Consider the following 232932-nt stretch of genomic DNA (forward strand, 5'->3'; position numbering starts at 1 on the left):
AAACGGGAAAACCGGGAGGAGATGGGATGGGAGCCATATGGAGGGTGGGTTATTTACTCCGCTCTTGCCCCGGTTATCCCGAGAGGAACACGAGGATGAACGGGCAGCCCTCGCAGCCAGGAGAGGGGGCCAGACGCGCTCCTGCTGCCGGGATGGTCCCGGATCGCTCCGGGGCCTGGGAGTGCCGGCAGAGAGGGGAGCGGGGACACGGACGGGCACCGTGGTCTCCTTCCTGCTCGGATTTCCAGCAGCCCCGGCCCCTCCAGCAGCCCCGGCCCGGCCCGGGAGCTCTTTGGCTGCCAGAGCCGGGCCGGGATGGGAGAGGGGATCCCACAGGAAGCACTGGCCAGACCCTTCCCCCTTCTGCGCTGCTCCTCGCTTTGGGGAACCGGCTCAGGACTGACCATCACAGGCCGGTGGGTTCCCTCTCCAGCCCGGTTCACGCCCGTCAACAGCAGCGGGATGGTGAGGGGACACCGTATGACCTCGCGGGTGCCACCTCCCACCCCTGCTGGGTCCCGTGGGACACGGATTCACCTGCACAGAGTGACAGAGTCCTGGAGGCTGGGGGGGCGCCAGCAGCTCACCCACAGGGAGCCTTCGCAGGGAAAAACATCTTCTTCCTCCTCTTCCTCCTCTTCCTCCTCTTCCTCCTCTTCCTCCGCTTCCTCCTCCTTTGCCGTCCGTCAGTGGAGGTCCTGGGGGCTGTGGAGAAGGGGCAACGAGAAGTCGCCGGGTGTGCGGGCAGGAGGAGGAGGAGGAAGAGGAAGAGCAGGAGGAGGAAGGGCACGGCCAGGACCCTGGACAGGGCCGGCGGTTCAGCACCTCGGCCAGCGGCAGCGGCCCCGGGGCGGCGGCGCCTTCGCGCGGGGATTCCCCACGCGGGATCCCAACCCCGGCCCCCCCCCCCGGCCCGGGGGTCTCCCCGCGGGTCACACCGCGGTCCCCCCGCTCCCGCTGCCCTTTCAGTGCCCGCGATGCTCCGCTCGGTGCCACCACGCGAGACTCGCCCCGCGTGGGCCGGCCTCGGTGGGCGCAGCCCCCCAGCCCCTGCTGCCCTTTGTGGGGGGGCAGCGCGGCTCGGGGCGGTTTGGGGGCGGCGCGGGGGGACCCCGGTGCAGCCCGGGCGGGGCGGCGGGCGGCGCTGTGCCCCCACGGCCGGGGCATTGTCCGCAGCCGGAAATGCAGCCGCTGGTCACTCGCCCTTTGTCCCCGCCCGGCCCGGGGGGCGCCGGCCCCGCTCGGGGGGAGCGCATGGCGGAGGGACACGGGATGGGGCTGGGGGCGCAGGAGGACCCCAGAGCCGCCCCCTCCTCGGGGCCGCTGCGCTTCCCCCGTCCCGCAGGAGCGCGGCTCGCAGGTGGCTCCGCTCGTGGGGAGGGGGCGCGGGGAAAGGACGTGGGAGCTCCCCCCGATGTCCGGGGGTCCCACCTCCAGCCCCCCCTGCTCGGGTGTCACCTCTTCCCTTGACAGGTGGCCTCGCCCCTAAGTGCCCTAAGACTGTGGGGGGGGTCAACCCGCACGACCCCCCCTCTGCAAATCCCTCCCGGAATGTGTCGCTATTAGCGGGGGGGTTAATTGGGATCACGTGGGGACGGGATGGCGGAGCAGGGCCCGGCGCCCCCCGGCCCCGCGGGTGGGTCCTGGGGGGGGGGCGGGGGCTGCCATTGTCTGCGAGAATTTGGGAGCCTTTGAAAAAACCCTCCCGCTCCCTCCCACCCCTATTGTTGGAGTGAAGATGGAGTCAAACCTCTCCCGGCTCCCTCCCGGCGGGGTCTAAGCTGGGGTTTTTTGTTGTTTTTGGGTTTTTTTCCTCCTTTTTTTTTTTTTTTCCTTTTTTTTTTTGGCTGGCCTGATACCCTCAAAGCTGGCCGAGGAGGAGGAGGGAGGAGGCGGTAACAGCCACAACTCGGAATTTGCAAGCGAGTGTCGGGATGGGGTCTGTTTCCAACCAGCAGTTTGCAGGTTAAGTTATATTATTGTCGCAGCCCGCCTCGGCTCCGCGATTATTAATAACGACGGCAGAGCCCGGCTGGGGGGCGCAGGGCCCCCCCGACCCCGGCCCACCCAGTCCCGCTGCGCCCCGGCAGCGCGGCCGGGCCCGCGGGCCCCTCTCCCCGCGCGGCGCTGGGGGGCTCGCAGGGCGGGAATTATCGGGGTTTTCTCATCCCCCCTGCAGCCCCAGGATGACCCCAGAAGTTTGGGGCCGCTGGCGGCTGCTGGGGGCGTTTGGGAGCGGGGGTGGGACGGTGCAAGGGAGCTATGCTGACGGCAAGGGAGAGTTTCTCCAGCGTGGCTTGCTGGGGGCAGGGGGGTTTCGGGATGGTATTTTGGGGGAGTTTTTCCCGCTTTGCAAAATTTTTTCTTTCATTATTTTGATTTTTAGAAAAATAATTTGGCTAATTTTTCGTTGCTCGTTTGGTGGTTTTGTGCGTGTATCTGAGATTTTTAACATTTTTTTCCCGTTTTTAACCTTTTTGAGGGAGAAACGGATTTAGGGCTCTCACTGCACGCACGGCTGGGTCGTGCTGGCAGGAGCTGCCTTCGTTTCCTGGGGTGATCCCCATGCACACGTGGAGGCAGAGCTCGCATCTCTGCTGGTTTTTTGGGGGGGTTGGGGATTTTTTTTTTGGAGTTTTCCAGCCTGAGCACCCCGAGCAGGATGTGAGGTTCCTGTGCGGGGTGTGCGGGGCCGGGGGGCACCCGCGGCTCCCCAGCCCCCCGGCTCAGCGGCTCCGTGGGTCTCTCGCCAGGTGCGAAGCCGGGCGAGGAGCCGGCCGGAGACTCGCCCAAGGCCGAGAACGATTCGCAGCCGCTGCACGGCTCCGGCATCTGTAAATGGTTCAACGTCCGCATGGGCTTCGGCTTCCTCTCCATGACCGCCAAGGGCGGCGCGACCCTGGACTCGCCCGTCGATGTCTTCGTGCACCAGGTACGGGCCGGAGCCGCCCGCGGTCCCGGGCAGGGAGGGGGATGGAGGAAGGATGGGGGTCCCCTCGCGAGTGGAAGGGCAGGACCCCCGCAGCCGGGGCTGCTCTCCGGGGACCGGCCCCGAAAGCTGATCCCGAGCGATTTCATCTTTTCCCGTCGCTGTTCGCTGAGGAGCCCCTCGGGCCGGAGCCGGGGGTGCAGATACCCGCGGGGAGCGGGCGGGGTCACCCCGGAACCCCGGGAACCCCGAGCCCGGCTGGGATGCTGGACTGGGAATTCTCCCGCTGGATCATCCCGCGACTGGGAATCTCCGCCCGCGCCCTTTGTCCCGGTCCGGGTGGCACAAAGGGTTCGTGTCCCTGCGCATCCCGTGTGACAGTGACAGTCCCGTGTCCGGATTTGCCCTCGCTGAGCGGGGAAGCCCCACGCGTGCCGGGGATCCGGGGAAGTCGTGGATTAGGGGCTGTAGGTCCTTGAACGGGCCGGATCCCGGGGGAGGATCTGCCGGGATCCCCCCGGGGGTTGGGGGAAGGGTTTGGAGATGGTGCCCAAAGCGGGAGGGGGTCTGTGCGGTGCCCCCACCTCGGGACAGCGGCTGCCGCGGCGCTGGGGGACAGAGCGAGCACGAACGAAGGGGGCACGGGTGTTTTTGGAGCAAACACGGGGAGTTTGTGCCGTGGTTGAGAGCAGCACCGCGGTGCTGGCTCAGGGGAGCCCTGGACCACCCGCCTTCAGTGGCTGCTGCTCCTCACGGGCCCAAAGCCCCTCGAACTGGGTCCATCCTGCGGGCTGGGGGTGCAGGATGAACCCCTGGGCTGTGAGGAGCTCCTGGGCAGGGACTCCCGGGTTGGAGGCTCCAGGCAGGACTGGCAACCTGGCAAAAAAATGATGGCCGGGGAGATGCAAATCTCTTCTCCCTCGGCTCTGGCATGGGCAAAGTGCCTTGGGGGGTAGGAGCTGCCACCCCGGGCACAGCTGGTTTTGGAGTCAAGGGCTCCAAAACAGCCAGAGGAAAACGGATCCTGGTGTTCTCCAGAGAGCAAATGGGCTTTTGCATCTCAATGTGGCACAGCGGGACCCAGCGCTCCCGGGGAGAAGCTCCCGCCCTTCTCCTGGGGTTTATTGCCCCCAGACAGTCTGGTTTCCTGATTGCTCTTGCTCACATTCCTGCAGGGGAGGAGAATTAGCTGGGGTGTCTCTGTCAGGAGCATCCCAGAGGGAGCTGCAGCCTCCCGCTGCCCCCCAGTTTCTAATGTCGGGGGAGCCGTGGGATCCCGGAGATTGCAGCGTTTGGCAAATACAGGGAACTCTGAGAAAAAGCGATTTATTTTGGGTGGCAGAGGGGCCGGGGGTGCGGGGGTCTCCCCTGCTGCAGCAAACGGCTTTGCACCACCAGAAGCTTTGGGCTGATGGGGAATTCTTCTCCTCCTGGTCGGGTTTTGCCTCCTGCTCCGCTCACCGGTGGCACAAAGTCTCAGCTCTCCTTGCGGGGGCAGCCGGAGATGCTCCCGGTGTCTCTCCCACTGCAGATCCTTGGAGAGGGGTCAGCTCTTGCTCCCGCCGCGGCCCCGCTGCTGCTGGTGGCTTGCAGGGATGTCCCGATGCTGTCCCCAAACGTCCGGTGCTTCCCAAGAGCTCCGCTCCCGGGGAGGGAGTCAGGGCTGCGAGGGCAAAGGCCACCAAGAGCCACCAAGAGCCACCAAAATCCGGGGTAGCAGAGCTCCGGGCTCGGTGTGCCCTGCCCAGCACCCAGCGCCCCAAACCCGACTTGGGGCTGAACACTCCAGAGCCCCTCAAAACCTGCTCCTTCCCCTCTTCATTTACATATGTGAATGATGACCCACAGGAAGTAATTGTGGGAGAAAGAAGGGAATTGGCCTCTTTAGATCTATTAAATCACTTTATTACAGGAACCAGGTCTGAATGGCCCCTCTCTGCAGGGAGCGCGTCTCCATCTCCCTCTGCCTTTATCTGATCACAAAGAGATTAAAATCTCGGCAGGACAGGAGACTAACAGGGCTCCTTGGGGCTGCCTTTCCCTCACATTGTGAGCCAAAAATGAGGCATTTGGGTTCAAATGCCTCCCCTGGGCACTGGAGATGGATTCATTTGGGGGCTGTGAGGAGACAGGAGGGATGAAGCAGAAGGGAGCAGAGCAGATCGTCCCGGGGCGGTGAAGCAGGAACTGGGAGTCTTGAGGTGGCAGAAATTGGGCTGCTGATGGTGAAGACCCCAGAGGTGCAGTGGTCCCCTCGGGATGCAGCTCCCGGGGTCTGAGCATCACTTAGAGGAGCGTGGAGCTGCCTGGGGAGGCAACACGGGAAGAGGGAAAGGAGAAAATCAAGGCTCGGTGCCACAGCTTGGGGCTGGAGGAGCAGTGGTGACCAGCGGGGCTGGGATTTGGGGTTGGGGTCTGGCTTCAGGGGGAGCAGAGGGAGAGAGGATGTGCAGTGCCTGGAAATCACTGCTCTCCACAGCTGGGTTCTTCATTTCCAAGCGTTTCTCCAAGCCAGCAGGTATAAATCCGTCATAAACGCAGTTAGTCGGGCTTTTTGTTCCTTCTCATGATTTTAGCAAGAAATTCTGCTGGGCACTGTGGGTACCCGTGGCTGCAGGGTTTGATCAGTGGTTACTTGGTCCTGCGGTTCCTTGCGGGGGGGACACAAAGCTGTGCCCGTGATTGGAGCTGCTGGGGCTGGGATGTGGCACTTCCCGAGCGCCCGGGGCATCGCCGGGCACACCCAGCACGGGAGGGGCTTCTGTCCCCTGGGATCCCCGGCATGGGATGGGATGGGATGGGATGGGATGGGATGGGATGGGATGGGATGGGATGGGATGGGATGGGATGGGATGGGATGGGATGGGAGGTGGAAGTTCCCTTTTGGACTCGGGTTTTGGCTGAGCCGACCTGTGCTATCACCCACCTGTGCCTGTGCCAGCCCGTGCATGCGGCCAGGATAATAAAAATAATCATCCACGTGAGCATGACGTGAGGTTGTAAAAAAAAAAAAAAAAAAAGATGGTGTTTGGAGCAGCTCCGTCCCTGACTGCAGGAAAGGCACAAGGGACGGATTTTCCCGTCAGGGAGCAGGATCCAGCCTTTCCCTGCCGCCTCCCCCGGGCTGGGCTGCGGGGCAGGGTCCGGGCGGGGGGTTTGGGGTGTGCAGAGCTGGGGGGCAGCGAGGGGAGGCGGAACCCGCTGGGAGCAGCTTTGGGTCGGTGTGTTGGAGCCGGGATGCTCCTGCAGGGACACGCGTGTGATATTTCGCTTTTCCCCTGCCCGAGCGCAGCTCTGCGGGACCGGGGTCACCCCAGAGCTGGGTGGGGACCCCCAAAGGGCTGCGCATCCCTGGGAAGAGATGGTGGAACCGCAGATTGATTTGGGTTGGAAGGGACCTTTAGAGGTCATTTAGTCCAACCCCCCCTGCAAGGAGCAGGGAGCCCCCGCAGAGATCCCCTCGGGTAGAAATGCTCGTTGGAATCTCTGTTGGGTTTTTTGTTTTGTTTTGTTTTTTGGTGGAGGGAGAGGGCTGGTAGAGATTTCTTTAGTTTTGTTTATTTTGTGCGATTTTTTTTTTTTTAAATAACCGCTGGAATGAAATTGTATTGCGCTGCTTGTGCGCCGCGTCCCGATGGGAAATAGTGAAAGAGAGTTGCTTTATTCCACCTCTGAAACTCCCTCAAGACGCTCACACACACAAAAAAAAAGCCTCCTGTCTCTGTCTAAAGATTAACTGATGGCCTCAGGCACATCCCTTCCCCCAGCTCCCCCTCCCTGCCCCAGGGACAGAAAACACCCTGGAATGGTCTCCTAGATAATATGGCCCAAATGAATGGGATTGCTGCGGGGATGGAGCAGGGAGGGAGCCCCTGTCCCCGAGCCCCCAATTCCAGCTCCGAGCTCTCCTTTTCCCTGATCCCTTACCCCCAAGAATGAGCGGGATGCAGCTGGAATCACCGTCGGAGGACGCGGGGCTGCTCCGGGCCGTGTTCCTGCTTTCATACGGGAGCACAAAATTAATACCCAGCCACTGATCCCAATTAGCTGCCCCTGGGAAGAGCAGGAGGGTTTTGGTGGGGAAAAAATACAACCAAAGGAGCTAAAAGGATTTAGGACAGGAAACTGATGGATTAAACTCTGAGGTCGATGCCTTTTTTTTTTTTTTTTTTCTTTTTTTCCCCTCGGAACTGGTATGTAGAGTTTAATTTTACTGACTCGTGGTGGAAAATTAAGAGCAAACACAGTTAATTTGGCGGGGAAATGTCTTTATTTTGATTTTAGTTGCAATCGGTAGGGGTCCTTGGGGATATCGCAGCAGATGACGCTGAGGGAGCCAGTGGAAAGCCTTGGTAATGTTTTGTTAAATCCTCTGCGCTCTCCCTGCGGGCTCCAAAGGCATCGCCCTCCTTATCTCTGCACCAGCCCCGGGGCTGAGGCAGGACCCCCTTTCCCAAGCACATCCCCTCGTTTGTGCAGGAAGGGACCGGAGGGGGGATTCAGCTCCAAACCCTTCACCCCTGAGCCCAAAACCAGCACCAGCCAGTCCCTGGAGCTGCTGGCACCGGGAAAAGATTTGCTGTGTGACAGGCATGGGGGGGACAGGGACACTGTGGCTCTGGGGACAGAGGGGGGTGAGGCTGCACGGTGGCTGCGGACAGGACACCCCCGGTGATGGGGGCTCAGCACTCCCTGGGCTGCTTTTCCTGGGGAAACTGAGGCACGGGCACTGCTTGCAGTGGGGCTGGGCTGCCCCAAGTGCCCAGGGCAGGGCTCAGGGGTACCCCTGGCACAGCTCGGCACTGCCGGCGGTGCTCCTGCCCGCATCCCAACATCCCAGCCCGGGATTTCAGTTTAAAGGGCTCTGGAGAGCCGAGGTGCAGCGGCTGCTCCGCCCCAGGCTGGACACAAAGATGGTTTGATTGAGTGGCCGGGGCTGGCTGGGAATAAACGTCCCCTTGTGTCGCGCTGGGGACAATGGTGACCCCGGGGCCGGAGCCCGGCAGCTCGGGGGGCAGCGGTGGCGTTTGGGGCGCCCCCACGGTGTCATCCCTTGGAGACGGGAAATCGGGATAAATGTGGGATCTGTGGCCAGGGATTTGCCGCGTGGGAGGAAGAGGAGGGATGAAGGCACCCATGTGCGGGGAGGGGGACACCCAGTGCCGGGGGGTGGGCAGCGCTCGGCCGCTCACGTGCTGCGGCTTTGTGCGCCGTAAATTAGCGGGGATGAGGGGAGGGAGGGTGGGGGAGAGGGGAGGTGCCCGCTGAGATGCCCGGGGGGCAGCTGGGTGAAGCTGTGCCAGCTATGTCCCTGTCCCCTGTGCCACTCTGCCCCTGTGCCACTCTGCCACTCTCCCCCGTGCCAGCTCTGTCCCTGTCCCCCGTGCCAGCTCTGCCCCTGTGCCACTCTGCCACTCTCCCCCGTGCCAGCTCTGCCCCTGTGCCACTCTGCCACTCTCCCCCGTGCCAGCTCTGTCCCTGTCCCCCGTGCCAGCTCTGCCCCTGTCCCCTGTGCCACTCTACCCCTGTCCCAGCTCTCCTCTGTCCCCTGTGCCAGCGCTTTGCTCCGGGCCCCGATGAGCGCAGGGAAATCCTCTCCTTGGTCTCTGCTCCTTTTGGGATGGCGATGTTCTGTGACCCCGAGCCCAGGGCCACCCTGTACCCCCCGTACCCAAACCGTCCCCCCCAGGGCTGACCCCGCAGCTCCCCCAGGGGAGCGGGAGCCCAAAGCCAGCGGGCGAGCCGGACACGGCGCTGCTGCCGAGGGGCTGGAGGGGGTCGGGGGGCCCGCGGCCACCCTTCCTCCCCCCGCCGGGGCCTGGAACTCCTGGAATTTGGGCAGCGGGAGCGCGGCCGCCGCCGGCCCTTTGTTCTCGCTGGCCGGTGGCTCCCGGCCCCGGCCTCCCCTGCGCTCCCCCTCATCCCCAGCATCCCCGGCTCGCTCCAATCCCCCCCTTCCTCTCTTTATTTTTTGGGGGGGGGGCGGGGGGGGGTGTGGGTGTGTGGAGGCCTGGGAAGGCTCCGGCTTTGTGTGTGGTGTGGGGCAGGGGCTCTGGGCCCCTTCCTTTCAGATGCAGGAGGTATGCAGCTAATTCAATGGGCTGCAGTTTGATTACCTATCTGATAACAGAGGAATGCCAGCAATGTGTGTGTTTTGGGAAGGGGGCAGGGGGGATGCGCAGGGACCACCAGCCACTCTGCAGCTCACATCAAAAGGCAGCGGCGGGGGGCAGGGGGGGGGAGCTGGGGCACCCCAGCCTCTGTCCCCCCCTCCCCGGGGAGGGGGCGTTTCCTTTGGCCTTTTGGCGGAGGGGGCTGGGGGGGTGCTTGTCATCCTCACCCGCTCCTGGAAAATAAATCGCTTCCCCGTCATGTTGTGGCAGCTTCTGCCTCTTCCCTCCTCTTCCTCCTAATGGGGGTGATGGGGCTGGGCTCTGGCAGTGGTGCCTGAGGTGTGGCTGAGCTGGGGGGGCGCTGGGGTCCCCCCTGGCACGGCTCAGCTTTATCCCGAGCTCAGGGCTGAGCGCCTGCGAGTTTTCATCCCTGCAGTGTAAACACAGCTGGGCCAGCTGGGGCTGTAAACGCCCTGAGAGGAGCCACGGGAGGTGCTTGGCCTCCTGTGCCAGGGAGTGATGCTCAGCCCCTCCTCACCCCAAACCCCTGGGCTGCTGTGGGAACGGGGTAAATTCCTCATCTCCCATTGCCCAGATCCCCTCACAGAGTGGGGCAGGGCAGGGTGGGCAGCTGACCCGGGGTGCTGAGGCCCCTCTGGGATGTGCTGGTGCTCTGAGCACAGAGTTCCTGCTGGGCTGGGGTGAGGAGCAGTGTTTGGTCACCCTGGGGGTTTGCAGGGGCAGCTGGTGCTGGAACTGCCCTGGGTGGGCAGAGGTGGCTGTGAGACTCTGTCATGTCCTTGTTGTGGTTTGGGGTCTGGCTCTCCCTTTAGGTACAGGGGCAGGGCAGAGAGCAAAGGAGCATCTCTGGCCACTGTGGATCCCATCCCAGCAGCCAAGGGGATGCAGGGCATGGGGTGGCTCTGTCCCACTCTGAGCCAGCCCCCAGGCACAGAAAGGGAGGGGAAAGCAGCACAAAAAGGGGTCTCAAGGGCTGTTCCTCCAGCCCTGCTGTGTTCCCAATTCTCTCGTGCCCACAGGCATCCCACAAAACCCCACCAAGGAAAACTCACTCCCATAACCCACCAGCTCCGTTTCTTCGCTGTGTGCTTTTACACGGGGCGTTTCCCGGTGGCTTTGGGGGGCGATGGGAGCCGAGCCTGCGGGTGCGGGAGGAACGGGAGGAACGGGAGGAACGGGAGGAACGGGAGCGCGGGGCGCACGTGTCGGAGCTCTGGCCATGAATGGGAGATGCTCCATTCATGAACGCGGGGTCGCCTTGGGAATCCCCGGCCGTCGCAGCTGCTCCTCCCTCTGCCCGCAAATTCCCTGCAGCTCCTTTGCGGGAATGCCGAGCTGGAATTGCTGAGGATGCTCACGGCACAGGGGGTTGAGGATTGAGGGCTGCCTCACCCAGCTCTGCCCCTTAGGGATTTGTTCTGCTAAAATGGGCAGAGCCCCTGGAAGTGGAGTGGGTTTTCCTGTCCCCTCACAATCCCCCTCCCCAGCCTGTTTTTTTTTTTTTGTTTCCTGGCTCCTCTAGTTTGATTGTGTGGTAATAACCGATGTGGTGTTCCTGGAAGGAATGGGAGAAGCTCCCAGCAGCCATAATCCTGTGCCAAATGGCTGCTTAATTAATTATTGCAGGCACTTAGAGGGCTTGAGCTGAGGTGAGCTGTGCTGAGGGGGCCGGCAGTGCCAGCTTCCATCCCCAGGGCTTATACTGTGCAAAGCCTCGAGATTCTTTTGCATTTAAAAGAAAAAAAATCAAACCCGAGGCACAGGCAGAGGGGACATCTGCAGCTCTTGTGCCACAGGGGCTTTGCGCTGTGCCTGCAGAGCCCCCCAGCTCTGTGCTGACCCCATCCTCTCTCCCTGTGCCCCCAGAGCAAGCTCCACATGGAGGGGTTCCGCAGCCTGAAGGAGGGCGAAGCTGTCGAGTTCACCTTCAAGAAATCCTCCAAAGGTTTGGAGTCCATCCGGGTGACCGGCCCCGGGGGCGTCTTCTGCATCGGCAGCGACAGGAGGCCCAAGGGGAAGAGTCTCCAGAAGCGCAGATCCAAGGGAGACCGGTGAGGGCTGGGCGGGGCTGGGAACGAGCCTGGGGCACCGGGGGATGGGCGGGGACCCTCAGGATGGGCAGGGACCCCCGGGGCTGGGCAGGGACCCCCGGGGCTGGGCAGGGACCCTCAGGATGGGAGTGCAGCTTCCTGCAGTGGATAATGAGTGGCAGATGCAGCTCAGTGGGGAAAGGGCAGGGGAGCAGTGGGGGGGGGGTGTCAGGGGTCAGGGACACCCCAGGGAGCCCTGCTGGGCTGTGGGAATGCTCTCCCAGAGAAGCCTTTCCTTGTGGGAAGGAAGTGGCCAGATGTCCTGACAGTGGTGGGATGGGAGCCCCAGGGCAAGTTTCTGGCCAGTCCTTCAACCCTCCTCTGCCATCCTCTCCATCCCTGCTGCCTGGAGATGTCTCATCCCAGTTTTCCCAGTGGATGCTGTCCACCCCACTCAGCTGATCTCATAAACAGGTTTTTGAATTAATCAGAAAGGAATTGTAAAGGAAAAGGAAACAGAAAAAGGTTGTGGCCGTCCTCCAGGGATGCAGGATTTAAAGTGGACACAAGGCAGCTCCTCCAGTGGGAGGGTGGCACCCATGGGATGAGTGCTGAAGGCACAGCCCTGTGAGAGCGACCCTTGGGGCTGTCCCCACACTGTGGCAGCTGGGGATGTGAGCTGTTCCTTTGCCTGCTCCTGGGGCAGTGTAACCCCTGGACACACAGGAGCCAGGACACCAGTGGAGCCACAGGTGGAGGGGGGTTCTTGGTGGAACCCCCAAGATCCTGATTTTGTCCCCGTGTGTGGCTTTGCTGCCATCTCCTGGGTACCAACAACACCAGTGAGCCCCAGCTGGCTGTGCTGGAGCTGGGGCTCTGCAGGGACCAACCCTGGGGCCACCACCTGCCCCAAAAGCCAAGCCTAAGGAGCCAGCTGTGTCCTGGGCATAGCCACAGCATCCTCCCGCCTCATTTTATTCCCCTCCCCTCACACAGGTGCTACAACTGCGGCGGGCTGGACCACCACGCCAAGGAGTGCAAGCTGCCCCCGCAGCCCAAGAAGTGCCACTTCTGCCAGAGCATCAGCCACATGGTGGCCAACTGCCCCCTGAAGGCCCAGCAGTCGCCCAGCTCGCAGGGCAAGCCCGGCTGCTGCCGAGAGGAGGAGGACATGCACGGCTCAGCCCTGCTCCCCGAGGGCAGGGAGTGATGGTGGGAGGCAGGGCCGGGGCTCCCAGCGGGTGAAAGGCTTGGCAAGGCAGGGGCAGCGCTGGGCAGGGCAGTGCTGGCACCTGCTGTCCCTGCACAGACCCGTGCCCGGGCTGGGAAAAGCCCTGGCAGCATCAGGATCGTTCCAAAACAGGGGAGGGCAGCACCCAACACACTTCATCCCGCTAAATAACCCACAAATATTTGATTAATCTTTATTCCGTTCCTAAATTAAGCCGGGCAGGCGTGTCTTGGGGAGGAGGAGCAGAGGGGCAGCATCCCAGCGAGGAGCTCGTGGCTCCTTGTTCTCCTGAGCTGCAGCCAGGCTCTGGCACAGCCCGGCTGAGCTGCAGGAGCTGGAGGGAGGGAGAGGCTGAGTGTGGAGCAGCAGGGACACGCCCGAGGGCCGGTCCCGCGGGTCCCTCTGCTCCTCGCTGCTCCTCACTGCCTGGGAGGTGTGAGGATCCTTCAGGGAGCTTTGGCAATTTACAGTTTTTCCCTGGTGCTCCGCTGCTGACAGCAGCAGAGCCCGGGTTTGGGCTCAGTCTGGAGGGAATGCCTCACGTCTCAGGGCTGCACTAACACCAGCTGCTGTGGGCTGCCCGGGGGGAGCAGGGCAGGGGGAATCCCGGGTTCCATTGCCCCTGACCCTCCCGGTGCCAGCCCAGCGAGCACCAGCTGTTTGTGCAGCCTCTTCCCTCCCACACCTGGGGCTGGGGAGGCTCCTCTGCTCCTGCTGCCCACCCCACGCTGCCCCCGGGCTGAGCCCCCCAGGGACGGGGGGAGGCTGGCCCAGCCTTGTGCCTGCTGTCCCCCCTCCCACAGCCCTTCCCAAGTCTTGCCTTTATTTATTGGCCCCGGTGGACCCCCCCCTTTCTCCCGGGGAGCCCCCCCAAAGCCAAGGCCAAGTGAAAGCTGCACTAGGACGTGCGTGAATGACGTATCTTTGGGTTTGTTTGTCTTTGTTTTGGGTTTGTCGTTCTTTTTTTTTCTTTTTCTTTTTTTTTTTTTATTTTTTTATATAAATATTCTGGTTTTGTATTTTTGTATATTTTAATCTTTAAGAAAAGAAAAGGGAAAAAAAAAAGAAAAAAAGGAGAGAAAGGACATAATTCCTGCAATTTATTCTCAGGTATTCGAGCAATCTCAGGGATAAAATGCCTCTGTAGCCCAGTGCTGGACAGAGAGGAGGGTTTTTTTCTAACAGCACAAAGAAATTATGAAGTTTGTATTGGAAGTGTAGATCTACCTCACTGGATGTTTGCTAGGTGGGCTGACGTGTTGTCGAGCTGTCCCAATGTGTTTTTTGGTGTTGTTTCCTTTTGAACTGTATTTTGGTGTCTCTTTCCCTTCCCCATGCACTGATGGAGGCATTTGGGTCTGTGGATCCGTGTGTGGGGATGGAGAAGCCAGGCAGTGCCAGGGCAGGGGCTGGAGCCTGTGCTCAGCTCCTGAGTTCCTCCCAGCCTGGTGGCCTTTGAGGACTGTCCTGTTCCTGCCTCCTGTTTCCTCTGGAGCACTGCAGTGCACCCCGTGCCTGCCACGGCCTGGGAGGTCACACAGGCTCCCAGCAGGCTGGGCTCAGCATGGGGGTCCCAGCCCTGTGCAGGGGACAGGGCAGGAGCAGGCAGTGAGCAGGTACCCTCAATCCCTGCCCTTCCTCACCCTCCAGCTCAGGGCTGGCTGTCCGTGACCTGCTGGGATGGGGGACCCAGCTCCAAGCCCAGGGAGCTGCAACTGCCCCATCTTTTTCTGCTTCCTGGCTTCCCTCCCTCCCCGTGGCTGGAGGAACTCTGGATCCCAGATTTGGGGTATGAACACTCCTCTTGCAGCCCAGGGGGTGCCTGGAGCCTTCCCAGGGAGGAATCTGGCACATTTCCTGCTGGTTTTTAGTAGCAATAGGTTTAGATGTGGGGCAGGGCTGGATCAGACAGGGGCACCCACTCCATCCCCAGGGATGGGGGATCTGGGGGTCCCTCTGAGGCTGCTGGAGCCCGTGACCCCCAGCAGGTGGGCACTGAGGGGATGGAGATGGCCCCAGCTGCTCCCTGCCCTGCTCCAGTAGGTTAGGGTGAGGTGGTGGTGTCTTCTTGGGAGAGGGGGGAAGGACTTTTAGTTCTTGACTAGCAACGGGGTCTGTACAAAACTGCTTCAGGAAAACAGCTTTAGTCTGACGGGGTAAATGCAATAGAGCCTTGGGGGTGGCTCTTGGCCTCCCCCCAGCACCTGGGCTGTGCCAGGGAAACTGCTGCCCCCCATCCCTGTATCTGCCCCTAATCCCTGTGCCTGTATCCCCTGACCTCTGTATCTATCCCCCATCCCTGTCCCTGCCCCCTCATCCCTGTCTCTTCCCCCTTAATCCCTGTATCTATTTCCTCACCCCTGTTTCTGCTCCCTAATCTCTGTATGTATCCCCTCATCCCTGTCCCTGCCCATCATCCCTGCCCCTCATCCCTGTCTCTGCCCCCTCACTCCCTGTTTCTGCCCCCCCTCACCCCTGTCTGTCCTCAAGAATCCTGTAGGACCTTCCCCCACTGTTCCCACTTTAATGGTTTGGTGATTCTCTGCCAGATGTCTTAGTGTGTGTGTAAATACCTCTGTAAACCTTTTCGCTTTCTCTCAGTATTCTCCTTGATTATTGTTTACAAAAAATAAGAGGAAAAAAAAAAAGAAAAAAAAGGGAAAAAAAAATAAAATATCCAAAGCATCGAATAGGTTAGGGAGCAGGGAGATGGGTCTGCTCTCACCCAGAGCTGCCAGCTGGGAGCTCTGTGAGCATCCCTGTCCCGGGCTGAAGCAAACAGGGAATCACTCAGCTTTCCCCCGGGGTGCTGGGAGCTAAGAAAACAAGGATTTTTACCACAGGGATTTTTATCAGCGGAGGGAAGCCAAGCTGGAGGAGATGTGACTGATTCTCACCTCCTGGCCTTGGCCATGGTGGTTTTCCCTGTAATGAACTCGATTGCTGCATCACCAGCCTGCCCGCGGGCACTGTGCATGGGGGGCTCCTGCTGCGTTTGAATGTATGACAAATAAAACACAGAGCCCCTCCCGAGGGGTGTCTGCCCTGGGGCGACAGCCTTGAGTCCCCAAAATCTCCACGAGGAGACGGAAGAATGTAATCCATGTTTATTCCATGTTTACTGCTAGCAACCAAAGCGTTGGTGTGAGAGCCGCGAGGAGGGAGGGGAGCCGGGGGTACAACTATGTAAAACGGGGGTTTGTTTGTTGGTTTTTTTTTTCTGTTCTGGAAAAAAAAAATTAATAAAGACCATAAGCAATGGCTGCTGGTGATGTTCTGTGCGTGGTTATTTTGTTTTGAGGAGCCCAGACCAAATGGGGGGTGCCAGGGAAGGGGGGATGTGCTGGGAGTCACACCCCAAAAAGTGCCAGAAACTATGTATATATATCTATATCTATCTATCTGTCTATCTATCTCTATCTATATCTATCTATACATATATATAGATACAAAACTATATATTGTATTTGGGGAGACGATGAATTCTGAGGAAGGCGGGTTCTGGTTTTTAGCAAGATGGTATTCAGATGTAACTTGCAGGTCTTGGTTTACTGGAAACTGGCATTCAGATGTATTTTTTTTTTAATTTATCTTAGTCCTGGGTGCTTATCGGGCTTTCATCGTTTGGGTGTTTCCTTGGACAGTTCCTGAAAGGGCTGTCTAGGCCCGAGATACATCTATTATCTTGCTAATCCGAGCTCTTCAGCTTTGGTTTTAGCAATCCGTGCTCCTCCCTCTGCAGCTTTTGGTTTTCAAGTTTATTATTTAGTTCACACAAACAATGCTATTCTGCATTAGTGCATAACTTTACACAAATCACATCATACCGTGTATCCGAAGCCGTTCCCTTATCCCGCCCCTCCCCGTCTCCTCCTCCCCTCACGGGCCCCCCCACCCTCCCCTCACGCTCCCCGCGCATGCGCGGCCCCGCCGTGGCCGGCGCGCGCTCCCCCCGTGGGCGCTGCCGTGTGACGTAAGCGGAAGGGCACGTCACCCTCAGCGGGGCTGAGGCGGCGCCGCAGGGACCGGGGTTCGTACCGGGGTTCGTACCGGGGCTTGTACCGGGGTTCGTACCGGGGTTCGTACCGGGGCTTGTACCGGAGTTTGTACCGGGGTTCGTATCGGGGCTTGTACCGGGGCTTGTACCGGGGTTCGTACCGGGGATTGTACCGGGGTTTGTACCGGGGCTTGTACCGGGGCCGGGAGTGACCGGGGCGGAGAGCCGGGGCTTACCGGGCACGGCGGGCGCGGTGCGCGTCCGTCCGTCGTGTCTGTGCCGCTGGTGGCCGCGTCCCTCCCCTCACGGAGGCGGCGGAGGCCTAAGGGGCGCCCCGGGGGGCTGCGCGGGGTCCCGGGGGCTGGAGCCTCCCCGCCGTGCCCGGCTCGCCGCCCGTGTGAAGGTCGTTCTCTGTGGTGCCGGTGAGGGGCTGCTTGCCGTTATCCGCCCGTTATTATCCCGCGGCGGCGCTGGGCCCGGGCCGTGCCGGGGGAGCAGCAGGAGCTGCAGCACAGCTCCAGGCCCAGCAGCTCCTTGTCTCAGTGTCCTGCGGCTCAGCTGTGGGTGGGATCCGTGCCCGAGGGAGGGGCAGAGCAGAATGAGCTGCTCAGTGTATCCATCGCTGCTGCCCTGGGTGCTGCGGTGAAATCCAGGCCCTGGGGTGCTGCTGGCACCCAGACCCGCGGCTGGACGAGCCAGTCCTGCACGCTGCAGGGCTCAGGGATGGTTTTCCTTGGTGCAGATTCCACTCTGACGACGCTGGAAAATTCCAGGGCCTGTTTCTGAGCTTCCCCACTGCCTGCTTATCGAAGGACTCCCACTGTAAAGGGCTTCAGAGCTGCTTTTTCCCGGGTGGTTTGTTTGTTTTGGTCTCGAACAATCACCTTTAACCCCTTTATTTTCATCTTCCATTTGAAAAAGGAAAGAAAATCTCAGTAAAAAATGTCGTGGATCAGAGAGGGCGAGCTGACCATCATAGAGAGGTTCTGTGCCAACATCATTAAGGTAAGGGATGGATTTGGGTAGATTTTGTGGTGAAGAGCTGGCAGGTTCTTCAGGCTGCAAGTGTCTCTGTGGCTGCAGTGCTCTGGAAAGGGAGCACTGTTGGCAAGGGTACATTTAGTGCTGGCACTGGATGTGCATCCCTAAGCTGCATCCCAGGGTGGGAGATTACTTAGCCTTAGCCTTGCAAATGAGCAAGGCTGCAGGCAGTGCTTGCCAAAAAGGATCTGTGCCCTTGCTGATGAAGGCAGGGCATGGGAAGGAGGAAGGGAACAGAGATGCTCACGCTGGGAGTTTAAGGAATGAAACTGAATATTGGAACAAAAACTGACCAGTTCCAGGAAAATTCTCTCCTTGAGACTGATGGTGCTGCCCTTGTGAGGCCCAGTGAGGTCAGTGGAAAGGAGCACTCCTCTTTGTGGGGGGAAGTCCTTGTGACCTTTTCTTCTTGTCTGTGAAAAGGCTCTAGAGCTCTGAGATAAAAATTGCAGCATAAACCCCTGTGTGCCCTCCTCCATGGCTGCAGGGACTGAGAGCCCCTGAGCACTGCAGCTCTCTGTGGTGAGAGCAATGGGGAGGGCAAAGCTGCTTTTCAGCTTAGGCAGTTGTCAGCACTGAGCTGTTTCTTTGGAGCCCCTAAACTGGGCTTGGCAGAGAGGAGAGGAGCACCCTGCTGATGGCAGCTGCAGGGCTCCTGCTGGGGATGGCCCTGCACTGCTGGGGGCTGTGCTGGCTCAGTGCTGAGCTCCCCAGGTGCCCAGCCCTGCTCAGCTGCTGCTCTGCTCCCTGTTTTGCAGGCAGGTCCCATGCCCAGGCACGTGGCTTTCATCATGGATGGCAATCGCCGCTATGCCCAGAAGTGTCACGTGGAGAGGCAGCAGGGACACTCCCAAGGCTTTGAGAAGCTGGCTCAGGTGGGGAGGATGTTTTGTGCCTTTGTGGGGTGGAGGTTTCAGCTGGGTTTGCTGCTGGGCTGGCATCCTCTGTTCCTTCTCTTCACTGGAGCCAGGTCTGTGCTTGGAGCTGATGTTCATCATCAGGAGTCACAACTTCAGCTCCTCCCTCTCTGTACTATCTTGCAGAGTCATTCTGTTCAGCTGCTTTTTCTTCTATTTTCCACTCAGTTAAAATATCTACCTTCCAGAGCTCAAGGCTTTTTTTTCTGTGGAACAGAAAAGGTTGACTTTCTTTGAAAAGGTTTTGGAAGGTACAGTATTATATCATTTACAAACCTGTGGTGCTTTTCCTGGCTGGATGAGTCCCCTGTGATGGATTCTCATCCTCAGGTAGTGATATTTTCCTCCTGTTCTTTAAAGTGAATCTGAAATTCACATCTAGGGACTCCATTTTTTTGATAGTTGTTGCCTTTGATCCAGCCCTGGCCTGCTGGGGAAGCCCAGGAAGGTTTTACATGGAGAAGTTGTGACTTGCTGATTGTTACATTTTGTTTTCTTTAGACTCTGCGGTGGTGCTTGAACCTGGGCATTCGGGAGGTGACAGTCTATGCCTTCAGCATTGAGAACTTCAAACGCTCCAAGGAGGAGGTGGATGGGCTCATGGACCTGGCCAGACAGAAGTTCAGCCGCCTCCTGGAGGAGCAGTAAGAGCCCCCCAAGTCTGTGTCCCACAGGTGGAACCTGAGCAGGACAGGAGCTGCAGGGATGTTACAAGTTGGCAGAATGGATTAAGTGAGGAGGAGAGCCTTCCCCAGCTCCAGTCAGGGACTGGAGGGGCTGTGCCTGCCTGGGTGGGGTGTGCAGCTCTGTGCATGCACACCACACTCCCTCTGCACATCAGATTTGGGACACTGTGCCATCCAGACCATGGGGACAGCTTGCAGATGAACACAGCACAGTCAGAAACACAGTGTGCCAGGTGTTTTCATGAAATATCAAAGCTTTGTCTTAATTTTTGGTTAGTTAGAGGTGCCCGGAGCCTGTGGTTGTATTTTAAGCTTCCAGAGGTAGGGATGCTGATCTGTGATCATTTCCTGGTGCTTTGGCTATGTCTGTACTCAGGAACTGGTGTGGGGAACGAGCACTGTGCCTTATGGAACAGTTTGGGGTGATCAAATCTCAGCCAGTTTTGCTGAAGCTGTGGGTGGGTGTTGGCACTTGTGCAGTGGAGACTGATGTGTTTTCTGTGGTCCCCACCCTGGCTGGCTGCAGGGAGAACCTGAGGAAGCACGGGGTGTGCATCCGTGTCCTGGGGGACCTGCCCCTGCTGCCCCTGGACATCCAGGAGCTGATTGCCCAGGCTGTGCTGGCAACCAGGAACTACAACAAGTGAGTGGCACTCAGTTTAAGGAGCTGATAGCTCACATCTTCCTCCTCTTCCTGAGGGCTGGGACTTGTCAGACATGCTACAGCTCTTTTTTTCTTCCTGGTCCTACAAGCACACATCATTGTCACCTGCTGGACCTTCCCAGGATGAGCCTTTCACATCCTTTCCTCTTTGCAGGTGCTTTCTGAATGTCTGCTTTGCATACACATCGAGGCATGAGATCAGCAATGCTGTCAGGGAGATGGCCTGGGGGGTGGAACAAGGACTGCTGGAACCCAGGTAATGACTCCTGGCTTTGTGTGAGGCTTTTGGATGGATCCTGCCTGTCCTACCACTCACACTGCATGAGAAACCTCTCAGAAGCCAAGTGGCTTCTAAATAGATCTCATTAAACCAGTGTGACTGGAACAAATGACTTAAAGTTACTATGCAATGTTTGGCTTTTATTATTTCAGTTACCATGGTGATAGATACACAACCAAGACAGAAGAGAAATTAGGTCTGTGTCTTAAGTTAGTTTAAATGTGAAGGCAGATTTTATGCCACAACAATTGGCTGCTTGGCTGACAGTCTTAGCTATGAGGTCAAACAACAGATGAATCATGAATGCTGCACTGTTCCTCCACCCTGAAGGAGTAGGAATAGTTTCACTCTGCTCCCTGCTCCAGATGGAAGCCCTCAGAGTCTGCTTCCACCACTGTGTTATGTTTCAAAGAGCATGGAGTGGGATGCTCTGGGGGCTGAAATAGCACTTGGAATAGCCTGTGGAGCAGACAGCAGTGTCTGTCAGAAGGAAGTTGATGGCTGGCCCTGCTTCAGCTCCACCACCCAGTTATAATTTGCAACCCCTGAGTTTACATAAAACCCCTTAATTCTGGTATGTGCCACATGCATCAGGCCAGGAAGGGGTGTAACAAGCTGTGTCTGTGTTCCAGTGATGTGTCTGAATCCCTGCTGGATAAGTGTCTGTACACCAACAACTCCCCTGACCCAGACCTGCTGATCAGAACCTCTGGAGAGGTTCGCCTCAGTGATTTCCTGCTCTGGCAGGTAAAGTCTCTGTTCTCTCCTTGGCATGTTCCATCTTTGCCTCAGAGAGTGCTGGTGTTGCACTGACTCCAGGTGAAGCTCTGAAATCCTCCTGCTGGGGTTAGCTACCTTCCAGGATGGACTGACAGGGGCCCCTCTGAACAAACTGTTTCCTGCAGATCTGTGTTTGCCTGAAATCCTGAATTCTCATCCTCTTGCTTCTCTCCTCACCTTTAGCTAATTACTTGTCTGCAGAGAAGAGCTGAGTGCCAAAACCCAACTGCCTTGAGGCAACCACATCAAACGTTCCCATTCCAAATTATTTAATTGGCAGGTTCTCAGAAGTTGTCTTGCCTGAGCTGTGCTTACCTACCAAGGCATCCCCTCTCCTCCCCTGGTTTTGGGCACACCTTTACCCAGGGTGGGTGGTGATGCTATGAAATGACTCTTGTGGTAGAGCAGAGTCCTGTTAAGTGTTGGATTGTTTTAGCAGTCATCACAGGAACACATTTACCTGAAACTGTGGGGAACTTGGTGGCAAAAGTAGGTTTTGACTTGAAATCTTTCATCAACCAGCTCAAGGATATCTTCAGTGCACCACAACTCTTGGCTTCATTAAGCAGTTGAAATGCCATGAGTGGGCAGTAAGGAATATCATGAGATGTCATTTGAAGAATGGCTTAAATGTCATGTCCTGATCCTCAGTTCAACTGTTATTCCCTTAGCCTTTGGTACTCCAGTGTTGCTATTTTAGGTTTTTTATAAGTCTGTGATGCTCAAGCTATTAAAAATACCTCTCTGAAGACCAACACAGCATTGGAAAGGATTCTGCTGATGCCTTTGCAGGAGTGGATGCTGGTGTCCCAGCATTAAAAGCTAATTAGAAGGACTCTACACTCTACACTGTGCAATTTCAGACTCTCCTAGCTGGTTTTTATCTCACTTTAACTAGAATCTGATAACACAGGTAAAACCTTTTTGGCAAAGTGGCATAGTTTGCCCAACAGTTACATCTTAATAACTTTTTATCTGGCTCAATGATTAAATTGTTGGTGATCTTGCTTTCTGCAGACATCCCATTCATGCCTGGTGTTTCAGTCAGTCTTGTGGCCAGAATATTCCTTTTGGAACTTGTGTGAAGCCATCCTTCAGTTCCAGATGAACCACAGTGCTTTGCAGGTAAGGGAGCCTTGGGGAAGTGGAAAGCCCAACCCCATCCATGTGTTACCTGCACAGCAGCTGCAGGACAGGTGAGAGGCTGCAGAGTGGGAGCAGAGGTTGTTAGTCAAGGTCTTGTTTCAGTAGCAGCTCCCATGCTGCTCCTCCTGTACCCCTGTGGCTTGTTACAACATCTTGGTGTGTGGCCAGACTCCTCTGCTTTCAGCAAGACCCAAAAATATCCAAAGAATATCCAGTCAGCACTGTCTCTGTTACTCATGGCTCATTCCACCAGCTGGAGCATCTGTCCCAGGCCTCACACTCCAAGTGAGCACTCCTGCTCTGCCAGAGGGTGAAATGTGTCAGTTCAACTCAGACATTCAGCAGTGCTGTGAGCACACACTGCCTGCACACTGCAGCAAGCAGGGAGTACTCACAGCTCTTCTCTAGCCCCACTGTTGTTTTTAGGGCTGTAACAAATGGGTTTAGGGTTTCCTGTCTGGGAGCTGAAATGAGGCTGCCTGAGCTGTGAGTCTGTGGACAAGTGTCCTCTTTCTGCTGGGTCCACATGTACCTGCTGAAGGGATTATTCCTATTGCTCACTGACATTGTTCCTCCCCCTGATCTGCTTCTGGTACAGCTGGCCAATTCAGTAGTGAGGTAGTTTGGCTGTTTTTAAGCAAAACAAGTGTAGGAGCTGGAAATGTTGATGGAGAAATGTGGGGGACAGCAGCTGTGACTGGCAGAAGCACCTCAATGTGGCAGCTCTTAATCTCCACCAGATCTCACTACTGAATGTGTCTGTTCCTTAATTATTTGGGTCCTCTTTTTAAAGACAGGCTTTACATTGCCCTTTTCTACTTTCAGGGACCTTGCTCACCCCTGAGAGTTGTCAAAGAGATTATAGCCAGTTGTGGTTATGGCTGAATTTAATCAAATGCAGCCAGTCTGGCAGCATCCAAACTCTCCATGTCCTTAACCTCTTTTGTTCCTATTTCTGGCCCAAGCCTGCCCTTTCCCTACCAGCAGTTCATTGTATTAGTACAACTAATGGCAGTTCACCTTCTGCATGAAGAGGGAAGCAAAAAAGGCAGTAGTGTTTGTCATTGCCATGAGCTTGGCCTCTGTCTGGAACAGTAAGGTCACTGTTCTGACTTTGCTCCTGGTGCTGGTTTCTGACAGGCAACAAATGCAGCTTCTGTTCCCAGCTATTCTCATCTTTTCTTAGTTCTGGTTGGTGGCTGGATGTGTTCATGCTATGCTATTATCAAGGTTTCTCATTGTCCACATTTGTTCTCTGGTCAGTTTTCTCCCTGTAAGAGCCACTTTACAGTGTCTGAGGTTGCCCCTTTTTTCCAGGGAACCCTCACAATTGTGCAAAGGGAGGACTTTTCCCTCAGAGGAGCTGAGATTTAGGAGCTGGCCTTTCTAAATTTAAAATAGGTGATCTTGAAATCCAAAAGAGCTCATGAAGCCAATTCTCTTGGTGGAAGGGCTGGGGCTGGGGGGGGACTTGCTGAGGAGCCAGGATGTTTTACAGCAGCTCAAACAGCATCACTTTTAATGGCTGCCATTTTATTTGCCAGCCTGTTGCTCAGCAGGAGCCCCAGGATCAGCTGGACCCTGCTTGTGGTACCTGGTGGAGCTCAGGAGGGAATGCAGGTGTTGGCTGGGCAGCTGCCCCTGCACTGCTGAGTCTTTCTGGGCAATAAACAGAATTGCACTTTGAGGGTGGAAAATTCTGCTCAACAGGCTGATGGTCCTTGCAGTTCAAAGCAGCCCTGGAGTGCATCCATTCACTGGCTTTGCTGGGGATATTTCTGTTCTCATTCCCAGCACAACAAAAGCTAATTTGCAGAGCCATAGCTGCCTTGGGCTGAGGAAAAGTGTGGGGATGAGTGAGTCAGGCTCTCATTAGAGTAATTATTCTTTTTGCTTGTTTGAAAGACCAGCACTTCCCAAGTGTGTGTGTGTGTCAGTTTATGTCACAGTGACCAGTTTTTAAAAATAGAACTTTAATATTCCTGCCTGCTGATGTGTTTTTGCTGTTGGAAGCTGCAGGCCAGGACATGTGCAATAAGAAGAAATCTAAAAGTGATGTTCTACCACAAAATATTTCAAATACTTGAAGGGTAGAGAAGGATGGCTCCTGCCTTTGCCTTTCTTCTGCTGTGTCTCAAGCCAGTACACTCTTAGATCACAGAAATTTGGGAATGCTCAGCTTATTCCTGCTTTTGTTTTAAAGCTGATTAGCTCAATACTGGATCATTTCAAAGAATTGCCCTGTAAGTCATGGTTTGGAGTCTCCCAAAACCTTTCTGCAGCCAGGGGAGCAGGAACAAAAATGCTGTCATCACACTGTGAGGATAAGGGTGTGCACGTGTGGGGTTCTGCTGTAGCTGTTCCTCTCTGATTGCAATACCTGAGGGTTTTCCCACAATCTCTCCTGACTTTTATCTGTTCTAACTAGGAGCTAATGCTCTGAGCAGAGTCTTGGAGGGAAGGCCCAGGGGGATACCCCTGTGTTTTTTGTGACCCAGGCAGAGGCAGCCTTGAGTGACCCTGCAGGGGCTGCTCGTCCTGCCCCTGTGGCCGGTGAGCCAGGCTAACCCTCCCTGCTTTCACTGCAGAAGGCCAGAGCCTCGTACCTGGAGGAGAGGAGGCGGCAGAGGGACCAGGAGGAGAGGCAGGAGCTGCAGCAGGAGGGGAGCCGGCGCCAGCAGCGCATCCAGGGCTTCCTGCAGGCCCTGGAGACCAGGAGAGCTGACTTCTTTGAGAGACTGTGCCCAGTGTCTGCCTGACACAGCTGCTGGGCTCTGGGGAGCTCGGTGAGAGGAGCACCCCGTGCTGCCCGGGGTGGGGATGCTGCTGGCACCTCCCCAGGCTCTGCTGCTGCTGCTGCTGCTGCTGGGGAAGGTGGAGCCGTCCTGTGTCCCCTCCCTGCCCTGGGGACAGCTCCTGCACCAGCCAGGTGTTCTGCTGACAAGAAGTTAACTGCACTGAGCCTCCTCCATCCAGTTCTCTGGTTCCTCCTGACCTGGCCCAGCCAAACCAGTCCTGTGAAATCAGTCTGGGCTCCCATTCTCTCCTTGGCTTTGCAGCAGGGAATCTTCTGTTGAGATGTCCCATCAAGAGAGCCCTGCCTGCTGCAGGGAGAGCATTGTTCCTGATGTCAGGGGCTTTCCCCATTGCCTCCTTGGGAACAGCATCTGGTGTTTTCCCCACCTGACTCTCCACTCCTGGTTTCCAGAGAGCCAAAGGAAGGTTTCCCCAACCTTGCTGTACAGAAAAGAAAAAGCTGCTCCAAAGCTTCAGCAGGTTCTGAAATCTCTCCTGAGCAGTGTATGTGGGGAAAACCCAGGGGCAGAAGGTGCTGGTGTTGGACCACACTGACCTCCTGAGCAGGCAGGAAAAAAGGATTGGTTGGGAATGAACCTCCTCAGGAAGGAAATTGCCTAAAGAAGGTGATGGCTACCATATGGCAAACCCTCTGAGGGAGTTCCAGGGAATGAGGGTGGGTGTAATTCAGGAATACAGTAGCCAAAAACCAACCTCTGACCCCAGCCAAAATAGCTCAGAAGGGCTGCTTGGCTGATACTAAAGGGAGTGGCCAGAGCAGCTGGAGTGTTACTTGCTCTCAGTTTTCCATTGGCAGGGAGATGGACAAGCTGATTTCCAAGATTGTTTCTGTCTCTGATTCCTCCTGGTTTCCGTCCCGTGATCAAAGTCACTGAAAATGTTTTGATTTTTGCTCCTGATGCAAAAATACGTGTGGCACTGCCAGCTGTTGCTGGGTTTGAAGTGTTTCTTCTTACCTCCAGGTGAAAACCACAAAATGCAGATTTAAAAGCCTTGTAAGTGCTGCACACTGAGCACTTGGCCTGTGATTGTGAAAAACCGTGTAGACAAACTGGGAATAAAGTATATTCATACCAAAGCTATTTAAAAAATAACCTGAATGTTTAAAAGTATGTAGAGCTGCTTATTTTAAGGTGTGATGAAGCTGGAATCCAGGTTTAATATAATATTTAATCTGTGACAGACTCCTCATGTGATTCCTCTTAGCCTGGGAATGTTTTGAAGGTTATTTTTACAGTGTGAGCAGCTTGCTGACACCCCAAAGCCTGCCTGAGTGAAGCTGTGTGCAGGTACCACCTCTTGTGTAAGTAACAAACAGAATTTGGATAAAAATGTGCTGACATCTGTTGATTTGAAGCTTCTTTTGCTGTATTTTATTTTCTCCATGTTTCAGGAAGCTTTGGAAGCAGTGTATTCTCCATGAGATGGAAACTCTCCAGTCTGCTTTGCCAGACTGATGAGACTCTCCTACTTAAGAAATGCATTTTTGCCTTAAGAACAACAACAACAAAAAAAGCCTTTTCATTGTTATGACTCTACAGGTGATGAAAGTCACAGTGGTGGCTTTCCACAAAGTACTGGTCCTGTTGTAGGTGAGGTAAGTGAAGGATCTGTTTTATAAAACACTTGTATGGAAAGTTTCAATGCATTTTTTAAAGGGCATTGCTGAAGTAGGGGAGGAGGAAGAGTCCTTCAAGCAGTGGCAGAAGGTTCCTGTTAGCTGACTCTGTACAGTTCACCTGCACCAGTTACTCCAGTAAATTCAATTTCAGTTATTTCCCCTTGTGAGCCTTCCTTTGTTAGAGGGTGGGGATGAGTTACCTGGGCACACTCCAGAGTGAATCTGTGGGAGTAGAGCCACAGGCTTCTGTCAGGGAGAACTGAACCTCCATGATTAAATTTTCTGGGTTGAAGATGGGAGAAATCAGCTTGGCTGGAAAAATGTGCAGCTGAGGTGTGAAGAAGCCTGAGTTTACCTGGGCAGGGAAGGGGGAAGGGTTGTTCCTTGGGGTGTGTTTCTGAATGAAGTACAACTAAAAAGTGAAGAGTTTGGGGCACAGGGAGGCGGTGACAAAGATCTCGAGCTGGATTTGTAGCACCTGGGCTGTGGCAGCGCCAGGTGAGAGGAGTGTCCCCTCTTGGAAGGAGCCCAACTTCCCCAGTCACCTGGCACGAGCGGCAGGCACCTGTGTGAATGGATTTAACGTCATTTTATGGCTTTTTCACATTCTTCTGTCTCCTTGCAGCCCCGCCGCCTCCTGCTGGGACCGAGCTCCGTGTCCCCGGGAGCCCCTCCGGGCGCGGGGGGTGCTGAACGAACAGCTCCGCTCACCTGCGCGCGGGATCGCGGGGGTGCGGGTGTCCCCCTTTCCTTTCACATCCCAAATTTCCACCTTTTTCTCCCCCTTTATTATTTTTTTTTTTTTTTCTTCCTTCCTCCCCCACCCCGGCGGGTTTCCCGCGCGCGCGCACGGAGTGGGGGGGGGTGGGTGAATGGCGCGCGCGCCGCCCCCTCCGCGCGCCCCCCCAAACCCCATCCCCGCCTTGGCCCCACCCCACGTGACCCCCGCGGGCCAATGGGCGCGCGGGGCGGCGGGGATCCGGCTGGAACCGGTTGGGCCGCGTCCGGCTCTATATAAAACTTTATAAACACCCGATTCCAATTAGTGGGGTCGGGAGCAGCGCAGCCCGCCGGGTAGAGCCCTGCCGCACCGCTTCCCCCGCGCCGCTGCCGCCGCCGCCGCGCCCGCTGCCCCCGCGCCCAGCGCGCCCGGCTCCCTCACCCCCGCCTCCCTCCCTCCGCGCTCCCTCCGCCCCCTCACGCCGCCCAGCGCGCTCCGCTCTCCCTCACACATACACACACACACGCGCGCACACACACGGAGCCATGCCGAAGAGAAAGGTACGTGCAGCTGCCGCCCCCCGCTCCCGCTGTCCTCTCCCCCCCTCACGGTGTCCTTTCCCCCCCCCCTCCGCTCACGGAGCCGCCTGTGGGAGGGGGGGGCGGGACTCTGCGCTCCCTCCCCGCTTTCGGGGCGGTAACGGAGGAGCGAGGCCTCGCCGGGGGTGGGGGCGGCGCGGGGCCCGTTACCGGCGAGGCCTGAGGGCGGCCGGGGCTGCGGGAGCGGCCGGCGGTCGGCGCCGGTCCGAACCGGTTGGTTTTGGCGGGAGGTCGGTGTGAGGGGAGGCGGGGGAGGGGAGCGCCGGTGTGGGGCGGGAAAGGGCGGGAAGCGGCGGCGGAGCTTTGCCGCCAAAACGGCGGGGGCGGGAGGGGGGCCCGCCCTGAGGGGGCAGCGGCACAAACCCCGCATAAACCCGCACAAACCCCGCACAAATCCCACATAAACCCGCACACCGCCCCGCCTGCGCCGTGCCCGCATCCCCCGCCCGGCCCCGCGGGAGGGGCCCGCACCCGCCGGGCTGCGCTGGGCATGTTCCCCTGGAGATCGGGGGGTCAAACAGCCGCTGGGCACCGGGAATCCTCTCCATCACTTGTCCTGCAACCTGTGTCCCTGTCCCCAGGCTGAAGGAGAGACCAAGGGCGATAAGGCCAAAGTTAAGGATGAGGTAAGAAGTTGAGTGTTTTGAGAAAGTTGGATCATCAAGTGTTTGCGTTGGAAGATGGGGTTTAACGTCATCTGAATAACTGGGGAGTAAGGGGGAGGGTTGGTCTCAATCGGTTCTGAGTTTTCAAACTCTTAACTGCTTTTTAACCATGAGAAATCTACTTTTAACCGTGAAAAATCTATTTAACTGTAGCTATTAGCTAACATTAGCTATTAGTGATTTCAATGGCATAGCCACATTTTTCTTGAGAACACAGAAAAGGGGAACTACATCCTTAATTTCTAAAAGCTGAATAACTATAAACATAATTTCTTGGGGTTCTCTACTTTGAGAAGAGAGCAAGTTTGTGATATTTATTGTCATTTCAATAGAGCTGTTTTCCTTTTCCACAGCCACAGCGGAGATCAGCGAGGTTATCTGCTGTGAGTATCCCCTTGCTGGGCAGAGGTGGCACAGCACTTGGTGTTTCACTCATGGCCACTGGGTGTGTAAATGCTCAGAGCTGGAGGTGACGGTTTTAAGGACCTGCCCCATTGTGTGGTGCTGTGGGAGTGGTAGAGTAATGGACAAACCAAATAACTGCTGCAGTTTGAAATGTTTGTGTTTTCTTTCCTAAAACTGTGGCTGCCCCTGGATTCCTGGCAGTGCCCAAGGCCAGGTTGGGTGAGGTTTGGGACAGCCTGGGACAGTGGGAGGTGTCCCTGCCATGACAAGGGTGGCAGTGGAGGAGCTTTAAGGTCCCCCCAATCCATTCCACGGGTCTCTAACACAGGTTGTCTCTCCCTTGCAGAAGCCAGCTCCTCCAAAGCCAGAGCCCAAACCTAAAAAAGCAGCTCCAAAGGTGAGTTGGGTCAGGGCTGTTTGCAAAGGCAGGTGGGTGCTGAGGTTTGGCATAGCCTGGCAATAACAACAACAACCACCAAACCTTTGGTTAACAACTGTGCAGCAAGGAAATGGAGCTGCATCATCACTGCTTAAAGCTGAACTGAAAACTTGCACATTTGACAGAATTTGCATAACAAACACCCAAGTAAAGCCTTGACACGTGCTGTACATCCCCATACAAACAAACACTGGTGTGCTGTGCTCTTTGGGGCCAGCACCCCTCACTCAGGGCTCTGGCTGCTGGGAGCTGACAGCAAACCTTGTCTTGCTTTGCAGAAGAGTGAGAAGGTGCCCAAGGGGAAGAAGGGAAAAGCTGATGCTGGCAAGGAGGGAAACAACCCTGCAGAAAATGGAGATGCCAAAACAGACCAGGTATCCCAGCAGCCTGTCGTGCTCCAGCATTGATTCCTTGCCCTCCTGGGGGCAGGTCTTGGCTTGTGGCAGCCACCAGCGTTGCTTTCAACACTGAGCAGGGCTGGGGTGTTGGTGAAGAGTTAAAGCTGTCTGCTTGCCAGGGGATGTTGCCACATGGAAGTTACTGTTCTGTAAAGTTCACAAAGCAGCTTCTAAGTTGTGCTTTAATGGTGCCACAGATGTTAAATTTGGTTTTATTAAAAATCAGAGCTGTGCAGCCAGAGGGGATTTGTTCTGCTCAGGGTTTTGCTATATAGAAAAATGAGTGTCCATTTTTTTAATGTGTTGACTTGTTCCCCTTTTCCTTTTCAGGCACAGAAAGCTGAAGGTGCTGGTGAAGCCAAGTAAAACGTGTGAATTTTTGATAACTGTGTACTTCTGGTGACTGTACAGTTTGAAATACTATTTTTTATCAAGTTTTATAACAATGCAGAATTTTGGTTTACTTTTTTTTAAGCTATGTTGTTAGCACACAGACTGCTTCATTGTTGTGTTCTGGGGGGTGGGGGGCAACGGGGACAAATGTCATTTAGTCTATTTCTCAAAACCTAAATTTTAATAAGAAAAGCTTTTGCCAGTCCCCCAGTTTTTGGAAGAAGGGATTCCCCTGCTGTGTGTCAGTTCTGTCCAAGTGAACAGCAGAGCTCCCCAGGTGCTGTTTGCTGCTCCAAATCCCAATGCCACCAGTTCTCCTTTGGTGTCCCCTGCTCACCCAGAGCCCATCACTCCAAGCCACAGCAGAACTGGCATTTTGGGGCACACCACGGTCAGATGCTCTCCATTTCTGGTGTCCAACCCAGGATACAGTGGCTCAAAAAGGAGCTGCACTTCCTCTTTTCTATTGTGGATCCTCAGATAAAGAAACCTGCCTCTAAATTTTGTTTTCCTCCCAAAGTCAGGGTGGGTTTGTGCAGTTGTCAGACAACGTGCAGATGTGAACGTGCCCACCCTCACTCTAAACTTTGCCCTCTGCAAGTGGGAGCTGAAGATTCTTACGGTTTTTAGCAACTTCTCCATTTCAGTAGTCCACAAAGGGAGGGGAGTTTGACAGTTGTTGTAAAATGTTGCAGATTGTAGCCCATGTCCTGCCTGAAATTACCATGATTGTTCATGAAAAGTACCTTTAATAAAGCTGGATACGGTTTGGCTTGGACTGTTCTTAATGCTCTCTAATTTCTCTTGCCTTTAGTTCACTTCATGTGGTTTAGGAGCACTTGCTTTGTGCATGTCTGTGTTTGTGTTTTCATTCAGATAATTAATTGTTGTAATTCACACCTGAAAGGCAAGATTTCCCTTAGCTAGAAGTGAGGTTTCCTTGCCTAAAAGGTGGATCACTGCAAGAGGTTTTTAGAGCCTTGGAGGCTGGAAATGGATCATGTAAGTGAATCTACTGAGAAATTATTTTCTAAAGTTGAGCACTGTACGAAACAGGGAGGAATACAATGATCTTGCTGCAGAGAAAAGTGAATTCTGGTGAGCTTTCCTCGGGAGTGAAACCAAAACTGGCTCCATAAAACTGATGATGTGTTACATTTCTGCACTTAAACTTGAATATTGTTGCTCCTGCTAATCGAATCCAGACCTGACTGGGGTAGTGACTAAGCAAGAGAGGAGATTTTTTTGGGTAGAAATGCACAGTTTTTATAGCTGCTACTTAGACTCCAGAGCAGAGCCAAACCCAAACCCCCCTGTGTAAACGTCTCCTTCAGTGACTGTCAGATGGAATATTTTTTCCAACTCTGCTTGGCTTTCCCTGGGATTTCAGTGTCTGTTTGTGATTAAGTTCAGTGACCTGTTTCAACCTGTGCTGATTTCAGAGGGAATCCAGTGAAAAGGAGCAGGGCAGGGTTTCACATGCAGAAATTTCCAACGGCAGGATGCTGGATGTGCCCTAGGAACTGCTCCATCCTGCTCCCACAGCTCGTGTGTCTAACAGAAAAATCATCCTGAATAATCTTGTTTAATAATCATTAACCCCCACCCAGAGACAGCCACCAAATCTGAGCACTCGCTGCTGCAGCTGGGCCGTGGCTGTGGAAAGGAAAATAATAATTAAGTGTGAAAATTTGCAAGTTTGTTATAGCCTGCCTTGCTTTTGCAGAGTCTCACCTTGCTGGGCATCCACAAATGAGCAAGTTCTTGCAGAGGAGCTGGTTGGAAGTGGCCAAGGTGCCAGCTGGAATGTTCACTTTGTGTGTCCTGGCTGGTGACCCCTTCACCCCCATCATTAAACAAAGTGCTGCTAATGAACGGGGATCTCGGGGCTGCTCTTTGTTAGGAAGTTACTCCTTAACTTCTGCATCTTTCCACCCCAGCAGCCTGTGCTGACCTGTGTGGTTCCCTGCAGAATGTTTTCTCCAGCCAAGCAAGAAAATACTGATTTGAAGTGGTGTTTGCCACCTAAATTCCTCTGAAAGCAATGGGTATTTTCAGAGCTGAGCTTCCCACTGGATGTGCCCTGCACTGCTGGAGTTACTGTCCTGGGCTCATCTATTTCTCCTGAAGCAAACAGAGGCTGAGGGATGCTGGAGCCAGTAAATCCAGCTAATTAGCTGTATGAATGAAAGCTGGGGAGCAGCACTGAGCTGCAGCCTTGCCTGCTTCATGGTTAGAGGCACCACAAACCTGCCCAGAGTCTGCCAGAACGCCTGCAGCTGAACAGACATTTTTCTGCTAAATTGTAATCATTTGAGGTGGAGAATTGTCTCCTGTGTATCAGCTGGGAAGGGGATTGGTGCTGCCAGGTGCAGACAGCAGCTGGGCTGTTGGGTGGGCTCTGCAGCAGCAGGGTTGTGAGCCTGTGGGAAACCACAGCCAGGGTCCAGAGCACCAGCACTGGCACCAGGATGGGTGAGAGCCATGCAATAGTAGGGCTCTGCCACTAAATTGTTCCTCTATTTTTTCATTTCAGCACAAGCCACCTGGGAAATGGGCCCAAAGTTCTCTTGTCATTTATTTGCCTCTTCATAGGTGAAGTTGCAAAGAGTAACCAAGTTCTGCACGGGGCTGCAGCCTTTGGGCTGCTGGAAGTGGATACTGGGGGTGATCCTTGTTCTGCCAATACTTGAGGATTTTGCTGAGTTTTTAAGAAGAGTGAAATTACTGATCAATTATAGAGCAAAGTCTCTGGACTCCCCCCAGAGCAGTGACAATTAATCTGAGCAGAAGCTGATGGGAACAAGCTGCCAGCCAGTGGTCACTCCCTGGCAGAGCCACCTTTCCCCAGCCATGGGTTTATGTTAAACTGAAAGTGGATTGGGCTAAAAACCATGAGAACAGGTGAACTGCTGCCAGGAGGGCTCCACACAGCCTGCTCCTCCCAGAACAGCTCCCTGCGATTGAGAGTTTGGAGTTTCAGAATCCTTTCCCTGCAGCAGTTTTCCTTTTGCCTTCCCAGAGCTCAGTTCTGTTTGGAAGCAGCAGCAGTGTCCTGCCTGAGCCCTGGTGGGCTGGCAGGGAGCAGGGAAGCAAAATGGACTGAATTCAGTGGGTGCATCCTGAGGATATGCAGTTGCAGGATCATTTGCGTCAGAAGAATCACACAGCTTGATGGCACAGGGATTTCATTGTCCCTAAATCATCCCAGATATGGTAATGCCATACCCAGGGACTAATATTGCTGACTATAATTCCTGAGAAATGGCACCTTCTCCTGCAGTTGGTGGAGATGAAATGGAGCTTGAGTTAAACTCCCAATTTACATCATTTGTAAGGGATGGGAAGGAGATGGCACAGGGGGAGCTGTGGTTGAGTGAAGTTGATTGAGGCTAATAAAGATCTTTAGTAAGTTGGCTTTACAAGATGTGAAAGACTGGGCTTTTAAAAGGCCCTTTATTAAAAACTCTTTTGTCTTTTTTTTTGTCTTTTTTTTTTTTTTTTTTTTTTTTTTTAAGCATTTTAACCATCTCATTATGAAGGGAGCCAGAACCTATGGTGTGGCAGAAGAAACAGGAATAGAAAACTTCAGGGAACACTTCCTAAATGTGAGATCTTTTAAAATGCATTAAATCCTCCAAAGAAAACCACTTCACTGCCTTAGGTACAGCAAACCAGCCTGGGAAAAGTACTTGGAGAAGGTGGAAGGAGCAGTCCCAGGGTGGAGCAGGTACCACAATTCTCTGCGTTTTGCTGGACACATAAAACCCAAATGAAATTTCTACTTTTCCCTTTCTAAAGAGATTTGATAGTAGATCTAATTCTTTCTCACTCAGTTGTCCCATTGAGGTTACTTTTGGATTTTGAGCCAATTTCCCTGCAGCAGCAGCAGCAGCTCTCCCCTGCTCTGGAGTTTGTTGGTTGCTGTGCAGAGGTGGATGGATGTGGCAGTTTTAGATTAGTAATCCAGAGGAGGCAGATTAATGTTAGTTGAGCATTGCCCAGACAGATTTTGTTTGCTTTTATTCTAATGAAGTGGTGTCCTGGTGCTTCTTGGTGGAATTCAGCCTCACCTCAGCAAAGAGCTGAACATTTCTGTGCTGGGGGTTCTGAGTGTAGCCCGAGGACTGGTTGTAAACTTGGGCAATTAAATTAACTTTTCTCATCATTTCCTTCTGACAGAGATAACAGCAGAGGTTGTTGCTGTGCTGGGGGTGTTTGTTTGATGGATGGTTTTGTTGCCTGCAGCCTGGCTGGAGGTGCCCAGGTTTCCCTGCCATGATCCCGTTAATTTCTGTGCTGCCAAGCCCACAGAGAAAAAAAAATAAATCCCTCGACACTGAATGAATTGCTCTTGCAGGAAATATCCAGGATTTCAGAGGCAAGCTGGCTCCGAGGCACCTGGGCAGGGGAAGGTTTGGGAACCTCCCGGTGCACGGTCTGTGCCCGGCTCCTCGGCTCATTAACGCTGTAATTAATTAGCAGCCTGTTCTTCCCTCGGCCACACGGTGGAACCAGGAAACACCGAATGGGGCTGGGAGCCCAAGGAGTGGCAGGAGAGGTGGGGAAGGGGCTCAGGGAAGGGGGGAGGCTGCAGCCCGGGCTGCCCCAGCCTGACGGGCATTAATGGCAGGAGCAGCTCTGCCCCAGCCTCTGCCACCCCCGGGACCAGGGCTGCACAAACTCCACTCACCCCAGCCCCTCTTCCCAGTTTGTGCTATAACCTCAGTCAAAATGCAGACTGAGTGCTCAGTTCCTCATCCCTTTACAGGCACAGCAGAGGAATTCATCTGTGCTACATCAAACCTTTGCACTTTGGCTTCCCATATTCTATTTTAAGAATCACTGGACCATTCCTTTTCCTCCTCAGGCCATTATTGCAGCTGCTGTGGCACATGTCCTGAAAGTTTGAGCCTAAAACTAGAGCTGCCACTCTGCATCTCATCTGTCCTCAGCCTGGGAAGGGATACTTTATCCTAAACCCAGATTTAAATAGGTAGCCTATAAGGCTGATCTCTTCTAGGCTTGTTGGCACAAACTACTTATATCAGACTTGCTGAATCTTCAGCCTGAGTCACAGCATAAGTGGTAATGTTAAAAAAAAATACTTTAATTATTGAAAAGTTTCCTGTGCTATTTGAGTTATTTCATTTTGCTTTTGTCTTCCAGTATTTGAGTGTGTGCTTTTGCTCTGCGAGCCAAATCTTGGAAATTGAGTTGTAACATCTGTGCTAATCTCCTTAAAAGTCTAACCAGAGTGATTTTTCTGATGCTGCAAAACTCTGGGCTCACTTTGCCAGCCAGCAACTCTTACCTGCACTGTATTAAAGACTCTCAGAATCCCCTGTGACCTGTGTTGTGCTGAAGCAGTGCCACTAGTTGCTGGTTTTCCTTCACCTTTCCCATTCCCAAAAGCCTCAGTCATTGGGTTATCTCCTCCAGCACATGCTTCCCATGTTTATCTCTTCCAAGGATGGTGTTGAAAGCTGGGAAGGAAGTGGCTGCTTCCCAGAGCTGGCAGAATTGCAGGGAAAGCACTTGACACCCTCATGGCACTTCCTTGAAATGGATGCAGAACAGAAAGATGAGCTCCTGGTAAGCCAAACTCATCCCTCTTATTCAGTTCTCAGTGCCTGCTTGGGGCAGGGGTTTATGCATTTATTGGGGTGGGGATTTATTGGATAAAGTGGGCAAAACTCCACCCAGAATTACAGGGAAAAGGAGAAGGCACAGACTTCCAGTCTCAAGTGTAAATGCTGTGGCAGGGAGATGTGGCAAACCTTGGAACCAAGTGGCTCAGGGACATCTGAAGGTGCTGTAAAACAGGGAAATGTAAAACATTTTATTCAGTCTCCTTTGAACAGGCCCTGTCACCCTGCCCTGGCAGCTGTAGATAACAAAGCTGCAGTGATTGTTTGTGAGCAGGGAAAGGAGCAGGCCGGGGTTCCACCCACATGCACTGAATTGTTGGGGGTTTGGTTTAGTGATTAACTTAATGAGAGAATAACTTCCATCAGCAAAGCAGGGATGAGGCAGCTCCAGCTGCTGGGCTGTGTCTGGGGAGGAAAGGCCAGGCTGGACAGGGCTTGCAGCAGCCTGGGACAGTGGGAAATGAGCTCTAAGCTCCTTCCCAGCCCAAACCGGGGATTCTGTGCAATTCTGGGATTCTCTGAACACAGCTGCTGGTTTAGCCCAAGCTGGGGGTGCTGGTAAAACCTCCCTGGGGAGGAGGGGCTGGCAGCCCCCACTGCTGGCACTGATCTGTCAGGGAGGCTGCCCTGCCCCAGCAGCAAGCACATTGTCCAAGATAAAGATCCCAAATCAGCCCAAGGTCCTTGTCACGTGCCCAGGGCCCGGGGCTGGGTGAGCATTGCAGCACCAGGAAGGGCTGGGGTTGGGATTGGGGTTGGGATTGGGATTGGGTTTGGGTCTGGGATTAGGTCTGGGATTGGGTTTGGGTCTGGGATTGGGTCTGGGATTGGGTTTGGGTTTGGGTTTGGGTCTGGGTCTGGGTCTGGGTTTGGGTTTGGGTTTGGGTCTGGGATTGGGTTTGGGTTTGGGTCTGGGATTGGGTCTGGGTTTGGGTTTGGGATTGGGATTGGGTCTGGGATTGGGTCTGGGATTGGGTTTGGGTTTGGGTTTGGGTCTGGGTCTGGGTTTGGGTTTGGGTTTGGGTCTGGGTTTGGGTTTGGGATTGGGATTGGGTTTGGGTTTGGGTTTGGGTTTGGGATTGGGATTGGGATTGGGTCTGGGTTTGGGGTTCAGGGGGTGAGCAGGGGGTGCTGCAGGGGTGAGGGCAGAGCTCTGCTCTGTGCTGCTGAGCAGTTTCCCTGTTCTCTGCTGCCTGGTGCAGTGCTGGGCTCTCCTCACCAGAGGGAATCCTTCCTCAGCACCTCTCCCACTCGCAGCTTCCTCAGGGTTTTGGCATTCACAGCCCCCCCCTCATCTTACACTGGGAGGAAAAATCACTTCATTTCCCCCTGGCTGGTGCAGGAGCACGAGGGTAACTCACACTCTGTCTGGCTACTTTGCCTTGTTTGCAGCTGCTTTGCTTTCCACCCTAAACCTTTCACTTGACTGAAAAAATTCATTCCTAAGACCATAGTGCTGATATTTCAACCCAACTGCTTTTGTCTGAATAGTGATGCCATTTAAAGCCATGCCTGTATCTTCCTGTGCTGGTGATCTTGTAGAAGGGACATTTATCTGGTGGTAATTGACTCCCATATTAACTTCCAACTGGCAAACAGCTGCCAAAAAACTGTTTTGCATCTCTGTTAATCAATAGTCCTTTTCAACAAGTATCTGGTGCTGCAGAGAGTGAGCAGCTGATAGCTCTGTGATTTTTATCTACTTTAAGGACTGTAGCATATCTTATATCCAGTAGAAGAGTTTTGAGTTAAATCATGTTACATCTGATGTCATTTATTATCCATTTCTGACACACTGACCCTTTTTCCATCCTGGGCCACTGCCACAGGACTTTTATCTCCAACATTATATCAGTGGCTGCTTAGGCTGGGGGGGAAGTGATTCTGTGCAGACTGTAAATGGAAAAATGAGATGGCAAGTCTGGCCAGCAATTTCTGACACCAGGCTGGGAGGAAAGGGTGAAAGGAGCTGTTGCAGGTCCCAGTTTTGCTGTCACTGAGGTCAGCAGCAAATCCAAACCACCTCCCAGGGCTGTGCAAACTGCCTACTGCCTCTGGCAGACCTTTCTTGGCATAAAAGAACATCCTCTGAAGCTTTTATCTCCCCATTGGGTGACAAGACACCTGATCAATCAAGTTTTTACTTTGTAAATTACTGTTACTCAGTGGCTGGGGATGCAGAGACAGCAAAGCAAAGGCAAGAGGGGACATGAACCTGGGGACACATTTCTTTATAGAAGATCTTTAATCCTGAGTGATAAACATCACCATCTGCACTGTGACAGAGGAAAGGCACAGCCACAAGGACGTGGCTTCCATCACAAGGCTGCCCACAAAGTTTAGAGGAAGAAAGATAAAAGTAAGTTCTTGCTTTTGTTGCTAGAATTTGTCTTTTCTGAGCAATTCTGCTGTATGACAGTGAAATGAGAGCAGCACACAAGAACTGGGCAGGTGGATTTGGAGCCTGCTAATGGGAAACCCTATGGGCTGAGCTTGGAGTGCCTGGAGGAGCACTGGGAAATGATTCTGCAGGAGGATTTTTCTAGTGGAGGATCAGGTGTGTCCTCCCTGAGCAGGTGAGGGCTCCAGGTAAAGGTTCCAGAAATGCACCCAGAGCCTCTCCAGAAAGCCAGGAGAGCCCAGCTGGACAATCCTGAGACTGAGCAATTCAGGAGTCACCAAATACCAGCCTTGCATTTCTGCCCCATTTTGTGTGTGCTGTGAGAGGCAGTGCTGCAAAAATCCAAGAGCCCCCCTAAGCCCAGAGTCTGTTTGTTTGGGGCTTTTTGGGATGCTGATGAGGGACAGATAGATTTTCTTTTTCCAGGGAATCGAGTTTCTGCCCTCACTGGAGCTGTTGTGCCTTTTGTTCAGCTCCCAACAAGGAGCCCATTGAGCTCTGGATTTGTCTCCTACCTGGCCCTGAAGCCAACTGAGTCATTCCTGTGCTCTGCACTGCCTGAAGCACTTCAAAATACAGAAACAATTGGTGCTGGAAGAGAACTGGTGTTCTCTCCTTAAATTATAAAGGCACCTCTTTTCCCCATCTCTCCAAAAACTCTCTTGTGTTCTCCCTTCCTACCTGGTACAATCAATCATTGGGCCAAAATATTCCTGGCCAGGGTAATTTCTGATATTTTGGAAGTTTATTTTTATGGTTCTTTTGAGATGTGGCTTTTCAAGGCTGGGTGTGTGCGGTGGTCTCTGTCTAGTAAAGGGACTGAGAAGTGAAATGCTGAAACCAGAAATAAAGTTTGGGGTCCCCCTCAGGAAAATGGATTGCTGGAGTGTTTGGGCTTCCCATCAGCATTTCTGAAATTTGCTTTCAGTTCTCAAACAGTTTGTTTATTTTTTCTGTGGGGTGCTGGCACCCCCAGCTCTGGAGTGGGGTCACTGGGAGCAGGTGCAGGATCTCAGCTCCAGACCACAAACCCTGCAAGGACATTTTCCTCTCCCTGCTGCTGGAATTCTGGTGAAATGTGCTTCTGTTTTCCCCTCCCCTGTCTGGAGAAAGTGGGACCTGTGTGCTCTGGAAGCAGCACAAAACCAAGGGTAGAATTTTGTATCCACTTAAAAGCCCCATCATTTGTTTACAAGTTCTTAAACCCAAAAGAAGCACAAACCCTGCCTGTACTTAGTGCTGTGTTTACTCAGGTTTCTGCCTCCTGGGGGACAGTGCAAACAGCCCTGGCAGCTTCACTTGTGTTTACAGTTTCTGATAGTTTTCTCTTTCATGTTTTCACTCCCTCACATAGCCCTACACTGAAATAAGCTACAAACATAGCTGTGTGCTCATTAAAAACAAAATTTGATGGATAACTTGCTCTGAGTAACTTCCCACATGGGCTGCAAACCTGTTCTGAAAATCAAATTAAAAAGGAAAAGGTGAGGAAATGCTTCTGTTTTACATGGGATTTTGGAAAAGCCTTTTCAGGTAGAAATAAAAGAATCTTTTAGAAAGGAAATTGTTGCCTGTGAGGGTGGGCAGGGCCTGGCACAGGTGCCCAGAGCAGCTGTGGCTGCCCCTGGATCCCTGGCAGTGCCCAGGGCCAGGCTGGAGGGGTTTGGGGCACCCTGGGAGACAGTGGAAGGTGCCCATGGAATTGGATGGGCTTGGAGGTGCTTCCAACCCAAACAATTCCGCGGCTCCGGGTGTAGGAAAGGGAAAAGGGAAGGGAAAAGGGAAGGGAAGGGAAGTGTAGAGGAGAGGGCAGCGATTGCAGCCATGACAACCGGCGGGTGCGGCCCCATCCTCCGTCCCTCCTCCCCGGCCACAGCCTCGCCTGCAGTCCGGGATTCCTGGGAGGAAGGTGCAAAATCCACAAATTCATTCATTAGTTTCCTGGAGGCGGCAGCGCTGCAGCAGCAATCCCCTCCCCGAGCTGCGGGTGCTGCGGGAGGGGCCCGGGAGAGCCGCGGGCAGGGACTGGTGGCACAGAAACGGGAGCAGGGGGCTTGGCAGGGTCTGCGAGCCAGCAGGCGCTCTGCACTTTATTCTGCCAAAAAAACCGCAAAAAACAAAAAAACAAAACGGTTTAAATGCGCTGGACACGTTCAGAAATGCATCTGAGCTGAGCAAGGGAATGTGGCACCCACCGGTGCAGGAATGTTGGAGGTGTTTGCTCCAGGGATGAGCTCAGTGTGTGCAAAGCCTGGTCAGGGAGCAGGAGCTGCCTGGGCTGAGCTTCCCTGAGAGCTCTGCACATCCTCACTCATCCCTCTCATCCCTCTGCCTGCTGGGCTGCAATTCCTGCATTCCGACCCCTGCCCGGACCTGCCTGGGAAACGCTGCCATTTGAGGCAGCTGCAATTGCACCCAGCGTGGAGGAACAGAGAGAAATCTGTCAGAAAAGCAAAAAGCTCTTAAAGGCAGCCAGGTTTTCTCATTTCCAGCCACCCTGCTTTATATCTTCAACGTGGTTTGTACCACGCTAAGGAAAAATGTTCCTGGGATCAAAACAAGGTGATCCATCATCTCTCCCTCCAGAGTGGCAAAACAAAGCAGGAGAGGCAAAGAAATGAGATGGTGAATGGGGAGCTGGGGATTAGAAGACAGGATGTGGAGTTCAGGTTCTGCCCTGACACTGCAAACCTGACTCAGTTTCCCCGTGAGGACAACAACGAGCTCTGGACCTCATTGGTCAATATTAAAAGTACAAGGAGGGCTGCTGCAAGCTTTAATTAATTGACTGTCTTAGCAAATTAGACGAGTCTGTAAATTGTAGCAGATATTTGGGACTCAGCCTTGCAAGGCCTTGTGCCTGTGAGCTTTTTTTTGCATTTCCTTGTACGTGTAAAAGCAGCAGAGCAGGCAGGGGATGAGATGCCCGTGGATCAGACAAAAAGAAAGGATGCAGAGAGCCAGGGGAGCACAGTGTGGCCATGGGGAGAATCACTTGGCCAGGTTTGGAACAGTGAGGCAAAATTGGGTCTGGTAGTGATGACACAGCGCAGTCTCCATCTGCTCTGGAAGTGCTTTGGGGGTGTCCTGGTTTAGGCTGGGACAGAGTTAATTTTCTTCTTAACTGGCTTAACAAATGTCTCTGCAAAGGAAAAATGTTACACAGCCAGCCAGCTGCAGAGGCAAAAATATCTACAACTGTATTTGAGGAGGATTTGGTGGTTTTAAAACCAAACTAAACACACAGTATTTTGAATTTTCAGTGAATGCAGCAGTGACAAAGGATCCAGCTGATCCCCAGTCTCTGTTTACCACAGCAGCAGCTCTTCCCAGCCTGCAACTGCCTCAGAAAAATGCCAGGCTATATGTTTTAATCACTGTATTTAGCCATGACAGTCACCCAAACAGCAGATTTTGCTTTCTGCACCCTGCTTCCAGGATCAAGGATGCTTTTTATAGCTGTTCTTTGACTGGAAATAAATCCTGGGGGACACCACTACCTCATTTCTCCTATCCTGCCATCCTGCCCTGAACTTAGCAATCTCCTGTGGCACATTTCACCTGCTAACCCAGCTGGGAGCCAGCATTACCTGGTGCAGGAGGGGAGGGAAGGTCAGTCACAGCACCTTCCATCAACACTGAGGTGGCTTCTGCTTCTCTCAGAGTGCTGCAGCTTTGCCCCCCAGCACCACTGTGGTGTCACCACAACCTTTTTTGGGGTGTTATTATTATAATTTTGAGATAATGTTCAGCTACATCAGCAAAATCCTCTCCTTTAACAAAAGTAGCTGCAGAGATGCAGATAATAATCACACAAGTCATTTGTGGTCTCCCCTAAGTCTTTAATTTGCTGTTTTGCTAAAAGGATTGGACAGGATAATCTGGCAGTTTTATCTAGGTGAAGTTTCATGATTTCTGTCTTTGTCAAGTCCCAGGGCTGCCTGTCTGTCTCTCTGTTATGAAATAAGATGAATTTCCTGCATCCCAACAGAGCTGCCAGGGGTGCCAGCAGCAGCATCTCTGTCTCCATGCTCTCCACAGGCCTTGTTCTGGATATTGCCCATGAACCTCCCACTGCAGCCTTAAAGAACGAGAGCTGATTTTCTACTATAACTTTTCAACACTTCAAAAGTTATTTGTTTGTAACTTATAAAAAATAATCAGTTGGAATAACAATTGTGATTTGAAAATCAGAAATTTCCCTGGGGTTCACAGTCTGCCTGAGGTTCCCCCTCAGCTGCTCCGTGCCCAAGACCTGCTGCAGCAGCAAGTGCCATGAGTTTAACTGGCTCTAGCATGACCTCACCTGGGGCTCCAGGTGGGTTTGTGTTCTTTAATGCCCTCACCTGGGGCTCCAGGTACAGCAACAGCAGCTCCCAGCTCAAACAGCCCCCCTGGGGATTTCCTACACTCAATTCCCCCATGTGCAGAAAAGATGACAACTCTATCCTAAATCACAAGCAGGTCCTGCTGATGACTCACAGAGCAGCTTCACGTGCTGTGCAGATTAATTGGAATTTTTCGAAGAGCTGAGCTCTGTCCCAGTTTGGCTTTTCAGAATTTGCTGCCCACTTGGAACAGGTAAAGAGCCCAGGGCTGTAACCTGGGACAGCTGCCCTTGGAATGCTCAGCTCTGTAGGCTGCCACTCAGACTCCTCAAATATTTCCAGCCACACCTTGATGAAGTCAACCCTTAGTGATGCATCTTTTAAAAATATTTAGTTTCATTTTTTAAACAAGTAGTTTTATAATGAAACATGAAAATTTGGTGTATTGGGGTTTGGAAAAATGTGAGTAAAAGAAAACTTCTTCCTATTTGAGAACCTGACAGGTGAGAATAGCCAGGAACTCACAACACCCCTTTCCAAGGTGGATGTGTTCTTGATCCCTGTTTTTAGGGAATTGCAGGGGCACTGCAGGAGGTGATGAGCAGTGATCCATGGCTCATCTCAGACCCGGAGCCCAGATTTCCTGGAGCACTTTCCTGAGTTCAGCAGTGATCTGAGCTGTGTCACCACGTTTGTCTTCACCTCTCCTGGTGCAGATTCTGCACACAGGGAAACAGCTGGACACTCCCAGAGGAAAAACCTTTCCAAGGCACAGAAGAGCAGGACTCAGTGTCATGTATTTGTGAGTAAGTTTCAGGTGTTCGTGATGCTTGAGGATAGTGCAGAGCCACAGAATGGTTTGGGTTGGAAGAGATTTTTATCTTGTTCTGCCATGGGCAGGGACATCTTCCACTGGCTCAGCCACAGCTGTCCCTGGCAGGCTCCCAGGTTCCCCAGAACAGATATTTCATGATGCATCCAGGCATCAGTTCCCAGTTTCAGCCTTCCAGTGAAAATCTTCTGGGCTGTCCCAGCCATGGTGTGGCCACAGCCCCAGGGCTGTACCTGCTCCGTGTGCTGGCACTGCTGAGACCCCTCAAACTGTGGGGTCAGAGACACCGAGGGACTGGGGGTGTCCAGGGAAGGGAACGGAGCTGGGAAGGCTCTGGAGCCTCAGGAGGGGCTGAGAGAGCTGGGAAGGGGCTCAGCCTGGAGAAAAGGGGGTTGGGGGGACCCTTGTGGCTCTGCACAACTCCCTGGCAGGAGGGGACAGCCGGGGGCGGGGGGGGTCGGGCTCTGCTCCAGGGAACAGGGACAGGAGGAGAGGGAACGGCTTCAAGCTGCCTCGGGGGAGGATTGGCTGGATATTGGGAAATATTTCCTCACCAAAAGGGTGGCCAGGCATTGAAACACGCGGCCCAGGTTGAGTCACCGTGCCTCGAGGCATTTTAAACCCGTGCGGATGCGGCACTGAGCGGCACGGGTCAGCGGGGCCGCCGCTCCCGGCGGAGCTCCCGCAGCCCCGGCGATCGCCGCCGCCGCCGGGCGGGCGGTGCCGGATGCTCCGGGCGGGGGATCCCCGCGGCCCCTCCCCGGTGCCGCCCCCGCCCCGCCCCGGCCCGGCCCGGAGCCGCGGGGTGCCCGGCCCGGCGGCGCTCGGAGCCAGCCCGGCGCGGGCAGCCGCCCGCAGCGATGCCGCTCGCCCAGCTGGCCCAGCCCTGGCCCGACATGGAGCTGGTGCATCTGGACACGGAGGTGAGCGGCCGCGGCCGGGGGGGCTCCGGGGCGGGGGGCTCCGCCGAACAAAGGAGCGCCCGGCGGGACCCGCGGAGCGGCGGCCGCGGTGCCGCCCGAGCCGAACCGAACCGAACCGAACGGAGCCGAACCGAACGGAGCCGAGCCGAGCCGAGCCGCTCCCCGCGACGGGGGAGCGCGGCCAGCGGAGCCCTGGTTGGGCTGCTGGGGCTGCTCCGGGCTCGCCGTGTCCGCCCGGTGCTCGCTGTATCCGCCCGGTGCTCGCCGTGTCCTGCCGGGGCTGGCCGTGTCCTCCCCGGGCTGGTCGTGCCCGGTGCTCGCCGTGTCTTCCCGGGGCTGGCCGTGCCGGGGCTCGCCTTGTTCGCCCGGTGCTCTCCGTGTCCTCCCCGGGCTGGCCGTGCCCGGTGCTCGCCGTGCTCGGGGCACCGGGGGCTGCCGGGCTCGCCGCTGCCCGTGCGGGCTGTGATTGCTCGGGGAGAGCCGGCAGCGCTCCCCGGTCTCCCGGGCACGGAGGGAAGCGGACCCGGCTGAAGGCCCAGGGAATAAAGATCTCAGTTTTGGGGGTTTTCTCCCTCACCCTCCCAGCGCCGTCTTCTCGCCCAGGCCTGCGCTGCCAGCTCCGATCACGCTCGTGTGTCACTTTGCTGGACGTTTGCTCTTCCCTCCCACTTGACCCTTTTCCTCCTCATTAAGACCCCCGAGCCAGATGTGCAGGATGGAGCGCATCACCCTGTGCACATCTGCGGGCTGCCACCGCAGCCCTTTCCGAAGAGAGGGACAGCTTGCAGCAGTTGTCACCCGGGGCTGAGGCACAGCTCTGGCACTCAGTTCAACATCTCACTGGAACTGCACCAGGAGCTCTCCTGGAGAAACCAAGGGGAGGTGGGGATTTTGTCCCAGGTGTTTCACAGACCTGGGTGTTTCCTGTCATTCTGGATTTGGTGGTGTCACACTCCGTTATTGTACCTGGGGGCGTCTCCATGGTTAATTGGTCAGATTTGCTCATTGCTGTTTAAAATTGCCTTTTCGGAGGTCGGTGCTTTGAGCAGGGACAGCAGGGAGGCACTGGCCATTCAAGGTGAGGTTTCCGGATTTTCATCAGCCAGGTATGGCACAGGTTCTCCGGGAGCCCCCGGCAGGTGGGAGGCTCTGCCTGAGCCAAACACCTGGCGTGAAGGTGCGGGGGGTGAGGAGCCTCTGCTCTGGAGCATCGCTGGATGAGGAGGAGTTTGTGCTCCAAACTGGGAGAGGAGGGAATTCCTGCAGCAATTCCCAAATCGTGCCGTGTGCCCAGAGCCAGGCCGTAGGTTACTGCTGGGAGACACGGCTTTTATTTGTGGTTCCTCCCTTCCAAGAAGGGGACGCCTGAAAAGGCAGCAAACGCCGCTCGATCGGAACGGGAGGAAGCCGGAGCCGGTGCCCGGGGCGGTTCGGCGCTGATCCCGGCGCTGGTCCCGAGCAGAAACGGCTCCGGGGGCTCGATTGCTTTCCTGTCCGCCTTAGGAACGGGTGTGATAATCAAACGCGAACTGCAGGGAGCTCTGGCTCTCCCCTTCCCCCGCCTCACCTTGGCCTCGGCTCCGGCTCAGGTCAGGCGCCACGTGCAGGCGGGATTTCAGCAGATCAGGTTTTTGTGTCTCAGGATCTCAAGTGGGACTTAGCAATTCACCTTCCTTTGGTTTAAAATGATAAGTACACACTCAATTGCAGAGAGGAACATAATACAGGTGTTCTTCACCTCTGCAGCTCGGTCAGAGAGTTCCCCGAGGTCCAGCAGCAGAGCGGGAACGGGGCTTGGGAGCAGTTTTGCACTTTGAGGCTAAAATCGCCAAGGGCTGGGGCCCAAGGGGGAAGTTTTCAGCACTCCTGGGAGAGGTGGCACCACTAAGAAAGCGAGGAGACGTTTCTGGAACAGCGGTTACGTAAATTGCCCTGGGATCGCTGCCATCCAGGTTACAAACCGGCTTCCTCCGACCTTTGCTTTCTGAGTCATGGAGCAGAGGTGCTGTCACCGTGCTGGTGGAGGCATCAGTCCTATTGTTGAAGGATTTGGGGTTTTTCCACTGTGTTCTGGGAAAACTGGCCCTGGGGTGCCCCTTGTCCAGGCCCTCCAGGCTCAGCTGTGCCAGAGAAATGCGTGGGAGTGGGTGGCAATGGGAGCTTGAGCCGAGTGCCCCTGTCCTGGAGGCTGAGCTTTGCAATCATTTCTCCTGCTTTTTTTTACCCTTGCCATTCTCTCTTCTGCTTATCTTATTCCAAATACTGCTTTTGTAGTAGAAAAATGTGGCTGGGGCAGAGTGCAAACTCTGGAGGAATGGAGTTGATTGACAGAATTCCTTCCCTGGCAGGGTGGGCAGGCCCTGGCACAGAGCAGCTGTGGCTGCCCCTGGATCCCTGGCAGTGCCCAGGGCCAGGCTGGACACTGGGGCTGGGAGCAGCCTGGGACAGTGGAAGGTGCCCATGGCAGGGGAATGAGATGAGCTTTGAGGTCCTTTCCACCCCAAAGCATTCTGTGTTTCTTTGATTCCATGATTTCATCCCCATAGTGATGGATCTCTCATCAGGGCTCCGCTTTGCTTCAAATTCTTCTTTCCTTACACAAACCTACAACAATGCAGCTGACGTGGGATTACGCCAAACTCCAGCACTTCAAGCTAATTATTTTTGCCTGTATATATGTATCACCCTTTATTGAGCAAGAGCTACTCATTAATAACTCTTTTCTCAAGCATGGTAGCTTGAGCTGTGCAAACTACAATTGAGGGACAAGAGAGACAGCTGAGTGGCTGTCATCTCTAATGTGCCTTGTGCAAAGAACTCTTCTGTTTGGGCTACCAGAGCTCCTTTGGAGATCTCTATTTTTGTAGAATTATTTCCTTTCTCTGAACTGCAATAGGCAAGATCCATAAATTCCACTGGATGGTAATAATTTAAACATGCCTTGTTCTTGTGTCAGACTAGAGGAGCTCTGGGGTGAAGGGTTTCTTCCCCTGCTCCTCCCTTGAGTGTTTCATGGCTCATCAGAGTTGGGTGAAAGCATCTCTGGGTACCTGGGAGGTGTTCTGGGGCACCTCAGAGGGTGAGGCTGCAGGAACAGCAGCAGGCAGAGCTGTGATAACCCGGGATGGCTTCAGCTGGAGGTGTGACCTCAGAGCAGCACTGGGCACTGTCCCCACGGCCCTGCCAGGATGTGCCTCGTCCTGGTTTCACATCAGGGCACACTGGGCTGCTCTGGAAATCGCTCCCTGTGCTGCGGATTATGCGGAATTAAAAGGATTTAAAGCGCAAGATGTCCTAAGATAAATATCTGCCAAGTTCAGCCAGGCTGGCGGTTGCGTAATGGAGCACACTTGTTTGCCAGGATCCTTTCTTGCCATTAAGGAAACTCTCCTGGTGAGTGCCCAGGAGGGCTTTGTGTCCCCTCTGGGCCAGTTGCAGGGGTGGGTCAGTGGCCCAGAGGTGCCCTGGCTGCTGCTCCACGTGCCCCCAGATCAGCTCTGTAATCCCCATTTCTGCTCACCCCGGGGCAGGGCTCTGCAAAGCTGCAAGGACAGGCTCCTGTGGCTGCCTCAGCAGCAGCCAAGCCCTGCTCTGACACAGCCTGGGTGAGCTCCTCGCTGCCCTGGGCACCCCAGGGAGGAGCTGTGCCTCTCCTGCAGCAGACGTTGCCTGGTTGCTGCAGGAGGCAGATCCTGGGAGTTCTCTCAGTGCAGGACATTTGGGAGGCTCCTTTGCAGCCCAGGGTGCTGTGAGACGGCAGCTGCACCTGCTCCCCTGCTGCGTGTGGTGTGCAGGGGCAGGGCAGAAATAAAGCCTTTTAAAGAGACAAATCTCAACCCAATAAACCCACAAACTATTTCAGCCCTGCTGGTGACGTGCTGAAGAGCTGTATTTTATCTTGGGAGGTGATGAGTCTGGAGCTGTGTTTCCATCTGGAACATTTACAAATGGCCCTGCAATTCCATATGAGGGAATGAGGACTGGTTTTGCTCTGGGGTAGAAGGAGAGCACTTGGCTCTAAAAACTGCAACTCTCTGCCCCCACATCTGACTTCTGCCAGCCTGAGAAAGCGACCATCTCATCAGGAGCTTCATCCCTCTAAGAGCAGGGAGCTGCATGCCCAGGAAACCTCCCTGGCACAGACACTGCTCTTTTCCTTTCCCCGTCCCTTCCATCCCAGGGAGGATGGGTTTCTGTCAGCAGAAAAAGGACAAGTTTTCCTCGGAGCAGGGAGCTGATAAAACTCATCCTCGGCAGTCTGGTGGCTCTGGAGGTATCACCTGGGGTCTCCCAGCTCAGCTTGAGGCTGAGGGCTTGGACACCCCCTGCGTCCACTGTCCTGACACCTGCCTTGTGGATCTGTCCTCCAGACCAAGAGCCAGGCTCTGCTTCCCTCTGTCCAGAACAGAAATTGTGCTTCTTAAGCTGTTTGGGAGAAAAGCAGCCCTCCCTGAGCTGTGGTTTGGGTTGGCAGCCAGCTGTGAGCTGTGCAGGGGTGACAGTAAACATCAGCCTGCTTCCAAGTGTGGTTATCTCCAGTGCTGTGTCTCCCCTGCCTTGTGGGGGCCGCTCATAAACACAAATTCTTACTTCACTGCTCAGCTATTCTCGGTGCTAATGGCACCCAGGGCTCTGTGTAAACACCAGGGCAGCATTCCTCTGGGAGAACTCAGCGTTTTCAGTCCTTGGCTGAAACTACTTCGGAACTTAAAGCCAAGTTGGGACTAAGGTGAGTTGTGGAGCTCAGATCGGGTCCATGGAGATGTAAACATTGCAGTACAGTGGAGACCTGAGTCAGAATTCAGGCTGATCATACCAATGGAGTTGGCTTCGTTTGTGTCAGTGAGGATCTGGGGCTCCAGTCCACTGGCATTGCAACTCTTCATTTGCCCACAGCTTCTGAAAAGAAGGAAATAAACTGCCCGTGTTCTTTCAGAGGAATGCCATCATTTTTGGAGCCTGGGACTGCAGTGCAAACAGATGTCAAAGCAAAGTCTGCTTGCCCTTGTTTTTCTCCACAGTCTGCAGAAAAGCTCCCGTAGGTGCTTACCCTGCTCCGAGTATCCGTGTCTCGATGAAATCCCACCCACTTTCCTCCCCCGGCCGCCCCAGGCGGTGCCGGTGCCGAACCTGATCCCGGCCGGGTCCGGGCCGGCCTCGTGCCGGTTCGGGTCACCCGCTGTGACTTTGCGGAGCCGGGCGGGTGGGGCCCATTCCCGGCCTCTATCAGCTGCCATGGGGTAATAAATAACCGAGAAACGTCACGGCACAATGGTGGTGAACTCCTCTGCTGCTGCAGCGCTCCCGCGGGGCTGCAGGAGGATGGGGCAGCTCGTGGTGCCCGGGGACAACTTGCACCAACCACCCCAGGCATGGTCCCGGCGATATTGGGCAGATAAGGAGCCCAGTTTCATCTGGGGGAAGAGTGGAGAGACTCTGTGAGCAGGAGACTTTCTTTTAAACAAGTTGCAGGACAAGAGTTTGGTGTATGGGGAAATGTTCAAACCTCCTTGCACCGTGTCCAAAGTGCCCCCCGGGCTGTTTTTCCCACCTGAGGGGCTCCCAAAACTTTTGTGAGAGACGTGAGGAACAGTGCCATGCCTGGCATGTGCTAACTGCGGGTTCTCTTCCTTTGCAGAACGGGCAGGCAGCTCCAGAAGAAGGTGGGAATCCTCCATCCAAGGTAAAAACACCCCGGGGTTACTGGGGGTGTGAGATGATGGGAGCGGGATGGGGATGGTTGTCTTTAAACCCTGGAAATCTGCAGGAGTGCAGGTGGGAGTGCAAGGGACTGGAGATGGGGAAGAGGAATGACCAACCCGTCTTCCTGTCCCTTTGGCCATCCAAAGGTGCCTGGAAGGTTTTCCAGGGGCCTGCCTTGGAGTGGAGGCTGAGAACCCCTGGGCTGTTTCGGTGCTGTGTTTGTGCCTTTCTCTCTGCTGTGGTCTTGCCAGCTGGGATGAGAAGCACAGGAGCATTTGATGGTTTTGGCACAGATGCCCTTGCAGTGTCTGGTATCTGTTTATTCTCTTGCTTTGGTGGGGCTGGGAGAGGCTCCACCTCTGCCAAGTCACCCTCTGCATCCCCATGAGCATCAGCTGGGAGTGACAGAGCTGCTGTATCCCGTGTTTTGGGCAGGGATCTGAACCTGATGGTCCCTGTGAGACACCCAAAGCTCAGCCAGCTCACACGGGAGCTGCACCTCCCCAGTGCAGCAGCAGCACTCTGCTGTTTCCTGCCTGCCCATTCCTCTGTCCTGCACTCTCTGCAGAGCAGGAGAGCCATGTCAGTACCGTGAAATTGTAATCCCTTCAGGATTTCCTTTGCTGATCCAGCCATGCTCTGACCGTGCAGAATGACACACAACACGTTGGGTTTGCCCTGGGCAGCCTTCCTGAGGCTTGTCAGAGCTCTGTACCTGCAGCTAGGGCCCTGGGGCAGCTTCTCTCTCTGAATCATTGCCCTGCCTGAGGCTCTGGGGGCTCCTTGGGTTGTTTTTCCAGATGGTTATGTTGTATTTTTAGTAAAAGACATTTAAACATAAACCCCAGTTATCTACATTTCAGCCAGTTTTTTTTTTTTCCCTGGGACATTTGTGGATTTCTAGCAATGCCAGAGCATCTCTCCCACCTGTTCTGCCTCTCGTCCCACTCAGGAGCTGCCCTGGCACTTCTTCAGTGCTTGCAAAGAAATCTTTGGGTCAGATGAATTCAGGTCACTGAAACCTGCACTTTCCTCCCCCAAGAACAGTGGGTTTACAACTCTTCACTGTGCCTGCTTCTCTGTCATGGGGAAAAAATGGATTCCAGCTGGGTTTCTTAAGGTTTGAGACTTTGCCTCTTTCATCTTCAAATACTTGGTTAAACCGTCCTTCCTTAAAATTTAAAAATCATTTAGGATTTTTTTTTTCTTTTTGAAGGACATCACTGAGACAAACCTTGGCTGATTCCATCTCTAGGTGCCATTTCACAGAAAGATCTTGAGACAGAATCCAAAAAGCACTTGAGGTTCCCTGTGCTGCTCTGTGGGACGTGGACCTGCAGTCCCAGCTGGAGCAAGTTCTCCAACATCCCAGAGCAGGGACACCACAAGAGCCCTGTGCTGCTGCAGGTGTCCTGCTTTCCACTTTTCTGAGGCCCTGTGGCCAAAATTCCTCAGAGCAGTGTCTGACAATCCCATTTTGGGTAACTTGTGAGCACCCAGAGCTCTGCTGCACGCTCCTGAAATAACCTCGGTGGCGTTTTCCAAGTTTGTACAAGGTATGTTTGCTACCAGCACAAATGAAATCCCTCCTGTAAACACATACCTTCAGCTTGAGGGCAAGCTCTGCCCTGAGATGCTGCAGATGGGGGAGCAGGCAGCACCCAGAGTATTTGTGTTTCAGTCCCTCCTGTGGTGAGACAGCAGCAGCTCCTGGCTCTGCTCTGCCTCCGTCACCATCCGAGGTGACCCTTGTCATGCTGAAGGTTGCTCAGGCTCCCTCCCACCCCCTTCTGTGCTGTGTGTGGACAGCTGCAAGGGGAAGAGACACCTTTTTTCCAGGTTTGTGCTATCCTTTTGCAGCTCATTCTGTGAACTCTGCTAAAAATAACCTGAAGCAGCAACAGCAGCGATTACTCAGCGCCCACGCTCAGCCCTGTCCCTCCCCACCCTCCCCAGGATGCTGCCAAAGTGCAGAAGGACAGACCTGCTGTGCCTGGGCCATCACCAAGGACTCTCTGAACAGCAGGAAATCCAGGAGTTCCTCAAAAGAGTTGGGGAATTCTCAGTTGGTGCTGTGGCTGATGGATGGGATGCCTTGAGGGCTCACAGCAGAGGCAGCAAGGGGATGGTTTGGGCCAGCCTGGCCCCATTCTGCGACTTTCTTGCTGCTTTTGTAGCTCCAGCTCAGCTTCCTACCAAGGACAGCTGGTGCATTTCACAACTTCTTGTGTTCTCTACCTTTCAAGAGCAGTTGTGGTGCACAAGTCCCTGCAGGCCCCAGCTCCTCGGGGTGTTTACCCTGGGAATGGCTGCAAGATGCTTGTGCTGCTTGGGGCTGGGGAAGAGTCAATGCTCACAGTGCAGGGGATGAGGCTGTGCTTTGAATTTGCACTGAGCAGGGTAAACCATGGCCACATCCCTAACACCAGGTGCTGATCCAAGGAGGGATGGGTACAAGGATGGATTTTTTTCTCATCTTCCTTGGTGGTGGTGGTTAAAAGCCTCTCTGGGTACAGATCCCTGTTCTCTCCTGTGTTCTCCAAATTTTAATTGCCAGGTTGGGTGAAATTGGTCCTTGTTCAGCTGGGGAACAGCAACTGAATTGAGTGGAAAAATGGAAGCTCTCATAATTGGGGTTTTTCAGCTTGCTCTGAAGCCAGCTTGGCTGAGGGGTGAGCTTGTGCTCCCTGAAGGTGCCAAGGAATTATACATGGAAGTACAACACCCAATTAGTGAAATCACTTCATCATGAAAGGCAGAGGAGTGGAATTGCAGTGCTGAGTGTGCCCACACTCTCTCTGGGGAACAGGCTGAGGGTTCTGGGGTGATAATCACAGAGCACAGTGAGAAGTGGGGAAAGCAAGCACTGAGCTCTCCCAGCTCTGCACCATAAAAGAGACCTCTGAGCCTGGAGCAGGGCTGAGCTCTGCCACAGACCCCAGGCAGGAGGTGCTCCAGGCTGAGCCTGGCTGGGGCTGTGCAGGACAGGGAGAGATGAGGCTTTTCCCCAGATCTGTGTAGCTCCTGTTGGATTATCCTGACCAGGTGAAACTTGCAGCCAGGTCCTTCCCTGCAGCATCTTGCAAGGGCATGAAGGAATCCAGGGCAGGGACACCTTCCCCTGGCCCAGGGTGCTCCAAGCCCTGCCAGCCTGGGCTGTGTGTCCAGTGAGGGTCCAGGCTGGGAGCAGGACAGGACCCACACCCTGGTCACTGCTGGACACCACTAATCACAGCCTCTTAACGTGAAGAGTTTCAAAACAAACAAGTGAGTGCTCTGCTCTGTGCATGTTTGCACAGCTGCTGCTGCTTCCTCCAGGACTGCACACTGTGGGGCTGTGGGGAGAGGCAGAGGTACCTCAGCAAATCCCCTCCCAGCCCTCAGTGCTCTGGCCAGCCTGGCCAGGCTGGGCAGGACTGGGAGCAGAACATCTCCAGTGTGCTGTGCTGCTCCTGGAAATTTCCCTGACGCTGCAGGGACTGGGCAGCAGCTGTGGCCACTTTAGCATTTGGCTTTTGCAGCCTGTCCCTGGTAAAGCTCTGAGTTCAAACTGGCTGCTCTGCCTTGTCAGATGAAGGAATCAAGTGGGTTTGCTTTCCAGCAGTGCCTGACAGCTGCCTGGCTGTTCCTGGCTTTGCTCTGTGTCCTTGGCAGGGCTGGGCTATGGCGAACAGCAGCTTCTGAGCTCTTCAAAAACACAAATAAATGCCTGTTTGAGGAGCAGAGTCTCTGATGAGCTGCAGACTCTAATGAATAATTGAAGAGGGGTCAGTTTACAGGACTTGCACACGAGGAATGCAGCAGAGGCTGCTCCAGCCCTCCCACATGGTCCCCGATCCATCCAAACTGCTCTGGCTCCTTCTCTGCCATTTCCATCCCCCTGGTGAGTTCATAGAAGCTGCCTCATGTTCTGTCTCCAGAAAGCTGCTTTTATCAAAGGAAAAAACCCTGAAAATCTGTTACTGTGTGCTGTACTTGGAGGGGACAGTGGTGAGGGCTGGCACTGGAGAAGATCCCAAGGGACTCATTCATGTTTGATTTTTAAGGGGGTCAGAGTGGGTTTGGGTCACTAGTCATCCACCCCAGCCACTGGGAGCTTGGGGTGCCCCTGGCTGGCCAAGATGCTGGTTGGGATTGTCCCTGCACACACAAATCTGCCTGAAGCTCCTGCAGCTTCACCAGTCTCAGCTTTATTTGGAAGTGAAGCCTGGTTTGGACACGAGCAGTGAATTCCTTCCATAGCTCCAGGTGAAGCTGCAAAAGCTTTTTTCCCTCTGGTTGCAGTGTGCTGCCTGCCAGGGGTGGGGACCATCCAGGGAGGGAGTCCCAGCTATCCAAGAATTCCTGCCTTGCCTGGAGCCCTTTTCCTTCTCCCTTAGGAAATCCCCTCTGTGTGTGCCCGGGGCAGGCTCCGAGCAGTGGGAGCAGAGCATTGCAACAGCTCCTGCTGATCTCACTGCAGCTCTGAGGCAGGAAGGGTTTCCCAACTGCAGAGTGAAATCCAGGTCCTTCCCTTGCCAGTCCTGGAGAGCACAGCTGGAAACGTCACCCCTTTGGATACAGACAAGGAGGGAGTTTGTCCCTGTTTGTGCTCGAAGCCTGACTGGGCAGAGCTGCTCTGGGAGGACTCTCTGTGCTCCTGAGATGTGGCTGAACTGATCCCTTCGCTGTCACAGCTGGATTTTCCTGCACAGCCCAGGCTGGCCTGGATACAGACTGGGAATGTGCCCTGGCTGCTGTCAGAGGGGAGGTGATGGGCAGAGAACACCAGCACTGGGGTCAGTGGTCACCTCTGGTGTCCAGGAGGGGACCCGTGGAATCTCCACAGGGACAGAGAGAGAACTCCTTAAAAAAGCATCTGAGGGGAACAGGACAAAGCAGGGTGTTCCCAATGTGGGGTGGCTGCAATTCCTGTGGTGTGGTGCTCAGGAAGGACATGGATGTGATCTCTGTGCTCAGGAAGAACATGGATGTGATCTCTGTGTTTGGGAAGGACATGGATGTGATCTGTGTTCAGGAAGGACATGGATGTGATCTCCATGCTCAGGAAGAACATGGGTGTGATCTCCATGTTATGGTTCCTGTCCCTGGCACACGGAGCCATGGAGGGGGTGGCTGCTGGCTGCATCCATGGTTCTATAAACATTCAATGATAAAACAGAGCTTTGCCCCAGCAGACACCCATCCTGTGCTCTCACTGGGGTGTTGGTAATGCACAGCTCAGGGTGTGTTCCAGACAGGACTTTTTTTGCATTTAGCCCTGCTGCAGTCCACAGCCAGCCTCAAAACGTGACAATCCCTTTTCTCTCAGTGTGTCCCACACGTGTGACCTTCCCAGAGGGTGGGAGGGAGCTGGGCTCTCCCTGCCTGCACAGACCAAGCCCAGCAGGTCCCAAGTAAAGGGTGTTCCACAGAGTCTGTGTGCCTTGGGAGGGGAGGGCAGCCTGAGTGCTGTGGGAGGAGTGTGGAATTCTGCTGTTCCTGCCACACAGAATAGTTTCCACATCCCACGATTACTCCAAGGGCAGCGAACAAGTCCTGGTTCTTGTTGTGAAACCAGTGTTGTATTTTATAATTCAGCTAGATAGACTTTTCAGCTTTTCTACTGAAAGCAGCAGAGCTACCCCTGCCCTGATGGAAGGTGGTGCTTTCGTGCTGCTCCCTCAGAGTGGAGTTCTGCATTTGGGACAGGGTCTCCTGCTTTTACTGACTGGAGCTGGTTGGAATTTGCTGGGAGCAGAGCTCCCCTCCCTGCTGGGAGGTTTGTGTAGGGCTGCAGGAAAGGGAGGCTGGTTTGCTCTGTAGAAGCTGCAGAACTGAGTAATTCCTTATCTCCTGGCTGTTAGAGGTGTTCTCCTCTCCAGTGACACAGTTCATTGGGTGCAAAGTCCTGCTCCTCTCACAGCCTGGCAGCTGCAGCAGCACCGGAGCCACCGGGAAGTCTCCAAGGAATTTGGGAACATCTTTTGCCTGAGCTTGTATCTTTAGCCCAAACAGCTCATTGTCAGCTGATCCTGGCCAGTTGCAGCTTGTGGTGCCTGGAAAGGGTGGAGAAATTGTATTAATTAATTAATTTTTTAAAGAAAAGTTCAGGATCTGCTGCCAACATAGCCCTGGATAGAGCCAGGAGCAGGAGGAGCCCTGGGGGGTGTGAGGGGTGCCTGTGCTGGAGCCTCTCTGCTCTCTGTCCCAAAACCCACCTGAGCCCTCTGACACTAAGCACAATTCTGGTTTCCCTGTGAAACGAGTTGGTTAAAAACTGAGCAGATCAAGAGGGATGTTGTGAAGGACAAGGACAGGGCTCAGCTGTGTCAGCCACCCTCTGCCTCCTCCCTTCCTCAGCCTCAGGCTTTGCTTGAGAAAACACCTCATCCTTCATCACTTCCAAGATCCCCCTGTTCCAGGGGTGCTGAATCTTGCCAGAGGGGTGTTTGTGACGTGGTGTTTCTGAGGTTTCAGATGAGAAGCACATTTTGGACGTTGCAGATGCTCCGAGTGCCACCTGCTGGAATGTGCTCGAGGGGTGCCAGTGTGGCACTGTCCCATGGCACTGTTCCCTCTTTGGGGCTTTGCCTGTAACCCTGCTGTGGGAGCCAGGATCACTGCAGCAGCAGCAGAGTCCCTCCCAGGAGTCACCAGGGTAATTTGCCACAGTTTGGTTGCCTCTGTGAGTGGGGAGGAATTGCCCCCAGGAGGGTGGCAGGGCGTTTCCAGGAGCCAGGCTTTTGTTTAAGCTTTCTGTGGGGAGGCTCCTGGTGTTTTCCATGCCAGGATGGAGCTGGACCCTTCTTCAGCTGCCTTGGCTGTGTAAGGGTTTGGGCACAAGGACTTTGTCAATTTGAGAATTTGAGGATTTCTGGACACTGTGTTACCCCAACTGGGCAGAGGCCTGGCTGTGTCCTCTGGGTTTTTCCTCCCTCTCCTATTTTTTGGTTGGTTTTGTTTTTCAGGAGACCAATAACAGTCCTTGGAGATGGTGTGGGGTGGAATGTGCAGTCCTGCTCCCTCTCAGTGATCCCTTCCTGCAAAACTGCTGCCAGGAATCCGCCCCCATCCTCGTCCCCTGCTTGGGAAGTTCCAGTTCTGAGCTCCCTGATGTTCCTGGGCTGTGTTTGTTTGTAGCAGTGACTTTGTGCAGGACTTCCACCTTCACAGCCACCCTGTGGTGTCCCTTCCTCCTCAGCCCCGTGTCCCCAGGGGTTTGTCTGTCAGCAGGGCCCTTGTTCAGTGGAGTTAAAGGGCCAAGGGAGCCTCTCTGTCCCTGCAGATCCCCTTGGATTGCTCCAACAATCTCCCTCTTCTCTTCAGAGACTCCATGGCCCCAAGGCACCCCAAGCTGAACCCTTCCCTTCCCATGGGCTGTCTCTGCTCAGTGTCCCACTGGAGTTTTTAGGCTGGGGGCTCCCAGGAGCACTGAGTCCAGTCAGAAGTACGAGGTTCTGGCCAATTCTTTTGTTACAAATGAGGCCAAGGGCCAGCTCTGCCCAAAAAAGGCCTTTGCAAGAGGGCAGGGAGTGACTGGGGAGGTTTCTTTGCTTTGTTTGTTCCCCTTTTTGAGAACCACCACTTTAAAAAAAAGTTCCAGACAGAGCAGCCTTTGCTCTCCACAAACTTCAGCCAGGCTTCCTCTGCAGAGCTGGAGGACCTGGTGCTCCCTCTGATTCCAGGCTCCCTCCAGAGCAGGGGCTGCTGCTCCACAGGGAAGTTGTTGCTCCAGGTCACATGAAATAAATTCATGCCAAAGTTCAGGAGTGTGAATCTCCCCCATTTACTCTCAAGGCTGACATTAGGGAAGGAGGGGTCTGAGGCTGTCTGCATCCAGTCCTTCCTGGGCAGCAGTTGAAACCTCTGCCAGGACACCCCCTTGGGGGGCCTGTGGTGTGCCAGCAGCAAAGGCAGGCCCTGGATATTCTGACTGAAATGTGTGGGGCCAGCCAGTGTCCTGATTTATGGAGCTGATGCTGGCAATGGCTGCAGGTTGTTCCCCCACAAAACTGGATTACAGGACCTTGAATCTGTGCACTGGGAGCCCTTTGGGTCTGGCAGTGCTGGGTTTGGGGATCGTCTTCCCTGGGGCTGAGGTGCCACTGGCAGCAGATTCACACAGAATTCACAGAGCTCACCCTTCAATGCCAGCATGAGCCACCACCCCACAGCCAGTGTCACCTCCTGCATGCAGCACACAGTGACAGGTGAAGGGGGAATGCTGATAAGCTACAATAGGAGAGAATTAGATCAGATATAAGAAGAAATTCTTATTTGAAAAAAGATAAATTCTAATTTGAATAATTGTGAGGAGGGGCAGACCTGGCACAGGGTACCCAGAGCAGCTGTTGCTGACCCTGATCCTACAGGGAGAACATCCCTGCTGGATCAACATTTGTGCTGCCCAGAGCAGAGACAGAGAAATTTTGAGGAAGAAAACTCCTGAGGCTCTCAGTTGCTCGTTGCTGCCTTGTGCAGTGCCTAAAATTGCTCTCTGTGCCTGTTTCGGTGTGTGTGACACTGGAACTGAACTGGTGCTCCTGAAAAGGCCGCTGAGATTTGCTGATGGCTCTTTCCATGCCTAAGCGCCCGTAAAGCCAGGCAGTGTTGTGGCTGTGCTGCTGCATTGTGCAGCCATGGCCACACAAAGGCATTTCCCCATCGAAACCGCCGCTTCCTTTCAGCACAGCTCCAGAACACATCCAGTGACAGCAGCAGGGCTCTGTGACACCCAGCTGCTCTGGGTGCTGCTCGCCCCGAGCTCACAGCCGGCTGGGCAAGGATGGCAGGATAAAGCCCAAAGCTTTGGAGATGCTGAGGCAGCTCTTCCGCAGCAAGCCAAGGATCCGGGAGGCAAGTGTGTGATAAATACCTGCTCTGCCTGCAGAGCTGGGCTCTGTCTCTTCTGCAGGACACAGGGAATCAGGGAATCCCTGGTCCTACAGAGCCAGACCTTATCCAGGTTTAATTAAGCACTCCTTTAGAAAAGGCCTTTTGGAGGGTATGACTGCTTTCTAAGAAGTGTCTTTCCTAGGTGCTGCCAGATTTTGGGAGTGTTTTGGGATCAGAGCATGTGTTGAAGCAACAGAAATTAAAACAGCTTCTGGTTAGTTGTTGATGAATAGGAAGGGAAATGCCAAGAGCAGAATCTGTTTCGAGCTTTGCAGGGTGGGTTTTTTTTTTCTTGCATTTAGATGTGACGGTCTCAACCGGCAAAGTGACAAAACGCGAGCAAAAACAAACCTGTCTCTTGGCTTCTGCCTTGTAAAATCCTCCCTCAAAAAAGGGGAAAGTAGAAAACAGGACTTGTGTTTTGAGCTTGGGAAAGCCCTCTGTTGGTGTGTCCCCAGCCCCTGCTGGGGGGTGACTCAGCCGTCTGTGCCCTGCCAAGGCAGCACAGGGAGGTTCAGAATTTGTCTCCTCCTCTGACTGGAGCGACCTCGTGGGCTCTTCTTTTCCAGGAGAAGCAAATCTCATTTCCCAGCAGTGCAGGAATCTGTGGGAATGCCTCTCTGGAGGGTGACAGCAGGAACTGGGAGCCCCCAGGAGCTGGGAGTGCTGGACCTGCTTGTGGGAATGCAGTTTTTCCACGGCAGCCGGCCAGGGCTGGGCCTGCTCTGAAGCAGCCAGGATAGAGCTGCTCACCCGGGGGTGGGAGGGATCCCTGGGGCAGGGGCTGCCGAGGGTCCTGTGATCACTTTTCTCTCAGCTGTGCCTTTGGCAGGTTTGTTACCTGGAGCAGTGGGACAGTCACCCTGTCTGGCTGCTCCCCCTGCAGGGGCAAAGCAGTGCAGAAGAGGAAGAGGTGACTGCAGGGGACCCTCTGATCTGATCTGGTCCTTCTGGAGCTGAAAATCAGTTAATTCTTAGCTCTAATCTCACTGTTCTCACACAGCTCCTCCCTTCCCTCAGGGCTTGCTTTTCCTTCTCCCTCTCTGTAGCTCCTGTCCCACCTCCAGGTCCCCCAGAGTTTATCAAATCAATATAAATTTATTTACTGGGACCTGGCTCCAGCTGCTCTTCTGGAGCCACCACAAGGCTCAGAATCACTTCCTGAGGAGCGATGGCTGGTGGGACACCCCCAGTGGCTGTGAACAGCTCACCTGGCCTTGCTGAATGAGTTCTTTGGGAAAACTTTAGCAGAGAATCACAGCCCCTCTGTGCTGACATTTGTTTTTGTTTGTAATTCCCACAGGCAAAGTCTGACATCAATTGGATAGAGAAGGACCTGGTGGACTCGGCAGACAAGGTAGGAGAGCTGCTGTGGGCACCACAGGGACCTCTCTGAAAACCAAACCCTTTCCTGACAGCCCCTCTCTGCTCTGTGGCACTGCTGCTGCAGAGAGCAGCTATTGCTCATTGCTCACGTGACATCCTGGACTTCATTTCATCTTCCTCCTCCTTCCTCCCCACACCAACCCCCTTTCCGTGCTATCATTTGTGTCTCCTGTGGCTTTCTGATCTCATCAGTGAGCCAGGACGGGCACTTTGGCTTGTGTGGATGTGCAGGGGAGATTTTCTTGCCTTTCTGAGGCTCCTCTCCCACGCTGGTAACACGACATGAAGACTTGTCTGGGTCAGGAGGAGATTTATCAGCTCCTGCCAGCCCCACGCACAGCAGTCGAGCTGCAGTGAGTGAGTGGTGCTTATCTGGGCACCCAGGGTGTCTGTCTGTCCCCAGGCTGTGTCAGCAGGCAGGAGGTGCTGCTGTGAGCCTGGCTCCTGCTGTCCTGCAGGTGCTTTTCCTTGCTCTGGCACCTGCCCCAGCCCTCGGAGCCCAGGGGAGCCCGGTGGGGCTGGGCCCAGCTGCCTCTCTGATGTTCAGTCATTTGTTTCTTTCATTATCAGTTCTCAAAGAGCCCGTGGTGGGGGCAGAGGGGGCAGGACAGTCATAATTCGTGTCTCTGGTTCCATGCTCTGCACTCTCAGGAGAGATTCAGAAGTCAGTGCAGACATGGGGCTGTTTCCTTTCGTGTGGGTGTCTCAGTTCAGGGGGTTTCTTTCTTACCTGCACCCTCTGGGGTCCTGCTGCAGGAAACATCTGTCTGTCCTGATGGAAAGGTCAAAATGGAACAGGTCTGGAGGAGGAAGGAGGCAAAACAAGCCCTCTAAATCCCTCTGCTCTGTCCTGCCAATAATCTGAGCCATGGTGGGTTCAGAAACAAGAAATGTCCTTAAAAACACCTCACATGGACCTTCAGTGGCTCTCAGATAAATAACTCCTGACTGCACAGCAAGAACTCCTGTGCAGCATAAGGCAAGCAAAAAACTGAATGCAAATCCAAACACTCCCGAGGGAATCCCATCCTGGCTGTCCCTCATTCCTGTGCCAGAGGGAGAACAGAGGTGTGCAGCTCTCCAAGGTGTCCTCACACTTCTGGGTGGGTTCTTGTGAGTCTTCTGTTTTAGAGAGGAAAGTGGCTTCTCACTATTTCCCCTATTGTGGAAATACCCCAAAGCTCCCAGCCTGACGTGAACTTCAGGCAGCATTAGATGGAAATCACTTTCAGAAGACTGTGTGTGTTTTCTGTGTCTTGTCTAAGCCACGGAACCTGAAAAAAATAAAAAGGAAAAAAAAAAAAAGGCAAAAAAAAAATCGACAACCACAAGTGCTGTGGTGGGGAGGGAGCATGAACTCCCTGCATGTGACACAGCCCCGTCCCCATTGCGCATCCGCCGCTGGTGCAGCCACCTGCAGCTCCTGCTGCTGCAGCTCCTGCTGCTCCTGCAGCTCCTGCTGCTCCTGCAGCTCCTGGTGCAGCTCCTGCAGCTCCTGGTGCAGCCCCTGCTGCAGAGCCCCCAGCCCCGGGCCACGCCCGCAGCTCCCGGGGCTGGGCGATGTTGATGGGGATGGGACAATGGAGAGGGAGCCCAGAGTGCCCCGAGTGTGGGGGTTCCTGACGCTCTGGCTGCAGAGGAAGCACCGAGCCAAGCCCTGCAGCCTTCAGCTGCCAGCCCCCAGCCAGCTCGCCAGCCCGGTCAGTACTGCTGCCACTCTGTGCCACTCCCTCCCCCCGCCGCCCCTGTGCCACTCGGTGCCCCTCCACTGCCACCTCCCTCTGCTTCCCTTCCTGCTGCTGCCTGATGCTTCCATCGATGTTCAGGGCACTCTGGTTTGCTTTTCTTTCTCTGCCTTTTGGGACAGTTTGTCGTGGTGGCACTCACTGTGGTGGCATTCACTGTGGTGGCACTCACTGTGGTGGCCTCGGTGGCATACAGGTGTTTTTGTGCTGGAGATTTGTATGTGCTGCCAGCCAGGCTGTAGGAGCTGGTCACAAGAATGCTGAGTGTTGAATTCCAAGTTAGTGGATGAGGGGAAATCCTCCCTTGGTGTCATCAAGATACCAAATGGCTTCTCAAAGTGTTTCTGTGGTAGGAGGATCACAGGATGGGCTGGGCTGGAGGGGACCCTAAAGCCCCTCCAGTGTCACCCTTGCTGCAGCAGGGACACCTCCCACTCTCCCAGACTATTCCAAGTCCCATCCAGCCTGGCCTTAGGCACTGCCAGGGGTCCATGGGCAGTCACAGCTTCTCTGGGCACCTTTGCCAGGTCCTTGTCACCCTCACAGGGAAGAATTCCTTCCTAATGGGTCTGGTTTTGGGCTCTGTCCCTGGAGAGCTGAGCTGAACTTGGCTGGAGTTGGGAAGCTGTTCCTGACAGCAGCTGCCTGCAGGGACTGAGCCTCCAGATGGATCCACAAGTGCAAAGTCGCTGCTTTAAGCTGGAGATCATCTGCAACACGAAAATGTTGTTTAAGGGATTATAGGATCTTTCCTGCCTGTGATCACCGAGCCCAGGGAAAGGGAGGACAACACCCAGGAGCTTCTGTGCTCCTGCCCTGAGTGCCTGAGAGCACAGGAGAGAGCAGAGCTCCCAGCACGGGAACAAAGCCACTGCCTAAACTGAGGAAACCTGGTCTGAGAGAGGGGAGGGGACCCTGGGCACTGGAGGGGGGCAGTGCCTGGGCAGCAGGACAGGCAGGGCTGGCACCTGGCTCTGCCTGGCCTTAAAAGCTGCTTTGATGAGGAGGTTCCAGACCAAGTGTCTGAATAGGTCTAGAAAACAAAGGATAAGTTTTTTCCCCCAACTCTGCAAGGGGAAAAAGCAAGTTGTAGTTCCAGCTTTCTGCAGGCTGTGCTGGCCACAGCTTCCCCAGGGCCAGGGCCAGGGCCAGCAGAGTTTAATGCATTTTTGAACATACTTGCTGTCCTTTGGGTCCAAAGACTTTGCTGGGAATACAGGGTGTTTCAGCATCACCTCAGGGTCTGTGGCTGTGCTGGCCCAGCTCCCTCGGTGAGTTTATTCTATTTATGCTGATTAAATCTATTTTTTCTTCTTTATTTTTTTGAAGTAAAATAATGTGTTTTAAACAAAACATGTGCCAGAGACCTTGGCTTCCCCTCAATCTTCTTGAAGGCTGGAGTCTGTTAAAGCATCATCTGTATGTGCTGAAGATGCACTAAGACTTATGTTGCAGAGTTGCTCAGATTGCTGAGCAGATGGGCTCCAACATGTCTGATTTTTGCCAGCCCTGGCCCTGTTTTGACAACAGTGCCGTATTTTTTGTGTTGTGGGATTTTTAGTGGCATAAACACTCCTGTTTTTGCTACCAATGCCTCAAAAGGAAGGTGCTTCTCAAGCACTCTTCTGAAATGCAGTTCAAAGCAGCTCCTGTGGTTGGCAGGGAGGGCTCTGTGTTTACCTGGTCCTGCCCTGCCATTGATTGCAATGCTGATACCTGTGACAAGCACCAGCCTTTTTGGTTCTCTCAGATGGGGCTCCTGTGAGTCTGGAGCTGCAGTCCTTGTTCCACAATCCCAAAGGCTGCTCAGGGGTCCCTGCCAACCCTGTGCCCTCTGTTTCAGGGGGAAGGTGTCGTGCAGGAAATCAACATCACCCATCATGTGAAGGAGGGCTCTGAGAAGGCTGATCCCTCCCAGTTTGAGCTCCTGAAGGTGCTGGGACAGGGCTCTTTTGGCAAGGTGAGATCACTTCTTCCTATGTGCCATACCAGGGAAATTACTCTGGTGATGAAAGGAACCATCCCCAACAAAAACACTTTCCTGACTCCCAGGAATGTTCCTGGGCATGTTCCTGCCTTCTCAGAACTGCTGCTGTGTGCCCCAGGCTGGGTTTGGCCCCTGTTTACGGTCCAGTTTCCCTTCTGGGAAGGAGGAAGGAAGTAGCCTGTAGCTCTTATCTATTCCAATAATCCAGGTCTCTTTCAGACCATCTGCTGACACATTCAGTCAGCTTGGTGTCAGTCAGTCAGCAGCTGACAGTGGGGGCTTGGGCAGGACTGTGTGCTGCTGCCTGGGCAAATGCAGAAGTGACTTTGCAGAATCACAGAAAAGTTGGAAAGACCCCTGGGACCATCCTGTCCAACCAGTAGCACTGCCAAGCCCACCACTTGCAGGTGGTGTCTTTTGATGCTGCCTAAAACCAGAATGAGACATCAGGGAAGGGGATAAAAATCCAGAGATGCAGGATCTGAATAACCAGGAGTTGATGTGACTGACAAGCCAGGAGGCTTTAGTGGTACAGTGAACATCAGTGCCTCCAGTCACAGCTCCCAGGCATCAGCCCCAGCCCAGGAGCTGTGGGAGGCTGGAAAGGAGGAAAGTGCAGCATGAAGCTGGGGGGTGAGAGGAGTCCACACACAGCACTTCCCTGGAAACCCCCTGGGAAAGCTTGGGCTTCTTAGGGACACTCTGGACTTTGCTACTTTGGGAAGCATCCAGCTCCTGCTGGCAGTATTTAGTACTTGGTGAATGTGTTCTTCTGCCTCAGGTTTTCTTGGTGAGAAAAATAACACCCCCAGACAGCAACCACCTCTATGCCATGAAAGTGCTCAAGAAGGCAACACTGAAAGGTAGGAAGGAGACTCCTCCTGCCTGCTCTGATCCTCTGTGACTTACAGAGCTCTGGGGAAATGTCACAGCAGTCACTGCTGGCCCTGGGGTGGGCTGGGTGAAGGAGAAGCATCTTGATCCCAGCAAAACATCCTCCTTTTCTTTCATCTGTTTAAGAGGTGTTTAAGAAAACACCTGGCTCAAGCAGCTGGGTGCTTCAGGCTGGGATGGGGCTGGGCACTGGACACTCCCAGGGCCTCTCCTGTGTCTGAGCTGCTCCTCTCTTCCCACAGTGCGGGATCGGCTGAGGACCAAGATAGAAAGGGACATCCTGGCTGATGTCAACCATCCCTTTGTGGTGAAACTCCACTATGGTGAGTGGAGCTCACTGGGGTGCTGGGAGAGGGGCTGCAGCTCCAGCAGGCTCTGGCTGCCTTTAAACACAATCCCCTGATCACAAATCCTTTCCTGGAAGAATCTGTGGTCCCAGTGCCTGCTGCAGCTGAGGAATGGGGAACTGAGCATGGACCGGCAGAGGAGGTTTAAACATCAAATCCCTGGCATTAAAACATTAAACCATGAGAAACTGAGAAAGCAGAGCTAACTAGCCAGGCTGGAGTTTGGCAGGGTTAATGCTCTGACTCTGGGGAAGGCAAGGACAGTTTTGTTCCCTGTAAGGTCACCAGTGCCTCTCCTGGGAAAACAGCCCTTTCAGGAGGGTATCACTGGCAGAAAGGGAACCAGACCCCCATAAAATGAGGATTTTCTGCAGTGCCAGAGTGCTGTGGGGAGCTCCCATTTCAGCAGCAGGGACAGGCCATCTCCTTTACCCCATCAGCCCTACCTGCATTTAACCCAGAACCACGCAGGGCATGTGCCCAGCTGGAGCCACTGGGATTTAAGTGATTAATCCAACACCACAGAGCCTCCCCTCAGTGCAGGGCTCTGATTGCTGCTCTGGCTTGTGTTTCAGCATTCCAGACCGAGGGGAAGCTGTACCTCATCTTGGATTTCCTCAGAGGAGGTGACCTTTTCACTCGGCTTTCCAAAGAGGTGGGTATGCTCTGGCATCTCGGTGGGCTGTGGGGCTCAGCTCATCTCTGCCTATGGCCTGGGGAAGTGAGTGACCCTTGCAGTCCTTGAGAGGGTGAAAACGGCCTCCAGCCTGCTGCTGGTCCAGAGCTGGCACCAGGAGAGGCTGTTGTGGGAGCCCTGTGCTCCTGCAGAAAAGCAGCAGCACAGGAGGCAGGTCCCAGAGGAGCATCTCCTGAAGAACAAGAACTAAAAGAAGTCAGTTTGGATCAGAACTAAGGAGGAAATTCCTCCCTGTGAGGGAGGTGAGGCCCTGGCACAGGGTGTCCAGAGAAGCTGTGGCTGCCCCTGGGTCCCTAGCAGTGCCCAAGCCAGGCTGGATGGGGTTTGGAGCAATGAGGGACAGTGGGAGGTGTCCCTGCCATGGATCCATTAAGGTTCGTTCTGATCCAAAGTATCAAGAGTGGGTGAAATCTGGAAAACTTAGAAAGGGCAGGAGGGAGCAACGTGGATGTGGAAGGTGTTTCCTGGGTGCAGGGGAGCTGCTGGCATTGTAACCCAGCTCTCCCTGCTTCCTCCCCCTGCCTGCAGGTCATGTTCACCGAGGAGGATGTGAAGTTCTACCTGGCAGAGCTGGCACTGGGACTCGACCACTTGCACAGCCTGGGGATCATCTACAGGGACCTCAAGCCAGAGAAGTACGTGTGGCCAGCTGAGACATCCCAGCCCTCACCCAGCCCAGCCTGGGCTCAGGGAACAGCTCCTGCCTTCCAGAGGGGCTGGAGGATGCCCTGGGGCTGGACAGGCAGGAGGGGTGGTGCCAGTCCAAGGCTGCTGCTCCTCAGAGCAGTGTCTGCAGCCAGGGGCTGTGTGAGCACAGGGCTGAGCAGAGATCCACAGCAGGCTGCAGCTTTAGGCAGCTGGGAGCCTTCAGAGGGAGAAGGGGCCAGGCTGGGCTCTGCAGAGCCCACTCCAGCTTGGTTATCCTTGCCTGGGGTAGGTGGGGGTCAGAGGGGGGTAACCTCTGGGGCCACGGGGTGACTGTGAAGCTGAGGGTGTGGAGAGGAGGGAGCTGCTCCTGGTCCCACTCCTGTCTTGGTGGTGCACTGGGAGAAGGGACAGGTAACGTTTGCTCTGGACTCTGGAAACCTGAGGATGCTCTGACCATCCCTTGTGTGCTTGCTCTCACCAGCCCTTAGCACAGACAGTAACAACGTGTTTTCCATTCCTGCTGTAGCATCCTCTTGGATGAAGAGGGGCACATCAAGCTCACAGGTAAGGGGCTCCAGAGCCCTGGGCTCCAGCAAGGTTGGTTCCTGAAGTACGGAGCTGCTTGAAATGTTTGGAGCCTTGGCTGTGTGCTGACAGCTCTCTCTTTACAGATTTTGGCTTGAGTAAGGAGGCCATAGACTACGAGGAGAAAGCCTACTCCTTCTGTGGGACTGTGGAGTACATGGCCCCCGAGGTGGTCAATCGGCAGGGCCACTCCCACAGCGCTGACTGGTGGTCCTATGGGGTCCTCATGGTGGGTACCCCTCCCGGACTGGGAATGGCAGCTGGAGCTGCTCTGGAACACGGCTCTGTGCGTCTGTGTGTCCCCAGACCTGCTGACCCTGGGCAAGAGCACCCCACTGCCCCCAAAGAGCTCCCTGAGGGGCTGCCCAGACCCCCACGGGAGCACTGGTGCCTCGAGGCTACTGCGCCTGTGGGTGCTGGGGTGGGAGGGTGCTGTAGGGTGTGTGGGGGTCTCTGTGGGGTGTGTGGAGTCTCTGTGGGGTGTGTGGTGTCTCTGTGGGGTGTGTGGGGTCTCTGTGGGGTATGTGGAGTCTCTGTGGGGTGTGTGGGGTCTCTGTGGGGTGTGTGGGGTCTCTGTGGGGTGTGTGTGTCTCTCTGGGGTGTGTGGGGTCTCTGGCTGTCTCCCCGTGGCTGTGTGTGTCTCTGTGGGTGTGTGTGTCTCTGTGGGGTGTGTGGGGTCTCTGTGGGGTGTGTGTGTCTCTGTGGGGTGTGTGGGGTCTCTGTGGGGTGTGTGGTGTCTCTGTGGGGTGTGTGGGGTCTTTGGCTGTCTCCCCGTGCCTATGTGTGTCTCTGTGGGTGTGTGTGTCTCTGTGGGGTGTGTGTGTCTCTGTGGGGTGTGTGGGGTCTCTGGCTGTCTCCCTGTGCCTATGTGTGTCTCTGTGGGGTGTGTGGTGTCTCTGTGGGTGTGTGTGTCTCTGTGGGGTGTGTGGTGTCTCTGTGGGTGTGTGGTGTCTCTGTGGGGTGTGTGTGTCTCTGTGGGGTGTGTGGGGTCTCTGGCTGTCTCCCCGTGCCTGTGTGTGTCTCTGTGGGGTGTGTGGGGTCTCTGTGGGGTGTGTGGGCTCTCTGGCTGTCTCCCCGTGCCTGTGTGTGTCTCTGTGGGGTGTGTGTGTCTCTGTGGAGTGTGTGTGTCTCTGTGGGGTGTGTGGGGTCTCTGTGGGGTGTGTGTGTCTCTGTGGGGTGTGTGTGTCTCTGTGGGTGTGTGTGTCTCTGTGGGGTGTGTGGGGTCTCTGGCTGTCTCCCCGTGCCTGTGTGTGTCTCTGTGGAGTGTGTGTGTCTCTGTGGGTGTGTCTCTGTGCCTGTGTGTGTCTCTGTGGGGTGTGTGTGTCTCTGTGGGTGTGTCTCTGTGCCTGTGTGTGTCTCTGTGGGGTGTGTGGACTCTCTGGCTGTCTCCCCGTGCCTGTGTGTGTCTCTGTGGGGTGTGTGGGGTCTCTGGCTGTCTCCCCGTGCCTGTGTGTGTCTCTGTGGGGTGTGTGGGCTCTCTGGCTGTCTCCCCGTGCCTGTGTGTGTCTCTGTGGGGTGTGTGGGGTCTCTGGCTGTCTCCCCGTGGCTGTGTGTGTCTCTGTGGCTGTGTGTGTCTCTGTGGGGTGTGTGGGCTCTCTGGCTGTCTCCCCGTGCCTGTGTGTGTCCGTGCCCATCCCAGCCCCGGCCATGGCTGTCGGTGCAGATCTGGTGCCCCCGTCTGGCAGCTGCTGATCCAGGGCTCCGGCAGGAGCAGCCGCTCCTGGACACGTGCCCGTGCAAACCCTGAGAGCCAGGCTGCTGCTGGGACACTCTGTGCCTGTCACAGCCAGACTTGGGACCCCTCACAAGCAGGAAGGGCAGTGGGACCTGGGAACCCCGAGCCTTGCTCAGACATGACCCCCCCTTCTCTTTCCCTCCCAGTTTGAAATGCTCACGGGATCACTGCCCTTCCAGGGGAAGGACCGTAAGGAGACCATGAACCTCATCCTCAAGTAAGAGTTTCTCTCTCCTGTTGCAGCTGTGGGCTCTTGCAATTTTGTGGCGTTATTTGGCAAGTGGTGCCATATCAGCCATCGGTTCAGAGGGTGCAGTGTAAATGCCAGAGAGATGATGGTGTGTTTTGGGGGTGGAGGTGCTGCAGTCACTTTGTGGGTTGACTTCTCAAATCTGCAGCTGATTGCAAAACTTCCTCCCCAGAGCGAAACTGGGCATGCCACAGTTCCTGAGCACGGAGGCTCAGAGCCTCCTGCGAGCCCTTTTCAAAAGGAATCCAGCCAACAGATTAGGTAAGAGCCTTGGTTGGTTTCTGAGTGTCCCTGATGCCCTATGGGGGTCTCTCACCCCCTTGGTTGGTTTCTGAGTGTCCCTGATGCCCTATGGGGGTCTCTCACCCCCTTGGTTGGTTTCTGAGTGTCCCTGATGCCCTATGGGGGTCTCTCACCCCCTTGGTTGGTTTCTGAGTGTCACTGATGCCCTATGGGGGTCTCTCACCCCCTTGGTTGGTTTCTGAGTGTCCCTGATGCCCTATGGGGGTCTCTCACCCCCTTGGTTGGTTTCTGAGTGTCCCTGATGCCCTATGGGGGCCTCTCACCCCCCGGGTCAGCAGTGTGCTGGCTCAGGGCCCTTGGGTGATCCCAGCCAGGTTCTCTGTGACATCTGGCTCTGCTGCCTCCCTGGCTGTCCCTTTGCTCTGTTGGGGCTTCAGGACCTGTGGTGTCTCTTGCAGGGTCTGGGCCAGATGGGGCAGAGCAGATCAAGCGCCATCCTTTCTACTCCACCATCGACTGGAATGTGAGTATCAGAGCAAATTTCTGCACCACTCAGCACCAGTGACACAGTTCTGGCAGCAGGAATAGCCCCTGTCACCATCCATTCCAAACCCAAAATTCTCTGTATGTAGCTGTCTCATTCCTGGGCTGTCTGTCACCTCACTGAGCTGTAGCAACATGCCAAGACCCAGAGTTTCACAGAATCTCTTCCTGGCCCTCATTTCTCACCAGCCTTTGCACCCTTTGGGATAAGGTGCTGTGGGAGCAGTTCCAAGCTGGTTTTGCAGCTGTTTTTTGGGTTTGGTGTGTTTTGCAGAAGCTGTACCGCAGGGAAATCAAGCCCCCTTTCAAGCCTGCAGTGGGCCAGCCAGATGACACCTTCTATTTTGACACAGAATTCACATCAAGGACACCAAAAGGTTTGTATGACTTGAGGCAAAACGCAAGTTTCACTCTGTGACTTCACACCAGGGATTATCCAGCACCAGCAGGATAAGATTTCTACACAGGGAAGGTTTAGGCTGGATATCAGGGGAATTTCTTCTCCCAAAAGGGTGACAGTCCCTGGCACAGGCTGCTCAGGGCAGTGGTGGAGTCAACATCCCTGCAGGGGTTTAGAAGCCATGTGAATGTGGCATTTGGGGACATTGGCAGTGCTGGGGGAATTGTTGGACTTGCAGATCTTAGAGGTCTTTCCCAAGCAGGACAATTCCACAATTCTCTGTGGGATGTTAGGGGTCAGTGCTGCTGCTGTGGCTCCTGTGTCAAGTAAATTACAGGAGCTGTAGATCCTGGGAGGGAGGGGGAGGCTCCTGCTCCCTAGGCCCTTCTCAAGCTGTCTCTCAACTCCTGCAGATTCCCCGGGTGTCCCCCCGAGTGCAGGGGCCCATCAGCTCTTCCGAGGCTTCAGTTTTGTGGCAACCGGGTTAATGGAGGATGGCAAAGTGAAACCTGCCCAGCCACCCCTGCATTCAGTAGTGCAGGTAAGGAATGGGGACAGAGGAGCAGCCCTTTGGAGGTGCAGGGGTGCTGCAGGACCTCTGCACCACCTGGAGCCCGAAGCAGTTCTCTTTGGGTTTCTTTGATCACCACTGACAGTCACATTGTGCACAGGCTGTCAGGCAGTGTGGGGCTGTGGCTTTCCTGTCCCCAGGTGGGTCTGTGCTGCCAGGGTCTGTAATGCCTGTGGGCTCTGCAGCCAAAGGCAAAGCTCCGTGCTCAGTGCAGGCAGTGCTGGCCCACTGACCCACATCTGCCTCGTCCTGCTCCCCGCGGGAGGAGAAGCTGTGCCATGTACAGACAGTCTGACAGCTCCCTGTGCTGCACTGAACTCATGACATTGCACAAACCCTTCCCTGAAGCCTCCCAGCTCAGCTCTCCTTTGTGCCCTGCAGCAGCTGCACGGCAAGAACGTCCAGTTCAGCGATGGCTACGTGCTGAAGGAGGCCATAGGCGTCGGCTCCTACTCGGTCTGCAGGCGCTGCATCCACAAGGCCACCAACATGGAGTACGCAGTCAAGGTCTGTCACCTGCCCCAGCTCAGCTCCCCTCTCACCTCTGGGGCCACAGCAGCTCTGCCTGCCCCATCCCTGCAAGTGTCCCAGGGCAGGCTGCACAGCGCTTGGAGCAGCCTGGGATAGGGGAAGCTGTCCCTGCCCATGGCAGGGGGTGGAACAGGATGAGCTTTGGGTTTATCTAGAATGTAAAAAGACAATTTCTGTGCTGCTCTGCAGCTACCTGCACTTCCCTAGGAATAGCAGGGAAGCAGTGTCCTTCTCCCTCAGAGGGGGGAGAGCATCTCATCTTCCTGTGCAAAGCTGTGGATACATCAGTTCTTAACAAAAGACAAAATTTTGTGGGCTGGGGACACAGAACTGATGAAGCAACTTAAAGATTTCTAGAGCTAAAGAGATGAGAGGAAAGGGAGTGGATACAGCAATAGGAGCTCTTCAGGGCTGCTATGCTTTGTCCTGGTCTCTTCCCCATCTGTGCTGGCTACAGTGTGTCCCTACTCTTGCAGGTGATTGACAAGAGCAAGCGAGACCCTACTGAGGAGATTGAGATCCTGCTGCGCTACGGGCAGCACCCCAACATCATCACCCTGAAAGACGTGAGTGTGACTGGAGAGACTTCCCTGGGCTTTGGTTTAGGAAGTGCCAGGGGCAGAGTTCAGCCCCAGCTCCACGTGTTGCAGTTTCTCTGTCAGGAGAAGGCTCTTCCCCAGAGGGTGCTAGGCACTGCCCAGGCTCCCCAGGGAATGCACAGAGCCCCAAGGCTGCCAGAGCTCCAGGAGCTCTAGGACAAAGCTCCCAGGGATGCCCAGGTGGGATTGTTGGAGTGTCTGGGTAGGGCCAAGAGCTGGATCAGGGATCCCTGTGGGTCTCTTTCAGGTTGGGATATTCCATGACTCTGGGCTGGGGACTCTGGGACTCTGAGTGGCCCAGAGCCACCTCTGCTGATCCCTGTTTGCTCTCTGGTGATGGAAATATGAAGGGGAAGCTCTGGAAGCACGTTTTGAACCCATGGTTTCTTTGGCAGGTGTACGATGATGGGAAGTACGTGTACCTGGTGACCGAGCTCATGAGGGGAGGGGAGCTGCTGGATAAAATCCTCAGACAGAAATTTTTCTCAGAGAGAGAAGCCAGTTCAGTGCTGCACATGATCTGTAAAACAGTGGAGTATCTGCATTCCCAAGGGGTGAGTGTGGTCACCACTGTTTTTCTGGGAAGATCCCTGGCATTACACTGTGCTCCCTCTGCTCCAGGGAGTAACTCTGCCCATCACAACAATTATTTCTTGCTGGTGTTGCCCTTTGGCAAAGCAGATGTGGGGCCAGAGCAGGGGAAGAGTGAACTCAGGCAGCTTTCAGACCTTTATCTAGCTGGGGTACGAGCACAGCCCTCTCTTGGCTCCACAGGTGGTGCACAGGGACCTGAAGCCCAGCAATATCCTGTACGTGGATAAATCAGGGAACCCCGAGAGCATCCGCATTTGTGACTTTGGCTTTGCCAAGCAGCTCAGGGCTGAGAACGGGCTCCTCATGACCCCCTGCTACACAGCAAACTTTGTGGCACCTGAGGTGAGCACCTGACTGACCTGAGACCCTCCAGAAGTCCCCTTGTCCCTTCCCTAACTTGTGCTCCCACTTGGCACAGTGCATCTGCCCTGTTCCCATCTCCAGCCTGCCCTGGAAGAGGCAATTACAGAAATACCACTTGTAATAATGAATCCATTTTGAATCCTGATCTTTTAGTCCCAGACTTTGCTGTTCTGTCCAGCTCTGGAAGCTTTGCATGTGGACTGCACCCAGGTCAAGCCCCTCTTCTGAAATGAGCCCAGCAACAGGAACCAAACACTTTTTCCCTTTGCTTGTTGTGCTCAGGTCCTGAAACGCCAAGGCTACGACGAGGGCTGTGACATCTGGAGCCTGGGGGTGCTGCTGTACACCATGCTGGCAGGGTGAGGCAGTGGCTGGGGCTGTCATCCCCATCCCCAGTGTGCTCTGTGGGGACAGCTGTGCCTCTCCTCCTGCCTGGGTCAGTAAATCCTGGGCTCTCTCCTCTCTCCCCAGCTGCACTCCCTTTGCAAATGGTCCCAGTGACACTCCAGAAGAGATCCTGGCACGGATAGGAGGGGGCAAGTTCTCCATCAGTGGGGGCAATTGGGACACTATTTCTGACATGGCCAAGGTAGGGTTTGATATTTGTGTTACACTCATGGGTTGGGGTTGCTATGAGGCAAATTCAGAGCAGGCTGGCGGGGGGAGACACAAGAGAGAGAAGAAAACCAGCACTGCAGCTTCTGCCCCACACGTCCCTCACAGCAGCTTTGTTTTAGCTCTGCCTGTGGATATTTGCATGGAGAACCAACATTGTGCTTTGTGGGGTTTGCTGTGTTATACCCTCCAGACCTGCCAAAAGTATATTTCATACAAAAAGACATTAATGTCTGGGGACTTTAAACTTGGCCTCTGCATTTGAATCCTAATCTGGGGGCGAACAAAGGTGGGTTATTTTGCATTTAAATTATGAAATCTTCTAAAGTCTGACTTTCCAAATGCTACCTGTAGGATCTGGTATCAAAGATGCTCCACGTCGATCCTCACCAGCGTCTCACAGCCAAGCAGGTCCTGCAGCATCCTTGGATAACCCAGAAGGACAGTTTACCCCAGAGCCAGCTCAATCACCAGGACATTCAGCTTGTAAAGGTACAAAACCTGGAGTGGGAAAGCAGGATGGAAGTTTGGAGAGGTGTGAGACAGGGCAGGTAGTACAGACAAGCTGGAGTTCTTGGGAGAAAAGAAAGAGGAGATTGTTTCACAGCATGTCAGTGCAGGAGGGAGACACAGAGATGAAGAAGATGCCTCTGGCTTTGTTTGTGGGTGGGGCTGCTCTGGTCCCCTCCTGCCCCTGAGTGACTCCTCTGTGCCTCTCTCCAGGGTGCCATGGCTGCCACATACTCAGCACTGAACAGCTCCAAGCCAAGCCCCCAGCTGAAGCCCATCGAGTCCTCTGTCCTGGCACAGAGGAGGGTGAAGAAGCTCCCCTCCACCACCCTGTGAGCCCCTCGGGGCAGGAACAGCCTGGATTTTGCACACCTGTGGAAGAGGGGGACAGGGGATGGGCAGGGTCTGCACAGGGGCTCCCCTGGGACTTGTTCTCAAAGGCCAAGTGCCTTCCTGCTCCTGAAAGACTGGCTCCTCCTCGTGTGGACTGATCTTTGCTGAGACAACCTCACTGTAAAACTTTTTTGACGTGTAAATTGTCGATTTTTAAAGAAATCCATCTGTGTATATGAGAACTAAAATGTATAACTGATGTTAAGTGGCACTAAAAAGCAGCTCTGATTCACCCTTCCCTGTGTAGGGCCAGGTACTTGTTGTCCCTACAGCATTTCTTTGAACTGATCCTCCCCAACTCCACAGCAGCTGGAAGACTGTCATATTGGGGTTCAGGCTTTGGGCTTTTCCTCCCTCAAACCTTTGGATGCATTTCCCAAAGCCAGCCCTGCAGCCTCCAGCCAGCAGCACTCGTGTCCACCAAGGACCTCCCTCCCCCCCAGTCCTGTGTATTTGTTCCATATTGTTCCATGGATTTTGCAGCCTCTGTTTCTCCCTCTCCTGTGCTCCCCCAGCCCAGCCAGCAGCTCAGATCTCTGAACAAAATAAACCACGTTTTTTTCCAAGCCCTCAGGTGCTCAGTGGGCCAGGACACCTCCCAGGTTTGGTTCACTCCTTCCCTGTGCCTCCCATCTCCTGTTGTCCCATCACTGGGGAGTTTGTCACCTCTGCAGGGGGGTGATGACAGAACCTCCTCCTGGCAAAGCTGAGGCTTTAGGCTGCTCTGGCTGCTGCTTTTACTATTTGGGGTTTTCCTTCCCCTCAGTAGGAACCTCTGAACCAAACCACCCTTAATTTTTTAATTTAACTTTGTTCTCCAGTAACTCAGGGTTTCTTTCTGACTCGTACAATAAACATCATTCAGGGTCCTGTTACTGACTGACTGAGCTGCAGATCCTGGGCATTTCCTGATCCTTCCCAGGTTGTTCCTCGTGCTGTGCAGGGACAGTGCTCCTTGTCTGCCTTCTGGAAAAGCTGCAAAACTTTTGATCAGGCCTTGAAAATCAGCAGTGCTGCTTAGGGCAGTCTCTCTCTAACTTCTCTCACTGGGAGATGAGCAGAACCAGTCCTGGAATGAGGCAAGAACCAACAGGAACAGGGAATTTCTAACTCAGGACTCTGTGTGTTTATAGAAACCAACACTTGGAGACAAACTGTGCTAGAAATAAAAACCCTTGTTTTAAAAGGGACAGAAATGGATTTAACTTCCACACATAAGGACATCTTTACAAGGAAAGCTACTTCTGTTTAGTTTAGGTGTTTAATAGTGGATTGCATCTTTAAGCTTTTGTCCTCTAGGTCTCAGTGAAAGCTCAAGGGAGCAGAAATCCTGGAATCCAGCCTCAGATTGCTGAGTCTACCTGGAAAGAACCTGTGCACAAAGAACATACTGATCCAAAGTCAAGGAGCCTGAAAATAATATTGAACAGCTCTATATAAAAGTGTTTCTGTATAATACAGGTTAAGTGTTCCTGTTTTGGGGCATAAATCAGCCATTTTTCTGTTGTAAGGGGCTGACCCAGCTGAGAGGATGTTTCCCTTCTTCCCACTGTGTAGCTGTGCCTTTCCCTTGCTGACCTCTGTTAAATTCACCAGCACATCAATAAGTGTCATTTATGGCCTGGGAAATATTCCCATCAAGATTCAGTTTCAAACTGAAGGCCAGTAGCTTTCCCAGCAATCATCTTCTCTTTCATAATGAAACTTCACTGAGCAACTGACCTGTGGGTTTAACTTTTTAAACTTGAATGCAAATCCCTCTCTAAGTTCCCACCTTTGAGTTAGTCCATGTAATTCTCTTTTCAGCATCTCTAGGCACTGGTGGCTGGGGAATTGTGCAGCTGGAGGCCTCCTGGGTGCCACCAGCTCCTCGTGGTGGTCACGGCCGTTTCCCGAGGCTGCGGGAGGCTTCGGAAGTACTCGGGGACTGGAGTGAGTTCCGCGGGATGTGGGGTGGATGCTGCGCTTTCATGGAATATTCAACAATTTAATCCCTCTTTCAAGGCAAAGAAAACATTTAAAATATTTCAAGATCTTCTTTCGGCAGTACACGGGGGCTCTGAATAAAACCTTCACTCACGCCGGGGAAGCCGCAGGTCCGCTGCCACTCCATTCCTTGCCTCTGGTTATTAAAACATCAAGCTGTCTTAGCGGCTCGGCTCAGCCTCCCTCCCTTTGTGTGCCGCTGAACACCTGCCATTAATACTAATTCCACTCCGGAGGGAAACTCCCTTTCAGATATGCTTGTCTGAAAATAAATTGACATGTAAAAGGTCTCTTTTGTCGAAGTGCAGGGAAAGTGCGGGGTGAGGAGCCGACTGCTCACAAAAGGAGCCACTGACTTTAAATGATGTGTGGAGGGGGTGAGAAATGCGAGGGGTGGGGGCGATGCTGGAACTGGGCTGGAGAAGAATCCCAGAGCTGCCACCTCTGTTTGGTGTTAGATTTTGAGATTTTGGGTGTCCTTCGTCTAAATCCCTGCTTGTTTCAGGGTGAACGGCCAGGAACCCCTTCGGAGAAAAGTATTTTTGTTTTAGAAAAAAAAATTGCTATTACAAATATCTGCAACCATAACTAAGAGCAGTAGAGCAATTTAATTGTGTAATGAGCTCCTGGGTTCTGTTGTTTTTTCTGGGACAAAAGTTTGTACCTCTCAATTAGGAAGCAGCAGAAGAATCTTTGTCTAGAGTGTTTATTCTGTCCTACAGGTAGCAGTGTGAGCCAGCAAAAGTTCAATATTTTTATTTTTAATAGAAAGAATGATTTGCAATGAGCTCCTCATACCCCAGGGAGACCATGGCTCTCTCCTACGAAAATATTTTGAAGTCGGTTCTTTGGACCAAGCTTTGGAGAGAGTGACACTGCTTGAAATTTATGTTGGTGCTGAAATGACACAGCCCCATGGCTGGGAACTAAAACTGAAACCTTGTGGACCTGAAATTCAGCTGCTGCTCACTGGGATTCTGCTTCCTCTAGAGAAGAATTAATTCACTTCATATTGAAGATCAAGTCAAAATATGTTCAGGGCATGAAATAAGGAAAAAAAAAAAGGAATTGTGGCAATTACAGAAATGTTCCAGATTTGCTGGTGTCGCGCCTGGTTTGTCAAACAAGCTCTGGGTGCTGCTGAGCTCCAATGCCATCTTCCTTTTAAACAGCAGATGGTGTTAGAAACCTGTAACAGGTGGAAGCTCTCCAGTTTCATGTGAGAGATCAGAAGTAGCAGCAATTTCTGTTTCCCACGAGGTAGTTCCTTCCTGAGCTGAACAGCAAGCTGGCCCTTTGCTTGGAGAGGTCTTAGAGAGGGGAAAACCTCTGAATTACACATATTCACATGAAAGATGATTCTGATTTCACTTATTATGGTTATAATAAAAGGAACCTGGTGATGGCCTCCATAGCCCTCTGCTAGCAGCTCTAAAAGAGATGTAGTGGGGGGAATGGGCTCTGTTTGCTGGTGTGCCTTAAAATCCCTCTCCAATCTGCCAGATCTGTTGGTTCCTTGTCTATAACAGCACTTCGCTTGCTTAAAGTGTTTTATAAACATTTAATTACTGCAGCTTTTGACTCAAAGCCAGCAATCTCTCATTCATCTGCTGCTTGTGAGGGTTGTGAAAATGGTATTCAAATCATAGAGTTGCAGCAAGGGCTGAGTTCAAAGCCCAGCTCAAGCAGTCCCTGCACTGCTGGGATGTGTGAGCGCCGCTGCTCCGCCCCGCGCTTGCAAAGGGAAGGGAGCCCTGCCTTGGAATGCCAGAGAGCTGAGGGGCTGCCAGCACCCCAGCACACAGAGCTGCATTTCAGCCACCTTAGGGAAACGAGATGCTAAATTCTGTCAGCTGCTGCCTGGGAACTTCTGAGGCAGGCGGGGAGTGCGGTTCTGTCTAGACCAGAGCCCTGTTTGATCCCCCAGACCCAGCATGTTTGTTAAAAGTTGCTTTTTTTTCCACCCACCAAACCACTTGGAATTTTAACATGTCTGCTCCACCCCAACTCCCAGCTCTGTTTGTGAAAAGGGGAAGCCCCCAGGAGTTGTAGGGTTTGTGACACCAAGTGGAGGCAGCAACTAAAGATAAAAACTTGTATGGGATTAATAATTTCTATCTGACCATCTGCCTCTTTCACCAGCTCCCTTTCCTGAACAGCACACTGTACCTGCAGAACTGGGTGTGCAGGAATAGAAATCAGTTACTTTCCATGAAAATCCAGAGCAGATGTGGTTGCCCCATCCCTGGAGGTGTCCAAGGCCAGGTTGGACAGGGCTTGCAGCTGTTGGCTGGCTTGGTGTCTTTTGGTGGATCCACACAAACAATCACTGCTGGGCAGGGCAGGAAACCCAGAGAAGCTGTTCCTCTGCAAGCTGGCCCTGATCTCACTGGCTTGAGGAGAAACAATCAAGGAGAAAACCTCCATCTGCACCTGCTGACCCCTCCAACCTTCACTCCCTTCTGAAGGCAGACTGTGAGCCCCTTTAATAAGCTGCTGGCAATCAGCCCCTTTTTAATGAGGCAGATCCCCAGTTTCAAGGCCCTGGATCACTCAGAGCTGCCTTTCAGTTCTGTGAATTGTGAGCACACCACGAGCAGCCACTCTCAAAGTAATCCTGGAGTCCCTTTTCCTGCCCTGTTTAAAGACAGGGTAGGGAGTCCTGTGATGTTTCATTAAAGCTGGCTTTTCTCCTCGTGGCAGAGCAGATTTAATCAGACCTGCCTCCTAGTTCCAGCTGCTGGGTTGGAGCGCTCTGATCTGTGCACTGGGTGCACGTCTAATTATGGAGGCAATTCCCATGGATACCGAGAAGAATTGCCTGTGCTGGCAAAAAATTATCCCAGCTGGGAAAATGGGGAAGGAGAATGTGTTGAAATATTCGGGAAGAGATCTCAAAAGTTTCTGGAAATGTAAATGAAAAGCATTTCTGGTTCTTATACCACAATGTGCAAATTTTGATTATTTTAAACCGAAGATATGGGTTGGTTTGTAAGGTATCCCAAACTGCTGTTCTGTTGTGCTACTTGAGGATTCACCAGCACCACAAATCTGTATTTCCCTGCTCCTTGTTACCTGCATCCACTCAGGAATGCTCCCCACCTTCCCTTCTCACCTGTGCAGCAGCAGAGGAGTGTTTGGAGAAAATGTCCAACAGTTTGTTTCCATCAGGGCACACCCTGGGCGAGGCAGAGTGAGGGCTGGTAATTCTGGTTCCTTCTGCAGTGCCGGGTGGGACCTGGGTGAGTGCCTCCTCTTTATGCCTCATCCTTCTGAAATGTATGAATTTAAATAACTCATTTCTGTATAAATTAGCGTTTGAAAGGTCTGTTAAAGACAAAAGAGCACTCCCTGGTAAAAGGAGAGGGGGAAATACCTGGGCAAGCACTGCTCAGATGTGGAAAATTAAACAAATATGATTTTAAATGATTTTGTAATTGTTCAGCTGCAAGGCCTCATGTTCAAACTGCATGGGAAAACACAGATTTCTTAATTTAACTGCACACATTCAAATGCCTTTTTGAGGGTAATTTTTTTTTTTTTCCTTTGGGTTTGTTTAGAGATTTTTAGGAACATTCTAATCAACTCCACAATGGTTGCAACTTGTATTTATTTCACTAATTTCTCTCCAGCAGGGACTAAGACACTTTCCATGATGTTGCTGGCTAATGTAAACACACAGAATAAGGAAAGCTTGGTACTATTAGGGTGTATTTCCATCTCTTTCTCATCCAGGGCACCTGCTCCCCTTTCCCTCCCCTCCTCCCAGTCTTCCCAGCTGTCTGTCTGTCTCATTTATGTCAATTAGAGATTCAAAGCTGCCTGATTTAATTGGCCTGACTTTCTCCTGTCGCAGAGAGCCGAGCGCAGGCCGGGCAGGCAGCAGCTCCTCTGCTCTCCGCTGGGGCTGGGAGGGCCGGGGCTCCTTTGCAGCACAGAGCACAATAACCTGTTTGTTAGCCTGGCCAGGGACAGCCTGCTGACCTCCTAACGGGGATGGGACCCGGCAGTGATGTCACTGGAGAGCCTGGGGGAGTTCAGAGCGCGCCAGGAGTTTGTGTGACCGGTCCCTCGCTGCAGGAGGGCTTTAGGAGAGCTGCAGATCCCTGGCAGTGCCCGAGGCCAGGCTGGACAGGGCCTGGAGCAGCCTGGGACAGTGAAACGTGTCCCTGCCCATAGCAGGGGTGGAACCAGATGAGCTTTAGCTCCTTCCAAGCCAAAGCAGCCTTTCTCTGATTCTATGATTTGCTGTGCTGCCTTCTGCCAGGAGGTGACTCTATGTGCCCTGAGGTCAGAGAGTGACAAAACTTCCCCAGGCTGTGGCCAGAAAGGGCTCAACCACGAGTGAGGCAGACCAAAACCCAGCTTTTACAGAGTTTATGTGAGGGCCTGACCCCATGTCCCTCTGGGCAGCAAACCTGGAAGCAAACCAACCCTGACAAAATCTTTGCCACCCCTGTGCTCCCCCACCCACAGCCCAATGGCAGGAAGCAGGTCTGACCTACTTCTCCTCCTCGCTCCTCGCTCACGTCTCCCTCACAAATTCCACCGCCGTCCTTCCCTCCCGACAGAAACGCGAGTTTCCCAAGGAGCTGGCCCGCGGAGGCGTCAATATTGAACAGCAACAGTACCATCTAGTGACCTGGGCTGCCCGGGAGCATCACTCAGCCGGGAACAGCGATCTGTGAATTACAGAGGCCAAGAAGGTCCCAGATTTGCAAACGAGATCCCATCTCTCAGTTCATTTGGATTAAGGAAACAAATCGTGCTGATGTTCCAGCAGTCTTGTGGTTTCTATCAGAGCGGAGCGATGCTTCCTCAGGAGCCGGTCCCGTTTGCAGGCTCCTGACTCCCCGCTGAACCCGGCCCTGCCCCACGCTCCCTCTGCTGGCAACCAACGCCTTGGATTTCACACGTTCCCAGCTCCTCGCACACCCACCCGCCCGCACAGCACCAAACCCCGGCTAAGGCAGCAGAGGAAACCGAGGGCTGTGATCAGTTCTCACTCCCGATAAATGTGCACGTTCTCGCTCTGACGAGCCACTAGTGAAATCCTGAATTGGATGCGTGAAATAAATAGATACAATTCAATTTAATCAATCAAAAATAGGCCCAAACCCAAGCGTAAAGGGCGCACTCTGCGCAGATCTGAAATTACACACTTGGCAGCTGAAGGGAGGAAATCAAATTAGAGCATTTCTTTCCCCATCAAAGGCCATTAGTCCCGATCCAGGTCCATCACGCTCGCGGTGTGCAGAGTTATCCCTGTCAGCATCCTGGCTGGCCGTGAGGAGGTACCGCTGACGGGCTATGGCATATTCTGTGTTTGAGGTGACAACTTTTCCCTGCTGTTCTGCAGCACACATGTCCACGTCACCTCCGTCCCAGTGAAAAAAGACCATTGTCAAATGTGCAAAACGCACCGGGCTGGGGAGAGCTGACACAAAAGCTGCACGGCAGAACCTCAGAGCTCAGACACGCTGTGAAACGCCACTGGTACCGCAGGAGAAATTGCTTTGCTGGCTAATCAAACACATCCCCTCCTCGCTGCCAGTAGTGCAGCACTGCCCTGAGTCCACTCAGCCTTGCTCGTGGGCTGATGAGTGCCTGACAATTTTCTGGTCTCAAATTAAACAGAAAACTAAATTAGCAAATTAATTGTTTGCCGTGTTTTTCCCTAGTCCCCATCAGCTGCCTCAGGTCCTGCAGCCAATCCAGAGCCCCTCTCTGCAGCTCCCAGTAGAAGGTGGAGCCCTGCACTGGGTCCTGCTATCTACCAAGTGTCAGTCATGTTAATTTTAAATTACTTTTGTACAGCTTGGTGTCAAAACGATTAAAGCATGAAAAGAAAAACTGAACTAGAGGGAGGAAAGAGGGGGGAGAGAAAGAGAATGAATAATTTACCTTGCACTTACAGCAAGGACACTCGGATTTCCTTAATTCTTCAACTCTGAGAAGCCTGAAACTTCCATTTCTTCAGCTGTCACCTGCTCAGGACTGTACCCAAAGGGGTGCTCTGGATTGCAGAGGGATTTGGGTGGGAAGGGACCTTAAAGCCCATCCCACCGCACACCTGCCATGGGCAGGGACACCTTCCACTGCCCCAGGCTGCTCCAAGCCCCATCCAACCTGGCCTGGGACACTGCAGGGATCCAGGGCAGCCACAGCTGCTCTGGGCACCCTGTGCCAGGGCCTCACCACCTCCTGAGTAAAGAATTTCTTCCGAATGAAGATCTGACAAGGATCTGGGATCTAGTTATCACCTCTTTCCTGGTCTTAGTTATCACCTCTTTCCTGGTCTACAGGGAGGTGATAACTGCTGGCAGCACAATGCCGGGATTTCGCCTCAGTTTCTTTCCAGGAAAGGCTTTTCTCCACACTCTACTCCCCGGTTCTGCAATCACCGACACGGACAAACCCACCCACCCACGTACAGACCTTTTCTCCTCTTCCCAGTGCTACGCTCCCAACTGGGTCTGCTCCATGACTCGCACGTACTGTGCTAGATAATTACATACTCAGAAAATACAGAAATGCCTAATCAGATACAGCCTTAAATGCACAAGAATTAGGGTTGTAGGATTGCGGCGTAGCATCCCTGGAGCTCTCTGCATCTGGCTCACACAACCAGCCCACGTGCACTGTGAAAATGTTGGGTTTGGGGCGCAGACTGCTTTTATCTCCCTTATTAACTCCATCCATGAATTCTTTGTCTTGCCAGCTACTGAATGGTGTCATCAGTGGTCTTTGAAATACCATTCTAAATCCGTTGAGGCCAGGAGAACAGCAGAAAGATTTGTAAGAGGGCAACTCAACTCGACAGCACCAGAAAATGTCAATCAAGTTCAGCCACTTTTGCTGATGTTTCTGCTCTAACCAGCTTATCCAGCAATGCATCTTCCCTTCATTACAACGGGTATAAATATTGGGAATGATTGTGTCATGAGGGATGTGCAATGGAGTGCTTTGGTAGGTGATCACTAATGGGGTGAGAGAGCTGTTTGAGAAATGAAAGAGGCTCAAGCCCCCACTGTAATGTATCCTGCAGGATGTGTGTGGGCTTGAACTGATTTGTCAAAAGCAAAGAAAACAATTTTACTAATGGGTGTTTGACGAAAAACCAGCATGATGCCACGGAAATTTCTGTGTGGTTTTGTGCTCTCTCTATGGCAGCCATGGAGAGGAGACACCTTCTTCTACCTGCATTTTACTCCTTTGGCCTTAGGAGTAACTGAGCCTTGCTGGATGCCAGACAGGTCATGTGTGTTAGAAACATCCTCCTCCTGCAGAAGCAGCTGCCCGGCTGTGCAGCGTGCTTGCCTTGGTGGATAATCCCCGAGCAATCCCCACCTCAGCACGTGGGAGCCGTGCCGGGGCAGCAGCGCTGCTGGCTCAGCACAGGCACAGGAGCGATTCTGTCCCTACCACTGGGATTCCCTTCACATCACAGGGTTTCCTCAGCCTCTGATTCACAACTACACCATTTAATTTTTTTTTTTCCCATTTGGGAAGCTCCTGTAAACTTCCCTCATCCTCCAGCAGAGACCTGGCAGAACGCTGGGAAGCTGAAAAGCAGAGTCTCCTGCAGTGCCTTTCAGTGGTATTTCAGTGATATCTCTTCAGATGCAGTGAGTCCCAAGTACTCCAGGCCCATAAACTCAGCTTTCCCTGGTTAAAATGTGCTCAGCTTTATAAAACTAACACCTTTTTTACTGGATTCTGCTAGTCTGGACTCAGCAGAATGTCTGCTTAGGGTTGAGTTACTTGAATAAGACTAACAAAGCAAAATGTTGTCAGGCAGAACATCAAAAATACAGGTGTAAATACTGCCCTGGATCTGGGAATCACAGCACAACTGCAAACCAAGCAAGGCTGACCCTGGCACTGGGGAGCCAACACAGCTGGGAAGCTGGACAGGGATTTGTATTGGATCTGTTATCAAAAAATCACTACCAACTGCAAAATCTTTATGTATAAGTCATTAAATGGTTTCAAATTCTAAACACTCTGCCAGGCAGGCAATTAACACCATTAGTTGAACAAAATTAATCCAGAATAATTAATTTGGACTTAATTGCAGGACCCCAGATTTTTCAAGGTATCTTTACCTTTCGCAGCCACTCAGAGGATCCTGGCGTTGGGCACGTTGTCCCTCACAGTTCTTGGAAATCTGGAAACAGACCATCTCAGCCCAAATGTTTTGAAGGAGTTGTTTTAATTTACTCCAGAGAAAGCTGCTTGTGTGTAAAGTCACCGATGTGCTGATGAGTAATCGGGGAGCTTTTGTGTTTTAATATTTTGATGTTTAAGGGAAGCAGCGTGAGGCTGACAGAATAAATCCATGTATTTACAAGCTGTTCTGCACTGACTGGGGTACAAAGAGCAAAGGAATAAAAGTGCAACAAAGAGCACGTAACTAAAAGATATGAGCACAGCTCATCTTTAACTGAGAGGTGCTGGAGAAGTCTAAAGCCAAGAGATGATTCCTGGTCCAGGAGCTGAAGCTGCCCTTTCCAGTAGACCCTGAACTACGGAATTTAGAGCTAAAACCCAAGGAGAGGGACTTCAAAGAGATCCTCCCCCCTCCATTTACATTTGGGGTTTAGGTTTGTAAATGAAGCCACACAGGGATTTAGGAATGGTGTTAAGGAAATGGAAGAGTAGGAAAGGTGCTGGGCATCTAGAATCAGGAAATTTCTATGGAAATGCTTGGCTGCTAACAGGATTTACGGGTATCTCCTCGCTCTAATGGATCTTTCTCTTCCACATAATTTCATTACATGTTGCCTGCCTTTCCTGTATAGCCCCAGCATCCCTGAAACGTGTGGATTCAGTGGAGGAAGGGGCTTTTGGCATCAAAGAGCTGAACTGTAACACCAGAGAGGATCAAGAGCTCCACATTTAAAGGGTGGCAAACCGGGAACCGGCAGAGCTGGAGAGAGGAGCAGCTACAAGGCACCAATCTGGAGAAGGCAGAGAGTGAGGGGCAGGGCAGGACCGCCCCAGCCTGTATCTAATGAACCACACGGTATTTACTGCCCGTGTTTGTGTATTTATCAGCACACTCACTCTACTCTACCCTCCTGTTTCTTCCGCTTTTTTTTTTTTTTTTTTTTTCTCCTCGTGGGTTGCATGTGTACTGTTGTGTCATTAAATAATTCAAATATTACGGTGCAGACCCCAAAAGCCTCCCAGCTTAGTCTAACAGGAAGGAGTTTTACCCACTACTAAAGTTGTTGGGAAGTGAGGTTGAACAGGAGCGCGTCCACACATGGGAAAAAAGGGTAACTCAGTGCACCCAGAGGCAGGAAAGGCTGGACTCGGTGATTTCAGGTCTTTTCCAACTCAACTGATTTCTGTGGAAGCACCACAGGTGTGCGAACTGGCCCGGATTCCTCCGTTCTTTCACTCACGCAATGTCAGCCCTTCCCCAGCGTCGGAGGCGGCCGGGCTCCCCCGCAGCCTCGGCAGGCAGAGGGCAGCAAAGGAGCCTTTTCACGTTTTTTCTTTTTTTTTTTGTTCTCAGCCCGTTGCAGTCGGAGCTTTCCAGCCCGATTGTGCTAAAACGCTTCTGTACCAGCGTTTTGCATTTACCAGCCCGGCCTCCCCTCCCCCGCCTCAGCCCGCTCCCAGGCCCCCGGATCCAGGGATCGCCCCCATCCCAAGGAACTGGGGGGAAAGGGGCTCTTTTGGGGGGTCTCTTCCCCCTGTCCCCCGGCCATGCCGGCCTCTTTTCCCTCAACCCACCCTGCTGCGCTCCCCCACTACCCACCCGTCAGTTTTGGGGGTAGAGGGGCTCCCTGTTTGTGAGGGAAAAAAATGGGGGTCTGCCCTTCCAAACCCCATGTTGTGAGGGGAAAAGGGGTGTCTGCTCTTCCAAACCCCATGTTGTGAGGGGAAAAGGGGGAGTCTGTTCTTCCAGACCCCAGATTGTGAGGGGAAAAGGGGGGGTCTGCTCTTCCAAACCCCAGATTGTGAGGGGAAAAGGGGAGTCTGCTCTTCCAGACCCCAGATTGTGAGGGGAAAAGGGGGGTCTGCTCTTCCAGACCCCAGATTGTGAGAGGAAAAGGGGGTCTGCTCTTCCAGACCCCAGACTGTGATGGGAAAAGGGGGGTCTGTTCTTCCAGACCCCAGATTGTGAGAGGAAAAGGGGAGTCTGCTCTTCCAGACCCTGGATTGTGAGGGGAAAAGGGGGGGGTCTGCTCTTCCAGACCCCGGATTGTGAGGGGAAAAGGGGGGGGTCTGCTCTTCCAGACCCCGGATTGTGAGGGGAAAAGGGGGGGGGTCTGCTCTTACAGACCCTGGATTATGAGGGGAAAAGGGGGGATCTGCTCTTCCAGACCCGAGATTATGAGGGGAAGCGGGGGTCTGCTCTTCCAGACCCCAAGCTGTGAGTGGAAGAGTTCTGCCCTTTCACCTTCCGGATTGCGAGAGGAAAAGGGGTTCAGTCCTCACCACCCCGCACGGAGGTTACGAGGGAGTTTATCCCTTACTTCTCCCTGCTCCATCTGCACAGGAAGAGGGGCTGAGGGTCGGGCTGAGGGCTGTCAGCGGGCTCGGGGGGCGCCCGGGCACGGGGAGGGGGCTGTGCCCTGCCCCCCCTACCGTACCCGGCCTGGGACTCTTTCGCTCCCGCCCCCCCTCGCTCCTAAGCGGGAGTTTCCAGGAAGCGCTGAGGAGAGCCGCAGCACCGCACAGCCTCTCGCTCAAGCGCGCTCCTTCCGCCGAGGCCGTGGCAGGAGCGCCAAGTTAGTCCCAACCGCCTCCTCTCGCTCACTCGACAAAAGGCTCCGTCCCGCGGCCCCTGAGCCGGGACACCGTTACAGGAACGGGGTGGGAGAAGCGTTTCTTTTCCCGCATCCTCCCGCAGCTTCGGGCGCTAAAATCGGAATGAAGCGGTGGGGGTGGGGGAGGTGAAAAAGCCCCAGCGCCGGCTGCGGCGGAGGGATCCGGAGGCGCGGAGGAGTGAGGAGGCGCGGGGAGCGGGGGGTGAGCGGGAAAACGCGGCGCGGAGCCGGGAACAGCGCCCCCCTCCCCCTGCGGCGGGGGCGGGAACAGCCGCTGAGGGGAGGGGGGGCGCCGTGAGGGGGTCGCTGAGGGAGGACGGGACCCCCGCGCCAAAGTTTGGGGAAACTTTCCCCTGGTTTGGGGCCGGGGCCGCGCCTCAGCCCCGCGCTGCCGCTGCGGGCAGGGAGCGCCCTCAGAGCGGCCGCGGGGCCGCCCGTGCCCCCCTTCCCTCTGCCAGCGCACCTGGGCGCTCCCTCAGGCCGCGGCCGCGCTCCCTGCGCCCCGCAGATAAGGCCGGGGCTCGCCCCACCCCGCGGGGCACCCCGGGCTCGCCGCGCTGGATAAGCGGAGCCGCCGCCTTCAGGGAAGTTTGCCCCGTGTTTCTCTCCCCCCGCCAACAGCTCTCCCGCGGGTGTGGTGACTTCGCACAGGACCCCACAAATCCCAGCACACGCTGCCGGGAGCCCTGCGGGGAGCTGCGGTCCCGGCCGTGCCCCCCCCGGCCCTGCCCTTATCCCGGTGACACTCGTGTCCTCCTATTAACCCTGTGGAGAGGGGACAAAAGCTAAACTATCATCCTGCGCTGCTTCCCCCCATCCCGCTGCCGGCTGCGTGAGCTTCACATCCTCCTGCTAAGGCTGAAAGGAACAAGAACAAGAGCTGCTGATGGTTGTAAGGCCTCGCTCGGTTCTCCCCACCCCCTCCGCCAGCACCATCCCCCACTGCAGCTCCCATGGACTCGTATCCCTCCCATTAACGCTGGAAGGGGAGGACAGGAGCTCTGATGGGTTTTTCTCAGGCTTTGCTCTGTTTTCTACCCCTACACACCGAGCAGCCCCAGCTCCACAGCCCTGCAGAAGTGCAGAGCTAGCTCTGCTACCACAATGAATGCCCCTTCCCTCTGAGCTCCAAGGAAAAAGGAAAAAAAACACCCTGATTCCCCTCGTTTTGCTTATTCATTATAAGCGCTTGGCAGTGTGCTGTTAAAAACGTGCGATCTCTTGTTTCAGAAGCATCTGTGCTTTAAGAATAAGGTTTTGTCTTCTTGAATGTGGCTCTTCATAATAATCTGTTGAAGTGCTCCATTTTTGTCCTTAAAGTTCTATTTTATTACCTCTTCTGGATCAGCGAAGGTTGGTTTAACCCTTTAGAGATGAAAATCAGCAGCCACTTTAGGAAAACGTTGCCCTTCTCTTTATTAATTCATGGTTACAATAATATTTTATGGAGAGCTTTTTTCCCCAGCCCGGTCCTGCTGCATGCTGAAGGAAGTGAGTGCTTCAGCACTGATTAAAGTCATGTATGAGTTAATGAGAAGCTTGCAGAGTATGTGAAGCAAGAGAAAATCTTTAACCAGCTCTGCTGTTCCTTCTACATACCATAAACTTGCACGCTGTAACCAGAAGGTGGATTGAATATGTGTGAAATGCTGCAGTAGGACACTCTTAAATCGCATCACAGGTGAATGCTCACTCAATTAATATCTTATCATTTCACAATACCTTGAAGTTTAGGTGGGTTTGTTGATTTTTTTTTTTTTTTAAGTATTTTGAGACTTTCCCATTTCCACATACTAGAAATGGATGAAAGATGCTATGAGCTCACAAAGTATTATTTTGTGGATGGATTTTCTAATTTTGAGGAGTCTGTTCTCACTGCTTCCCGAGTTAATGGGATGATAACACGGGAGGGACTCTGAGGTGCTGGAGGAACCAGCAGTGGTGTCAACATTCCAGTTGTGGGACTTCTAATTTAAGACACGTATTGTCATAAGGAATAAGATCAAGGCTGAATCCTGCTTGCATTTGGGTCCAAATACAAAATACGCTTTGGAAGGAGTCCCCACGGAGCACTGAGAGTAATTAAGTAAAAATAAAACCTTTCACTTCAGCGTCCCCTTCCCCTTTTAACATAGACGAGTCAGTGCAATGCTGGTTTCATTCCACCATTTTCATTATGTGTCCTGATATTTCTTAATTTTGAATTGCAGCTGAAATACTCGGGTGACTTATAATTTCAGTGATTTGGGGGTATTTCTAGACCATACTTTTAAAGAAGTCATCTCGCTGTGTCCCAGAAGGAGCCATTGAGCAGTCGTTCTCATAAACAGCACTGAACTTCTTGCAGCCTTGCCTTTCCAAACACCTTTTATTCCTCCCTGTAATTTTCATCCTTAACTGTTGAATTCCCTTTTCTTTACATTAAGTAAATATTTATTAGTACCACTCGGATTTTTTTTCATCTTTTTAGAAGAACAGAGCCTTGTCACTGAGACAATCCTTTCGTATTGAGGAGGTGACATTAAAAATAAGTGAAGGAGAGTTGTCTTGTGCTGGGAAATGCCATTTTTGGAAAACAATACTATAGGAAATGGGAATGAAAAATACATTTTATGCTGGTGGGAAGTTGTAATGAGGCTAAGAGAGGATTTGGTGTCTCAGAAAAGCAATGATTACAAGGGGAAAAGCGGGACTTTATCATCCATTTGTAAAAGTTCTCAGGCTGAATATCCTTTTGGGGGGCTGAAATTTGGCTCAAGTCTGTTTATGAACATCTGTTGAATGGAATTTTAAAAAGGCACAGATTATAATCTTAGTTTCTGCTGGCTGTTTAAGATGATAAAATAAAGCAAAATCAATGGATCTGCAAGTACATTTTGGGTTTGTTTTGTTAATGGTGAGCTGCATGAATGCTCAGCAGTCTCTACTGCTGATCATTGGGCTCTATATGTGTTTTTCTATTTAACATTTCAAATATTGCCTCCTCCCCTTGCTGTAGCTGTCAGATTCCATCTGAGCACTCCTAGAAAGCAGTGGAGTTTTTGTAAGGTTTTTTTTGTGACAGGAGCTCTTGGGTTTTGGTGTCTGTGGCATTTCTTGCAGCAGGAGCACAGTGGTGTTTGCAGGGAATGCTGAGAGCTCCTGGGTATTCCCAGAACTGCTTCAGTTCACATCCTGCCCACCTGGCCTCTGCCTGGGCTGCAAATGCAACCACTTTGTGTCCCCTGGCTCAGGATAGCACCACTTCAGCTTCTATTTCTGCAGCATTTGTGACCTCCTCTTATTCAGGGAGGACTTCACTGTAATTTTCCCTCCTATTATTTTGCCTCTTTTCACAGCCTGATGTTTTTTTGCTGTTGTTTTCTATTCCAAGCGAGGATGCTGTGAGTGCTTCAGCTCAAAATTTAGGTCATCTCCAATAGAGGAAGGGAGACCTAAAAAGTAAAAATAAGATTTCAATACGCCTTTAAAAGTGACAACTCTTGGGGAAAAAATGTGGGAGCTCACCTGTATTTTGTGGCAGGACAGAAATGGAAAGGGCCTTTCCTGATTCCACAATGAAAGCTGAGTGAGTCTCTCTTTGTGAGCGTGGTTTCTTTTCCATGTGCTTTTCTGGTCTTTCATTTTCACACCTGATTTGAGCTTTAATCACTCAAATTATTCATAGACTTGCCCTGGAAAAAGAAGAGTGTGACCTCTTCCCATCTGGAGTAGATGGATTCACCAGCAACAGCTGCAAATGGATGACTTAATATTGGAGTTTGCACTTAAAAATTTAATTCTATGATTTCGTTGCCTTTCAGGAATTCTGAGTTGTCTTTTCCAAACTGGTAAGTGGGAGTTGTACCACGGACATTTATTTATTTGTTGCAGTTTTTTATTAGCATTGGGCTTCTGTCTACAAAGAGCTGATGATCCCTGAGCTGCTGAGTTGCCAAAGGTCCTTGCTCAGGACCAGGAGTGTGAGGTTGTTTTTTTTTTTTTTTGGTCTGTAATTATATCCAATGTCTTCCATGACAAGGAACCTCTAGACAATTTATGAAATGAGCAGCCAGGAAAGCAGTGCCCTTTGGAGGTGATGTGATTACAATTTAGCTGTCCCTCAGCCTGAGGGGACACAGACTGCTCCTCAGTTCCTGTGGGTGGCTGCAATCAGCCACTGGAATTGATAGATATCTGTTGCTCTTTCTTTCCTGTTACTTTAGTGGCTTAATTTAAATTATTAAGGAACTTGTGAATCTGTTTTGTTTGGTTTCTGCTCTTCTTAGTAGCTCTCTGCAGTGTTATTTGTATTAGAAGTGCTAAGCTTCCTCTGGCCTAGATGTACAATGAATACCTTAGTCAGTGCAGTTAAGTCCAGTTTCCTCTATTCACCCAGATGAGATTTGCTCCTTATCTGAATTGGTCCTCCATTCAGAAGGAGAGAAGCCTTGCACAGCCAAAGCTCACCTCATAAATCACCCAGACAAATGGAGCTTGGGCAAGAGGAAGATACAAAATGGGAATAGTTGTGATTAAGGCTCCAAGAGGTTTGTGGAGTTCTGCTGTGGGAATGTGCTTCCCAGCTATTTAAAATACAAATGTTTAGAATGGTCACCATTTCCCAGCTATTCCTTCAGCTGAATTTGCAGATATCAGCTGGGCCCTGCTCCTCAAGGGTGCCTCCCTTCACCCTTAAACATCCTCTAGTATTTGGTGGCTTCTCTTTAACAGTGTTGGGCTGGTATTGGTACATTTTTATATCAGGTTAGAAAGAGCTGCTTCACTCGGGCTCTGCTCTGATCCACAGATGTGGCACAATCCTCTCATTAATTTCTTGGCTCTGTCGTGGCAGAGCTGGCTCCCAGGCAGCAATCAGTGCAGCCACAGCAGCTCAGGGACCTGAGTGCAGGTCCTGGACCAAACTATGGTCACACACAGGTGACATCCCCTCCCAGCCCCAGAGTCACCCTGTTCCTGCTGCTCACAACTCTTCTGATGGCACTAGGCTTCTCTTTGCTTGGACTCCTGCCTAACTTAAACAATCCATCTCCTTTGTGTTCAACATAAGGTTATTTCCTACTATTAGCTCCCCTCTAATGCCTTCATTGCAGTTCTGAAGAGTTGGTATCTGTTCCAAGAGTGTTTGATAAATACATTTGTTGGCACCTGTCCCTGTTTCCCTCCACTCCTCCCATCCTCACTCCAAGGACCCTTCTCAGCCATCTCACCTCCCTCACTTTCCAGGGTCCCTGTGGCAGGTGAGAGCTCCCCATTTGTGTGGTGTCATTTCTGAGCAAGGAGAGCCTGATGGGCTCAGTGGCTGCTGCATCTCCTCAGCTCTCCCTGGGGTCCTGCTTGCAGTCCTGCTCACGGCTTTGATTTGGTGAGGTTCCCTGCTATTTACATTTCTTCACATATATCCTCTTCATACCATCTGCTACCTTATGTTTTGCTCATCTCTGAAATGTAGTGACCATATTTCATGCAATGTTGTTCTACATAATTTTCTTAAAATTTAATTAAAAGATTCTGAGAGAACAAAGCAAATTAGAATTCACCCATTTTGTGCAGACACTTTAAGTGAATGGGAAGCAACTGAATAAAGACCTTCAAATACCTTGAATGAATTTGTAACCAAAATTCTGTGCAAAGGGTCTATTATTGGATTAATTAGGAGAGTTTTATTATTGACAAGAGTTCAGGTTGTTATTAAAGACTGGCATCTTCTCTGGAAACTCTTTCTTTGGAATTCAGCAGTTCTTGTGAGTGGTATTTACCTTGGAGTGAGTGTGTGGCTGTGCCTTGTTAGATAAAAGCTGCAGCACTAAAACTGTTTTACTGAACTTAGCTCCTGACCTGCCTTCTGAGGCCACAGCTACAAAGGGATGATACATCAATCTAGTTTGTTTGATCTAATTACAGCTGTTTAACCATCCTGAGCACAAGTGCACTCACCCCACTTTGTTATGCTGATTTCAGGTATTTTCACTGTTAATCGGGTGCACAGTGCTTGGCTCTTTCTTGTATTAATTTACCTCTCCAGATACTCTGGGCAGTTATCCCACTGAGAGGTGTTCTGCTACTCAGCTGTATGTTATTTTTCACAATGTGTTGACAGGGAATTCTCAGGAATTTGGGGATTCTGTGGGTGAACCTGACAAATGACTGCTCGTTTTCTCCTGACATCCATTGGTTTTTTTCCTGTGCAACTTTTCTGAAAGGCTGCAAGGTTCATGAAGGAGAAAGTGGTAAATCCATTAAAACATCCCTTAATGTGCAGAAGTCACCTGTGGAAGAGCAGATTTCTGATTATTTCTAACTGAAAACTCTGGGGTTCATGTCAAGAATATTGTCATGGGATCTTCTTTTAATGTATATATATGATCTTTTGTGCTTGGCTTAAAAAATTACCTGGAGTTTTTGCCATGTACAGTCTGTGGATCAAACAAAGGTTGTGGAGCTTTGAGGAATTAACATGGTCCATCTCCTCTTCTGTTTCCAGTGCCCATGAACTTTGGATTGCTGTCCTCTAACAAAATGGACTAATGGTATTTTGTCCCCTCTCGATTCTACCATGAGCTCTCTCCTTTTTATTTTCTTTTTTTCTTTTTTCCAATTGATTAAGCAAATCCAGCATCCCAGTTTGTTCTGCAGGGTTAGATTTCCTCAGCCTCCCAGCATTCTTGTTGCTCTCTTTGTGCTCCTTCCAACTGCTTTGCATCTGCTTTTATTTTCTAACGTGGAACCTGAAAAGGACACAATATTCCAGCTGAGAATATTCCAGCCAAAATTAAATCTGGAATGCATGTGAAGAGAACACCAACAGGTAAGTTCCGGGGTTCTCATTTGGTCCAAAACATTGATGACGTGAAGATACAATTCATGGCTGTGAGGTGTCCTCTGGTGAGAACACTGAGAAAAACAAAAAGGGAAAGAAAAAAAGAGGAAAACACCCCAAGTGAAGATGCAATTTGTGTGTGTTATTGTTTATAGGAAGGGGAAGATGTGGATCCAAGGAGGCTCAGAACAGTGGGATGGAAAACATCTCCAGTGGGCAGGCACTAGGACAGAAGATCCCAGCCCTGGTTTGCTGAAGCAGAAATGCTGAAGAGGTGTGAGATGAGGGAAATGGGTGACACATGTTCCTGGTGGTTCCTTATGATGGAAACAGAAAGGCTTCAGGAAAACCAGAGCCATGGTGTGAGCTTTGGTGGTCTTGGGGAGGTGCAGTCCCCTGGGATTTTGGGAATCTCTCTCTCTCTCTGAAGAATTGCCTGCAGGGCAGAGGAGCCCTCCCTGCCCAGGGCACAGTGGCCGTGTGTGCAGGCTGGGCCACACAAGGATCAGTGTCCCAGTGCCCAGGGAATGTGCTGAGCTGGGTGTGCCCCGGGCCCCTCTCATCACCCTGTTCCCTGCTGCTTCACGCTCTGAATTTACCAGCCAGCTCAGCAGCCTCTGCAGTTTTCCTGCCTCTGCTTCTAACACTTTTGCCCACTCTAATTATAAATCAAATCATACAACCTGCCTTCTCAAACTCTTGTCTTGTTCAGAGTTTTCTTTTATCCTTGTTATTTGATGTTTGCTTCCATATTTTATTTATTGCATATAATTCAAGTGCTGCAGTAAATACAGAATTACTAATTGTAATGGATTTTTGTTACACTTATCACTAGAGTGTCTGAATAGTTTTTAACCAACATAAACGCATCTTCACAATATTGCAGATATTTTCTTTTCATTTCACTGATTAAAAGTGGGGGAAATAATGACAAAATTGTCAAAGTTCTCCACTTGGTCTGTGCTCCCCAGAGGAAAGAAGAATTCTTTAAAATCTAGTTTTTCTAATGATAAGACATCCTATTCTTGCAATCGTTTAAATTGTACTCAGGCCTTTAGATATGTGTTTGTTGCCAACATAACCCTCAAGTTCAAATACTGTCTTCAAGCCATGTTCTGTGTGTACAAACTCACCCTATCACCCCTCTCTTTGTTGGAGTTGGCTGAAATGAAGCTGCACTCTTCTCTCCTGACAGATTCCTTGCTCTTGTAACCAGCTCAGGGAGCTTTTTCTGATTATTCCAGTTTTTGTGTGTCATTCTTGAATAGAAACCGTACCAAAATTCTGTGAGAGAGCTGTTGCCATAACATCTGGATGTGTCTTACCTGGTCTTTAGATCCCATTTGTCATCTTCATTTCTGTGACTAAATAACACCTCAGAGTCTTCATCCTTCCCTGCAGACTGTGGTGAACTCCCAGTTTAGAGGAGTTTGGGCTGTCAGCCCGGTGTGAACAGCCTTGTGATTTGCATTAATCTCATTAGTGCATTCCAGCAGCCCATTCCTCAGCATTGCTCCAGGACCCCATCCCGTTCTTCAGTCCCAGTCTCCTGCACTGGTGCCTCTGGCTGCTGCCAGCACCCAGCTGCATTAGCACTGTTCCTTGTGCTCTGGCACTTAAAGGCCACCACAGCTGCAGCAGCTTCCACAGCACTCACTCTCTAGCCCAAAACTTCTCATTTCAGCACAACCCAGCACTAGATTTTTAGTCATTTCCTACCCACAAAGCTTCTCTTGCACTGACCTTCATATTTTCCAATTTAACTGGTATTTTTACATGATGCACCAAACACTTTATTGATTTGGGGATGGGTGAGATCTACTGTGTCTTCCTCTACCCAGAAAAATTTGATGCCCTATCAAAGAAAGACATTAACTTTGTCTGGCATGGTTACTACCTTTGTCGTGTTTTATCTCTTTACTTTCCTCTACACCTTTTCCCCCTCCTGAGGAAAAAGAATTTAAGTTTTACATCTCACTGAGGTCAGGTTAATTAGCCTCTCATTGTCTGGATGTTACTTTCACCATCTTTGGCTTGATTTTGGGGTGAGTATTTTCCTTTCTCCCCATAATTAGATATCAAATTTGGATTATTTTTTGTACCTCTAGAAGTGGTGGAAATAAATACACTCATTAGCATCACAACTCAGCTGTAGTGCTTCATGTTTTGGTTGGGTTTTGTTTGTTGGCGGGTGTTTTGATTTGGTATTTTTTTATATTTTTTCAAAGAGCTGCTGCACTGTGGCTATTAAGCAGGGTTTAAAAAAAAAGAATTTGGACGTATTTGCAAAGTTCTTTAAAGCATAATGATAAAGAGCAGTTTCTTGAGCAGTGCTAGCTGCACGCAGGGCTCCGTTATCCTGTGGGATGCTGATAAGTGCCAGGGGCTCCTGCAGCCCTGCACAAGTTGTGCTCCTCTGCTGCCTCAGCACTACTTACTGCTGTCAGCCCTGTGTTTGCACAGAGCATGGAGCTGGGCACTGCACACGTGGATGAGGCAGTCCTGCACAGAACACTCCACACGTGGTGCAGCTGGGTGGAACCATAGGGCGGCAGTGATTGCAGAGGGTCGGGATTGCTCGGGGGGCTGCAGGGCCCTGGCTGAGTGCTCAGGAAAAGCCCAGGTCAGTAACTGTGCTTCCTGAAGATGGGAAAAGTCATCTTTTTCAACACTTTGTTTCATAATACCACTAATTGCACCTTTTCTGACAGCTGTAATGACTCTGACTCTTTCTGATCACGTTTCACTCGGGATCTAATTCTAAAGATTGGAATGCGAGCGACAACCATTACATGTTTGGATCTGGAGTGGGCTTTTGTTGTTTTGCCAGATATACTCAGTACTTTTATGAATATTTGAAAATTATCTTTTTTTACCATTCTTCAGTAGGTCTGGAGCTCTACAGAGGAAGCTCTGGCCGATGCCTTTGTTTAGTGCACACGTGTGTGATACCCCAGCCTCGACCAGCAGTGCTATTGCTGAGGTGTGATCACAGGCCTCTCTCAAGGCAGAGATAACTGAGAGATAAAAATGACCTCATTTCACAGTCCCACTGCTGAAAACTCTGAAAGTTCCAGCAAAGCTGGTCAGACTGTGTTTGAATTTTTGTTTCTGAGTAAATGTCACTGAGGTCCCTACTTGTGATGTTCAGAAGGTGATTTTTAGGCTGCTTGAGCCCGAGGGGGTGGAGCAGAAAATCAGTCCCAGCCCCACACAGGGACCCTGAATGTGTGGGAAGTCCCAACACTCCCGGGGGGCTGATTACAGAATTCAGATTGGAATTACACATTTATGTGAGACTGCTGAAAGGTAGATAAGGACAATTTCTGTTTGACCCTTTCTTGGCCAATGTTTGCAAGCTGCTCAACACCCTGTTTATGTGGAATATTGAGATTGTTTTGGGTTATTCATTTTTTCAGCAGTTATTTGTGCCCGCCTTTGTACAGCTGGAATGAAGGGACGTTACTAAGTGTTCTCCCCATAGCATGAATATTTAATAGTTTGTGTGTTCCTTCTCTGTGTCGTGTGTGTGCCTATATAATACTAACAAAATCTCTTAAAGTCAGTTTTTGCAAGAGATTTTCAAAGCACATCATGTATCTGAGTCACAGTGCTGAGTAAACCACTATTGTACAATTTCACCTAAAATCTGAATTTGCCAAACGGTTGCATTTTGCAAATAAGCACAGATTCTACTGATTTTCCCTTGAGATTTTATTCCAGTCTGATCCAATTTCCTAGCATGGACGAACTGGTGTTTCTTAGAAATAAAGGAGAAATGTTTAGCCTATTGGAAAGAGGATTTTCTTTGTTTCTCAGATGTGCAGATACTCATGTTCTGGAGCTCAGAGCTGCTCTGAGTGTGCTGGGCGGATCCTGCAAAGTGCTGAGTGCATGGCTAACTTTAAGGGAGTAGATCCCTAAAATCACCGGGGCTGCTGATGTTTAAAATTACTCCGAGACTTAAGTACTCCGATGGCCCCCGGCCAGTGGCTCTCACATCTGCTAGGGCTGAGCCCTGAGGAGACACAGTGATCAGCTGCAGCTCAATTTCCTTCTCCCCTTTTGAATGTAAGGTTTAAAACCCAAATTCTGACAGCTGTTTAATTAGAGATACTCATTTGAACCGTGAGGAATGTGATACGCAGCGGTGTTACGCCTGCTTTCTTTCTTTCTGCCTCTCCTGGCATCCCAGCTCACTCCTCTCAGCGTTAGTGCAGGGCTTGCAGTTTTCACTGCTGCTCCGTTCCTGCTTTATCCTCTTCCATCTTTTCCATCTGCTTTATTCTGTTTGGAAAATGGCAATGTAGAATGTGTTTGGTGTAACCTTAATCCTGACCAGCATCTGGGCTCCGTTTGAAAAAAAAAAAAAAGCATCTACTGCAAGGAAGGTTTCTGTATATGTTTCCCCACTTTACTAAAACAAAGTTGGGGGGCAGGAAGGGGCGGAACCCAAAATAACCATTGCAAAATTATATTTATTTAAATTGACTTGTTAATTAATATGCGGGTTTTAATGTGTTTTCCTGCCTACATGGACAAACCGTGGGGTTTGTGCTCTGTCCCGGTGGGGGTCGAGTCAGAGGTAAACCGGATTTGGACCATTTTGGGAAAGGAGAGAAAGGGGGAGGGGGTGCTTTTAACAGCCTCGCTGCTAATTACTCCCGATATGTAAAAGTTAACGCCACCATAAAACACGGGATGCACTGAAATTCCTGCCTGATGCTTGCTGACGTTTCCCTGTTAAACTTTCCCAGGCCCGCAGAGGTCCCGGTGCGGGGCGGCTCCCTGGGGCGGGACGGGGACCGGGGGGGACAGGGACCGGGCAGGACGGGGACAGGGACCGGACGGGGACCGGGCAGGACGGGGACCCCGGCCCGGGCAGGGCCGCCCCTCAGCTCGGTGGGGCCGGGGCTGCTCCGGGCCGGCCCCGGGGCTCGGGCAGCGGTGCCCGCGGACGGCGGCGGGGCCGGGGGGCACCGGGAGCGGGCACCGGGAGCGGGCACCGGGAGCGGGCACGGCTCGGGCACCGGGCACCCGCGGGGCTCGGGGCGCTGCACACGGAGCCAGCTCCTGTGGGACAGGTGGGACCGCTCGCCCCCGGCCAGGACGGCGCTTCCCTGGGGGGCTGCCGCCACCCCCGAGCCCCCTTTTCCATTCGTGCTGCTGCTGGATTTTCCCGAGCCGCATCTGCTCCGCGCTCCCAGCCCGGGGCTCTTGAACTTCTGTCCCCGGCAGCCACAGAGGTCGCTTCTGAGCTCCACGCGAAGCCTTTTTTTTTTTTTTTCCATTATTTATTTATTTCTTTCTTTTCCCCCAGCTCAGGCTCTCCCTCCCTCATGGCCAGAGTGGAAAAGCGCGTTTAAATCCCGAGCTCGCCTTTCCCACGTGGTGTCTCGCTGAGCCGCTGTCACAGCCACGCCGCGCTCTCACAGGGCACCGGAGCTTCTCCCGTGCCCTGCCGGGGAGGCACAAGGTGATGGATATTTTTAATTAAACCGTATTTTCGGGACACCTCACTAAACCCCAAACTTGTGCTGGAAAATTTGCTCTCCTCGTGATCACGCTGCGACTTTTTAATTTCACCTGGGCCGAGTGTACAAATAATGAGGGGATTAAAGGTGTGCTCCCCCTTCCCGGGTGCCTGCTGAAGGGGTGGATGTTTGTCAGCGATTTGGGGGTTAATTCAGACGAGTTTATTTCATATTCTGGGTCTGAATACACGCGAAGGACACGCGTGGTTTGGGGTGAAGGATTAGCGGCGTTTTTAGGGGGACAAACCCAATTGTGGATATGAATATGGGATGTACTGGATCTGTGTCTAAGCACTAAATCGAGGGGGGGGCTGGGTTTTAGGCGACTTTTCACCCCATTCCGAGATCGTGGTCACAATGTACCGTGTTTCAACACTCACGGGGAAGAAAGGGACACAGAGGGGAGGCAGGGCACTACCCCAAATTACATCTGCGCTTCAGACCGCGCTGCAGTCTCCAAGGGAGAGTGTCCCCAACCTTTCATTATTCCGCTTAAACAGGCCTGGAGCACGCCACATTTTTAAGGCCTTTTCCCTGGTGTCTCTAGGAGGCAGCCTTCATCGAGCGAGGAGAGCAAATCTTGGCAAGAAGAGCGCCGAAGGATGTGAACCCCTTGGAAAATTCCACTTCCTGCCCGGCACTGCGTGTCCTTGGGTCTCTCACTCATTCCCATGCACTTAACGAGGGATTTCTGCCTCAGGCTACCACACCAACTTTCTAAATAAATGCCGCGCACACCCGAGCGCGGTGCTCTGCAGTTAATCTCAGCCCAGCACCAGCTCTCTCTCCTCTCTTCCTACTTCCCTCCATTTTATTTCTCCGCTGGTTTTTCTCTCCAGCAGGCTCCAACTCTCTCTCCTGCGGAACTTGCCGGGAACAAAAGGCTCCGTTCCCGATCCAGCCCGCAGTTGCCGTGAGAAACTTCCTCGCCAGCGCTGTCTGTCGCTCCGCTCTCCCTCCCTCGCTCCCTCCCTGCCTCGGGAAAATGGCAGTGCAAGAGCCTGATGAAAAGGGGGAAAAAAACCCTCCTTTCTCGGCGCCTGCCTCTCCGCAGCACCCCCCTCCCCAGCCGTGACGCCTGAACTCAAACTTCTCTAAAAATACACTTTAGGAGGGTAGATTTTCACGGGAGGGGATGTGTTTTTTACACCCCACCGAAAAGAGGCGCCGAGGTGGGGGAAAGGCCGAGGGACAGCTTTTTGCAGACAGGAGAACCTGCTGCTGACCCTTCCCGCACGGCATCGCCAGGTCCCAAGGACTGGGAACACAATAAGTTTTCCTTCAGTGGGAAAATCCAGGCCCAGAGTTCAGATCTTTCTCTTTTCGCAGCTTTAAAAGCCTTTTCTTTCCCCCTTTTTTTAACTCTTCACAGTGGGGTTCGCAGCAGAACGCGGTCACTGCCAACCCACCCGAGAGCTCCCAAATCTGGTGGGATTCAGGGAAAACAGACGGTTGGTTCCGGATCCAGTGCAGGGGTTTTTGCAAACTCCAGTCCGCGTTTTGATTTTCTTTTTTACCCTTTTTTTTTTTTTTTTTTTTTCTTTCTTTTTTTATTTATTTATATATATTTTTTTTTAAGTAGATTTACTCTTCCTTCCCCGAGCGCACCGGAGCGCTGCTGTCCGAGGGCAGCCGGGGTGCACTCCCGGGTGTAGAATATACGGGGGTTCATCTTTCCCTGCACTTCATTGATGTCTTCCTCCCCTTCCCGATATCCCCCAATTTCCCCCGGAATTACTAAATTCCACCCCCACCCTCACTTTCACTGCAGGGCGAGCGCTGCTCTCCTCGCTCAGCCCCCTGCCCGCACACACGTGCCCCCCAAACTTGCGCGGCGCCCCTTTCCCCGCTGTTGTGACTCGGCTGCGGGACACGCGTGGCACCGGCCCGGCTGCCCTCGGGGGCTGCGCTCCCGCGTCCCTTCCCCTCCGCAAACTCCGCTTCGCTTTTTCCTGCTCCTCGCCAGCGCTGCTAAAATAATGCATTTCCTCGAGTCAGGCCGAGTCCACTTTCCTGCCTTAAAATGCATCCAAAGTTTCGCAGCTCGCTGTCAGATGTCACCAGCGGGCCGGGGCTCGCTCCCTGCCCGGGGGAACCTGGCGTGGGAAGCAGCAAAACCCCCGCAAAATCCACGCCTGCCTTTGAGCTGCTGCATTCAGCGAAGGGACAGAGTTACCTTCGCCTGGCACTCGCGACGCAGAGCCATTGTGCCTCCCCAGAAAGCGAGATTTTACAATATTTTAGCGTTATGTTGAAGTGGATAAGTGAGCGTTGTCTCACATGATGCCCAGCAAACAAATAATTCAAATAATATCATTCTTAGTGGTGGTAGAGCCACAAGGAGAGTGCTTAACCCAGATACAACAGCAGCTATAACACTGCAAGGAATAGGCTGGGCAAATACAAACATATTGAAAGGAAATGTGATTTTCTTTAGCAAAAAGCCTATGAGAGAAGCTGAGGTACAGCCAATAACCCTGGCGGCTCCATCCCATCTTTTGCAGGGCGCCCCATGGATTGTAATAGATGGGTCTCTTGTTCTCGTCCCCGCACGCCGAGCATCCTTCCCCTGGCAGTCCGTCCATTGCTGCCCCGCTCCTCCAGCTCCACCGCGGGAGCTGCAGCCGCTCCGGCGGGCGGATCCAGTCCGTGTTTGTAGCCAGGGAAAGGCTGGATAATGATAACTTGTGTGTGCGAGCTGAGCCGAGGCAGCGCTGACTTTAGTCCGGTTTCCATGTCAACGATTCAGTCCATATTTGCCATCACACAGTTGGCAGAGCCCGATTTTTTTTCTTTTCCTGGAGGGGGGAGACACTACTCCTGTTTCTAGTACTCTAATCTAGACCAGGTTTCCTAAACTGCCTTAGTGCTGGGTTAAATGGCACGGCCACCTTCATGAAGGAGACTTCCAGTCAGGAGCAGGCAGCGCGGTGGCGGTGGCCTGCAGTGCCATGTGAGCGCTGCTTCCCCAGCCTATCTGCGAGCCGGGAAGCGTGCTGGGGACACGGGAAGGGAAAAGGGAAGGGAAGGGAGGGAAGGGAAGGGAAGGGAAGGGAAGGGAAGGGAAGGGAAGGGAAGGGAAGGGAAGGGAAGGGAAGGGAAGGGAAGGGAAGGGAAGGGAAGGGAAGGGAAAAGGGAAAGGAAGGAAAAAGGGAAAGGATAAGGAAACATCCTTAGCAGGGATGGCTCCGGCTGGGAAAAGTGAGAATGTGCTGCAGGGAAGAGTCGCTGCCCGTCCCGATGGATGGTCGCGACATCCCGGGACTGGCAGGAGGATTTTCAGCTCTTAGGTGGCAATGTTGTTAAGAACTGTGCTGTCATCTGCTTCCCAGTCCTCACGGCTGGGAATTCACTGAATGCCTCAGTATTGAGTAAAGTGCCAGGGCCTCATTGATGAGGCGTATTCCAAAATCTGCTGCAGCTTTCACAAACATTTGGTAAAGTGAGTGTCTCCTCATTGTGTGGGTGGCTGGGGAATCCAGGCTGCTTTTCACATTACTATCAACACCGGGTTTCATAGTCTGACACAGTGCTCCTTGGAGGGGGTTCCAAAAGACGGACACAGGTAGAGAGGTGTGAGCTCAGGATCCTCTCCTGGACGCACCCGAGCTGCTCCTCAGGCTCCTGAAGTGAAATGGTTAAACTTTTGGTGATGCTCGGTGAGCTGGGGGGGCTCTGCTCCCTGAAACTGACCTCTCTTTGGGGCTGGGGAGGTGGGTGCTCGAGATGTTCTGGGATTAAATGGCACAATTCCCTCCAGTTCATGCTTTTTAAAGTTTGGTGCAAATGAAACACCCCAGGAAGTGTTTTGGTGCTGCGGGACACCATGGGCATCAATAGAACACTGGGCTCTCCCCCTCTTTTCCATTGTCTTTCCAGACCCAGGATTTCATCAAATAACTCCTCTGATGAGAGGATGTAGATCCATTTTTGTTCTAGCACATTCCACAGTTTCCAAACTCTTCTGAAGAAGAGTATCTCAGTGTTTTCCTTCTCTGTGATCCACACACATCTCACTAAAGCCACAAGGCCTCCCATGTGATATTTCAGCATTGAACTGGGGCTCTAACTCTTGAGAAGGCCTTGAGTACTATCACAATACTAATATTATCATTCATTACCTGCTTTTTCCTAATAGTTCATTTACAGCTGAGGAGAAAGGCTGACCAGCCAATTTGCTGGATGGGATCTGCTCCAGACTGCACAGTCAAGTGGGGAATGGCAAAGGTGCTTTGTTTGGAGCCTGAGGGGCAGTTTGCTGCTCTAGAAAACATTTACAATTTTGCTACTTATCACCATATCCCACCTCCCCTCCCACTTTCCAGCTTTGGAATAACCCCTTTGTTCCGCCACCTGCACTCTAGACGATAAATATTTCATATTATAAGTTTTATAATGGGTGTGAGGGCTGAGTTGCTGTCAGTAGACACTGACACCTCCACTTGATCCCCAGCAGGCACTCGGGGCTGGCAGGGACCCAGTCCTGCTGCCCAGGGCTTTGCCTCCAGCGCTGGGCTCGCGTTTGCTCCATCCCAGTGGGATCCCCTGTGGTGTGTCCCGCTGGGTGCTGGGCTGGGACCGAGCCCTGTTTGCTGTCACTGCATTGGGGTCGCTCCTGCCACATTGTCTGTTCTGTGGTGATGCTCTAAAATGGCAGCCTCAGACCTCAGAGTCTCTTTTGGCTCCCCACCCACTGCTTTCTGATGTTTTCTTTCATCTTAAAGTTGTATTTACTTCAGCGTCACTTTTCCAAGTGTTCCAGAGGAACACCAGTACATGGGACCCAGGCCTAAGCCACATCATGCCTGCCATTTTTACCAGACGTCCATGTCCTGATTTCTAAGAACTTGGTGTTTATAACCCAACTTACTCATCCTTCTGTCCCTCCCGTGCCCTGCTGCAGTGCTGCACCATCTGAAGTTAAACAGGCCGGATCAGACCCCGCTGGCACAGGCCAGGCTATGTCCAGGACAGAGCTCCAGGTACACTGCTCTCCTCCCTCCTACAGCTCTGCCAAGGCCTCGGGGATGGAGGAGGTGGAAATCTGGCTCTGAAAGGGTTGCAGAAGAGCATGGCCCAATTCCCAGTTCACCTCTTGACAGCCGGGGAGCTCCGGCACGGCGTTGGGCTCCGAGTGCCAGCGCATCCTGTCCCATTGCCCAACGTGTTGTGTCTAGATGCGCTCAGGTGGTTTTGGATCTGGGAACTGCTGGTTCCGTGCCCACCGCCCTCGCCTTGGCAGGAGCGGGGAGCCGGACTTTTCTTGGATTGTCCGCGCGTGCAGTCACAGCCCTGGCGCGCCGCCAACGCCTTTTCCAGAGGGACACGGCCAAGCGGAGAGGAAATGACAACCGCTAACAGTTCGCAGAGGGCTTAATTCTAAATGGAATTTCTAGGGACAAAGAAGAGGCGCTTCGCTAACCCGCGGGCAGAAACCCCAGCGCCGGCGGCCGCCGAGCGGCCGGGAGGGCTCCGGCCGCGGGACATCGCCCGCTGCCCCCGGGGATCGCCCCGGGCGGCTCCGGCCGCGGCGGGGGAAGCGCTGCCCCCCGGCCCCCGGCTCCGCCGATCCGCCGCGGGTTTTGCGGGCGGCAGCTCCGCGCCGGCGGCGGCCGGGGCCGGCCCGCTCCTCCTTTGTGACGGGGGGGAGGCTCCGCTCCGGGCCGGGCTGCGCTCCGCTCCGGGTTTGGCAGGCGGCCGCGGCGCTGGGTAAAATGGCAGCGCTGAGCCTCGTGTCGGACTGAGCCCGCTCGGCCGAGCAGAGTCGGAGCTCGCCCAGCCCGGCCCCGCCGCCGCTCGGCCCCGCTCCGGGGACGGCGCCCGCCCGCCCGCCGTGTCCCCCCTCCCTCCCTCCCGCCTCTCCCGCACCGGGAGCCCCGTCCCGGGTCCCCCCCCACCCCCCCTTTCCTCCTCCTTCCCCCCCACTCCCTCCTCCTCCCCTTTCTCCGCCGGCTGCAACCGAGGAGGTACAGCGGGGCCAGGCCCCGGGAAGCCCAGCCCAGCGGAGCCCTCCCCGCCTCGCCGAGCAGGCCGGGGGGGAATGAGCCCCCGCTGCCCTGAAGAGCCGCCCGCCGCCGCCTGAGCGGGGAGAGCAGAGCAGCGAGGCCTCACGCCGGCCGGCCAGGCAGGGAGCAGCTCGGGGGGACCGGTCCGGGGGGGTGGCCGGGCGGGGAGGGGGGGGATCATGGCTGCTCAGGTCGCCCCCGCCGCCGCCAGCAGCCTGGGCGCCCCGGCTCCATCCGAGCTGAAGAAAGCGGAGGCGCAGCAGCGGGATTGTCCCCCGGAGGAGGCGGGGGGTGAGGCGGCGGCGGCGGAGCGCGGCGAGAAGCAGGCGGAGAGCGAGGGCCCGTCGGGGAAGGAGCTGCAGGACGGGGCCGAGAGCAACGGAGGGGGCGCAGGGGCCGAGTCCGACCTGAAGAGCTCGAACGGGAACCCGGGCCCCAGGCCCGCCGCCGCCGCCACCCTGAACAATAACCTCCCGGAGCCGCCCGGTGGCGGCGGCGGTGGCGGCGGCAGCGACGGGGTGGGGGCGCCGCAGCCGCCGCCGCCGCAGCAGCAGCAGCCGCCCCCTTCCCACCCGGCCGCCTTGCCCCCGCCAGCCTACGGCTTCGGGCAGCCCTACGGCCGGGGCGCCGCCGCTGCCTTCCACCAACATGGCGGACAACAAAGCCCTGGCATGGCAGCGCTGCAGAGCGGGGGCCTGGAGCAGAACTACCCGGGGCCGGCGGGAGCCCCCGCGGGGCCGCCCCCTCCGCAGAACTCGCACGGCGCCGGGGCCGAGCACGGCTTCCCCAACCACCAGTACAACTCCTACTACGCGGCCGGGCGCAGCGCCGGCTCCTACCCGCCTCCCCCCCAGGCCTACGCCCTGAGCTCCCCCCGGGGCTCCGCGCCGCCGGCCGCCAAGTCCCCCGCGGCCGCCGCCGCCGCCTTCCAGCAGCAGCAGCAGCAGCGCTTCGGGGTCATGGGTCCCTCGGCCGCCGGCGGCGCGGGAGGAGGGGGCACCACCCCGCAGCCCACGGCCACCCCCACCCTCAACCAGCTCCTCACCTCCCCCAGCTCCGCCCGCGCCTACCAGGGGTACCCCGGGGGCGACTATAGCGCCGGGCCGCAGGACGGGGCGGCCGCCGCCAAGGGCGCCGCCGACATGGTCTCGCAGTACGGCGGGGGCAGCGGCCAGGGCTGGGCAGCGGGCGGCGGGGCCCCGCCGAGGAGCCACCACGCGCCCATGAGCCCCGGGAGCAGCGGCGGCGGGGGACAGAGCCTCGGCAGGAGCCAGCAGGTACCGGCCGGGCCGGGGGGGGGCGGGGGGTCCGGGCTCGGGGCCGGGCGGGGGGCGCGGGGCTCGGGGGGCTCGGGGTGGCGGCGGCCGCTCTCCCGCGGGTTCCCCCCGCCGGGCCGGCGCTGCCGGGCGCTGCCATTGTCTGTGCTGCTCGCTCGCTCTAAAATGGCTGCCTCGCCGCCTTCCCTTCCTCCTCCTCCCCGGCCTTTGTGCGGGGCTCCCGGGCCGCCGCCGCCGGGCTCCCCGCCGCCCCGGGGGGCTGTGCCGGGGGCCCGGGGGCCGGGCCGGGCGGCGAGGGCCCGGCGGGGCCGGGCGCGGGGGGCCGGGGCGGCCGAGGGCGCGCCCGGGACAGCGCGGGGCCCCGGCGGCTCCGCCGCCCTCCCGCGGCCCCGCGGCCCCCGGAGCCGGCCCGGGGGGGTCCCGCGGGGCTCGGCGGGGTCCGGCGGGCCGGGCAGGGCCCGGAGGGGCCGGCGGGGCCGGCGGGGCCGCGGGGCGGGCGGAGGGGCCGCGGGCCGGGGCGGGAGCGCCGGCGGGGAGCTGGGCGACGGCAGCAGCGAGTGCGGATCGCTTGGGTTTGGGATTTGAATTATGGAGGTAAAATCCTTCTGTCAAAGCCAGGAGACAGTTGGTCTTAGGTTGACATCCCATCTGTGATCTGATTGGCTCCCCATCCCCTGCTCTTGGCCATTTATAATTGCCTCTGATGTAATGGTACAACCATCCTGATGAGCTCATAAACTTCCCCGCTCGCCTCCTCCGCCGGCCGCGGGACGGGGCAGCCCCGCGCCCCTCCGCGCATCCCCGGCCCCGCAGCCCCGCAGCCCGGGGCACGCTGCTCGCACCTTGCCTTTATTTTCCTTGTGATGCTGCAGGCAGCCTGCAATAGAGTCTGTGTTGTCGGAACGGTGGCAGGGCTGCTCCGCACAATGGGCTCGCTGTTTATTTTGGTTATGTGACTTTCCCCTTGGTATAAATGATTTCTTTGATGGATCTGAGGATGCGTTTGTTCCTGACTGGTTTTGGCCCTTTTCAAAACTGGGGCTGTTTGGGTTCTTTATTAGATGGGAGTGTATGGGGATTCTGGGGTGTGTTACAGCCTGAAGAAGGAAAGAAAAATCCCCGAACAATCGAACAGTCGGAACCAAACTTGTGGCCAAAAGGCTGAAACTGGTCAGTGACCAAGAACGATCAATTTATATTCAGCAGAACTGTGATACAGGACAGGACTCTCTATCTCAGTGTCTTGGGCACATCCTGACTCATTTTGAGTGAGAACTGATGTGTCTCCTTCCCCCACATAAAGACAGGCACTTCCTAGAGGCTCCAGGTGCTGGTTGTGGTCAGGCTCAGCAGTGTCACAGCTCTCCTGAGAAGTGGGACCAGGAAAAGCAAGCCTGAGGATTATCTTTATTGTTTGTGTAGAATTCCCTCTTTGCTGGAATAGGAATGGCCAGGATGCAGAGGAGAAGGCAGTGCAGCATCAGACATTTTAGGTACGGGGTAAAGAGGTGCTGGGGTCTGTATCTGAAAGCCTTGGTTAGAGCCAGGTTCCTTTCTGTGCTCACACTTGCATCTCCAGGGCCTGTGGTGGCCTCGTGCAGGGCTGAACTTCCCTTTTCATTCCGTGTGCTTTGCTCCAGCTTCAGGCCGGGGCTGGAGACGTTTGGTACCACGTAGGGTGACCTGCAGCCTCCAGAGCTTCCCTTCCCGCTCAGACTTGTGCACTGAAAACTGCTCAGGTGTTTGTTCCTTGATCACCAAAGGCACCCTCTGCTGCAGCCTCCAGTGATTGGGTTGGCTTTTCTTTCAGGTTTAATTCTGCTGTCCCAGAGAGCTAGATCTGCTCTGCTGGGGCTACCAAACCTGCAGTGGTGGCTGGTAGGGAGTGCTGGAGCATCCTCAGGGCAGGGTTCAGCTACTCAGGAGTCTGGTCTTGAGTTCCATGGATGCAAGAACAAAGTGCTTACTTGGTAAATCCAGAAAAATCTCAATTTAGGTAAAATGTGTACTAAATTATGGAGTCAGGTTGAACTTCTCAGCTATTTCCCTGCAGTTCATTTCTGTCAGTGTTCTGGTACAAGTTTGTAAAAGGAACTTAATTTTGTCTTGGCAAATGAATTTCACTTAATTTCATGAGCTGCTGACACAGTGAATCAGGAATACCTGAGTAAGTAGTCCCATAAACTGGAATTATTAATTAATAATTGTACTGAGAGTTAGTTGGACTTGTGAAAGGACAAATAGTGAATGTAAAGGTAAACCAGCAACTCCCTCATCTCAAAAACCAAATGACTTTTCCCCATAGTCCTCTTTGTGCCAAGGATTATTGGATTTAAACTGACAATTCCTTTTTTTTTCTGCTGGAAAAAGAAAAGAGCAGCCTTATCTAATGAAGAAAGCTTCCACGTGTCATCTGTGCTGCCCACGAGGAAAGGTTGATTAATAATAATACTCCAGCCCTGAATTACAGCCTCCCGTGCTGTGTACTCTGAATTCCCTGGATTAGGGGAATTTAAAGCTTTGTGTCTTTGTCTTGCACAGCCATGGGCAGAGCTGGAACTCTCTGGGAGAGCAGAACTCACCTGCCAGGAGCAGCTGCTGGGGCAGGGGGTGTGGGCAGAGCTCACCTGGGGGCCCCGAGTTTGGGCTGAGAGGGAGGGTGGTGCCTCTAATCCCACTCTGGGACTCTTGAGGGGTTCTGAGTGATCAGAACTCTGCTCTGATCATCACTCTGCTCACCAAGAAAGTGATTTCTGGTGTGAAAGTTGTTTGGGTGGAATGTGCCTGCAGTGAGAGGAGTAACTGACACCAGAGTTACACAGGGGTGGCTCCTGTGTGGAACCTTGAGCAGGCAGGAGGTGCTGAGAGGGAACATGAGGATGCTCCATGGTTTTAGTGTTTTTCCAATGATCTTTCCAGCTGGGGAACACAGGGCAGGATTAGGAGATCAGGGTGGCTGGTTTGGGGTGTGTGGGATGAGAAATTCATGGTTTGCTGTAGGAATGGGTGCTGGTTTTCAATTTTCCCAGCTCTCCCATGGATTTCTTTCCGTGCTTCCCCCCAGAGCATGTAGCAGCTCTTAGGAATACACCAGATTCCCAGGGTCTTGGGACTTCAAGGAAACTGCACGAGAGAAAGGACTTCCCTGCCTTTAATAGAGGAGCTTTTCTCAGGCTTTGGCTACAACAAAGTGTCTCCTGTAATGGGAGAACTCTTTGGATCACATTAAACATTGACATCCTGGATAACCTCCCCATAGGTGCCCTGGCATCTCAAGGCCTGTGTGCTGTAAGTTCAGTGGAAGCAGTTTAAAAATCTTATGTTAATTAAAAAAAAAAGCTTTTGGGCCTGTTGCCATACAATAGCTATTTTTTGTTGACTTAGATTCTGACTTTAGTAGTGAGTGAGGCATGAAAAACGTTGTTGGAAATATGGTTTTTAAACTGAATTGGCACCAAAAGACACTGTGCTGCCAGTGAGCTGTGATGTCTTGGAATGGGAAATTGGGACCTGGCTCCTCTTGGCTCGTGGTTTTTCCTTGCTTTGCATTGGAATGTCAGGAGCCCTCGAGTTGTGTGTTGTGCACTGGAGTTTTCCAACAGAAAGGAGAGTGCTGCATCTCCTTTGCCCTGAGTGAGTGATTTTGGGGCTTGGCTTTTTGGGAAAAAGCAGGAGAATTGTGCTGCTTTGATTTTGTTGGTGAAATCTTGTTAATACCAGTGTGGACACTGGAGGTTTTGCTGCTTTATCTTTTTTAAACAGCCTGAAGTCAACCAGGAGTTATCTGATTCTCTTAAAATCTCTCATTTTCTGCAGTAGCATCTCCCTGATGCCCAGCCTGGAGGTGTGCAGGGCTCCAGGCAGGATGTGTGTGGGTACAGAACAGTAAAACTCAATCCTCACTCTCAGCTGGAGCCTTTGTTTTTCCCTGCCCTTTTCACCACCAGTTTACTGGGAAACCCAGCAGAAACCACTCGAGTGTTGTGGTGAAATGGGGTTAGCAAGGCTTGCCTTGCTTTTTGTGAAGTTTAACTGAGTTGCCCTGTGAATCCTTATTTATTATCTGGGCTGGGGGAGGGTTTCTCTCTGTGGTGTCTCTCTTGTAATGGTGGTGTTGGTAGCAAGACAGAAATTTGGTTTCTGAAAGGTTTTATGTTTGGCTTTTCAGGCCTTTTTTGGGGGGCTAGAATACTTAGTGGTTTACTGAAACTGCCCAGTTTTATTCCTTTTACCTGCTACAACTTCTGTTTCCTGTTTCTGAAAACAGGAAAACTTTCTGTTTTCCCTCACAAAGCAGGCAGAACTTCTTCCCTGTTCTTCTGTAATATTGGAAGCTGGGCTGGGGGAGGCAGGACAGTCAAATGTTGTGTTCCAAAGCTGTGCCTGACTGTTCTCACCAGCTTGGTGTGTTCACAATGCTTTGGGATTTTTCTGTTGTCTCATTTGAGAACTCTGGTCAGTGGTTCCTGTGGTACAGACGTATCACACATTCCATGAGGGCTGTGCTAAAAATCCCAGCAGCTTTCCTTCAGAGAGAAAATAATGTCTAAAATTAGGCTTAATAGTGCAGCTGTTGGTTTTATCTGTTACCTCATACACGACTTTTCCACCACTTTTCTCCCTTGCTCTTTTCAAAGGAAAGCTACCAGTTGGAAATCCAGCTTCTACCCTCTGCATCTGTGCTCTGGGTAATTAAAATATTAGAGGAGCAAATGCCCTTTCCAGTTCTTACTCAGTGTATTTAAAATTCTCTGGCTAGTGAGTGTGATTTCTTCTTTGAATTGCAACTCCTGAGTGTGGATTGCTCTGGGAGAAGCTCCTCAGCAGTGCCATTGCCCAGCTCCTGCCAGGAATGCTGGAAATTCTCAAGGAGCAGCAGCAGCAAAACAGAAACCCAAGGCAGCAAACGTGGTTGGGGGGATGGAAAAGATAAGCTTGTCAATATTTAGCCACTTGCTTTTTCCCTCTGGAATGGTCCTTAAACCATCAGCAAGGGTGGGAAACAACATTTCCCCTTTTGTTCTGCTGGGAGAGAAGGGAAGGATAACTTCCTGCTGGGAAAAATGTTTTTAAGAAGTCCTACAAAAGTTTTTTTCTGTTGTGTGCTGACTGCAAAAAGTTCAGTCTTTAATTTATGCATGGGAAAACTGGACTGGGTGTTAGCCAGAGCCATAAATCTGCAGCTGGAAGTGAATGACAAGTGGAAGGAGAAAGGTTTTTGGCACTCTGGAACAGAGCTGCTTGTGCAGAGGAGCTGCTGCCCTTTTTCCTTCCTGGAAAAGCAGGGGAGTTCCTGACTGGAGATAAAGCTGGGGTGTCCTCCTGGGGCAGGAGGGCCACGCTGTGCCCTCAGCACACCCAGGGGAATCCCAGCCCCAGATTTATCCCCTCTGCTGCTGAGCTGCTGTTGGGGTTCCTCAGGGCTGAGCTGGGTCTCTGGTTTTGGTCTCTCCCTGTTCCAGGGTGGAAGGGGGGCTCTGAATTCCCCCTGATGCTCAGGGCTGAGCTGGGTCTCTGGTTTTGGTCTCTCCCTGTTCCAGGGTGGAAGGGGGGCTCTGAATTCCCCCTGATGCTCAGGGCTGAGCTGGGTCTCAGGTTTTGGTCTCTCCCTGTTCCAGGGTGGAAGGGGGGCTCTGAATTCCCCCTGATGCTGCTGCTCTGGGGGCTGTGGGAAGGGTGGGCAGGGGGAGATGAATCCTCTGCTCTCATCCTGTGCCAATTGTGACCCCAAATTCCCTCCCTGGCCTTGGCTGAGTGCACTGAGCCCCTTCCAGTGGAGCTGCTTCTCCCAGGACTCGGCTCCTGCTGAATTTCACCAGTTCCATTCCCATTCCCATGGATTAACCAGGTGTTGACAGTGGGTGAGGGAGGGTTCCCTGCACTCCCAGGGCTGTAACAGCAGCTCATTCCTGCAGCTGGAGCATTTCTGGGGGCTCCTGCATCAGGAGTGCATTTCCTGGCTCTGAGCTTTCAGTGAGTATTTGCACAACGTGGGCTGAGCTCTGTAGTGAAACGTCAGGGATGCTGCACAATGACAGGTAAACTTAGTAAAAGCTGCTTCAGAATTTCTCAGCAAATATTTCTTTTGCTTTAGGTGCTAAGAGTAAAATGTAGCTGGAGTCTAATTTCTAATAATATTATTTTCATTTTTTTCTGAGAGAAAAAAGGGACAAAAGTGTGTAGGATCAAATAAGGGGATCGGTTAATTCTGTTAATAGGAGAAATAAATATCTTTATGAGAGAATGAGAGAGTGGAGATAGAGTATATGTCTTAATTCCTATGAAATTCCCGTGAAAAATCAGTTTGTGTAAATAACTGAAAAAAACCTGCTGTTCCATTACAGTTATTGGCATTTCATGTGATAACCAGCATGTCATTATTTCCTTAAGCCAGCTCTGGTAATTGAAACTCTTTCAAGGACAAATTCAATTGCTATTAACTTTTTCTTTTTTTTTTTTTCCCTTTCTTTTTTTTATTTTTTTTTAACTTGAGTAACTTCCTCTCTCTCTGGATAATTAACATGAAGCCCACACTGGTTAGATGTGGGCAGTAGTTTTTGGGAGCCCTGAGGCAGCTGGTGGAGCAGAGCCTGGATTTGTGGGTGCTTGGCCATGTGGGGACCAGAGGTGGCTTTGTTTTGGTGGAATGTGATGGGGACATCTGGGGGCAGGCTGAGGCCAAAGGTGGCCCCAATTTTCTGTCACTTCTGACTTTCCACTCTTAGAGGTTCTGTGACTTTTCTCAAAGAGAAATTGTTGAAGCTGGGAGGGCTCTGGAGTTTCCCTCTGCGGGGAGGATGAATGGGTCAAAGAAGAACTTTCCTCCCCTCCACTCACTTGTGAAATTTCATTCAGGTTTGACTAAGAGAAACGCTGAGAATCACCATTTCCCTTGTGATGTCAGCAGGTCCTGGTGCCCTGTGAGCAGCAGAGTTTGAGGATGGCCCCAGCTGCAGCTCCAGCTGTGCTGGGGCTCTGGGAATGGCTCTGCTGGGGCAGGACCAGCCTGGGCAGCAGGCACAGACAGGCAGGGGGTGGAAATGGCCATCCTGCTTTGGGTTTTGGGGCTGAATTGGCTCATTTTGCTGAGCAGAGGGTGCAGTGGGGGCTGTACTGCCCTGCCTGTGCTGTCTGTTCAGTGCTGATCTTCTCCTGCTTGAGCAGAGTCTGGGGGTGAATGTGGAGGTCACCAAGCCCCCCGTCCTGCTGCTGCTGTCCTGCCACACCTGAGGTGTCTCAGTTCTTTGTTGGACATCAGGGAAAATGTTGTATCTCAATCACATTGATTGTCTCTCTCCTGCTGTCTCCAGTGTGGAGAGCAGAGGCAGAAGTGCACAGTAACTCAAGCATGTGGCTTTGTGCCTGTCCCTGTTTCCTTGGGAGAAACTCTCCAGAATGTCCCTCCTTGGGTGCAGGGGATTGTTCTGGAGGGGTTGGGCTGTCCTGAACCCTGCTGGGCTCACTCTGCTCCCTGTGGGATCCTTCCTGCAGGCTTGGTTGGAGTTTTGTACTTCAGAACCGTCCCAGGGTGGATTTAAAGTCCAAGTGATTGCAGGACTATGCACCCTGTGCGAGTTTAGGAGGAGAGTCTGCTATTCATTAACTCTGTGTAAATAATTAACCAGTGCCAGGCTAGGGGTGGTCTCCCTCAGCCCTGCTCCTTGTGAAAGGCTTTCACAAAAGTCCTTACCTCAGTGCAGGAGATCCAGTGGAACAGGGGCAGTGCTGCAATTAGCTAAAACTTGATTTTCTCTTCTCTTTAAATTATCTGTGACTTTGGGGTTTGCATGGCTAATCAAGGAAGAGACTTTCCACTCAGGGCCAGTTGACTGAGTGTGATCCTGTGTGCAGAACCTGCCTTGCTGTGGCTTCTGAGCCCTGCCCCTCTGCCTGCCTGGGGTTATTATTTCATTGTAAAATAGCCCAAACTCCTTCACTTACTGTCTGTGGGCACTTGTGGTGACTGCAGTGCTTTGGATGCCCTGGGAAGGACTTGGGGCAGCTGCTGCATATGGCCAAGTTGAACATTAATTCTATTTTTTTTTAATTATATGTAGATAATTGGACAATGTTTTGATAGGAGGCGTTTAAGTTATCTCAGAGTCTTTCAGGTTACTGTGGCAGACCAGGAGGAGTTTTCCATGTTTTGGAAGCTTTCCCTGCAGGTGGCAGAGAGGTGCTCTAAGCACAGCTCAGAATGCAGGTGAAGCTGGAGCAGAATTTCTCTCTGGGCATGGGCTCACACTGGGGCAGTTTTCACAGCTTGGAAGGGACCTCTGGAGATGTGCCAGTGCCACCCCCTGCCCAGGGGACACAGGAGCAGCTCAGGTGGGTTTGGGATGTCCCCACAGGGGAGTCTCAGCTGTGCCAGGGCTCTGCCACCCTCAAGTTCTGCCTCATGTGGAGGTGGAACCTGTGGTTTATTTTATGGCCATGGCTCTTTGTCCTGTCATTGTCACCACTGAGCAGAGTCTGGCACAATCCTCTTAACAATTTTATCTGGTTTAAGGAAAAGTTTCTTGATGGAAGTGTGGTTTCCAGCAGCCTGTGGGGAGAACGTGGCTCCCCTGGAACAGGGCACACTGGGGGGAGTGGATGTTGGCATAAAATCCACCTTTACTCAGGTCATGCTCTGGAGGAGAAGCAAAAATCCTGACTGGCTGCTGTGCAGAGGACACTGCCAGACCACTCCTGTCCCAAATTATCCTGTCTGCCTGTACCTGAAGCTGTTCTGAGCCCCTTCCCTGTCCTTCCTGCTCATTCACAGGCCACGGTGGCTGTTGCAAAAGCTGCTTTCCATGTTAATTGTGATTGATTACCTTGCAATCTGGGACAAGATTTCCTTTGAAAAGCTATGTGCTGATTTGGTGTCAGGAATTAAAATCAGATGAAGTGATTAGTGTTGTATGAAACATCCCAGAGCAATGGAGTGCTCCTTGGTTTTCAGCTGTCCTGGCCCTTAACCCTTCCCTGCCTTGTCTCTGGAGTGAGTGTTGAGTGTGAGTTTCTCCCAGGTGTGAGTGTGAGTTTCTCCCAGGTGTGAGTGTGAGTTTCTCCCAGGTGTAAATGTGAGTTTCTCCCAGGTGTAAATGTGAGTTTCTCCCAGGTGTAAATGTGAGTTTCTCCCAGGTGTAAATGTGAGTTTCTCCCAGGTGTAAGTGTGAGTTTCTCCCAGGTGGGAGGCCAGCAGAGCCAGTGGATTTCCTGCTTTGCTGCCTCTGATCAGTGGGAGCCTGGCAGGAGGGCAGGGGCTGAGGAGAGCTCTGCCTGCTCACCCTGTAAATGGCAATAAACTGCTCAGAGGTGTCACTGCACACTCTGTCTCCTCTCCCTTTCCTCATAGGAGTTGCCTTGCAGTTTCTTGTTCTACCAGTTCCTGGAACCGGTGGAGGCTCTGCAGGTTGGCTGTTCCTCCTGCCCCCATGGCATTGGCACACTTGGGAATTCTTCACTCCTCTCCCCAGCTCCCCTGAACCCGCTCAGCCACTCCCCACCTTGCTCATTCTGCCTGGAAAGAAACCTGGATTTTTCTGGGTGGAGATGAATTAAAAGCCCAAGGACAGAACTGAGCGTGGGGCAGAATCAGGCTTCAAAAATTACTGCAAGCAAGGCCTGGTGGACTTTCTAAAATTAAAAAAAAAGAAGGACCTTGTGCCACTCGGGGTGTTGAGTGAACCTGGATCACAGCAGCCTTGGCTCACTCCAGGAGAGTCTTCCCTGTGTCTGGAGCTGCCTTGGCTGCAGCTCCAAGTTTCTTGCCCACGTAGATTTGCATCTCCCCCAGGCAGCCCTGCTCTGCTGGATGCAAATAGCTCCTTTGGCTGTAAATACTGCAGATTGGTTGTGGCTTTGCTGTAAAGTTACCGAGCCCATCCTCAGTAAATGCAGATGGTAACTTGTCATTACTGCAATTTTAAATATTTTTGGTTCTGTGGAACTGAAGTGGAGGCTTGAAGGTTGAATTTTAAGGCTAAAATAAGAGAAGGCTCAATAAAATCCACAAAAATAACACCCAAATTTGTCAGTTGCTGTAATGACAAGGGAAATAAAGTAACTTTTCTGTTTCCTATTAGCAAAACAAAGCTTTGCTACCTTGTTTTGTGTTGGATACAGAACACAGAGGGTCAGGAGGGGGTTTGGGGTTTACTGAGCTGTTTCCCAGTGAGGTGACCACAGGACTGATGCCAGCAGGGTGTGAGGGGACACCTCCTGTACCCCAGGCATGTTTGGGGGGCTCTGGGGTGATCAGTGATGCTCATCCCAACCTCCTGGCTGGGCTGGGGCTGTGCCCATGTCCCCATCCCATGTTGGTCACTGTTCTGTCCCTGGGGCTCTCACAGCTGCTGGCCCATGTCCCCATCCCAGGGATGTCACTGTTCTGTCCCTGGGGCTCTCACAGCTGCTGGCAATGTCCCCATCCCATGTTGGTCACTGTTCTGTCCCTGGGGCTCTCAGAGCTGCTGGCCCATGTCCCCATCCCATATTGGTCACTGTGCTGTCCCTGGGGCTCTCAGAGCTGCTGGCCCATGTCCCCATCCCATATTGGTCACTGTGCTGTCCCTGGGGCTCTCACAGCTGCTGGCCCATGTCCCCATCCCATGTTGGTCACTGTGCTGTCCCTGGGGCTCTCAGAGCTGCTGGCCCATGTCCCCATCCCAGGGATGTCACTGTGAGCTGTGAGTGTCCAGCCAAGGGCTGGAGTGTGATGGAGCACAGGGGGCTGTGCTGGGATTGCCTGTCCTGCACAGATTCTCCTCCAGACTTCCTGGGTGGTTTTGTTCTTCCAGCAGGCACACTTTGGGTGAATTCAGTCACTGCAGGAGCAGGGAGAGGCTGAGCCCTGGCCTGCAGCAGCTGCAGGTCCTGACACGCAGCTCCTGTGGGAGCTGTGGGTGAGATGGAGCTCTGGCACCAGGCTCCTGCAGGAGCTGCAGCTCTCCAAGGATCAGTCAGGCTGTGTCCTCCTCCCTCGGTGCTGTGTGTGGTGGGGGAGCTGGGGCTCTGCAGGCTGGGCTGGTTCAGAGCCCTCAGCTGCTCCCAGGAATGCCCATCCTGCTGTGGGAAGGGGTCAGGGGACTCTGCCTGTCCAGTCGAGTCTGTTCAGCCACTGCTTATTCTGGTGTGAAATGAGATGGATTTGCAAAGTGATGAGATATTCAAATACAGATGGAGCTTTCAGACACACAAGTGGGTAGAAACCTGTGCTGCTGCATTTTACAGATGAAGATTTATCAGGAAAGTGTTCTTAGAAAGGAGCCCAGGAGGCTGTGCTGGAGGTGTCTTATCAACTCCAGAGTGTGCAGCAGCACCCTCAGATTTCTGTGCAGAAAAGGCTTCTAAAGAATGGATAAAATTACCTTTATTGTAGGAAGTAAACTCCAGTGAGCCCTGGTGTTGGCTCTTCCTCAGACCTCCAGTTTTGGAAAACATCCCTCGTGTTCAGTAGCAAAGACATCTGTCCATGAGCTTGTCAGCAGGGCTTGTTTTCAAGGAAACAGGGGTTACAGGGAATTAACTGCATGGCTGAAATCTGCCACAGGTTGCAGTGTCTGAATGTATTTACAGGGCATCTGGAGCCCTTTCAGGTTTTCAGTGCAGTTTGGAGCAAATATTTTGGGACTGGCTGGTGATGGGGAACAGCTGCTGTGTGCTCCTTGGAGTGAGATCACTTAGGCAGGGGTGACACTGGGTGTAATTCTGCTCTCCCACCCCAGCCCTTCCTCCTCCTGTGTTTTTTATGGCTTGCTGTTGGCCCAGGCCCATTCCTGTGGTGCAGCACGAGCTGGGTTGCTCCTTCCAGCCTGGAAGTGCAGTAATGAGACATTGGAGTGTCTTTTTGTTGACTTGCCTCCAGTTCATTAGAGCAGAAGTAGGAGGCTGGCTGAACTTAAAGCCTGGTTTAATATTCAGGAAGGAAGTTTCTTTCCATCTCAAAAGGAGCAGCACCTCATTACAGGGATCACATGTTCCTTGGGATCATCTCCCGTGGAGCTCAGGCAGTTTTCTTTGCATCTTGGTGTTGCTTGGGATTTTGGGTGGAGTCAGCAGTGGCACTTGGGGAATCCTGGGGAGAGTTGGTTGAATAATGTGCTTGTAAAGTGAATTTTAGCTGGACAGTGAGGGATAGCTCGTTACTTAGTTCTTTGGATGGAATGAAATTGTATTTTCAATGTGGATCAAAATTGTTGGAGAAATTGTATAGAAATTGTGTAGGGATCACACACTGGATAACAAACTGCATCATCTGACCCCAACTGGTCATCAGCTCTTGTATAGTAATCACAATCCAGTGTTAATTTTGACTGCATTTCAATCAGTAAATGGTGTTTGTCCCCCTGCCGTGGTGTGGTGGGGAAAAGGGAAGAGTGCTCTGGTTGTTGCTGATTTTCAGGCAGTGGGGGATCCCTTGTGCTGCTCCCCCAGGGATGTGCTCTGAGCCTGCAGGCACGAGAGGGTCCATGAGGCTTGGCACCTTCCCACCCTCCAGTTCTTAATAAAATAATAAATAACACAACTTTGCTGATGCATGGGCATGAACCCTGTGCTGCTCTTGGGTTATTTCCAGTGGGGCTTTAAGGGGTGACTCTCATTTCACTTCCCCACCACACCACCTTCTGCTGGTTGACTTCTTTCAGGAATGAGATGTTCCATAATGATGCATCCTGTAATCAAAACTCTGGTCAGTTTTAATCAATTAGAAGGATATTAGTAAGAGCTGTGCTTCAGAAAGTCCTCTGAGATGTGTGGACTGGGCTCTTGCAGAGAAACATTAATGGGTAATTACTGGGTTGTGAGATGCAGGTCACAGGATGGCTGCTGGGAGAAACTCACTCCTCTTCCTTCCACTGCTGCAGCTCAGGGTCTGCATTTACAGCACATTCCCCAAAAAAAGTGCTGTAATAAATGATCAAAGGGGGGATAAACATTGAGCAGGGCAGAATTTAGGTTTGCAGGTGCTCCAAATAGAAGCAGTTGGCTGAAGTAATGCAGAAAGGGTCCTGTTCTTCTGTGCTGGTGTCTTGAGCTTGTTCTGAGGTCGGGGTGTTAGCAGAGGTTTAGAGGAATAGAAAGTGCCTTGGGTCAAACTCTGACCTACTGGGAAAAGTCAGAAGAAAAACCAGGCTCTGGTTACAGAACTGAAACTGTGGAGCAGAGGTCATTTGTTTTGACAGCCAAACTTTAATCTGCACTGGCCACTGATAATGAGATGAGGATGTATCACCTCCTGCTTATGTGTCCAAATCCAAGTGAGATTCTGGGATTTGTGGGGACGAGGGAGGAGTTTTGATTTTCCTGTAGCTTATGTAAAAATGGATTTGTCCTGCACGTTTCCAAGGGATGAGCATTTGTAACCCTGTACTGTATTCCAGAAGTCAGGTTTTGGCACTCCAGGCTTATGGGTGTGAGCATCCTGCGTGTTTCCTGAGCGGAGTGGGGTTCCCAGAGTGATGGGGGAGGCAGGGAGCCCCTGGTGGGAGCTGAGCAGGGCCAGCAGGGCTCAGTCTGCCCTGCATGTGCTGAGGGACTGAAGGAAGTTGGTGGATTTCTCAAGTTCGAAAAGGGAGGGGAAAAGCAGAAAAGGAACTGTGCATTTCTGTGACAATATTCTCAGAAACAGGCTCGTTGTTTACACTGTCCCAGTGAGGATGGATACCATCATTAATTACCATGGCTTTTCTAGGTGTTTTGTGTTGGGGCCATCTTCATGTCCTGCTCGATTTTACCTTCAGCTTGCCCTGAGCTCCTCTGCCCCTTTCTAAGAGCAGGCCAGCAGGGGAAGAGGGGCACTGGAGCATGACCCAGGCTATAAAAGGCAGCGAGTTCAGGCCGGCTGTTGACCTGAGCACAGGCAGGTGCCCCTTAGAGCAGATGAAAGAGTTCCCCAGTGCAAGGTGAGCTGTGCTCGCTCCCGAAGGAGGGGTTTGGTCTGTGATCATTGCTCCGGTCCTGGAGGAGTTGGAGTCGCCTTTGGGGGTTTTTGGAAGGCACAGATGGGTGTGAGATGTGCAAAAACAGCTCAGACTGGGGTTTGCTGGAGCCTCCTTGGGCGCTGCTGTGTGCCTGTCCCGTGGGTTCTGTTGGGGATGCTGTGGATCAGCTGTGGATCAGCTGTCAGTGTGGGATCCCACAGGCTGCTTTTGGTGGATCCCCGGCTCCGTGCCAGCTTTGGGCAGTGCCCTGTTGTGTTTGACATTGCTGGTGAGCCCGGTGCTGTGTGAGTGGTGCCCTCACCCAGCATCTCACGGGGTTTGTCTGGCTCAGGGTGCTGCATCATCTCACAGCGTCCTTGGGAAAAGGGCAGCAGTTTGGGGGTTAAAGGTGGGAATCCCTCTTCTACAAGACCCACTTGTGTGAGTCAGAGGTGTCCCGGGGATGCAGGCGGGGCCGAGCAGTTTGTCCCCGGTGCCTGGGACGTTTCAGCCATCGGTGCCGCTGCCAGCCCCGCTCGCTGCGGGCTCTCTGCGGGCTGCTCGGCCCGGCTCTTCCCATCTGCTCCCGGCCCTCGCCGGCATTCCCGGCTGGGCTCCAAGCGCTCGCGGGCAGGGCCGGGGATTCCGCCGAGCGAAACCTTCCTGGCAGGAGCGGCGCGCTTTGCTTTTATGCAGATGAGCCATGTGCTTCTCACTCGAAGGCGTTGCGCAGGAAAAGACGTTTCCTGTGTTTGGTCCTGGGTGGGCGGCCCCGGCTCGGGGCTGAGCCGGGCTTTGCAGCCGGGCTTAGGGAGAGCGGCCCCCCCGAGCCGAGCCCGGCCGTCCCTTCCACCTCCAGCTACGTCAGCACAACACAGGCACACGCGCTCCTACTGCTGGTGTCATTCATTCCGTGCCAAGATTGCTTTAAAAAATTCCCTTGGCCCCAGTTCAAACAGGAGTACAGCTGGGATGTGTTAGATTTTAGGCAGTCTGCCCTCAATTTGAGATGAGTTATAAATAGCAGTGCCGACTTCCTTAACTACCACTCTCCGAGGTAAAATGCAGGTTAATGACTGTGGGAATCAATTAGGGCTTCTCTCGGTTAAACAGCCAGCAATGCTTTTTATTATTTTTTTATCACAAAAAACGGACAACAAAGCTGGTCGGGAAAAGATTTCAAAGCCAAGGTGAGAGCTGAGGGCTTTTTTCTTATTTTTTCAGCCTTCTTATTTTTTGGGGAGGGTCAGGGGGCAGCTGAAGAAAACGGTTGTGGCCAGTAATTGAATGATGCTGATTTGGAACTGGGAGTTCAGTGAATGACTCTCCTTCCTTTTCTTCCTCTGGCCCAATAAAATACAAATATGTTAGAAGGTAACGGGGAAAGTCAGAATTCCATTTTTCTGTACAGATGTGGAGGGTTTGGCTCCTGCTTCCAAAGTGGGATTTGCCTCTTCCCTTTACTCATTTTCCTGACAGGACCAATAGCAAGTCCCCTCCAATTTAACCAAGCTGTTCATTCAAGAGGCCAAATTCCTCTTCCACCGGCCAGAATCTGAAAAGAATTGCTCGTGGAATCCTCTTGTCTGCTTGGAGCTGTTTTTGTTTCTCCCAGAGCCCCGGTGCAGTTGGGAAGAGGAGCTGGTTTCACTGCACTGCCTCATTCTCGGGGCCTGACACCCTTCACATCACACGGGGTCATTTGAAGAGCTTTTGAACTCGGCAATTGGAAGCTCACTCTGGGCTTGCTGTTACAAACTCTTAGTCTAGAAATGTCTTAAATTACCCCAGATCTCTGCAGCTTCTCTGGAGCACGGGCTTATGGTCACTCTCTTCACACACCAAAGCACACGAGTTTGTTTTTGGGAGTTTGACTGGGGGCAGGACAGTGTTTTGTCGAGTTTTGGTCCTTGCTGGTGTTACACAGCAGCAGAGATAGTGGGATTGAGGCAGAACAGAAGCAATTTCTATGAATGCAGGGAGGTGTAAGCAGGGGGTCTGGACTTCAGTGATCAAGGAGCAACACTTTCTCTCAATTATGTCTCTCTGTGGCAGGGCCTTTGCTTTTGAAGTGTAATCACAGTAATCTACTCCTGTGGTTTCCTATTGAAAGGATTTCCCATGTATCAGCCCAGAGGAGAATTTGCAGCCCTTTGCAGTCGTGGTTTGGTGTTGGTGTGTTTACCCTGAGGTGCTCGTGCTCCCTGCCAGGTGCCCACCCTGTGCCAGGCTGTGCTCAGGGGCTGTGCAGCCTCTGCTCCATCCCTGCTTTGGCTCTTTATGGAGCCACAGCTCCCTGGAAGGGCTTTGGGGCAGCAGGTTCCAGGCAGATTCCTGCTGCCTGACTTTTGGAGCCAGAGCAGCAACACCAAGTCCCTGTCAGCAGCAGAGATGTGTGGGATATTCTGAATTAATGGGATATTTAGAAGGAAGAAACAACACATGGCAGCACTTGAGATGTACAGGGCAACCCCAGGGAGCAGGAATTAGCCTTGCCACGAGTCAGGAGTGTGGGTATGAAATAGTTCCTTCATTAGGGATTAATTGGCGTTTACATTCCTGCTGGTGATAGGATTTTATCCAGGAGGCTGCAGTCGAGATGCTCTTTATGTTTGTTTTCAGCAGCCTCTCTGTGCTGGGGCCTGGTGGAAGGGTGGCAGCTCGAGGCACCTCGTGCCCTCCTACGCTGAGATGTGACTTGGTCACATCCTGGAAAGATGTTTGGGGTTTGTCTTTTGGTTTTTTTTCTTTTCTTTTTCTCTCTCTCTCTCTTTTTTTTTTTTTTTTTTTTTAATGGCTCTATAAGCAGTTCCAAATGTTTCTTGGAAGTTTTCTGGTAGTCATCGTGCTTCCTGTAGGAGTCATGGAAAAGTGAATCTTCAGCTTGTTTTCTCCTCCCTGAAGAGGTGGTTGGTCTTGTGGGTGACCACAGACAAGAAAATCAGTGCAGGGGTGGCAGCATGTGGTGTGAGTGTATTTAGAAAAAAACAAAAAATTAAAAAACCCTGAGAAATAATGTATTTGAGAAGCTGCCCTTTGTAGAGGGGTGCAAAGGTGAGTAACAACCACAGGAGGAAGCAAGCAACAAATGGAAAAGATGCTGAAATATTTAGTCAGTAAGCCCAAAGTTGCACTTTGTCAGGTGGAAGGAAGGATGTGAGTGCTTGGGGGTGGTGAGAGCAGGCTGCAGTCAGAAGCCAGGGGCTAGGAAAGCTGCTGTGGCCCCTTTTTACATTCCAAAGGAGATAATGTGGGCAGGGAGGAGATGGCACTAATGCAAGGGGATACCCACAAGGCAGGGCTTGGGAAGCATCAGGGACAATTGCTGGGAAGATGTAAACAGCATTTGCATCTTTTAGGGTGTGAGGGAGCTCCACATGGGTGCTCCATTCAGGACTGAGGCCCTGCAGCTCCAAGGGTTCCACCAGAGCCTTCAAAGGTCTCTTTTTTCTGCCCCCATAAGTGGAAACTCCTTTTGTGAGCTGGCACAGACCGTGTGGGTGCCTGGCATTCCCAGGACAGGGATCTGGGGCTGCCCAGGAGTCCAAACCTTGTTCAGGGTTGGTTTGGTGTCAGGATGGGTGGGAATGGGAGCATCCAGCTCAGCTGAGTGTGGGAGGGCATCCAGAATCCACCTGTGCAGGGACAGCAGGGCTGGGCTGGGAGCAGTTCCACTGGAGGCAAACTGGGGGGCTTGGGATTCCTGAGCCTGCCAGAGCTCCAGGAGCAGCTGGGAAAGGCTCAGGATGGGGCTCTGGGGTCACAGCTGGATCCTGCTGGGTCCATCCCACCCCTGGGTGCCCTGGGCTGGGCTAGGACAGAGACTCTGTTCTCCATCCATGTGTGCCACACCAATTGCCCTGAGAGCCCAGTTCCTGCTGAGCCCAGCAGCCTCTCCCTTTGCCTGGGGAGAGCTGGGGGCTTTTCCTGCCACCCCCCCTCAGTCCCACCCCTGGTGCCCTGGGCTGAGCCCCCCTGGCAGCCCCTGCACATCCAGCTGCCCACACTGATGTCTGCTGGGGCAGCTTTCCTCCAGTGCACCATACTGCAACAACTTGGGGTTTTTTTCTGGATTCTGCAAACATCAGTGAAATCCTGCTCTGGTCCCCAGGGTTCTGTGGGGTTTCCAGCTGAGCTGTGTGTGAGGTTGGCTTGTGCAGACCTGTAGGGCCACTCCTCAAGCACCTGAGCTCAGCAGGAGAGGGTGGATCTGTACAAACAGAGGCAGGGATGGTGCAACAGAGAGTCCATTGTCATGGTGATCTGTGGAAACATCTCACTGGCGTTTCTTAGGTCACCAGGAGCTCGGGAAGGATTCCCATTCAGTCCCAGAACTGAGGTTAAGGACTGTGCTGGGATTCACTGAGAGGTCACCAGCCCAGAGCAGCCTTTGCTTTATGGGGGAACAACTGCCAGGGTGCAACAGCCCCGTTTGAGGGTTAGAGTGTTTTCAGGAAATTCGATTGACTGCTCCTAAATCTTGGCTCCAGGGGTAGCACAGATGAAGAAGTCCAAGGAAAGTTGCATTTCTTCACTCATCTTATTGTCTCTGCTCTAAAGCTCAGGGACCTGGCTTTTGAGGCCAATAATTTTTTTTACGTGCATCTGAATAAATTTGATTTAGAAACTCTTTATTCTCTGAAAGGCAGCAGGCACAAAGCACATGTAAAAAAATTATTAAAAAATGAAATTGTAGTCCTGAAGCCTGTGTATGTCAGCAGCACTGCCCAGTGTTACTTCATCAGTGTGCATTAATTGAAATGCAGAAGTGTAAATTAACAGCCTGTAGTGTTTTGGGAGACCTTGTTACATGTGAAAGAAACAGTGTTTCTTGTGAATATGTAAATTTTCAGCCTAAATTTACCTTGTTGTGGAATATCTGGACATTAAGCTACTCCCTACAATGGGGAAAAGCCACTTACACTGATAATTGACTTTTCTTGAAAATCCTTCCCCCCTTCTTCCCTGTCTTGCCACGGGAGAGATGTCAGCATTCAGTGGCTTCACCCTGGGCTTGTTCTTGGTGTGTGGAAGGGCAGCAGAATCCTGCTGTGATCCCAAGTGTAGCTTTGGGGTTAGTCCAGGGCAGGCAGGAGAGCTGCTCCTCGTGCTGCCCCGGGCTCTTTGGGGAGTGGGATGCTCTGAGTGCACAGCTGCTGCTCTGCCTGACGTCTGTGTGTTGCCTTGCAGCCCTCCAGCCCGATGGATCAGATGGGGAAGATGAGGCCTCAGCCCTACGGAGGGAACAACCCCTACACACAGCAGCAGGGGCAGCAGCAGGGCCACTACCCCGGGCAGCCCTACGGCCCCCAGAGATACCCCATGGGCATGCAGGGCAGGGGGCAGAGCGCCATGGGCAGCATCTCCTACACGCAGCAGGTACGGCTGGCAGGGCTCACTGGGCAATGGGCACTCTGCACTGGCTCTGTGCCACAGCTGGGGCTGATGGAGTCCCTGTCTCAGAGAGAGGTGGAGGCAGACCCCTGAATCCAGCAAGGGGAAAATAAATAGCAGGGGAGGGAGATCCTCTTTCTGCTGTGCTGTGTTGGAGACACAGCTGTTCTTTGCACAAGAAATGACTCCAGGTCAGTTTTGGCTCATTACATGATCCAAGTGGCGCCTGCTGGACTGTTTGCAGGATTCAAAAGGCAATTTTTCTTTTTCCTTTTTTTTTTTTTTTTTTTGAGCAAGCAATCTTCCCTTTCAATGTTACTTTTGTTGAAGGGTGCTCAGATAGGAATCCCTAAAAACTTAGCTGTGATGCCTGTTAAAACTTGGTCCCTGCCAAGAATAATGTCACACACCAGTGACTTCTGGGAAGTATGTAGGTAGTGGCATTTGCAGAACACTGCTGCACGGGTTTGTGCATTGCTGCACAGGTTTGTGCATTGCTGCACAGGTTTGTGCAGTGCTGCACGGGTTTGTGCATTGCTGCACGGGTTTGTGCTTTGATGCACAGATTTGTGCTTTGATGCACAGATTTGTGCATTGCTGCACGGGTTTGTGCATTTCTGCACAGGTTGTGCATTGCTGCACAGGTTTGTGCTTTGATGCACGGGTTTGTGCTTTGATGCACGGGTTTGTGCATTGCTGCACAGGTTTGTGCTTTGATGCACGGGTTTGTGCTTTGATGCACGGGTTTGTGCATTGCTGCACAGGTGCTGCATTGCTGCTTCTTGAGCAGGGTCCATGTGTGAATCACTTTGTGACCGTGTGCCTCGTCTCTCCCTCCGCAGATGCCTCCGTACGGGCAGCAGGGCCCCGGCGCCTACGGGCAGCAGAGCCAGACTCCCTACTACAACCAGCAGAGCCCCCACCCGCAGCAGCAGCAGCAGCAGCAGCAGCAGCAGCCCCCCTACTCTCAGCAGCCTCCCTCGCAGGGCGCTCATGCCCAGCCCTCGTACCAGCAGCAGCCCCAGCCCCAGCCCGCGGCCGCCTACCCGCAGCAGCAGCAGCAGCAGCAGCAGCAGCAGCAGCCCCCCAGCCCGTACCCACAGCAGCAGCACGCCCAGGGCCAGCCCTACCCACAGCAGCCCCAGTCCCAGTCCCCCTACCAGCAGCAGCAGCAGCAGCAGCAGCAGCCCCCGGCCCCCTCCTCGTCGTACGCGCCCGCACAGCCGCAGCCGCCCTCGGCCTATTCCCAGCAGCGCTTCCCCCCGCCTCAGGTAGGGCTGCCCAGGGCACTGCCCCTTCCCTGGGCACTACCCCTGCACTGCCCCCTCCCCTGGGCACTGCCCCTGCACTGCCCCCTCCCCAGGGCACTGCCCCTTCCCTGGGCACTGCCCTTTCCCTGGGCACTGCCCCTGCACTGCCCCTTCCCTGGGCACTGCCCCTTCCCTGGGCACTGCCCCTGCACTGCCCCCTCCCCAGGGCACTGCCCCTTCCCTGGGCACTGCCCTTTCCCTGGGCACTGCCCCTGCACTGCCCCTTCCCTGGGCACTGCCCCTGCACTGCCCCCTCCCCAGGGCACTGCCCCTTCCCTGGGCACTGCCCCTTCCCTGGGCACTGCCCCTGCACTGCCCCCTCCCCAGGGCACTGCCCCCTCCCCAGGGCACTGCCCCTTCCCTGGGCACTGCCCCTGCACTGCCCCCTCCCCAGGGCACTGCCCCTGCACTGCCCCCTCCCCAGGGCACTGCCCCTTCCCTGGGCACTGCCCCTGCACTGCCCAGGGCACTGCCCCTGCTCTGCCCCCTCCCCAGGGCACTGCCCCTTCCCTGGGCACTGCCCCTTCCCTGGGCACTGCCCCTGCACTGCCCCTTCCCCAGGGCACTGCCCCCTCCCCAGGGCACTGCCCCTGCTCTGGCAGTTAACCTCAGTTCATGCATTAAACTGCACTGCAGGCTGGGCAGATGCTCAGAGCTGCTGTGGCCTGAGGTGTGGCAGCCAGTGAAACCTGGCTTTGGGGAGGAGAAGCAAAGCTGGCTGGGACCCTTCAGAACCTCTGCAGCACGTGCAGGGCACCTTTGAGGAGTGGAAGGGTTTGGTTCTTGTGTGGGGAGGTGCCTGGGCTGGGCTGGGGAAGGTGAGGGGCAGAGCAGGGCAGGTGTGCTCTGCAGGGTCTGTGCTGGGGGAGGCTGCAGAGTGGCTGCCTGGCCTGGACCTGTGCTCCCAGCTCTGAGCAGCTCTCAGGCACTGTTGCTGTGCTCTGCCTTCCAGCCCTGGGGAAATGAACCTGCCCCAATGCAGGAACATCCCAGATTCCAGCAGAGCCTTTGTTGTATCCCCATCTGTGACCTTCTCTTGGTGTGTTTGTTGCTGTTTCAGGAGTTATCTCAAGACTCATTTGGGTCCCAGGCATCCTCTGCTCCCTCAATGGCTTCCAGTAAAGGGCAAGAAGACATGAACTTGAATCTTCAGTCCAGACCTTCCAGCCTGCCGGTGAGTGGGGCTGTGCCAGGGCAGTCAGAGCACAGCAGGAGGAATGAGCACAGCAGGAGGAATGAGCACGGGTGGAATTCCAGCTGGAAATGGGAGCCATGAGGCTGCCTGTGCTTTTTACCAAGTCATTAGCTTCTGGCTTCCCACTGGAGATTGAATGTAATTTACAAAAGTAATGGATTTGGGAGGGGAGTTTAACCCTGAGTGTTCTGCAGGTTCTGCCTAAAGCCCTTTACAGGTGTGCAGAGCCTGCCTGCTGTCCCTGACCTCCAGGGACAATCCCCATTTTTACCTTGTTTTCCTGTTCTTGTGCCCACTGTGGCACTGGTGGTTGGCACTGGAGCACCATTGCCTTCCGTGGGATCCTTGTGCTGCTGATTTCAGCTTCTCTGGTCCAGTCTGGCAGGGCAGTTGGTGAAAAAGATCAATCAGGTGGTGTCTGGAGTGAGGGAGATCAGTCCCATGAGCTCCTGTCTTGGCAGATGGAGAATCAACCTTATTTTCTTTGGTGTCCTCAGTGTGAGTGTGCAGTCACCACCTGGGGGTGAGGCTGCTGCCCAGTGTTCCAGCAGGTTTTGGGCCAGAGTAGTTTAATTTTGTGTTAAAACATCAAGAAAACAGAGAAGAGTTGAAAGTTTAGGTTAGTTTGCACAAGTTGGTGTGTGCCTCTGGTTTGGAAGAAAAGTTTGGAGCTGCTGAGTTCCAGTTTTGCTGGTAACTTCTGTTCTAACCAGTAGGAAGTGAGTGAGCTTTTATTTTTTTCTGTAGCCACTGGCTAAGTCAGTGCTGGGAGCTGCAGCTGGGTTGGCCAGAGGAGTGAGCTGTGTGTGGAACTGAGTTATTTTTGCTCCCAGCAATGGGAACAGCTTTGTTATGAGCCCCTTCAAATAATGCCTTCAGATTGTGGGTACAAATTGTCACCCAAAATACAAAATTATTCCAGTTCTGACCACCTAATGGGAGTAGTTGTGGGTTGTTGCTTTTTCTTTCCTCTTCTTTTTTTTTTTTTTCCTTTTTTTTTCCTTTTGCTTTTTGGACCCCGATTACAAAGGTTTAATTTGTTCTGAGGCCTGGGGGGTGGGGGGGGAAAAATCTTTTTAAATAGGATGTTTCTTTCCACTCTGGCTCTCCACAAGTTCTTCATGTGACCCATCTTCTGGCAAAGTGAAGGCACTGAAGTAATTGAAGAAATTGCTGTAGCTCAGGAGTCCTTTCAGAGGCCCTTCCTGAGTCCTACTGATCCCTCTGACTTGCATTATAGGAATTAGTAATGAGGCTTTGCACAAGTGGCTCCTTCTCAGCACCAAGTGGGAGTTTGTGTTGTACCTTGTGGTTAAATATATTTGGCCCTTTTCAAGTTGTCCCTTCTCCTGAGTAGTCTAAGAAAAGAAATCCATCTCAGCTGCAGGAGTGGGGGAACCTAGAAACAAGGGAATATCTGGTTTTCCTGGCTTTACCACCAAATAATTTGCATTTAAGAAACCAAGCAGTCTTTAGCTTACCCAACCCTGGTGTATTTTTGGCCTTTCTCTTCCTTAGTAGGCAAAAAATTTTAAAAAAGGAGACTGACTTGTACGTGTTTGATAATTCCTTGTTGTGTCTCTGGGATCCTGTAGAGCAGCACAGCTGGGGAAGCTTCAGGGCTGCTGTGGGGTGTGAGAGCAGCATCTCTGGGATGCTGGCAGCCACATCCTTGTTTCAGTTTGCAGAGATCAATCAAACAGGGCTTTGGCCTGGGGATGCTCAGGAGCACAAGAGCTCCATGGAAGGGCACTATCAATTTCTTTTTATTTTCCTGGTATTGCTCAGTCTGTCTCGTTGAGAAAGTTTTATCCTGCTCGGGAGGATTCCCAGATCCCTGTTTTGCCATTATGGATGACTTAGAGGAGCAGAGTTTGTCTGTGGGCTTTTAATTTCATTCCAGAGTCCTGAGCCTTTTGCCAGGGCTGGTGGGTGCTGTGGAAAAGCTCAGTGGGTATCCTGGAACTGGGGCCATGCACCATCTTTAATTAAACACAGATCAGCCCCAGCAGGAGAAGGAGCTTCCTGCTTTTTAGGTTCTTGGGAAATGTTAAATTTATGTGCCCAGTGCCTTTGCCAGTCCTTGGCCTTTGCCCATTGCCATCAGTGCTGTGGTGGAATTGGAGCAATAAAGGGGGGATGTTCCTTGGTCCATCAGCCTTTCAGGAGCTGCTGATCCAGCAGGGACATTGTCAAGTTGTTCAGCTCCTGTGGCTTTTTTGGGACCTTCCTGAGGGTTGTTCTGGGTGGGGCCTTCAGGATCCCTTCCAGTCATGATCCTGGTGTCATTAACCAAACTTTCTCCTGATGAACTAAACTTTGTCCTGATTCACTTTCTCCTGAGCTGAGGGGGCTCCCTGGTGCCTTTTAAAGAGCCCTGCCTCCCTGTCAGTGTCCTGGCTGCTCTCCCTTCCTGTAGCAGGCAAGGTGAGGAATTTCCCTGTAAAATTCACTGCTTCCCTGGGGAGCCTCCATCAGGATTGCAGCCAAACTAAACTGAGATTGCAATTGCACAGGAGAAGTGAAGGATGGTCTTTTGTGTCTGGGTGGAATAGAGGAGTAGTAATCCTTGGGATAGATCTGTTTCTCCTAGGAGATTCCCTAGTTCCTTCTCCTCAGCAAAAAATTCTTCCTGGAGAGTTGTATCCAGTTTATTCAGTGCTTACTTTTACTTCTGAGTCTTTACTTTTTGATTTTATTTATTTAGTGATGTTTCACTCTGGTTCATCTATGAATTTTGGTCTGAGAAGTGTCCTGTCAATGGCAGAAAAGATTTTAACCAGCTGAAAATATTCCATGGTTAACTTCTGGATGTGGGTTCTGGCCTTGCAGTGTGGATTTAAGAAAATGAGGTTTTGTTGGGTGGGGAGAGGAATGAGGCTGCAGAGCTTTGGCAGAAAAATCTCGTCAGTGAATGTCCCCAGCAGTTGTGGGGTGGTTTTGGTTTGGTTATCTCTCCCTCAGTCAGGCAGTTCCTGAGTTGGAGGCTGTCAGGAAGCACCACTTGGATTTCCCACTCTTTCCAACTGGTCATTTCAGCTGCTCTGGGAGAGCTTGAAGTGGAATAAAGTTGAGCTCTGTCAGCTGCGTCCCCTGACCTGGAAATAATCAATGCAACAGGCAGAAATGCAGCAGAGAGCTGTCAGAGCTGCTGTGGAGGCAGGCAGCCTGCCTCCTTAAAATTCCAGTTTCAAATGAATCATTTTGACAACTTTTTCAGGGGGCAGGGAGAAAGAACCTTTTATAGTTGAATCTGCTGGTCACTTCAAACATCTTTTTTTTCCCTCTCCTTTTTTCTCTTTCCATATGGGACTTCCTGCTTCTGTTTGGTTTGTGTTTGGCCTTTTGAGCTTGTCTTATTGCTTGCCTTAGGAGAGGGATTAGCAGTGTGTGCATTTCAAAGCAGGGCAGCACAGTGGATATGCAGATAAAGCCAGCAGCACCCCAGGCTTCCCCCAGGAGCACCTGAGGCACTGGCAGTGCAGATCCTGCATTCCTTCAGTGCCATCTGAAGGGTTTTGTCCCAAGTTGTGGTGGCAGCAGAAGGTAAAAATGGATTTTTCCTTGTTCAGTGCTCCCCTGCCCAAGGTTTTCTTGCTGTGTGACTATGCCCACCATTTCTGCGTGGCTCCTTGAGAAGAATGTGCCTTTTTTCCCAGGGTTTAATATTTTATTTTATTTATATATTTTATATTTACACGTGGAGAGCATCTCCAGAGCCACCCTGGCCTTCAGCTGCTCCAGTGACACCTTTCCCCCCATCCCTGCCTTGCTGTGTGTCCCTGTGGCAATTGTGTCTGCTCCCACCCTTACCTGGGGTTTGAGGGAGCCAGTCCCCCCGTGCTGGGCTGAACTGGGCTGCACTGGCCATGCTGGGCTGAACTGGCCATGCTGGGCTGAACTGGCCATGCTGGGCTGAACTGGCCGTGCTGGGCTGGGCTGGGCTGAACTGGCCATGCTGGGCTGGGCTGGGCTGAACTGGCCATGCTGGGCTGAACTGGCCGTGCTGGGCTGAACTGGCCATGCTGGGCTGAACTGGCCGTGCTGGGAGCTGCTCCTGCTGTGCCCAGAGTGTCCCCGGGAGGAGCTGCACTCAGAGCTGGGCTCGCTTCCTGTTTCTATTCTGGTGCAGAGCAGCTCAGCTCAGCTTCCTGCCTGAGCCTGAGCCTGAGCCCTGAGCCCTGAGCCTGAGCCCTGAGCCTGAGCTCTGAGAGTGAGCCTGAGCCTGAGCTCTGAGAGTGAGAGAGTGAGCCTGAGCCTGAGCCTGAGCCCTGAGCCCTGAAAGTGAGCCTGAGCCTGAGCCCTGAGCCCTGAGCTCTGAGAGTGAGAGTGAGCCTGAGCCTGAGCTCTGAGAGTGAGAGTGAGCCTGAGCCTGAGCCTAAGCCTGAGGCTGAGCCTTGCAGTGATTCCACCTCTTGCCTTTGCTGTTCCCTCTGCCCAGCGTGCCTGGGTGGTTGGCAAGTGGCACAGTCACACACTGGGATGACTAAAGAGATGCTTTGGAGTCTCAGCGTGTGCAACACGAGCCTGGGAAGTGCCTTCCAGAGAAGCTGGGGAATGGGAATGTCCTGGCAGAGCAAGGGGAACCTCCTGCCTCCTCCATGATTATTCTGAGTCTTGTGTGAGCTGGGATTTGTCTTCAGACTTGGATGAGGAGACCTAAAACCCTGTGGAAGGAGGACAGCAGCTCTTTGAAGGAGCAGCTCTGTCAGCTGAGGCTGCACTCGTTTCCCTCTGCCCCTCCTCCAGGAGCAGCCTGTCCACTGATGGCCTGGAGATCCCCACAGAAACCCAGAGCAGCCTCTGCTGCTGCTGCCACCTCGTTTCTCCCTGTGCCCAGGACCCTCCTGCTCTCTCCCACAGCTTGGTTTGGGCTCAGTGAGCTGGAGGTGTCCCCCTTTTGTGCTGGGACAGCTGAAGTGACCCTGCCCTGTGTGTAAAAATGGGGCATTTTTGTGCTGCCTTGGGTGTTTGATGTGGTAAGGCTGAGGGTACTTTCCACCATCTGAGCAGCCTCCAAAGGGTTAAATGGGAACGCCTGTGTGGGGTTTTGCCTCTCCCAGGGGCTGTGGAGGGGCCCAGCACTCTGGGTGGGGATGCTGCCCTTGCACATGGCAGGTTCTCCTCCAGCGACATCTTGTTCTGTGTGAATCGTGTTTCTCCTTCTCTCCCTGCTGCAGCCACAGCTCTGAAGCTGCTCTCCAAAGATGGGGAGGATGAGATTTGCTCAGAGGGGGAGGAAAGCCCCCTCGCCCTCCTTTTTTTTTTAATAAATTTTATTTTATTTTATTTTATTTGGAGGGGGAAGAGAAGGAGGGGTGGCCCAGGGTAGGAGCAGGAGATGTGATTAAAGCTCCTGCCGAGGAGATCTGTGGGAGTGGAGTATCGACCTCTGAGAAATCAATGGCTGCTGCAGGGCTGGGTGCAGGAATGTGGCACAGCAGCACTGCCTGTGTCCTGCTGCTGCTCCAGCCTGTGCCTGCTCCCTGCAGCCAGCCCCCCTCACCTCCATTCACTCTGCATTCTACAGCAGCTTCTTCCTGCAATCAGAGTGGAATTTCTGGTGTGGCACCGAGCCCCTCCTCCTGCCAGCCTTCCCTTCCCTGCAGTGCAGCTCCAGCCAGCAGCTTCTCCCAGTTTGTCTGAAGCCAGAAGAAGCTCCTTCCTGCAAGAAGGAGCTTTTCAGCTTCTTTTTTTGAGCAAGGAAGCTGCAGCAATCTCTGTGGCATGTTCCAGTCCCCATCTTAGGTTTGTAATTGTCAGTGCTGCTGCCTGAGAGGAGCTGGATCTCCTTGGAAGGGAAGGGAATGTGAACTCTGGAGCAGGAGCTGAAGCCTTGCTGCTCTTACCTCACTGCTATTTGTTTTAGTGGGCAGGTGTTTTCCCCTGGAGGAGTAAAGTCTGGCACTTCCTTCCTCCCTGTGAGGCTGTGGGGGTGGTGAGTGGCACGTGGGGACTCCAGGTCCTTGTGGCACACTCGGTTTGGCACCAGCATCTCCATGGATTTTCTCTTGCTGAGCTCAGTTCTAGCTGCTCTCATTTCATCCCTGCTCAGATCAGAGGTCAGACTTGCAGGGACATATCCAAGGGGCCAATCCCAGTGATTTCACTGCAGATGAATCCCTTTGTTCCCTCTGAGTGCTGCTCTTGTCCCACTTGGAAGGAGGATGTCCCCTTGGTGTCCTGTCCAGCCCATACCCACACCAGGGGTGGTGCTGGAAGGATGCACTCCTGTCCCTGTCCACAGTCACTGGTGGGGGAAGGAGGGTCAGCCCAGCACAAGTGTGTGTTTCTGGGTTAGGACAAGACTTGGAAAATCTCTGTTCTGACTCTTGATTTGTCAGCTTTGGAGGCACTGAGTGATAAATCTCACTGGATGAGAAGTATCAGCTGTGTTTCCACCAGAGCTGAACCTGTTCCCAAGCTCCAGCTCCTGGGAAGAGGCAGAGCAGGAGGGAACTGTCCCACCTGGCCAAGCTCAGGTTCCTGAGTGGGTGTGCTGGGGGAGTCTCCAGGAGAGAGTGTTCTGTGGAGCATGGCAGGCTGGATTTGTCTGTGCTGCCAAAGGAGGAACGAGTCTATCCATGTCCCCAAAATAGCAGGGAGATCCTGCCAGTCAGCTGTGTGATTGTTGTGATAGAGAGGATTGAGGTATTTTGGGTGTGGAAATAAAGGGGAAGGAAAGGACAAGCTTGTGATTTTTAAATGGTGATAGTTCTTGAGTAAGTGGAAAAGCAACTGCACAGAAAAAGGGCTTGTAATAGAAAGTGAGTATTTCAATTAGAAGGAAGGAAGAGGCTTTTTCCCTTTCAGAAAGAATTGGGGAATAAATTTAGCCATTGTTCTCTGGTCGTGAGCATCTTCTGGAGCCCACTGGCCTTACAGGGTTTATGAACTCCACATGCTCCTCTCAGAGCATCATTTCCTTGAGTGCAGGCTGGTGATCTGGTCATGCCTGCTCCCCAGGTGGAAGGGCAGGGCTGGGCTGGGCTCTGCTGGGCTGGGAGGCTGCAGTCCCTGCCCAGGAATCCCATTTGCTTCCTGGTCAGTCTTCCTGCTCTCCCTGGTCCTGGGATGGGCTGGAGCAGAGCTTTGGGTCTCTCTGCTCCTCTGGGATTTTGTTACCTTGATCTTGAGCATTTCTGGTTGTTTCATCTCTTGTTTGTTTTACAAATGAGCTGTAGCAGATAGAGGGGTGGTGGTTCCTGTTGCCAGATAAAAGAATTCCCAGCACAAGCCCCTGGTGCTGGTGGTGCCAGGGCTCCCAGCCCCTTTCCCTGGAGGGATGAGCCCCCCTGGCCCCTGTGGGGGCAGGCTGTGGCTGCAGGCTGGCTCTGTGTGCCCTGAGGGGCTGTTGCTGCCCAGTGCTGGCACCAGCCTGGCTTGGGCATCCACAGCAGCTGGAGCTGCTCTGCTGCAGGTCCCCGTGGGCTTCTGCTCTCAGGTCACAGCCCAGAATAACACTGGGCAGCCTTTCAAGGGAAGAAACTCAGGCTTTGGGGCTGCAGCCAGCCTGGAGTGTGAGATTCTCTGTGAAATAGTTGGAATCCCTCCAGCGTTTTTGATCTGCATGGCAGATGAGCAATAAAATGCATAAAAAACACATTGGAAACACGTGAGGAAATTCTCCAGACCCTGACGTTTCCTTGAGTTGGCAGAGCTGCTGCTGCTGAGCCTTCCCTCCTGTCTGGGCTCCCTGGCTGGGCTGGGAGGAGTGGGGAGAGCCCTTCTGCTGCTGCCCTGCCTCCAGCTCCTCCTGGTGCTCCGTGGGAGGCAAATAAAACCCCTTGGGCTTCGTCCAGAAGCCCCTGACAGCAGCAGGTCTCCATTATTTCCACCAGGTTTTGTTGTTTTAAAGGCTGCTCTGCTGTGTCTGCTCTGAAAACAGGCTGTAGGGAGAGGCAGGGATTTCCTTTTGCCCTGATTTGGGGGTGTTGTTCAGGTTTAATTAACCTGTGATGGCAGGAAAGCAGCTCAGCCATTCCAGGCCGTGTTTTCTCCTTCCCCTGCAGGAGTTTCCCTTCTGAGCAGCTCAGTCCTGCTGAATGACACACTCAGAAAATGCTGCTGTGCTGGCAGAACCCTTCTTTGCTGGGAAATGACTTTATTGTTGGAATTCATAAAACTCACATGTCTTTGGAGGTGGAACTCACTTCAGGAGTCACTTGATTTTCACAGTCCTGTTTCAGCTGATGTCCCAGCAGCTAGGGAAGGAGGATTCACTTCAATTTAAAGTGTAATTCACTCTAAACTAATTTGAACTGATCATCTGGGGGCCTGGTGCTCAGCTGCAGCCCTGCTGTTCCCCTGGGGGTCCCTCGGGGGGTGTCAGCAATGCACAGGGGTGCAGCCCCCCAGCACCCTCCTGCTTCATTAAAATGGGATGTTTTTAAATACTGAAAGCACTAAAGCATTGATAGCCAGGCAAGTGGAAGACATGAGCTCTGCAGATTGTTATCTGCTTCTCAGGAGTTAATTTTCAAACTGTTTTTAACATTCCTTCATTTCATGCCTTGCAGATATTTTTGTGCCTGGCATTTCCAAGCCTTGCCCTCCAGGCTGCCCAGTTCATGTGGAATATTGCCCATGGGGCAGTGACCCCCACACATCCCCAGCTCCCTCCACCCCAAACCTTCTCTCCTGTCTCTTGGAGCAGCACTTACCCAGAAAAAGGAAGGAAACTCCCATTTCACCTTGCACACTCTCTCTAGCTGTTCTTTCATGACAGTATTTGTCTCAGGTGCACATTTTTAATGTGTTTTTTTTTTCCTTTGAGTCTAAAAGCCTCTCATCTCTGCAGCCCAGGCACTGCCCCTCTGCTCTCAGGTTTAGCTGCTCTGAAACCCCCAGCACCAGAAGCTTATGTGATGCACAATTCCAGAGCTGGAAATGGGTTTGGCCTTCATTTCAGTGATGAGGAAAAGTGTTTGGATGCACTTGGTGATTCAGACTGAAACTACCTTCATGTATTGAAGGGGCAAGCAGTATTTCCATCCAGCTGTAGGCTGGACTGAGCTGGTTTCTGGCATTCTGATCCTTTCATGGGCTCTGGGGGAATCTTTGTGTGTCTTGTACCAGTGGCTGCAGTTGGGTGCAGTAAATCTGTGTTTTGCTCTTGATTGTTTGTGTTGGTTGATGCTTTTTAATGCAAAATGTTGGAAATAATGTCTCAGTACTCCCACTTCAGATGGTTTCTGCAGTAGGAATGTGGGATTTGTCAAAGTTGTCCAGGGAAAAACACCCAAATAGCTGCATAAAGGAGCAATGCTTTTGATGTTACAATAGGAAAGTAGTGAAAATTGCAAGAGATCTCAGACACTATTTTTAGGCTTTTTCTGCAGTTTTTTAGCTTTCATTGAAATAAAACAAAGCCTTTTTTTCCCTCAGGAAGATAATACTTGAGCAGTAAGCAAATACACCTCAGAGACTGTGGTGCAGGAAATGAGCTCTCCAACAGGAGCAGTAATGGAAGGGGAGGGAGGACACTCACTAAATCATCCCACCAAGTGTCTGCAGCTCCACTCTAACACTTGCCAGCATTTGTTAGAAGCATTTTGTTCAAATTCCATGAAAGCAGAGGAAATTGCCACACTGAAGGTGGTGCTGAGGCTCTGCCCTCTGAGGATGAGGTGCTGGGCTCACCTGTGCTGGCTTTTACTCCTCCCAGTTGCACTTCTCCAGGACACCCAGGTGTTGGGTGGGAGGGCTCTGCTCCCCAGGGGTGAGTTGCAGTTCTGGTGTTGCAGGTCCAGAGCTGGGGAACATTCCCTGAGCTGCTGCTGGAGCAGGAGTTGTGCTGTCAGTGTGAGTGGAGCCAGGGTGTCCAGGTGATTGATCAGCTGCCTCGGCCTTTCTCTGGGGGTTTAAATGAGGTTGGCTCTGCTTGTGCTGTTCAGCTGAGCTCTGTGCAGGGAGAATGACCTGGGATTCCCTCAGGGCTCACCCAGAACCCTTCTGATCCAGAGCTGATTGCTCTGCAAGACTTAGGGAGGGTAAGTGAAGTCCTGGTAAGCTTTGGCCTCCACTTCTTCACCTGCCGTGATCCTTTGAACCTCTGGCAGAGATTTTATCTAATCCCTGGAACAGTTACAACTCCCCAGCTTTCTGTTCAAACACTGGCACTTCCTCTGGGCTGCTCCTGCCTCCCTGAGTGCAGGCAGGGCTGAGCAGCTGCTGCTGCTGTTCCCAGCCAGCACACTCGGGCACGCTGGATCTGCACATCACTCCTTGGAATTGTCCCCATTTCCACAACTGCCAGCTGGGATTGATGCTGTTGCCCTGCTGCTGTGGCAATTGGAGGTTTCAGCTCTCCCAGGCTTTTTGTGCTTTTCTTCTCCAAGGTGAATGCATGCAGGAGGAAGGGTGTTTTCCAGCCTTGCCTTCGAGAAAAGCTCAACTTTACAGGTTGATGCAGTAACTGCTAATTTTTGCTGTCTTTGAAGAAAGGGAAGTGGGAACCCTGAAGAGTATTTTATGGTTTTCTTTTAAATCTCTGTTTAGTTTGTTTTTATCCATCTCAAGTGAGTAGTTTCCCAGCTCATAGGAGGTTTATGAATTAATTATGGTGAGGCAGGAGTTTTCTGTCTTTCAGAGGCTGAGCCACGTTTCCCTTCCAAGCCACGATCACATGGACTGTCTCCTGTGTTTGCAGTTTTACGTGTGCTGTTGATGCATTCTTTAACTTCCCACCTCTAAACTGAATTAAAAGCAGCAAGGAGGAGAATTATCCAGTTGTTTGGGCCAGCAGCAAACCAGCTCAGGGGCTCCTGGGTTCAGACTTGAGTCTGCACAGCCTTTGGTACCAGCAGCGTGCCCAGGGACAAACGGTGTGTGAGGCAACAGCCCCGTGGCTCTGGGGCTTCTGACCTGTTTCTGTGCCCTGCAGGACCTGTCTGGCTCCATAGATGACCTGCCCATGGGGACAGAAGGAGCCCTGAGCCCTGGAGTAAGCACATCAGGGATTTCCAGCAGCCAAGGAGAGCAGAGTAACCCAGCTCAGTCTCCTTTCTCGCCACATACCTCTCCTCACCTGCCAGGCATCAGAGGACCCTCCCCCTCCCCAGTGGGATCTCCAGCCAGCGTCGCTCAGTCCCGCTCCGGCCCCCTGTCCCCTGCTGCAGTCCCAGGTAACCTCTCTCCTCTCACCTGGCACTCCTCCCTCCTCTCTCCTCTCTGGCTCTGCTGGGCTGGACTCTGGTGCCCAGTGTGGTTCCTGAGCTGCCCGGGGCTGGCTGGGGGCTGCTGGCCCAGCAGTGCCCCTGCCCCAGCCTGATGGCAGCACTGCTTGTTGCTTCTCACCCTGCCTTTGTCCCGGGCTGCTGTGGGGTGCTGGGCAGTGCAGAGCAGCTGCTGATGCTGTGTGCTGTGTGCTCTCTCTGGCCCAGGCAATCAGATGCCCCCCCGCCCCCCCAGCGGGCAGTCGGACTCCATCCTGCACCCCGCCATGGGCCAGGCCAGCATCGCCCAGGACCGAGGTGGGTCCCCCCTGCCACCCACACTCTGGGCTTTGCTCACCCCTGCCCTGGGACGTGGCTTCTGGGGGAGAGGGCACTGCAAACTGACCCAGGGCTGCAGCACCTTGCAGTAAATTCAGCTCTTGGTGGTTTCTGAGCGGCTTCTAAGATGTTTTCTCTGGTTTCTTAGCAGCTTTCTCTAAGCTTCAAAACAAGGGGTGCTCACAGCAGTATTCTGTGCCTTTCCCCTAAAAGAAAGTAAGATTTTGGGGGGGGAAAGTGCATGTAAAATTTCAGCTCTCCTGGCTAAAGGTATAGAATTGTCACCCTGAGAAAAGAAAACAAGTGAACAAAATCCAAAAACAAGAAGCCCCAAGGATTTGCAGAGCTGTACTGGCTTCTGCTGTGACACTGAGGGTTTTTTTTTTTTTCTGGCTAAAACAGGAAATTGGATCTGTTATCTGCTCAGATAACACTGGCTCCCTAATGCAACCACTACAATGTGTCCAGACTGTTGCTGGAAGGATTTTGTCAGCGCAGGGGGCTGGAGCAGGTGTGAGCTGTGGCAGCTCTGGATGCTTTGCACTAACACTCTCCCCTTTCTCCCTCCTGGCGTGCAGGCTACATGCAGAGGAACCCCCAGCTGCCCCAGTACAGCTCCCCCCAGCCCGGCTCGGCGCTGTCCCCCCGGCAGTCCTCGGGGGCGCAGATGCACGCGGCCATGGGGCCCTACCAGCAGAACTCCATGGGCAGCTACGGGCCCCAGGGCGCCCAGTATGGACCTCAAGGTGGGCACAGGGCCAGCACGGGCCCCCCTCTGTGCTCCTGCCCTCCTGGGGCTGCCCAGAGAAGCTGGGCCTGCCCCATCCCTGCAGGTGTTCAAGCTGGGATGGAGGAGCATCCCTGCCCGTGGGATGATCTTCAAGGTCCCTTCCAAACCACTCCATGATAAATGTTTGGATTTGTCCCCTCTTAATCTGTGGGTGATACCAGAGCTTTGCTGCTGTTGGGAATGATGGGATATGTGCCTTTCAGGGATAGCTGTGCTTCTAAAAGTGGGATTCTTCCTCCTGTATTAGGAATAAGCAGGTTGTGCCTCCCCTGTAACTGTGACAAAGGGATGGCTGTCTTTGGAGAGGGAGGTGATGAAGTGCTGCCTGTTTTGGGAAGGGTTAATGTGGGCTTTTCCATCCTGTCCTGGACCATTTAGCTCTCTGTGCTGGGTTGAGGTTTGGGAGAGTTTCAGGCAGCATCTGAATCGATGTTGTTACTTGGCTGTGTCAAAACACATTTTTTGTGGCTTATATCCAAGTACTTTGACTTTGTGTTGAGGTGTGAACACTCCCCCTCATCTCCATGTGCAATCTTTAAACATTTTTGCTGGTGGCAGGTTCCCAGTGTGACCCAGTCTGGTGACAGGTTCCCAGTGTGACCCAGTCTGGTGGCAGGTTCCCAGTGTGACCCAGTCTGGTGGCAGGTTCCCAGGGTGGGGTATCCAGGCTGGTGGCAGGTTCCCAGTGTGACCCAGGCTGGTGGCAGGTTCCCAGTGTGACCCAGGCTGGCTGTGTGACCTGCTGCCCTCTCTCTCCCCAGGCTACCCCAGGCAGCCCAACTACAACGCCATGTCCAACGCCAGCTACCCCGGCGCGGCCATGGGCGGCGGCATCAACCCGCAGCTGCACGGGCAGAGCGCGGTGCCGCCCTACGGGGGGCTGCCCCCGGGCAGGATGGGCCACGGGGCCATGGGCAGCCGCCCCTACGGGCCCAGCATGGGCAGCATGCCCCCCCAGGTGGGCAGCGGGATGTGCCCCCCGCCCGCCATGAACCGCAAGGCGCAGGAGGCGGCGGCGGCGGCGATGCACGCGGCGGCGGCCAACTCCATCCAGAACAGGTATGGGGCAGGGGCACTGCCCATGGGGGCTTCTGGGGGGCATCTGTCCTTCTGGGGTCTGCCAACCCCATCCAGAACAGGTATGGGGCAGGGGCACTGCCCATGGGGGCTTCTGGGGGGCATCTGTCCTTCTGGGGTCAGCCAACTCCATCCAGAACAGGTATGGGGCAGGGGCAGGGGGGCCAGGGACTGCCAGGGACTGGGGCACTGCCCACAGGGGCTTCTGGGGTCTGTCTGCCCTTCCTGGGGTCTGTCTGCCCTTCCTGGGGTCTGTCTGTCCTTCTGGGGTCTGTCTGTCCTTCTGGGGTCTGCCAACTCCATCCAGAACAGGTATGGGGCAGGGGCTGGGGGGCCAGGGGCTGCCAGGGACTGCCAGGGGCTGGGGCACTGCCCACAGGGGTTTCTGTCCCTCCCAAAGGTCTGTCCCTCCTGGACCTTTATTTCCCAAGGGAAGTGTTAAAAGGAGGAGGGTAAAGCCTGCAGGAGCTGTGTTGGAATGCCCAGAGCAGCTGTGGCTGCCCCACCCCTGGCAATGCCCAAGGCCAGGCTGGACATTGGGGTCTGGGGGCAGCCTGGGGCAGTGGGAGGTGTCCCTGCCAGGGCAGGGCTAGAACAGGGGATGATCTTTAGGGTCAGTCCAACCCAAACCATTCCAGCCCTCTGGACATCATTTATGACACACTCAGAGAATTTTTTAATGTTCGTAGGTGAAATTTTTTAACTAACTTGATTTTGCATTTTGATTTCTGGCCTTCTCTGTTCCCTGGGTGATTTGGAGATGCTGCCCCTAAATCCAGCAGCCACCCAGCTGTGTGTGATCCAAGGCACTGCTTGTCCAGTGTGAGGAACTTCTTCCTTTTAGGGCCTTGATGAGCAGCTGTGGGAAAGGAGCTGGAATTCAGCTCTGAACTCTGCACTGTTTTCTGTGGTTGTTTTTCCCTTTATTGCCCCTTTCAGAGTAGGTGTGTGTGGCCTACCAGGATGCCATGGCAGCCATGAGCATGCCCCTAAATTTGGTTCCCCCAGAGCTGGTGGATGTGTTGTTGTCTGACTGGACACTGCTCTTCATCCCCACCTGAGGGCTGCTCCTGCAACCTCCTGCTTTACCTGAGGCTCAGATTCCCTAACCCCAATAAGGGCACCCAAGCCTGACCCTTTGGGGAAGAAGTTTGAGCCACAGTTGTGTGGGAGGTTTGCAGTACATGGAAAACAACTCTCCAGCCCAGGCCAGTCCATGATTGTAGATCCTGCTCTCACTTGACTGCCCAGGGCTGCAGAGTCTGCAGGTTAAAGGCATTTTAACAGCTGAAATGAGGCTCAGTTTGTGGGTGTAGAACAAAGATGAAGAGTGAAACTTTTCACAGCTCAAGTCCCACTTTCCAAAGGGTTTGCATTCTCTTTTCTCTTAAGTGTGACTTGGGCTCTGGGTACTGGGCTTTACAAGAGCACCTGATCTTTGTTCTTCTCTTGGAAAAATGGTTTGGGGCAAGTCACTTCTCTATGTCCTTTTTAGGTTTCTTTTAGCAAAGCTGTTTCCTCAGAAGGCAATTTCCTAGTGATTAATATGTGGAGTAAAAATGTCTGTTTGTTCCTTGCCTCCTCTAGGCCTCCTGGTTATCCCAACATGAATCAGGGGGGAATGATGGGCACTGGACCTCCCTATGGGCAGGGAATTAACAGCATGGCTGGCATGATAAACCCCCAGGGCCCACCCTACCCCATGGGGGGCAACATGGCCAACAACTCTGCAGGTGAGCCAGAGCTTCAGGGTTGCACTGACTCCTTTGCCCTGGAAGGAGAACCAGTGTTAAAGATTCCTTTAACTTCCCAGGAATGGCAGCAAGCCCTGAAATGATGGGACTGGGGGATGTCAAATTAACACCTGCAACTAAAATGAACAACAAGGCAGATGGGACACCCAAAGCAGAGTCCAAGTCAAAGGTAAAACGTTCTGGGTTTTGTTTTCATTGACTCCCATCCTCTTCAGCATCCAGGGAAATAAAGCCATGTGTTGTGTGTTCTCTTGGATTGAGCAGTGTGAGAGATGGAGGGGAGCTTTCCCCAGTCCTATGGGAGTCATGGATTTCACTTGGAAAACAAACTGGGTATTAGGAATTATTACCTGCCACAGTGAAAGTGCCAAAAGCAGTGTAAACAAACCTGAGTTTGCTGGTGGAGTGGGCCTGCAGCGAGCCAGCTCTCAGCTGGGACGTGGTAACTGAAGTGTTGCAGTTGTTTCACAAACAAACCTCTTACTAATCCTGTCTTAAAGCCAGAAGAGGGAGGCAAACAAGTTCTTCAGGGAGTGTTTTCCTTTGCATTGCTGCTACCAGTTTCAAAAGAACCACCAAAAAAGCAGTTTCTGAGCCCCTGGTCTCCTCCTTTGCTACCTGGAGGAAAACAAATGCTCAGCAGGTTTGATCCCTGTGCCAGCAGCAGGAAGATCCAGGAGTTCTGCTCCTGTGTTCTGGCACCTGCCTCTTGTTTATGGCAAAAGAGAACATGCATGCTCTTGGCCAGAAATCAGGGCTGCTCTCCTGGTCTGTGCTGTGGCAGGATCATCTCATGTGCCATGAACACGCTCAGTTTTGGGTCTAGGCTTTACCTGGGAGCAGAGTTCAGCAGGTTGGAGGAGCCCCTCTGTTCAGGAGCTCATTTCTAAGGAAGGGTTTGGAATGCCAGAGCCACTCTGCCTGTGCTCCAGGTGGGGAAGGACACGAGCTGGGGCCAGCATGGGAGGCAGCAGGGCCAGGACTGCAGCTGGGCCTGGAGCAGCTGCAGTGCTCAGTCCTGATCTGTCTTTCCTTCTCCCAGAAGTCCAGCTCCTCCACCACCACCAACGAGAAGATCACCAAGCTGTACGAGCTGGGCGGGGAGCCCGAGAGGAAGCTGTGGGTGGATCGGTACCTGGCCTTCACTGAGGAGAAAGCCATGGGCATGACCAACCTGCCAGCCGTGGGCAGGAAGCCCCTGGACCTCTACAGGCTCTACATCTCAGTCAAGGAGATTGGGGGGTTGACTCAGGTCAGTGAGCCAGCAGGGCACAGGTGTGGCCAGATGTCAGCCATCACTTCCCATTCAGCCACGTTTTGTTCTGTAAATAAAGCCCAGCACCCTTCAGGTGAGCCAGATCCCTGCTCTGCCTCTGGCTGTGGGAGCAGTCTGTGGCCAGATCCAATTCCAGCCCTTGTCCCCTGCTTTGTCCAGTGCAGAGTTTGGTGGCACTTTATTTTTCATCTGGCTGTCAGCTGGCCTCGTGATTGATTTGATTTGCAATCTGCCCCTGTAAATCTGAGTTTCCTCTAGGTGAAAAGGGAGTTTTGGGCTCTGCCCCTGTAAATCCGAGTTTCCTCTAGGTGAAAAGGGAGTTTTGGGCTCTGCCCCTGCAAATCTGAGTTTCCTCTAGATGAAAAGGGAGCTGAGCAGTTTTGGGCTCGCTCTGCTTGGGATGAAAAAGGGATGAATCAGATCCCTTGTGTGAGCTGGGGAGGGTCGGTGTCTCCTTTGGAGCTCAGAGCCTCCTGTTTGCTCGTGCAGGTCAACAAGAACAAGAAGTGGCGTGAGCTGGCCACCAACCTGAACGTGGGCACGTCGAGCAGTGCTGCCAGCTCTCTCAAGAAGCAGTACATCCAGTGCCTCTACGCCTTCGAGTGCAAGGTGGAGCGTGGCGAGGACCCCCCGCCCGACATCTTCGCTGCTGCTGACTCCAAGAAGTCCCAGACCAAGATCCAGCCTCCCTCTCCAGGTGAGCCACAGCAGCTTCTCTCCACACTGCCACCAAAGCCCCAGCTCTTCCCTGCTGCTGGAGGAGAAAAATGTTTTGGGAGTCAGTTGGGCCTCTGGGATAGTTCAGTTTGGTGTGTCCAAGCTTGAGAAAAAGGAAAACATAAAAAATACACACACAGACACATCTGTGCTTGCTGCTGCATCTCTGCTGCTGAGGATCTGGTGGAGAGAGAGCTCTGGAGTTTCCCTGCAAGGAGATGCCCAGAGCAGCCCCTGTTCCTGCTCCTGTTTGGGGTCCCCCTGCAGAGGCTGTGCTGGTTTGGGCCGTGCCAGGGCTACCTGCTGGGTACTCACCTGGCACTCACCTTGCTCAGGATTCTGCTCTCAGCCCTCAGCAGGAGCCAGGGGGGAATTCCTGAGGCTCTGCAGGTCTGTGGCAAGCTGGGTGCTTTGGGAATCAAGCCCCCTTTGAAATGAACCTTTGCTGCTGTTGCACATTTGATGGGGTGCTCCTGTTTCTGAATATTTAAGCATAATGCTCACTTCAGATTTGTTAAACAAAAAAAGAAAAGACATCCAGGCCAGCCATGCATGTTGTACTCTTTGGAAAGTCTGATCCTTTCTCTCTCATTTGCATTGAGTTCATTGCTTGAATTGCTGCTGGATTTGCCAACTCTTATTTAAGCTTGAGTTTTCCAGTTTGTCTTATAACTAAAATATTTCTGATGCTTTTTCTGGTCAGCAGCCTGCTCATGTAGGTGAAATTAAAACTTGATCTGCTTTGAAGTTCCTATAGTGTTTGCAAAAAAAAATATATACAATTTGGTTCTGAAACCTGGCACCATCTTTGTCAGGCTGCTGAGGAGTGGAATAATGAACCTCTTTGAGTGCAGGGCAGTTGTGTCCCAGCCCTGCTGAGCCCTTCAGTGGCAGTGGGCTTGTCCCAGGGCTCTGCTGGGCACCACATTTCTCTTCTCCTTTCAGCTACAGGAGGAGGTTTATAGAGAATTAGTCATGTCTTGTCACTGGTCAGGAAACCTGTCCCAGTGGAGCTTCATCCTCAGTGTGTTCTGCAAGATAAAGTCACTTTTGTGCCATTAGACAAACCTCTGTCCAAAGTGGTGTCTGAGTTCTGCTCAAACTAGGCCACAAATCCAACCCCCCTTTCTTACACAACCTCTTTCTTGCCCCCCACCCCGAGGCAGTGGAGCAAAGATGTTGAGAGCATTTAGAGTTTATTTGGAGAGAGCTGAGACTTTCAGGAAGCCACTTTGGACTTGTTGTAGCTCTAGGTGTGTGTCAGAGTGGATTAGGTGCTGCATCAGTTTTTGTTTGGTTGTGTTTGGGAAGGGCCTGGCTCTGCCTTCTGGGCTGAGCTCCTGCTCCAGCACATCAGCAAAGGGATTTGCAGGGCTCTACACCAACCTCTGCACATTTGGGTCCTGCTGTGAGAGGACTCTGCTGTGTTTCCAAAAACCCTTCTCCACCTCTCCCTGCTGCAGCCTCCCCCAGCTGGGAATGTGCAGAGCAGCCCTGAGCCTGGCTGGTGGCTCTGATCCTTTCTGCTGAATCACCCAGCCTGTCCCTGCTCCTCTTTCACTTTCCTTTTCTTGCTCTCAGGGCCTGGGGGTGTGGGGCAGGGCAGAAGTGTGGAGTCCTGGGTGCTGCTCCTCCTGCAGGCTCCACACACACAGCCCTGTCCCCAGGGATCACCTGGGTGAGAACAAGTTCCCTGCCTGCAAACCTGTGCCCAGCACGGGGACATTCTGAAGCCATTTCATCACTGGAAGTCTGTGCTGTGCTGTCCTTGCAGACCTCACAACCTGTTGGCACTGCCTTGCTCCTCATTGCAGCCTGTTCTGCCAAATTAACTCCTGCAGAGCTTTGGGATGGTGAGGATTGCACTGTGCCATTCTCCATTAACCCCTTCTGGGGCTGCACAGTGCCAGAGCCATCCCCTGCAGTGTCCATCACCCCCTCCACACCCAGCAGTGTTCCATTTGGGAACTGGGATTCCCTGGTGGGCACTGGGAGGTTCCTGGAAGCTCTGCAGGTTCCCTCTGGCAGAGTCCCCGGGGAGGCTCCTTGGGTTTGAATTCCCAGAGCGTGGAGCTGGCCCTGCTCCAGCTCAGTGTGGGTTTGTGAGTGGGAGGGAGGGGAGCTGGGGACAGACACCAAATGGCAGCGACGCAGGGAATGTCTGGGGAATGTCTGGGGCCTCTTCCTGCCCTGCCACAGCCAATTCCTGGGGGAGGCAGGAGCTGGGCTGCCAGGGAGGGGCTGGGAGTGGAGCTGCCCAGGAGCTCCTGCCAGAGCTGCCCGGGCTGGAGGGAGTCACAGAGCAGAGGACAGGGTGCCAGGAAGGTGGGGTGTAAACAAACATGGCCTGGACGTGACCTCGGAGGATTTGAATGAATAGCTGCAATGACTCATCAGGCAGCAGGGCTGCAGCTCGGGGTATGGGCACTAATGGAAACGTTAATGAAGAGTTCAGCTCCTGCCAGCTGCGGGAGCTGCTGAACCTGAGCTCTGCTGCCACTGCCACCCTGGGCTGGGGAGAGCTGCTGCACAGCTGGATCACACACTGGGCTTTGCTCAAAGCTCACTGGAGCAGAAAGCTCAGGGGCTGGGGCTGGCAGGAACCTGCTGGACGGGTTTTGTGCTGCAGGGAAAGGTCCAGCATCTCTGGCATTCCTGCTCCAGGAATCCTTGGGAGGGTCTGCACTGCTCTGGAAGGGCAGAGCAGGCAGAGGAGCCTCCTCCAGAGTTACTTGGTGGTTTCAGCTGAGGTTTCCATCACTGGGGAGATCCTGAGACTGCCAGGACAGGGCTCACACCCCCTCCTGGCTGGGGGACGTGAATGTGACAGGGGCAGCAGTGGTTGTCACTTGGTACAGAGCCCCATGTTCCTGCCACTCCAGAGCATCCCCAGAGCATCAACCTCTATGGATAACGTGGGAAGCACCACACAGGGCCAGGGTGTGGAAAAGGGAACGGGGTTAAGATGAGCAGGGACACAACTTCTCAGCTTTAGGTTCTTCTGAGCAGCCTGGCCCAGCCTGGCCTTGAGCTGTTGAGCTCCTTGTGCTTTTTTGGCCATAGTTCACCTGTCCCTTCCTCAAAGGACTCTCTGTTCTCGAGGCTGATGCTCTGGGAGGTTCAGGGCTGCCTCCATGGGGTGCAAAGCTGCTGACCCCCCGTTTGCTCCTCCTGCAGCGGGTTCAGGCTCCATGCAGGGCCCCCAGACACCTCAGTCCACCAGCAGCTCCATGGCAGAAGGAGGAGACTTGAAGCCACCAACTCCGGCGTCGACGCCTCACAGTCAGATGCCCCCTTTGCCAGGCATCAGGTACGGAGCCACTGCTGGGGCTGGGGTCACTCTGGGTCTCTGCTGCAGATGTTGGGCCCTTGGGTACCTGCTTTGGTGGGACTCCATCGCTTTGCACCTTCCTTTGTGCTGGCAGCTGCACTGTGTGTGAATGTTCTTTAATTCTGAGGTTGGGTCTGAGGAGAGCCGTGGAAGGGCAGTTCCTCTCGGGTCTGTGCCCTTGGAGGGGCTGGCAGCACCCGAGGGGAGCCTGTGAGCAGCACCCTGAGTGCCTGTGTAACGTGGTCTCTGTGGGTTTGGGACAGGAGTAACTCGGTGGGGCTGCAGGACGCCTTTGCAGACGGCAGCGACGGCGCGTTCCAGAAGAGGAACTCCCTGACTCCCAACGCAGGGTACCAGCCCAGCATCAATACCTCGGACATGATGGGGCGCATGTCCTACGAGCCAAATAAGGATCCCTACAGCAGCATGAGGAAAGGTGAGGGGCCGTGCTGCCCGGGGCCCCCCGCAGCCCAGCTGTGTTCCCAGGGCACAGCTGGCTGTGCTCACTGGCTCCTGCTGTGTTGCAGCTCCTGGAAGCGATCCCTTCATGTCCTCAGGGCAGGGCCCCACCAGCGGCATGGGTGACCCTTACAACCGCGCCAACATGGCCATGGGCCAGCGGCAGCACTACCCCTACGGAGCCCCCTACGACAGAGTCAGGTGGGTGCTGCCCCGGCCCCCGGGACCCCCGGGCACAGCAGGGCACAGCAGGGCTGTGCTGAGCTCCCCTGCACTCAGGGATGTGAGTGACCTGGCTCTGTTGTGTTCCCTGGCAGGACGGAGCCCGGGATGGCAGCCGAGGGCAGCCTGGGCAGCGGGACCCCCCAGCCCAGCATCCTGCCCTCCACGCCCGACTCGGGCATGTACTCGCCCGGCCGCTACCCCCAGCAGCAGCAGCAGCAGCAAAGGTCTGTGCCAGGGGCTGCTCCCCCAGCCAGGGCTGCCAGCCCTGCTCTGTGACACTCACACGTCTCTCTCTTCTCCAGACATGATTCCTATGGCAATCAATTCTCCACTCAAGGCACAACCTCGGGCAGCCCCTTCCCCAGCCAGCAAACCACCATGTATCAGCAGCAGCAGCAGCAGGTGGGTGGTCCCAGGCAGACTGACTGCTCGGGCAAGAGTTTTGTCTGTGCTGGTTGGGAAGAGGGAGGATGAAAACTCTCTGGGCTTTATGAATGAAAAATAAGGTGTCTCATCACAGAATCACACAATGGCTTGGATGAAGGGATCTCAAAGCCCATCCAGTGCCACCCCTGCCGTGGCAGGGACACCTTCCCAGGGTGCTCCAAGCCCTGTCCAACCTGATTTTATACAGGGGACTTTTTTCCCATTTGAAAACAATTTTTTTAAAGTTTTGATTAAGAAAACAGTTCTGAGAATGGAGATTGTATGGTTTGCATGCTCTGGTCAGGCAGCAGAAGAACAGGAAGTTTTATTTGGCTTCTCTGTCCCTCTGGAACTTTCTGAATCCCATCCTGTAGATTCAGGTAGATTGTTCTGCACAAACCAGGGGGTATTTTTGATCTTTCTCATCCTGCAGCCAGAGGCTTCAGACCCCACTGCCCTGCTGTTCCCAAACCCACCAGGTTTGTTCCAGGACAGTTTGAATGAATGTGTATCCCTTTCCCTAATCCTCACATGGGACTTGCTCTTTGTAGCCATGCCAGGACCCATAATGTTTTCCTGATAATTTTAAATCTTATGGTTTAGGAGAGTATAGAGAGGGCACTCACTGAGCTGTGCTAAGAATAATTCCAACTGCTCTGCAGTTTGGCTCTGCAACCAGAGCCACGGGGCTCGGAGCCAAGAGTTCGAGTTACTGTGGAACTTGTCATCTCTGAAGCCCTAGAGCTCCATCTGAAGCCAGTTATGGCCCTGGAGTGTCTGAAGAGCCTCCACAGCAGCTACAGCTCAGACCTCAGAGGCCAGAGAGACCCTGGATTTTAATTTGGTCTCAGCAATTGCCTGTTACTCCGTTTGCACTTAAAAGAATTAGGGGTGAGAAGCCTCCTTGCTCCTTTGAGCAACGTGTTTTGAAATCCACAGCAAGGGAAGAAGCAGGAAGTACAACAGTTTTCAATGCATTTTGTCTGATACTTCTGCAGAAACCTGGGAGGCGTGAGAGAAATAGGGTCTGATAAAATTCCTGGATGTGGAAGGAAGCAAGTGTCAGTGTCTGGTCTGGTTTGTGGTGAATGCAGAGTAGAGCTGAGCCTTTTCTGCAGGAAAGTCCTTCCTGTGGGCAGACTCCTGCCCCCGAGGCATCCTTGTGGAATCCACAGGGAAACTCCCCAGGCAGCCACAAGGAATCGGCCTTGGCTTGTGAAATGGAACAACTGATCCAACTTTCACATGGGGTGGGGCAGCAGGGAGCCAGAGCCTCTCCCAGGCCGTGTGTGGGGCACATCCTCTGCCTCCGGGGCCTGCCCGGAGCTTTGGCTCCTTTTCCTCATGGACTCACCGAGGTGGGAAGAGACTCTGGGGTCAGTGGGTGCAAGGTGTGAGCGATCCCCGCGCCGACAGGGACGGGATGTGCCCAGGGCGGGCAGTGCCAGCGTCCCCAGCCCCTGTCCCAGCCCTGACAGGGACGGGATGTGCTCAGTGCCAGCGTCCCCAGCCCCTGTCCCAGCCCTGACAGGGACGGGATGTGCCCAGTGCCAGCGTCCCCAGCCCCTGTCCCCATGCTGACAGGGACGGGATGTGCCCAGTGCCAGCGTCCCCAGCCCCTGTCCCAGCCCTGACGGCCGCCTGTGCCTCTCTCTCCCCAGAACTACAAGCGGCCGATGGACGGCAGCTACGGGCTCCCGGCCAAGCGGCACGAGGGCGAGCTCTACAGCGTCCCCTACAGCGCGGGGCAGCCGCAGCCGCCGCAGCCGCTGCCCCCGGCGCAGCCGCAGCAGCCGCAGCAGCAGCCGCCGGCGCAGCCCTCGCCGCAGCAGGACCTGTACAACCAGTACGGCAGCACCTACCCCGCCGAGCGCCGCGCCGGCCAGAGCCAGTTCCCCTTCCAGTTCGGCCGGGAGCGCGTGTCGGCCGGCGCCGGCGCCGCCCCGCAGAGCATCCCCCCGCAGATGATGGGGGGCATGCAGCCGGCGCCCGAGGGGCCGCAGCAGGGCCCACTGTGGCAGGGCCGCAACGAGCTGGGCTACGGCTCCTACCCCAACCGGCAGAGCTCGGGCGCCGCGCCCCAGGGCCCCGCCTACCACGGGGTCACTCGAACAGACGAGATCCTGCACTCGGACCAGAGGGTCAACCACGAGGGGCCGTGGCCCTCGCACGGCAACCGGCAGCCTCCCTACGGCCCCTCCGCCCCCGTGCCCCCCATGACCAGGCCCCCCCAGTCCAACTACCAGACCCCCCCCAGCATGCAGAATCACATTCCTCAGGTATCCAGCCCAGCGCCTCTGCCCAGACCTCTGGAGAACCGCACTTCTCCCAGCAAATCCCCGTTCCTGCACTCGGGGATGAAGATGCAGAAGGCGGGGCCGCCGGTGCCCGCCTCGCACATCGCACCAGCAGCCGTGCAGCCGCCGCTGATCCGCCGCGACATCACCTTCCCGCCCGGCTCCGTGGAGGCCACGCAGCCCGTGCTGAAGCAGAGGAGGCGGCTGACGGCCAAAGATATCGGTAAGAGGGAGCTGCTGCCCTCCTGCTGGGGATCGCTGCTGCCTCGGCCCTCGGTGCCACCCTGCCGGGGGGGGCTCTGCTGGCTTTGAGAGAAAAAAGGCATTTTTGTGGATTGTGTTCTGAGCCCTGACTCTGGCATTGCTGGTGGTAGACACAGCCTGTACGTCATCTTAAGCAGGCTCTGCTCTTCACAGGTCCAAAAAGCAGTATCAAGTGTCTCCTTTTTGTTTTGAAACTCCAGGAGCTGCAAGTATCATGTGTTTATGTTACAGGAACTCCTGAAGCCTGGAGAGTGATGATGTCTCTGAAGTCGGGGCTGCTGGCTGAAAGTACGTGGGCCTTAGATACCATAAACATCCTGCTCTACGATGACAACAGCATCATGACCTTCAACCTCAGCCAGGTGGGTGCAGATGCTCTCTGGGGCAGCTCCTAGAAGTGCTGGTGCTGCAGGGGTTTCTGCCAGTGGCACCAGCAGCTCCTGCAGCCTCTGTACCTGGAGCAGGGGTGTGGGCAGCTGTGAGTGGTCACTCGCTGGCCTGAGGGCTCTGTGTGTGTGCAGTGGCCCTCCCTGGGGGTTAACCAGCGGGGAGACAGAGCCCAGAGCACAGGGTGTGGGCAGGGGGTGTTTGGATACTGACAGCCAGTGTCTCCTTCTGTCCCTCTTCTCAGAGGACAAAAACCTCACTTCTGCACCAGTTATTGCCAGCACAAGCACCATTAACTGCCAGCACCGCTTAAACTCTCTGCCCTGTGTGCATTGGCCTGAGTTGTTTTCTGATGGCTGTTCCTTCCCCCTCCTGTTTTTCTCCCCCCTGTAGCTGCCAGGCTTGCTGGAACTCTTGGTGGAATATTTCCGGCGCTGCCTGATCGAGATCTTTGGAATCCTGAAGGAATACGAGGTAGGAGACCCAGGGCAAAGAACACTATTAGATCCTGAAAGGTTCTGCAAATCCTCAGCTTCCTCCCCTGAAGAAGGGGAGGAGGACGACGAGCCACGGAGCCTGAACTGTGAGGAGGAAGAGGAGGACGAGGAAGAGGAGGAGGCAGCGTTTTCGAGCAAGGACAAAGTACCTCTAGAGAGCAGCGAGGAGAAGCTAGTGAGTAAATTTGACAAGCTTCCAGTGAAGGTGGTGCAGAAGAACGACCCCTTTGTGGTGGATTACTCGGACAAGCTGGGGCGGGTGCAGGAGTTCGACAGCGGGCTCCTGCACTGGCGCATCGGCGGCGGCGACACCACCGAGCACATCCAGACACACTTTGAGAGCAGGAGCGAGCTGCCCTTGCCTCACAAACGAGCTTCCTGCTCCTCTGCCCTGAGGAAACGCTCGGCAGCCGAGGGCGCCCCGAGCCCCCGCGAGGGAGAGGCCCCTGCTCCCGACGGCTCCTCGGAGAAGAGGATAACGGCCACCATGGACGACATGCTGTCGGCACGGCCCGGCGCCCTGGCCGGGGACGAGGAGGAGCCCAAGGAAACGGCCAAGGAGAGCAGCAAGTTTCCCTTTGTCATCAGCCCAGCTCAGAGCCACAGAAATATAAAAATCCTGGAGGATGAACCCCACAGTAAGGACGAGACGCCGCTCTGCACCCTCCTGGACTGGCAGGACTCTCTGGCCAAGCGCTGCATCTGCGTCTCCAACATCATCAGAAGTTTATCGTTCGTGCCGGGCAATGACTTTGAAATGTCCAAGCACCCCGGGCTGCTGCTGATTCTAGGGAAACTGATCCTCCTACACCACAAGCATCCAGAACGCAAACAGGCCCCCCTGACCTACGAGAAGGAGGAGGAGCAGGACCAAGGGGTGAGCTGCAACAAGGTGGAGTGGTGGTGGGACTGTTTGGAGATGCTGCGTGAAAACACACTGGTCACGTTGGCCAACATTTCTGGGCAGCTGGACCTCTCCCCTTACCCGGAAAGCATCTGTTTGCCTATCCTGGATGGACTCCTCCACTGGGCAGTGTGTCCCTCAGCAGAGGCCCAGGATCCCTTCCCCACACTGGGGCCCAACGCTGTCCTCTCCCCTCAGAGACTGGTTCTGGAAACACTCAGCAAACTCAGCATCCAGGACAACAACGTGGATTTGATCCTCGCCACGCCGCCCTTCAGCCGCCTGGAGAAGCTGTACAGCACCATGGTGCGGTTCCTCAGTGACAGAAAGAACCCGGTGTGCCGGGAGATGGCCGTGGTGCTGCTGGCCAACCTGGCGCAGGGGGACAGCCTGGCCGCCAGAGCCATCGCCGTGCAGAAGGGCAGCATCGGCAACCTGCTGGGCTTCCTGGAGGACAGCCTGGCCGCCACGCAGTTCCAGCAGAGCCAGGCGGGGCTGATGCACATGCAGAGCCCCCCCTTCGAGGCCACCAGCGTGGACATGATGCGCCGCGCCGCCCGCGCGCTGCTGGCCCTGGCCAAGGTGGACGAGAACCACTCGGAGTTCACCTTGTACGAGTCGCGGCTCTTGGACATCTCCGTGTCGCCTTTGATGAACTCTTTGGTTTCACAAGTTATTTGTGATGTACTGTTTTTAATTGGCCAGTCATGACAGCTGTGGGATCCGAGCCCCCGTGTGCGTGTGCGTGAGTGGAGAACTTAGAAACTGACTGTTGCCCTTTATTTATGCAAAACCACCTCAGAATCCACTGTCTGCCCTGCGCTGTCCTGCTTCTCCCTCGGGGAAAGATGTCCCCGGCCCCTCTCCCCCTTCCCTGCCCCTCAAATTTGTCCCCAATCCCCTATTAAAGGAGACAAAGTTCTGTCTACATAGAAGACTTTTTTTATTTTAACCAAAGTTACTGTCGTTTACAGTGAGTTTGGGGAAAGACGACTTGCCGTGTTATCCCATTGACAGGCACCACTTTCATAACTGTTTTTAATGGTAAACTCTGAAGGACAAAAAGTGACTGCTGAACTCTGTGTGGTTTATCGTTGTACATTCACAATCTTGCAGGAACCAAGAAGTTACCAGTTGTGAACAGACCTTGTCCAAGGGAGGCCTGTGCAGTAGCGTGTAGAACTCCATGTACTGTACACCTTAAACTGTAAACATACTGTAATAATGTCTCACATGGATAAAAAAAAAAAAGAGAAAAAAACGCTGGATCAGCAGCAAGCTGTAGTTTTTAAAAATGTTTTTAGTTAATGTTGAGGAGAAAAAAAAGGCTTTTCCCCCAAAGTATAATGTGTGAACCTACAACACCCTGACCTCTTTCTCTCTTCCTCCTTGATTGTATGAATAACCCTGAGATCACCTCTTAGAACTGGTTTTAACCTTTAGCTGCAGCCCAGCGCTGCCACGTGTGTATATATATATGACGTTGTACATTGCACATACCCTGAGACTCCTGCAGTTTTGTCCCCTCCCACCCTTTATAGTATGACGAGTTAACGAGTTGATGACCTGCAAAAGCGAGACACAATTATTTAATCTCTTGCCAGACATCCCTCCCTGGAGGATGCTGTACAGGTCTCTGTGTATAAAGTCATTGCTGTCTCAGCAGCCAATCAACTTATAGTTTATTTTTTCCTGTTTTTGTTTTCTTTCTAATCGAGGTGTGAAAAAGTTCTAGGTTCAGTTGAAGTTCCTGATGAAGAAACACAATTGAGATTTTTCAGTGATGAATTCTGCATATTTGTATTTCAGACGATGTAGCTAAAAACTTGATGTAAATTCCTCCCTTTTTTCCTTTTTTGGCTTAATGAATATCATTTATTCAGTATGAAATCTTTATACTATATGTTCCACGTGTTAAGAATAAATGTACATTAAATCTTGGTAAGATGTTTGTAAGGGTTTTTTTTGTTGGCAGTTCAGTGCTGCCGGGTGCTGCCCAAGGCCTGCCCTGCTCAGGACTCTGACTTTGCTCTGACTTTGCTTTCCCTGCTGGAATTTTTAATTTTTCCTTAGGAGCTGCCCAGGCTCGGGATTCGCAGCGTGAGGTGAAGCTGTGGCTGCCAGGGAGGGAAGGGCTTTGCTGGGGAGGGAGGCAGTTCCCTCCCAGCTCTGTAAAATGGAACATTTTCATTCCCCTCGCATTTTTCACGTTCTCTGATTGTGGTGCCCGGGGCCGGGGCTTTCCAGCAGGCAGAGCTCGTGTTTGCCGGGCATTTCATGGAGCCCCAGGCTCTCTCCTCAGTGGATGCTGCAGCAGGGCAGCTAGAACTGCTCCGAGCTCATTAAAGAAAAAGCAGCTTTTTTTTTTTTTTTTAAAGGCAAGCGTCATTTTTGTTCAAAAATTCCCCTTGTTTTATCTTCCCAGCCCTCTCCTCGGGAGCTCTCAGTTCCCAGAGCCTTCATTCCTCAAACTCCAGATTGCTGGGAGTGATTGTGCTGAAATCAAAGAGTCTTTTTCCTGAAAAGTCTTATCTGTCAGCAAGAATGGAGGGAGCTCTTCCTGGCAGGAGAGTCCTTCAGATGGATTGCTCAAAGGCAGGAATGGTGCTGGGCTGGGAAGCGAGTGTGAGACCAGGGTTCACTGTCAGAGCAAACCCACTCCATGACAATTCAGTTCTGTGTTGCAGGAGTTGAGTTGCACCTGATGGAACGGATGTGGAAGTTGTGCTGCTTCTCCTGAACAGAAAGGAGCCCTCAGTGAACTGGGAGCAGGTAATGAATTCAGTCTGCGGTCAGTGCCACGCTTGGGAGTGTCCTGAAAACCCATTTCACCAGAATTACCCACCCAGCAGACCGGGGGATGTGTGCAGGCACAGCCCCTGTGCTCTTCCAGAACAGTGGAAATAAAGGGATGACAAGAGAGTCAAATGAGAACAGTGTTCCCGGTTTGGCCACACCTGACCTCCCACCTTGGCGGCCTGGAGCTCAAATCCCCGATTTGACCCCAAATCCTTCCAGGAACTCCTCGAGACACCTTTTGGGGACCCCAAAGCGCTCGGGGAGCGTCCGTGAGGGCTCAGCAGCCACCGCGGCTTCTCCTCCGTCCCAGGCTGGGTCTGAGCAGAGCCCGACGTTTCCATCTGGCCCGCGGTGAACTCAAGTTTTCCCCTTTGCTGGCAGGAACGGGGAAGGGCAGAGCGATCGGTTTAACTGCGCTGCTCTAGGAATGGGGAGAGTCTGCAAAGCACGAAGGGTTCGCGTTCCGGCCGCCCTGGGCGTGGGGCTGGGGACAGCGGGGGCTGGTCTGCCCGCCGCGGGTGCCGCTGGCCGCGCTCGCCCCGGCCCCGCTCCCGCTCCCGGTGCCGGTGCCGGTTCCCCGCCCGCCCTCAACAAAGATGGCGCCGCCCGCCCCTTCCCTGCCCCACACGCGCGCGCCGCCGCCACGTGACGCCGGAAAGGGCGAGACCGGAAGCTGCGCGTGCTGCGGGGAGTGGGCGGGGCCGGGGAGCAGCACGCGGAGGGGGCGGGGCCTCGTTCCCGCGTTCCTCCGCAAGGGGGCGCTGCGGCACCGGAACCGGGACCGGAATCGGGATCAGAGCCGGGATACCGGGATCGCAGCCGGGATCGCAGCCGGGCTGCCCCGCCGCCCTCGGCCCGGCCCCGGGCCCGGCAGCAGCCGCACGGTGAGCCCTGGAGGGGCCCGGCCGCCGGGAGGCCTCGGCCCGCGGTCCCGCCCGGAGCGGCCCGGGTCAGGCGCGGGGTCGGGCGGGGTTGGTGTCCCCGGGCAGCGCTGCCAGGCCTGGCTGGGGCCGGGAACGGTACCGGAGGGGTTGGGGAGAGCCCCGGCACAGCCCCGAGTGCTCAGGGCCCTCCGGTGTCCGGCCGCGCCTCAGCGCACCGGTCCCGAATCCCGGGAACATCCCAACCCCGGGAACATTCTAATCCCGGGAACATCCCAATCCCGGGAATATCCCAATCCCGGGAACATCCCAATCCCGGGAATATCCCAATCCCGGGAACATCCCAACCCCGGGAACATTCTAATCCCGGGAACATCCCAATCCCGGGAATATCCCAATCCCGGGAACATCCCAACCCCGGGAACATCCCAATCCCGGGAACATCCCAACCCCGGGAACATTCTAATCCCGGGAACATCCCAATCCCGGGAATATCCCAATCCCGGGAACATCCCAATCCCGGGAATATCCCAATCCCGGGAACATCCCAACCCCGGGAACATCCCAATCCCGGGAACATCCTAATCCCGGGAACATCCCAATCCCGGGAATATCCCGATCCCGGGAACATCCCAATCCCGGGAACATCCTAATCCCGGGAATATCCCAACCCCGGGAACATCCCAACCCCGGGAACATCCCGATCCCGGGAATATCCCGATCCCGGGAACATCCCAATCCCGGGAACATCCTAATCCCGGGAATATCCCAACCCCGGGAACATCCCAACCCCGGGAACATCCCAATCCCGGGAATATCCCGATCCCGGGAACATCCCAACCCCGGGAACATCCCAATCCCGGGAATATCCCGGTCCCGGGACCCCCCCGTGCGCCTGGGCACAGCGCAGTTTGTCCTGTCCGGAGGGCAGAGCTCTGCCCGTGTGCTGATCCAGGGCAGGTTTCGTTCACCCCGAGCTGTTTCCAGAGGTAAATCCGCTCCTGTTTGCATCCAGAGCCAGGGGAAGCACTGCTGGAGCTGCAGCCTCTGCACCAGAGCTGGAACCGGGCAGGGTTGATGGCTGAGAGCTCCCAGCCCACAGAAACGGCAAACGGGATTCCCAAAACCCTGCCCAAAACTTGGGCACCCTGCTTAGAAGAGGTTTTAAAGCGCCTGGAGCGTCTGCTGAGTGTCGCAGCAGGCTGGAGAGGTGGCAGGGCTGCTGGGGCAGGCGCTGCCTGCCGGCCCTGGCGAGGGAAGCGCCGCTGCGGCGAGCGGCTGCTGCCCCCGGCCGGTGCCTGCCCCGCACTGCCGGGGCCGCCTCTGTCCGCGGCTCTGTGCCCGGCTCAGTGCCTGCTCTGTCCCCGGCTCTGTCCCTGCTCCATCCCCCTCCCCGGCTCTGTCCCCGGCTCTGTCCGCGGCTCTGTGCCTGCTCTGTGCCCGCTCTGTCCCCGGCTCTGTGCCCGGCTCTGTGCCTGCTCTGTCCCCGGCTCTGTCCCTGCTCCATCCCCCTCCCCGCCTCTGTCCCCGGCTCTGTCCGCGGCTCTGTCCCTGCTCTGTCCCCGTTCCATCACCCTCCCCGCCTCTGTGCCCGGCTCCATCCCCTCCCCGCCTCTGTCCCTGTCTCTGTCCCTGTTCCATCACCCTCCCGGGCTCTGTCCCCGGCTCTGTCCCCGTTCCATCACCCTCCCCGCCTCTGTCCCTGTCTCTGTCCCTGTTCCATCACCCTCCCGGGCTCTGTCCCCGGCTCTGTCCCCGTTCCATCACCCTCCCCGCCTCTGTCCCTGTCTCTGTCCCTGCTCCATCCCCCTCCCCGGCTCTGTTCCCGGCTCTGTCCCTGCTCCATCCCCCTCCCGGGCTCTGTCCCCGGCTCTGTCCCCTCCCTGTCTCTGTCCCTGCTCCATCCCCCTCCCCGGCTCTGTCCCCGGCTCTGTTCCCGGCTCTGTCCCTGCTCCATCCCCCTCCCCGCCTCTGTCCCCGGCTCTGTCCCTGCTCCATCCCCCTCCCCGCGCCGCTTCCCGACTCGGATTCACAGCTGAGAGCCGAGGGAAGCGCAGAACCCGGAGAGAAAAGCGTCTGTAATTAAGATTTTGCATCTTTTTTCTGCTGGGATATTTTTAACACCCTTCTCCCTCTCCTTTTTGTGTTCGTGCAGGTGCTCTTTCCCACAGGATTTTTGGGGCAGAGCCATTCCCGACGCCGCATTCTGGATCCAAATGGGGCTTGTGGGCTGCAGCTCTTTTGAAGGCTTTGCTCTGTCACAAGGTGTGCTGCGTCGTGACAGGAACAGGCTTTTTAAAGCTATTTGCTTTGAGCTCTCTTGGCACATTCAGGCGAGGCTTTTTCTCTGCTTTTTGAAAAAACTATATTTAAAGTGCTGGGACCATTTCTGCCGCTGTGCTTTAATAGGATTTGCAGCTGTGAATGTGCTTTAAAAGAGTTTACAGCTGGGTTGAAGTGTCCCCTCGCTTAAAATAACGTCACAGCTTCGTGATGCAGGAGAATGTGCCTCCCACCAGTTGCTTTGTGAGTTCTGGGGAGCACAAGGGGAATAGGAGCAACCCCAAAACTTTTATTTGTGGTTAAATAGGAAGCATAACCCTGTGGTTGGGGCTTGGAGTTGTCAGTGAGCCAGTCTGGATCTTGGTTTTTGCCTTGCTGATGATTTGCTCTCTGCCCTCTCGTGCAGTTCCAGCCTGGCAGGGTTTTATCTCCACAATGGCAATAGGGAAATCTCAGATTTTAGGTTGTGGAGTGCTCAGTCTGGGGATGTCTGTGTGTTACAGAGTGCTGGAGCAGAGAGAAGGGCAGGATGTGGTGTCACTGGGACCCAGTGAGAGCTGTGGGCTGTGTTTCTCAGACTGAAAAGCAGTTGGTGGCTGGGGAGCCAGCAGAAGAAATGCTTTATCTTAAAGAGCTGCAGGCAGAGCCTGCATGGGCTCAGAGCTGTGACATGCAGACACTGACCTGGGGAGGCTCCACAGAGAGGTTTAAATCCCTCAGGTGGAGTTTGCAGGGAGGAGGTGGCCTCAGCATGTGCAGTGTGCCTGGCAGCAGGTGCCAGGAGGGTGAAATCCTGCAGAATTGGAGGTGGTGAGGGTGGAGTGGCACAGAGTTTGTGTCCTGCCCATGCTGCCTGTGCTGGGGGGACTCTGTGCCTGAGTTCCACCCTGCTCTGGCAGAGCTGATGCCATGGAGCCAGCTGAGTAAATCCATTCTTGGCTTCCCAGGGAGCAGGAGAGAGGAGGGAGCTCTGGCAGCCCCACTCAGTGGCTGCTTACACGGGGGTTACACTCAGAGTCCACATGAGTTCTGTCTCCATTCCAAGAAAAGGAGGCTTAAATGCCATTCAGTGCATTGGGACTGGATGTGTGTGAGGATGCTTGGCTCAGCCCTGGCTCCAGCTGCTGCAGCAGCCTCTCTGCTCCAGGGATTTCTCCAGTCTGGTGAGGAGTGGGGTCAGAGAACACACTTTAACCTCTCTCCCTCAGTGTCTTGGCCAAGGTTAAGAAGTCAGGGATTATTTTTTTTAATAGGAACAGTATCAAAGAGGTCTCTGCATCATCTCCCAGATCCATGATCTCTTCCATAAGTGACTTTCTTGTTCACAGAGATTTGCACCCTTTCAAACGCCTGGTGGTAATAAAGGCGAAAAATTCACAAATGAGGCTGAAGCCAGAAATCTCTTTCTCCTCTGTGTTTACCCAGCCAGGTTTCCCAGCTGGAAGGAGAATCCCCCTGGCACTGTGAGCCCCTGAGGCGACTCCTGCGTGTGGGATGGAGCTGTGGAGCAGGGCAGACCCGCAGCTCCGCGAGGTCGTGTGCTTCTCCCTGCGCTGCCGGGCCCTGGCGCTGCTGCTGCAGGCAAGTCTGTGCCCAGCCAGAGGGGCTCTGCTGGCTTTGCTGCTCCTCCCTTTGCAGCGCCATGAGCTGCTCCTGCTCAATGGGGAAATCATCTCTGGAGAGCCAACAGACTCTGCAGCCACATGGGCTTTACTGACAGGTTGCAGTGAAGTAGAATTGCATAAATTTCCTTGTAGCCTGCTGTGTTTTCACACTGATGCTGTTAGAGGCTGGTTTGGCTCCAAGTGTGAAAGTTTCCTTTATCCACAGAAAAGGAACAATAGTCTCCCCCTGTACATTCCAGCCAAGTCTGATTTCCAGAGACATCCTGCTCTGAGCATGGGAGAGCTTGGCTGTGACAGCCAGCCCAGAGCTCAGTCCCAGCCCTGAGCAGCTCTCCCTGGCCAGTTCTGCGGGGATCCATGCTGGGATCTGGGATCTGTCCCAGAGCGTTATTCTGTTCAGATGTAAATACCCCAGAAAGTCGCGTTTGCCCCTTTTCATAACCTCGCGGGCATTTACGCACAGCCCTGGGGGCTCCGGCCTCAGCCTTTGTTTGTCCCCCAGGAGCTCTGGGTGCCAGAGCCAAGCCAGCGTCCCTCTCTGTTTCGGCAGGCCGTGTTCAACCTGCTGATCCCGGACCACGCTGCCGACGCCTTCCGCCCGCCCGGTCAGGGCGCGGCGGGCGCGTGGGACGCGCTGCTGGAGCGGCTGCTGGGCGGGCTGGCGCGCTGGGACGGCGAGCATTTCCTGTTCATCGCCGAGCACGGCTACCTGCTGGAGCACAGCTGCGCCTTCCTGCCGCTCTTCCCGCTCGGCCTGCGCCTGGCGGCCGCGCTGCTGCCGCCGCCGCTGCCGCTGCGGCCCCGCAGCCGCCTGCTGCTCTGCGCCGCGCTGCTCAACGCGCTGCTGGCGGCGCTGGCGGCGGCGGCGCTGCTGCGGCTGGGCCGGGCCGTGCTGCGGGACCGGCGCCAGGCCTTCCTGGCCGCGCTGCTCTTCTCGCTCAGCCCCGCCGGCGTCTTTCTGGCGGCCGCCTACTCGGAGAGCGCCTTCGCCTGCCTGGCCTTCGGCGCCATGTGGCGGCTGGAGCGGGGGCAGGGCCGCCTCAGCGCGCTGCTCTTCTCGCTGGCGGCCGCCGCCCGCGCCAACGGGCTGGTCAACGCCGGCTTCGCGCTGCACTCGAGCGCCCGGCGCTTGGCCCGCCTGCTGCAGGGCGGCTCGGCGCCCTCGCTCTGCGGGCAGCTCCTCCGCCTGCTGTCGGCGGCAGCCCTGACGTGCGCTGCCATTTTTCTGCCCTTTGTTCTGTTCCAGTGCTTTGCCTACGTGCGGTTCTGCAGCCCCGGCACGGGGCTGGCTCCGAGCGCTCCCGAGCCGCTGCTGCAGCTGGCGCGGGACAAGGGCTATCGCGTGGCAGGCGCGGCTGGGGCTGAGCCCCCCTGGTGCTCCCAGCGCTTCCCCGTGGCCTATTCCTATATCCAGGACACCTACTGGAACGTGGGCTTCCTGAGGTACTTTGAGCTCAAACAGATCCCAAATTTCTTGCTTGCTCTGCCTGTCACCCTTCTGTGCTCCTGGGCTGCCTGGACCTACGTCAGAGCAAACCCCCGGCACTGCCTGACGCTTGGTCTAGAGAGGAGGAAGAGTGAAGAGAGGGGAAAGGCCAGAGATGGGTTTTGTGGCCCTGCTGCCTTCGTGTACGTGGTGCACAGCACGGCCCTGCTGCTGTTCGGGTTCTGCTGCATGCACGTGCAGGTAGGACACGGGGGTCCCTCGTGGGGCCGGGCAGTGCCAGCACTGGGGTGATTCCTCCTCTGCCTCTCGTTCCCAGGTGCTGACCCGCTTCCTTGGCTCCTCCTCTCCCATCCTGTACTGGTTCCCAGCTTACCTGCTTCAGGAATATGAACCTTTACTGCGGAGCACAGGGACTGATGACCCAAAATCTGAGAAGCCTCTTCTGGGTAAATCTGGCAGTTCCTGTGGGAAAGGGACCTCAGACAACCCCGTTGTGAGGCTGCTGCTGAACTGGCGATCGCTTACCCCCCTCAGCAAGAGCATCCTGGGCTTCTTCCTGGGCTACTGGCTGCTGGGGCTGATCCTGCACTGCAACTTCTACCCGTGGACGTAGCGGGGTGTGCTGGCACAGGCCAGCTGGACGGAGCTCTGCTCCGGACAGGAACTCGGCTGCTCTGGGAGCCTGAGGAGGCTGTGACGGCGCTGCTGTTGCAGTTACAAAGGGTTGCTCCATGTCCCAGGCGGGGTGTTCTCTGCGGGGTGATGCTGCCCCGTTCAGCTGGCCTGGCTGAGCGCCAGAGTTCCCATCAGCTGCTGGGATGGGGAGCGCAGCTCAATTCCTGCGTCTCCTGGCGGAGGGTACGGCAGGCGCTGGTGGGTGGCAGGATCCCGTGATGGATTTGGGGGCTCCCTGGGATGTGCAGCTGCCCGGAGCTCTCAGACTGTCGCGGCTCCGGGTGCGGGTTCCGGGCTCCGAGCCGGGCTGGGCGGGGACACGGCGGGGCTGTGGGGGACATGCCGGACCCAATAAACGAGTGCAAGTTACCGGAGCGGCGGCACCGCCCGCGCTATCGGGATCGGGACCGGGAGCGGGACACGGCGGGGGCGGGGCCTGGCGGGCACGTGATGACACACGGCGCTGAGGGGCGGGGCGATGCGACGCCACGGCGGGGGCGTGACGCCGGAGTCACGTGGTCTGCGAGAAAGGCCACGTGATCCCTGGAGTGGTCACGTGCACGGGTGGTGCTGCCACGTGATGCCGCATGTTGTCACGTGGTCCGGGTGCAAGTGTCACATGACACTGCTGGACACGTGCCCCCCGCGGGATGCTGAGAGGGTCACGTGCCTTGGGGCGGTGTCGGGTGACCCCGAGTCACGTGATGTGGGAAGTGACCCGTGACGCTGGATGGTCACGTGTTAGTTCGGTGTCATGTGACTTTCACCTCACGTGCCATGTTTAACCACGTGATCTCAAAAAATTACCATGTGGCTCGAGGGGCGTCGCTCTGCGACGTCATCGCTGTTCCGGGGGCGGGGTCGGGCTGGGGGTGGGGCCGGGGGAGGTGTCAGGGTTTGGGGCGGTGCTTTGGGGTCGGTGCTTTGGGGTCGGGTTCTCTCCCAGACCCGGGCTGCCACACCTTGAACCCCGGCTGCCTTTGGAGCGCCCGGCGCCTCCCGCAAACCGGCACCAGAAAACCGGGAGGGTGAGTTTGTGTCACGGGAAAGGCTCCGCTCGGGCCCGGGGATCCGCGCCGGCGGCGGCCGGCAGGGGGCGCTGTGCGCGGGGCGGGGCTTGGGAACGGGACCGGGGAGCGGGGCGGGGCTGGCGGGGAGCGGGGCGGGGCCGGCGGGGAGCGGGGCGGGGCCGGCGGGGAGCGGGGCGGGGCCGGCCGGGAGCGGGGCGGGGCTGGCGGGGAGCGGGGCGGGGCTGGCGGGGAGCGGGGCGGGGCCGGCCGGGAGCGGGGCGGGGCTGGCGGGGAGCGGGGCGGGGCTGGCGGGGAGCGGGGCGGGGCCGGCCGGGAGCGGGGCGGGGCTGGCGGGGAGCGGGGCGGGGCCGGCGGGGAGCGGGGCGGGGCCGGCGGGGATCGCGGCCGGGGCTCCGCGCGCCGCGGCGGGGCCATGAAGGACTGCGAGTACCGGCAGATCCCGCCCGGGGCGGCGGCCGCAGGCCCGGGCCCGGCCGGGTCGCTGTCGCTGTCGCCGTCGCCGCCGCCGGCGGGGCCCGGAGCGGCGCAGCGGCCCCGCAGGAAGTGGGAGGTGTTCCCGGGCCGCAACCGCTTCTACTGCGGCGGCCGCCTGATGCTGGCGCGGCACAGCGGCGTCTTCGCCCTCACGCTCGGCCTCATCCTGGCCACCAGCGGCCTCTTCTTCGCCTTCGAGTGAGTCCGGCCCGGAGACTCCGTGCTGCCCCTCGGGGCTGCGAGCAGCGCCTGCTCCCTCCGCTGGCCCGCCGGGGGAGCGGGGCTGGCGGGGATAACGGGGCTGATGGAGCTAACGGGGCTGGCGGGGATAACGGGGCTGGCGGGGCTGGCTGGCCCCCCACGCTGGCTCCCCGTGCTGGGAGGGAGGTGGGCTGGGGGTCACCGTCCCCCCGCGGGTCCCCACAGCACAGCCCCCAGACTGCCCTCTCACCTGTCCCCAGGTGTGTGTTTGGGGGTGGGGGTTGTTCTGCACCTTGTTTGCTCAGTCTGGCCTCAGGGAGGGGTTTAACATCCCCTTAGGGTGCCCCCCGGCCCCTAAGTGCAGCCCCCCTTTTGCTCCCAAGAAGAGAATTGGCCCAAAAACCGGGAAAATCCCCAAGGCTCGTGGCTTTGTCCATCCCTGGGGTCTAGGAACAGCATTTCTTTAAAACCTTTGGCTGAAACCTTGTGCGTCCCACCTCGGGGATGTGGAGCTGGGAGTCTGGGGAAGAAGGAGCAGCATGTGCCCGGTCCCCTTTCCTTTGGAAAGCTGCTCCAGAGGCGCCTGCAGCCCGAGGGAGGGACAGCCAGGAGCATCCCGGAGTGTCTGTGCTGCGGGGAGCTGGGCAGGGCCCTGGAGGGCTCTGTCCTGCCTCCTGCTCTGTCCCGGGAGGGATGGGAGCCGCTTTTTGTTGGGTTTTTTTATTCCCTGCAAGTGTCGGAGTAAAGCTGCCCGAGCCTGCTGGTGAGGAGATGAAAGTGCTTGATGGGATTAGAGGCTGTGAGAAGTGAGATGAGCTGAAAGGCACAGGCAGCTGCGGGCAGCAGGCACAGCATCCGATGGAAAAACCCCTTTTCTCAGCAGGTCCCTGCCCTGGCAGCTCAGCACAGGGACGGCTTTGTGTGGCCAGGCAGGGGACAGGGACATCTGCTCTGCCTCCCTTCTTGCCGAGTCACTCTCTCGTGCTCCAGGATGCCCTGGGGCTCTCCGAGTTGTTATTTTAGCAGGGTTGCCCCTATAGCACAGGCTCCAGTTTGCTGGGTGTACAGTAAATGCATCTTGCCTGTGTCTGCACTTCATGGTTTCTATGGGAAAACCTGGCACAGGGTGCCCAGAGCAGCTGTGGCTGCCCCTGGATCCCTGGCAGTGCCCAAGCCAGGCTGGACAGGGCTTGGGGCAGCCTGGGTCAGTGGGAGGTGTCCTTGCCATGGCAGGGGTGGGATGGGATGATCTTTAAGGTCCAAACCAAACCATTTGGGGATTCTGTGATTTCTTGTTCCCTCCTGGGGCAGAGTGGTTCTCCCAGGAAAGGGGTGACAAGCTCACATCTCTCACAGAGCTCTCTGTCGATGACTGGGGGGCTCAGGCTTGGACTGGAGGGGTTTTGTTGCTTTGTTCTGGACAGCTGAGGAGGTGAAACAAAAGTTGCTTAATTCTCTGAGAGTGCTGCAGAGCCTGAGCACTGCCTGCAGCCCTCAGGACTGGGGCAGCCCACGCTGTGCTGGCTCTGGGTGCTGATCAGCCTGTGCAGGAGGGGACAGTGCTCTGTGTGTGCAGGGCTGTGTGCTCTGCTGTCCCCAGCTGCCCTGGTGTGATCACACCAGTCCCCATCTCTGCAGGAACAGCCCCAGCCTGGCTGCTGAGCCCACTGCCCTGTGATAGCTCGTGGTGTGATGTCCCAGCTGGCAGCAGCTCTGTGCAATGATTGATAACAATTCCATTTCATTTATCTTTTAACAGCTGCCCCTTCCTTGCCAGTCACCTGACCCTGGCCATCCCCGTCATCGCCGCCGTCCTCTTCTTCTTTGTCATCAGCTGCCTGCTCCAGACAAGCTTCAGAGACCCAGGGATCCTGCCCAGAGCCACCCCCAGCGAGGCTGCAGACCTGGAGAAGAGGATTGGTGAGAGCTCTGATCCCTCTCCTGTGCAGGCTCTATGTGGGTCTCTGCACCTTTCAGGCCCCTTTTTTGGGTCTTGGCTCTTTAAGGTTTGTCCAGGGTAGAGAAAAATGCAGAGTATCAGATTGTGAGGCTTGACAGTGTTTGGCAGTCGTGGTGAGAGGTGCAACAAGCTCCTCTGGCATAGCAGGCAGTGCCTCAGAGAGGATGTGCAGAGCAGCTCAGGTGCTTTTTGTTCCTGTTCAGTCCCAGGCAGCAGATTGGAAGGATAATTAATGCTTTTTGACAGTGTGATTTGCCATTGAGCCTGCTGTGCTGCAAGGTGTTCTTTAGAGCAGGCTGATGTTTGTCCTCATCTAAAAACTGCTCTGTCACGCTGGCTTGGGGACAGCCAAGGAGGTGTTTGCATCCAGCAGCTCTGGAGCTCGTTGATGTGACAGGTTGGAAAAGCAAAGCTGATGTGAGACAGCTTGAATCTGTCCCTCTGAAGACAGATGCAAGGCAGTAATTCTACATCTGACTTTAAAAATGGTTTTTAAATATCCCTAGAGTGGTGATCCATGTTGCTATTTATAAGGGCCTAAAGCAGTAATCTGGCTGCAGATGCTGCCTGATGTGCCAGCTGTTACTGTTAATATAATCCACTTATTATCCTCTTAACATGCTCACTGCTACCATCACTATTTCTGAAGATTTCCTCACAGCTGGAAAGGTACTTTTGTGGGTGTGACTAAAAGGAGTATCATGCAAACATGATGCTGGGGGTTTCCAGCTATTGCTGTGTACAGGAACAGTCTCCAGTCCCCAGGGAATAAAAAGTGTCAGCACACAGGCACGGAACTTACAGTGCCCCTAAAAATCCTCAGCTTAAACCTGGAGGAGCAGGAATCCTCTTTTTGCTATGAGCACAAACATGTTAAATTCCATGCTGGAGCACTTGAGACCTGCTGCTGTCCTTGCCCAGGGATGGGGACGAGTCGCTGCAGCGGGGGGTGGCCCGGGGTGTGATGTCCCTCCTGTCCCTGCAGACAGCATGGGCAGCTCCACGTACCGGCCCCCAGCCCGCACCATGGAGGTGGTGATCAACAAGTACGTGGTGAAGCTCAAGTACTGCTACACCTGCAAGATGTTCCGGCCGCCGCGCACCTCGCACTGCAGCGTCTGTGACAACTGCGTGGGTGAGGGGACAGGGACACAGGGACACACACAGGGACACAGGGACACACACAGGGACACACACAGAGACACACAAACCCGCACCTCGCACTGCAGCGTCTGTGACAACTGCGTGGGTGAGGGGACAGGGACACAGGGACACACACAGGGACACAGGGACACACACAGGGACAGGGACACAGGGACACACACAGGGGCACAGGGACAGGGACACACACAGGGACACACACAGGGACACAGGGACACACACAGAGACGGGGACACACACAGGGACACACACAGGGGCACAGGGACAGGGACACACACAGGGACACAGGGACACACACAGAGACAGGGACACACACAGGGACACACACAGGGACACACACAGGGACACAGGGACACACACAGGGACACAGGGACACACACAGAGACAGGGACACACACAGGGACACAGGGACACACACAGGGACACAGGGACACACACAGGGACACAGGGACACACACAGAGACAGGGACACACACAGGGACACACACAGAGACACACACAGGGACACACACAGGGACGGGGGCACAGGGACACACACAGGACCTGCTGCAGGCTGCTCCTGTGTGAGCCCTGGCTGTGCAGGGCCATGGCAGCTCTGTGCCCCTGCAGAGGGTTCTGTGCAATGCACTGCTCCACACACACAGGGCTGCTCCTGTGTGAGCCCTGGCTGTGCAGGGCCGTGGCAGCTCTGTGCCCCTGCAGAGGGTTCTGCCCTCGGGGTGCAGGGGGAGGTGGGTTTGTGGCTGGTTTTGGGGTGCTGAGCAGGGCTGTGTGTGCTGGGAGCCCTCCTCACCCTGAGCCTCTATTCCAGAGAGATTCGATCACCACTGCCCCTGGGTGGGGAACTGCGTGGGCAAGCGCAACTACCGCTACTTCTACGCCTTCATCCTGTCCCTGTCCTTCCTCACGGCCTTCATCTTCGCCTGCGTGGTCACCCACCTCACGCTGCGTGAGTGCACCTGCAGGCCTGGGGGGTCTGCAGGCCTGGGGGGTCTGCAGGGCCTGGGGGGTCTGCAGGCCAGGGGGGTCTGCAGGCCTGGGGGGTCTGCAGGCCTGGGGGGTCTGCAGGGGCTGGGGGATCTGCAGGCCTGGGGGGTCTGCAGGGGCTGGGGGGTCTGCAGGCCTGGGGGTCTGCAGGGCCTGGGGGGTCTGCAGGCCTGGGGGGTCTGCAGGGCCTGGGGGGTCTGCAGGCCTGGGGGGTCTGCAGGGGCTGGGGGATCTGCAGGCCTGGGGGGTCTGCAGGGGCTGGGGGGTCTGCAGGGGCTGGGGGGGTCTGCAGGGGCTGGGGGGTCTGCAGGGGCTGGGGGGTCTGCAGGGCTGGGGGGTCTGCAGGCCTGGGGGGTCTGCAGGGGCTGGGGGATCTGCAGGCCTGGGGGGTCTGCAGGGGCTGGGGGGTCTGCAGGGGCTGGGGGGGTCTGCAGGGGCTGGGGGGTCTGCAGGGGCTGGGGGGTCTGCAGGGCTGGGAACCTGCACAGCCTGGGAACCTGCAGGGCCTGGGGTGTCTGCTCATCCCTGCAGGGCCTGGGGTGTCTGTTCATCCCTGCAGGGCTGGGGGGGTGTCTGCTCATCCCTGCTGGGTCTGGGGTCCCTGCACAGCCCTGCTGCCCCCTGCTCATCCCTGCAGGGGCTCTGCTGCTCCCTGCTCAGCTCTGGGTGGGGAAGGAAAGGTCTGGGGGCATTGCAGCAGCTGAGGGGTTCAAGGGTCCCAGGATCAGCCCTCGCTGCAGAGGGGCTTTGGGAGCTGGGGTTTGCTCTCAGAGCTGGGGTGCAGCCACCCTGTCCCTGGAAGGGAAGGTGACTTCCCACCAGCCCCACATCTCCTGAGCTGTGTCTGGGCACTGACATTCCTGTGATGATCCAGACTGTGGCTGTTCCTCAGACAGACAGACAGATGCACACAGCCCAGGGGCAGGGCTGCCTGCTGATGCCATGCCTTGTGGTTTTTTGCAGGCTCCCAGAGGGATGGGTTCCTTGCCACTCTGAAGACAACCCCTGCGAGATATCCTTCTGCTGGCAGCAGCTGCTCGGGGTGCCCTGCAGCACTGATCACTGGCAGAGAGGGGCAGGAGCTCTTGGCAGGTCACCTGCTGTCCTTTCCCCAGATTCATTTAGCCCCCTGGCTACCTGGGACTAAGGGTGGGTGACAGAGTTTCCCAGTTTGCCAGTTTGGGTGGAAAGGGAAGAGCTGGAGCAGGCTGTGCCTTGGAGGAGTGGGAAGCTTGCCAAACCTCCCCAGACATTCCTCAGCCTCTCCTTGTGGGAAGATTTTGTTCCTTGAGACCTCCTTGACTTTTGTTTCACTGTGCTGGAGCTGGTGATTTGTTTTTTCTCAGTCTGGTCTATTTTGGGCCTCTCAGGTTTTCACACTTACTTAGTCGCCTCCAACCTGACGACAAACGAAGATGTGAGTACCTGTCTGTCTGTCTGTCCTGCTGCCATCTGCCTGTGCCCCATCTGGGCAGCCCTGCAGGCCCTTCTTGGCTCCTCAGTGCAGTGTTTCACTGCCTGTGCCCACAGCTGCACTTTCAGGCTGAGTTAGAACCATCACGTGTGTGTTTTTTCCAGTCTGTTTGTGGCCTTGCTTAAAATTAGGAGTGGTGAGATGAAAAAAGGCAGGCTGGCCCAGAGGGGTATCTGGGTGTGAGCTGGGTGATCTGAATTCAGCATCCTGTGTAACCATGGGTTTCCTCTGAGACCCTGGGCCAGTCCCTTTGTGTCTGGCAGTTCCTCATCTCTAATTAGCAAACGATGCACAGACATCTGATGAGATTTACCTTCAAATCTGGGGTGTGCACAGACTCCAAGGACCAAATGAGTGCCCTGAGTGTGGCAGATTGTATGGAAAAGCAGGATCTGTCTGATCCTCAGAGTCAAAATTCGCCCTTCTGGCCAGAAGTACCTGTAATCCCTGCTGGGAGCTTCCAGCCCTGCACAAGGTGTGTTTGCATCCCTTTTGGTTTTGCTTTTTCTCCTTTCCCCTCCACCTTTCACTCAGAGGTGTGGCAGAGCTGCTCAGGGCTGGGGGAGTGAAGCTCCCAGTTTGTACGCAGCACTGGTGGCTCCAGCCTTGTGCTGCAGCTGGGGAGAGAAAGCAAAACAGGAGGAGGAAATGTGCAGGTGATGGTTGAGTGCAGCCTGAGCCAGATGTGCAGCTGCCCACCCCCTGTGCCAGATGTGCAGGGCTGGTGTGGCAGAGGTGGCAGTGACAGCTTGGGAGCTGTGCAGCTGCAGGGCTGAGGCTCAGCAGGACTGCCTGTGCCTGCAGGAGTTGTCCCTGTGCTCCAGGACAAACCTGCCACCCCTGCCAGCATCCCCTGCTGTGTCACTGCTCTCTCAGCCTCCCCTCCTAATCTGTGCCCATCCCTTCCAGATCAAGGGGTCCTGGTCAAACAAGAGGGGCTCGGAGTTTGCCAATCCCTACAGCCACAAAAGCATCCTCACAAACTGCTGTGCAGTGCTCTGTGGGCCATTCCATCCCAGGTAAGGGCACTGGGGCTGCATCCTGCTCTGGAGAGAGCCTTGGGAAGGGCAGGGCTGGCTGGGTCTGTGGCAGCACAAACACTCCTGATGGGGAGCTGGAAAGGTCCCCACTCTGCAGAGAAAGGCTGGGGATGGCTGAACTCTGAACTGTGTTGGAACTGGATGGATTTGGGTCAGTTGTAGTTGTTTTGTGGAACTTGAGGATAAGACAAGCCCTGCAGTTGGATAAGGGGAAGAGCAGCAAAGCACTTGGCAGCAGAGGCTCAGTCCAGCACAGGCACTGCTTGTCCCCACGGCAGGGGCTGGAGTGAGGTGATATTTAGGGTCCCAAACCATCCCATGGTTCTGTGTTTGACAGACAGGGGAGATCCCCAGCAGTGCAGGGACCCTGGTTTGGGTTTCTGACCAGCAGAGTGTCCCCAGGGCTGTCCCCAGGCCCATTCCAGCTCTCACCAGCCCTGAGAGCTCCAGGAGTGCTCAGGGTCCCCTCCCAGGGCTCCTCCCTGGCTGGGAGTGTCCCCGAGCCCAGGACAGCTGCAGCTTGGTCACAAGATGGTGCAGTTGGGCAGGGGCAGGCCCTGCTCTGCTCACCAGCTCAGGAGCTGCCTGCAGCTCCCAGCCTGTCCTGGGCATCCCTGCAGGACCCACTTTGGAGCAGCCCTGTGGTGCTAACTCAGTGTGAGGGCAGCAGAGTGAAGTGTGGTTTGTATTTAATATCACATCCCTGCCCTCTGAAGTGTCCCCAGGCTTCTTGGTGGGTTCAGAAGAGCCAAAATGCAGAGCTGCCATTCAGAGCTGGTTAGTCTGTGCATCCAGGGAGCCAGGCTGGGAGGCTGTGGGGAGGAGAAGAGCCTTTTACCCCAGTTTGTTCCTCTTTCACGTTGGTTTCATGTTGTGAAGCTCTTTGGCCAGTTCCCCTTTGGGTTTGTGGTGGCCTCGAGCTCCCTGTGGCTCATGGGGAGGGTCTGTGGTTCATGGGATGGGGTCTGTGGTTCATGGGATGGGGTCTGTGGCTCGTGGGGAGGGTCTGTGGCTCGTGGGGAGGGTCTGTGGTTCATGGGATGGGGTCTGTGGCTCGAGGCAGGAGCCTCCCCTGTGGCCTGTGAGCTCTCAGCTCCAGTCTTTGTTCCCTGTTTTGCAGTTTGATAGACAGAAGAGGATTTATCCAGCCAGATGTGGGGACCCCCTCCAGTCCCAAGAGTGAAATCCCTTCCTTTGGAGCCAAAACTGACAGCAGCATGGTAGGAGGCATTCCCTAGCAGTGCTGTGATGTTCCCAGTGCCTGCTGTGCCTGCACCTTGCTCCAGCCAGTCCCTTTCCCTGGCACAGCCCTGGCACCCAGAGCTGCCAAAGACTCGAGCCATGCGTTGCCTTCTTTTTTTTTTTTTTTTTTTTTTTTACATTTATTTATTACTTTTTGTGTATTTGTTTCACTGTGATGTGGCCTGTCAGGGGTTTTGCCTGACAGAGCCCAACAGCTTGTGGGACCCTTGGGCTGGGAACAGGAGGGTGCCAGACCCCTGAGCTGCAGCATTGCTGTGGTTCCTGCTGGGAGGGAGGTGGGCACTGGCAGATGATGTCCCTGGGGCTGGAGGAGCTGGTGTGTCCCTGTCACACACCTGTCCCCTGGGCCCTGGCAGCTGCTCTGGCTCTCAGGCTGCAGCAGCTCTCCCTTGGTCAGCTGGGCTGTGCAGCTGGGAGGCCACTGAGGATGTCTGGGTGCTCCCTGCTGGGGCTGTTTCTGCCTGGGGCTGTGTTTTGGCCCTGCCAGTTGGCCAGACACGTTTTGCAGCAAGGACACGAGTCAGGGAACTCTGTGCTCTGTGGCTCTCACGAGGTGCAGGTCCCAGGGCTGTGTCCTGTCTGTGGGAGACCAAAAGGCAACAGAGAAGTGTGTGAATTCCTGAGGGTCACTGCCCTGGCAGGGGAAGCAGTGAGGGGTGCTGCTCTCTGTTCTGCCCTTGGTTTGGTTCCTGACCAGCAGAGTCCCCAGGGCTGTCCCTTGCCCTGGGAGCCATCCCAGCTCTGCTCCATGAGCACCCCTCTGCACCCAGCTGTGTCCCCGGGGGAAGGGAGAGTCACAAACCTTGTAGCAATACTTGAATCGTGTTACTAAAAGCTGCTGGATATTTTTGCACAATTTGTCGGACTTTTTTTTCTACGTGGAACATTTTCTGTCCTGTGCAGAGGCTCACAGTGCCGAGCTGCCTGTCAGGTTTCCTGGGGTCAGACAGACCAGTTTCAGCCTGGGGCAGGGGCAGCACATTTTGGGGGCAGCCCAGTCCCCCTGAGTTCACCAGCATCGTGCTCTGCTCTCTGCAAGTGCCAGGGGGATGGCAGAGGAGCAGTGAGGAGGGGGGTTACCAGGGGCCAGACTCCTTCTTGTTTTTATTTAAACCAGTTTGCTTTGTTACTCAATAAAATTCTATTTTTAAAGAGCTAACTGCTTGGATGATTATTTTCCTCCTTGAAGACAGAAGAGGGCAGGTGTGTGCCGGGGTTTGGCATCTCTCAGGTGCCACTTGGGCTCTGCTGGGCTCAGGTCTCACTGGAGACTCCTGGGGGCTCCTGCCACGAGGGAGGAGCAGCAGCTGCTGTGACTCTCACGGAGTGAGGGGAATTTGCTGTCCCACATTTCCAGGCTGTTGTCACCTCGGTGTCCTTTCCCCAGCCCTGCCAGCCCCTCTGGCCCCGTGCAGGTGTGAGGTGCATGACCTCTGGTGTCTTCCCCAGGAGGATGCCTGCCAGGACTTTGCCATTTCCTGCACAGCCTGACGGGATTTCCCCTCCTCGGACGCTTGCCCTGATTTCTGGGGGTTGGCTGGTAAGAAAGTGCTTCCTTCTCCCTCTCACCACTCCAGCCACCCATCTCCACTGCATGTCAGCTCTGGCTCAGAGCCCATCCAGCTGTGTTCACACCCATCCATCCCACCAGAGCCCCCTGGCTTGGGGGCAGTGGTGCCAGGGCTGAGAGGGGTCACCGAAGGCTTGGCCAGAGGAGGATGGCTTTGGTTTGCCCTGGCTTTGTGCTGGGGCCAGCTGGTCTGCATGGGGGACACTGGGGGACACTGGGGGACACTGGGACACGTGGGCAGGGATGGCAGAAGGTTCTGGGGCACAGCCTGGCGTGGGTGTGTGAGGAGCCCCGGGCGGGAGAGGTTCGGTGTTTGGGGGGAGCTGCGGCCCCTGTGCCCCATCCCTGCCCGTTCTGCGGCTCAGGTCACCCCTCTGGCCCCTCGGCAGCTCCCGGTTCCTCCTGCCGTGACCGAGGTCAGTTCCCTCAGGGCCCTTTGGGGTGTCCTGTGTCACCCGCGCCCCCTCCCGCAGCCCCCGAGCCTCGGGGCGGGCACGGAGCCGCTTCCTGGGCCCGGTCCCACCCTCGGAGCGAGCCCGGCTGCCCCGCCCTGCTCCTGCCACTAACCTCTCTCTCTTCCTCCCCTCTCCTCCTCCTCGCTGCGGGCGGGCCCAGCAGCCCGTGCCCCTCGGGCTCCTCCCGGGACCGACCCGCGGCCGTGACCACCGGGGCTGCCCCCGCCCGGCCCGGCGCCGGGAGAGCGCCGGGAGCCGCTCGGAGCCCGAGCCACGGAAACAAACAGAGCTCAAAGCCATGGAATCCAACACCCGAGAGCTCAAAGCCATAGAGACAAACACCCTGAGAGCTCAAAGCCATAGAGACAAACACCCCCAGAGCTCAAAGCCATAGAGACAAACACCCCCAGAGCTCAAAGCCATAGAGACAAACACCCCCAGAGCTCAAAGCCATAGAGACAAACACCCCCAGAGCTCAAAGCCACGGAAACAAACACCCGAGAGCTCAAAGCCATAGAGACAAACACCCCCAGAGCTCAAAGCCATAGAGACAAACAGCCGAGAGCTCAAAGCCATGGAATCCAACACCCGAGAGCTCAAAGCCATAGAGACAAACACCCCCAGAGCTCAAAGCCATAGAGACAAACACCCTGAGAGCTCAAAGCCATGGAAACAAACACCCTGAGAGCTCAAAGCCATGGAATCCAACACCCGAGAGCTCAAAGCCATAGAGACAAACACCCCCAGAGCTCAAAGCCATAGAGACAAACAGCCTGAGAGCTCAAAGCCACGGAAACAAACACCCGAGAGCTCAAAGCCATAGAGACAAACACCCCCAGAGCTCAAAGCCATAGAGACAAACACCCTGAGAGCTCAAAGCCATGGAAACAAACAGCCTGAGAGCTCAAAGCCATGGAGACAAACACCCGAGAGCTCAAAGCCATAGAGACAAACACCCCCAGAGCTCAAAGCCACGGAAACAAACACCCGAGAGCTCAAAGCCATAGAGACAAACAGCCTGAGAGCTCAAAGCCATACAGACAAAAAACCCTGAGAGCTCAAAGCCATAGAGACAAACACCCCCAGAGCTCAAATCCATACAGACACCCCGAGTGTAGGAGCCACAGCCCCTGTAGGATGCCCTGGGGGGGCTCCCGTGGCCACCAGCTGGACAAGACACGCTGGGACGGTGTCTCCCCCACGGAGGCTGGAATCGTCGTGGTTGGCATCCCGAGGGGATTTTGGAAGGACCACGATCACGCCAGAACATTTCCAGCCCAGCCAGGGGCACCAAAGCCCCCCAAGCCGTGTCCATGTGCTGGAGAAGTTTCCAGACAGGAATTCCAGCCTGGCCAGTTTATTTACCCCTGGCAGCCTCCTCCCAGCACGGTCTGGTTTTAGGGGAAGGGGCTCGAGCACCAACCCTGGGCTGAGAGCTGAGTGGAGCAGCCAGGCCTGCCCCAGCCCTGCAGGATCCACCATCTCTTTATGCCTTTTACTTTTGTACCACAATGAAAGTTTCTCCTGTTTACCGTACTCTGGTGTCTGGCTCTGCTCCGCCGGCGGAGGGGAGCGGCTCCTGCCTGGGCAGGTCCGAGCAGGGAGTCGAGAGAAGGCACCGAGGGCTGGCACCGCTTTGTCATCAGCCCTGGGGACGGGAGCCAGGAGCTTCCCGAGCTGTGGCTCGGTCTGGGGCCGGGCTCAGCCGTGCGCGGCTCGGCACCCTCCTGTGCAGGCCGGGAGAACGGGCAGTGCCCGGGGCGCCGTGAGCACCCTCGGAAAAATGCGGTGTCCGCTGGAGCTCCGGGAGCTGGCAGCGTCCCCGCGGCCCGGGGAGCAGCAGGGCTGGGCAGGGTGGCTAGACGGGCTCGGAGCATCCCTGCGGTGCCGCTGGGAACAGCCGCGGGCATCCTGCGGCTCCTGCCCCGCCCGCCCTCGGCTCGCGGGGCTGGGACGTGCACTGGCCCGGGCAGCGTCCCCAGGGCCGGGGGCTGCTGGGCGCCCCCTCCCCGGGGTGATCACAGAACCGCAGAATGGTTTGGGATGCACCTTCTGCCATTCGGGGCACCCGCGGGTGCTCTGTGGGGTGAAGGTGCAGCTCCCCCACAGCCCCTGCGCCGGGATTTGGGGCTTTGCCCTTCATCCTCCCCTGCTTTGCCTCCTCTCAGCCGGAATTTGGCAGCAGCTCAAAGCAGGGGCTGCCACAGACGCCGGCCCGAGGCTGAGCCACCCCCACCCCACAGGTGTCCTGGGGAAGGGGGATCCCACCGGGGGCTCCCCAAATGCAGGATCACCCTGCTCAGGCTGTGCGTCCTTCACCGGGGCTGGGCACTGCAGACCCCAGACCCAGTTTATGGTTTTGCTGCCCGAAGCAGTGAGCTCAGGTTATCCCACCTAGGGATCCCTGCTCGTGGTTTTCCGAGGGAAGGAGGTGGATTTTTGGCAGGCTGGGTACATTGGGGTGACCCTTTGGCCCCCATCCCTCTGTGAGGGGCGGGTTTTGTGCCCCATGGAAGTTCTTTGAAGGTTCTTGGAGGGTGCCCCGCTCCAAGGGAAAGCCAAAGTTCCTTCTCCCGTCTCGGCGGGGCGGACGCGGCCCCCAAGGCACCAGCCCATGGGGAAGGAGCTGCGATGGCTCTGGGGGCCATGGGGGGCTGCGGGGAGGTTGGGGGGGCTGGACACCCTCACGCTGCTGCCACGGGAACCCCTCGATGGCAGCCGGGCACCCCAAACCCCGGCGCGTGTCAGGGTGAACAGCCCTGGATCCTTTTCCAGACTGCAGAGGGGGGTGATGTGAGGGCGGGGGGCGTTTTCCTGCGCTTGAAGTGGTTGGGAAAAGCCTCCCCGCGTCTTTGCCGCGTCCTCCATCGCGGCCGGGGCGCTGCGGGTGCGGAGCGAGGTGCGGGGGGAACGCGGGGCGCTCCCGGCCGGGGAGGAACAAAGCGAGCCGGGCTCATGGAAGGAATCACAACGCTCCTTTTGGCCTTGGCCCGGAGCCGCCGCCCCGCCCTGCCCTTCCCGCACGCTCCCGCACCGAGATAAGGCCGGGCCGGGGCCGGGGCTGCGCCCGGCGTGTGGCAACAGGCTCGGAGTGAAACTCAGCGCAAGGCGCAGCTCAGATCCCTATCGGGGCACCGCGGGCAGCCCGCAAACACCGAAAACGTGCAAAAACCGAGGCTAAAACTTCCTCCACAGCCCGAGAGATGCGGGAAGTCCCCGGTGGGATGGAGGGATGGGAAAGGCAGCGGTGGAGCAGCACGAGGGGATGGGGAAGGGGATGGGGATGGGGTGGGGATGGGGTCTCCCCTCTCTCCTCCCACCACGGGGTGACTGGGGGGGTCCAGGTGGTCCCACCGTGCCCGAAGGCGAGCGCTGACCGTGCCCCGCTTTTTGGGACGGTCCCTCCCGCGGCGCCTGGGAGAGGTGCGGAGCCTCTGCCTCGGTTTCCCCACCTGTGGGAATAAATACCTGCCCGTCAAGCCCTCGCAATTACTGCCGAGTTAATCACCGCATTAAAAAACGACAGTGATATGACTTTTTCGGGGGGGAGGAACACATTTTTACGAGCGGCCACACCCCGTGGCCCATTTCTCCAGGTGGAGGGGAAGAGCCGAGTGTCCCCGTCCCCCCGCAGCGCCTGTCGCCCTCCCAAGCGCTCTCAGCATTGGGATGGGCGTCTCCCGGTGCCGGGGTGGGCGTTGGCTCTGGGGAGAGCCCCGGGGCACCCAGGGGTGCCGCACCCATGGAGGGCAGGGCGTGGCCGCCCCCCGCGCCCCCTCCCCAGCGCCCGCCGCCCGCGGGCGATGATTCACCGCGATTTGCCTTTTAAGGCCGCGCTCGGCGGGGAGGAAGCAGAGGAGGAGGAGGAGGAGGACACTCCTTGGACCTGGCTGGCTCCTCCTGCTCTCGCTCGAGGCTCCGACGCGCAGCCAAAAGCGAATCCCGGCGGCCGCGCTCGGCAGAGGCTCCCACGGCTCCCGGCCCCGCTGCTCGCCCAAGCGCCCGCGTCCCAGCCATGGCAAGGAACCACCAGGTGCAGAAGGCCAAGCTGGCCGAGCAGGCTGAGCGCTACGAGGACATGGCAGACTTCATGAAGGCGGTGGTGGAGCACGGGGACGAGCTGTCCAACGAGGAGAGGAACCTGCTGTCGGTCGCCTACAAGAACGTGGTGGGCTGCCAGCGCTCGGCGTGGAGAGTCATCTCCAGCATCGAGCACAAAACCGAGGAGGGCGACGACAAAGCGCAGGTGGTGAACGAGTACCGGGAGAAGGTGGAGCAGGAGCTGAACGCCGTCTGCAACAACGTGCTGGGCTTGCTGGACAAGTATCTCATCAAGAAGGACAGCGACACCGAGAGCAAGGTCTTCTACCTGAAGATGAAGGGCGACTATTTCCGATACCTGGCCGAGGTGGCCAGCGGGGACGACCGCCTGTCGACGATAGAGAAGGCGCAGGAGGCGTACCAAGAGGCCATGGACATCAGCAAAAAGGAGATGCAGCCCACGAACCCCATCCGCCTGGGGCTGGCCCTCAACTTCTCCGTGTTCCACTACGAGATCGCCAACGCCCCCGAGCAGGCCATCTCACTGGCCAAGACCACCTTCGACGAGGCCATGGGCGACCTGCACACGCTCAGCGAAGACTCCTACAAGGACAGCACCCTCATCATGCAGCTGCTCAGGGACAACCTGACGCTATGGACAGCCGAGTGTGCCGGCGAAGACGGCGGCGAGGCTGGCGAAGAGCCCAAGAACTGAACCTGAGCATCGCTGCCGCGCTGGGACCGCCCCACCGCCCGCTCCCGACCCTCCGGCATCTCTAAGTGGTTTTTGGTGGTCTTTTTTCTGGTTGTTTTTTGTTTTTGTTTTTTTTTTTTTGGTTGGTTTTAGGGGGAAGGAGTCTCAGCTCCCCCCCCGCCTGGATACCAGGAGTGGGGGTGGTTTTGGCAGGGCCTCCCCCCTCCCTCCCTCTCCCCCACCCTCTGCTCTGGGGAGGAGGAAAAGAGGGACAGGGGATGCCTCCGTCCCTCAGAGCTGCCAGCCCCCAACTATTTAACATTTTTTGTGGGGGGTGTCCAGTCTGGCTCGTGCCAGCTCCAGACCCCGTGTCCCGGAGGGTGGAGCAGCGGCAGGAGGAGGTGAGGGCTGGGCTGGGGCCGGGGGTCCGGGCAGCCCCCCCATTCTGGGAGGGGTCTCGTGTTGCCGAAGCCTCTGTGCTCTCCAATAAACCTTCTCCTGCAGCTCTGCTCTCTCTGCCTCGTCTCTCCCTGCTCACATGTCCGGGCAGCTCCGGGCGCCGCCTCCCCTCCCTCCCCTTCCAGCGGGGTGGGGGCGGCCGGGTCCCCCAGCCCTGGCTGCTCTCGGTGCCCCCCAGCCCCCAGAGGGGTTTTGGGGTGAAGGGCGGCCCTGGGAAGGGCTCTATGCATCCATGGGACGAGAGTTTTGGCAGCTCCATGAGGTGCTCGAGTCCCTGACCCAACCTTTGATACAAACCCAGGTTCCCCAAAACCTGCCCAGGACACCCCAATCCTCCCCCACAGCTCCCCGAGGTCCGAGGAGGAAAATGCACAGAAACTGCTTGGGCAGCGACACGGGGACACAGGGACACGGGGACACGGGGACAGCCCAGGGGTGGCCGGGGTGGGGACGCCCCTCTCGAGGTCCCGACGCGCTGGGACAGGTGAAGGCTCCGCTCGGCACTTCTGGCCCTGGCACGGGGCCCGGCCAGGGCGCAGCTCCCTCCCCTCCCCCGCTGCGGGTTCCAACACGAACGGTAATTACAGTAAAGCGCAGTCACAGCACCCTGGGCTATGAGCTCAGCAGGGCTGGGACGGGACGGGGTGGGATGGGATTGGGATGGGATGGGATGGGATGGGACGGGATGGGGTGGGAAGCTGTGACTCAGGTGCTGCCTGGCTCAGAGGGAGCCCCAGAGCAGGGACAGGGGGGACAGGCCAGTTCTGGGCCCTGGCCTGGCCAAACCCCAGCCCATGGAGTGCCAGGGACCCCTGGGATTTGGGGGAAATGAGGCACAAGCAGGGATGTGGGGACCTGTGGGGGTGGCCTGGGATGTACTGAGGATTGCCAGGGCTCTGCTGTGGGAGGTTGGGCTGCACAAAGCAGAACCTGCTCACACTGGGTGGGACACCTGGAGCAGATCCCAGCAGAGGGGATGAACCCCTGTGAGACCCCCCAGTCCCTCCCCAGCCCCACCACAACATCCCCTGGCGCTGCCTGGGGGTGCCCAGAGGTGTCAGGGTGTCCACTGAGGGACCCCAAAGCTCGGCCTCCACCTGGCCCCAAGCCCTGCCAGCCTGGGAACAGCCCCAGAGCTGTAATTACCAACCAGAGCAGTGATGGGAAGGAGCTGGGGGCTCTGGCCCCTGACCCAGCCAGGGACACCCAGACTGGTTAAACTGGAGAGTGGCAGGGCTGGAGCTGAGAGGGCCCAGGGAGGGGTGCTGGGGGTGTCTGTCCTTCCCAGGGCTGTGGGTTCTCCCTGGCTTCCCAAGAGTTAACTGATTTCAACAGCTCCCAAATTGCAGCCTGGCTGTGTAGGAGGACGGAGCTCCCAGCCGGTCCAGCAGCTTTTCCTGGCAAGGAGGGGAAGGAGGGGAGGCCCTGGATCCCCAGGACACTGCTGGCAGTTCTCTGGGGCCCTTCTGCTTCACACAGGGCGCTGGGGCAGGGGGACATCAGGACCTCGATCTCCATCCTGGTCCTTGTGGAATGCTCACCCCTGAAGGGGCATCCAGAAAAGCTCTCAGTGGATCAGTTTTGGTGCCAGAAACGCCACCAGAGCCGAGGGGCTGAGTGCCCCGGGGCCAAGGAGTGTCCCCCACCTCGGGCACTCCCCAGAAGGCTCCTGGCACAGGGCTGGTGGCCATGGGGAAAAGGTGGGTGAGGGTCAGCAGGGATTTCTGCTCTGCCCATCCTGAGGGGGAGTGCAGGACCCACAGCCCGGCCTGTCCTTGTCCCAGCTCTGCCAGTCTCCCCAGGGCTCTGTGCCCAGGCTGGGGCTGGGGTTCCTGCAGTCTGGGCACCCCCGTGGGTATCCATCGCCCCCGGCTTGGGGCAGCTCCTGCCAGGCTGGCACCAGGGCTGCTCCGGGGGCTTTGCTGGTTTTGAAGAGCTTTTTCTGTGATGGAGCTGGAAATGAGGGCTGGAACCCGGGAGGGGACCCAGGAAGGCTCAGTTCTGTGGCTGTGATTGATGCCCAAATCCCTCTGTCCCCAAAATCCCACCCAGCCGGGTTCAGTCTCACGGTCAGGTGGGCTCAGCAGGTAGGACCAGCTCTGCAGGACTCCGGGACCCTCCCAGGGATGTGCCTGGCTTGGGGTGACTCATCCTGGCCCTTGGCCCTGGCCGATTGCTCAAGGCAGCGACAGGAGCCAAAGTGTCCCCTCCCTGAGCCCGGGAGCCCCTTCTGTCCCCTCCCTGAGCCCGGGACCCCCTGTCCCCTCCCAGCCCGGGATGGGGTGCAGGGCAGGCTGGGCTCACCCCTGCATTTCACACCAGGGGTCCAGCCTCCCCTGTCTCCTTCCCAGCCGTTTCCCAGTCACCCTGAGCAGGAGCAGAATTGTCCCCCCTGGGCTGTGTGACCAGTTCAGCCCCTGATCCATCTGTAGGAAGCTCCTTGGTGCAGTTTTTGGAGCTCTCTGGGCCCTCAGCGTTTCTTGGCTGAGGATCTGTGACCTGAGCTGAGCAGGTTCCATCCCAAGGCTGAGGCTGCAGATATCCAGGGCATTCAAATAAAAAAATCAAAAAGCCACAAAAGCTTTGATGGCTCTTGTGTAACTCAGCCTGACCTGACCATACCCTTTTAAGCTACCAAATCTCTCAAAGCCATGAAAAAGCCACTATGAAATTAATATTTTTATGATCCCGTCTCCCACCCCTTCACTAGAGAGCTCCAAAACGACCAGGAAAAGGCCACCAGCCACAGGGTGAGGATGGAATTTCAGCTCAGTTGTGGCTAGATTGGCTTCCAGAGCTTCAGCACTGAAATGCAGCTGCTGGGCTCCAGCCAGGAGTACCCAGGGAAATTCCTGGGCTCTGGGGAAGGGCTGAGGCACTGGCAGTGCTCTGGGATCTGACTCTGGCATCTGAAATCTCAGTTTCATTGGGAAGGGGTCTGGCTGAAGCACAAGCACGTGTGTCTGCATCCTCCTCTCCCTGAGCTCCTCCTTGTCTCCAAACCCTGCCCACAGAGTTGGGAGATGGGTGAAAAATTCATTTTAATGCCTTGCCCAGCGGCCCAAGACCCCGTTCACATTTAGACCCACGGAGGATCCAGGCTCCAATCCCTCTGCCAAGGGCCAAACCATCCTGTGAGAAAATTCCTGCTGTATTTTATGCAAGCTCTTGGGCAAGAGGTGATGCTGAGTCTGCAGAGAGCTGGGCTGGGGAGCTGGGCCTGTCCTGTCCTGTGGGGAGCTGCCAGCAGGGACTGGGAGGCTCCTGATGGGGACACTTGTCACCCCCCAGGGCAGAGCAGGGGCACGGGAGGCTCAGCAGAGCCCAGGGAATTCCATGGGCAGGAGGGGAAGCCCCAGGATTTGGGAGGTGCAGAAAGCAAGGCCAGATAAAGGAAGGTGGATGAGGACACCCAAAGCTGCTCCTGGGAAAAAACCAGATGCAAACCACGGGCTGAGTCACACTGGGGCTCTCTTACCCCAAAGCCTGGCTGGCATTCAGTGAGTTGAGCAGCTCCAGCCTCTGGAGCAGTGCTGGAGCAGCAGCAGTGACCTGCTTGTGCTGTCCTGCCCCACATTCCTGCCAGGAGGCTGAGCCTGTTCTCACACAGCAGACAGGGACAGGTCCCTCGCAGGCACTCTGCCCTGGGGCCCTGCAGCACTCTTGGGTTCATTTACTCAGCTTCAGCAAACTCCCAAGATGAAAGTGACACCGAGGAGGTTTTATTAAGAAAGAGTCCATCATTATTTCCAAGAAAAAGAAAAACAAACATCTTTCTGTCCCTGAGACGGCGTGGAGGCGTCTGGGCCTGGGCTCTGCTGGGGCGTGGGGCTGTGCAGGCTCCTCCTGCCCCAGCCAGCCCTGGTTCCTCTGCTCTCACTGCACGGGAGGCACATCCAGATCATTCTCCTTTCTCTGGACCTGTCTTGGTCATGATGGAGGAGACTTTATCTCGCTTCTCCTCGTGCTCTCCCTGCCTTCCCGGGCTCAATCCCTCTGCTCCTAAGGGAAGACCCCCAGGCACCTCCCTTCTGCCAAATCCCTGCTCTGGGCAGCAGGCCTGGAGCTCAGCAGGTTAAATCCCCCCAGAGAGGGAGTCCAGACTCTGCCTGGAGAGGTTTTCAGCTGCTCTGAGTCACAGCTGAAGCTCGGGTAGGAAAAGGAGAGGTGTCAAAAGCAGAGGAGCCGGGGAAGGGCGTGTCACAGATCCATCACCTCCTCTTCCACGGTTTTGTCCTGAGATTGCACATACTTCTCCTGCACTGCCAGGGTGCTGATAACGCAGTAATTAAGGAAAACGAGGGGCTGGGCTCAAACACTCCCTTCTGCAGAAGCTCTGAAGTTCCCAGCGAGGAACCAGCCCAGCCCCACATTAGCCCCAAGGCCATGGGGAAGAGGCAGCATCACCTGAGCTACTCCTGGCTCTGCCTGATCCCAGACCTGACAAGTGCAGGAGAACCAATGGTTTGGTTTGAAGGAGAAGGAAAGAACCCATCCAAGGGAGGGTGAGAGAGAGGAAAGTTGTCACAAGACTCCTGACACGTTCAGGGCATCAATTAACAACAGCTTGGGTGGGTTTGGCAGGACAAGTGTCTGCCCCGGGCTGGGCTGAGCTGAGCACACCCCACCATCACCCACCAGAGGATGTCAGGAACAACCTGGGCCTGCACATTCAGCCTTTGTCCCCCAGGGAGAGAGAAATGGAACTGAGCAGCACAGAGGATACGAGGAGAACTGGAAATCAGCCCCCACAGCTGCCGACATCAGCACCTCCAGGCTCCGCTGCTCCTGCTCCCCGAAGCAATATCCATTGGCCTTGTCCACAGCCTGCACCACCTGCCTCATGCTCTGCTTGTCCTGGGAGCAGGGACACGCTCACTGGGAGCCAGGAGCCCACGGGCTGGGGCTGGGCAGCTCCCCCGGGGCTCTGGGCCACCCTGAGGACACACCCGGGACACAGGGACAAACAAACAGGGACAAACAGGGACAGGGACACTGCTACTGCCCGGGTGACACCCTCCACCCTCTCATTCCCTTCCAGCACCTCCTCCAGCCCATTTGACACCTCTGCCAGCTGCCTGATCTAGGACATTTCCAGCCCTCCCTCCCCAGTGGATTCCTCTCAGTCCTCTCATTATCCCCTGCTCCCTAATTTAACCAGGCTTTAGGTGATCCTCAGCCCGGATTTGAAATGCAGGCCAGAAGAGCTGCAGGAAGGGGGAGCCTGGATTCCCCACCCCAGGACACAAGGCCCAGGTAGCCCCAAGCTCATCAGCCTTTTTCTTTCCTTTGGCTGCCACAGACCATTTACAAATCTGGGTGTGCTTCCCTGTCTTCCAGCCCCGAGTCCCTTCACAGCTGGGGCTGCCAGCCCTGTGGCTCTGGGCAGACAAACAGCAGCTGCTGCACGTGCAGGGCTCCCTGTCCCCTGCTGCTGGGTCACCTGCACACTGAGTGGCACGAAGGACACCAGGCTGTAGTCCTCGATCACCTCCACCAGCTTCTCGTTGAGGCGGCGGAAATTCCTGAAGAAGGGGTCGGAGGCCAGATGGTCAACGAGGTAAGAGAGGTCCAGGACCTCGGTGTAATAGTCCAGGTTGAAGGCTGAGGGAAACAGGGAGCTCTGAAGGCAAGGACAGTGAGAGCCACAGCAGCTCCCCACCCACCCCCATTCTCACAGCACAGCTCCACATCCCTCCCCTCAAATTCCTGCAAGTGTCAGAGGGAGCTCTGAGCCACCCTGCACGGGGGAAGGTGTCCCCAAGGGAGGCAGAAGAGATGAGGCTGTTTCCCTTCCCCAGAGCTGAGGCTTTGGGAGACCCTCACCCAGCTTCCCGTACTGCTCGATCAGGTCCATCTTGGAGAGCACGTTGACGTGGGGCAGCTCCACGTGCAGCATGGTGGACAGGGAGGTGCAGAGCACTGAGATGAACTTGGCAGGGTCTGTGCAGTAGTGGGAATCCACCAGGTGCACGGCAGCCAGCTGGGCAGAGGAGGCACAAGGGGACACACAAGGTCAGGCCTGGACAAGCCCATCCCCTGCTCGTGACAGTGGGGAAGTGGCCACAGGACAATTTGTTCTGCTCCACCTGGGGAATGACCTCCCACCTCCCACCATCAAACAGGACCAGAGACCTTGGGATGGTTTGGAGCAGAAGGGACCTTAAATCTCACCCAGCCCCAGCCCTGCCATGGGCAGGGACACCTCCTGGCCCAGGCTTGTCTGAACCCTGCAGGGTTTTGGGGTTTTTGGGGCAATTCTCCTCCTGAACAGCACGTTTCCCCACAGGAATGGCCAGGCCCACTCTGGAGCAGTAACTGCAGCACACCCCCTTCTGCTGGGACAGTCAATTGTGGCTTGAACTAATAATTATTAATTACATTAAGGAGCAGTTTGATTCCCTGGGTTTTGTGTGCTGTAACAATGTGGTCCCAGAGCTGGGGAAGCCACTCCAAGCCAGGGCTCTGAGGCTGAGTCACAGCAGCAGAACCCAGCCAGGCTGGGAGAGCAGAAACCAGCCCTGTAAATGTCTTATTTTAGCAACTCCAACCCCATGTCCATTTATTGCAATGAAAATTAGCTGTAATGTGCAGATTGCCAGTGACATTCTCAAGCAAATGAAGTTACCCTTCTTGCTCAGAGCAGGCAGGGTTTGTGCTGGCCGCAGAGCAAGCGCAGCGTCAGCAGCTCTGGGGCTGCTCTCACCTGCAGCTCCCGTTGGGCAAGAGCCCCGAGCTGCTCCCGGGGCTGCAGGAGGGGCTGGCACAGCCCAGCAGTGCCAGGGCTGCCAGCACACACTGCACCCACTCTGGCTGCAGGAGGATCCTGCAGCACAGGCTCCTGTCCCATCCCTGGAAGGGCTCAGGGCCAGGCTGCAGTCACCTGCAGCAGTGAAGGTGTCCCACGGGGTGGCTGCAGTGAGGTGGGTTCCGAGGTCCCTTCCAGCCCAAACCAGCCTGGGGTTTGGTGCCGAGTGCGAGGAGGGATCTGTGCCCCCTGCCCCCCAGAGCGCCGTGCAAGGAGGATCTGTGCCCCCTGCCCCCCAGAGCGCCGTGCAAGGAGGATCTGTGCCCCCCGCCCCCCAGAGCGCCGTGCGAGGAGGGATCTGTGCCCCCTGCCCCCCAGAGCGCCGTGCAAGGAGGATCTGTGCCCCCCGCCCCCCAGAGCGCCGTGCAAGGAGGGATCTGTGCCCCCCGCCCCCCCGCCCCGGCGTACCCTGAAGCCCCAGCGGCCCATCTGTGCGAAGAGCTGCCTGAGGGCGGGGTGGTGCGTGTAGAGCTCCACCTGCCCGGGGCAGTCGAAGAGCAGGTAGTGGTGCTGCAGGGGCCGCAGGCGGGCGCGCAGCCAGTCGGCGTTGGCCGCCAGGTACTCCATGCAGTAGAGCAGCGCCCCGTTGGGGCCCAGCCCCAGCGCCGCCATGGCGTCCCCCAGCGCCACCAGCTGTGCCACGTCCAGCGCGCACGGCCCCGGCAGCGCCTCGTTGGCCGGGTCCAGGTTGACCACGGCCGCGCGCCGGCCCAGCCGCCCCAGGAACTCCCGCATGGCCTGGCAGTAGCTGCTCTTGCCCGAGCCGGGCGGGCCGATCACCACCTGCCCAAAGAGCAGCGGGCCGGGGCCGGCCTGGGCCATGCTGCGCTGGGGGAGCGGCCGCAGTGCCCTCAGGGCCTGTGGGGAATCGATCAGTGCCTGTGGGGAATCGATCAGTGCCTGTGGGGAATCGATCAGTGCCTGTGGGGAATCGATCAGTGCCCTCAGTGCCTGTGGGGAATTGATCAGTGCCTGTGGGGAATCGATCAGTGCCTGTGGGGAATCGATCAGTGCCCTCAGTGCCTGTGGGGAATTGATCAGTGCCTGTGGGGAATCGATCAGTGCCTGTGGGGAATCGATCAGTGCCTGTGGGGAATCAGTGTCTGTGCTCTCAGTGCCTGTGGGGAATCAATCAGTGCCCTCAGTGCCTGTGGCGAATCGATCAGTGCCCTCAGTGCCTGTGAGTGTTCACAGGGCACAGCCTGGGGAGAGAGCAGCCTCAGTATTTGTGGGGAATCGATCAGTGCCTGTGGGGAATCGATCAGTGCCTGTGGGGAATCGATCAGTGCCTGTGGGGAATCAGTGTCTGTGCTCTCAGTGCTCTCAGTGCTCTCAGTGTCTGTGTGCGTTCACAGGCACAGCGAGGGCACAGCAGCCTCAGTTATCCCACCCGTTCCCGGTTATCCCCATCATTCCCGGTTATCCCCCCCCGTCCCCGGTTATCCCCATCATTCCCGGTTATCCCCCATTCCCGGTTATCCCCATCATTCCCGGTTATCCCCCCCCCATTCCCGGTTATCCCCATCATTCCCGGTTATCCCCTCCTATCCCCGGTTATCCCCCATTCCCGGTTATCCCCCCATTCCCGGTTATCCCCCATTCCCGGTTATCCCCCCATTCCCGGTTATCCCCCCCCATTCCCCGTTATTCCCGTTCCCCGCTATCCCCCATTCCCGGTTATCCCCCCATTCCCGGTTATCCCCCGTTCCCGGTTATCCCACCATTCCCGGTTATCCCCCATTCCCGGTTATCCCCCCCCATTCCCGGTTATCCCCCCCCATTCCCCGTTATCCCCGTTCCCCGCTATCCCCCATTCCCGGTTATCCCCCCATTCCCGGTTATCCCCCATTCCCGGTTATCCCCCCATTCCCGGTTATCCCCCATTCCCGGTTATCCCCCCCCATTCCCGGTTATCCCCCCCCATTCCCCGTTATCCCCGTTCCCCGCTATCCCCCATTCCCGGTTATCCCCCGTTCCCGGTTATCCCCCCATTCCCGGTTATCCCCCCCCATTCCCGGTTATCCCCCCCCCATTCCCCGTTATCCCCCGTTATCCCCGTTCCCGGTAACCCCCGGAGCAGGCCGCTCACCGCCGCCGGTGTCCCCGCTAAGGCTCCGGGTGCCCGCGGGTCCCGAGTTTGGCGTTCCGGGCGCCGAGCGGCCGCCGCTCCCACAGCGCCCCCTGGCGGCCGGGGGGACGCGCAGCCCCGTCCCGAGTCCGGCAGGGACACGGGTTCGAGTCCCGCCGCCGCCTCTGGGTCCCCCCCCAAGGCCCCATCCCCGCTTTTTTCCAAACCACAGAATCGATTGGATTGGAAAAGGCTTGGGAGACCACCGGCTCCTGACTCTGAGCAAACATCAGCATGGCACCGAGCACCACGCCGTTTTTCCTTAAATGTCTCCGGGGACAGTGACTGGACCACCTCCCTGGGCAGCCCCTTCCCAATGTCTAACCCCCTTTCTGTGAAGAAATTCTTCCTAATGTCCACCCTAATCCCTCCTGGAGCAGATTAAGGCAATGTCCTTCGGTCTTGCCACTCACTGAGGAGAAGAGCCCAACTCCCACCTGGCTACACCCTCCTGCCAGGTAGAAGAATTTGCTCCCTGCATTTCCCCCTTCCCTCCTAAGGGAAGTCACAGAAGGTCTGGCCCCCCCTCGGCTCTGGGGCAGTGGGATAGAGCTCCTTGGAAAGCACCCTTCCCACAGGGACACGCCTCCCCAGAACTCCTCTGCAGGCTGCCAGGACCAGCCTTTCATCCCCACAATTCCTCCAGGAATTCTTTCATCCCCAGCAGCCTCTCCCAGCAGAGTGGGATGGCCACGCCCAAGGAGCGCTGGGGCAGCAGCAGGACAGTTCCTGTGCCCTGTCTGTACTTGTCCTTCCCTGCCTCTCAATCTGCTTTTTCAGCCTCACCAAACACACACATTTGGTTGATCCAAGCACAAATATAAGTTTCAGCCCCACAAAATCCTTCCCCAGTCATACAGAACACAATTTCTTTTCATTTGAAGAGTACAATTAGAGGGGGAAAAAACCCCAGTGTGGCAATTTTTATTACAAACTTGTATTTTTACCAAAAATAAATACATAAACACCCTGCTTCCCACTCAGACCAGGAGCCAGCCCGGGCTGGGGGCAGCACAGAGCAGTGACAGCCCCTGCTCAGCGTGGCTGGGCCCTGAGGCTGCCCAGGCAGGGGTGGGAGGCTCGCACAAAGCCCATGTCCTGCCTGTACTTCATGGCCGTGGGGGGCTGGCGCCTCAGCAGCTGCTCTCCCCTGTCCTGGGGCTCAGGCTCGTCGTAGATGGTGGAGATGACAACAGAAGTGTCCCCACGGGGCTTCTTCCTCCTGATGAAAGGTGGCAGCTTCTCCCCGTGGTAGCTGGAGGGGAGCAGGAAAGGTTTGGTTGGAGGCTGCAGAGGCCATCAGGCAGCCCTGTGCTTCCCAGCTCCTTTGCTGGAATGCTTTGGGTTGGGAGGGACCTGAAACCCACCCAGTTCCACCCCCTGCCAGGGGCAGAGCCCTTCCACAGACCTGCACACGGCTCCAGCCCTGCACTGTCAGCAAGAGCAGGAGTTCCTGGAGTGCTGTGGAATTCCCCAGCTGGGCAGGGAAGGGAAGATCCCTGGGACAGCCCTGGCCCCACTCAGCTCCCTGTGCAGCCTCTCAGCTGCTGGGAGCCCAGAGAGCCTGGGCAGAGGTGGGAGCAGGGTCTGGGAGGGCACTTGGGAACTCACCCCAGCCCCCTCTTGCACCGGGGGTTCTGGCCCTCGTTGTCCAGAGCTTCGGCCATCCCAGAGTTGCTGCTCCCCAGGCCCAGCCCCTCTGTCCAGCCCTGCTGCTCCAGGACCTTCCTGCCAAAGCCCTGGGAGAGGGGAGAAAACCATCACACACCTGCTGGACAAATCCCACCCTCATCTTCCCAGGGCCAAGAGCTCTCCTTGTCCTAACCCACATCCCGTGGGCACCACCCTGGCACAGCCCTGCCCTGAGCAGGTGTCTCCCTCCCCTTGGTGTCTCACCCTGGTGCCTCTCACCTTGGTGTGCCTCTCAAAGGTGCCAATGTGCTGCCCTGGCACAGAGCCATCCTCCAGCCCGTCCCGCAGCCGCTGCTCCAGCCTCATCTGCACCGAGTCCCGAGCATCCTTATCCCCTCCATCTGGGGAGAAAGCAGCCAGAGTCAGCACAGGCACAGCTCAGCAGGCTGCTCACCACCAGCATTTCCCCCAGAGCACCAGCACAGGAGGAAGAACCTGTTCTTTTTGGCAGCCCTTGCTGCCAGACCAGAAAAACATTGTTTCGGGTTCACAGAGGGCTTGGATGCTTTCAAAGAATGACAAAGAGCTCCCAAATTCTGCATGGTCAGAATTTCCTTGGTTTCCCTGGGCTGGGTGGCTCAGCTCTGATACCTTTGTCATAGTAGATGCTCATGTCCACGTCCCAGTCATCCGCTGTCTGCTCATCAAAGTCTGCCAAGAGAAGGGAAGCAGCACTTCAGTGAGCTCTGGCACTTCTGGGGAGCTCTGGCACTTCTGTGAGCTCTTTGCTGGTGGCCCAGCTCCCTATTTTCTCCACCAAAATGGAGAGGAATCACAGAATCATTGAGGTTGGAGATGTCCAAGACCATTCAGTCCAATTGTGACCAGTTCCCCTTGTCCCCAGCCCAGACCATTGAGTGCCATGTCCAGTCTTTCCCTGGACACCTCCAGGGGTGGGGACTCCAACCCTCCCTGGGCCTGAGCACCCTTTCCATGGGGAAATTCCTGCTGCTGTTCACTCTGACCTCCCCTGAGGCTGCTCCCTCTCCTTCTGTCCCTGTTCCCTGGATCAGAGCTCAACACCCCTGGCTGTCCCCTCCTGCCAGGGAGTTGTGCAGAGCCACAAGGTCCCCCTGATCCCCTTTTTCCCCAGGCTGAGCCCCTTTTCCAGCTCCAGCCCCTGCCCTGGACACACTGCCCAGCTCCTCCATGTGTCTGCCAGCACTTGAGGTGGTGCCTCAGCAGTGCCAGCACAGAGGAAGTGGCATTAGGGACTCCCCAAATCCCTCTGCCCACCCCAGAGGGGCTCTCTGGGGGGTCTCTGGGGGGGTCTCTGGTGACCAGCTCTGTGCCCAAGGGGAGCCTCAGAAGCCACGGCAAGCCCCAGCTGAGCATGGCTGTGTTGAAGCTCGTGGGCTCAGTGACACAAACACCAAGGTCACCTCCATCCTGCTCCTGCCAGAACTGGGCATCTGTGTAGAACACGAGGCCAGAGCCTCCCTTCTCCCACTTGAGCTCGATCTCCTCCTCGAAGAGCCGCTCGCGCTGCCGCTGCTGCTGCGTCACGTCCTCGTGCAGGGCCTCGTGCCTCTCCCACTCCTCACAGGTGTCATTGTCCTGCAGGGACAGGGACAGGGACAGCACAGGGGGCTGGGGACACAGCACAGCCCCCTCCCTGCTCCCTGACCCTGCCCAGCTCCATCCCTGCACAGCAGGCAGAGCTCAGGCCCCGACACGAGGGATGAGCTCATCCCTGCCTAAGGCCAGAGCCAGAGTCAGCAGCAGAAATCCCACAGCACAGCCACCCCACAGGCCCCACCTGCCCTGCTCTGATGCCCATTTAAGGAGCAGCTCTGTTGGACCTGCAGTCAGCACTAGCAAGGCATTAATTGCAGTGCAGCTGATCCCTGAGGAGATTGCGTGGGCTCCCAGGAAGCAGCTCCCTGGCACAGGCACAGAGCCTGCCCAGCTCTGGCACAGAGGAACCAGCCAGGGCAGGGCTGCAGAGCCAGGAAACAGCCTGGGAGAAACAGCTGCAGGAGGCTGTTTAGGCTGCAGGAGGAAAGACTGAATAAAGAGCTGGAAAAAGGAGGCAACAAAGCGCTCCCTGTGCCCCATGCTGCCAGGAGAATCTCATGGGCTGGAATTGCAGCAGAGATTTGGCACCAGAGTTAATTCTGGTGGAGGACAGAACGGGCCTGGCCTGCCTGGGGATCTGTAATGACAGAGTTTGGGAGAACAGGCCAGACAGGCGTCTGCCAGGGACAGGGGGGTGGCTCCTGCCCTGCCTTTGTCACAAAAGCCATTTTCCCCAGAGTGACTAAACTGCCAGTGCAGGAGCATCCAGGGTCAGCCCTCTGTGCAGCTCTGCACGTCACTCCCAGCACACAGACGTGGTCCCCAAGCTCTGTCACCTCATTTCCCAGCAAAGAAGAGCTGGGCCCACCTGCCAGGCAGCAGGGCAGGGTGTGCTGGGAGGAGCAGCAGCAGCAGCAGCAGCAGCAGCAGCAGCAGCAGCAGCAGCAGCCTCCCCTCTGCTCCTGCTCAGATCAGAGCCTCTGGGATCCAGCCCTGAGCAGCTGGGGGGGTTCAGCCCCCTGTCCCTGCCCCGAGGGGCTCCGTGCACAGAGGGCTGAACAGTGGCATTCTAAAGGTTTTAACAAATCATTTCTCCAACTCAGAGATTAAACACGAACTCTGAGAGTGGGATCTGCCCTCACAGTTCCAACACTGAGCCTGCACAGTGCTGGAATATTCCACTTACATCATCAGAGTGTGACTCCTCTTCCTCCTTCTGCTGCTCCTCCTCATCCTCCCCGGGCCGGGCTGGCTGAGTCACGGGCTCCTCTCCCTCCATGATCTCATCCCCTGCAGCTGTGTAAACTCTTTCCTCCTCAGCCACTGTCTCGGTGTTGTGGTACTGGAAGGGCACGTTCCCATAGCGGCGGGATGAGCCAGTCCTGGGGAAATCCAGCTGCAGCTTCCTGATGACGGGCGGGGGCAGCCTGCAGGCGCGGATCAGCTGCAGGAACACGCTCAGGGGCGTGCCCACGTTCCCCGAGGGCAGGAACGAGGGGGGGTTCAGCTCGGGCAGGCGCCGCAGCTCCGCCTCCGTGACACAGCCGCCGTCCTGCTCCGGGCTGCCGGGGGCCGCCGGGGGGCCTGCGGGGAGGCGGGAGGGGCTGGGAGATGGGATGGGCATGGGGGGCTCAGGAGAGATGGGCTCAGGACAGGAGGGATGGGCTGGGGAAATAGCACGGGCATGGGGGGCTCAGGAGAGATGGGCTCAGGACAGGAGGGATGGGCATGGGGGGCTCAGGACAGGAGGGACGGGCTAGGGAGATGGGATGGGCATGGGGGGCTCAGGACAGGAGGCTCAGTTTGGGGGGCTCAGGACAGGAGGGATGGGCATGGGGGGCTCAGGACAGGAGGCAGTTTGGGGGGCTCAGGACAGGAGGGACGGGCTAGGGAGATGGGATGGGCATGGGGGGCTCAGGACAGGAGGCTCAGTTTGGGGGACTCAGGAGGCAGTCTGGGGGTCCCACGCCCCCCAAGGCGGGCAGATGGCGGCTCTCCGCCCAGCCCAGCGCTCAGGGCTCTCCCGGCCCCGCGGCGGTTCCTCCCCGCGCCCCCGGCCCGGCCCGACGCACCTGTGCCGGCGCTCGGGCGCACCCTGCGGATGAGGCAGCGGCCGGGCAGCGCGCTGCCGCCGGGCCCGAGCCAGCGCTTGCCCGAGTACATGCGGACGAAGCGGCGGGCGCGGCCGGGCCGCACGGACACCAGGCAGCAGCAGCTGCGCGCCGCCGACGCCCCGCCGCCCGCCGCCGCCCGCTCGGGCCGGTGCCGGTAGTGGAAGCAGAGGAAGCCGCCGGCCTCCAGGAACTGGCTGAAGTAGGAGCGGAGGTGCGCGGAGCGCAGCGCGGCCGGGATGCCGCTGACCAGGCAGTACCGGGCCGCGCCGCCATCGCCTCCATCGCCGCCGGGCGCCGCCATCTTGGTCCGACTGTGCTGGCGCGCGATGATGACGTCACGCGCGACGGGTACAGGGCGCCGCCTGGTGGCGGGAGGGAGAGCGGCAGGGGACAGGGACACTGGGGGGTCACAGGGGACAGAGGGACACTGGGGGGTCACAGGGGACAGAGGGACACTGGGGGGTCACAGGGGACAGGGACACTGTGGGGGTCACAGGGGACAGAGGGACACTGCAGGGTCACAGGGGACAGGGACACTGGGGGGTCACAGGGGACAGAGGGACATTGGGGGGTCACAGGTGACAGGGGCACTGGGGGGTCACAGGGGACAGAGGGACACTGGGGGGTCACAGGGGACAGAGGGACACTGGGGGGTCACAGGGGACAGGGACACTGGGGGGTCACAGCGGACAGGGACACTGGGAGAGGTCACAGGGGACAGGGACACTGGGGGGTCACAGGGGACAGGGACACTGCGGGGTCACAGGGGACAGAGGGACACTGGGGGGTCACAGGGGACAGGGACACTGGGGGGTCACAGGGGACAGAGGGACACTGGGGGGTCACAGGGGACAGAGGGACATTGGGGGGTCACAGGGGACAGGGACACTGGGGGGTCACAGGGGACAGGGACACTGGGGGGTCACAGGGGACAGGAACACTGCAGGGTCACAGGGGACAGAGGGACACTGGGGGGTCACAGGGGACAGAGGGACAATCCCTTTTCACCTCATTCCCCCTTTTCCAGCAGTTTTTCTCTGCCCACCCCAAATTCATTAAAAAGGCCACACCGCATTCTAAAACACCACTTTATTACAAAAATAATTTATTGCATCTTATATACAAACCAAACAAATGTCCACTTATAAAATACTGACACCTCACCTGTTGGAGGCAGCAGGAGCGAGTTTTCCAGGTGTGCACCTGGCTCTGACTCCAGGGAGGGAGGTTTGGATCTCCCACTAAACCAGCTCAGGTTTAACTTTTCACTCGGGAGAGCCCAGAGCCCCAAATGAGGTGCAGTAGGTTTAGGTGCTGCTAAGTGCTCTTAATCCTCTTGTATTTCATGGCATTATGGAGCAAAGAGAGAATCTAAGGAAAAGAGGGGTGAGTCTGTGCACCCTGTAGGATTTAACACCCTGGCCTTTTCCCTGAAGACGTTTCCTGAGGATTTCTAAGACTCCCAACACGGAAGCCAGACCCAGAGTTAATTCTGCATTTGTTCTGTGTCAGCGATCCCACCGAGCCCGTCGGACACCACGGGATCAAGCTGAGGCCAACCCTCACGGCCCGGAGCTCCCAGCAAAACCAGTGAAACTGGGAGCAGGGCAGGGAAGCCACAGACTCCCCGGGGCGGAGCGGCCCGGGCAGGCAGGAGCTGCTGTAAATGGCAGCCGCTGCCAGGGATCCTCCAGCGAACACAGAGCCCGCGCAGAGCGCGGCTCAGCGGGGCAGGGGCAGCCAGGGCGCCTCGAACAGCATCTCCACCAGCAGCTGGCCCATGGCGGCGTCGCCGATGACAGGGCGGAAGAACAGGTCGGTGACGAGCGCGGCGGGGACGGAGCGCAGCGAGGAGGCGGCGCGCAGGATGCGCGAGAAGCGCGCCTGCCCCTCGGGCCGCAGCAGCTCCCGCAGCGCGCCCTGCGCCTCCCGCTGCAGGCTCCCGATGTACAGCGCAGCCCGCAGCCCCGGCACCTCTGCGGGACACAGAGAGGCAGCTGAAGGACGGCAAACAGCTCCAAACCTTCCCACCCTTCCCCGTTCCTCAGGAGAGGCACACAGCGCTGCTGAGCTGGAGCTGTGCCAGGGAAAATCCTGCTTTGCAATTAAAGGGATCCATTGTCTGTAGGATGGGCAAAGGCCTTGACATCCTTCCTGCATTTGGGAATGACCAGAGTCGGGGAAAGGTGACCAGCCCTCCGTGCTCTCACACCCGCCCATCTGTGAGCATCGAGCTCCGTGCTCACCTGGGCAGGTGGTGGAGTCCCTACCCCAGATGTGGCACCCAGTGCTCTGGGCTGGTGACAAGGTGGGCAGTGAGTGGCACAGGGTGGACCCAATGCTCCTGGGGATCTCTAACAGCCCCAGTGGCTCTGGGACGCTGCGACTCTGCGTCCAGCTGCCAGCGCTGCCTGGCAGAGCCACGAGGGCCTGGCGCTCACCTGGATTGAAGAGAATGGCTCCCCTCAGGTAGGTGTACTCGCTGGGGCTCAGGTCCAGCCTCCAGAAGCTGTTGAGGCAGCACTGCAGGCGCTGCACGGCCGCCAGCGTGGGCTGTGTCCCCTCGGGCTCCTGCCCTTTGCTCTGGCCGCTCAGCAGGATCTTCTTGAGCATGCTGGGGGCCGGGGCCTCCATCACCTCGAAGGTCACCATCTCCTGCACCAGCCCCAGCAGGAAGAGCGGCACCCAGCAGCCGTGCAGCAGCAGCAGCTGATCCTCGCGGGGCAGCAGGTGGAAGGCAGCCACGTTCCTGACGAAGCTGATGGTTTTGAGCAGCACGGCGGCGGCGGCGCGGCAGGTGCGGTGCGGCGCTCGCAGGCGGACGGCGCGGCGCTGCCGGCACACGCAGCGCTGCCGCACCGCGCCGGGCCGCCGCTCCCGGCTCAGCAGCGCGTACAGGATGGCGGGCTGCCCGTCCCTGTGGCACTGGCACCGCTCGCAGCCCGGCTCCACGCTGCTGCTCATGCCCGGGCCGGCTCCTCGGCCGAACTCAGCCGCTGGCACAGAGACTAAAATCCCTTGCAGAGTCTGTCACGGGCCCGATTGTCGCCGTCCTCCCGGCTCTGCCGGCCCCCGGCGGCTGCAGGCAGCTCTTATAAGGCCAGGTCACAGTGAACACCCCTCGGCAGCCTTGACCGCCCGATTAAGCAGCCCTCATTCCAACCACCCGCCCAACCCCGCCGTGCTGGGCTGATTGGCCGGGCCAGGCCCGTTCCAACGGCCGTTTTCTCAATGAACCGGCGCGGGAGGGGCTGCGTGGCCTTATCAGGATCACCCAGCGAGGATAAACAGAGTCATTAGCCCAGGCTGTACCATGGCACCAAGGCCTGCAGGGCAGGTGTCGCTGCCAGGGTTCACAGACAAACACGGGGCGCTCGTCTGGGCCCGCAGTTCAACGGCCCCAGCCCGGCCTTGGGAAGAGCAACCTGGAAGTTGTGTTATCAGCGGCTGTTTGCCTGGCCTTGATCGGGAGCCTCTTGTTGTGGTGCAGGAAGAGGAGCCCGGTGAACTGGCAGGCGGTGCCGGGTGCAGGGGTCGTGTCTCTCCGAGGACACACAGGCAAAGGGAAACGCTCCTGTTTGCATGACGAGAGAGCAGTAAAGGGAAAAGGACAAAATTTTCCTGTTTCCCAACGGAAAGGGACCCGGAGGTGCTGGCTGGCAGCAGCCAAACTGGGCAATGAGTGTTCAGGTGGCACCGCTGACACAACCCAAGCCCGGCACCAGCTCTGGGCCCCTCACTGCAAACCAGCATGCCCAGGGGAGGGGCTGGAGCCCCGGGGCGGCCGAGGGAGCGGGCGGGGGCTCCGCCGGAGCACAGGAGGCGCGGGGGCCGCTCCTCGCCCGCAGCTCCCGCCAGGCCCGAGACCCCCGGTACCGCACGGCCCGTCGCCATAACAACCCCGCCGCGCCCCGCCCCTTACCGCGAGACTGACAGCGCGAAGAGCCAATCAGCGGGGAGAGCGGCGCGGGGCCGCGCTGCGATTGGCGGGCGGGGCGGGGCCGCGCGCGCGCCGGTTCCGGTTCCGGTGGCGGCGGCGGCCCGGTGCGGGAGCGGCGGCGCGATGGGGCTGAGCGCGGAGGAGGCGGCGGAGCAGGAGGATCGCTTCGACGGGATGCTGCTCGCCATGGCCCAGCAGCACCAGGGCGGCGTGCGCGAGGTAGCGCCGCCGGCAGCGGGAGGGCGGGGCGGGAGCGGCGGAGCGAGCGGCGCGGCCTGCGCGGGCCCCGCCCCGGCACGTGGAGCGGGGGCCGCACGTGCGCTGCTCCCGGCGGCCGGAACGCTCGTTAATTAGTGCGCTGTTAATGAGGCGCCCTCACCGTGGCCCCGCAGCGCTGCCTGAGCCCCCCGGGTGCAGCACCGAGCTGCCCCCGCCACAAGCCCGATTCCCCGCCCTGATCGCGGGATCCCCTCGTGCTCGGGGATCCGATCCTGTTAGAAATGAGAAACAAAATATCGATATTTAGCACAATTTACATTGATTTGTTTAATATGGACAGAGCAGGTAGCGCTGGGGAAAACGTGAAGGGTCACGGCCCGCTCCACGCTCCACCCAACTTGGTTTGCAGCTCCCCTTTTATAGTCTGGTTTTCCTTCTAATCAACAATAATTGTTCTTGGTTTGTTGTACTAATTCTGCAAGGTCAGCAGTGCTGGTCAAAGAAACTAACAAACTTCGAGGGACAGCTCTTGGGACAATGGTCATGTAACCATCTGGTCTGGGCAGATCAAAACAGGAGAATTTGGAATTCTGATCTTCAGCAGAGAGTTTGTGATTGATCACACAAAGGCAGGAAATCGGATTCTGAAAAAAAACCTTTCAGACTATGGAAAACCCTTTTTTTTTCTTTTACAAACTGGTATACACAATATTCATAGCAGGGGAATTTCCCTTTATCTAGGTCCATGTTCTTTTCTTATTTTAAGTATTCTGATTTATACAAACTCCAAAACTTCTGTGATTAACACGAATCATTTGTCAATTATCACAATCCCACCCTGGGCCCTCTTGCTGGGGGCTCTGGGATGCAGGCACAGACCTGCAGCAGGCTGGAACATCCCACTCACACCCCACTCAGCAATAATTTATAAAAAATGGTCCCGTGACTGCCCCTCGTGTTGTGGCAAAACCTCTGCCAGGATCCCCCATGGGGCAGGATTCCTGAGAAATGAAGATCAGTCGAGTTCAGGGAGAGTGTGGGTGCTCAGAGGGGGTCTGGAGGTGCCAGTTCATTCATCAGTGGTCCCTGGCAGCTGTAAAAATAAGGAATTTATATGTATACACACACACAAGGTATAGGTAGGTGTGCATGCCTAAATCCCTCCTGCCTCAGGCAGCAGCTTGGGCTGTGCAGCAGGAGCTGAGTGCTCTCTCCAGGCTGATCCCAGGGCACAGCCACAGGCAGGAGGACAAAGGATGAAGGCTCTGAGTGCCCTGGGCTCACTGCTCCTTTTCTCTCCCCTCTCCCTCTTCCCAGCTCGTCAACACCTTCTTCAGCTTCCTGAGGAGGAAGACGGATTTCTTCACCGGGGGAGAGGAGGGAGTAGCAGAGAAGGTAAAAAATGGACCCTTCAGGCCTTTCACCCTTCTCCCTTCCATCCCACCTGGGTCTGGGCCAGGCCAAGGGTCCCCTGCTTGAGCAGCTCCCAGCATCTGGGTGCACAGCAGCTGCTGGGGGAGGAAAGCAGAGCTGCCCTGTCAGAGGTGAGGAACACACAATTCCTGCTCAGGTGCTCCCTCAGTGCAGGTTTCTTGCCAGGCTGTGGCCAAAGGCTAGTTTGGAAAGCAGAGCTGCCAGACACACTGACTTAGCAGTGACACAGCAGTGATAACCCCAGGGTACCTTGTTTGTTAGCTCAGGAAAAGCACAAAGTCCACAGCTCTGCACATGCAGCTGGGCTGGGGAGCCTGGACACTGCTCCCCTCTCCTGCTGGGAGCCCTGGCTGGAACTGGAGGGCTTTAGGGTCCTTTCAACCCAAAGCATCCTGTGATTCTCTGACAGGAAGGAAGGTGAACCCTGCTGTCATTTTTCTTAGAATAGAGAGCAGCTCTTCCCTGTTCCTGCAGGCTGTGTGATCCCACCTGAGTGGCAGTTCAGAGGTGCCTGGCTGCTGTCCTGGCAAATCTGTGCCTGTGAAAGAAAAGGGTTTGTGCCCCTGGGTGGTGGCATCTGTCAGAATGCTTTATGGGCTGCTGGAAAAGTGCTCTGGCACCGTGGCAACCACAACAAATGGAGAGGAAGCTGCTTCCCCAGTGCTGCTGAGCCTTTGGCATGAAAGAGAAAGGAGAGAGTGGGAAAGTCTCTGCATCCTTTGGGTGCCATTTCAGCAGGCTGTGCTGTGGGGTGAGGGAGGTGTGGGCAGTGACAGGGACAAGGCCAGGCAGTGAAGATAAGTTTCCTGACCATGGATCATGGGTTTGGGACCAGGCAGGGACATCCTGGGGGTGCACACCTTGCTTTCTGCACTCCACAGACACTGGGGCTGAGCTGTGTAAACAATCCTGGCTGGTAAAGCAAAGCAGAAATAAAAGACTCAGTGCTTGCTTACAAACTGCAGTTTGCTTGGCAAAGGTTCAGGATTTCCCTCCCACTCTGAGGCTCCTGGGATGTATATAAATAAATTTCCCCCCTCAGATTCCTTTCTGAGAATCTCTCTGTTGTTTTCTGGGGCAGACTTGAGCTCCCCTACGTGCTGCTGTGCACAGCACCCCTGCCCTTATCGACCCTGGGGCAATTCTCTGGCTCCCTGCCTGTGTACTCAGCTTTCCCACTGAGCATGCAGCCCTTGCCATCACAGACCTTGGGATTTTGCCTCCCAGAGTCACAACAACCTCTGGAGAAAAAGATTTATGGAATTTTCAGTGTGAAAACACAGGGATGTTTTGGGCTTTTCTCCAAATCATTGCACTGAGGCTCCATCTGCAGAGAAGCCCAGGCATGGGAAAGGTCAGAAGGAGGTAAAAAAGCTGGATCTGCTGTGTGCAGCTGTCCTGGAGGTGTGGAGCAGCTCCAGGTGCATGGGTTGGACATCAGCTCGTCCTGTTGGAATTGCACAAAGGACAAAGTAGACACAGGATTTTAATTTCACTGTTACCTCCTGGAAAGACAGTCCCTGTGTAACTAGGAAGGACTACACTTAAATATTTAAAATTTTCTTTTTCCTCCCTTTTCACTTCTTCCTCTGCTTTTTGAATTGAAGAATCTCTATTTTTTACTCAAAAAGACTGAGTGGAAACTCCTGATGTCTGTCACTGCACAGATGTCATTGTGCTGCTCAGGAGAGGGGGCTGGGTTGGGGTTGGGGGTTGGGGTTGGGTTTGGTTTTAGGCTGGGTTTGGTTTTGGGCTGGGTTTGGTTTTGGGCTGGGTTTGGGGTTGGGGTTAGGCTTTGGGTGATGGTGTTTGGGTTGGTTTGGGTTTGGGTTTGGGTTGGGTTTGGGTTTGGTTTTGGGTTTGGGTTGGCTAGGGTTTGGGTTTGGCTGGGTTTGGGTTGGTTAGGGTTTGGGTTGGGGTTGGTTAGGGTTTGGGTTTGGCTGGGTTTGGGTTGGTTAGGGTTTGGGTTTGGGTTGGTTAGGGTTTGGGTTTGGCTGGGTTTGGGTTGGTTAGGGTTTGGGTTGGGGTTGGTTAGGGTTTGGGTTTGGCTGGGTTAGGGTTGGTTAGGGTTTGGGTTGGGGTTGGTTAGGTTTGGGTTTGGCTGGGTTTAGGTTGGGGTTGGTTAGGTTTGGGTTTGGCTGGGTTTGGGTTGGTTAGGGTTTGGGTTTGGGTTGGGGTTGGTTAGGCTTTGGGTGATGGTGTTTGGGTTGGTTAGGGTTTGGGTTTGGCTGGGTTTGGGTTGGTTAGGGTTTGGGTTTGGTTTTGGGTTTGGGTTGGTTAGGGTTTGGGTTTGGGTTGGTTAGGGTTTGGGTTTGGCTGGGTTTGGGTTGGTTAGGGTTTGGGTTTGGGTTGGTTAGGGTTTGGGTTAGGGTTGGTTAGGGTTTGGGTTGGGGTTGGTTAGGGTTTGGGTTTGGCTGGGTTTGGGTTGGTTAGGGTTTGGGTTGGGGTTGGTTAGGCTTTGGGTGATGGTGTTTGGGTTGGTTTGGGTTTGGCTGGGTTTGGGTTGGTTAGGGTTTGGGTTGGGGTTGGTTAGGGTTTGGGTTTGGCTGGGTTTGGGTTGGTTAGGGTTTGGGTTGGGGTTGGTTAGGTTTGGGTTTGGGTTGGGGTTGGTTAGGTTTGTGTTTGGGTTTGGTTTGGTTTGGTTTGGTTAGGGTTTGGGTTTGGGTTGGTTAGGGTTTGGGTTTGGCTGGGTTTGGGTTGGTTAGGGTTTGGGTTGGGGTTGGTTAGGGTTTGGGTTTGGCTGGGTTTGGTTTGGTTAGGGTTTGGGTTGGGGTTGGTTAGGGTTTGGGTTGGGGTTGGTTAGGTTTGGGTTTGGCTGGGTTAGGGTTGGTTAGGGTTTGGGTTTGGCTGGGTTAGGGTTGGTTAGGGTTTGGGTTGGGGTTGGTTAGGTTTGGGTTTGGCTGGGTTTGGGTTGGTTAGGGTTTGGGTTTGGCTGGGTTAGGGTTGGTTAGGGTTTGGGTTGGGGTTGGTTAGGTTTGGGTTTGGCTGGGTTTGGGTTGGGGTTGGTTAGGTTTGGGTTTGGCTGGGTTTGGGTTGGGGTTGGTTAGGGTTTGGGTTTGGCTGGGTTGGGGTTGGTTAGGGTTTGGGTTGGGGTTGGTTAGGGTTTGGGTTTGGCTGGGTTTGGGTTGGTTAGGGTTTGGGTTGGGGTTGGTTAGGCTTTGGGTGATGGTGTTTGGGTTGGTTTGGGTTTGGTTTTGGGTTTGGGTTGGTTAGGGTTTGGGTTTGGGTTGGTTAGGGTTTGGGTTGGGGTTGGTTAGGGTTTGGGTTTGGCTGGGTTTGGGTTGGTTAGGGTTTGGGTTGGGGTTGGTTAGGCTTTGGGTGATGGTGTTTGGGTTGGTTTGGGTTTGGTTTTGGGTTTGGGTTGGTTAGGGTTTGGGTTTGGGTTGGTTAGGGTTTGGGTTGGGGTTGGTTAGGTTTGGGTTTGGTTAGGTTTGGGTTTGGTTTGGTTTGGTTTGGTTTGGTTTGGTTTGGCTAGGTTTGGGTGATGGTGCTCTCTCCCCAGCTGATCTCTGAGGCCTTCAGCCACCACAACAAGCTGGCGCAGAAGGAGCGCAGGGAGAAGAAGGCGCGGCTGGAGGCGGAGCGGCGCGACAGGGCCGAGCGTGCAGCTGGCCTGGCCCGGGACAGGGACAGGGACAGGGACAGGGACAGGGACAGGGACAGGCACTCTCAGCAGGCTGGCGAGCCACGCATCAAGGAGCTCACAGATGAGGAGGCAGAGAGGCTGCAGCTGGAGATTGAGCAGGTGTGTGCAGGGCCAGCTCTGGGCTCTCGGGGCTGGGAGGGCTCAGCTTGGCTCCTGCTCCCAGTGGGAGCATGGAGGGATTTTCCCTTGGCCTCTTCCCTGGAACTTCCCTGGGGGCTGGAAATTCCAAGTGGGATGCAGTGAGTGGTGCTCTCCAGCTGGGCCCATCCAGTGCCAGCTCAGGAGGTGACACAGGGCCAGCCCTTGCCTGAGCCTGTCCCTGCTCTGCTCTTTTCCAACAGAAGAAAGAGGCACAAGGGCAGGGCAATGGTGTGCCAGTGAAACCCTCGGAGGAGGAAGGTGAATCTTCAGATTCCAACAAACAGGTAAAACTTGTCTGGAGACACTCTAGAATCACCAGATGGTTTGGGTGGGAAGGGACCTTAAAGCTCATCCTGTTCCACCCTCTGCCATGACACCTTCCACTACACCAGGGTGCTCCAAGCCCTGTCCAAAATACAGACTCTGAAAATGCAAATTAGAAACTTTGCCTTTCACAGTACACAGTTTATAAATGTGCCAATACAGAGGGCTTCTGGGTTTCTTTCTTGTAGCAATGTTTTACCAGAAGCAGTCATTAATTATGGAGCTAAATTTAAGTGGATATAAAATAAAAACAATAAAAAATAAAAAACAACTGACCTGCAATCCTTATAAAACCTAAGAACTGTTGTTACAATGAAAGCTGAAAAAACTTCTTTCTTCACACTTGAATTGCTTAGGGAACAGATGATGAAGAGGAAGATGAGAAGGATAAAGGAAAACTTAAACCCAACTCTGGCAATGGAGCTGACCTTCCAAATTATAGATGGACACAGACTCTTTCAGAATTGGATGTAAGTAGTGCTCAGATCAGGGTCTGAGGAATCTGAGACAGGGAATAAGAGCAGGGGCTGCTAAGAGATGAAGCCAGTTCCCTGTGTCTGGAAGTTTGAATGTTTCAAGAGATGGGAGAGAGCTCACTAAACTTCTCAGGAGCTGTAGTTTGCCAGTTTTGGTCTTGGTTTCACCAGCCATTAAAATCTGCTTCCCTTTTTCTGGTCCCTGCTCTGCCAGGCCCTGGTGAAAGCAAGGCTTGGACAGCTGCATGGGAGGTAAGCAGGGGTGTCCCTGGCTGCTGCTGACATCTCCTTTCTGCTGCAGCTGGCTGTGCCCTTCAAGGTGAGCTTCAGGCTGAAGGGCAAGGACGTGCTGGTCGACATCCAGCGCCGCCGCCTCAAGGTCGGCCTCAAGGGCCACCCTCCTGTCATTGAGGGGGAGCTCTTCAATGAGGTCAAGGTGGAGGAGAGCTCCTGGCTCATTGAGGATGGCAAAACAGTCACTGTGCACCTGGAGAAGGTAAAGCAGGCTGGGCTGGGCAGGGTTCAGGCTGGGCTGCCTCTCCTGGGCTCAGCTCTCAGCATGGCTGGCCTGGGTAGGGTGGCAGTGGTGCTGCTGCTACTGGGGTATTTCAGTTCCATCTTCAGCCTCATTTTATGTTGTTCCAGGATATCCAGTGTATTTCTCAGCAGTTCAGGAAAAGCTGGAGGGAAATCAGTCATTTCAATGTTGTCCTTTAGTGTGCTTTGACATCTGTTAGTGACACGAAAATCCAGGGACAGACCTCCTTGTGTCCCTCCTTGTGTCCCCTCTGGGCCTCTCCAGGTGGTTTGTTCTAATCCCATTTATGTCCTGCCAAACAGGACATCTGACATTCTCTCAGATCTCCCAGCTGTAAAAATTCAGGCTGCCTAAAGTAGTTTGAAACAAAAATACACTTTATCTATGTTAAGATTTTACTGGTACTTAGAAAACTCTCAAATAAAGTTTAAGTCTATCTTTTTTTTTTTTTTTTTTTTCCCTGTGGTTGAGACTTAAAAATCCTAGAACAATTCCAAAAAAGATAAACTTGTTTTTGCTTCTAGATCAACAAAATGGAATGGTGGAACAAACTGGTCTCCACAGACCCAGAAATCAACACCAAGAAAATTAATCCAGAGAATTCAAAGGTGAGAATTGTTCTGTTTTATGGGATGGAGCCTGCTCAGAAATGACCTCAGTTGAGGCCAGAGTTGTTTCAATCTGGATCTTGCTCTCAGTTGTCAGACCTGGACAGTGAAACTCGCAGCATGGTGGAGAAGATGATGTATGACCAGAGACAGAAATCCATGGGCCTGCCCACCTCTGATGAGCAGAAGAAGCAGGACATTTTGAAAAAGTGGGTACAGCTCATTCCTTTGCCTTCCCAGGCACCTTCTCCCCTTCCTGTCTGGCACAAATAAGGGCTCAGAGAGCAGCTTGGCCCTCAGTCCCAGCCATGCTCACAGCTGCACAGTCACTGGGTTTTGGCCAACCACCAGTGTCTGTAAAAGCCTGTGGGGGCAGAAAGCCCAGTGGGAAAATGTGGGAATGGCCCAGCTCTGGAACTGTTGATTACAACAGTTGCAAGCTGCTGATTTCAAGTACAGAAGGCACGTTCAGAGCTGGATGTGCCATCTCTGCTGCCCTTTACATGGCTTTGATTGGTGTGTAATCTCCCTTGGTAGCCAGCTCATCACCCCTCCCTTCCTCCCTCCACTTGCCCAGACAGTTGTCCCCAAGCCACGTTTATGGCTTTATTGCCCTGTTTGGTAAAAATGCAGGGAAGTGATTCCTGGAGCTCCCAAGGCCGTTGGGGAAGGTGTGGAGGCAATTCTGGGTCACAGCTTCTTCAGCAAGTGCAGCCCCACTCTTTATCTCTGGGTGAAGGATTGCTGGGGCTGACCTGACTCCTTGCTTCCTCTGGCTTTATCTGTAGTGCCAGGAGCTTCTCTGTGCAGCTGCTGGCCTTTGCCAGAGCAGAGAGCAGCTTCCCTGGTGGTCAGTGGGTGGGAAGCACCTCTGCCCCTGCCACATGCAGGGCACCTCGCTGGCAGGGTCACTTGTTTGGTGCTCTGCAAGTTTGGCAAAGGAGGGAGAGGAAGTTTAGACTTTGTCCAGGGCAAAGGAGATCAGTGACACCCATGAGGGTGCTGATGACAGTGCAGCTCTCCTGGCTGCCAAACCAGGACAGGATCCTCCCAGCACGGGTGGCCCTGGCAGTGCAAAGTGGAAGCACTGGGGGGTATTCCAGGGGAAGCCCTGAGGTGGGAGCACAGAGGAGACCAAGCTGCCCTTACCTGGACATTGTGTGTGAGTCCCTCTGTGTGCCCTGGGCACAGAGCACTGCCCTCAGAACTGCCCATGTAGCACCTGAGTCCAGGCAGTGCCTGCAGAGTGTCCCTTCCATGGCAGGGGGTTGGAACAAGAGTCTTTAGAGTCTCTTCCAAGCACAGCATTCTGTGATTCCCTCTGCTGGGACTGCAGCAGATTTGAAATCAGATTCCTCTGGTCATGTCCTCCCTGAGTTACTGTCAGAGCAGTGGGATGTTCCCCATTTCCCAGTAGAGCTGTCAGGCTGCAGCCCCAATCTGCCTCCACATCTCCCCTGTGCCCCACGTGTCCAGCCCAGAGCTGGAGGCAAGGGCTGATCCTGTGTCTGGACTTGCTGCCCTGCTGGGCTGGCAGGAATGCTGCTCCCACTGACCCCAGTGCAGGGAATGTCCCGAGGAGCTCAGCAGAGCCCCCTGCTCTGGAGGGTGTGGCAGAGCTCCAGAGTGCAGGAAGCAGAAACCCTTCCCTCCCCAGACAGGCTCCTGCTGACCCACCCAAACTCCTGTCTTTGTTTTCCTTGCAGGTTCATGGAACAGCACCCAGAAATGGACTTTTCAAAGGCTAAATTTAACTGAGCTGTCCCCCCTTCCCCTCCCCTCTTTCAGCCAGCCCATTGAATGGGGCAGGATGTGTTTGGTTGGATATTCTCACCTTGGGCAAGTAAAACTTCAGCATCCCCCACCCAAGCTTGCTGTGGAGGCTCCTGCAGGGAGTCACCTCAGTGTCCTGTGGAGTAGCAGGCAGGGCCCCAGAGCAGCTCCAGACAGAGCCACCAGCCCCAATTCCCAAAGGGCAGTGAGGAGAGAAGGAGGGCTTAGAGCAAAAAGGGGTGTTGGGGCTGGGAGGGCCAGACCTGAGAGGTTTTGGGGTAAATCCTTGAGGTATTGCTTCACTTCCCTGGCTGCTCAGAGCTGCTCATCTGCTCTTTGCCACTGGCACAGGCACTCCTGAGTTCTGCTCCCTCCTGCTCTCCTGTGAAAACAAGGTCAGTTGATTTTGTAAAGTAAATGTTTCTGCCCTCTTGGGAAGGGAAAGCAGCAGTTGGAAAGCACAGCTACTGCAGTGGAGCCAGACCCTGCTGCTGCTGTTGGTGCCAGAAGTGGGACAGCTGGATCACTGCAGGGCTCCCAGCACAGCTGGAGAGGGCAGCCTGCTGTCCTGGGGCAAGGAGAGGAGGTGGGGGGCTCTGGGGATGCTGTTGCTGCTGGGAGTGTCCCTGCCTCTTCTCCAAGAGCCTCTCTCCCTGCTGGGTGAGCTCCTGCTGGCGAGTGGCATCACTCTGCATGTTCATATCTCTGTTAAAACTGCAGTGCAACATAAAGGAAAACAAGTGGAATGTCTCAGAGCATGTGGTTTCTGTGGCAGAAGGATCTGGGCAGGGGGGCTGTGCTGCTCTGGGCTGTGTGATGAGCTTCACCCCATCTCAGCTCTGTCAGTGCTGCAGGTGCTGCAGAACCTGCATCTGCCACCAGCCCCTCCTCAGGGACAGGCAGGGGCAGGCACCAGGCCAGCCACAAAGCAGCAGAGTCCAGGCACACCCCAAGCCCAACCTGTGGCTTTGTTCTTCCCTGTTTCCTGCTCAGCCCTGATGCCCCAGCAGAGCCCTGAGCCTGGCCTGGCAGCTCCTGGCCTGGGGGCACAGGGGAGCAGCAGTCCCTGTCCTTTGGGAGCACAGAGCCCCCTCAGGGTGCCCAGGGTCCCCCAGTGGGGTCCTGGCTGCTGTCAGCCAGGGCAGGGTTTGGGGTAACAGCCAGGAAATCCCAGATCTGGTTCTGGTGGCAGCTGAGAGAAGACAGGAAAGGCAGCACAGGGCCCACAGGGGAGCTGGGGGAGGGTTTTTGGGGGGAAGGAGTGTGCTGGAGAACGGGGCCATGCCTGTGGCCTGAGCCCAGCAGGGGTGAACGCCCCAGGCCTGTTTGTGAACCCTGCCTGACCCCAGAGCTGCCCCTGGACTTTGGCTCCTGGGCCAGCGGAACAGAAGGTGTTTCACTGCTGCCCTTGTCCCCTGCAAACACCCCTGGCCACCATTTCCCCAGGCCAACTGGAACTGGGAGCAGCTTCCCCTGGATAAACCTGCCAGCTCCAGGCTAAGGAATGCAAATCCCCCCAGCCTGGGTCCCTGGAGAGCACAGAGTGACAGAAGTGTGGCCTGGTCCTTGTGCCCACGGCAGGGAAACGCTGAGCAGCACAGGAGTGCTGGGACCAAACCATGCAAACCCCAAAAACACATCCCATGTGCCCAGCAGGGCAGGGACAGGGACAGGGACAGGGACAGGGCACCACGGCCCTTTGCCTGTCCTTACCTGTGTCAGCTCACCTGGAACAGGGACAGGGACAGGGCACCACAGCCCTTTGCCTGTCCTTACCTGTGTCAGCTCACCTGGAGCAGGGACAGGGACAGGGCACCAAGGCCCTTTGCCTGTCCTCACCTGTCAGCTCACCTGGAGCAGGGACAGGGACAGGGACAGGGCACCAAAGCCCTTTGCCTGTCCTTACCTGTGTCAGCTCACCTGCAACAGGGACAGGGACAGGGACAGGGCACCAAAGCCCTTTACCTGTCCTTACCTGTGTCAGCTCACCTGGAACAGGGACAGGGACAGGGCACCACAGCCCTTTGCCTGTCCTCACCTGTCAGCTCACCTGCAGCAGGGACAGGGCACCACGGCCCTTTGCCTGTCCTTACCTGTCAGCTCACCTGCAGCAGGGACAGGGACAGGGCACCACGGCCCTTTGCCTGTCCTTACCTGTCAGCTCACCTGCAGCAGGGACAGGGACAGGGCACCAAGGCCCTTTGCCTGTCCTCACCTGTCAGCTCACCTGCAGCAGGGACAGGGACAGGGCACCACGGCCCTTTGCCTGTCCTCACCTGTCAGCTCACCTGCAGCAGGTGTGTCAGTGCTGCCCCCAGCCGGAGGCAGAGCCCAGAGCTGCTCCCCACCCCTGGAAAAGCCAGGCCTTTGCAGGCACAGCAGGCTCTGCACAGAGCTTTTTTCTTAAGGGTAATATTTCTCCCAGTTGTTTGGGGTTTTTTTCCTTAACAGCAGCTCCTGGCTTAGCTTTTATTAATAAATATTGCAGCTCAGAGCATTTGGGAAATATCCCAGACCCCAGGACTGCTCTAGGAAGAGCAATGGAACAGCAGAAGCCCAAGGAAGGGAACAGGAGCAGCAGGTATTGGATGTTTCTGTGTAGTTTTAGGAGGAGCCTCAGCTGCTCTGTTACTGCAAGGGCCAGGCTGTGAGGAATTAGGATCCATCCATCTGCTTTCTAAGTCACACTGAAATAAATAATTCACAGCTCAATGGATGTGGAGAGGAATTTCTTGAACATTCCCTGCAGAGCTCCTGAGCTCCCTTAACTCGATGCCAGGGGCAGTGAGGAGCTGGGCAGGACAGGGATCCCTCTGAGGCCACAGCACAGCAGGATCCACACAGGGAGAGTCTGGACACCCTCCTGGCAAAACCAAGCCAAATAAAACCAAACAATGTCTTCAGGAAAAGCCGGGTGCTGAGTCAGACTCCAGAAGGAAGCACCTGTGGCCAGGTAAAGGCTCTTGTGTTTGGGAGATCTGCACTTGGGCAACCCAGCCAGATCCCTCAGCAGAACACTCAGCCCTAAACAGCAAACAACTTCCTGCAGAAAACCCTGTGAGAAGGAAACCCAGCAGCAAACTCCTAAGGGAAGCTGCTGAACACAACACCCAGGTCTGAGGGCTCCAGACACAAAAAGATCCCAGAGACCCTTCCCAGCAGAGAGAAGGCAGTTTTACCTGCTCATGGCTCTGAAATCCTCCCAGGAAACACATCCTGGTCCTGTGCCCCGAGCTACCCCCATTCCTGGCAGGAATGGAGCCCCAGGTCACCCTGGGAGGGGCTCTGGAGCTGGGAAGGGCAGAACTGGTCCTTCCAGTCCCAGGGTCCCCATCCCTGAGCTGATCTGCACAGCAAACCCCTCATTTGCTGCCACCAGCTGGTGACACCACAGGGACAACCTGGAAATCCTGCCCCAGGCTCAGCTTTCCCAGCAGCACCACCCAGGGAAGGTCCCTGCAAGTCAGCAAAACCTCCCCAGAGGCTCCTTCACCTGCATCCAGACACCAGCCTGGCCCTGGGCATCCCTGCAGCTACCAAATGGATGAAAACACCTCTGTCCATCTGGGACAGGCACAGCAGGAATCCACCCCCACCCCAGCATCCCCAGGTAAAGACACAACACAGCTAAAGACACAACTTTTACTTTATAAAAAAGATCAAACCAGAATATTTAAGGAAAATGAGTGCAAAAGAATCCCATAAGACACCTCAGGTGAACCAGCTCAGGGACCATCGAGCTGACAGTCTTCCTTAGTGAGTTTTTGGGGGCTTGGGGTTTTTTTGTTGGTTTAATCCACACACACTCACTCTTCACACCCAGACTAGACACTAAAAATGTATTTGCTCGTTGCAAGTCCAGCTCACCCCTTGTCTCCAGAGCACAGCCCACAGAGCTGTGTCAGTGTGAGCCATGTGAACCTCAGCACACAGCTTGGAGCAAACTTGTCCAAATAACAATGTACAAACCCCTGAGAAGCAGGAGCCAAGCAGGTCCCTCAGGATGGGCAGCACTGGGAAGGAGGTGACCTCACACAGCTCCCCTGGGAGTCCCAGCCTGGCCTTGCTTCAAGTCTTTTCCTTGTATAAACTTGATTTCTCAAAAACCAACAGCTCTAAACACAAAGCAGGGAGGGGAAGCCAAATCCCAGGCTCAGTCTCTCCCCTTTATCTTCAAAATATCTCTGTCAGTGTCTTCAGGTGTGGTCTCAGTAATGCCTCTGATTTCTGGAAGCACACTCTGAAAAAAGCCAGGGATTTACAAAACCAGGCTCTAATAGGGACTGAAACTGGAATTTCAAAGGGTTTTGGCCTTTTAAAGAAGCCTGAGAGCTTGTGAGAGGAATTAAACCCTTCCTCCCTGCCCAAATCTCTGAAGAGCAATCACAGGCTGCAAAATAAAGGCACATTTCAGTTCAATTAAGGCACATTTCAGTTCAATTAAGGCACATTTCAGTCCAACTGAGGCACAAAACCATGGGCCACACTGAAACCTGAGGCCCCTCTGGGCTGCCCTCTCCCCAGAACCCAGTGGGTGTGTTTATCCTAGGGCTGGAGAATTCCATGAAGTGTTTTCTGCTCATGACCAAGGGCACCCCAATCTCCAAACAAGTCCCATGGCTTGCTGTGTTTACTTTGTGACAAACAACCCAACAGTGGCAGCAGCAGAGATGCAGCTTCCTCCTGGAGGGCACCGTGCCCTGGGGACAGCAGTGCCCATCTCCTGCCTCCCCCTGCCAGGGGAGGTGCTGGTGCCAGCAGTGCCCCCCAAACCCTCTGCAGGCACTCCCAGGCCCTTTCCTTTAGAAGCAAACCACTTGGAAGGGATTTTCCAGCAGAACAGTCAAACAGCTCTGAACCACAAAGTTAGGAGTGAGTCAAGTGTTCCCCTCCAGGCTGTGCCAGGAGGGCTGGGCAGGGAGGGAGGCAGAGCTGCTGGCAGGCAGGTGCCAGTGTGTGCTCCCCAGGGGTCCCAGCAGGCTGGCAGGGCTGATCCCAGGCTGGGCAGCCCAGCAGCCATCCCAGCACTGCCACTGTCCCAGCAGATCAGGAGCCAAGAGGCCACAGATGAAATGAACCCCACAACCCTGAGCCTCACAAGGCAGCAGGAGGGGGCACCGAGGGCCAGCAGGGACAGGCAGATCTGGCTACTGATAACACCATGGGTAGAAGATTTTGGGGTTGTGAGACCAACACAGGGACTTTAAATAGAGATTTGGGTCCCTCCAGGGCAGGATCTCACCTGCACCTCAACATCAGCACCAGCACAGACACCAAAACATTACTGCCCATCCAGGTTCACTCAGGCAGTGCCAGAAAACAGGAACTGCAGGGAAAGGGCTGAGCCAGACTGAGGCTGCTGGAGCTAAATGTGATTTACAGAATCACAGAGCCACAGTGATCTGCTACTTCCTTGTCCATCTTCTCCTCCCTGGGCACACATTCCACCTCCCAAGTTCATTAGCTCTGCAGCTTGCTTCCTTGATTGTCCAAAAAAACCAAAACATCCAGTGAAATTCAGACAGCAGGAGGCATCTGGCTCCAGTAAGGATCAGGGTAAACTGGGAAAAAGAAAATCAAATGTGGCGCAGCACACTCCACATGGCAAGAGCAGGATTGGGATGCAGCAGAGCCCTGGGATGCCTCCCTGCTGCTCAGGTCCTTTAACAGTACACCTGGAGCAGAGGAGCCCCAGAGGAGTCAGTCTCTGTGTCCTGGAAAGAGGAATCTCTGCTGGTTGGAGAGCCTGGGGAGGAGAGAACAGCCATGAGCTCAGGGCAGGCACAGCAGCCTGGCAGTGGGGAAGGAGCTGCCACAAAAGCCTTTGTGTACCATGAGGGAGGAGAAAGGCACACAAAGCCATGGCAGGAACAGCCCTGTCCCAGGACAGAGCTGCTGGGCAGGAGGAAACTTGTCCCAGCCCTGGGCTGCTCCTTGGGAGGGTCAGAGCTCGGGGCACTGTCACTCCTGCTGCTTCCCTTTTGCACAGTTCCTTTGGCTCCCAGTCTCACCCAGCTGTGACCTCTGGCAGTCACACCCCAAATACAGCCCCAAACTTTGTCAGAGAGACTGGAAGCTCTCAGGGCAGCTCCTGTGCAAGGACAGGGATTGCCACTACTGGATCTCACCCCTTTTCAGAAAGATCCACCAACCCAGGGTGTGTCTGAGCTGCATCACCCCCAAAGCCCAGGAGGACTGAGGAGAGCCTGAGGAGCAGGGTCAGCTCAGCCTCTGGGGAGGGTGGGGACATGGCTCAGGGGAGGCTCAGGGGAGGCTCAGGTGGGGACATGGCTCAGGGGAGCCCAGGTGAGCACATGGCACTGTTACCTGCACTGCTGTGCCGCCTCATGTTTCTGGCCATCACATCCGCCGGCGTCTCCTCCGATATCTGCACTGCCAGCTCTGCAAGGAGAAGCAGGAGGGGGTGAGACAGTGAGGGATGAGGTGAAGGATGACTCAGCACCAGGGATCCCTGGCAGGGAGCAGCCTCAGGGAACAGGAGAGGCACAGGCTGATTCCTCCCATTGCTTCCGCCACCGGCCAGGCTGAGAGTCCCGAAATGCCAGCAGCAGCCTCTGCTAATCTGGGAAGCACAACACCCACACAGCTCCCTCTGCTGCTTCTGGATGTGTCCTTGCCCCCCACACTCAGCTTTTCAAGGTTTTTCTGGAACAAACTCTGTTATAACCTGCTCTGGAGCTCAGGCACGTGAGGCTGCTCCCACAGGCAGGAAGAAGCAAGAGCCCTGGTGCTGAGGAACAGCCCTTCCCTCCCTGAGCAGGGACATTCACTGTGTGGGGGAGGCTCTGAGGACACACTGCAGCCTAAGGCTGGCACTAGCCAGGCAGCACATGGGACAGAGCCAGCTGAGTAACTGGACATCCTCTGGCACAAGCAGCTCGTCTGGTCCTACCAGTTCAGTTTGACTCACGGATTTTCTGCCTCCCTCGGATGAGCACAAGCAGCAGCAGCACAAACCCTTCTATTGCTCAGCACAAACCTCACGGGCAAGGAGCGCCGGGCCGGAGAAAGGCACAGCACAGGGAGGGTGAGAAGCAGAGCCCCGCTCCCAGAGCAGCAGAGCAGAGCAGCCTGCAGCCCCCAGCCCCAGCCCCAGCCCCAGCCCCGCACCGTCCTGGCTGGCCAGCGTGGACTCCAGCATGGTCTCGTTGCCGCTGTCGGGCGCGGCGCCGCGCGAGCGCTCGCGGCTGCAGAGGGGCGGCCGCGCGCGGCTCTTGCGGGTGCTGATGCGGATGATGCCGCGCACCAGGCGGCACTCGGCGTCCTGCTCGTCCAGGTTGTAGTCCTGCGTGATGCTGTTGATCAGGTCCGAGATCTTGTTGGTCTTCTCCAGGAAGACGGTGTCCGAGGTGCACTTGGCCAGCTCGTCGATCTGGTGCACGCTGAACAGCTCCGTCAGCTTCTTGAAGATGAGCACGTCGATCTGGCGGCTGGACATGGAGCCGTTCAGCTCGCTGATGTCCACGTCCGACTCGTGGAAGGAGTAATACTCCTCCGAGCTCCTGTGGCTGCTGGGCACGGGGGGCTTCTCCACGCTGTTCCTGAAGGGCTTCTCCAGCAGCTCCTTGCAGCAGGAGTCAGACTCCAGGTGGTGGTTGGGGCTCCTGTTGGGGTAGACTGGGATGCCCTTCAGCTTCACGTCCGGGTAACTGAAACTGCTGCCCATGCTGGACTTTTTGATCTGGTTGCCGTTCTTCTCGGCGGGAGAGGAGCTGCCGGGGCTGTTTGGCAGCCGCCCGTTGTAGTCGCCGTTCTTCCCGTCCTCTGTGGAGGTCTCGGCGGGCCCCGGGTAGGGAATGCAGACGCTGCAGTCCTGGAAGCAGCCCCCACACGTCACTATGCAGCAGAAAACAGCCTTGTAGGTGTTCCAGGCCTGAGCCAGGGCGGAGCAGCAGAAGCTCTGGCTCGGGGGAGCCTCAGCCGAGCCCGAGATGAAGGTGATGGTCTCTGCCTCTCGGCCCTTGGAGTCCTTGAGCTCGGCCCTGCGCCCCTTCCTGTCCCTCATCTGCTGCGCCCGGCTGCGGCCGCCCTTGGGCTGGGGCACAGAGCCCCCCAGCACCTCCAGGCTGACACCTGTGTCCCTGCTGGAGCCCCCCAGCACCTCCAGGCTGAGCTCCGTGTCCCTGCTTGCCCGTGCCCGCAGTGGCACCGTCTCCTGGCACGGCTGCTCGGGGGGCAGGCGGCTCCTCCTGCCCAGCATGGCTCAGCTCTCGGGCACCTGCAGGACAGGGAGGGCTCAGATCACAGCAGCCCACCCAGCACAGCCCCATCCCCAGCACTTCCAGGGTTCACAGGGATATTTTGCATCAGGACTCGCTGTAGCGGTTTTGTTTTGCCAATTCGAAAATTTAACTTTAAATGGTATAAAGAAAAACTTAATTACTACAAACTATAAGGAAAAAAAAAGCAAACTCATAATAAAACTTTAAAATACTCCTTTTCCTCCTACACACTTCTTGACTAGTACAAGAGAGACTGCCCAGGTCTCGAGAGATAAAAATTTCAGAAAATCTTTACAAACCATCACACTCACGCTGTTCCCACTCAGGGCTGTACTCCAGGGCTCCCCCACCACCCAAGCTCTGCTGCTGCTTTGGGCAGATGCTCAGACCAGGGGAGAGATGCTTTAAAAGGGCTATTTTCAGACATCAAAATCCCTGTAACCTTCAGAAGAGTTTCCCCACGCAGCTGGAAGGGGAGTCAGCTCCAGAGCAATAAAGGAGCAGCACAGCTGGAGGTGGAGCCACTGAAGGGCTCCAAAGGGAAAGTATCTTTTTTTTAAACAACTTCCCTTTGTCTTGCATTCCTTAGGATTAGGCTGGGCCCTGACAGCACTTATCCATTTCCAAACACATGTGCCCAGGAGGAGATGACAAGCAATCCATCATTATGCAAGCTGCCAAATCCAACTCCATGTTTGCTGCTATTTCCATTTGGAGGATTTAGCAATGACAGCATTACCAACACTAATGATTTTTGCCAGTCATGTTAAGGTCAGGTGATGTCAAAGACTTCCCCATGAAAACCTGATGTCTTCATCTGAATTAAGGAAAGATCTTGCCAAAGAGTGACAAGCACATGAATGCTCCCTATTTTTAATCTTTTTTGTTATTTTTGCTATTAAAGCTCAGCACGGGGCGATGTGAGCAAAGTCATCTCAGGGCTGTCACTCCACTCCTACTGCTCTGCCTTTATCCCAGCCTGCGGTGGGTCCCAAAATTCTCCATGGTTTCCAGGCTTCTTGGCTAACACTGCTTTCACCTCCAAGAGATCCTTTTAAATACTAATTAGGGTCATTAATAAGCAGTGAGAGCCCAGCCACAGTTTAAGTGTTTTAGGGCTGTCCTTGTTTCTTTGCTATAGACTTTCTATAGGGCACCTCAAGCATGAATAAATAAATCTGTCAGACTTGTTAGAACTCTGCCTCTTTTCCCCTGGTTTTTAAACCAATAGTCACATTTTCCCCACAAAGGAACAGGCCCAGACTGAAAGCCAGGCAGTTACACACACCACTGCTTTCCAGGAATATTTTGGCTCTGTTACCTTATGAAAATTCATCCCAGGAGCTCCCTTTGCACATTCCCGGGCAATATACAAAATTAAAACCCCAGATGCTTCAATTTCAGTGCTGAGCAACACTCCTTTATACAACAACAGACAATATTCTGTAATTTCAGAGCATCTGGGGCAGAGAGGAGCAGTATCTCAGCTCTGAGGAAAGGACCTGCAAGCACAGGTGTCAGAGACACCTCTGGGCTCACCCACTCCCATCACAGCTCACGTTTCTGGGAAATGTGAACATGGAAAAGTTCCTCAGGAGCACAGGCAGGACACAGCTCCTCGATCCAGCAGCTTCCTCAGGACAGGAACAGACTGAACCAAACCCCTCAGCCAGAAACAAATGCTCAGAGCAAAATGCACATCCAGGTGTTACTCACACTGAGAGCTTCCTCTGCTCTCACACAGGCACCAGGGGTGACTGGAGAAGATCCCTCTAGGGAGCCTCAGCATCTGCTCCAGAGCAGCCAGGAAGGATCCACAAAGGGCTTGCAGGACTCAGGGTTAGCCAGGGTCTAAGATCTTCATTGTTCAGAGGGAGGGATTTCCTTGGAAAGTTTAAAAAAGCTCAGTTAAGTTGTGAATCTCCTGAACAATGTACATCCACTGCCCATACCCACACTGCTGGTGGTGTTGGCAGCTAGGGAACATCTAAACTCAGCAGACAGGATTCACACGCTGACACAGCCTCTGTGAGCTCTGTGGAAGCACCCACAGCTGTGAGCAGCCCTAAGGAGCCTGGCCAGGAGCTGCAATCACCGTTGAGCTCCTGTTCCCTGCAGGGATGGAGATCCTGACCCAAAGCAAATGTGGGTCCATGTCCTCCCTGTGCACCCCAGGATCCAGCAGCTTCTCTCCCTCTCAGTTTTTGGGATACAATCAGCCTGGGCAAGGAGCTGCCTCTTGCCAAAGGCTCCCCTGTGCCCCAAACACCCACCCTGACAACCAGGTCTCCAGCACGGGGCAGGCACACAAAGTTTGGCCCTTTTCCCTCCCAAATAAAAGGGAAGGAAAAGGGGAGAACCCTGCTGGGCACCGAACAGAGCCCCCTCTGCCTTCCCTGGGCCCCCAGCACATCCTCCAGATGGGGATTTTGGGGGAGAGGAGAAGCTGGCAGCAGGGAACAGAACCATGCCAGCCTGCCCTGCCCTGCACAGGCTCCCACCGCCTGTGCCCCCTCCTCTGGCAGCCAGAGCCGAGCCCAGGGAGAGCCGAGAGCCCCGGGAGAGACCGAGAGGCTCCAGCCCCAGGGAGAACGGGGGCAGGGCCCGGAGCGGCGGGAGGGGACAGAGCGGGGACACGGGCACAGAGAGGGGACAGGGGACAGAGAGGGGACAGGGGACAGAGAGGGATACGGGCACAGAGCGGGACACGGGCACAGAGCGGGACACGGGCACAGAGCGGGGACAGAGCGGGACACGGGCACAGAGCGGGACACGGGCACAGAGCGGGGACACGGGCACGGTGCGGGGACAGAGCGGGACACGGGCACAGAGTGGGACACGGGCACAGAGCGGGGACACGGGCACGGTGCGGGGACAGAGCGGGACACGGGCACAGAGAGGGGACAGGGGACAGAGAGGGGACAGGGGACAGAGAGGGACACGGGCACAGAGTGGGACACGGGCACAGAGCGGGGACAGAGCGGGGACACGGGCACAGAGCGGGACACGGGCACAGAGCGGGGACAGAGCGGGACACGGGCACAGAGCGGGGATACGGGCACGGTGCGGGACACGGGCACAGAACGGGCACAGAGCGGGGACACGGGCACAGAGCGGGGACACGGGCACAGAGCGGGGACAGCGCGGGGACACGGGCACAGAGCGGGACACGGGCACAGAACGGGCACAGAGCGGGGACACAGGCACGGTGCGGGGACAGAGAGGGGACACGGGCACAGAGCGGGGACACGGGCACAGAGCGGGACACGGGCACAGCCGGTGGCGGCGCCGGGTGTGTCCCCGGCCGGGGCTCACGGGGGTCCCGGTGCCGGGGGGATCCCGGGGTGGGGGTGACGGACGTGCCCTCCCCCTCTCCCCATCCCTCCTTCCCTGCCGGTCGCGGCCTGCGGCCCCCCCGGGCCGGGCCGGGCCGGGCCGGGACCCGGGCGGCGGCGGCGGGGTCGGAGCCGGTCCGGGGCTGATGCCGGTCCCACCGGGCGGATGCCGGGGCCGGCTCCGTTGCCGGGGCCGGGGTCCCGCCGCGCCGGGCCGGGCCGGGCTCTCGTTACCTGCCAGCCGGGAGCGCGTCCGGCCCCGCCTCACCTGGGCCAGGTGCGCCACGTGACCCCGACGGGCCGCGCCGAGGGACAGCAGAGCGCGATGGGCGAAGCGGCTCCGCGCCGGGCCGGGCACGGACCGGGCACAGAACCGGGGACTGACCCGGGAATGGAGCCGGGCACAGAACCGGGGACTGACCCGGGAATGGAGCCGGGAACAGAGCCGGGAACCGACCCGGGAACGGAGCCGGGCACGGACCGGGCACGGACCGGGCACAGAGCCGGGAACTGACCCGGGAACTGACCCGGGAATGGAGCCGGACACGGAGCCGGGAACGGAGCCGGGAACTGACCCGGGAATGGAGCCGGACACGGAGCCGGGAACGGAGTCGGGAACTGACCTGGGAATGGAGCCGGGAACGGAGCCGGGAACTAACCCGGGAATGGAGCCGGGAACAGAGCCGGGCACGGACCGGGCACAGACCCGGGCACTGACCTGAGAACAGAGCCGGGAACGGATCCGGACACAAACCCGGGCACAGACCCCGGGCACAAACCCCGGGCACAGACCCCTGGCACAGGCCCCAGGAACAGATCCCGGCCACAAAAGCTCTCCCGGCTCTGTCCCGTGGAGCCTGGCGCTCCCAGGACGAGCTGAGCCGCACAGCGCGACCCTCTGAACCCAGCGCTGCTGGGCACTGAGTTCTGCCCGTGCCCCTTCTCCTCCCAGCTGAGCTGTCACCGCGTCCCAAACCGCTGCTGCATCGGGATGGTGGCACAGAGAGCTGGGTCAGCCCAGCAGAGCGGTTTAAACCTGAAATCCTGATGCGGGTTCCTTCCCTGAAACTGTGCCTGAAAGCGCAGCAGTCCCTCCTGCCCTGGTAACTGGGACACCCGGGAAAAAGCCTGGGGAGGGGCTGGGCGAGATGGCACCGACATTAATTATTGCTGCCTGTAATAAGGCTCTGCCTTTCTGGAGCACATCCCAGCGCGGGGCTTTACAGAGATGAGGCCACTGCGCATCCCTCGGCCCTGTCCTCCTGCATCCCTAATCCCATGTCCCGGGGGAATCCCGGGGGCTGCGCTGGCAGGGCAGGGTCGCCTCCCGGTGTCCCCTCCCGGTGCTCGGTGTTTCGGCAGAGGGGCACTGACAGGGAAGGGAGAACAAAGGGAAAACAAAGCTCCCACCGGGCTTTTGCATCACCGAGGTTTATTCTGAGCGCTGCTAATTGTAGCCTCCTCTGCTAAATCATTAATAGCTCGACAGCAAAAACCCTGCAGTGCCGGAGGGTTTTGGGGACTCAGGCTGTGCCTCACCTCAGGGCAGGGGCATTTCTTTTCTTTTTCTACTATCTGCACTTCCCAGCCGCGGTCTGCTCACGGCTGGGACAGCCTGGAGACACGGGGGGCTCAGCCTCACTGCCCAGTGTCCTTAGCTCACCTTAAACTCATGTCCAGGCACAGCTGCTCCCCTCTCCATGTCCTTTTCTCACCCTGGAGCAGGGGCTGGAGCTGGGAAGGCGTCAAGCAGCGCAGACATGGGGGGTGACCCAAAAAAGCAATGATTTTCTGAGTGGTAATAACGGAGCAGGCGCCTCCTGAGCTCCCTCCAAAGCTGCCATTCCCGGGTTTCGTGTTGGGGGAACGGGGGAAGCTCAGGGCAGGACACACCCCGGCCCTTTCTCCTTTTGGGGGTACCCCTGGGAGTCCGGCCTCCACCGAATCAGAGCACAAAAATGAGAGAGGAGGATGCTCTGTTTAATTCCTGCCTGTGCCCACAGATTTTTTTGGGCTGGGAGCAGAGGAAGCGTGAGAAGAGCTTTGACCCCACGGTGGAGCAGCACCGCAAAACTTCCACGGCCCATTTTAGAGAATCATTCGTATCAGACAGACGAAGATCGCTCAAACCGAATCTCAGCTTCCCCTCAGGCTGGAGAGCACCCTGGGGATGCAGGGTGGATGCAGAGCCCTGCTCCGAGCCTGGGGGATGCGGGGGGGATGCAGAGCCCTGCTCCGAGCCCGGGGGATGCGGGGGGGATGCAGAGCCCTGCTCCGAGCCCGGGGGTGCGGGGGGATGCCGGAGCCCTGCTCCGAGCCTGGGGGATATCGGGGGGGGATGCAGAGCCGTGCTCCGAGCCCGGGGGTGCAGGGGGGGATGCAGAGCCCTGCTCCGAGCCCGGGGGTGCAGGGGGGGATGCCGGAGCCCTGCTCCAAGCCCGGGGGTGCGGGGAGGGATGCAGAGCCGTGCTCCGAGCCCGGGGGTGAGGGGGGGGGATGCAGAGCCGTGCTCCGAGTCCGGGGGTGAGGGGGGGGGTGCAGAGCCCTGCTCCGAGCCCGGGGGATGCAGGGGGGGGGATGCAGAGCCCTGCTCCGAGCCCGGGGGTGCGGGGGGATGCAGAGCCCTGCTCCGAGTCCGGGGGTGAGGGGGGGGATGCAGAGCCCTGCTCCGAGCCCGGGGGTGCAGGGGGGGATGCAGAGCCCTGCTCCGAGCCCGGGGGTGCAGGGGGGGATGCCGGAGCCCTGCTCCGAGCCCGGGGGTGCAGGGGGGATGCCGGAGCCCTGCTCCGAGCCCGGGGGATGTCGGGGGGGGATGCAGAGCCCTGCTCCGAGCCCGGGGGTGCAGGGGGGATGCAGAGCCCTGCTCCGAGCCTGGGGGATGCAGGGGGGGGGGATGCAGAGCCCTGCTCCGAGCCTGGGGGATGCAGGGGGGGGGGATGCAGAGCCCTGCTCCGAGCCTGGGGGATGCAGGGGGGGGGGGATGCAGAGCCCTGCTCCGAGCCCGGGGGTGCGGGGGGATGCCGGAGCCGGGCATGGGCCGAGCCGCCGCGGGGGCCGGAGCGGTGACGCAGCAGCCGCTGACGCCGCTCCGGTGCTTGGCAGACGTGTGGCAGCCTGGCAGGAGCACGAATGTGATGCAAAGCACAAGAGATGGGGCTTTTTTTTCCTCCTAAGGTAAGGAAAGCAGAAATGTCACCAGCCTCGTGGGCGACATCCCCTGAAGGCCTGGATGCGGCTCTGCCTTAAACAGATTTAAGCTCGGTTCTTGTTTTTGGCTTCGGCTTTTATTCCAGTCGGGGGGTGGGATGGAACCCTGACACCTGGGTTCTGTCATCTCTGCTGCTCCGATGTGAGCCCCACGCACCCACACGAAGATGCCATTCCAACAGGAGGAACCCCAAAAACCAGGTCCTGGGGGGAGCAAGGTGGCAGCGGCAGCTCCCTCTGCAGCCCCCTCCCCTGCCAGCCCACTCCTAAAATATTAATAAATATATTAATGTTTATCAATACCCTGTCAATGACAACGACGTGGCAGCGACGTTGCTGTGACAGCCACACATCCAAGGACAGCCGCGGCCACTCCCGGTCCGCCCTTTCCCCGTGACCCCTCGGTGACTTTCTCAGCCTTCCCTGGGATCCCACCCCCTCATTTCCCACCCACCCCTCCAAACCAGGGCAGTTTCCCAGCACCACTAACGCCACCGAGAGGAACCGAGCCTGGTTCCCGGTACTGGTACCTAGCGCGGACCGGGTGCCGCCGGTACCGGGCCATACCGAGCCAGAGCAGCTCTGCCAGGGCTGTTCCGTACGGAGCTTGGGGTGCCATCAATACCGGCACCGGTACCGTACCGAGCCCGGGGTGCCATCAACACCGGCACCGGTACCGTACCGAGCCAGGGTTGCCATCAACACCGGCACCGGTACCGTACCGAGCCCGGGGTGCCATCAATACCGGCACCGGTACCGTACGGAGCCCGGGGTGCCATCAACACCGGCACCGGTAACGTACCGATCCCGGGGAGCCATTAATACCGGCAGCGGTACCGTACCGAGCCCGGGATCCCGTCAGTGCCGGCACCGGGGCGGTACCGAGCCCGTGCAGGATGGAGCCCATAGCCGGCCCGCACCGGGCCCCGGGCTGTGCGGTCCCGGTCCCGGCTCTCGTGTCCCCCACCCCCTTTCCCCGTGCCGTTGCCGCCCCCGCCGGGGCCGAGCCGCCGCCGCCAGCGCCGCCCCCGGGCTATAAATCCCCGCCGCATCCTCCGCCGCCGCTCCGCTCCCATGGCTGCAGCAGCGGCGGCACCGGCACCTCCCGGCCCCGGCGGCGGCGAAGCGCAGCGCCCGTCCCGCGGCGGCCCCGGCGCCGGTCCCGGGGACGGCGGCAGCGGCGCTCCCGGCCCGGTGGAGCTGGCGGCGGCGCGGCGGAGGCTGGTGGCGGCCGAGGGGCGGCGGCGGGCGGCGGCCGAGCTGGAGGGGCGGGTGCGGCAGGTTCACTGCGCTCTGCTGCACGCCGAGCTGCGCCTGGCGGCCCGTGCGGAGACCCTGGGCCGCCTGGGGGCCGGCGTGGCTCAGGCTCAGCTCGCCCTGGCGGCCCAGAGCCAGCGGCTGCAGAAGGGGCTGCGCCGCCGCCCGCGGCCCCGGCCCGGAGCGCTGCTGGCGGCCGCCCGAGCGCTCCGCAGCTGCGTGCCCTGGGCTCCCGGCCGGAGCCGCGGCGCCGCCGCCGGTACCCCCGTGCGCCGCCTGCCCGCTGCGAGCCGCGGCTCCGCCTAGGGACTGCGGCTGGCGGGGGCTGGCGGGGGCTGGGGCTGCCGGGGGGCTCCGGGGGTCTGGGGTGATCGAGAGGGTTTGATCCGTGGGGACCCAGGGGGTTCTGAGAGTGGGGGACACTTCGATGGATCTGGGGGACCCTGCAGGATCTGGGGGACCCCATAATGGGAGGGATCCTTCCGAGGGTCTTGGGAAGCCTAAATGGTGGGGATACGGGAGGTTTGAGGAGCTGGAGGGGTCTGGGGTACTTGAGGGGTTTTGATTCGCGGGGAGCCAGGGGGTTTGGGGGCTCTGAAAGTTCAGGGATGCCTGGTTTGGCTCACTGATGTGCTGGGGGGGGGGGATCCAGCAGGACCTGGGGTCGTTCAGGGAGTCCTGGGGACTCTGATGGGATGGGACCTGGTGGGTTTGGGGATCCTGGGGTCGGGGGCACCTTGGTGAGTGTGAGGGGGGGCCTCGGGGACCCTGCAGGATCTGGGGGGACCACCTGGTGTGGGTGACACAGTGGGGTCTGGGGTTACAGTTGAATTCTGCAGATTGTGAAGGGTCCAGGGGACCCGACGGGGTGGGGGGAACTCAGCAGAGTCTGGGGAATCCGATGGGCTGGAACCCAATGGATTTGGGGATCCCAGAGGGATCCTGCAGGGTGGGGAAGGTCTGAGGGGTCCAGTGGGATGGGACCCTGTGGGTCAGAAGGGTTTAAGCATCCTTGAGGGTGCCAGGGGGATCCTGCAGGGTCTTAGGGACTCTGTGGGGTGGGGGTACCCAGCAGGGTCTGGGGACTCCAGCAGTGGCCTGAGGGGTCTGATGGGGGGAAATTTTGGGGTATTTGGGATTCCACAGGGGACCTTGCGGTATTAAGGCACTCCAGGGGACCCAGCAGGGTCTGGGGACCTCGGGGTGCCCTGAGGAATTCGGTGGGGAGAGCGTCCCTGAGGGTTGTAGTGCCTGAAGGACCCTGCAGGGTCAGGGTCCAGGGTGTGTAGAACTGGGGGGACACAGTGAGTTGGGGGACCAGCAGGTTCTGGGGTTGGGAGACCCTTCGGAGTCTGGGATCCCTGGCGGATCTTGCCGGGTTCGGAGGTTTGGGGGTGTTTCTGCCGCCAGCACCCCCAGCCCGGTGTGGGGTCGCGTCCCTCCTGCAGGCAGCAGGTTCAGAGCAGCCACTCTGGGGCAAGGCCCCTTCCCCGTCCGAGCCCCACGGCCCCCAGGAGGGGACCCCAGCCCTTGGGACAGCGGTGGGACTGTGACTGACTCGGGACAGCCCTGACGTGCCCTCTGCAAACCTCGGCACAGCCGAGCGGGCTCGGGGCCGCCCCTGCTGCACCGTCCCTGGGCAGGGAAGGGAGCGGGACTCGGGATCCGCTGGCACCGGGCACGGGGCACCGGGCACCGGGCACGGAGCACCGGGCACCGAACACCGAGCACCGGGCACCGGGCACCGAACACCGAGCACAGCCCGGGACTGCTCCCATCGCTGACCGAGCACGGACACATGAAGGCTCCCGGTGCTTCCAGCAGCGTCCTTGGGGACACCCAATGTCACCTGGCGGCGGAGGCGGTGACTGCCGGCTGGCAGAAGGAACGAGGAGGCGGAGATGGGCTCGGGATGAAGGATCCCTGCCGGGGATGAAGGATTCCTGTCCAGAATGAAAGATCCGCGTCCGGAATGAAGGATCCCTGCCGGGGATGAAGGATCCCTGCCGGGAATGAAGGATCTCTCTCCAGGATGAAGGATCTCTCCGGACTGGAAGCCTGTGCCGCTGTCCCCGCCGCTGTCCCCGCCGCTGTCCCCAGCCCTGAGCCGGCCTCAGGACACTTCGGAGCGGGCGGCAGCGGCCGCTCCCCGCCGGGAATTGCAGAGCTCAGTGCCGAACCCCGCGGTCCCGCTGCCCCTCCGTCCCCAGCCCTCCCGGGGGTCCCTCACCGAGCCGTGCCAAGCTCCGCAGCAGCTGCATGAACGCCCTGGAAAGCCATAAGTCCTCCTGCTAATTATTTATTTATTTTAATTAAAAAAAAAAAAAAAAAAAAAAAAGCCACACCAAAGCACTGGGTTTGGGGTTTGGGTGGGTGGGGGGGATTTCACTGACGTCCGAATGTGCCGCGTGTGGCAGCAGGTCTGTTGTGTAACCCTGCCCGCACCGTGCTGCCCGTGCTCTGGAATAAACTTTGATATCTATTTTATTCATTACATGCAGCGTCCTGAGGTGCTGGTTGAAATATAACCGGGAGGGTGATTAGAATGGGGATTAGCAATAAGCCCCGGTAATGGCATGTAATTAATACCAGGGTGGATTTCTCTGATTATCGACCTCTTCCCTCCTCTGAGCATGTGGGGAGACGGGGAAAAATATGTTCAGAATTCCTGCAGCAGGATATCACGGAATATAAATATAAATAATATAAATATATACCTACCACGATCTGTCCTGTCAAACTCACATAAGGTGACAAACAAGGCACAACTTGAGTGCCAAACAAGGCACAGCTTGCACACAAACACCTGCAGAAATATTGAAGCTCCCAGGCTCAGGGGCTCTGCCGTTTCCCCATCAATCCCAGCTTGCAGACAGCTCGGGTTTTGTGCAGAGCTGGGAATGCTCCGACACCTCTCGGTGCTCCCCAATTCCTGCCCTTTCACTCCCCCAGTGCCAGGGGAGATTTTCCCCTGTGTAATCCCAGCTGGAAGGTGATTCCCGGAGCCCAGAGCAGAATTTCCTGCTAAGAGCAGCTTAGGGGACTCAGCCAGGAGAAGAGACACATTATCTCTCCTGGCTTTCAATTAATAGTATGGAATGCACAGCTTGGGCTTAAATCCCTCAGTTTTTTCCCCTTTCTCTGGTGATTATTTGCAAATCAGCTTTTGACCTGATTAGAGCAGAACCGATTTAGAGGCAATGCAGGGAAAGACCTTAAATTTATATAAATCAACTCCATTAAACCAGAAAGACCAAAATCATTAAAAATCCCTGTGTGTGATGGCTCCTCTCGGCCCTCCAGTCTCTATAAGGGTAGAGTTTCATCCCACTTTGTATTCCTGGAGGGTCTTCAGCTGGAACATGACATCCATTGCAATTCACACACTTATTCCCATTTTCCTGTGGGATGGGGGAGGCTGATGCAGCCAGAGAGGGTAGGTGGAAGGGCAAGGAGAGGCCAACCCTCCTCAGCACCCTGCCAAGAGCTGCAGTGGGGGCCCCTGTCTGCCCCAGGTGCCCAGGGAAGGCCACACTCAGGATTTCAAAGGATGGGGAGAAGCACATCCACCTCCATCTGCATCTCCATCTCCATCCCCTTCTATCTCTATCTCCATCTCCATCTCCATCATCTCCATCTCCATAATCCCCATCCCCATCCCCATCCCCATCTCCATCTCATCCCCATCCCCATCCACCTCCTGGGATGTTCCCCTGTCTGGCAGGAGGAGCAGCAAGGGCAGCTCCAGGGAGGGTGGGGATGGCAGCTGTGGCCAGACCTGGATTTTGGACTGGAGCAGTAACAGCAGCTCCCCAGGTTGATGCTGGAGTGAGAAGTGATCCCAGGAGTATCAGGAACAGGAATTAAAAGGAAATAGAAGCTGGCCTGTCTCCCCAAGAAGGAAGCCCCAGCTGGCACCACCATTGCCAGGGGTGCTGGTCCCGTTTGGGGTCAGAGCAGGGAGAGCAAACACAGAGCAGCTCCAGCACAAGGACAGGGCAACAGGGACCACCTGTGGCCCCAGGACAGCCCCAGGCTCAGGAGGGATCTCCTGTGGCCCCGGGACAGCCCCAGGCTCAGGAGGGATCTCCTGTGGCCCCGGGACAGCCCCAGGCTCAGGAGGGTTTTACATAACCCCGCTGCCTCCTGCCAGCGCCGTTACATAAACAGCACCGACACTTGTGGGGGTTATGGGATTATTGTTACAGACTTTCTGGGAAAAAGGAAATTAATGTGGCACGTTAATACCTAAGCCTGGCTTCTCCCCTTTCCACTGCTAATTCCTGTGAGGGAGAGACAGGCACTGCCCAGGGCTGAAATGAGAGAGAGGGGAAGGCAGGGAATGTGGGAGAGTGATGGAGTGGGGACAGGGATGGTGAGAGAGGGATGGTGAGAGAGTCGTGGAGGGGATGACACAGGTAGTGGGACAGTGATGAGTGGGGACAGGGACAGGGTGATGCGGAGGGGACAGAGTTGGTGCAAAAGTGATGAAGGGCGGTGAAGGGACGGGGCGAGGGTGACGTGGAGGGTTGGACAGGGACGGTACCAGAGCAGTGGAGATCGGGCACAGGGGACAGGACAGGGAAAGGACAGAGGGACAGGGGACAGGGACAGGGACAGGAACAGGAACAGGGACAGGAACAGCCCGTCAGGGCACGAGAGGGCGCCGCCGGAGCCCCGGCGCGACGGGAGCGGCTCCGCTCCGGCTTTTCCTCCTCCGAGAGGCGATCCCAGCCCCGAGCAGCCCCGGAGGCTGGGAACAGCCCCCCGGCCTCTGATTTATCCCTCCAGCAGCTGAGGCTGGGCTCCCACGAGCCTGTCCCGCCCAGGAGTTCTGATCTCCTTCCATGCCTTGAGCAGGGCTCTCGGCGTCCGGAGGGGTCTGCAGGGGCTGGGATGTGACCTGGACGAGCAGCCTTGTGCTTCATCCCAGTTCAGGTGTGCTGAGAAATCCCATAAATCCCGTATTTTCAGTTCTGTCCCCTGTGGCTGCCAGGTGGGGGATGAATCCACCTTGGGGTTATTCCAGCCTCAGAACCCATCCCACGGCACCTGGATGCTCAGTGCTCGCCTCACTGTGTTAAGCTGCTCTTGGTTCACTTCTCTCTTTGCCACTAAAGCTCCTTAAGTCACGGATCTCGCTGAACCTCAGCAATCGGGTTGTTTTGCCCTGCAAGTCAATGGTCCCAATTCCTGCCCCGCTCGCTCCTGTGCCCAGCCCGAGTCCCCGTGCCCAGAGCAGGATTCTCCATCCCAGCCCACGGCTGCCCCTGCCCTTCTCCTGCGTGTTCTGACCACGGGAGCCCCAGGGGCAGCGGGATCGCGGGGAGATCCTGCGGGAGGAGTGGCGGGCTGTGGGTGGTGCCGTGTCCCGGTCCTGGGCAGGATGGAGGCAGGGATGGGTCAGGGATGCTGCAGAGCTGGGCAGGGCTGGGCTGGGATGCAAATCGGTGCCGCGGGGTCCGTGTGAGCCTGGTGGGTGCCCCAGCACCCTGGGGTGCTGCCCGTGCCCTCCATGGCCTGGCAGAGCTGGGGTGAGGCTCGGCTGGGCTGCTCCTCGTCCCTGGCACAGCTGCACCATGGTGTCCCACAGACCCTCTGCTTTTGGGTGATGAGCGGCAGAAAACGCCTTGGTCAGCCTCACCCTCCTCCTCACACCCCTCTTCCAAATGTTTGGGTGTTCGGAACAGATCTGTCCCTGCATTTGGGCCCTTTTTAAACAAGCCCTTTAAGGGAAATGGGGTTTTAATTAATGCTGCCACTCGTGGGTTTGGAGACAGGGGTTCTTAATGCCTCCTTCCCTCCAGGAAGGTCTGGCTGGAGCTGGCACAGCCAGGACTGTCCAAGACACGATTTTCCAGGGTTCAGGTATCCCTGCCTGTCACCTCCAGCCCAGGGCTGCCTAGGCCAGCCCCGAGTTCCCCAGCACAGGCCAACTCTCAGCATCTCTATTTTTAGTGCTGGCTGCCCTAATCCCATCACAGCCTCTGCCCGTGCCACAGCTGCTCCTTCCCAAAGCCTGCAGGTGCTCCAAGCTCCAGCCTGGGCAGTGTCCCCACGGAGGGAAGGATCCTCCTGCTGCTCCCATGTCCCCAAAAAAGGGAATGATCCTCCTGCTCCTCCTGTGTCCCCAGAGGGGTGTGATCCTCCTGCTCCCCCCATGTCCCCAAAAAGGGGAATGATCCTCTTGCTCCCCCCGTGTCCCCAAAAAGGGGAATGATCCTCCTGCTCCTCCCCAGACCGATCCCAAGCACCCTGAGACCTGCACCTGCCCCTTCCCTGCAGCGTCAGGTTCTCCCTACACCCACAGCAGCCAAATCTGTGGATTGGCAAATCCTGGGGAGGGCAGAGCAGTGAGGGATGGTCCCCAAAATAGCTCCATGACGTGTGCAGCAAAGGGCAAGGTGCTGCTGAGTGGTTCTGCCTTGCTCACTGTCCCATCTCCCGCTGCACAGATTCCCCCTGCAGCCTCGATGTCTGTAATTGATAATGAACACGTAAAACAGAATATAAGGGATGGAACGGGTAGATATGAAGCCCAGCTCCCGACCCTGCAGCAGGGATGGCCAGAGGAGGCTCTCAGGGACACCCCCTCCCCTCCCTGCCCCATTCCCTGTCCCTGCTAGTCCCCAGCAATCTGAGATGACGGGAGCCCTGTAACCTGACCACGCTTCATTAAGAGTTTAACAAGATTAATTGCCAAAAGCACCAGTTATTGCTTGCAGCCCTTCCCTCGGGAGGATCCAGAGATCCCTGGGCTCTGGGGTGTAGGGGAGGATTTCCTAAAAAACTGCAACAGCATAATCCTCAAAAGGACAGGTTTGGAGTTGTGGGGTTTCCCTTCCAGAGACACAGCTCCAGGTTTCCCCCTGTCCCTGTTCCACAGTGTGGTGCTTGTCCTTCCCTTGGTGGCATCGAGCCCCAGTTCTCCCAGTCACTGTGGGAAACCAGGATTTCAGGCAAAAAACCCCAAAAACAAACAACCAGACTTTTTCCAACCCTCTGTTGTTCACAGGTGGGTTTTGTTCAACCAGCAAAGTTCATTCAAAAGAGCTAAAAATTGGGTGGTTTGAATCCCCCAAATCATTAAATCCACATGGAAGCTTCCCCAGTGTCTGTGTGGAATTTTTGGGAATTATTTTGGAATTATTTCACCCCAAAAATGGTGAAGGGAGCCCCAAAAATTCACATTTTTGGGATGAGGTGGTTTTAGCAAAAATTGAAGATTTGGCCCCAAATCTCCCCAGATTTGGAGATTTATCCCAAAAATCCGCTGTGACACCCGAGTTTCGCCCAAAACCCAAGCTCGTGTCTGTCGATCCATCGCTCTGCGCTCGAATAGTCGCGCTTGAGATCCGGGGGTGCTGCAGTTCCCGGCTGTGACCACAAGGGGGCGCGGCTGTGGCTGCACTGACGTTGTGCCCCAGTCCCGGTACCGGCGATCGCTCCGCGCTCCATTGGCGATGTCTGCGCCAGGACACGTGACTGCCGGGCCCCGCCCCCGGGTTTAAAGCGGTTTGGCGGATATTTCAAAGGTTTTGGGGATTTTTTTTTTAATTTTGAGGCTTTCTGTTTTTTTTTTTTTTTTATTTATTTTTTTGTGGTTCTTTTGGTTTTTTTAAAGGAGTTTAAAATGGGTTTTTGCACTTTTTAAAGGGATTTTTAAAGGAGTTTTTTGGAGGAATTTTTGAGTTTTTAAAGGGTCTTTGCCGTTTTTTGGGGGGTTTTAAAAGGTTTTTTTCCGAGCGTTTTAAATGGGAATTTTGGAGCTTTTTGAAGTTCTTTTTAGGGTTTTATTATAGGGACACGAGTGTCACACTGCCACCCTGACTGCGCTGGGGACACGAGTGTCACACTGTCATTTTATCTAAGCCAACACCTCCCTGAACCGGGGCTGGTTCTGCCTCCACTAAACCCAGCAGCAGGAAGGGATTTATACATCAAACATCCTCTCCCTCAAACTGCTGAAGCCAAAACCTTGAGAGAGAGGAAAAAAATCTGTTTCCAGCCGTTTTCCTCTCCATGTAAATAAATATCTATTGGCAGAGCATTTCCTTCAGCCTAAGGCTTTCATTGGACATAATTTATTTAATATTGCTCTTTTAAATCCTTGTGTTTGGCTCTCAGCTGCTTCGCCCATCTCAGAGCAGGAATGTTGGCACCTTGTGTTTAGAAAATGTATATCTGTGTTTAGATAGGCAGACAGATAGCTGTGGAAGAGGAGCAGTTCCAATCATTAAACCACCACTTTCAATTTTTCCTTATTACTAGTCTTCATTTAACGACAGGCCAGGCTGGCCAAGTGCTCCCCGGGGACAGCCCAGCTGAGCCCAGCAGGTTATCAGCTCTAAAAAGGGTCTTGAGAAAAAATATTACCCCAATCTGTTAATCAGGGAGGAGATGTTTCCTGAAAATGTCTTCCCAAGGCAGAGGCACTCAGGAGGGGGACCATGACGTGGCTGGAGTCTGATCCTGGCTGCCTGCTAGGCTGGAATATTTTCAGAGAGGAAGAGTGGGACAGCAGGTGGGAGGAAGATCCCAGCGCCTTTTCAAGATGCAGGGGTTGAAAGGGTGGGTTTGGTGCCTTTCAGGAGAAGAAAGAGAAGTGGTGCAGACACCCTGCCCTGAGGGACAGCCTCTCCACACACAA

At 55.5% G+C, this 232932-nt stretch overlaps 14 protein-coding genes and 1 long non-coding RNA gene across 39 annotated transcripts; 11 read left to right on the top strand and 4 right to left on the bottom strand.

Annotated features, from left to right (window-relative positions):
- The first annotated feature begins 1827 nt into the window (after nt 1-1827).
- Nucleotides 1828-12318, top strand: LIN28A (lin-28 homolog A). The gene is made up of 4 exons (XM_079325907.1): nt 1828-1965; nt 2754-2932; nt 10930-11114; nt 12090-12318. Exons 1-4 carry the CDS (start codon nt 1935-1937, stop codon nt 12301-12303), a joined length of 609 nt encoding a protein of 202 aa, XP_079182033.1. The 5' UTR covers nt 1828-1934; the 3' UTR covers nt 12304-12318.
- Nucleotides 12319-16287: 3969 nt separating this feature from the next.
- DHDDS (dehydrodolichyl diphosphate synthase subunit) lies at nt 16288-26427 on the top strand. Of its 2 annotated transcripts, none has more exons than XM_079325623.1 (9): nt 16288-16354; nt 17243-17326; nt 18121-18237; nt 18781-18923; nt 19492-19608; nt 19784-19885; nt 20542-20656; nt 21707-21814; nt 24424-26427. In XM_079325623.1, exons 2-9 carry the CDS (start codon nt 17264-17266, stop codon nt 24592-24594), a joined length of 936 nt encoding a protein of 311 aa, XP_079181749.1. In that variant the 5' UTR covers nt 16288-16354; nt 17243-17263; the 3' UTR covers nt 24595-26427. The 2 variants fall into 2 exon arrangements, with proteins under 2 accessions (XP_079181749.1, XP_079181750.1); XM_079325624.1 differs by having other exon boundaries at nt 16342-16366; nt 24424-25998.
- Nucleotides 26428-27221: 794 nt separating this feature from the next.
- On the top strand, nt 27222-30676 carry HMGN2 (high mobility group nucleosomal binding domain 2). The gene is made up of 6 exons (XM_079325670.1): nt 27222-27554; nt 28175-28219; nt 28612-28641; nt 29010-29060; nt 29381-29476; nt 29831-30676. The coding sequence occupies exons 1-6, from the start codon at nt 27540-27542 to the stop codon at nt 29864-29866; spliced, it is 273 nt and encodes a 90-aa protein (XP_079181796.1). The 5' UTR covers nt 27222-27539; the 3' UTR covers nt 29867-30676.
- Nucleotides 30677-43876: 13200 nt separating this feature from the next.
- RPS6KA1 (ribosomal protein S6 kinase A1) lies at nt 43877-75873 on the top strand. 5 transcript variants are annotated; one of them, XM_079325633.1, is made up of 23 exons: nt 43877-44028; nt 49667-49711; nt 59912-59965; nt 63583-63699; nt 64508-64589; nt 64863-64943; nt 65543-65622; nt 66193-66299; nt 66839-66876; nt 66984-67126; nt 68779-68849; nt 69055-69143; nt 69584-69648; nt 69943-70045; nt 70482-70609; nt 71024-71146; nt 71647-71736; nt 72165-72323; nt 72544-72705; nt 73009-73085; nt 73198-73315; nt 73696-73833; nt 74065-75873. In XM_079325633.1, exons 1-23 carry the CDS (start codon nt 43966-43968, stop codon nt 74185-74187), a joined length of 2256 nt encoding a protein of 751 aa, XP_079181759.1. In that variant the 5' UTR covers nt 43877-43965; the 3' UTR covers nt 74188-75873. The 5 variants fall into 5 exon arrangements, with proteins under 5 accessions (XP_079181759.1, XP_079181758.1, XP_079181761.1 ...); XM_079325632.1 differs by having other exon boundaries at nt 43878-44028; nt 71021-71146; XM_079325635.1 differs by lacking the exon at nt 59912-59965 and having other exon boundaries at nt 43878-44028; nt 71021-71146.
- A 10144-nt stretch (nt 75874-86017) lies between these two features.
- On the top strand, nt 86018-101970 carry LOC306811710. Of its 2 annotated transcripts, none has more exons than XR_013776713.1 (5): nt 86018-86326; nt 86619-87614; nt 94003-94113; nt 99163-99313; nt 101876-101970. It is a non-coding gene; the product is annotated as an uncharacterized lncRNA (long non-coding RNA). The 2 variants fall into 2 exon arrangements; XR_013776714.1 differs by lacking the exon at nt 101876-101970 and adding an exon at nt 99919-100138 and having other exon boundaries at nt 86021-86326.
- A 3216-nt stretch (nt 101971-105186) lies between these two features.
- Nucleotides 105187-156306, top strand: ARID1A (AT-rich interaction domain 1A). Of its 3 annotated transcripts, XM_079325627.1 has the most exons (21): nt 105191-106653; nt 125754-125942; nt 126800-126964; nt 127115-127228; nt 128328-128441; nt 139348-139588; nt 139847-139936; nt 140536-140703; nt 141509-141806; nt 143412-143557; nt 143638-143747; nt 144621-144830; nt 145344-145551; nt 148749-148881; nt 149166-149338; nt 149430-149562; nt 149679-149810; nt 149889-149982; nt 151671-152532; nt 152805-152935; nt 153354-156306. In XM_079325627.1, exons 1-21 carry the CDS (start codon nt 105556-105558, stop codon nt 155070-155072), a joined length of 6528 nt encoding a protein of 2175 aa, XP_079181753.1. In that variant the 5' UTR covers nt 105191-105555; the 3' UTR covers nt 155073-156306. The 3 variants fall into 3 exon arrangements, with proteins under 3 accessions (XP_079181752.1, XP_079181751.1, XP_079181753.1); XM_079325626.1 differs by having other exon boundaries at nt 105187-106653; nt 126800-127228; nt 144624-144830; XM_079325625.1 differs by having other exon boundaries at nt 105190-106653; nt 126800-127228.
- A 1607-nt stretch (nt 156307-157913) lies between these two features.
- On the top strand, nt 157914-164494 carry PIGV (phosphatidylinositol glycan anchor biosynthesis class V). Its single transcript, XM_079325483.1, has 4 exons — nt 157914-158044; nt 160197-161905; nt 162500-163636; nt 163713-164494. Exons 2-4 carry the CDS (start codon nt 161819-161821, stop codon nt 164007-164009), a joined length of 1521 nt encoding a protein of 506 aa, XP_079181609.1. The 5' UTR covers nt 157914-158044; nt 160197-161818; the 3' UTR covers nt 164010-164494.
- A 963-nt stretch (nt 164495-165457) lies between these two features.
- ZDHHC18 (zDHHC palmitoyltransferase 18) lies at nt 165458-175924 on the top strand. 14 transcript variants are annotated; one of them, XM_079325531.1, is made up of 10 exons: nt 165458-165774; nt 167537-167697; nt 168723-168872; nt 169710-169847; nt 170849-170897; nt 171200-171302; nt 172269-172378; nt 173520-173619; nt 175112-175202; nt 175851-175924. In XM_079325531.1, exons 1-9 carry the CDS (start codon nt 165515-165517, stop codon nt 175151-175153), a joined length of 1113 nt encoding a protein of 370 aa, XP_079181657.1. In that variant the 5' UTR covers nt 165458-165514; the 3' UTR covers nt 175154-175202; nt 175851-175924. The 14 variants fall into 14 exon arrangements, 13 of the variants coding, with proteins under 13 accessions (XP_079181657.1, XP_079181656.1, XP_079181661.1 ...); XM_079325530.1 differs by having other exon boundaries at nt 175848-175923; XR_013776702.1 differs by lacking the exon at nt 171200-171302 and having other exon boundaries at nt 170849-171034; nt 175848-175893.
- A 2408-nt stretch (nt 175925-178332) lies between these two features.
- Nucleotides 178333-181505, top strand: SFN (stratifin). The gene has a single exon (XM_079325566.1). The coding sequence runs from the start codon at nt 179703-179705 to the stop codon at nt 180441-180443; it is 741 nt and encodes a 246-aa protein (XP_079181692.1). The 5' UTR covers nt 178333-179702; the 3' UTR covers nt 180444-181505.
- A 1725-nt stretch (nt 181506-183230) lies between these two features.
- GPN2 (GPN-loop GTPase 2) lies at nt 183231-188516 on the bottom strand. Its single transcript, XM_079325667.1, has 5 exons — nt 188098-188516; nt 186708-186864; nt 186325-186485; nt 185608-185738; nt 183231-185154 (listed from the first exon to the last, which is right to left on the bottom strand). Exons 1-5 carry the CDS (start codon nt 188509-188511, stop codon nt 185082-185084), a joined length of 936 nt encoding a protein of 311 aa, XP_079181793.1. The 5' UTR covers nt 188512-188516; the 3' UTR covers nt 183231-185081.
- Nucleotides 188517-190713: 2197 nt separating this feature from the next.
- Nucleotides 190714-195487, bottom strand: GPATCH3 (G-patch domain containing 3). The gene is made up of 7 exons (XM_079325722.1): nt 195100-195487; nt 194214-194611; nt 192892-193066; nt 192101-192160; nt 191729-191850; nt 191429-191556; nt 190714-191072 (listed from the first exon to the last, which is right to left on the bottom strand). Exons 1-7 carry the CDS (start codon nt 195440-195442, stop codon nt 190853-190855), a joined length of 1446 nt encoding a protein of 481 aa, XP_079181848.1. The 5' UTR covers nt 195443-195487; the 3' UTR covers nt 190714-190852.
- A 742-nt stretch (nt 195488-196229) lies between these two features.
- NR0B2 (nuclear receptor subfamily 0 group B member 2) lies at nt 196230-199023 on the bottom strand. Its single transcript, XM_079325668.1, has 2 exons — nt 197583-199023; nt 196230-197117 (listed from the first exon to the last, which is right to left on the bottom strand). Exons 1-2 carry the CDS (start codon nt 198103-198105, stop codon nt 196864-196866), a joined length of 777 nt encoding a protein of 258 aa, XP_079181794.1. The 5' UTR covers nt 198106-199023; the 3' UTR covers nt 196230-196863.
- A 150-nt stretch (nt 199024-199173) lies between these two features.
- Nucleotides 199174-208986, top strand: NUDC (nuclear distribution C, dynein complex regulator). 2 transcript variants are annotated; one of them, XM_079325665.1, is made up of 9 exons: nt 199174-199300; nt 200618-200695; nt 204237-204479; nt 204722-204805; nt 205202-205315; nt 205623-205817; nt 206384-206467; nt 206558-206676; nt 208174-208986. In XM_079325665.1, the coding sequence occupies exons 1-9, from the start codon at nt 199205-199207 to the stop codon at nt 208223-208225; spliced, it is 1065 nt and encodes a 354-aa protein (XP_079181791.1). In that variant the 5' UTR covers nt 199174-199204; the 3' UTR covers nt 208226-208986. The 2 variants fall into 2 exon arrangements, with proteins under 2 accessions (XP_079181791.1, XP_079181792.1); XM_079325666.1 differs by lacking the exons at nt 199174-199300; nt 200618-200695 and adding an exon at nt 201920-202439 and having other exon boundaries at nt 204210-204479.
- A 2877-nt stretch (nt 208987-211863) lies between these two features.
- Nucleotides 211864-220214, bottom strand: KDF1 (keratinocyte differentiation factor 1). Of its 3 annotated transcripts, none has more exons than XM_079325657.1 (5): nt 220053-220214; nt 218183-218367; nt 215372-216468; nt 214568-214642; nt 211864-213986 (listed from the first exon to the last, which is right to left on the bottom strand). In XM_079325657.1, the coding sequence occupies exons 3-5, from the start codon at nt 216459-216461 to the stop codon at nt 213904-213906; spliced, it is 1248 nt and encodes a 415-aa protein (XP_079181783.1). In that variant the 5' UTR covers nt 216462-216468; nt 218183-218367; nt 220053-220214; the 3' UTR covers nt 211864-213903. The 3 variants fall into 3 exon arrangements, with proteins under 3 accessions (XP_079181783.1, XP_079181785.1, XP_079181784.1); XM_079325659.1 differs by having other exon boundaries at nt 220087-220109; XM_079325658.1 differs by lacking the exon at nt 220053-220214 and having other exon boundaries at nt 218183-218539.
- Nucleotides 220215-223939: 3725 nt separating this feature from the next.
- Nucleotides 223940-224611, top strand: TRNP1 (TMF1 regulated nuclear protein 1). The gene has a single exon (XM_079325669.1). The coding sequence runs from the start codon at nt 224100-224102 to the stop codon at nt 224586-224588; it is 489 nt and encodes a 162-aa protein (XP_079181795.1). The 5' UTR covers nt 223940-224099; the 3' UTR covers nt 224589-224611.
- The last annotated feature ends 8321 nt before the right edge of the window (nt 224612-232932 follow it).

The sequence above is a fragment of the Erithacus rubecula genome (assembly GCF_903797595.1).
Source record: "Erithacus rubecula genome assembly, chromosome: 23".
NCBI lineage: Eukaryota > Metazoa > Chordata > Aves > Passeriformes > Muscicapidae > Erithacus > Erithacus rubecula.

Coding starts and splice junctions, on each gene's coding strand:
- LIN28A (XM_079325907.1), top strand. CDS start 1,935: ATGGGGTCTGTTTCCAACCAGCAGTTTGCAG. Junction 1,966..2,753: donor TTCCAACCAGCAGTTTGCAG/GTTAAGTTATAT, acceptor GTCTCTCGCCAG/GTGCGAAGCCGGGCGAGGAG. Junction 2,933..10,929: donor TCGATGTCTTCGTGCACCAG/GTACGGGCCGGA, acceptor CTGTGCCCCCAG/AGCAAGCTCCACATGGAGGG.
- DHDDS (XM_079325623.1), top strand. CDS start 17,264: ATGTCGTGGATCAGAGAGGGCGAGCTGACCATCATAGAGAGGTTCTGT. Junction 19,609..19,783: donor GCAACCAGGAACTACAACAA/GTGAGTGGCACT, acceptor TCCTCTTTGCAG/GTGCTTTCTGAATGTCTGCT. Junction 20,657..21,706: donor GTGATTTCCTGCTCTGGCAG/GTAAAGTCTCTG, acceptor TGCTTTCTGCAG/ACATCCCATTCATGCCTGGT.
- HMGN2 (XM_079325670.1), top strand. Junction 29,061..29,380: donor CTAAAAAAGCAGCTCCAAAG/GTGAGTTGGGTC, acceptor CTTGCTTTGCAG/AAGAGTGAGAAGGTGCCCAA. Junction 29,477..29,830: donor GAGATGCCAAAACAGACCAG/GTATCCCAGCAG, acceptor TTTCCTTTTCAG/GCACAGAAAGCTGAAGGTGC.
- RPS6KA1 (XM_079325632.1), top strand. CDS start 43,966: ATGCCGCTCGCCCAGCTGGCCCAGCCCTGGCCCGACATGGAGCTGGTG. Junction 49,712..59,911: donor GTGGGAATCCTCCATCCAAG/GTAAAAACACCC, acceptor TAATTCCCACAG/GCAAAGTCTGACATCAATTG. Junction 70,610..71,020: donor CCCTGCATTCAGTAGTGCAG/GTAAGGAATGGG, acceptor TGTGCCCTGCAG/CAGCTGCACGGCAAGAACGT.
- ARID1A (XM_079325625.1), top strand. CDS start 105,556: ATGGCTGCTCAGGTCGCCCCCGCCGCCGCCAGCAGCCTGGGCGCCCCG. Junction 127,229..128,327: donor AGCGCTTCCCCCCGCCTCAG/GTAGGGCTGCCC, acceptor TTGCTGTTTCAG/GAGTTATCTCAAGACTCATT. Junction 152,533..152,804: donor GCTGACGGCCAAAGATATCG/GTAAGAGGGAGC, acceptor TTTATGTTACAG/GAACTCCTGAAGCCTGGAGA.
- PIGV (XM_079325483.1), top strand. CDS start 161,819: ATGGAGCTGTGGAGCAGGGCAGACCCGCAGCTCCGCGAGGTCGTGTGC. Junction 161,906..162,499: donor CCCTGGCGCTGCTGCTGCAG/GCAAGTCTGTGC, acceptor CTGTTTCGGCAG/GCCGTGTTCAACCTGCTGAT. Junction 163,637..163,712: donor TCTGCTGCATGCACGTGCAG/GTAGGACACGGG, acceptor TCTCGTTCCCAG/GTGCTGACCCGCTTCCTTGG.
- ZDHHC18 (XM_079325524.1), top strand. CDS start 165,515: ATGAAGGACTGCGAGTACCGGCAGATCCCGCCCGGGGCGGCGGCCGCA. Junction 167,698..168,722: donor AGACCTGGAGAAGAGGATTG/GTGAGAGCTCTG, acceptor CTGTCCCTGCAG/ACAGCATGGGCAGCTCCACG. Junction 171,035..172,268: donor CTGGCTACCTGGGACTAAGG/GTGGGTGACAGA, acceptor CATCCCTTCCAG/ATCAAGGGGTCCTGGTCAAA.
- SFN (XM_079325566.1), top strand. CDS start 179,703: ATGGCAAGGAACCACCAGGTGCAGAAGGCCAAGCTGGCCGAGCAGGCT.
- GPN2 (XM_079325667.1), bottom strand. CDS start 188,511: ATGGCCCAGGCCGGCCCCGGCCCGCTGCTCTTTGGGCAGGTGGTGATC. Junction 186,486..186,707: donor CGAGCAGTACGGGAAGCTGG/GTGAGGGTCTCC, acceptor TGTTTCCCTCAG/CCTTCAACCTGGACTATTAC. Junction 185,155..185,607: donor GCTGATTTCCAGTTCTCCTC/GTATCCTCTGTG, acceptor CTGCGTTATCAG/CACCCTGGCAGTGCAGGAGA.
- GPATCH3 (XM_079325722.1), bottom strand. CDS start 195,442: ATGGCGGCGCCCGGCGGCGATGGAGGCGATGGCGGCGCGGCCCGGTAC. Junction 193,067..194,213: donor AGGAGTCACACTCTGATGAT/GTAAGTGGAATA, acceptor CTGTCCCTGCAG/GACAATGACACCTGTGAGGA. Junction 191,851..192,100: donor GAGCATCTACTATGACAAAG/GTATCAGAGCTG, acceptor CTTTCTCCCCAG/ATGGAGGGGATAAGGATGCT.
- NR0B2 (XM_079325668.1), bottom strand. CDS start 198,105: ATGAGCAGCAGCGTGGAGCCGGGCTGCGAGCGGTGCCAGTGCCACAGG. Junction 197,118..197,582: donor AGCCATTCTCTTCAATCCAG/GTGAGCGCCAGG, acceptor TGTGTCCCGCAG/AGGTGCCGGGGCTGCGGGCT.
- NUDC (XM_079325665.1), top strand. CDS start 199,205: ATGGGGCTGAGCGCGGAGGAGGCGGCGGAGCAGGAGGATCGCTTCGAC. Junction 204,480..204,721: donor TGCAGCTGGAGATTGAGCAG/GTGTGTGCAGGG, acceptor CTTTTCCAACAG/AAGAAAGAGGCACAAGGGCA. Junction 206,677..208,173: donor AAGCAGGACATTTTGAAAAA/GTGGGTACAGCT, acceptor TTTTCCTTGCAG/GTTCATGGAACAGCACCCAG.
- KDF1 (XM_079325657.1), bottom strand. CDS start 216,461: ATGCTGGGCAGGAGGAGCCGCCTGCCCCCCGAGCAGCCGTGCCAGGAG. Junction 214,643..215,371: donor CACGCTGGCCAGCCAGGACG/GTGCGGGGCTGG, acceptor TTCTCCTTGCAG/AGCTGGCAGTGCAGATATCG. Junction 213,987..214,567: donor GAGGCGGCACAGCAGTGCAG/GTAACAGTGCCA, acceptor TCTCCTCCCCAG/GCTCTCCAACCAGCAGAGAT.
- TRNP1 (XM_079325669.1), top strand. CDS start 224,100: ATGGCTGCAGCAGCGGCGGCACCGGCACCTCCCGGCCCCGGCGGCGGC.